This window comes from Staurois parvus, unplaced genomic scaffold, assembly GCF_062004578.1.
Source record: "Staurois parvus isolate SC_StPar_1 unplaced genomic scaffold, SC_StPar_1.0 ptg000434l, whole genome shotgun sequence".
NCBI classification, from domain to species: domain Eukaryota; kingdom Metazoa; phylum Chordata; class Amphibia; order Anura; family Ranidae; genus Staurois; species Staurois parvus.
The window spans coordinates 13,800-302,157 of record NW_028318230.1 but is presented as its reverse complement, the minus strand read 5'-3'; the positions used below and the strand labels follow the sequence as shown (position 1 = coordinate 302,157).

The window sequence follows — 288,358 nt, the reverse complement described above, 5'->3', positions numbered from 1 at the left end:
CTTCGAATTTTAGGGTCAAAAACAAAAAAAGATATGAACTGACTATCGGATCTAAATATCGAACAAAAGTTCTTAAAATTAACATTTTTAAACAAAGTTCTCTAGTGTATGGTCAACCTTACAATTCAAGGAGTGCACAAAAAACATTTCAGCCTTCACAAAGTTGTCATTAGAACAGGAATTCCCCATTGGAAAATGTACCTTTATCATTTTTTCAGCTCTAAAATGTTGGATTCCCTATTATTTTCTCTCCCAGCAGGAACACAAATAGCAATACAATTTTGCAGAGGTTCCACCCCATCCCATTTTACTCAAAACCCCCCAAAAAATTTTGACTTACATACTCTTTAACCTTTATGGTGCTAGTGAATTCACTTTATTTTGTTTCATTTTAGATAAACTTTCAATAAAATTGCTCCTGTTTTATACAATGCCTCCTATAAAGGGGTGAGGCAATCTAGAATCTTGTGGAAGAGCAATGCCAGGACTCAGGACATGTTGTCTGGTGCAATACAGGGTCTTAAGTGATGTCACACACAGCAGCAATTGCATTTTCTGGACACAATCCCTGAAATTCATAAAGACTGGCGCATAGACATTTTTCGAAAGCTTCTCTTTTTTTCTAAAAGTGGTGAGGCTTGCGCCAAATTCTTGTACCTGTCTAGAACTTCTGTCCTTTATTTTATTTCTGTATTCCCAAGGAGAACTGCTCTTAAATAGCTCCACCTTTTTAAGATACGAACTATCAGTATTTAATTTTGGATTTGTCAAATTGAGTGTGACATAACTGATTTTGGTACATTCAATGCGACACAATGTAAAAATGGAACATAAGGCAACTTTCACACTGAGGAATTTTTGAAGTGTTTTTGCGTAAAAAAAAAAAAAGCATCTGAAAAGCTCAAGAAAAATGCTTCCCTGTGTATGTGAATGTACATTTGTGTTCAAAATAATAGCAGTGTGTTGAAAAAAGTGAATAAAGCTCAAAATCCTTCTAATAGCTTTTATTTCCATATACACAAATGCATTGGGAACACTACACATTCTATTCCAAATCAAAACGTGAAGAAAAATATATCAAATTTGTGTTGTTCCTCTAAAAAAATTGAAGATAAGTTAATATTAGATTGTTCAAAAAAATAGCAGTGTTTGTGTTCTTCTTTAAAAAACTCAAACATTCACTATATAAACTGAAAAATGTTTGAAGATTTTGCTTTCCTTTGAATCACTCAATTAATATTTAGTTGTATAAGCACTGTTTCTGAGAACTGCTGTACATCTGTGTTGCATGGAATCAACCAACTTCTGGCACCTGTGAACAGGTATTCCAGCCCAGGATGATTGGACTACATTCCACAGTTCTTCTCTATTTCTTGGTTTTGCCTCGGAAATTGCACTTTTGATGTCAGCACACAAGTTTTCTATTGGATTAAGATTCGGGGATTGGGCTGGCCACTCCATAACGTCAATCTTGCTGGTCTGGAACCAAGATGTTGCACGTTTACTGGTGTGTTTGGGGTCGTTGTCTTGTTGGAACACCCATTTCAAGGGCATTTCCTCTTCAGCATAAGGCAGCATGACCTCTTCAAGTATTCTGATGTATTCAAACTGATCCACGATCCCTGGTATGCGATAAATAGGCCAAACACCGTAGTATGAGAAACATCCCCATATCATGATGCTTGCGCAACCATGCTTCACTGTCTTCACAGTGTACTGTGGCTTGAATTCAGTGTTTGGGGGTCGTCTGACAAACTGTCTCCGGCCACTAGACCCAAAAAGGACAATCTTACTTTCATCAGTCCATAAAATGTTGCGCCATTTCTCTTTAGGCCAGTCAATGTGCTCTTTGGCAAATTGTAACCTCTTCAGCACATGTCTTTTTTTCAACAGTGGGACTTTGCGGGGGGCTTCTTGCAGATAGCTTGGCTTCACAAGCTTCTAATTGTAACAGTACTCACAGGTAACTTTAGACCTTCTTTGATGTTCCTGGAGCTGATTGTTGGCTGAGTCCTTGCCATTTTGGCTATTCTTCTATCCATTTGAATGGTAGTTTTTTGCTTTCTTCCAAGTCTTTCAGGTTTTGGTTGCCATTTTAAAGCATTTGCGATCATTGAGCAGCCTATCATTTTCTGCACTTCTTTATATGTTTTCCCCTCTCCAATCAACTTTTTAATCAAGGCACTCTGTTCTTCTGAACAATGTCTGGAACGACCCATTTTTCTCAGAATTCCAGAGAGAAATACATTGTAACCAGCATGTACAACATTTGCTGCCTTCCTTCCTTAAATAAGGGCAATAATTGCCACCTGTTTTTCAAAGAATGAATGACCTCACTAATAGAACTCCACACTGCTATTATTTTGAACATGCCCCTTTCAATTAGTGATTTAAATACACAGAATCAGCAGCATGCATGTCATGACTGTTGTGTCTGTTGGATTTCTATTACTCTACTACACCTGCTAGTAAATTATTTGCCATGTAGAAATGTAATTTCTACCAAAAACAGTGATTGATCAGGTTATTGATGTCTGACTGCTATTATTTTGAGCACAACTGTATATCTATGTATGTTTTTACACTGAGGCGTTGCGCTGGCGAGGCGGTGTAAAAACCTCTGCAGCATCTCTGGGCATGTCTGGTGAGTGTAAAAAAATGGTCCAAAAACGCCTCTTCCCTTTAAAATCAATGGAAAACACCTGAAAAGCACCCGAAAAACGGTTTAAAAACCCCTCTGGGAAGCGTTTTTGGTGCAGTTTTTAAGTCACGTGTCCTTTAAAAATGCTCAGAAAGCACGGCAAAAGTACAGTAAAAACGCCTATGAGGTTTTTTTGTGTTTTGGCAGCGGATCAGTATGAAAGTAGCCTTTAGTTCATGAGTTGATGTCAGAGCCAAAAGTATCGCATTCATGAATTTGGCGCAATACCTTAACAAGAGGGATTAACATCAGAGAAGTGGTGCAGCAGCTTTATTGAATTCCCTCCAATGTATCCAGCTTACACAGCTGCCAGAGAATGACATTGTATGCTTTAACTGCTCTGTTAATCTGAAAATAGAACACGGATCCAGTATTGATATGAAGCAGATATGAAAAATAGTACTTTTATGGAAATCTAAGTATTATTGAATTTTTTAACTGCTAGATTCTGAAACTGCATTTTAACTAAGAAGTTTCAAAAGCAATTCTGAAGCAAATACGTTTTAGCATTTTTCAAAGGCTGGTACAGTCTCCTTTGATATTATCGAAGGACATATCACTGGAGACAGAAATTATGGTGGAATGGTTTAAAGTTCAAATTTTAATGAAAGTTTCTGATCAAACCAAGATATTGGGATATTTTTGAGCGCAGTGAGAGGCTCATATGGCTTTTAAAATCTCCTCAGCAAGGACAAATATAGCATGTTTTTAGCCACAAAGTCACATTTATTAACAGTAAGCCTTGTCTGCTATGTAGATACCCACTAACCAGTGCATTTAGGCCAGCTTGTTAGTGATAGAAATCTTAGAGGGACTTCATTCCACTACCTAGCATTGTGTTGTCTCCTAAAACAGACACGGCACTTTAATCCTAATCTCTAAAACATTTCAAAAGTAAACACGTGACGTGCAGTGCTATTATATTTTTGATGGCACAACAAATGCGGGTAGTAGCTGAACATTTTTCACGTGTGAGAAAAAAAAAGCACACAAAAATGCACATTGCAATACACGCTTGGCTCATGTGCAGATTTGGTACATGAGCTTCTTTTAGTGCATTTTTGGAGTGAAGAGGGGCCCATTCAAATGGATGGGGCAACTCCAAAAAAGATCCAATAAAAATGTGCAAAAAAGATGACGCAGCAGCGTTGCTCAAGTGTTAATTGGTGCCTTGAGGGAGTTAACCCAGCAAGGCCAAACATAGTGCAGACATCACAGGTGAGCAGTATACAGTGCAGAGTTCACAGGTCAGCAGTATACAGTGCAGAGTTCACAGGTAAGCAGTATTCAGCGCAGAGATCACAGGTCAGCAGTATGCAGCACAGAGATCACAGGTCAGCGGTATGCAGCGCAGAGATCACAGGTTAGCGGTATGCAGCGCAGAGATCACAGGTTAGTAGTATTCAGCGCAGAGATCACAGGTCAGCAGTATGCAGCACAGAGATCACAGGTCAGCAGTATGCAGCACAGAGATCACAGGTTAGCGGTATGCAGCGCAGAGATCACAGGTTAGTAGTATTCAGCGCAGAGATCACAGGTCAGCAGTGCAGAGTTTACAGGACAGCAGTATGCAGTGCAGAGTTTACAGGTTAGCAGTATACATCGCAAAGATCACTGGTCAGCAGTATGCAGCACAGAGATCACAGGCCAGCAGTATGCAGTGCAGAGTTTACAGGTCAGCAGTACGCAGCGCAGAGATCACAGGTCAGCAGTATGCAGAGCAGAGATCACAGGCCAGCAGTATGCAGCGCAGAGATCACAGGCCAGCAGTATGCAGTGCAGAGTTTACAGGTCAGCAGTATGCAGCTCAGAGATAACAGGTCAGCAGTACACAGTGCATAGTTTACAGGTCAGCAGTATGCAGCGCAGAGATCACAGGTCAGCAGTATGCAGCGCAGAGATCACAGGTCAGCAGTACACAGTACACAATTTACAGGACAGCAGTATGCAGTGCAGAGTTTGCAGGTTAGCAGTAAGCAGCGCAGAGATCACAGGCCAGCAGTATGCAGTGCAGAGTTTACAGGTCGGCAGTACGTGGTGCAGAGTTTACAGGTCAGCAGTACGCGGTGCAGAGTTTACAGGTCAGCAGTATGCATCGCAGAGTTTACAGGTCAGCAGTACGCGGTGCAGAGTTTACAGGTCAGCAGTACGCACCGCAAAGTTTACAGGTCAGCAGTACGCACCGCAGAGTTTACAGGTCAGCAGTACGCACCGCAGAGTTGACAGGTCAGCAGTATGCAGCACAGAGATCACAAGTCAGCAGTACACAGTGCAGATTTTACAGATCAGCAGTATGTAGTGCACAGATCACAGGTCAGCAGTATGAAGTGCAGAGTTTACAGGTCAACAGTATGCAGCGCAGAGATCACAGGTCAGCAGTATGAAGTGCAGAGTTTACAAGTCAGCAGTACGCATCGCAGAGTTCACAGGTCAGCAGTGCGCATCGCAGAGTTTACAGGTCAGCAGTACGCATCGCAGAGTTCACAGGTCAGCAGTGCGCATCGCAGAGTTCACAGGTCAGCAGTGCGCATCGCAGAGTTTACAGGTCAGCAGTATGCGGCGCAGAGATTACAGGTCAGCAGTATGCGGTGCAGAGATTACAGGTCAGCAGTATGCGGTGCAGAGATTACAGGTCAGCAGTACGCGGCGCAGAGATTACAGGTCAGCAGTATGCGGTGCAGAGATCACAGGTCAGCAGTACGCATTGCAGAGTTCACAGGTCAGCAATACACAGCGCAGAGATCACAGATCAGCAATACACAGAGCAGAGATCATAGGTTCGCTGTACACAGTGCGGAGATCACAGATCTGCAGTATGCAGTGCAGAGTTCAGACAGTGGCTGCTAACATATATAACCCAGTGTACATCCTAATATGTTCTCTGTGCCCAGCTGCCAGTGTCTCCCTTTCATCTGCTTCTGCAGTATAATGCTTTTTTTTTTTTTTCAAATTACCCTTTTGCCCTTCCCTTAAGTAGCTTGTGTAGCAGCTTACCTGCCTGTTCTAGCGCTCTGCTTTCCCTGTAATCCACCCCATAACATCTATCATGAGCGCCTGTGTGGGGCCTAGAAAATGGGTGGGATGGATGTTACGGGAGGATCGCAGGAGCTGGTGTACATGTGTAGCGGTGCAGCTCAGGCAGCTGCTTCTGAATGTGGCTTTGCTGTGGGGAGTAGTCCTGACAGTGTGTCGGCACTGCGCGGACACACTCTACCCTTCACCCGTTCACAATCTACGGGTTGCTGACCTCTTCCTCAGGGTATGCACTGTGGTGAGCAAGTCACAAAACTGGTGGAATACACAGAGAAGAAATGTGGAACTGTTTGCAGCTCAACTAACGGGGAGACTTCCCTGCTGTTGGAAAACATTGATCAGTGCTGTCGACTATAGTCTGCGGCACTGATAGAGCAAGAAAAACCCGACAGGGTGGTTGTACAGCCAAAGTGCCCATACGTGGATTGCACTGCTGAACTGGTCAAATTTTGATCATGGTATGTCCGACTTTTGATAGGGAAGGGCTAAAGTAAATACAGCTTGGAAACAATCTAGTACAAGCACTGGGATGGCATTAGTATATGATTTTTGAAGATAATTCAAGAAAACACATATGGTTTTGTTGTTCAAAGTGATATAAACAGTCTGCGAGTTTGTATTCTTTCAGCTTGCCTGAATTGTTTGTTACCGGCTGGCTGATCAAATCTACTTCAATGGAGATCCTGCCTGGTGTTGATTCTTCATTTATTTTGGCTCATTTAACACCCCAGATGGGACAACATATCTCAACTCCACTGATCTCAATACAATTTTTACACATTATATGTAGGTAAAGTAGACACCTCTTTTACTGAAAGTCCTGTATGGTGTTGTGCTGTGTTTTGCTAGAGGGGGAGAGGTTGTTTTGGGGTATTGCTGTCCATCAGGCAGACCTTCAGGGTCGGATCTCTTGAGCTGCAGATGCTGCATGGTAGAGACTGCATGGTCCAGGATGAAAGCTTCCCCTGAACCATAAATGCATATTGACTGCATTGTTCATGAGATACCCTGGGTAGTAATGCCCATGAAATGTTCTGTGAGTGAGACTTAAAGTGTATGTAAAACCCTCACCTTGTAAAACAAACCATTTGGTTTAAAATAGAAATGAAAAAGAAAACATTTGTGTATGGATATAAAAACATTATAAATACCTTTTTCTTTCACTTTTTTTAAGAAATCACATTCCCCTCTGTTCTCAGCTGCATAAAGATTTCATGGGAGGAAAAATAGCAGCACACTGGTCTTCCCAGTGAATGGCTGTGCAGGGAGGGCAGTGAGTCAGCACAAACCTGGTAATTGGATTAGCTCCCAGTATAGCTAGAAAACTGACCATGTTGTGCTCTCATGCCTAGTATGGTCAGTTTTTGATAGCAACGCAGGGGGCTGGCAAGAACACAAGGTATTTCACACAAAGGGAGCAATACAAAGAACAGGATACTTTTTTTTATACAAGTACATGGTACAACAGGCCTCTTTTTGCTACTCGGTGCTGCACTAATTCAACTGATAATTGCGTGGTCATGCAATGCTGTATCCAAACGAACTTTACGCCCTTTTTTTCACACAAATAGAGCTTTGGTATTTGATCACTTGTGTGCTTTTTATTTATCGCGCTATAAACAAAAAGAGACCAAAAATTTTTAAGAAAAACCATATTTTTTAATTTCGGCTATAAAAAATATAAAGTAAACTCAAAGTTAGTTATACATTTAGGCCAAAATGTATTCTGCTACATATTTTTGGTAAAAAAACTCCTAATAAATGTATATTGATTGCTTTGTGTGAACGTTATAGCATCTACAAACTATGGTATAGGTACTGCAATTTACGCCATTTTTTTGCTATACAGTGCTTGTACTAGTTTAACGAACAATTGCGTGGTCATGCAATACGGTACATAAATGAAATTTGTGTCCTTTTTTTCACACAGAGCTGTCTTATGGTGGTATTTGATCACCTGTGCGCTTTTTATTTTTGGCGCTATAAACGAAAACATTTTTGAAGAAATACATTTTTGAAGAAAAAAACTATATTTTCTAATATCGGTCATAAAAAATATCCCAAAAAACTGAAATTTCATCATAAATTTAGGCCAAAATTTGTTCTGCTACATGTTTTTGGTTAAAAAAATCCCAATAAGTGTATATTTATTGCTTTGTGTGAAAGTTATAGCATCTACAAACTATGGTTTTACTATTATAGGTATAGCTTTTACTTTCTGACTGCTTATCACATTTCTTGAGGTGCTAAAATACCAGGACAGTACAAACACCCCCAAATGACCCCTTTTCAGAAAGTAGACACCCTAAGCTATCTGCTGAGAGGCATATTGAGTCCATGGAAGATTTATTTTTTTTACACAAAGTTGTCATTTGAATGATTTATTTCTCGCACATGGGTATATGTGGAATTACACCCCAAAATACATTCTGCTACTTCTACCGAGTATGGGAATACCACATGTGTGAGACTTTTTGGGAGCCTAGCCACATACAGGAGCCTGAAATCCAATGATCACTTTGAAACACGGAAGGTGCGTAACTTCTTCATTTCACTTCCTCACTACCTATCAGAGTTTCGGAGGCCCTGAAATGTCAGGATAGCACCAACCCCCCCCCCCCCCACCAACCCCCCAAATGATCTATTTTTGGAAAGTAGAGACCCCAAGGAATTTAAAAAGAGGCACGGTATTTTGTAGATCTAATTTTTTCTCACAAGGTTTTGAAATATTAAAACAGAAAAGAAAAAATATGTTTTTGTTTTTTTTCTTCATTTTCCAAAAACTTGTGGCAACAAACAAGATCTGCAAAATACTCACCATGCTTCTTATCAAATTCCTTGGGGTGTCTACTTTCCAAAAGGTGGTCATTTGGGGGGGTTTGGTGCTATCCTGGCATTTCAGGGCCTCCGAAACTGTGATAGGTAGTCAGGAAGTGTAATGAGGAAATAAAGCCCTTTAAAAGCCTGAAGGTGCTTATTGGATTTTGGGGTCCTGTGCTTGGCTAGACTGCCAAAACGTTTCTCACATGTGGTACCCCGATACTCAAGGGAAGTAGCAGAGTGTATTTTGGGGAGAATTCCACATATACCCATGGTATGTGTGAGCAGTAAATCATTTAAGTGACAATTTTGTGTAAAAAAACCCCAAACTTTTTTTTGTCATTTTCCAAAAATTTGTGGTAAAAAAAAATAATTCTTCTATTGATTCAACATACCTCTCCGCAAATAGTTTGGGGTGTCTACTTTCCAAAAAGGGGTCACTGTAGGCGGTGGGGAATTTTATGCCAAGCATTAGAAGTTTATACCACACATTATTCACTTTTCTAACCACCGGAAGACCAAGCCTTTTCTGTCACTTTTTGGTCACATGAAAAAAATCTGTATTTTTTGCTAGGAAATTAATTTAAACCCCCAAACATTATATATTTTTTTTAAAGCAGACAGCCTAGTGAATAAAATGGTGGGTGCTACAATTTTTATGTCACATAATACTCACGCAGCTATTTTTCAAATGCAAATTTAAAAACAAAATCATTTTTTTTTTACTTTTAATGCACAAAAACACAATATATTGGGCAATTATTTGGTAATATATACAAGATGATGGTATGCCGAGTAAATAGATACCAAACATGACATGATTTAAAACTGCGCATGCTCCGTGCAATGGCCACAAACTGATTACGTTTTTAATATCCTTAGGCAACGTTTTAGAAGCCTTTACAAGCTACCATTTTAGATTTACAGAGGAGGTCTAGTGTTAGAATTACTGCCTTTGATCTGATGTTCATGGTGATACCTCACATGCATGGTACAACTGCTGTTTACATACCGGGACAGTGTCAAAGCTCACGCACACAGGTGCGCGCATGGAGGGGGGGGGCAAGGTTTTTTTTTTCCTCAGTTATTTTGATTTGTTTATTATTTTTACACCCCTTTTTGTCCATTTCATTTTTTTTAAACAATTTTAATGCTATCACAGAGAATGCCAATATTCCCTATAACTTCAATGGGCATTGTCATATATTCTTTTTTCAGAAATCTGGGTTCTATTAGACTCTAGATCTCTCCTCTGCCCTTACATTATCTAATCAAACCGAGATCGGTGTGATGAGATGCTTTCCCAATTTACAAATGGCGCTGTTTATATCCTGCGAAACTGAAGTGATGAAATGCTCGTAGCTTCCGATTTCTTAGACTATAGAGATGATTGGCACCATTTTGGTCTCCAATCAGCTCTATGGTCAGCTGGCAGAAACACCAGCTGCATTCTCAGGTTCCCCTGATGGCACCGAACTGCCCGAGAAGGCCATGGAAGGCAGTGGGGGAGGAGGGGGATCATCTCCCGCTGCTTTTAAAAGCCATCCTGCAGCTAATTAGCTACTAGGATTGCTTTTACATGAAAGCAGATCGCCAACTGAAAAAAACTATACCAGGATGATGCCTGCAGCTGTAGGCCTCATCCTGATATAACCATTCAATGTCCAGTGATGTACCAGTACGTCGCTGTTCCTTGTTGGGTATATATGCTATGTTCTTTTTTTTTTTTGTATGCAGCCTGTGGACTGAATGAAAAAAAGAGAAGAAATCTCTGCCAGAAAAAGTGTGTGGTATGCCCACCATTAGAATATACCGCCCTGCATCCACCCACTTCTAATGGTGGGCACACATTAGGTCACACTTTGCCACATGCGCCAGTTCCAAGATTGTGCAAATGTTTAAATAGTGGCACGCTTGAATAAAAATTCTCCACGTATAAGTGGTACCCCATATGGAAAAAGGATGACACCAAGTCTCTCTTTTCCCTCGTAAATCCAAAACTTATAAGTATAGCCTGTTGCCCTCTCACAGGTCTTCTACATCTTGACCCCATATCTGGCACGCTTGCTGGGGAGAAATTGTTTGAATGCAAGGCGGCCAGAAAAATTAATGAGGGACTCATCAACGCAGATTTTTTTGCTGGGGAGTATAGACATCTGCAAATTTTTGGTTAAGGTGATTTGCGAGGGGCTGAATTTTGTAGAGCCAGTCAAATTCAGGGTCACCTTAAGGACGACAGAGTGTATTGTCGTTGAAATGCATAACACACTTTATACTCTCATATCTATGCCTGGCCATGGCAGCAGAGAACACGGGCATATGAGGAATCAGGTCTGTGGACCAATACAACCTCAATTCATTTTTTTAATAATGCCCATGTTGAGGGTTTTTTAGGCCCAAAAAAATTTAAATTTGGAAACCACAATGGGTTTTCCATGTGAATGGTGCGGCAAGGTTTGAATTTGGGTTGGCAGCAATTGTTGTACATATAAATTGCTGTGATCCACAGTCAATGCATACAGATCTTCCATGAAAAACAGCTCCAAAAATCAAGGGAAGTAGTTAAATTTGCTGTTTCCACCTGAAATCCGGGTTGGGTAGCGAATGGGGGAAGTACGGGTGCTGCAGAATTTGTGGGCTGCCAATCAGGATTTGCAAGCACATCCAGAAGGATACTAGGGGCTCTCTACGGGCCTGTGTGCTAATTCTTGGTGGTTGCGGGACAATACTTGTGCTCGCCACCGCACCAGCTTGTACTGCACTTATGGGACTCACCACATCACCATGTGATACTGCAGTGCTAGTATTATTATTATTATTATACAGGATTTAAATAGCACCAACAGTTTGCTCAGCGCTTTACAATATAACGGGAGACAATACAGCAACAATACGGTTCAATACAAGAGGGTTAGGAGGGCCTAATCCTGGGAGCTTACAATCTAAGAGGTATGTGAAAGACCAGGATGTACTAGGCCACTAGTGCTCGCCAGTTAACAAAAATTAGCGTGGCACTACTGGCACTGTGCTGCATATGAGAGTTATCAAAATTTATTGGCAAGTGCTAACAGAGATCAGGCCTGATTCTGCGAACACTGCGGTTTTGTGTACAATGTATCAAGTAACAGTGACCTACTGACACTGCACTTGCAGGGGGAGAAGGGGGGGTAAGCGTAGGCGCTAAATGCAGGTGCCTGGGCTGATCCCTCTAACGCTGCATTTTTGGGGACACTATACTAATGTGAACAAGGGTATAGTGCTGATCTGATCAAAGATATTGATCCGTTCAGATACTATACTAGCAATGGAGGTTTATTGTGCATGAGCGTTTTCCTGGCAATCAAGGGGTTAAATATGATTACTGGTGTACTGACGGGCAATCTGATGCCATCTGGGAGGGGCGTGAAAACCAAAGGAGCACAAATCACATATATATACATGATTTTGTGCACCCGTGCCGCCCTTTAGCAGTATTTCTGCTACAGGGCGATCAGGAAGCAGTTACAGAAGTGGTTTGTGTTACGGCGCTGTGTTATTTTAACTGACAATTGAGGTCGTGCAACGCTGCACCAAAATTAAATTTACTTCCTTTTTTCCACATGAATTGAGCGTTCTTTCGGTAGTATTTGATTGCCTGTGCATTTTTATTTTTTGCGCTATAAAAAAAATAAAAAAAATAAAACAATATTTTGGACTTTTTGCTATAAAACATGTCCAGTAAAAATCAAATTTCGTCATAACTTTAGGCCAAAATGTATTCTGCGACATGTCTTTGCTAAAAAAAATCACAATACATGTAAATTAATTGGTTTACATGAAAGTTATAGCGTGCACAAATGGCTGTATAGATGCTGGATTTTATATATATATATATACTATTAATAGCGGCGATCAGCGACTTTTGGCGGCAATCAGTGACTTATGGCAGGACTGCAGCGGACATTCTGACACGGGTGGAACTGATTTGGGGTCACCTACATCCCCAGTGACACCAATACAGTGATCAGTGCAAAGAAAAAAAGCACTGACACTGTACTAATAGCACTGGGGAGGAAGGGGTTAACATTTTTAGGCAATCAAAGGGTTAACTGTGTGAGGGGAGTGTTTTACTAGGGGGTGGGTGTGTGTTCTTCACTGTTACATACTGTTCCGGAAAGCTGAACTCAGCAATCCATAACAGTGTGCTGAAAACTGACAGGGAGGAGAGCTCCACTGAAAATAATGCAGCCGTCCTCCCTGTCAGTGTTTGGCAGCAATCACAGGGCTCCGGCGGGTAATCACCGGCCGGGTCCCGGTGATTGACATCCGCAGCCGCGATTAGTGCCGCGGGTAGGGCAATCGCACATGCCCCCTAGCAAGTAAACAGGATGACATTTATAAATGTGATCCAGCGCACAGGGGCCGCTTTGCCGCAGTATATGTACTGTGGGCAGTCCCCTAGTGGTTAACAGAGGTGCCAATTATTTTAAAATGTGTATATTTACTTTGCAAAGGGAATGATAGCAAATAAGGTGAACATATGTTAATTTTGAATGCCCAATCATTTGCATGGGAGTTGTAAAAAATGAGGGGGGGGTTTCTTCTTTTTTTTTTTTTTTTTTGCTACCACACTAAGCCTGGTCATACATTATAAAATTTTTCTTTAGATTTACCATAAACCATATAATATGAGGTTAAAGCTGAACACTTTCAATGCATATGCAATCAGGCAGGCTGTCAGGAAAGAGCTCACCGCTGGTGGTGCTGTGGCTCACCCTGCTCTATGGGCTGCAGTACCGGGACTTACCAATGAGTGCCTTTAAGCAGCCAGGATCTCACCTCCTGCAATCAAGCCATCACCTGAGGCTGATTGTAGGAGGTGTACTTAAACAGCAATTAGGCCTGTAATCAGTGCCTTGGTGTTTGTTCCCTTGAGCCTGTGATATCCTGTTTTCCTGAACCTGTTGTCTATTCCTGTGATCCGCTCCATGTCCTGTCTGCCTCCCTGCGCCCCATGCTTGCTCAACTGTGTATGACCGCAGCTAGCCCTGACTACTCTTTTGTTCCACACATGTTTATATTGGGTGAAGGTTTTTGTTATTTGATTGTTGCTTGCACTGTGCGTTTGTATACTGGTGTGTCTCACAAATAAATTATATTATTTACATTGCTCCTGAAGCCTGATATTCCCTGTGTCAGTTCACACATCTCTGGTCATATCCGGATTACTGACATAACACCAAGGCCAGTCCTGACCAGAAGTGGCTGCACAGGGAAGCCATCTTGGCTTGTTGTTTATGAAGGATGCATCCTGAGGAGGTTGTGTACTTGTCTCGGCTAGCAATAGAAGACAGTGAATACTGCTTTCAGATTCTGAAGGAGTGGGCCAGGGATCAGCTGCTAGAGTGCATGCGGGTTGCTCATTCTCTAGTAGATCAGGGCAGGCTGTTTTCTGAGGTGCAGCCATTGATTCAGGCTTGTATTGAATTGGTTCTGTCCAGTACCCCTGAAAGCAGGGATGACTTTTCTCCGCCATTCAGTACAGATCAAGTAGAATCACTGGTATGGTTGTTGGAGGATAATCCGGATTGCTTCTTTGAGCATTATTCAGCATGTTCACCACATATGCTAGTTGATTGTGTAAACGCAGTGCAGTCTTTGGTCAGACAGGCTATGTGTAAGCTGACCTTTGTTCAACCAGTACTACAGACATGGTCAGATTTGTTACACCCAGCCTCAGTCAGCTTGCAACAACCCAGTCCTGCTTCTAATCATTAATTTTCTCAAAGCTCTCTTCCTCCATTCCCCACAGCACCCACAGTTATAGCCCAGTATGCCCTGCTATCAACCACATGTCAGTACCCTGTTCCCACTCGCTGCACCTTCCCTGCCTTTAACCCCATCAAGAAGTCTTCTGTAGCAACTGCTCCCTTTTCTGTTCCATCCTTCAGCTCTTCTCTGTCTTCAGCTGCTCCCTCCGTTTACAGCTCTGCATTCACTTGCAGTGCTTCAATAACTAAACCCAAGAAGAAGTGAAAATTCTTTCCAACCAGTACCATCCTGCAAGTATCCAAATTGGCCAACCTGCTGTCTGAGAACCCGCCTTCTGTTATTCAGCCTGATGACCCAATGCCTGCCGTCCAGCCTGATGACCCGATGACTGCTATTTAGCCTGATGACCCGATGCCCGCTGTCACGTACCTCATAGGAGACTGAATTAACGAGGTCGGCCTCACTTGTGTCACTAGCTCTGACCCTGCTGAGGTTGGAACAGAGGGAGTCTAGGTACCAGGGGGACAAGAGCGCCAGTGTTGTTGCTTGCGGCTCTTCCAGATGATGGCCTGGAAAGGAAGTGTATCCTCTGATTAGAATACTGTAGTAGCAGACAGAGCAGGTTCTGGGTAATGTCTGATGTGCAGCAGAGCAAGTAGGTAGCCAGGACATAGAACAGGAGCTGGGTCAAAGAAAGCCAAGGTCATCAACAGTCGGGCAGCGAGGTACAGAATCAGTAGGAGAAGCCAAGGTCAGGAGCAGAGCCGAAGTCAGGAACCAGAAGCAGGAGAGTAATCAGAGTCGGGTGAGGAACAAGCCAGGTCAGCACCAAAGGAATCGCACAGGAAACAAGCAGGACACTGGGGGAAGCTGAAGACCAGTCAGCACTGAATAAGCACCGAGGTGCTCTTTAAATAGCCCGCCCAGCGCCGACAGGGGTGCCTGGGTCCTAGTGCCTGCCCATTCCATCATTGGTGATAGGCGCGCCTGGATCCTAGTGCCCGCCTGCCTGTATGCCTTGTCAGGATCCTGCGCATGCGCAAATTCATGCCATGCGGTGATCTTCTTGTTCCCTGACATTGCCCCCCCCCCTATGGGCAGCCTCGTTTCTCAGGATGACGATGGAGGTAGGCTCGAACTATCCGTGGGGCATGGACATTAGTGGACGGTTCCCAGGAGTTATCCTCTGGTCCTTAACCCTTCCATTTGATGAGGAACTGGGTCTGTCCGCCCCTTTTCCTACAGTTCAGAATAGCCTCAACCTCATACTCTTCGTTCCCTTCGACCAGCAATGGCGCAGGTGCCTCCGGATTCCGGTTGGGAAACGCACTTGGGATGTGTGGTTTCAACAAGGAGCAATGGAATACTGGGTGAATCTTCAAGTTTTTAGGTAATTCTAGTTCAAACGCTACAGGGTTCACCTTTCTCTTGATAGAAAATGGTCCCAAAAACCTTGGACCAAGCTTCCTTGATGGACAACTTAGTTTCAGATTGGCCGTGGATAGCCAGACTTTGTCCCCTTGTTTCAGTTCCAGGTTACCCCTTTTTTTCCTATCAAAAAATTTCTTGTTGCTCTCCTGAGCTTTGGAAACTGTCTTTTGTAGGATTTTGCCGTTCCTCCTGAGGAACTCCATCCTTTCTTGTACTGCCGGCACAGCGGCCTCTACTGGTATTTCTGGAAGAAAGGTGGGGTGGTATCCATAGTTAGAGAAAAACGGAGATTGCTTTGTAGTGGAATGGATGGAATTGTTATAGGAGAATTCTGCTAATGGAAGGAGCGAAGCCCAGTCGTCTTGTGATTACGAGGAGAAGCATCGGAGGTATTGCTCCAGAGTTTGGTTTGTCCTCTCTGTCTGTCCATTTTTTTGAGGATGGTAAGCAGATGAGAAGCGTAACCTGATCTCTAATGCCTCACACAGAGCTTTCCAGAATTTAGATGTAAACTGCACTCCCCGGTCAGATACAATATTCAGGGGAACGCCATGTAATCTTATGATTTCCTTGATGAAAACGTAGGCAGTTTCTGTGGCCGATGGAGTCCGTTTCAAGGGGAAGAAATGAGCCATCTTAGACAGGCGATAAATCACTACGAAGATAGTGGTAAATCCTTCAGATGGTGGCAGTTTGACGATAAAATCCATTGAGATCATGCTCCAGGGTTTTTCCGGTACGGGCAAGGATTCCAACAGGCCCCAAGTCTTGGCTTTATCAGATTTATTTCTCAGGCAGACTCTGCAAGATCTCACATAGTCCTGGCAATCCTTCACTGTGTTTGGCCACCAGAAAGAACGGAAACCAACTCAGAAGAACATGGTCATGACATCGCTGGAGAACAAGAGTCCGGGTTCTTCAGGCACAAAGATCTGCTCCTTGTGGAAGTACAGACCATCCTTTAATTGCAAATGCATATTCATGGGAGGTGGATGACTATTCATGGCTTCCTTAATCTGCGTGACAAGGTCCGTCTGAAGGAGTAAGACGTTTTTGGCAGGCAGGATTGTATCGGGTTCAGGCTGCACAATTGGGTCGGGGAACATACGGGAGAGTGCATCAGGCTTGCCATTCTTAGATCCAGGAAGGTATGTCAGATGGAAGGTGAAACGAGAGAAAAATAGTGCCCATCTAGCTTGTCGTGGCCTGAGGCGTTTTGCCGTTTTCAGGTTTTCTAGATTTTTATGGTCTGTGAAGATGAGAATGGGATGAGATGCACCTTCCAGTAAATAGTGCCATTCTTCCAATGCTGCCTTAATGGCGAGTAATTCTCGGTCTCCCACATCATAGTTCCTTTCGGAAATACTCAATTTCCGGGAGAAAAATGCAACAGGGTGCAGAAGGGATTTGAGTCCCTGTCTTTGGAATAATATGGCTCCAACTGCGTTCTGCGAAGAGTCAACTTCAAGGACAAAAGCGAGAGCAGGGTCCGGATGCTTCAGAATGGGTGTGGATGTGAACATAGCCTTTAATTGCTTGAAGGCTGTTTGAGCTTCAGGAGTCCATTTAAAGGGGGTATTCTGTCTGGTAAGCTGCATTACTGGTACGATAATTCCAGAGAAATTCTTGATAAATTTTCTATAAAAGTTAGCAAATCCTATAAAGCGCTGCACTGTTTCCTGTCTCCTGGGATGGGCCATTCTAAGACGGTGGACACATTTTGGGGGTCCATAGAGATGCCCTCAGAAGTGATCACTAGCCCAAGGAACTGGATGGATTGCCTCTCAAAATCGCATTTCTCGGCCTTTGCATATAAGCAATGCTGGCGTAATCTATCCAGAGTCTTCTTTACGTGCTCCCGGTGGCTTTCTATGGAACTAGAGAAAACCAGAATGTCATTCAGGTAGACGATAAGGAATAAATCCAGGTAGTCTCGAAAAATATCATTGACCAGGTGTTGGAAATTTTGCCGGGGCATTACAGAGGCCAAAGGGCATCACAAGATATTCAAAGTGTCCGAACCTAGTTCGGAAAGCCGTCTTCCACTCATCACCCTCCCAAATTCTCACCAGATTGTAAGCGCCCCTGAGGTCCAGTTTTGTGAAGAAAGCATGCTCCTGGTAGCCTTTGAAATAGTTCAGGGATCACCGGAAGAGGGTAATGATTTTTTACCGTTATCTTGTTTAAGTCTCGGTAGTCGATACAGGATCTGAGAGTATGGTCTTTCTTCTCCACGAAAAAGATACCGGCTCCTGCTGGTGATGTAGAAGGCCAAATAAAGCCTTTTTCCAAGCTCTCATTTATATATTCACGGAGGACCTCTAATTCAGCCTCAGATAAGGGATAGATTCTACCGAAAGGGATTTCGGCACCAGGCAGGAGCTCAATAGGACAGTCGTATAAGCGATGGGGAGGAAGGCAGTTGGCACTTTTCTTATTGAAGACGTCCAGATATTCATGGTATGCTACAGGAACAAGTTTCATGGTCTCAGGATCAGAGTGAATGCTGAGAAGATGGGTTGCCTCAGTAGTTCCTTTGGGGGTACAGTGATTCAGAAAATATTCTGAGGTAAAGGAGATTTCTCCGGACAACCAATTGATGGTTGGGTTGTGGGCCTTTAGCCAAGGCATGCCAAGAATGACTGGAAAGATCGGAGAGGTAATGATGTCTAAACATAGGAATTCCTGGTGTCCTGAAGTAGAGTAGCAGAATATTGGCACGGTTTCCTGTGTCACAGGGCCAGAACTGATACCAGATCCATCTGCCAGGTGAACTGCAAGTCTCTGTGCTTTGGTACAGAGTGGAATCTGGTTTTGTGTAGTGAATTCAGCATCCATAAAGCAGCTACAGGCACCTGAGTCTTTAATGGCCGGGACCCTGATTGTCCTTTCGGCCAGTTGTAGCTGCAGTTGAAAGGAGAGATGTGCTCGATTTGCCCCTTGAGGGTGCATCATGTGGAAACAGTTGGGAGAGGACTTGTGGGATTTGGCCTGGCAGGTGGCCACGAAATGATCTGCATCACCGCAGTAGAGGGAGAGGTTGGACTTCTGCCGGTGAAGGCGTTCCGCTGCGGATAATTGCGGTCTCCAGAAGCTTCTCCTAGTGGAATTGGTGGATGATGCTGATGAGGCCACATTGGTAGGAGGCCCTATTTCAGAGCATATCAAAATCTTTACATTGGACCTCTCGTTCTGCCTTTCCAAAATTCGGTGGTCAATCTGAATCGCCAGCTCTATCAGACCCTCCAACCTGGTTGGCACCCCCACTTGAGCCAGCTCATCCTTCAGATGTTCGGACAGACCGAGACGGAACTGGTGGCGGAGAGCAGACTCGTTCCACTGGGTATCAGGACACCAGATACGGAAATCAGTGACATAGACTTCCACAGGTCTCTGGCCTTGCTGTAGCTTACTGAGCATCGTTTCAGCAGTTTGGCACCGGAAGGGATCATCATAGATTTGTGCCATTGCTGTAAAGAATGAGTCCACAGAAGCTAAGGCCGGGTCATGTAGCTTACGGTGGTAGTAGGCCCAGGACTGGGGTTCATTTCTGAGGAGTGTGATAATGAATCCCACCTTAGTGTTAGGTGCCAAGAAGGTCCTGGGGAGCAGGGAAAAATATAACTCACAGGAGTTACGAAAAGTCCTGAACTTCCTGCGATTCCCTGTAAAGAACTCAGACGTGGGCACCCGGGGTTCCGGCAGAGCAGAAGAATGGTTATACTGGTCTCTGTTTGCGTGACCGCATCAAGGGTAGTCTTGAGGTCTGTGTCTAAGAGGACATTAGAGTCGGTCTGCAGTTTCAAAGTTTTTCTGTAACTCATGCATCACGTGGAACAAGGTGGTTACTGCTTGGCGAATGTCCCCCAATTGTGAGGCCTCCCTTTCAGACTCCATCATGGCTGACTGGTACTGTCATGTACCTGATAGGAGACTGAATTGACGAGGTCGGCCTCACTTGTGTCACTAGCCCTGACCCCGCTGAGGTTGGAACAGAGGGAGTCTAGGGACCAGGGGGACAAGAGCGTCAGTTTTGTTGCTTGCGGCTCTTGCAGATGATGGCCTGGAAAGGCAGTGTATCCTCTGATTAGAATACTGTAGTAGCAGACAGAGCAGGTTCTGGGTAATGCCTGATGTGCAGCAGAGCAAGTAGATAGCCAGGACACAGAACAGGAGCAGGGTCAAAGGAAGCTAAGGTCATCAACAGTTGGGCAGCGAGGTACAGAATCAGTAGGAGAAGCCAAGGTCAGGAGCAGAGCCAAAGTCAGGAACCAGGAGCAGGAGAGTAATCAGAGTCGGGTCAGGAACAAGCCGGGTCAGCACCAAAGAAATCGCACAGGAAACAAGCAGGACACTGGGGGAAGCTGAAGACCAGTCAGCACTGAATGAGCACTGAGGTGCTCTTTAAATAGCCCGCCCAGCGCCGACAGGCACTCCTGGGTCCTAGTGCCTGCCCGTTCCATCATTGGTGATAGGCACGCCTGGGTCCTAGTGCCCGCCTGCCTGTATGCCTTGTCGGATCCTGCGCATGCGCAGATTCATGCGGTGCGGCGATCTTCTTGTTCCCTGACACCCGCTATCCATCCTGATGACCCGATGACTGCTATTCAGCCTGATGACCCGATGCCCACTATCCAGCCTGATGACCGGATGCCCGCTATCCAGCCTGATGACCCGATGCCCGCTGTCCAGCCTGATGACCCGATGCCCGCTATCCAGCCTGATGATCCGATGCCTGCTATCCAGCCTGATGATCTGATTCCCGTTATCCAGCCTGATTACCCGATGCCCGCTATCCAGCCTGATTACCCGATGCCCGCTATCCAGCCTGATGAACCGATGCCCGCTATCCATCTGGTACTCGCTACTCTGCCTAATGACCCAGTGCCAGTTATTCAGCCTGATGACCTGATGCCTGCCATCAAGCCTGATGACCCGATGCCTGTTATCCAGCCTGATGACCCTGTTACCTGCTCCCTGTTACCTATTCCTGTGATCTGCTCCTTGTCCTGTCTGCCTCCCTGCACCTCATGCTTGATCAACTGTTTATGACCCCGGATAGCCCTGACTACTCTTTTGTTCCGCACATGTATATATTGGGTGAAGGTTTTTGTTATTTGATTGTTGCTTGCACTGTGCGTTTGTATACTGGTGTGTCTCACAAATAAATTATATTATTTACATTGCTCCTGAAGCCTGATATTCCCTGTGTCAGTTCACACATTTCTGGTCATATCCAGATTACTGACACAGGCCCTTGCACTACATAGTTGAAGGTAAATCTAAAGTAAATTGAACAAGAAAATTTTATACTGTGTGGTCAGCTTTAGTAGATACACAGTATAGACTGGTCCCACACTAAAGCAGAACATCGATTATGATTTGATGATAAGATTTACTAAACACAATGCAATAGGATTACTGTATTGTCTATGCTGCCAGGTTCATATAAGCAAATTAAAAGATGTCTGGTGCGACACAATCTCTGTGAATACCTTATTGATTGTTTACATTTTGTACTTGAAAGCAATTTTTTTGCATTTGAGGGGACCATCTATGCCCAAATATGCGGCACTGCCATAGGCAGTTCTGCTGCCCCTTCCTTTGCAAATTTGTTTGTTGGGTATATGGAGGAGCACAACATTTATCTCATGCCTTTGTTCATTGATGATGTCAAATGCTGGCTAAGATATATTGATGATATTTTCCTTATTTGGAAAGGGGAAACATCTATTTTCTATGAGTTTGTTGATCAGCTTAACGGCAACTTTCCTGGTATAATTTTCAACCCTGAGATATCCCCCAACAGCATTACATATCTTGATGTGAGGATCACTAACAACCAGAGTACACTCCAAACATTTGTGTTCTCAAAACCAACAGACAGGAACACCCTACTGCATTACCAGAGCGCACATCTCAAGCATCTCCGTGATAGCCTGCCTATTTCACAGTTCAAGAGGGTGTTATGCATTTGTTCCTGTATGAGTGACAGGATAGAACAACTTGAGGCCATGTATAGAAAATTTGTGGAACGAGGTTATCCTACTCGAGTACTTGACCAGGCATTAGCCAGAGCTACGGCAGATTTTCAAGGCAGCCCTAGGGCGGCCAACAGGCCGCTCTTTATACAAGGCTTCAATAAAGCATCTGAATGTATTAAACAAGCCTTCATGTGTAACATGAACATCCTTAGAGCTGATGACACTCTATCACCTGACTTAAAGAATCCACCATTAATGGCACATAAGCAAGGTAGATCTCTACATGACTTATTAGTTCAAGCGGACCCTAGGACCAAATACGCTAAGGCAGTATTGAAGTTCTCAGAAAGACAGGGTTGCTACATAGTTACATAGTTAGTCTGGATGAAAAAAGACAAGTCCATCCAGTTCAACCATAGAAAAAAAAAAGTTATAATCCTATACCCACAGTTGATTCAGAGGAAGGCAAAAAAAAACCCAGCAAAGCACGATTCAATTTGCTCCTGCTGCAAAAAAAATTCCTTCCTGATCCCCCCAAGAGGCAATCAGATGTTCCCTAGATCAACTTTACCTATAAATATTAGTATCCAGTTATATTCTGTGTATCTAAGAAAGAATCCAGGCCTTTTTTTGAAGCAATCCACTGAGTTGGCCAGAACCAACTCTTGAGGGAGTCTATTCCACATTTTCACAGCTCACCTGTGAAGAAACCTTTCCGTGTTTGGAGATTAAATTTCTTTTCCTCCAGACGTGCCCCCTTGTCCTCTGTGTCTCAAGAGAGAATAAATTCAGTTCCTCTAATCTTTTCTCATATATGATCTCCTCCATGCCTCGTATCAGTTTAGTTGCCCTTCTCTGTACTTTCTCAAGTTCCCCAATGTTCTTTTTGTGAATTGGTGCCCAAAACTGAATTGCATATTCCAGATGAGGTATTACTAATGATTTGTACAGGGGTAATATGATATCTCTCTCCCTGGAGTCTATACCTCTTTTAATCCAAGAGAGGATTTTGCTCACTTTAGAAACTGCAGCTTGGCATTGCATGCCATTACTAAGCTTGTGATCTACCAGAACCCCTAGATCCTTCTCCACCATTGATTCCCCCAGTTGTACTCCCCCTAGTATGTATGATGCATGCATATTCTTAGCCCCCAAGTGCCTAACCTTACATTTGTCAACATTAAATCTCATTCCTAGATTGTAAGCTCGTAAGAGTAGGGCCCTCTTACCCCTCGTACGCTGTCTGTCTTTGTTGTACTGTGCCATGTATTGTCCCCCCCTATTGTACAGCGCTGAGCAAACCCTTTGGCGCTATATAAACTCGTAGTAATAATAATAATAATAATAATAATTTGCCACGTAGTTGCCCAATTAAACAGAGCATTGAGGTCGGCTTGTAAATTGAAGACTTCCTGTAAGGACGTTATTCCACTGCACAGCTTGGTGTCATCTGCAAATACTGAAATAGGATTTGTAATCTTAGACCCTATATCGTTTATAAATATATTAAAAAGTAAGGGTCTAAACACTGAACCTTGGGATACACCACTGATGACTCCAGACCATTCAGAGTATGAATCATCTTCCTGCACTACCCTCACCACCCCTCCCAGATGGTCTGTCCTCCCGGCTATTAGGGATAGCAGTGACATCCAGGGCTGCCACCCCTGAGCTTGCCACCCCCACATCTTCACCCAGCTTGGCAAATCTGTTTGGGTGTTCAAACCCAGGGCCAGCCTTCCTTTTCTGTGAGTCCCTACCACTCCCTCTTGTTACAGTAACCCATCTTCCTACCTGATAATCCTCATTAGCCCGTCCGTCCTCCACATCAATCCCATTAGCTACCTGCTCAGAGAGCAGAAAACCCAACTTTCAAGGTTGATATTTTTGCTGAGTGTTGCTGCAAGTGTTACAATTGTAATGTATGCAATTCATTGATCTGTGGGGAACATTTCACACATCCCCACAGTGGGAAACGTTACCAGATACAGGATTACCTGAACTGTAACACTGATTACTGCATTTATATTCTGAAATGCCCATGCTCACTAGTTTATGTGGGCAAAATAAAAAGGTCCCTTTTAAGCGGAGATTTCAGAAACACAGGAGTGACATTAGGACAGCTCTAGTCAAGAGTATCAAAGGTGAACCCATTGATTTGAGCAAACCCGTAGAAGTCCATTTTATTTCAGCAGGACACCAGGTACATGAATTGAGGGGCATGACCATCGAACACGTCAGTCGACCAGCGAGAGGAAGAGATCGTGACAACTTCCTCCTCCGTCGTGAAGCTTATTGGATCCATAACTTGACACAACACAACTGAGGGGACTTAATATTAACACATCATATTTGTGTTTTTTGGATCGCAGATGAACTTTGGTTAGGATGATTCCTCAAGATTGAAATGTACTGTATATAGTTTTGTAGATAACTTTTGGTTTAGATTTTTCACATTCACACTATTCACAACGGTCTCTCTTAATCCCTCTGCAAGCAGGTGAGCTGTGCCACCCCTACACATTCCTTTTTTTCCCCTTTCTAGCCTCTTTTCCATTTTTATCACTCCCTTTTCTTCCACTTCTCCCCAGATCCATTCATGGACCGATTATCATCATTCTCAGGGCCGGTTCGCACTATGGAGATGTAGTCAAGATGCGTTCCAGGTGCGTTTTTGCCTGTGGGTTTTGACACGGTTTTTGGCACATTTGGTGCGTTTTTGATGCATATTTTTTATGCATTCCGAAGAATTGTTTATGCATTCTAGTCCATTTTCTCCCTTCTCTTTTTCAATTTAGACGGGGACATGTGTATTACAGTGCATTTTTGGAGCATTTTGCGTGCTGGTGTGTCTTGATGCTTTTTGATGCGTTTTGCCGCATTCCAGTGCAGTTCTGTACGGAGGAGATGTGGTGTTATCTGCGGCTGGAACGCAATGGAACTACGAGCACTGATGTGAACTATGACATTGACAACCATGTAGCCTACTTTCTCTTTGGATGCAGATGAAAAGTAACTGAAACGCATGTGGTGTGAACTGGCCCTCAATCTGCTTCCTTTCTGTTCTTTTTTCGTCACAGCTCATCTCTGCAACCCTGCCCACCCATTGGCTTGTGTGGCGTCGGCGCCATGTGTTTCTATGACGCCGCTGACCTGCCTCTGCCTTGTCCTTCCCGGCACCGACATCATGGGTTTCCATGATAATGGCGGCCGGTGCAGGAATGACTTTGAGCGCATGCGTGAGTAGTAAACTCGCATGGTGGATGCAGGTGACATGCTTTACCATGAAACTGTCGGCCGCTGCACTAATAGGACCACTGTAGGTGTGTCCCCATTGCAGCTCACTTGGCACTAGGAGACACCCCCCCCCCCCACATCTCTAGGCAACAGTCTTTATCTTCTGTCAGGGACATATATGCTGCTGGTCATTGTTTCCAGAATACAACGCTACTTTCAGCTGACAATTTATTACAATCTGGGGAGTACTATGATACATATGTGACCACAATGTTTATCCCAGGGAATGCAGTTTATGCACATCTGATTATTGTTTTATGGTTTATTTATTTTTGCAGTTTGTAATGTTTCTGTTTACATTGATTTTAATGCATTTTTGGAGGGAACATGACATCATGGGGTGGGGCCAGGCTCATTTCACTTCACTCTGATTGGTGGATGGTTTTCTTAAATAGTTCTCCAGTTTCTGTCACAATTTATCACATTCCTGATGAAGGGGTCCTGCGAGACTCTGAAACATTGCCTTGCTGTAACTATGTGATTGTTCATTAAAACTTTTGGACCCATATTGGTGATCATAGTTGTGCTGGTGACATTTTCCCTTACTTTATTACGGCAGCTCGTTCAGTAATCGCCAGGCATTGGCGTCAGACTGAGGCTCCGTCTATAGCGGAATGGACTTGTGAAGTTGACAAGATTGAGTATATGGAACGGATGATTGCTTGGGATGAGAATAAATCTGAATCATTCAAACTTATGTGGACAGTGTGGTCTGACTTCACATTGTCAACAGGCTTTGACTCCTTTGTTTTAGCTTAGGTCAACATTCCCCCCCCCCTTTTTTTTTTAATCTTCTATGTTTTTATTATTTTCTCTCTTTCATCTTTCTCTTTCTACCTTTTCTGGTCCCTATTCTTTTGTCCTGTCCAATAACAGCTTCACAGTGTTATGATATCACTTATATACAGGACGCATTGACTTTCCGGATGTTATCTCCCTTACTGGTATGGGGTATGATAGCATAATTGATCCCCAAGGCTTTGACTATATCTGGTGATAGCTGTTTTGTGTATTATTTCCCTCTGTTATAGCTTCATAATGTTATATTGTGTGTTACACATGAGGATGTCATACTTTTGCTCAGTTATTCATATGCTTTGTTTAAATGCAATGTACTTTTGTATTATTTGTAAATGCTTTATACTTTACAATAAAGAGAGATTAAGCTTAAACACAATGCAATGACATTTTTTTCTGCCTTTCATAATTATTTGCATTGCTGTGTCCCTTTGGTTCCACCTACTTTAATACATTTCTGATGATCTGTACCCAATCTGATCTGTACTGTACACCACCAGTATTTACAGAACAATATGGCTGAGAGAATCACCCTACAAGAATGTTAACTGCCAATATTGCATAGTGCAGCTGACAGCAGGCTCTTAAGGGAAACACAACATGCAAGTTTTTTTTTCTTTTTAATTTTACCTGTACCAAGACTGCTACTGCTGTTCTTCCTTGCTTGGGTATTTCTGGCCTAAATATTTAGATTTAACGACAAAGATAAAATAACCAAATTAGAAACTTTATAACTTTTGATCTGCATACTTGCTCCTGGATAGTGCCTAAGAAAGTATTGAAGCCACTGGATCAGCATGTCATCCAGAAACCTAGTACGGATGTTCTCTGGTGGCACAGCGGAATCCAGGGAGCAAGGGAAGCACAGTTCCGGGAGGTCACAGGAAGCCAACAGTTGGCTAATCAAGTATACACTCTCCCCCCCATCCCCAGAGGTGGCAGTAAAAGAGGGTCAAAGAACTGAAGGCAAACATTTGTTTTGCATTTTGAGTAAGGGAGAGTTATAATCCCATTCACGTTTTATTTTCACCATCTGTGTACTATTGGGGAAATTTCCCTTCACTTCTTATTCCATAGCCAAGACAGCAAGTGAGAGGAAATTCCTCCAAAGTGACAAAATTCCTGGCTGTCACCAGGGTCATCAGAGCTAGTGTCCCCATTGGCCCATTAGAAGATTTCCCCACTATTACTATTCTGGAAACAACCCAAACTTTGGGATTTTCCTTTACCTTCAGTTATAACAGTGACAATGACAAATAGAGAGGGCGAATCTCCTGAATCTCCCTGACAGAGGCACAGACAGCAATAAAAACATGACAGGGGCTCTAATCCCTCTAAGGGAAGAAAAAGAGGTGCCAGCTAACTGCAGAATGTATATAAGGTGGTTTATTAAAAGCGGTTAAAAACACTCACAAGATGGATAAAATGTCAGATAGATTAGACAGTAGATCCTCAGCTCACTCCTTTAGCAGAGTCTGCTGCTGTCATCCAGGCTGGAAGATGGAAAAGTGGAGCCAGGACACTAAAATGTCTAAAATGTCAGACTTATCAGATAGTAGTTCCTCAGCTGGCTCCTTTAGCAGGGTCCACCGCTGTCATCCAAACTGGAAGATGGAAGAGTGGAGCCAGGATGCTAAAATGTCAGACTTATCAGATAGTAGATCCTCAGCTGGCTCCTTTAGCAGGGTCCACCGCTGTCATCCAAACTGGAAGATGGAAGAGTGGAGCTAGGATGCTAAAATGTCAGACTTATCAGATAGTAGATCCTCAGCTGGCTCCTTTAGCAGGGTCCACCGCTGTCATCCAGACTGGAAGATGGAAGAGTGGAGCCAGGACGTCCTGTGTACATCAGGAAGTGCACCAGAACCAGCGTGGAATGGGCAAAAGTGACGTCATCAAAAGGAGCAGAGGATTGAGATCAGTGTCAGGCTTGCTCCTTCTAGAAGCCTCTTCTAGAGGTCCCAATCCCCTCCTCCTTCCAATGACATCACTTCAACCCATGTGTTCCACGCTTGTTCCAGTGCACTTCCTGATGTACACAGGGTATCCCGGATCCACTCTTCCATCTTCCAGCCTGGATGACAGCAGCAGACTCTGCTAAAGGAGTAAGCTGAGGATGTACTGTCTGATAAGTCTGACATTTTAGCCATCTTGTGAGTGATTTTAACCACTTTTAATAAACCATCTTATACATGCTGCACTTAGCTGGCACCTCCTGTTCATCCCTTACTGTCTTCCCTACAGAGCTGGTCACACTCTGCGAATGGCTGCCACCTGTGTTCTTTTGGATTTTGTGGAATTCTAGGAGTTATAAGAACTTTGTAAGAAAAATAAGGACTTATAAGGACTCCATAACATATTGTTTGCATTTCATAACAAGGTGGTGCAAAAATCATGCTACATAAAATTTGCAACTATAATGATATTCTACAGAGCAAGATATAATGGTTTTGAGTTTAAAAATGCCCTAGTAGACATTGGGTTAAACTAGCAGTGATTAATCTCTCGCTCTTTCTATACTTATATATTTTTGTATTATATGTGTTCCTTGAGTATTGGTTTGCATACAATATTTTATTATATATTTGTATCTTATTGTATTATATTGTATTGCATTTTTTTTCTTTTTCATTGTATCCATGCGTTGCCTCCATGCCATAAGTAGGGTTGACTCTTTCAATATAGTATGCATGACTGCAGTCAGCCAATGCCAATTTACAGTACATCTTTTTAGCTTACCCCTAAGCTCAGCCTGGCTGACAGTTCTTCCTTCTGTCAGTAGGTGGCACTGTCACCTCTGTTATTAGTGTGAGATCACAGAGTAGGGTAAGGTTAACCACTAGGAGTTTATTTTCCAATGGTGGGTCATGGCAAAGAGTATAAATATTTGGGTTGAGCTATTGCAAGCTCTTCCTCCCTTGGCTGTGACCTTGGAAAGGTGCATGTGCTTGGAATTGGTTGTTTAGACCTGTCTGCCTGAAGAGGCTTGAGTGTGTCTGGATATGGATAGCCCTGACTGGAGGCAGGATGGAGTCCCATAGAGGCTGGTTGACTGAGGTTTGGATGGAGTCCAAGTTGGTGCTGGTTGAGTATGATAAAGAAAGATGGTTGCTGAGCACATTGTCTACAGAAGAATGCTAAACACAGGAGTGTCATATTCAACATAAAGTAACTTTTCCTGTGCTGTGACGTGTAGTACCAGAGTTCTGCTTTAACATTGAACATCTCTAGCCCCAACCCTATCTTCCAAGATGTTGTGAGTAATAAATTCCCTTTATGGTTCACTTACAAATGACTGGCACCCATCTGTTCAAATTTCCTTTTATTTCCAAAGAGTAGGGTGTGTGTGTGTATATCCCAACCTGACTTTGCCCTCCCTATCCTCTCAACACCCCCACCCCACCTCACCTCACCCTATTCCATCTTTCTGCACTCACAGAATTCCTTGCATTCTTTTTAAAGAATGCAAACCATTCTGAGTAGGAGAGAGGGAACCTATCATTCACCTGCATCTCCTCCACTCACAGAATGTTTTTGCATTTTGCATTTGTAATCCTCCTTTGGGACGGATGTTGTAAGGAAAATCACCCTCTCCAAACAGGCTGTGGCACTAAACCTGTAGGTAATTAGGAAAACAAGAACCTTCGCTAAGTGGAAGTGGGTTTGATAATAACTTTGGCAGTGCTTCCACCCAGAACAGGGCCTCTGTGAACAGAAGGGATTCCCTTCCTGGGAAATGAACCAGTAACTTAACTCCTTCACCTCTCATACCTATTCACCCCCTATTATTATTATACAGGATTTATACAGCGCCAACAGTTTGCTCAGCGCTTTACAATATAGAGGGAGACAATATAGCAACAATACAGTTCAATACAAGAGGGAAAGGAGGGCCCTGCTCCTTGGAGCTTACAATCTAGGAGGGAGGGGCTAGTGGTACAGAGGTCTTGCGGGGAGCCGAGAGTACGGTTTTGGTTAGGGTGACCCCCTATAGACCAGAGCAATTTTTACATCTCTGCTACGGACCTGCAACCAGTGTCATCATTACCTGGGCTAGTTCTTCACTAGCCTCCGGTTTCCCAGTGCCGGCATTGCAAGTAAGGCAAACCAAAAGTGAAGTCTTGCAGCTTCACAGCTGGTTTCCTACTACACATGTGCAAGTCATGCTGTGCTCTGTGATTGGTTCCTAGTCTTCTGGGACCTGTGAAGTGTCCCAGAAGACTGCGGGAGGAAGGAGGGGGGGCCAAAGTGGGAGCGGGCACCTGTCAAAACCAGGTACCCATTCCCCCATCCCCCCAAAAAGTGCCAAATGTGGCCGTGGATGGGGAGAGGGTGCAAACAAGCGGAGCTTCCCCTTTTGGGTGGAGCTCCGCTTTAAGATGACAAGGTAATTCTTATATATTTTTTAAGCACAAACAAGGCTTTATTTTCATGATATTGTCTTGCAAAAATGATTTTTTCCCCCACAATCCTTAGACAATAAAATGCAACACAACTAAACAAAAAAAACACTTGTATTTTTAGCAGTGTTAGTTTTAAAATAAAATAGTGTTACTGTGCATAAAGGCTCCATGCACACTGGCTTGCAAAAATGCTGTTCCTACTAGGAGTTTAGCATTTTGTTTGTAAAAGCAACTAATGTTATCCTATGTGTCTATGCATATTACGTAGTCTAGAGGCATTTTTTAAGCTCAAAATTCAGAGACAGAAAACAACCCTTCTGTTTTGCATTTTTGAGAGGGTTCTGTCTAAGGCAGGGGCAGACTGACCATTTGGAAACTCGGGCACTGCCCGAGGACCAGGGTCAGTGGGGGCCCCATGAGATGCCCCTGGTACCTTTTTCATAGGCTTTTTGAGTTTGGGCAAGGACACAGGGGCCCCATGATCCCCTATTGCCCGGGGGCCCCATGAGTTGTCAGTCCGCCCCTGGTCTAAGGGAATTATGGAGGTTGCAATTTTTTTATCACCACTGTGAAGTAATATAGTAACAAGCATTTGTGAGAATTTATGCATGGCAGACATGTACAAAACAAACATTTTTACTTTTAAAAAATGGTTTATTTGAAGTGGATAGACATACAAGGCATGCAGAGTAATGTGAGATGATACAGTGATTGAAAGTTACCAGGGACATACAAACAGTAACTGTTATAGAGTGTAGTTGGAGGTGAAGCAAAAGTTGTGAGTCTCTTGATACTTTGTTCTCTCTCCAAATATGTAATATGATTGTTTGTATGCACAAATGGACCTATATAATAAAACATCTAAAACAACAAACCATGTCTTTTTTTTTATCAGACTTTGTGGCTTCATAACTATGTCAACCTTTAACTACAGAAGCAGTGTTAAAGGATGGTTCCAGCTGAGTTATAGGCTTCCTGATAATTTTAGAGCGCATGGAAGACAAATGAAAGCCAAAGACTGTAAGGGAATGGATCAATGGGTAAACACACTTATTTAGACCTAGTATGTATAAAACATTTTACAGGCTTTTTTCCTAATCACTCCATGACAAATGAAACTGTCCAGAGCAACAACAGAGGACATGAATAGATGACTACCCACCAGGGGCAGACTGACAACTCATGGGGCCCCTGGGCAATAGGGGATCATGGGGCCCCTGTATCCTTGCCCAAACTCAAAAAAGCCTATGAAAAAGGTACCAGGGGCTTCTCATGGGGCCCCCTACTGACCCCAGGCCCTCGAGCAGTGCCCGAGTTTCCAAGTGGTCAGTACACCCCTGCTACCCACTAACAAAACATACTTTTTCATCCATATTTTAATTTTCACCTTTTTTCAAGGGGTGCATCCTGCTCAACAAAATCTCCTTGACACCCCATAAACCCTCATTCTGGAAAATTCACAATTCATGTAAATCCACTGTGGGCCATACTTTATATTATTCCCTCAACACCTACAACACATATACACAAAAATTATATATATATATATATATATATATATATATACACATATACATACACATGCTGTTTACGCTAATATACCAAGAGCGATCAAACTACTTGTTGACTTACAATATCAAGTCTTGGGTACAAGCACTTACAGTGTATTATCGTTTTATGCTGTAATCTTTCTTCATCTTGATATAGCTTTTAGTTAAATAAAAAAAAAAAAACCTCCCTTTATGACTTGTATTTTAGGTTGCTGTAATAAATGTTATCTCTTTATTATTAATGTCTAATTGGCTTCTTCCATATATTGTTTGAATCCAGTATTATTTTAGAGTTGATGTCTTATTGCTGTTTTGCCACTAGAGGATGCATTTGAGTTGCATATCTTCATATAAATGTGATTTTTAGCATCTCCCCAATATCTTCAACAATGTATCTAAATCACTCTGTCAGTATATAATTGTTTCCTTTGTTGAGGCATATGTTGTTTCACAATATTCTAGGAATACTTTTTAGCCTTTCCTCTATTGCTGAATATTTTATGATAACAATATGTTTTTTTTATAGTTTGTTTCTGCTACCCAGTTAACATATTTTTGCTTCTCATCCTTTAGTTGATCATGTAATATCATTTATACTAACAATGTAGATCTGTTGGTTTTATCATACGATTTCTTCTATATTTTAGATCTCATAATAGGTTAATTATTGCAGTTTTAAAGGCTAACACAGTATACAGACTGTGCATTGTCTATTGATGCAGTTATAGTTTGTTGTCAGACATTTTTCTTTATTTTTGTCTGAGTTTCTATATATATACCCAACTGTGTCTGAGCCAGGAACACATTGGAATCAGCTGCACAGACACCCAGGCAGACGCAGACACGCACACACAAGAAAGTGTTGTTTAAGGCCCCAGTTCTTGTGACAGAGATTGGAAAATCTATATTTCTCAGGAGCAATTTTATTTTCAGTGCACAGAATTTTCATCTTCTATTTTGTTACCTATTATGTATTTGTGTGATTGTCATTTCTGCTCCTTCTAAAAGAATGTTATCCATTAGAACCGTGCTGTGGGTAGTCATTAAAATGTTGGATTTCCATTCAAAACTGCTGTTTATGTTTGCATCATCATTCTGCAGACCGGTAGATTTCAGGTACCAGTAAGCTGCTAAAACACCTGCATTGTTTCATCCTTGCTTGCAGAAATTAAACTAACATTTTCAAATGAAGAGGTTAGCAATAGTATACTTTTCCAGTAAAGTTTTCCTTTAAAGAACCCTTAGGGCCCATTTATATACTGCATGTGTGTTGCTATGTTGCTGTAATGCCAATAGGCACAAAAACTGTGCAAGCACCATTTTGTGTAATGCAATGTACCACAACGCATTGTGATGTGCTGAAACGCAGTTGCATCTCAAAAGACGCATTGCTTAGTGTAAATGATTCAAAAAAGCTGCTCAAGTCTTTTAAAATGTATAAATGATTATGAAATCTCTGCTGAAGCTGATATTTTTTGGACTAGTGTCTACAACCAAAAGGTACAAAAGTAGAACTATCGTGAAACTCTAAAATCGCATATGTGATGAAGGCTGCCAATTCCAGTAAGACTTGGCTCTCTGTTTTTCTAGAGTACATCCTGAACCAGCATTTTGCAGAACCGTTGGCTAGAAACTTCCTTTGATGCAGTAACAAAGCTGTTCCTATCGAAGTTAAATTACTGCAAAGTTGTCAGACCTTGCTGTAGCTGCTTATATACTGGCATAGCGCTGTCAGTACATAGCCACACCTAGCTCTGCCCATGCCCCTTGACCCTAGGTTCACACCTAAGCGTTTTCTGCAGCATTTTGTAGAAACGCAGTACAATCCATTTAACATGATTTCCTATGGGACATGTTCACATCTGAGTGTTTTCACCTGGTGCATTTTTTGAAAAGGGTCATGGACTTTTTTGAACGCAAAAAGTTGCATTTTGGATCTATAGACTTCAATGGAAGTGCTGTAGAATAGCATGTATTGCGTTTTTGCTATGTTTTTGATGCGTTTTGCGTTTTAAATCTGCTTGGCAACAACAAAAAAAGTTTTTAAAAATGTAAAACGCATCAAATATGTGGCAAAACGCAATGCAGAAATGGCTCAAATGCAACCTGCATAGTTGTGAACCTAGCCTTAGATTCATAGCTCATTGTTTTAGCTGCAGGAGCTTAGGAAAATTACATTAAAGTCCTGCTCGGTCCTTCCTACCCATTCCAGAACTGTCCAGCTTTTCATTTACATTTACCATTAAAATAAGTAAATAAATGTAATATGCCAACCTGCCTTGAATGTTTCATTAGAACAAGGCAACTGCCAGGGTGCCAGTGGTCCTATGTCCCCTGCACAACTATGCTTCCTACCTTCTACTCTTCTACAATTGTGCTGTTTAATTTAATGTAATTAAGCAGACAGTAGGACCAGCAAATTCCTCTGTGATGAGTAGATGTACTAGGAGTTCTGTGAAAGATATCTGCGGGGCCAGCCCCACCTCCCACTTCATTCCATTATATACTGGAGCATTTTTACAAAATCAGTAATTGTTAGCACTAAAGTGGAGAGATATTGAGGAGACAAAGACTGATGAAGGTGGGGTTGAGGAAGAAGGCAGGCACATGCGCCCTGCCACACCCAGTCTATTGGGGATTTTGGCAGGATACAGCTGATGGTTTAATCAAAGCAAGTAATGATCATCTTAGATCTATGGTTACATTTGGTAGTTATGGTCTAGATAGCACCTAATCTGAACTGGACATGAGACATGATTGGAGCTGATAGAGGCATGGCACCAAGGATATGTTTTTTTTTACCAAGACAGCATGCAAACTGAACCTGCCTTTTGACTTAATCTAAATAAAAGATTCATCCTCATACCTGATGCTTTTAGGATTTCATTGTACCATAAGAGTGGAGGGGGTATAGAGGCTGATAATAATCCAGGGGCAAAGGCAAACCTAATTTTCCAGTGGCTACTGTATTGTCCAGTCTACTGTATTGTCCAGCGTACGTTGAGGATCAGACTATTTCCTTAAATTCAGTGGTGTGTTGTGGTGTGCTGCAACACGTGTACTGGGGTGCAATCAAAAATGAATGCATTTATGTTGCACAAATTACTGCAATGCCTTGCAACTGATGGTTCTGCATGGGCCCACCCTGTTTACAGGTAATTTTTTCATGCTGCAAACACTTGGACAGTTGTGTTAATTATTTACATATTAAAAAAAAATGTGGTTAATTCATTTTACCTGGGCTTCTCTTCTGTATAGATCTAAAAACCTGATTATTCTAAAAGACTGGTTAATGGTCCCTAACCAGTAACTTCCAGCAACTTTAAAAACTTGATTCCCATTGGACGACTTCCATTACTTGGGGACAGAAAACAGAATACAGGTTTTTTCTTGGGGAGGGGGGGGTCCACTGCTACTATGTTGATGCTTAGAAAAGTGAACTGAAATGTGGTACTTATGTTCACGCATGCTCAGAGGAAAGCAGCCTAAATTACTACAAGCTCTTGATAGCTACATTCAAAACAATGGATGCTACCATTTCAGGCCCTATAGGGCTAACATTTCAGGCCCTATATGAAGGGCTTGTGTTGGGCTTTAATGAAAGCAGAAAACTGTTAAAATTCCCATTTTCCTGCCCAAATCCACTACAGTTAAATAAATGACTGTTTTTACCACTCAGGAGTGTTACATTACTCAAGGACTAAAAGGAAATGCTCAGTGGCAAAATGATAAAACAAAACAAGCCTAGAGCAATCAGTGAAAATGTCTGCAATTTTCCCAGCTTTTTGACTTGTGGGAACGTTGGCTTTCCTGGGAATATATGCTATTTTTAACTTTTTTATTATACAATTTGTCACAGTGCTGTCTCAGGAGACTATCAACAATCAGTTTCAAACAAATTCCAACCACAAAGATTCTCTGCATGTGATCTGGAACATCTGGCGTACAGGAGAGGCTGTAACCCAAGTGTCCCACTAAGGATCTTGCAGAGTGCTGAGAAGCAAAATGCTTCTACACTTAAATGATGTGAAGTGTCTGCCTTATATAGTTAGACCCAAATGACAAATGTATCAAAAATAGAAAAGAACTGTTCTTTGTCTTATTTTTTCAACATTACATCACAGGATTAACATCTTAATATTCTAGTTTTCTGTTTTTAATTTTGGATCATTAAGACACGGGGCGTTGTGTTAAGTCCTGTCTTTATTCTGCATGCAAGTTGTGTACTCCCCTACATGAATCTGAGAGTTAGTTGTTGTGTATTCATGGTCTGAACAATTGTTATAATCATGACTTATAACTATTATTTGTAGCAAAGATTCTAATAAATGCTAAGGCACACTGTAGCAGTCTCTCTGGCCTCGTTCACATGGACACTGAGGCCCGTATACCATGAACAGGCTGTTTTTTTTCTGTGTTCCTAGCCAGCAGGTAGTGTGCAGCCCATTGAGGTCTATAAGGTGTTGCGGCTGCTTGCATAGAACCGCTCGTCCTAATGTAACAGGTGTGTGGGTGCAAGTGAGTGGCCCCCGAATGCAGACAGTGTACTGTTGGGGGCTCACTCACACACCTGTTAACATTAGGATCAAGTGTCTATACGACTTGAATGGGCTGCCTGCATCCAACACCTTCTGGCAAGGAACAGAGAAAAAACAGCCCATTGATAGTGTATGGGCCTCAGCACCCATGTGAATGAGGCCTCTCTCTCTCTGGTTCTTGACAGTAAACATCATACCTCTGCAGGGGTGCACACTCCAGTCCTTCAGGAGGAAGTGGATGCTCATTGATTATGAATTCAATTGATATCAGGTATTTGGTGTTACTATTGTGTACAAAAAAATTAGGTAAATAAAATTCAAGGTAAATATTGGAAAATGTTATCAGCAGAAAAGATCAGAACCCCAAAATCTGTAACTGCAATTTCATACATGTTTTTCGGTAAAACCCTACCTATAGGAAGGTCCTAATCCTGTAGCTGAAATGTTGACAGATTCATGGCATGGCTGTTGTCACTGTGTAGAGTACAAAATGGGAGTTCTAAACAAAGTGGAGCAAAATATCTGTTTCAGTTGGCAGTGCACTCAACCCCAGAGGAGATATTTCATGTCCATCAGGGGGCTGAGAGAATCTGGAGGTCTCTGAGGAGTGAGGGAGCCTGGGGTAGTAGGAGAACCCCTACCAACAGGCCAGGGAATGGGCCCGTGCAGCAGGGTACTGCATCTGAACTGGCTGGGAGAGCCAGGAGAGCTGAGAGACTGTTGCAGCTGACTTCTCTCAGGCAGTCTGAGGGACCACAAGCCAAAGTCCAAGGCCGATGCCTAAGCAGGGATCCAGGTGGCTTGGCATTTTTCAGGATCTGTTTTATTTTATTATATATCTTATTAAATTTTTCAAACCGATATAAAACAACCTAATACACATAAATTTTATAAATACATAATACCATTTTTAAGCTCCTATCTCAACTCCTCCCCCATCCAGTTACCCCTGTCCACACCTATTGCCTGCTTTCAATTTCTCATTACACTTATCTGTCTAAATCTATGACCTTTCCCCTTCTCACCCACTCTCCCTGTCCGATATTCCTTCAAAATCTCTCTAGGCTATCCCCCTGAACTCCAGACCATGTCCAGATATCTTTTAGATGTTTTAAAATCTGACCGCCCACTCCACATTTTTTTTCTACATTTTTCCATTTTATCCTCCTCCATAGGATATAGTTTCTCCAACCTATAAATATTTTTGACTCTGTAGAGTCGAAAATATTTTCATGATCTGTTTTGCTTGTGAAACTGAATCCCCTGCATGGGCAATTAATTTGTGGACTTTTCTTTAAGTTTGTTTAATAAAAGTGGCCTGGCAAGCCTTTTAAACCACAGTTCAGATTGGCGTGAACTAAAAAAAAAAAAATGCTTCAACCACTGAGCTGAATTCCCCAATACCACAGCACACTTAACAGGAAACATTTTACTGCTTTTAGCTGCATTTTAATGATGTTTTAAGACAGTGTTTCTCAACTTTTTTTTCAGTCAAGGCACCCTTTAAAATTATGGACAGTCCCGAGGCACCCTTTAAAATGGGGTGCCTCTAGACTGTCCATAATTTTAAATGGACACCCCATTCTAAATTGTGAAAAACTATTCTAATTGTTTTGTATAATGCAGCAACATCCACACATGTAGGACACCCAACATTAGAGGTGATTTATTCTTCCAAAGCATATACACTGTTGCACATTGGTACGGACTAGTATTCTAGTGTTTCTCTTCTCCCTCAGTTTTCAAAGGGTCAAACTAGGATGCTGTGCAAGCAGCTGACATCCTCCTTATCAACTGGTGATGTCATTGGTTGTCAGGACGCTGGTGCCAAGAATGTCATAATGGTGCACAATGAAACCTATGACTTTGTGTAACTAAAAGGCAGGCTTGTTCCACCTGCTGACTTGTATACATGTTTTGGGCAATTTTTAGGCATTTTGCCAACGCACCCCTGAAGAAACCTCCGGGCACCCTAGTTGAGAAAGGCTGTTATAAGACACTTTAGACCTCAAGAACACTTTTCTATTATTAATTCTAGGGTAAGGTGGGTGACTGTTACACTTTCTGAGCTTATTCACACCCTGTCTGCTGAGCTGCATTTTTGCACACGTTTTCCATGAGCCTTGTTCACACACATCATACATGTGTGGTGGTGTGCAGAAACATGCAGCTCAATGGCGAGAAAAAGCCCTCTGTCTAGGTATTTCAACATACAGTAGCTCATCTACACTTTATTTAGTTAAATGATCGCATCTCTGTTTGTTTCTGCTGTAGTGTGAGGGATTGTCATTGTATCACATTAAAATGCTATGTTAACAGTCTTGATGGATTAAAAAAAACTAAAAAGGCATGCTGTAATACTTCCCAGATGGAAATTATTACTAGCCACACTTTTGGCTACAGTAAGGATGGGTTATAACTTCTGTCTGGTTTTTATTGACATGTGCATTTGCTTGTGTGTGCGTCCCTGTCAGGGGAATTTCACCTCGCTTCCTTACCTACAGACCAATGGCAATTTAGGGCAAAGCAGCAGGTTCAACTGATAGTCTAGCTCATCCATTAGGCCGCTTTACAGGTGTTTGACGTGCCCGTAAAATCATCTCTATGTTAGCCTATAAGACCATGCACACATATGCATTTACAGACTTACTAGAACAGGAGCATTTACAGGCTGAAAAAAAACATCATCAGCACATTCAGGAGAGGAGCTTTTGGGCAGAACTCTGTAAATGTGTCTAATCAAGTTTAAACACTAGACGCATTTAGCGCTTCTGTGTTCATTCTTTCCAATGGCCAGAATAAATTAATATTCTTAGATTGTAAGCTCCCAGGATCAGGTCCTCCTAACCCTCTTGTATTTAACTGTATTGTTTCCCTTTATATTGTAAAGCGCTGAGCAAACTGTTGGCGCTATATAAATCCTGTATATTTAATAATAATATTCTGGCCAATGGAATCCATGAACAGTCAAATGCTTTACGTACTTGGCCGCATCTAAACGTACCTCAACAAAAGTGCAAAACACGGCTTTAGGCATGTTTTTTTTTTTACCAGCCACCGCTCCCAATTTGACAACCGTTCAGGGAACCACCACAATACAGACGTCAAACCAGTAGCAGCAGCTGTGTCCATGCAGCCATTGCATCTCCACTGACATGATTGCTGTTTGTACACGGATACATGGAACACCTGTGCACCTCGTGCAGGCAAAGCATGGCTCTCACAAAGGTGTATGCTTAGATATTCTTGTGTGAATGTGGCCCTAGTGAAAATGTATCAAAACCCAAAAAACAAAAATGTAATATATAACAGTTTTTTTTGTTTTTTTTTAGCTATTTTTCCTTTATTTTAACCTGCTGCACTTTTCGTACTAAGATGACAACACTCACTCACTATTTAGTATGGTGTGTGGTGAGTAGGACTACAGAACCCCTCCCCCTCCTGCTCCCCATAACAAAGAGGAGGTGATTACGTAGCCCTCAGAAATAGCAAAGAACAAGTTAATTGATAACAGTCAGCACAGGAAATTATTTGCAAACAAGATTTCTGGCAGGATCAGCAGAACATTTCATCAAAACACTTTTAATAGTATATTTAACAGATCAAAATGGACCAAAAAAGAGAAATTCATTGTTAGGGTTTACACACTTGAAGTGATAGTCAAACAGAAAACAGCTGGGAAACCATAGCTTTACATCATCATGGAGGAGAAAAATAGATGTAAAATCACAGTATATGCTCATGTTTATACACTGCTTAAAAAATTAAAGGAACACTTTTTATTCATAGTGTAGCATCAAGTCAATTAAACTCTTGTGATATTGAACTGGTCAGTTAGGGTCCTTTCACAAGGGACTGACCAGTTTAGCGGATCCACTTGCTTAGTGGGGGATCTCTCTGCTGATCCCTGCTGAGCAAGTGGATGACAGCTGTGTCTGTTCCGCTGCTGCAGAGCAGACACAAAGCTGCTCGCTCTACTCAATGGGTGGATGAAAACGGGCCGCCTGTCCATTTGCATATGACCTGATCCAACGGACAGAAAGAGAATTGGATCCCCATCTGTCCCTTTTTGGTGGATCGGATGTCGGTGGGTGTAAACAGACACGTCCGTTTATACCCGCTGCTCCGTAGAGGAGAATGGAGGTTGCGTTCACGTCCGCCTGAAAAATGAGCAGGTGGACCCGATCGGAACATCCATGTAAAAGACCCCTTTAGTACCAGAGGGGTTTGTTAATCAGTTTCAGCTGCTTTGGTGTTAATGAAACTAACAACAGGTGCACTAGATGGGCAGCAATAAGATGATCCCTAAAACAGGAATGGTTTTACAGGTGAAGGCCACTGACATTTTTTTCCCTACTCATCCTTTCTGACTGTTGTTCACTAGTCTTGCATTTGGCTAGGGTCAGTGTCACTGGTAGCATGAGGCAATACCTGGACCCTACAGAGGTAGCAGAGGCAGTCCAACATCAATACGTACCATTGCCAGAAGGTTTGCTGTGTCTCCCAGCACAGTCTCAAGAGCATGGAGGAGATTCCAGGAGAAAGGCAGTTACTCTAGGAGAGCTGGAAAGGGCTCGTAGAAGGTCATTAACCCATCAGCAGAACGGATGTCTGCTCCTTTGTGCAAGGAGGAAAGGATGAGCACTGCCAGAGCTCTACAAAATGACCTCCAGCAGGCCACTGGTGTGAATGTCTCTGACCAATCAGAAACAGACTTCATGAGGGTGGCCTGAGGGCCCCACATCCTCTAGTAGGCCCTGTGCTCACTGCCTGGCCCCATAGAGCTTGATTGGCATTTGCCATTGAACACCAGAATTGGTAGGTCCACTGCTGGCACACTGTGCTTTTCACAGATGGGAGCAGGTTCACACTGAGCACATGTGACAGACGTTAAAGGGTCTGGAGAAGACATGGAGAACATTATGCTGCCTGTAACATCGTTCAGCATGACCATTTTGGTGGTGGGTCAGTGATGGTCAGGGGAGGCATATCCATGGAGAGACACACAGACCTTTACAGGCTAAAAAATGGCACCTGACTGCCATTAGGTATTGGGATGAAATCCTTGGACCCATTGTCAGAACTTACACTGGTGCAGTGAGTCCTGGGTCCCCCCTGGTGCACGACAATGCCTGTCCTCGTGGCGAGAGTATGCATGCAGTTCCTTGAGGATGAAGGACTTGATACCATTGAATGGCCCCCATGCTTGCCTGACCTAAATCCAATAGAACACCTTTGGGATATCATGTTGTCAGGCATGCATTCAAGCACATGGGAGGCATACAAACTACCATTTTGAGTTGCTGTAATGGAATATCAGCAAAATGGACTAGCCTGCTGCATCACTTTTTCACTTTGATTTTCAGGGTGTCTTTGAATTCAGTCCTCTGTAGTTGATCATTTTCATTTCCATCAAACAATGGGGCATCCTTACGTTCCGAACACATTACCCAGTCCATATCAGTATAGATAACCAGCATGACATTTTCCCCCATTGAGATCTGCTGTGTATTCAAAGTGTTCCTTTAATTTTTTTGAGCAGTGTATAAATTCTAGCACAGAAGAAGTTAGCTCACCTAAGGGCAACTACAATATAGTGTGAATGCCTCCTTGACAAATTATGGGGGAATATATAGTCTGTCAATGTTAAACTAATGAAACTATATTTGTATTATATGGAGCACAATATATACTGTAGGCTATTGATGTCGGTGATTCTCAGGGCAACTTTCTTCATACTGTTATTATGATGGGTAGTTAAAAATGTGTCATCCAACCACTGCTACTTTTGCAAAATAGGATACAGCCAGCAAGTCAGTTACAGGGAGTTGTGGTTATATTTATATATAACATGTAAGCATATTTATGCTGTAATCACCTTCAAGCTAAATAAATATAACTGGAACTGGATATAACTGAGTGGCTGGCTGTATCCCATTTTGCACCTAGTTCTACGAGTAATACTGGAGACACATCAGCCTGGGAACTGTTTTTTCTCAGTTTCCACATGGGATCCTGATGGGAACATTGCTATTTTCTGTTGTATGATTCAACTGCCATTTTTGCACCAGTCATTCTGAGGTCCCCAAGATGCTACCTCTAAGGACTTGGACATGATGCACTACATCTTAAAATCTAATTTAACTACTAAGCCTTCCTGTAGGCAGCCAACAACTGCACATATGATTTCCTTGATTGCCATAATAAACATAGGGTACAAGACATAGTACAACCACGTCAAGTCATCCCACTACTAAGATACAGGACCTCAAACTAAAAAAAAAACCACTTTGCACCAATGCATTCTTCCCCCTACCACAGCAGTACAAAAAAAAAAAAAAGAAAAAAGCTGAGAAGCAAATTACAGCAAAACAATGCTGGAATTGCTGGACAGGTGTGTATATGAATTCAGGATATAAAGCAAGGAAAAAAATTACCATGGGGGGAGTGAAGTTCCTATTAAAGGAAGTCATTTTATGTCTCGACAAGTTTCCTTGCTTCCCTGTAGCTCCTGCCCCACCGAAATGGGACCTCCTGTGGATGTGCTCATCTGCCTGCCTGGGTTAGCTGCAAACCACATTGTGGGCTTCTTTACCTACTCTCAAGTGGTTTGCTCTGGTGGCAGCATTGCTGTGGTGTGGTGTGCTCATCATTATGGATTCCAGCACTTTCCCACTACAGCAGAGCTCCCAGTTTGTAAAAGCTCTCGTATCCACTTTAGATTTGATATGCCCATGTTTTTCTTCTACCAGAGCTAAAGGTGAGATTTTCAGTATTAACAAAAAAAAAAAGGAACCTGGTTATGAAGCCTCTTCTGCTTCCTTCCATATTTTGTAGATGCACCAATTTTCTCCTCTGTAGAATCTTGTAAGTTTTGTCTTCTGGTAAACCTCATTAGGACATCAGGATAAGGTGATTCCTCCACCCTGAATGATTTGTTGCCTTTGCATATCAGAATGAGAAGCCCACATCATATTCCTTACCTTGGTACATTATTTCTTAGCATTGGCTTTCATCACTGAACAAGAATTCTGAAGTTCTAAATGACCATAAGGCACCCTCTAATGTAGTCTCTTTGGGAACACACACGGCTCAAGACTGACACCTGCTCATAAAAGGCCTCATTCATATGACTGATTAGGGCTGCACAGCAATAATCACATATTTCTGTTGCAGGGATCGCATGTTTGCAATGTGTCACAGAAAGGAATGCTGTGCAAATCAATGACAGGCTGACAAGCACGGAGGCTTTAAAAGATAGCAGGGACCAACCCCCAAAAATTCTTCAAATATATTAATAGTAAAAAGGTTTGGTCCGAGCATGTAGGCCCTTTACAAAATAATCTAGAGTGGGTGACTGGGGACAAAGAGAAGGCAAATTTATTAAATACCTTCTTCAGCTCTGTGTATACAAAGGAGCATGGGGGAGCTCTTGTCCATAATGGGCATGGTATTGACACAGCTCCAGATGATCCACAATGGCTCACAATTGATATGATCCAAAAATATTTAGACAGTATAAAGGTGAATAAAGCACCTAGACTGGATGGCATACACCCACGGGTCCTTAAAGAATTGAGCTCTGTCATTTCAAAGCCATTGTTTCTAATTTTTAGGGACTCTTTAATGACTGGCATAGTACCACTGGATTGGCGTAAGACCAATGTGGTGCCAATATTTAACAGGAGTCAAAATCTTTACCAAGTAATTATAGACCTGTTAGTTTAACTTCTATAGTTGGGAAGATACTGGAGAGTTTAATAAAAGACCACATAGATGAGTTCTTGCTGGAAAAAAAATATTTTAAGCAACAGACAGCATGGATTCATGAAAGACAGTTGTCAAACAAATATGGTTTCTTTTTATGAGGGGGGTGAGCAAAACCTTGGACAGAGGGGTGGCAGTGGACGTGGTATACTTGGATTTTGCAAAAGCGTTTGACACAGTTCCCCACACACAGCTAATGTGTAAGGTAAAAACAGAAAACTGGTTAAAAGATAGTATGCAAAGAGTAGTGGTTAATGATTCATACTCTGAATGGTCTAGGGTTGTCAGTGGTGTACCCCAAGGTTCAGTGTTGGGACCCTTACTTTTTAATATATTTATAAATGATATAGGATCTAGGATTACAAATCCCATTTCAGTCTTTTGCAGATGACACCAAGCTGTGCAGTGGAATAACGTCCTTACAGGATGTCATTAACTTACAAGACAACCTCAATGCACTGTTTAATTGGGCAACTATGTGGCAAATGAGGTTTAATGTTGATAAATGTAAGGTTATGCACTTAGGAGCTAAGAATATGCATGTTCTGGTAGATCACAAGCTTAATGGCATGCAATGCCAAGCTGCGGTTTCTAAAGTGAGCAAAATCCCTTTTTTTTTTTTTTTTTTAAATTTAAATATTTATTAGTTTTTCATATTATTACAAAAATTCCATAAAAAGAGACACAATACATATAAATACTCAATACATGTCTACTTTGCCCCTTCTAATTACCTCTTTTCTTTCCCTCCCCTCCCAACCCATTTCAACCCCCCTTCCCCCTCCATCCCCACTGCAAGATCTCCAATCTCTCAAGGCCCAATGACTTTAAATAACTTCCTAGTTTAAAATTTTCTATATTTCTCTTTCAATCCTGATTTTTCCCATTTTCCCCATCGCGAATAGTATGTTTCCAACCTGTCTTCCTGCATATAGTAGGTTTTTTCCATTCTACTAATCTGGTTTACCCTGTTGATCCAATCCTCCTCCATCGGCACCTCTGTCTTCCTCCAGAACTTGGGTATCAACCCTTTTGCAGCACTTAGGTAGTACCATACACCTGAGTCTTTATATTTATTTACTGTTGTCACAACATTATGTAGGAGACACATGGTTGGGTCTAACCCTATGTCCTTTCCAGTTATTTTTTCTATTAATTTAACTATTGTCTTCCAGAAAACCTGAATTTTTGGACATTGCCACCATATGTGAAACACCGTGCCCTCCTCCCCACATCCTCTCCAACACATTTTTGAATTCTCCCCACTCATCTTATGCTCAGTGCTCGGTGTAATATGCCATCGTGTCAGACATTTATAATTGATCTCAACATCTCTCATACTAACACTCTCGTGTACCAATCTAAATATCTTATTCTGTTGATCCTCATCTATCACCACCTCCATATCTCTTTCCCAATTTATTATAAAAATTAACTTTGTGTCTGTTTCTAATTCTGTGAGTATTCTATACATTTTTGTGACACCGTGTTTCCCATCTCTACGTGTTTCTAATAGCCTTTCAAACATATTCCACTCCTTTTTTAATCTCAAGGGTTTTGGGAGATTTCCAATGAAACATTTTAGTTGATGATATTTCCACTCATCTATTCTAGTAAACATATCTCCCCCCCCTCTCTTTTAATTCTTTAAATGTTCTCAATTCCCCCTCTACCAATACGTCTCTCAATTGGATATCTTCCTTTTTAAACCATCTCCCTGATATCTCATCCTTTCCTGGAGGGAAATACTCCGTGTTTGCAAGAGGCATTAATATAGAGTTAAAATCCCATTTCATGTGTTTATGTAAATTATCCCATATCCTAAAAACATTTAAAGTGTAAGTGCTTGTGCTTTCTTTAATTCTTCTATAATGTGCTGGAACCCATATCATCTTACTCAAAGTAATTCCACTCAATTCGTTTTCTATTTTTACCCAACTTTTTCCCTTATGGTTAAATGTCCAATCATAGATTCTTGCTAAAATTACTGCTTTATAATATCTCTTGACATCAGGGAGTCCCATTCCCCCTTTCTCTTTAGTCCTACTTAGTGTTTCGTATGATATTCTTGGTTTTTTATTCCTCCATATATATTTTGTTAACATTCTTCTCATTATCTTAAAAAACGCCTCTGGAAGTTTGATTGGGACCATTTGAAATCTATAGAGTATTTTAGGTATAATTACCATTTTAACTAGGTTTATACGTCCTAACCATGATGGATTTCCTCCTTCTAATCTTTTTAATTCTTCCTTAGTCTCATTTATCAGAGAAATATAGTTTAATCTATACAGTTGTTTATATGAGGTGGCTAGTTTTATTCCTAGGTATTTTATATCTTTTTCCCTCCATATAAAGGGGAATTCTTTTTGTAATTTTTCTTTTTCGCTCTTTGGTATATTGATGTTCAGAATCTCTGTTTTTGTTGGGTTAATTTTTAGGTTTGATAATTCACCATATTCCTTCAAGGTCTTCATTATACTTGGTAGTGTTATCCGGGGATTACCTACATAAAACAATAGGTCGTCCGCAAAGGCCGCTACTTTGTGTTCTATATTTTCTATCTGGATTCCCTTTACCGCTCCACTATTCCTTATTATTGACAACAGAGGTTCCAATGTCAAAACGTACAACAAGGGGGACAATGGGCAGCCTTGTCTTGTTCCATTGGACATCCCAATGGATTCCGACCTCTCCCCATTTACCGTGATAATTGCGGTGGGCTCCCTATATAATTTACCTATCCACTCACGCATTCTCTCTCCAATCCCCAACACTTCCAAGTTATCCATCATAAAGCCCCAGTCCACTCTATCAAACGCCTTTTCGGCATCAATTGACAAGAGCACCACCGGGGCTTTCCCTTTTCTACTTTTCTGAATGAGCATTAAAGTTCTCAACCCGTTGTCTCTACCCTCTCTCCCCGGGACAAAGCCCACCTGATCTCCATGGATCCATTCAGGCATTAGATCTTTCAGCCTGTTAGCTAGAACCTTTGCGTACAACTTAGTATCAGTGTTCAATAATGAAATTGGTCTGTAGCTAGAGCACTGAGAAGGATCTTTTCCCTCCTTATGAATAAGAACGACATGGGCCTGAAGGGATTCCCTCCTCCCCTCCATCCCACCTCCCAAGTCATTCATATACTTCTTCAACTTCAGTAACAGTAATTCACTAAATTTTTTATAGTACTTAACTGTATAACCATCCGGGCCTGGGCTTTTCCCACCCCCTGTACTTCTTAATGCTGCTTCTATTTCTTCCTGGGAAATTTCCGCGTCCAAGGAGTTCAATTGTGTTTCACTAAGCTTTGGTAATCCCGCATTTTTTAAATATATCATCCTTTTTTCTTTAATACCTTCTCTAATTTCTTTTGGGGAACCTTGGGGACTAATGTTATACAAGTTTCTATAATAGTCCGTAAATACTTTAATAATCTCTTTAGTTGAGTGGACCAACTCCCCCTTAGGACTTTTTATCTTTTCAGTATAATTCCTGTTTTTCTTTTTATTCATGGCTCTCATTAAGTATTTTCCTGGTCTATCTCCCCATCTATATCTTTCACTTAATACTTTGTTATATACTCTTCTCCTCTCCTCATCCATCAATATCTCTAGCTCATCTTTTTTATCCATTAACTTCTGTCTTGTTTCTCTTGTTATTTTCTTCTTTTGTGTTTGCTCCAAATCCAGGATTTCTTTTAGGAGCCCACTAACCCTCTCTCTTCTTTCTCTTTTCTTCCTTGCTCCCATCGCTATCAGGATTCCTCTTATATATACCTTGTGGCTTTCCCATACTGTGGCTGTCGATACTTCCTCTGTCTCATTCTCCTTAAAATATACCTTGATCTCTTCCCCAATCTTCTGAGCCATTTCCTCATCCATGAGAAGGGCCTCGTTCAACCTCCATCCTAGACCTCCCGTCCACCGTCTTCCCCATCCCATTTTCATGATGACAGGGGCATGGTCCGAGAATGTGCTCATCTCTATTTCTATTTTAACCACCAGTTCTATGAGTTGATGATCTATTAAAATATAATCCAATCTCGAGTATGTCTCGTGCATTAGAGAAGAAGGTATAGTCTTTGTCTTACATATGCATTATTCTCCAAGTGTCCACCAGTTGGTACTCGTGGATCACTTTTTTCAAAGCTCTCAGAGACCTACCACCTTCTCTCTGCACAGGGGAGGTTGCGTCCTTTTGTGGGTCCATACAGAGATTTAAATCTCCTGCTACTATCAAACGCCCTTTTTTGAAGTCTATCAGTTTTTTCAACAGGCCCTTCAAATAGATCTCTGGCTTTTTGTTGGGGCAATATATATTGGCTAACGTACACTCGATTCCCTGTAGTTTGCCTTTCAAAAATAGGAATCTCCCCTCCGGATCGGTCTTTCTATCCTCCAGTTCAAATCTCATATTCTTTGCCAACCCTATTGCCACCCCTTTTGCTCTTTTAATTGGAGAATCGGCGTAATACCATGTTGAATAATATTTGGATTTTAATTTCACGTTTGATTCTATCTCAAAATGTGTTTCCTGTAAGAATACCACCGACGTTGCCCTATGGTGTAGTTCCTTAAACAACTTAAATCTTTTCCCAGGACAATTCAACCCATTCACATTATATGTTATAAACTGTATTTCTTCCATCTTTCTTAATTCTGTCTATCTTTCCTCTAATACACCTCCTCCCATTAGGCCCTACTATCTTGCAGCATATTGACCCTCCCACCCACCCCCCCTCTCCCACCCCCATCCCCCACCCCTCCCCCCCCAACCCCACCTATCTCCCTCTCTTTTTTTTCCCCTACCCGTTTTTAGGCTTAAAAACTGCCTACTAATCATTTGTGGGTGTAATCCCACCATTGATTTAAAATTGTGGGGATAAACTGCGCCCATGGCCGGCTCACCTCTCCTCCGCCCTCCCCAGCTCCCCTCTCTCTATCAACTGGACACAGAGAAAAATCTTCACTACCCACATCAACCGGAACTCCAGGGGAGCTACCACACCAACAGAGGTGGGACCAGGGGGGGAGCACGAGAGGGGGAGAAAAAAAAAAAATAAAACACAAACAACACTCAACTCTTCCTTCTCTTCCTCCCCACCCCCAGGCCCCCCCTCTCTCCCCCCCGACCCGCTGCCAGTCCTCTTTTTTTGTATCTTCTGTTTCTCCTTTTTCTTCTTCCCACCCAACTATCTCCATTCTTTGCAAATCCAGTCTGTCACAAAAATCTCTCAGTTCCTCCGGGAATCTCAGATAAGCTGTAACACCATTTTTCCAGCCGATTAGGCACGCTGGGGGACCCCATCTATACTGCACGTTCTGTTTTTTCATTTGCTCCAATAGGGGTCTCAGGGATCTCCTTCTCCATAGGGTCTCTGGTGTTAAGTCCGCATAAATTTGAATAGTTATATCTCCGTACTTAATTAATGATCTTCCTTTAATCTTCCTCCATATCTCATCTTTAATCCCAAATTTTTGGAACTGAACAACTATATCTCTCGGTCTCTCTTTTTCAGTAGCCTGTTTAAACTTTCCTATTCTAAACACTCCATCCAGTTTGATCCCATCTGTTTCAGGTCTGTCTCTTATGGAGTTTAAAATTTTTATAACTAGTTCATGCAGTGTTTTCCCTTTTACCAACTCTGGAATTCCTCGTACTCTAAGGTTACACCTTCTTTCTTTATTTTCTTGAACTTACATCCTATAGAGCAATTTTTTCTGAGTAGTCTCCAAATTAGTTATTTTTTTCCCTAGATTATCTATGGTTTGGGCCTGGTTTTTAACTTTCTCCTCTGTTTCTTCCAGTCTTGATAACAGATGTCCTAAATTATTCCGTATAGCTTTCATTTCATGTTTTATCGTTTTCTCCAAACTTTGAAACCTTTCTATCATCTCTTTCTTATTTGGTACTTGTAGTTCACCGTCAATTTCTTTTTTTTCCAACCCATCTGCTATTTGTTGGCTACAACTGCTATTTATACCCAGTGATAATCTAGGGCTATTTCCCAAACTAATGTCCATTTCCCCTTTTGCACTTGCGCCTTGGGACCTTTCTGGAGTAGTATTTCCATATGATGTGAATTTCTTTATTGTGTCTGTTTACCCTTTAAGCCCTGCTCCCTTAGGGCCTTTATTCTTCATTTCCTCTGTATGTCTTATTTTCTTCTATATTCTCAAGATAGGATTATACCGATCATTTATAATTTATGAACCCGGCAAGCCTGCTATTTTTTCTTGCGTTTTGCCCTCCTGAGTATCCTGGGTCTCTTCGCTTCTCCTCTTCTTAAACCCTGGGAATCCCCCCTCCTCTCCTTCACCGCTTGCTCCCCTATAACACTCAGGGGTCCACTATACAACAAGCCCCCCGCAGTTCTCACTCACCCTTCTGCTTTCTGGATGGTGGCTTCAGGCTTTAAGTGGAGGGCTTTCTTAGCAACTCAGTCCTAGGGGGATTCCTCTGGGTTTCCATCTGTGCTCATCCTTTTTTCCCCTTTAGTTTTCTTTCTCTTTCCTTTTAGGATCCATCACAGGGAATTAGGGTGGGTCTCCTGGTTCTCCTGGGTTTCCCAGACCCAGGAACGATCAGCCGGCCGAGGGGTACTGCCAAAAGTAAGCCGGCGGCTCCCTCTTGCATCAGGAAGCCAACCGGCTTTTTTTCCTCCCAGTGATCCTCCGCGGCTGGTCACGTGTTCCCGCCACGTCTCCTCGTCTCCCAGCCGCCCTGGTCTCTCTCTCCTAAAGCGCCGGGGGGATCAGCTCCTCACCGCAATCTCCATCCAGCTCTCATCCCCGGGTCTCCAATCTCTCCTCCTCAGCTCTCCATACTCCAGTGGGTAAGCTCTATAACCCTGCTCCCGAGGGTCGCTGGGGCGGTCGGGAAGCGGAGCCTAGCAGAGAGCTAGTGCCACACGCTCCCCACAGCCGCCATGTTCAGGCTCCTCCCCCCTGGAGCAAAATCCCCTCTTGTATTAAAAGAGGTGTAGATTCCAGAGAGATATCATTTTTAGAGATGAGCGAAGTATTCAAAAATTCGATTCGACTGATTCGGCGAATTCGTAGAAAAAATTCGATTCGAGTCGAATATATTCGCTGTGAATTTAACTTAAAAAAGGGTGTTTCTAGGCTTCAGAGAGACTTAATATTAGTGCTGAACACTGTACCTTTAATTTAAATGCCCTTGGAGTCTGCTGGGGAAGAGAAATAATACTGTCAGGCAGTATGACATGCAGATGAGTGCCGTCGATCTTAGAATCACCGCACACTTCACTCATTTGGCCAGTCACGGGGCCAAAACCAGAGTGTGGAGCCACAGTGTGGCGGTGGAGGCAGCAGCAATGGGAGGCCATGCAGCACCCTATGACAAAAATGGAAACCACCAGCAGTGTGAGGAGACCTGAAAGTGGCACATGGCAGAGTGTGGCGATAGAGACAGCAGCAATGGGAGGCCGTACAGGGACCCATGACACACTCTGGACCTGGCAGCAGCATGAGGAGGCGGTACAGGGGCCCATGGCAGATTACGGGCCTGGCAGCAGCATGAGGAGTCGGTAGGGGGGGCCCATGGCAGATTACAGGCCTGGCAGCAGCAATGGGAGGCCGTACAGGGACCCATGACACAATCTGGACCTGGCAGCAGCATGGGGAGGCGGTACAGGGGCCCATGACAGATTACGGGCCTGGCAGCAGCATTTGGAGTCGGTAGGGGGGGCCCATGGCAGATTACAGGCCTGGCAGCAGCAATGGGAGGCCGTACAGGGACCCATGACACAATCTGGACCTGGCAGCAGCATGGGGAGGCGGTACAGGGGCGCATGACAGATTACAAGCCTGGCAGCAGCAACTTGGACAGGAGGACGTTCAGTTTCTGCACCGTCTGGTGCGTGCTCGCAAACTGTTGTCTCTTGGAAACGGATTCCAAGAAAGACTGCTGACGGAATCCGTGAAGAGGAGTAGCAGGAGAAGGAGCATCTGAACGAGCGGAATATGCCAACAAGCGACAACAGGGGCCCATGACAGATTACGGGCCTGGCAGCAGCATGAGGAGTCGGTACGGGGGCCCATGGCAGATTAGGGGCCTGGCAGCAGCTATGGGAGGCCTGTAATCTGCCAGCACCCTATGACAAAAAATGGAACCCACCAGCAGTGTGAGGAGACCTGAAAGTGGCACATGGCAGAGTGTGGCGATGGAGACAGCAGCAATGGGAGGCCGTACAGGGACCCATGACACACTCTGGACCTGGCAGCAGCATGAGGAGGCGGTATAGGGGCCCATGGCAGATTAGGGGCCTGGCAGCAGCTATGGGAGGCCCGTAATCTGCCAGCACCCTATGACAAAAAATGGAATACACCAGCAGTGTGAGGAGACCTGAAAGTGGCACATGGCAGAGTGTGGCGATGGAGACAGCAGCAATGGGAGGCCGTACAGGGACCCATGAGAGACTCTGGACTTGGCAGCAGCATGAGGAGGCGGTATAGGGGCCCATGGCAGATTAGGGGCCTGGCAGCAGCTATGGGAGGCCCGTAATCTGCCAGCACCCTATGACAAAAAATGGAACACACCAGCAGTGTGAGGAGACCTGAAAGTGGCACATGTTTGGGGCATGATTCATGGCGGATTTAGTCAGTTGTGTCAGGAACTGGTGGTTTGAAATCCAGACTAATCCACGCCTGATTCATTTTCACAAACGTCAGTCTCTCCACACTTTGGGTGGACAGTCGTGTCCTCCGCGGAGTTGCAATACCTCCTGCCGCACTAAACACGCGCTCCGATGCCACGCTACTGGCCGGGCATGACAGCCTTTCAAGGGCAAATTCAGCTAGTTGGGGCCAAAGGTCAAGTTTCGTTGCCCAGTAGTCAAGGGGATTGTCTACCTCGGTTGGCAGGGTGCTGTCCAAGTAGGCCTAAGCCTGTTGTTTGAGGTCCTGCTCCAGGTCCACCTGATGCTGCTGCTGCTGCTGCTGCTGCTGCGGCTGGTTAGTAGTTTCCTCACTGCGCTGGTGAAGAAAGCTACTCATCATCGACTGCAGACTGAGGCAGCCGCTGCTGGTGGAGCTGCCACTGCTCCTACCACCCCACCCCTCCCCTGCTGCCATGGCAGCGGAACGCGAGCGCACAGGGCCCACAGTGTCTGAGGATGGACGTTGGCGCAGACAGGCAGAGACCAGCTGACTACATAGGTGGTTTTTATAGTACGTTATTTTGGCCTCCCTCTTAGCAGGTGTGAAAAAGGCCACCATTTTGGAACGGTAGCGAGGGTCCAACAAGGTGGACAGCCAAAAGTCATCCCTCTGTCTGATGGTTATTATTCGGCTGTCGCTATGCAAGCAACCGAGCATGCTATGGGCCATTTGTGCCAAGGAATGCGAGGGACTCCCTGCCTCCATCTCCACAGCATACTGCCACGGTGCGTCTGGGTCCTCTGTCTCCTCCTCCTCCTCCTCCTCTACCAGATGCTCCTGCTCCTCCACTCCTGTCCGCTGAGTGGAAAAACCACCCATTTCACTCAATAATTCCTGAGCACCAATGTCCTCCTCTACCTCCTCCTCTTCTTCCTGTCCTGCCCCCACAGGGGTCATGTGGCGTTGAGATCTGTGCGCCACGTCTACCGCACCCTGACCAGCCATTGTTAACAGCATTTGTTCCAGGACGTGCAACAGAGGAATGACGTCGTTCATCCCATAGTCCTGCCGACTCACGAATAGCGTAGCCTCCTCAAAGGGCCTGAGCAAGCGCAGGTGTCACGCATGAGCTGCCAATGGCTGACATCTAAGTTACACAGGGAATACCTTTATCCGCTTTTAACATCAGGAAATCTGTGATGGCCTTTTGCTGTTCGTAAAGGCGGTCTAACATATGTAGGGTTGAATTCCACCTTGTTGCAACGTCACAGCATGAGGAGTCGGTATAGGGGCCCATGGCAGATTAGGGGCCTGGCAGCAGCTATGGGAGGCCCGTAATCTGCCAGCACCCTATGTCAAAAAATTCTACACACCAGCAGTGTGTGAGGAGACCTGAAAGTGGCACATGGCAGAGTGTGGCGATGGAGACAGCAGCAATGGGAGGCCGTACAGGGACCCATGACAGACTCTGGACCTGGCAGCAGCATGAGGAGGCGGTATATAGGGGCCTATGGCAGATTAGGGGCCTGGCAGCAGCTATAGGAGGCCCATAATCTGCCAGCACCCTATGTCAAAAAAATTCTACACACCAGCAGTGTGAGGAGACCTGAAAGTGGCACATGGCATGAGAGACTCTGGACCTGGCAGCAGCATGAGGAAGCGGTATATAGGGGCCTATGGCAGATTAGGGGCCTGGCAGCAGCTATGGGAGGCCCTTAATCTGCCAGCACCCTATGTCAAAAAATTCTACACACCAGCAGTGTGTGAGGAGACCTGAAAGTGGCACATGGCAGAGTGTGGCGATGGAGACAGCAGCAATGGGAGGCCGTACAGGGACCCATGACAGACTCTGGACCTGGCAGCAGCATGAGGAGGCGGTATATAGGGGCCTATGGCAGATTAGGGGCCTGGCAGCAGCTATGGGAGGCCCTTAATCTGCCAGCACCCTATGTCAAAAAATTCTACACACCAGCAGTGTGAGGAGACCTGAAAGTGGCACATGGCATGAGATACTCTGGACCTGGCAGCAGCATGAGGAAGCGGTATATAGGGGCCTATGGCAGATTAGGGGCCTGGCAGCAGCAATGGGAGGCCCATAATCTGCCAGCACCCTATGTCAAAAAATTCTACACACCAGCAGTGTGTGAGGAGACCTGAAAGTGGCACATGGCAGAGTGTGGCGATGGAGACAGCAGCAATGGGAGGCCGTACAGGGACCCATGACAGACTCTGGACCTGGCAGCAGCATGAGGAGGCGGTATATAGGGGCCCATGGCAGATTAGGGGCCTGGCAGCAGCTATGGGAGGCCCTTAATCTGCCAGCACCCTATGTCAAAAAATTCTACACACCAGCAGTGTGTGAGGAGACCTGAAAGTGGCACATGGCAGAGTGTGGCGATGGAGACAGCAGCAATGGGAGGCCGTACAGGGACCCATGACAGACTCTGGACCTGGCAGCAGCATGAGGAGGCGGTATATAGGGGCCTATGGCAGATTAGGGGCCTGGCAGCAGCTATGGGAGGCCCTTAATCTGCCAGCACCCTATGTCAAAAAATTCTACACACCAGCAGTGTGAGGAGACCTGAAAGTGGCACATGGCATGAGAGACTCTGGACCTGGCAGCAGCATGAGGAAGCGGTATATAGGGGCCTATGGCAGATTAGGGGCCTGGCAGCAGCAATGGGAGGCCCATAATCTGCCAGCACCCTATGTCAAAAAATTCTACACACCAGCAGTGTGTGAGGAGACCTGAAAGTGGCACATGGCAGAGTGTGGCGATGGAGACAGCAGCAATGGGAGGCCGTACAGGGACCCATGACAGACTCTGGACCTGGCAGCAGCATGAGGAGGCGGTATATAGGGGCCCATGGCAGATTAGGGGCCTGGCAGCAGCTATGGGAGGCCCTTAATCTGCCAGCACCCTATGTCAAAAAATTCTACACACCAGCAGTGTGTGAGGAGACCTGAAAGTGGCACATGGCAGAGTGTGGCGATGGAGACAGCAGCAATGGGAGGCCGTACAGGGACCCATGACAGACTCTGGACCTGGCAGCAGCATGAGGAGGCGGTATATAGGGGCCCATGGCAGATTAGGGGCCTGGCAGCAGCTATGGGAGGCCCTTAATCTGCCAGCACCCTATGTCAAAAAATTCTACACACCAGCAGTGTGTGAGGAGACCTGAAAGTGGCACATGGCAGAGTGTGGCGATGGAGACAGCAGCAATGGGAGGCCGTACAGGGACCCATGACAGACTCTGGACCTGGCAGCAGCATGAGGAGGCGGTATATAGGGGCCCATGGCAGATTAGGGGCCTGGCAGCAGCTATGGGAGGCCCTTAATCTGCCAGCACCCTATGTCAAAAAATTCTACACACCAGCAGTGTGTGAGGAGACCTGAAAGTGGCACATGGCAGAGTGTGGCGATGGAGACAGCAGCAATGGGAGGCCGTACAGGGACCCATGACAGACTCTGGACCTGGCAGCAGCATGAGGAGGCGGTATATAGGGGCCTATGGCAGATTAGGGGCCTGGCAGCAGCTATGGGAGGCCCTTAATCTGCCAGCACCCTATGTCAAAAAATTCTACACACCAGCAGTGTGAGGAGACCTGAAAGTGGCACATGGCATGAGAGACTCTGGACCTGGCAGCAGCATGAGGAAGCGGTATATAGGGGCCTATGGCAGATTAGGGGCCTGGCAGCAGCAATGGGAGGCCCATAATCTGCCAGCACCCTATGTCAAAAAATTCTACACACCAGCAGTGTGTGAGGAGACCTGAAAGTGGCACATGGCAGAGTGTGGCGATGGAGACAGCAGCAATGGGAGGCCGTACAGGGACCCATGACAGACTCTGGACCTGGCAGCAGCATGAGGAGGCGGTATATAGGGGCCTATGGCAGATTAGGGGCCTGGCAGCAGCTATGGGAGGCCCTTAATCTGCCAGCACCCTATGTCAAAAAATTCTACACACCAGCAGTGTGAGGAGACCTGAAAGTGGCACATGGCATGAGAGACTCTGGACCTGGCAGCAGCATGAGGAAGCGGTATATAGGGGCCTATGGCAGATTAGGGGCCTGGCAGCAGCAATGGGAGGCCCAAAATCTGCCAGCACCCTATGTCAAAAAATTCTACACACCAGCAGTGTGTGAGGAGACCTGAAAGTGGCACATGGCAGAGTGTGGCGATGGAGACAGCAGCAATGGGAGGCCGTACAGGGACCCATGACAGACTCTGGACCTGGCAGCAGCATGAGGAGGCGGTATATAGGGGCCTATGGCAGATTAGGGGCCTGGCAGCAGCTATGGGAGGCCCTTAATCTGCCAGCACCCTATGTCAAAAAAATTCTACACACCAGCAGTGTGAGGAGACCTGAAAGTGGCACATGGCATGAGAGACTCTGGACCTGGCAGCAGCATGAGGAGGCGGTATATAGGGGCCTATGGCAGATTAGGGGCCTGGCAGCAGCTATGGGAGGCCCTTAATCTGCCAGCACCCTATGTCAAAAAATTCTACACACCAGCAGTGTGTGAGGAGACCTGAAAGTGGCACATGGCAGAGTGTGGCGATGGAGACAGCAGCAATGGGAGGCCGTACAGGGACCCATGACAGACTCTGGACCTGGCAGCAGCATGAGGAGGCGGTATATAGGGGCCCATGGCAGATTAGGGGCCTGGCAGCAGCTATGGGAGGCCCTTAATCTGCCAGCACCCTATGTCAAAAAATTCTACACACCAGCAGTGTGTGAGGAGACCTGAAAGTGGCACATGGCAGAGTGTGGCGATGGAGACAGCAGCAATGGGAGGCCGTACAGGGACCCATGACAGACTCTGGACCTGGCAGCAGCATGAGGAGGCGGTATATAGGGGCCCATGGCAGATTAGGGGCCTGGCAGCAGCTATGGGAGGCCCTTAATCTGCCAGCACCCTATGTCAAAAAATTCTACACACCAGCAGTGTGTGAGGAGACCTGAAAGTGGCACATGGCAGAGTGTGGCGATGGAGACAGCAGCAATGGGAGGCCGTACAGGGACCCATGACAGACTCTGGACCTGGCAGCAGCATGAGGAGGCGGTATATAGGGGCCCATGGCAGATTAGGGGCCTGGCAGCAGCTATGGGAGGCCCTTAATCTGCCAGCACCCTATGTCAAAAAATTCTACACACCAGCAGTGTGTGAGGAGACCTGAAAGTGGCACATGGCAGAGTGTGGCGATGGAGACAGCAGCAATGGGAGGCCGTACAGGGACCCATGACAGACTCTGGACCTGGCAGCAGCATGAGGAGGCGGTATATAGGGGCCCATGGCAGATTAGGGGCCTGGCAGCAGCTATGGGAGGCCCTTAATCTGCCAGCACCCTATGTCAAAAAAATTCTACACACCAGCAGTGTGAGGAGACCTGAAAGTGGCACATGGCATGAGAGACTCTGGACCTGGCAGCAGCATGAGGAAGCGGTATATAGGGGCCTATGGCAGATTAGGGGCCTGGCAGCAGCTATAGGAGGCCCATAATCTGCCAGCACCCTATGTCAAAAAATTCTACACACCAGCAGTGTGTGAGGAGACCTCAAAGTGGCACATGTTTGAGGCATGATTCATGGCGGATTTAGTCAGTTGTGTCAGGAACTGGTGGTTTGAAATCCAGACTAATCCACGCCTGATTCATTTTCACAAACGTCAGTCTCTCCACACTTTGGGTGGACAGTCGTGTCCTCCGCGGAGTTACAATACCTCCTGCCGCACTAAACACGCGCTCCGATGCCACGCTACTGGCTGGGCATGACAGCCTTTCAAGGGCAAATTCAGCTAGTTGGGGCCAAAGGTCAAGTTTCGTTGCCCAGTAGTCAAGGGGATTGTCTACCTCGGTTGGCAGGGTGCTGTCCAAGTAGGCCCAAGCCTGTTGTTTGAGGTCCTGCTCCAGGTCCACCTGATGCTGCTGCTGCTGCTGCGGCTGGTTAGTAGTTTCCTCACTGCGCTGGTGAAGAAACTACTCATCATCGACTGCAGACTGAGGCAGCTGCTGCTGGTGGAGCTGCCACTGCTCCTACCACCCCACCCCTCCCCTGCTGCCATGGCAGCGGAACGCGAGCGCACAGGGCCCACAGTGTCTGAGGATGGACGTTGGCGCACAAAGGCAGAGACCAACTGACTACATAGGTGGTTTTTATAGTACGTTATTTTGGCCTCCCTCTCAGCAGGTGTGAAAAAGGCCACCATTTTTGAACGGTAGCGAGGGTCCAACAAGGTGGACAGCCAAAAGTCATCCCTCTGTCTGATGGTTATTATTCGGCTGTCGCTACGCAAGCAACCGAGCATGCTATGGGCCATTTGTGCCAAGGAATGCGAGGGACTCCCTGCCTCCATCTCCACAGCATACTGCCACGGTGCGTCTGGGTCCTCTGTCTCCTCCTCCTCCTCCTCTACCAGATGCTCCTGCTCCTCCACTCCTGTCCGCTGAGTGGAAAAACCACCCATTTCACTCAATAATTCCTGAGCACAAATGTCCTCCTCTACCTCCTCCTCTTCTTCCTGTCCTGCCCCCACAGGGGTCATGTGGCGTTGAGATCTGTGCGCCACGTCTACCGCACCCTGACCAGCCATTGTTAACAGCATTTGTTCAAGGACGTGCAACAGAGGAATGACGTCGTTCATCCCATAGTCCTGCCGACTCACGAATAGCGTGGCCTCCTCAAAGGGCCTGAGCAAGCGGCAGGTGTCACGCATGAGCTGCCAATGGCTGACATCTAAGTTACACAGGGGAGTACCTTTATCCGCTTGTAACATCAGGAAATCGGTGATGGCCTTTCGCTGTTCGTAAAGGCGGTCTAACATGTGTAGGGTTGAATTCCACCTTGTTGCAACGTCGCAGATCAGGCGATGCTGTGGAATTCCGTTCTGCCGCTGCAGCTCAAGGAGGGTGTGCTTTGCGGTGTAGGAATGGCTGAAATGCATGCAAAGTTTACGTGACATTTTAAGGATGTCTTGCAGTGGGATGGTGGATTTTAAGAACCGCTTGACAACCAGATTGAACACGTGAGCCATGCATGGCACAACCTTCCTTGACGCAGAGCAGACACCATGTTCTTTCCGTTGTCGGTCAACATGGTTCCGATTTTCAGTTTGCGCGGAGACAGCCATCTGTCGATTTCTCTGTTCATTACACTCAGAAGTTCCTCCCCTGTGTGACTACGTTCGCCAAGGCATACCAGGTGCAGAACAGCGTGACACCGTTGCGCCCTGCACATGTGATATGCCGGTCGGGTAATGGGACTTGGCACGGGGGTGGCGGCTGAGGACACGGCGGAAGAAGAGGTGGTAGAGGCGGACATCTTTGCCGGACCAAGGACGTGCAAACGTGGAGGCAAAAGCGGCGTGACCTGTCCAAGTTGCTGGTGCGGCTGTGACGGCACCACGTTCACCCAGTGGGCCGTAAATGACATGTACTGTCCCTGACCGTAGTTACAGCTCCACACGTCGGCGCTGCCGTGCACTTTGGCAGAGACCGACATGCTCAAAGACTGGCCCACCATGTCTTCTACATGTGAATGCAGGGCTGGCACTGCCTTTTTGGCGAAGAAATGACGGCTTGGCACTCTCCACCGCGGCGCGGCACAAGCCATCATTTCTCTGAAAGGTGCTGAGTCCACCACTTGGAAAGGGAGGGACTGCAGCACCAGCAACTTGGACAGGAGGACGTTCAGCTTTTGCACCGTCGGGTGCGTGCTCGCAAACTGTTGTCTCTTGGAAACGGATTACAAGAAAGACTGCTGACGGAATCCGTGAAGAGGAGTAGCAGGAGAAGGAGCATCTGAACGAGCGGAAGATGCCAACGAGCGACAACTCCCCTCAGCAGAGGTGTTGGAGCCTTGACTGGCTGATGGAGGGCGATTGACGTCGGGTGACGGAGCAAGTAACGGAGCGGGTGATGGAGCGGGGGCTGGGGCGGGCAGAACCGCCGTATCTTTATCACGGTTTTCCCAGGCCACCAAATGGCGACGCTGCATATGCTGCCGCAACGCTGTAGTCCCAACATGGGCCCCCTGGCCACGCTTGACTTTCTGGCCACATAGTCGACATACGGCTACGTTTACTTCCTCGGGCGGCTTGACGAAAAATTGCCACACCGCCGAGTAGGAAACTTTGCCCCCGATACTCCTCACTGGCTGACTGCTGCTTCCTCCGTGCACACCGGCACCACTACTGGCCGTGGTGGTAGGCTGCAGTGGAGCTGGTGCTCTACTCCGTGGACGTTTGGCTCCACTGACACTGCTGCGACCCTGCTGCTGTCTCCTGGGCAACCCACCGACTGTTTTGCTCGCTGCCAAGCTGCCACCCTCTTCTCCTGATGATGCGGAAGAAATTGCCTGATGACGACGAGGCTGCCAAGTGCGATCAACCTCCTCATCATCAAGTAGGGTCTCCGCCTCACTACTAGCCCCCTCGGCTGCGTCTGGGTCAGGAGACAGACCTGTCTCTAGACCGGCTACCGAGCCACTCTCCTCGCCACTACTTCTTCGCCTGGCTGCTGAAAAGGCGGATGTCTCCCCCCGTTCCTGACCGCCCTCTGTTAGCTCTTCCTCACTGTACAGTGGGGCTGAGCCCACAGCATGCGATACTTCGCTTGGTGAGGGAACACCAAAGGACAGGGGCAGGTAGAGGACACGTGATTTCAGTGGGCTTGGTCCCGGGCCATGCCAACTAACGGTTGTGTCTGACGTACCCACCGACCGTTGGCTGTAGGTGTCAGAGGTGACCTGGGAAGAGGAAGACGACCGAGCCAACCAATCGACGACGGCAGGGTTGTCGGTGGAGACACGACCGCTGGATGACACCGGGAGCACTGGCCTCTGGCTGCGAATAGTGCTGCCTCGACCCCTTCCTCTGCTGCCACGTCTGCTCGCTCCTAAAACATTGCCTCCTCTGCCACTCCTCTGCATGTTGTCTGACATACTCTTTAATTAAACGATTATGTGTCCCTGAGTAACAATTCTGTGTCCCTGAGTAACAATTCTGTGTCTGTGCGAGTAACAATTCTGTGGCCCTAAGTAACAGTTCTGTGGCCCTCAGTAACAATTCTGTGTCCCTGATTAACGTTTCTGTGGCCCCAAGTAACAGTTCTGTGGCCCTCAGTAACAATTCTGTGTCTGTGCGAGTAACAATTCTGTGTCTGTGCGAGAAACAATTCTGTGGCCCTAAGTAAAGTTTCTGTGGCCCTAAGTAACAATTCTCTGGCACTCAGTAACAATTCTGTCTGTCCCTGAGTAACAATTCTCTGGCACTCAGTAACAATTCTGTCTGTCCCTGAGTAAAAATTCTGTGGCCCTAAGTAAATTTTCTGGGGCCCTGAGTAACAATTATCTGGCACTCCGTAACAATTCTGTCTGTCCCTGAGTAACAATTCTCTGGCACTCAGTAACAATTCTGTCTGTCCCTGAGTAAAAATTCTCTGGCCCTAAGTAAAGTTTCTGTGGCCCTGAGTAACAATTCTCTGGCACTCCGTAACAATTCTGTCTGTCCCTGAGTAACAATTCTCTGGCACTCAGTAACAATTCTGTCTGTCCCTGAGTAAAAATTCTGTGGCCCTAATTAAAGTTTCTGTGGCCCTAAGTAACAATTCTCTGGCACTCAGTAACAATTCTGTCTGTCCCTGAGTAACAATTCTCTGGCACTCGGTAACAATTCTGTCTGTCCCTGAGTAACAATTCTCTGGCACTCAGTAACAATTCTGTCTGTCCCTGAGTAACAATTCTCTGGCACTCAGTAACAATTCTGTCTGTCCCTGAGTAACAATTCTCTGGCACTCAGTAACAATTCTGTCTGTCCCTGAGTAAAAATTCTGTGGCCCTAAGTAAAGTTTCTGTGGCCCTGAGTAACAATTCTCTGGCACTCCGTAACAATTCTGTCTGTCCCTGAGTAACAATTCTCTGGCACTCAGTAACAATTCTGTCTGTCCCTGAGTAAAAATTCTGTGGCCCTAATTAAAGTTTCTGTGGCCCTAAGTAACAATTCTCTGGCACTCAGTAACAATTCTGTCTGTCCCTGAGTAACAATTCTCTGGCACTCCGTAACAATTCTGTCTGTCCCTGAGTAACAATTCTCTGGCACTCAGTAACAATTCTGTCTGTCCCTGAGTAAAAATTCTGTGGCCCTAAGTAAAGTTTCTGTGGCCCTGAGTAACAATTCTCTGGCACTCCGTAACAATTCTGTCTGTCCCTGAGTAACAATTCTCTGGCACTCAGTAACAATTCTGTCTGTCCCTGAGTAAAAATTCTGTGGCCCTAATTAAAGTTTCTGTGGCCCTAAGTAACAATTCTCTGGCACTCAGTAACAATTCTGTCTGTCCCTGAGTAACAATTCTCTGGCACTCCGTAACAATTCTGTCTGTCCCTGAGTAACAATTCTCTGGCACTCAGTAACAATTCTGTCTGTCCCTGAGTAAAAATTCTGTGGCCCTAAGTAAAGTTTCTGTGGCCCTGAGTAACAATTCTCTGGCACTCCGTAACAATTCTGTCTGTCCCTGAGTAACAATTCTCTGGCACTCAGTAACAATTCTGTCTGTCCCTGAGTAAAAATTCTGTGGCCCTAATTAAAGTTTCTGTGGCCCTAAGTAACAATTCTCTGGCACTCAGTAACAATTCTGTCTGTCCCTGAGTAACAATTCTCTGGCACTCCGTAACAATTCTGTCTGTCCCTGAGTAACAATTCTCTGGCACTCAGTAACAATTCTGTCTGTCCCTGAGTAAAAATTCTGTGACCCTAAGTAAAGTTTCTGGGGCCCTGAGTAACAATTATCTGGCACTCCGTAACAATTCTGTCTGTCCCTGAGTAACAATTCTCTGGCACTCAGTAACAATTCTGTCTGTCCCTGAGTAAAAATTCTGTGGCCCTAATTAAAGTTTCTGTGGCCCTAAGTAACAATTCTCTGGCACTCAGTAACAATTCTGTCTGTCCCTGAGTAACAATTCTCTGGCACTCGGTAACAATTCTGTCTGTCCCTGAGTAACAATTCTCTGGCACTCAGTAACAATTCTGTCTGTCCCTGAGTAAAAATTCTGTGGCCCTAATTAAAGTTTCTGTGGCCCTAAGTAACAATTCTCTGGCACTCAGTAACAATTCTGTCTGTCCCTGAGTAACAATTCTCTGGCACTCCGTAACAATTCTGTCTGTCCCTGAGTAACAATTCTCTGGCACTCAGTAACAATTCTGTCTGTCCCTGAGTAAAAATTCTGTGGCCCTAAGTAAAGTTTCTGTGGCCCTGAGTAACAATTCTCTGGCACTCCGTAACAATTCTGTCTGTCCCTGAGTAACAATTCTCTGGCACTCAGTAACAATTCTGTCTGTCCCTGAGTAAAAATTCTGTGGCCCTAATTAAAGTTTCTGTGGCCCTAAGTAACAATTCTCTGGCACTCAGTAACAATTCTGTCTGTCCCTGAGTAACAATTCTCTGGCACTCGGTAACAATTCTGTCTGTCCCTGAGTAACAATTCTCTGGCACTCAGTAACAATTCTGTCTGTCCCTGAGTAAAAATTCTGTGGCCCTAATTAAAGTTTCTGTGGCCCTAAGTAACAATTCTCTGGCACTCAGTAACAATTCTGTCTGTCCCTGAGTAACAATTCTCTGGCACTCCGTAACAATTCTGTCTGTCCCTGAGTAACAATTCTCTGGCACTCAGTAACAATTCTGTCTGTCCCTGAGTAAAAATTCTGTGGCCCTAAGTAAAGTTTCTGTGGCCCTGAGTAACAATTCTCTGGCACTCCGTAACAATTCTGTCTGTCCCTGAGTAACAATTCTCTGGCACTCAGTAACAATTCTGTCTGTCCCTGAGTAAAAATTCTGTGGCCCTAATTAAAGTTTCTGTGGCCCTAAGTAACAATTCTCTGGCACTCAGTAACAATTCTGTCTGTCCCTGAGTAACAATTCTCTGGCACTCGGTAACAATTCTGTCTGTCCCTGAGTAACAATTCTCTGGCACTCAGTAACAATTCTGTCTGTCCCTGAGTAAAAATTCTGTGGCCCTAATTAAAGTTTCTGTGGCCCTAAGTAACAATTCTCTGGCACTCAGTAACAATTCTGTCTGTCCCTGAGTAACAATTCTCTGGCACTCCGTAACAATTCTGTCTGTCCCTGAGTAACAATTCTCTGGCACTCAGTAACAATTCTGTCTGTCCCTGAGTAACAATTCTCTGGCACTCAGTAACAATTCTGTCTGTCCCTGAGTAAAAATTCTGTGGCCCTAAGTAAAGTTTCTGTGGCCCTGAGTAACAATTCTCTGGCACTCCGTAACAATTCTGTCTGTCCCTGAGTAACAATTCTCTGGCACTCAGTAACAATTCTGTCTGTCCCTGAGTAAAAATTCTGTGGCCCTAATTAAAGTTTCTGTGGCCCTAAGTAACAATTCTCTGGCACTCAGTAACAATTCTGTCTGTCCCTGAGTAACAATTCTCTGGCACTCCGTAACAATTCTGTCTGTCCCTGAGTAACAATTCTCTGGCACTCAGTAACAATTCTGTCTGTCCCTGAGTAAAAATTCTGTGGCCCTAAGTAAAGTTTCTGTGGCCCTGAGTAACAATTCTCTGGCACTCCGTAACAATTCTGTCTGTCCCTGAGTAACAATTCTCTGGCACTCAGTAACAATTCTGTCTGTCCCTGAGTAAAAATTCTGTGGCCCTAATTAAAGTTTCTGTGGCCCTAAGTAACAATTCTCTGGCACTCAGTAACAATTCTGTCTGTCCCTGAGTAACAATTCTCTGGCACTCCGTAACAATTCTGTCTGTCCCTGAGTAACAATTCTCTGGCACTCAGTAACAATTCTGTCTGTCCCTGAGTAAAAATTCTGTGGCCCTAAGTAAAGTTTCTGTGGCCCTGAGTAACAATTCTCTGGCACTCCGTAACAATTCTGTCTGTCCCTGAGTAACAATTCTCTGGCACTCAGTAACAATTCTGTCTGTCCCTGAGTAAAAATTCTGTGGCCCTAATTAAAGTTTCTGTGGCCCTAAGTAACAATTCTCTGGCACTCAGTAACAATTCTGTCTGTCCCTGAGTAACAATTCTCTGGCACTCGGTAACAATTCTGTCTGTCCCTGAGTAACAATTCTCTGGCACTCAGTAACAATTCTGTCTGTCCCTGAGTAAAAATTCTGTGGCCCTAATTAAAGTTTCTGTGGCCCTAAGTAACAATTCTCTGGCACTCAGTAACAATTCTGTCTGTCCCTGAGTAACAATTCTCTGGCACTCCGTAACAATTCTGTCTGTCCCTGAGTAACAATTCTCTGGCACTCAGTAACAATTCTGTCTGTCCCTGAGTAAAAATTCTGTGGCCCTAAGTAAAGTTTCTGTGGCCCTGAGTAACAATTCTCTGGCACTCCGTAACAATTCTGTCTGTCCCTGAGTAACAATTCTCTGGCACTCAGTAACAATTCTGTCTGTCCCTGAGTAAAAATTCTGTGGCCCTAATTAAAGTTTCTGTGGCCCTAAGTAACAATTCTCTGGCACTCAGTAACAATTCTGTCTGTCCCTGAGTAACAATTCTCTGGCACTCGGTAACAATTCTGTCTGTCCCTGAGTAACAATTCTCTGGCACTCAGTAACAATTCTGTCTGTCCCTGAGTAAAAATTCTGTGGCCCTAATTAAAGTTTCTGTGGCCCTAAGTAACAATTCTCTGGCACTCAGTAACAATTCTGTCTGTCCCTGAGTAACAATTCTCTGGCACTCGGTAACAATTCTGTCTGTCCCTGAGTAACAATTCTCTGGCACTCAGTAACAATTCTGTCTGTCCCTGAGTAAAAATTCTGTGGCCCTAATTAAAGTTTCTGTGGCCCTAAGTAACAATTCTCTGGCACTCAGTAACAATTCTGTCTGTCCCTGAGTAACAATTCTCTGGCACTCAGTAACAATTCTGTCTGTCCCTGAGTAAAAATTCTGTGACCCTAAGTAAAGTTTCTGGGGCCCTGAGTAACAATTATCTGGCACTCAGTAACAATTCTGTCTGTCCCTGAGTAACAATTCTCTGGCACTCAGTAACAATTCTGTCTGTCCCTGAGTAACAATTCTCTGGCACTCAGTAACAATTCTGTCTGTCCCTGAGTAAAAATTCTGTGGCCCTAAGTAAAGTTTCTGTGGCCCTGAGTAACAATTCTCTGGCACTCCGTAACAATTCTGTCTGTCCCTGAGTAACAATTCTCTGGCACTCAGTAACAATTCTGTCTGTCCCTGAGTAAAAATTCTGTGGCCCTAATTAAAGTTTCTGTGGCCCTAAGTAACAATTCTCTGGCACTCAGTAACAATTCTGTCTGTCCCTGAGTAACAATTCTCTGGCACTCCGTAACAATTCTGTCTGTCCCTGAGTAACAATTCTCTGGCACTCAGTAACAATTCTGTCTGTCCCTGAGTAAAAATTCTGTGGCCCTAATTAAAGTTTCTGTGGCCCTAAGTAACAATTCTCTGGCACTCAGTAACAATTCTGTCTGTCCCTGAGTAACAATTCTCTGGCACTCAGTAACAATTCTGTCTGTCCCTGAGTAAAAATTCTGTGGCCCTAATTAAAGTTTCTGTGGCCCTAAGTAACAATTCTCTGGCACTCAGTAACAATTCTGTCTGTCCCTGAGTAACAATTCTCTGGCACTCGGTAACAATTCTGTCTGTCCCTGAGTAACAATTCTCTGGCACTCAGTAACAATTCTGTCTGTCCCTGAGTAAAAATTCTGTGGCCCTAAGTAAAGTTTCTGTGGCCCTGAGTAACAATTCTCTGGCACTCCGTAACAATTCTGTCTGTCCCTGAGTAACAATTCTCTGGCACTCAGTAACAATTCTGTCTGTCCCTGAGTAAAAATTCTGTGGCCCTAATTAAAGTTTCTGTGGCCCTAAGTAACAATTCTCTGGCACTCAGTAACAATTCTGTCTGTCCCTGAGTAACAATTCTCTGGCACTCGGTAACAATTCTGTCTGTCCCTGAGTAACAATTCTCTGGCACTCAGTAACAATTCTGTCTGTCCCTGAGTAAAAATTCTGTGGCCCTAATTAAAGTTTCTGTGGCCCTAAGTAACAATTCTCTGGCACTCAGTAACAATTCTGTCTGTCCCTGAGTAACAATTCTCTGGCACTCCGTAACAATTCTGTCTGTCCCTGAGTAACAATTCTCTGGCACTCAGTAACAATTCTGTCTGTCCCTGAGTAAAAATTCTGTGGCCCTAAGTAAAGTTTCTGTGGCCCTGAGTAACAATTCTCTGGCACTCCGTAACAATTCTGTCTGTCCCTGAGTAACAATTCTCTGGCACTCAGTAACAATTCTGTCTGTCCCTGAGTAAAAATTCTGTGGCCCTAATTAAAGTTTCTGTGGCCCTAAGTAACAATTCTCTGGCACTCAGTAACAATTCTGTCTGTCCCTGGGTAACAATTCTCTGGCACTCGGTAACAATTCTGTCTGTCCCTGAGTAACAATTCTCTGGCACTCAGTAACAATTCTGTCTGTCCCTGAGTAAAAATTCTGTGGCCCTAAGTAAAGTTTCTGTGGCCCTAAGTAACAATTCTCTGGCACTCAGTAACAATTCTGTCTGTCCCTGAGTAACAATTCTCTGGCACTCGGTAACAATTCTGTCTGTCCCTGAGTAACAATTCTCTGGCACTCAGTAACAATTCTGTCTGTCCCTGAGTAAAAATTCTGTGGCCCTAATTAAAGTTTCTGTGGCCCTAAGTAACAATTCTCTGGCACTCAGTAACAATTCTGTCTGTCCCTGAGTAACAATTCTCTGGCACTCGGTAACAATTCTGTCTGTCCCTGAGTAACAATTCTCTGGCACTCAGTAACAATTCTGTCTGTCCCTGAGTAACAATTCTGTGACCCTAAGTAAAGTTTCTGGGGCCCTGAGTAACAATTCTCTGGCACTCAGTAACAATTCTGTCTGTCCCTGAGTAAAAATTCTGTGGCCCTAATTAAAGTTTCTGTGGCCCTAAGTAACAATTCTCTGGCACTCAGTAACAATTCTGTCTGTCCCTGAGTAACAATTCTCTGGCACTCGGTAACAATTCTGTCTGTCCCTGAGTAACAATTCTCTGGCACTCAGTAACAATTCTGTCTGTCCCTGAGTAAAAATTCTGTGGCCCTAATTAAAGTTTCTGTGGCCCTAAGTAACAATTCTCTGGCACTCAGTAACAATTCTGTCTGTCCCTGAGTAACAATTCTCTGGCACTCAGTAACAATTCTGTCTGTCCCTGAGTAAAAATTCTGTGGCCCTAATTAAAGTTTCTGTGGCCCTAAGTAACAATTCTCTGGCACTCAGTAACAATTCTGTCTGTCCCTGAGTAACAATTCTCTGGCACTCGGTAACAATTCTGTCTGTCCCTGAGTAACAATTCTCTGGCACTCAGTAACAATTCTGTCTGTCCCTGAGTAAAAATTCTGTGGCCCTAATTAAAGTTTCTGTGGCCCTAAGTAACAATTCTCTGGCACTCATTAACAATTCTGTCTGTCCCTGAGTAACAATTCTCTGGCACTCGGTAACAATTCTGTCTGTCCCTGAGTAACAATTCTCTGGCACTCAGTAACAATTCTGTCTGTCCCTGAGTAAAAATTCTGTGGCCCTAATTAAAGTTTCTGTGGCCCTAAGTAACAATTCTCTGGCACTCAGTAACAATTCTGTCTGTCCCTGAGTAACAATTCTCTGGCACTCCGTAACAATTCTGTCTGTCCCTGAGTAACAATTCTCTGGCACTCCGTAACAATTCTGTCTGTCCCTGAGTATGAATTCTGTGGCCCTAACTAGCGTTTCTTTGTCCCTAAGTAACAGTTCTGTGGCCCTCAGTAACAGTTCTGTGTCTGTGCGAGTAACAATTCTGTGTCTGTGCGAGTAACAATTCTGTGGCCCTAAGTAACAGTTCTGTGGCCTTCAGTAACAATTCTGTGTCTGTGCGAGTAACAATTCTGTGTCTGTGCGAGTAACAATTCTGTGGCCCTAAGTAAAGTTTCTGTGGCCCTAAGTAACAATTCTCTGGCACTCAGTAACAATTCTGTCTGTCCCTGAGTAACAATTCTCTGGCACTCAGTAACAATTCTGTCTGTCCCTGAGTATAAATTCTGTGGCCCTAAGTAAAGTTTCTGTGGCCCTGAGTAACAATTCTCTGGCACTCAGTAACAATTCTGTCTGTCCCTGAGTAACAATTCTCTGGCACTCAGTAACAATTCTGTCTGTCCCTGAGTAAAAATTCTGTGGCCCTAATTAAAGTTTCTGTGGCCCTAAGTAACAATTCTCTGGCACTCAGTAACAATTCTGTCTGTCCCTGAGTAACAATTCTCTGGCACTCAGTAACAATTCTGTCTGTCCCTGAGTAACAATTCTGTGGCCCTAATAACGTTTCTGTGGCCCTAAGTAACAATTCTCTGGCACTGAGTAACAATTCTGTCTGTCCCTGATTATGAATTCTGTGGCCCTAACTAGCGTTTCTTTGTCCCTAAAAAACGATTCTGTGGCCCTCATTAACAAGTCTGTGTCCCTGAGTAATGGTTCTCTGTCCCTAAGTAACTTTTCTCTGTCCCCAATTATCGTTTCTGTGGCCCTAACTCTGTCCCTGTCCCTAGTACAGAGCGGTCTGCCTCTGTTCAATAACTGCAGGCAAATGAAGAATTCCAAAATGGCCGCTATTTATAGCTCGACCATTACACAGTGCTGGCTGGCTGGCTGCTGATAGGCTGATGCGATCACATGTAGTTGAGGCATGCATTATGGGTCAGCGCGCCTTGTCTGCGCGCCTTCCCAGACATCCCCGCTCCGTCGCCGCACATGTCAGCCGCCATTTTCGGAAAAATTTCGATTCGCGCGTCCGAATTAGGCTATTTTTCGGATTCGGCACGAATCGAAATTTTTCCGATATTCGACTCGAATTCCACTTCGGATACTTCGATTCGCTCATCTCTAATCATTTTACCCCTGTACAAATCATTAGTAACACCTCATCTGGAATATGCAGTTCAGTTTTGGGCACCAATTCACAAAAAGAACATTGGGGAACTGGAGAAAGTACAGATAAGGGCAACCAAACTGATAAGAGGCATGGAGGAGATCAGCTATGAGGAAAGATTAGAGGGACTGAATTTATTCTCTCTTGAGAAGAGGAGAGTAAGAGGGGATATAATCAACATGTATAAATACATCAGTGCTTCATATAGTGAACTCGGTGTAGAGCTATTCACCCTGCGGTCATCACAAGGAGGACAAGGGGGCACTCTTTACGTCTGGAGGAAAAGAAATTTAATCTCCAAACATAGAAAGGTTTGTTAACAGTGAGAGCTGTGAAAATGTGGAATAGACTCCCTCAAGAGTTGGTTCTGGCCAGCTCAGTGGATTGCTTTAAAAAAAGGCCTGGATTGTTTCTTAGATACACAAATATAACTGGATACTAACATTTATAGGTAAAGTTGATCCAGGGAATATCCGATCGCCTATCAGGGGATCAGGAAAGAATTTTTTCCTTTTCGGAGCAAATTGGATCATGCTTTGCTGGGTTTTTTTTTGCCTTCCTCTGGATCAACTGTGGGTATAGGATTATAACTTTTATTTATTTATTTTAATAGTCGAACTGGATAGATTTTGTGTTTTTTCAGCCAGACTATGTAACTATGAGGCGGTCAGCATTTAAACAAATATTAAGCAGTTATACAAGATTAAGCTTGATGTGTGGCTACATGTGAATAGCTGTGGATAGCCAAGGAGGTTGTCAGCCTGGTTTCCTTACTGCAGCTGGTCACAAACACCTGTGATCTCTGCCACTCTATTAATGGTGGTGTAAAGCCCTAAATAGCCAGCACTGTGACATTATTTCAAGGCGCTGTGTGTACATTAGTTCCGGCCAACATATCTCATTGACCAGCATCTCATGGAGGCTGTTGGAACCCACAGGGATTTACAGTGATTTCCGGCCGTGGTGACAGCTCATTTTTTCATCTATCTCCCATTGGCCACAGGATTGTGGGGCATCTATCGGTGGATGCTGTCCGGCACTGTCAGTTTCAGAATAACCATGTCTCTAAGCAGCCTCCTCTCTGGAAGTTTTTAATTATGATCAAGTTGCATGGTCCTATTAAATCTTACAAATGTCATTCATCTCCTGGACTCTGCCTATGATACTCTTGCACCTGGAACGGCACTCCTTGCTGATCTTTGAAGCACTTTTGCATTTAGTTCATGTAGTATCGGTGAGCTGGGGCTGTGGTGTGAAACAATAGTATTCCAGGGACATCTGATTGAGCGCCCAGTTTCTCTGTATTCTTTCTGGGAATTCCAAAAACTACTCTGAGAGTGTCCAGGATTTTGATGCAGGATCTTAGCATAAAACATGGTGTGGCAAAATGTGTTCTGCAGCTACTGGTACAAGAGCAGAAGGAACATTGTGCTGCAGTTTCTAACAACTTGCTCCAAACTGCTACTTTGTATCCTCTTCAATAAATGTCTCTATTTTTCATATTTCATGGCTGGATACTTTCCAGACAGACCTCATATACTCTATATTGCCAAAAGTATTGGGACACCTGCCTTTACACACACACGAACATTAATGGCATCCCCGTCTTAGTCCGCAAGTTTCAATATTGAGTTGGCCCACCCTTTGCATATAACAGCTTCAACTCTTCTGGGAAGGCTGTCCACAAGGTTTATGGGAATGTTTGACCATTCTTCCAGAAACACATTTGTGAAGTCAGGAACTGATGTCAGGCCTGGATCGCAGTCTCCACTCTAATTCATCCCAAAAGTGTTCTATCGGGTTGAGGTCAGGACTCTGTGCAGGCCAATCAAGTTCCTCCACCCCAAACTCACTCATCCATGTCTTTATGGACCTTGCTTTGTCTACTGGTGCGCAGTCATGTTGGATCAGGAAGGGACCATCACCAAACTGTTCCCACAACGTTGGGAGCATGAAAGTGTCCAAAGTGTCTTGGTATGCTGATGCCTTAAGAGTCCCCTTCACTGTGAAGTAAGGGGCCAAGCCCAACCCCTGAAAAACAACCCCATACCATAATCCCCCCTCCACCAAACTTTACACTTGGCACAATGCAGTCAGGCAAGTACCCTTCTGGCAACTGCCAAACCCAGACAAGTCCATCAGATTGCCAGAGAAGCATGATTCGTCCCTCCAGAGAACATGTCTCCACTGCTCTAGAGTCCTGTGGTGGCGTGCTTTACAATACTGCATCTGACGCTTTGATTTATACTTGGTGATGTAAGGTTTGGATGCAGCTGCTCAGCCATGGAAACCCATTCTATGTTATAATACCACTAACAGTTGACTGTGGAATATTTAGTAGCAAGGAAATTTCACGGGTGGACCTATTGAACAGGTGGCAACCTATCACCGTAGCACGCTTGAATTCACTGAGCTCCTGAAAGCAACCCATACTTTCACAAATGTTTGTAGGAGCTGTCTGCATGCCTTGGTGCTTGATTTTATACACCTGTGGCCATGGAGGGGATTGAAACACCTGAATCCAATAATTTGGAAGAGTGTCCCAATACGTTTGGCAATATAGTGTATGTTACTTGGCAGATAGCCTAACAATCTAATGTAGTTTTAACCACTTGCTGACTGCAGATAGCCGAATGATGGCTTCACTGCTGCTGGCCAGTTCTGGGAGGACGTCATATGACGTCCTCCCAGAACGCGCTCTCCTTTGCGCCCCCGGCGATCTCCGTGATCGCTGTGTCCTACAGGTATAGCTGATCACGTGATATGGCAAAAGGCCAATCACAGCCGCCTTTTACCACGTGATCAGCCGTGTCCAATGACACAGTAATCACTGGGAAATGAAACTGCCGGTTATCGGCTGCACTTTCCTCATGCTGTCACAGCATGAGGAAAGTACTGCCGAGAACCAGCAGTTGTCAGAGAAGGGATCGGAACCGATCATCAGGACACTGATGATTAGTGCTCTGATGATCGGTGCCCAGCAGTGCCACCCACCTGTGCCCATCAGTACCACTTACCAGTGCCCAACAGTGCCATCCAGCAGTGCCACCAGTCAGTCTCGCCTATCAGTGCCATCTCATCAGTGCAGTCTCATCAATGCACATCAGTGAAGGAGAAAAATTACCTGTTTGCAAAATTTTATAATAAAAACAAAGAAAAACCTTTTTCAAATTATTTGCTCTTTTTTTGTTTATAGCACAAAAAATAAAACACCCAGTGGTGAGTAAATACCACCAAAATAAAGTTCTATTTGTGTGAAGAAAATGATAAAAATTTCATATGGGTACAATGTTGCATGACCACGCAATTGTCAAAGTGCGACAGCACTGAAAGCTGAAAATTGGCCTGGTAAGGAACCCCCTTCCTTACCCCCTATAAGTGCCCAGTAGGCAAGTGATTAAAGAATATCCTGCCGCTCTCAGTTCCAGTCTCTGGGTACAACATTGGGGTTGATATACGAAAACCAAAATTGTCTGTGCACTACAAGTTCAGTTGCTGTAGATCTGAGGGGAAGCTCTGAAATTAAGAAAAGCTCTGCTGATTTCTATCAATCATGTGCAAGCAAAAATGCTGTTTTGTTTTTTTTTGTTTTCCTTGCATGCGATTGGGTATTCTTTTACCTCATTTACTAAGCTCTGGAGTAACTGTACTTGCAGTGCACAGTATATTTGTCTTTAGTAAATCAACCTCATCTTTCTTGCAGAGAAATTAATCTACTTTTTTGGCTTTTTGCATCTAAAAATATGTCATCTAAATAAGCAGCAGTGACAAGTATATATACACCCCATCCCCTACCTTTTCCTTTATATCACAGCTGTCTGTGAGGACCTTCAATTTCACCACTATCAATCTGTAGAGAGCTTCAAGGTACCTGCTTAGGTACCTAGTTATGTCCTTATGGGTTATATAATGCCCTAGCCACCTGTGTGTGTGATCTGCTTAGATGACTTTGATTTTTGTTCTTCTGACCTTTGAACTCATTAAAAACCTCCTAATACTTAGCGCTTCATATCATAATATTGGCTTGTACAGTATATTAAATAAGGGAAATTGATTTTTAAAGATTTTGTGGATTTGTACATTTTTATTGGCAGTTCAAAGTCTATCCTAGTTCTTTTCTTCCAAATAGCTTAGATTGGCATTCTCAAACTGCTAATTTTCTGGCGTTGAATACTGCCAAAATAGAGATGGGTGTCGGCTTCTCAGTGCTCTTGGTCAAACAGATTCAGAAAGAACAGCATCAATTGAAAGTGCTTAGATATTCATTTTCTAACTATGCAGGTTATAAACATCTTAAATATCTACAGCTTAAAGAATAAATCATTGCTAGGCCACTGGGATCAGCTCTTCTCATGATTTTCCTTCGTTCAGACCTATCAACTGGAAGGGAACACAACCAAGGAAAGCATCTTATTCCAGTCATTTTAGCTAAAATACGATATATACTCCAAGACCCACTGACATTTATAAACCAAGTCTGTGTTCTACCATCCAACCCTTGGCAGTGAGGTCACAGCATGGCCAGAAAGGAACGTGCCTAACAGTGCGGGATGCTGTTCCACTTCACAAAATGAACAGTCTCTTCCTAAATGGATAACAAACCTTTCCAACATACTTAATGCAACCTTTGCTCAGAAAAAAATAAAGATTTTCCAGATCTTGTAATGACTTTTTGATATTTAATTATAGATAAGTTGACTTAAGGTGCCTTTTCCTATATCAAACATGCCCAGTATTTCCAAACTTTCAATGTATGTAAAAATGTTTTTATTAAATTTGGCTGCACACATCTGAGCCCTCTTCTTATGTCCTTATTTAGTGGTGCTCAAAATTGTAACCATCATTTAAACAAATGGAAAAAAAGTTACTATATAGGCATGTTTAGAACCTAAAAAGGCAACCTGCAGGATTAAAATGTTTCACAGCTGACGAAAGCTACTGTTCTACAATTCTTTTCTGCTCTCTATGGTTCAGTATCCAGCTTGTGCAGTGCTTCCACGTGAGAGCTAACAAACACATTGACCATTTATACACAGGCCCTAACTGCAATTTAAAAAGCCATGGATGTGGGAAAGCTTTAAGCTTAATTTTAACCTGTGTGTGTCATCTTGTGTGTCTGTACCAAGGCCAAACATTCCAGGGTATGTAACCTTTTGACCGTAGCCATTTGGGTGATTTCTGTTATCATTATGGTTTAAAAAGGAGCCAAACAACTATTTGATGATAAATGGATTCATATGATCACTATCATTAAATAAAAGACAGTTTTTTGGAATGATAAGTCATATTTTCAATATCAATGCCAAAATTTCTGCCAGGGTATGCAAACATTTGAGCACAACTGTATATTCCCATACATACAATTTTTTTTTCTAACAACAGTTTTGATACATGATATGAATGTGATTTAAAATTGTATTGATTGGCAATTTGTTGGTAGTGGCAGTAGTAGCTGTTATCGTACCAAAATTCTAATTGGCTCCACAGCAGTGACCCAAACTTGAGTATAAAATATATACTGTATATACCCTTTCCTAACAAAATACGTCCTTAGGAACTACTTTAAAGTGTTTGGAACAAACATAGATGCTATTAATTTCACCACTGTATATTTAGTAATTTTTTAGTAATTTGAACACGGTAAATTTAATGAATTAAGGTCTATGTAAAGTGTTAGCCCTTTCAGATGTACTCTTGTTATTAAAGACAACTCATAGGAAGGTTTAAATCATTTTTCTATTAAAAATATAGAAGACTGTAAGTGAAACTAAGCGGCCCCCACCCTGAAACAATGATTACATAATGGAACCATAACACTGAATCCACTATCGTATTTCATATCATGAAGCTGAAAAAAGGTCTTTTGTTGCTAAATAAGAACATTCACTTTCTATACTCATTTAATGTAAGTGGGCCAGTCATTGTTTAGTGTTAGGTATTATTCTTTGAATAAACCTTTGTGGCTGCTATTTCATCTCACCTAAAAGGCTAACAAAACCAGAAGCTAAAAGTAGAAGTAAAAGAACTAAAGGCAAAACTTTTTTCATTTTGGATAGAATAAGAGAGGGCTGTACCATCTGTCAATTTTTTTTTTGCCATCTGTGTCCCATTGGGGAAATGTATGTTTACTTCCTGTCACATAGCCAAAACAGTAAGTGAAAAAAACCCTGGGTGTCACCAGGGTCATCTGAACGTCTGTCCCCACTGAAAATTTCCTCCTGTTTTCCTTTTCTGGTGAAAACCCAAAATCTTTGATTTTCTTTTACATTTGGTGATAATGATAAACAGGACAAACAGAGGATGAATCTCCCCAAATAGCACAAAGAGCATTAAAACTTGGCAGGTTCTACTCCCTCTCCAAAACAAAAAACAAATTGCCTTTAGTTATACTTTTCACTAGTTTATATAACCATGTAATGTTTTGAGAAAAACAAATGTGAACCATTAGAAATGTTAAGGGTTTCTGAAAGGCCCCCCAAAAGTTGTTTTGATCTACATCCTACTAATGACAGCCTTATGTAACTAAACACCACAAAACATTTTACACTCTCACACTGTATATGCTTGCCTGCTCTGTGTAATAGAATTAAGCAGAGAGGCCTCGAACCTTCAGTTCGGGGGTCCCCCACCAGCACTCTGAGCTCCTCCTTTTCTCGGTGTGCCCCATAGCAAGCCTCTTGCTATGGGTGCAGACATGCGGGCCTGATCCTGTGCTGGGATGCTCACAGTATTTGATTGACAGAAGCAGCAGCCAATGGCTCCCGCCTGTTGCCTCACTGTCCTGTGAATGCAGGAAGAGAGTCACTACAGATAGAAACAGTGCTGGATCAGGTACAGTGGGTATAGAAAAGAATCATTCCTCTTTAAAATAATCACATTTTGTTGCTTTGCACAGTTTTTGTTTTATCAAGCAGTATTTACTCAGTGCAACTTATAACATCCAAGTGAAAGATAGAACACCAACATGTCAGAAAAAAATAAAAAAAACTAAAAAACAGAATTACAGAGTTAGAAAAAGGATCACCCCCCCCCCTCCTAAAAATTATGTAAACTCAATCAGGTGTAGCTAATCACCTTCTCAGTGGCACACAGCCATTTGACTTTCAACTGTGTGGTCAATTTGATTAGCATGTGGTCAGTTTGATTAGCATGAAAAGAGCTTTCTTGGAGCATTTCAGTCCCCGGTCGTGCAACTGCAGCAATCAATCAACTATGGGTGGCAAGGCACTGTTAAAAGATATCTGGGACAAAGTTGGGGACAGGCACAAGTCAGGAGATGAATACAAAAACATTTCAAGGCTTTATCAATGCCTACAAGCACAGTGAAGTCTATTATTAAGAAGTGGAAGGTATTTGGTACAACACAGACCCTCCCTGGTGCAGGACATCGCTCCAAACTGGGCGAAAGAGCCAGGAAGAACTGGTCAGAGAGGCTACCAAGAGGCCTACAGCAACTCCAAAGCAGTTGCAGGAATTTATGACAAGGAGTGGTCATTGTGTATATGTGACAATATCACAAATACTCCACCAAATGTGGCTTGTATGGGAAGGTTGCAAGAAAAAAGCCACTCCTCAAGAAAGACATGCAGTCACAACTGAGCTTTGCCTAAAAGCACCTTGAAGATTCTGAAACCACATGGAAAAAGATGTTATGGTCAGATGAGACTAAAATTTAATTATTTGGCCTCAACACTAAACAATATGTCTGGTGGAAATCCAATACAGCTCACCATCTAAATAACACCATTCCTACAGTAAAGCGTGGAGGTGGTAATATCCTGTTAGGAGAGCATTTCTCTGTAGCAGGGACTGGAGCTTGTCAGGATAGAAGGAAAAATTCTTGAGGAAAATCTACTGCCCTCTGCCAAAGAGTTGTCAAATGGGAAGAAAGTTTACCTTCCAACATGACAATGACCCAAAGCACACAGCAAAGATGACCACACAGTTGTCACAAAGATGAATGTCCTTGCATTGCCTAGTCCAGGTGTCGGCAAGCCGCGGCTCGCGAGCCACATGTGGCTCTTTACACGCTTTAATGCGGCTCTTGTGTGCCGGGCGCCTGCTCCCCTCCCTCCTCTCGGGCGGCAGGGACTCTGCAGCGTGATCCAAAAAAAAAACAGCCAGAGCAGCGCGCTCAAATGCAATGATCGGCCAGTCTCGCTGCCACTCACATCCTGATAGCCAGTGATTGGCTGTCAGGATGTGTGTAGGCGGGGCAGCGTGACGAACGTGAGAGGAGCTAGGCTCCTCTCACAGTCCGCCCTGAAGACCGGAACGGCGCGGGAACACGGCGAGAGGAACGCGCGGAGCAAAGGTAAGTGAATTGACACAGGGGGGACTTGGCTTACTACTTGCTACTACTATATGAGGGATGAATTAATATGGGGGATGAATTACTATAGGGGGGATGAATTACTATATGGGGGATGAATTACTATGGGGGATGAATTACTATAGGGGGGATGAATTACTATATGGGGGATGAATTATTATGGGGGATGAATTATTATGGGGGATGAATTACTATATGGGGGATGAATTACTATGGGGGATGAATTACTATAGGGGGGATGAATTACTATAGGGGGGATGAATTACTATAGGGGGGATGAATTACTATAGGGGGGATGAATTACTATATGGGGGATGAATTACTATATGGGGGATGAATTACTATGGGGGATGAATTACTATGGGGGATGAATTACTATATGGGGGATGAATTACTATATGGGGGATGAATTACTATATGGGGGATGAATTACAATGGGGGATGAATTACTATATGGGGGATTAATTACTATAAAAACTTATTGAAACTAAAAACAGTGTACCATCCTACGTATTTTCAGTTTTAAAAATGTGGCTCTCAAAATAAATTTCAATCGTGGTTTTGGCGAGATTTGGCTCAGTTGAAAAAAAAGGTTGCCCACCACTGGCCTAGTCAGAACCCAGACTTAAATCCCATTGAAAATCCGTGGAATGACTTGAAAACTGCAGTCCACAAATGGTCACTATCAATTTTAACTGAATTTTAGCAGTTCTGCAAAGAAGAGTGGGCAAATATTACAAAGTCTAGATGTACAAAATTAGTAGAAACATTTCCCAATAGGCTAAAGGCTGTAATTAAAGCAAAAGGTGGTTCATCAAAATACTGCTACATGGGGGTGGTCCTATTTCTAACTTGATGATTCTGGTTTTTTTTTCTGACATATTGGTGTTATATCTTTCACTTGGATGTTATAAGTTGCACTAAGTAAATACAGCTGGATAAAAAGAAAAACTATGTCTTCATTTCATCTGAAATCTGTATGTACCGTATTTTTCGCCGTATAAGACGCACCTGACCATAAGACGCACCTAGGTTTTAGAGGCAGAAAACAGGAAAAAAAACAATTCTGAACTAATGGACTGCAGACACAGTACAGGAGATGACCAGAGACTGCGGACAGCACAGGGATGACCAGAGACTGCGGACAGCACAGGGATGACCAGAGACTGCGGACAGCACAGGGATGACCAGAGACTGCGGACAGCACAGGGATGACCAGAGACTGCGGACAGCACAGGGATGACCAGAGACTGCGGACAGCACAGGGATGACCAGAGACTGCGGACAGTACAGATGACTGCTGACCTTTGGGGAAGTGGGGTGCGGGTACCTGAATTTGACAGGTACCCGCTCTTACTTCCGCAGAGTTTTTGTTTGATCTTACCTGTTCCTCGATCCAGCCGCGCGCTGTCTTCCCGGCTTCTGTAATGGCGCTCGGCATGACAGCCGGGTGCCCAGTGCGCATGAGCGAGAAGCACTTGCGCTTTGTGATTGGTCCGGTGGTTTCTGGGATCTGTCATGTGTCCCAGGTACCGCCTTACCATTCACAAAGCGCACCGCTTCTCGCACATGCGCACTGGGCACCCGGCTGGCATGCCCAGTGCCCACACTACAGAAGCCGGGAAGACAGCACGCCACTGGATAGAGGAACAGGTAAGGTCCCGCTGCAGAGCTGAGCGGCCGGCCCAGTATTCTGACACGGCCACGGTGGAAATACCGGACCGGCCGCTCCATATTCGCCTTATAAGACGCACTGACATTTCCCCCCCAGTTTTGGGGAAGAAAAAGTGCGTCTTATACAGCGAAAAATACGGTAAATGTTAACCAGCAAGTTTGCCCTGTTCTGTGGACATGCTTCAGAGTAATTCAATTAAAAGAAAAATTCTAAGCCATTTATTAAATATCCTATCAGGAAATACTATATATCACTGCTGTCTAAGGCAGCAATGTTTTACATTTACATAACAGTAAAGTGTCCCTGGAATTACAATAAATGCACACCTATAAAGTATAAATTACCAAGAAAAGACAGTGACCAAGTTACAGAGCTTTTCAGTGGAACAGCATATTTATCTATATGGACAGGATATCATTAAGTGTTTAGTAAAGTTGTCCATCAAGGGTGATGTGAGAAATGGCATCTCTGGTTTTTAAATTGTCTTTTTTGTAGCACCTATGAAAGAATCTCAATTTCCAGTGATTAGTTCTGAGAAAGCAAAGCACAGCACTGAGAAAGTAGGTCATCACTTCTAATGAGGGGGTTGAGGGTTTCCATGGAAATTATTTCTGCAAAGATACCTTGGGATTGTATTTAGAGGTGATGGAAAAAAGGAATATGTCCCCCTACAGTATACCTTACTTTCATGAACCACCTCCTTTCTCCCCTCCATTCTTTCTTCACACTGTCTTTTCCTAGACATTTACGCTTCTCATTATCCCTACAGAGAAACTTCTGGTTTGCTTATCGCCTGGCATGCAACTTTATTGTCTTACGGTGACTAAGAGGTATCTTGTTTGATCTCCTCTATACCACAACCTATTGGCTTTGTAAACCAATATGTACAACCTACATCTACATAACCTCAAAATGTTTGTAGGAATGATTGTTACATATTAAATAAAAATGCCAAAAAAGAAAAACAGAAACTATGAAAATATTAGGTCCTGCAAGTGTCCACGAGTTTTTAGATGCCTTGCAATTGATCAGGAAGCCTAAATCCCTATACTTCCTCATGCACGCAGTCAGTTGCATACAATGGTCAATTGTCTTGCTTATTCTCAAGGATGAGAATCCCCAGTAATTTTGAGCATCTTCTTCTAATACAGAAGCATTAGTTGAGAGACCGTTCAAGAATCCTGCATGAGTTGCCTTTAGCAGGCCTACCTGGAGCCAGTCTGAACACATTTCATTAGCAGGAGTCTTTGCAACAGACTTTGAATATTACCCACAGAAATTACTTATCCCATCTGGCTTGGGAACACTTTGGAATCATGCAGGAAGAGTCTGAATCTGTAGCCAGGCAAAGGACTATCTGGTCTGGCTCAGAATCCTGCTATAGCCTGTTCCCAAAATGAGCAGTGAAATAACAATGATTATCATCTTCCAATATACTATATGAAAATGTTGTCATCACAATAGTCTACATTATTATTTATTGTATTCATTACAGAAGTGTAAAGCTTAAAGCGAATCTTTGCTTTGCCCCTGCAGAACAAATCACCTTTCCTTCTGCCCCCTTCCCCAATCCTTTCCAGGAGCTAAGAGAAATACCCAGTACTTCGAGGTATAGGGAGCATGTGACCCTCCAAGAGTTGGAGTTTGTGGATTAGTTACTCAGCACTGTCACATCTGAGGCCCTGTGAGCTCCAGTTCACAACTTGGAACTTTCCTAGGGCTACTACTCTTTGCTCTTGGTGGCCAGATGAAGCAATTCAGGAGTGAAAGGAATGTAGGTGGAGAGGGCAGCATTTTATCAAATCTGTTGCTTTGCCCTTCATTGGTAAAGCACAGGTTCACTTCAAATTTGTTGTCAGTGTGCTGGCAGTGAGGTTTATACTCCAATAAGATCTAAATGCATCAACTTCAATACAACTATCCTGTTATATATAGCTATACATTCATACATACCTAACAAAAAAAACATTCACTTTTAAAAATGCATTTGTTAAAAAAATAAAAAAATAAATAAAAAATAACATCCAGTTCCTTAGAATTTTCATGTCACTGTGGCTGAAAACAAACTTCTATTTAACCCCACTAATGATGCAAGTATGTTCTTAAAATAAAAATTTTAGAACACGAGATATAGCAACAGGAAGAAACAATAGTTTGAGGTCATTCTCAAGCGTAATAAATAATAACAGCAGTTGGCACAGAGAATACTTTATAATGCAAGGACTACAGTGGAGTACTTCCGTGCATTTCTAATACAAAGTAATAAGAGTAAACATAGTCAAGACAGCAGTGCGCTATGAAGAACAGTACAACATAACTCAGAATTTCTTTTCTGTATCTCCTAAAGGAAAGCAAAAAAATCACACGGGCTACATAACACACAGTCAGAATGTAGCCTGGCTAGCTTACTCTCAGGGTCTGTGAAATTGTAAACTACTTAAACACAGATTTTATTACAACGTACAATGGAATATAAATTAGAGTCAATAACTGCTTTACATTGCATAAGATATATCACAATATACAAGTAAATGTTGAACTTCTGTTTAATAAACAATTAATAAGCATTACAAAAATGTATGTCATATGTTTATGCATCACGCTAACAAGTACAATTGTGTCACGAGAATCACTGAGGATGGCTTATATTTTCACATGAATTACTGAGGAGGTCACACTGTATCTGTAACGATGTGTAAAATGTTCAATTTAATCTATTACAACCTGTCATTTAATAGTTTATTGTTCATAATTTTGATTCATTACAGTTTGCAATGTACTATAGTAATACCTTTCAACTCCATTAACAATAACAATGCATGTAGACCATACGACTAGAGAATAGCTCAGAACTGCTCATTTACGGTTGTTTAAAGAATCGCCCTACTTACTTGAACTGTCATTCTGCGAGCAGATTAACAAACATGCCCCAAGAACTTAAACTGGAAACAATAGGTTAGATCAGAGGCTGTAAATTGCTTTCAGCTCATGAGCCACATTATAATATTTTAGTTGAAATTCACAAAGCTTTATAGCCTAACTCCAGGCTAAATTTGCATTTATCAAAATTGTCCTATCTTAAAATACACCGCTCAGTTCTCAACTGATTATACTCTAATTATATGGGCATTGCTATATTATTTTGCACTTATTCTTGTTAATAGTCAGTGATTAGGGGTCTCATTTCATTTGTCTTCAGCAATTTGATAACTTACCAACTGTCTATGTAATACAGTCTTCTATATATGCTATTATATTGCCTTATCTATTCCTTGTTTCATATATTCCTTTAAATGAATATGTACATCATAGGTGTGAGTATTTGTCAGCATTGTTATTTTATGCCCATTTAAAAACTAATAAAAACACCTTTGGATTTAAAAAAAAAAAAAAAAAGCAGCACAGGCTACAATACTCACCTTCAATTTGGAGCTGTGATGTACAGTGCTAACATCATCATGTCAGCAGCCCTCTCTACATCAATAAGGACTGCTCAGCCTGGAGAAGAGGTGAAGAGAAATCTGCGGTGGCACATGACTGGCCTGAAGACTTTGGAAAAGTTAAAAACAAACAGAATAAAAACCCATAGAATAGGGTACATTGTGGAACCTTTAGGGTAGGGAGGGGGGCAGCTCTGGGGGAGTTGAGTTAGGGATCTTCATTTTCAGACATATGACTGTAATCTTCATTGGATTCGGCTAAAAATAAAACAGCCTTTATTTCGGTGCATTAGCATTGTGAATTGAATCCATTGTGATGATTTTCCAAGAATATCTCCTAAACTCCAGCCAGAGTTTTTTAGTTCTAGTAGAGGGAGGAAGGGATAGAAATTCTGTCAACATTATACTATTGTCTGTGTCTCAGGTCAGGTCAGGTGGGAAAATCCCAACTTCCAATGGTAAAAAAAACTATATTTATATTGTTGTATTTGTTCCTGTTATGGACACAGGTAAGGTAATTTGCTCCTCAGTGGCCAACCTCACTTGACAGATGTTTTAACCTTATATAACACTACACATAATTCTCCCCTTCCCGCTTTCTTCATTCATAGAAGTCATACTATAGCTTCTATGAATGAAACAGGATCCATGAATGGAGAACTGGCTGATGATTGAAATATCTGCCTCCTCCATTTATAGATCCTGTTTTATAAATACATGTGTTTCATATGTACAGTATATATGTAATATAGGTCTCATACATACTAAACGTAGTACGGCTTCTATCAATGAAGTAGCTGGGAATAAAGGGTGGACATAGTTGGGCACTATTGATAACAGCCTATGATAGCCCATTAGTTCTATTAACCCCAATGTGCTGGAAAATTACAGTGATGGAGGTGGGGGGTGGGGGTGGGGACATGGATAGGAGAAGATTTTAGCTAACAGAAGAGCACAAGGGGCATGCCCCTCTGACTGTAAGTTATGTCTTTTGTTCTGATTTCTTGTGTTTTTTATTTTTAGTCGCACTTATGTTGTAAAAGGCAGCTAAACTCTAATAGGAAACATGATAACTATGGCAGTAACTGTTATAGATGGTTTTGATTGCATACAAAAAAGCAAGTATAGGTAAAGTGGAATTCCAACTTCATCCTAACTAGCCTTAAAACTTTCCCATCCCCCTCCCAACACTGATGGTAACTAATACTGTATATGAAAGAAAGATGCATGCACCTACCTATTTTGAGCTCCGATCCAATGTGATCTCCCGTGTCAGCCAGGGGTGACTGAAGGGGAGAAGAAGAGAATGCCCTGACAATGGCTGGCTATGCCTGGAGTGGTGACGTTACTCATAGGCTTCAATGGTCCATTTGTTGTTGACTCTCTCCTCTCTTGGTGTTGGGAGGGGGAGGGGACAGTTTTAAGAATAGTTAGGATGAAGCTGGAAATCCACTTTAAGAATATGAAAAGCATTACCTTCAGGGGAGCGAAGAAAATTAATTGATTTGTGCTGCTACAGCACAAAAGCTACCATTTCTGGATTGGCAGTTTAGTGTATGGTAACAGTGGCAGTTTGTATGCAGGTTTTATTGCATGGCAATATAAAATAACCAGGATTTGCTGTAAAGGTTTCCACTACTAAAGAGGTTCTACACTTTTTAAATTGGCTGGAGTTCCATCTTGAGTCTGCCATTTGTCTTGCACTATTCACTCTGGCTGAAGGGTTGTTCTTTCTGATGTCTCTTACAGAATCCTTATCAACTGAATCTGAATATAAACAATAGGGTTATTGATCTTTGTGTGAACAGCATTTGGCAAAACACACAGACTGAGCACTCACATAGGAAGCCTGCATGTACAGGACACAACAGCCAGTTTTTGTTTCATAAATTGAATAGTAGTAAACTGCGTTGAAGGGTAATACATATTAGTTCAATCCCGAGGGTAAGAACAGAAAAACAACCTTGTACATACAGCTTAAGGAGGAACTAAGCTCTGGAAGCTGTACCCAAAAAAGGTAGGCACCAGTTTTCCCTGTGGTCTCCCTGAAACTGATCTTTCCCCATTACTGACTTACCATGCCTTGTTCTGCACTATGTCTCTGTATTGAAGTGGACATCTTGGTAGAAGCAGGTTTTTGCTTCCTGATATCAGAGCCTCCAGCAAGAAGAACAGTAAGCAGCACAGTACTAACATCACCAAATCTCCTGAGACTAGCAGTCAGAAGCAGCACTGGATCTCACACTGCCAATATACTGCAATGAGGCTGTAGAGACACTCTGCCACCAGCCTGTAACTGCACAAGCAGTGATCAGCAGAAGACTGATAAAGTGACCTCACTTCTCCCGTCAGCATATTGTTTGTCAGCACATGTGAAATGTAAAACACTTCCTTATGGATTATCTCTTGCTAACTTCTGCTTTATATATATGTTTATATGTTTCTCCAATGCACATGTATAAAGTGACTGCTAAGTGGGAGAGCTCACTTTAAAATAATCACACAATCAGTCTGAGCATTATAATAATTAAAAAAAAAAAAAAAAAAAAAGAATTCTCCCAGTCTGCTGTCAGTGCAATATTTGTTACCTGCTACGTGCCTGCTTTTCTTTTTGTATCATTGACACAAGTATTTCCCCTTTACATTATATGATGGCATATTATGTGTTCCTTGTATATGCAATAAAGAGAAAAAATTGTTCCAGCATTCCTTTAGAAGTACAACAGCCTTGACAAGATCTTGCAGCAAAGTTGAAATACGCATTAAATAAGCCCAAGATTACTGCTGGGAATGCCTGCAACTATAAGCCAAGCTCTATGCAGTATTATGAGGAAAGCAGCAAGCTAAAACAGGAGACAGGTTTAGAATTCTGGAAGGTCTTCATTAAAGCATAAAACTGTGGTCATGAGTATAATATTAAAGGGAAAATTGTCAGGAGAGAAAAACAGGCTACCATTGCAGATCCCCTTCTCAAAAGGTTTAGTTGTCTGGCTGTGTACTGCTTTGAAGCGTTTTAAGTCACAGAACAAGCAAGCACTAAATGGATTAAAAGTGACTGCACTGAAGCCAGAGGATTAGCATGATGAGTACTTTTAGATGTAGATCCGCACATGCAGCCCATTTAATTCTCCATGACAGCTCTTTAAATTACTTTTGCTGTAATTTTAAGATATAGAAGGGACTACTTTGTGATTAGATGCACATAATACTCATAGCGGATATAAAACCAGTGTGTCCATAACTTGGCACAATGCTTGTAAAAAAAAAATATGCCACAAATTAGCTGGAACAGTCACATTATGACATGGCAGGCATTAATCATGAAAAAAAAACATCCTACCAGGGAAGACCTACTGTACAAAATAGAAGAGATTCCATATAATCAACGATTCAATCTTCAGGTAATGGCACTTTTTTATTATTAAACAGTATCTCTCTTTTATATGTGAAGTAGTAACTGCAGTCTGCACACATTTAGAAGCAGTTCAAAGATTTTTACAAGTGTAGTGTGTGTGAAGGAAAGTTATAACACTCCACTGGGCAGACTTTGATTCTTTCTTTTCTCAGTCACTCTGAGCTATGGCTGTAACTATATCTGGAACATAAACTGTAAGATTTCTTAGAACCCAAGAACACAAATTCAAGGACTAACGAAATGTGTAGTTTAAACTCTGGATACTTGTGGAAATTTAACTGGATTGTATAGGATGCTGTGGGTCAAACTCCTTTTGTGCTCTGATAGAATTTGATGAGCAGCCATTGGGGACATAAATATTTGTTGCAAATAAATTGTAGGAGATAACTTTTTATGCAGCTGTTTTTTATGTAAAAGCGTACATTGTTGGATCCAGGACATTACCATATGCCTTTGGCACAATTCAAAATATTAAAAAGTTGACCCCCCACTTCCCCCAAAATCTCTAAAACTATGCAGTTAAAATTGAACATGTCCATACATTAAAAACAGCGCTGTTAGGGTACAGCCACCTCAAGAAGGCGATTGTTTTTCCTTTTGCAAGTGGGAACATTGCCATTCTTTTGAGTTCCTTGGATGAATTTCACACAGACTTTGTCCTGCTTGAACTGTACTAAGAACCTGCGAGAAGAAAAATAAACTTAAGTTACAGCTTTTAAACACAATCAACATTGAAAAAGAAGATGAAGATGCCACGTGCAACACTTCCTAGATGATCTCAAATGGTTTGTGTATCAGTGTAGGCCAAATGCCTCAAAATCTACTGTATAGATGAATTTAGGGCTACAATCTGTGCTTGCTTCAAGCAGGTATGAGACACATCATAAACACAGATACTCCACCAAACTCGGATAGCTGGCTAGTTTATGGTGGGTTTCCTTTATGTAATTGTTTCTTGTGGCACATAATTGTAATAGTAGGATCTTTCTACTGAATGACCTGGCTAGATCTTGGTTGGAAGTCTACCAGTCCTGCCATAAAACCTCAACCCTCTGAGTTTGGCAAGAGAAGTCTTAATCCCCCTGTTGCTACTGTAAAGAAATTTAAATTAAAACTATATTCCTAACTTAGGGATTATGTAACCTTACAGTTTGGGGTGGTAAAAACAAATGCACAGGCCACATTTTTACTGCCCCCTAACTGCTCCCCCTTAAACTGCAAAGGCAGCAGGCAGTGCACACTTGCTGTGGCAAAAATTAGGCCCCCTGCTCCTATGAAAACTGTCTGCACCTCACTTATCCTATTCTTTTACATACTTACATAGAGCCAGCTTTACTTGATAAAAGTACACATGGCTGGTATCTGTAGGGCCACTAGGGATACTATAAATCACAGTAGTAATCTGAGCTACATACAGTGAGAGCCATGATCTTCCAGGTTCTGTGTGAGTGGCTTCCTCACCGCACACTGACCACAGGGCAAGCTCATGCAGCACTTCCACCATTCATAGAACATCTTGTATTTGTGAATAAAAGGTGTTTACTTATTGGGCAAAGTGTGACGAGGGGGGGGGGGGGGTTGTAGGTGCCTGCACCTAAGTTTTTAGAAAAAAGCTCTGCATACAGTAAACACCATGCCTTTCAGCACAGAAGACTAAGGCAATTACGATTATTCAATTAAAAGCACCGCAAATCAAGAAGCAAAAGTCATTTTTCATGCTTTCTTTCTAGGATTATGCACTGCAGTTTCATAAAATCTTTGAAGTTTGTAGATTGGAACATCAGGCATCCAGATGTAAAGATAAAAGAAAAATGTTAGCTTGTGTTCAAACTACTTGGCAATAATCCAGCATGTACCATCTAACCAAATTCAAATTCATAAAGCTGTATCATCACACATAAGATGTCTTTTTTAAAGGCTAAGTTCAACCTTAACTAAAAAAAATACTAAATGCACATTTGTTTGCAGGATAAAAAAAAAATGTATTTTCATATACCGGTATATATATATATATATATATATATACACATACACACACACACACACACACACACACTGGTATATATAAATATATATATATATTTTTTAACAGAGGCCTGCAAAGTATCGCACCCATGATCAGAAGGTATAATGTCGAGGATCGGGGGTGAGCCTGGAGAGTGTTACAGTGGGGATCAAAAGTTTGGGCACCCCAGCTAAAAATTTGTATTAATGTGCATAAAGAAGCCAAGGAAAGATGGAAAAATCTCTAAAAGGCATCAAATTACAGATTAGACATTCTTATAATATGTCAACAAAAGTTACATTTTATTTCCATCATTTACACTTTCAAAATAACAGAAAACAAAAAAATGGCATCTGCAAAAGTTTGGGCACCCTGCAGAGTTAATATCTTGTACTGCCCCCTTTGGCAAGTATCACAGCTTGTAAACGCTTTTTGTAGCCAGCCAAGAGTCTTTCAATTCTTGTTTGAGGTATCTTTGCCCATTCTTCCTTACAAAAGTCTTCCAGTTCTTTGAGATTTCTGGGCTGTCTGTCACGCGCTGCTCTTTTAAGGTCTATCCATAGATTCTCAATTATGTTGTGGTCAGGAGATTGTGAAGGCCATGACAAAACCTTCAATTTATGCCTCTTGATGTAATCCCCCATGGATTTCGAGGTGTGTTTAGGATCATTATCCATTTGTAGAAGCCATCCTCTCTTTAACTTCAGCTTTTTTACAGATGGCATCAAGTTACCATCCAAAATTTGCTGAAATTTCATTGAATCCATTTTTCCTTCTACTCGTGAGATGTTCCCTGTGCCACTGGCTGCAACACAACCCCAAAGCATGATTGATCCAACCCCATGCTTAACAGTTGGACAGAGGTTCTTTTCATTAAATTCTGTGCCCCTTCTTCTCCAAACGTACCTTTGCTCATTCCGGCCAAAAAGTTCAATTTTAACCTCATCGGTCCACAGAACTTGTTTCCAAAATGCATCAGGCTTGTCTATATGTTCATTTGCAAAGTTCAAACGATGATTTTTGTGGTGAGGACGTAGAAGAGGTTTCCTTCTGATGACTCTTCCATGAAGACCATATTTGTACAAGTATCTCTTTATAGTGGAATAGTGTACCACAACTCCAGTGTCTGCCAGATCTTTCTGGAGGGATTGTGCAGTCAAACGTGGGTTTTGAATTGTTTTTCTCACAATCCTGCGAGCTGTTTTGTCTGATATTTTTCTTGGTCTTCCAGATCTTGCTTTAACTTCCACTGTTCCTGATGACTGCCATTTCTTAATTACATTCCGAACAGAGGATATTGACATCTGAAAACGCTTTGCTATCTTCTTATAGCCTTCTCCAGCTTTGTGAGCGTCAACTATTTTCAGTTTCAGTTTTCTAGACAACTGCTTAGAAGAACCCATGGTGCTGATTGTTGGGGCAAGGTCAGATGAGTCTGGGCATTTAAAACCTTTGAGCTTGACATCACCTGGTCTTCCCAGACGATGACTGAGAACAATCCATGACACTGGCAGGTCTCAGCTTTGCAAAGGGGGCAGTGCATGCTATAAATTCTGCAGGGTGCCCAAACTTTTGCAGACGCCATTTTTTTGTTTTCTGTTATTTTGAAAGTGTAAATGATGGAAATAAAATCTAACTTTTGTTGACATATTATAAGAATGTCTAATCTGTAATTTGATGCCTTTTGGAGATTTTTCCATCTTTCCTTGGCTTCTTTATGCACATTAATACAAATTTTTAGCTGGGGTGCCCAAACTTTCGATCCCCACTGTACATGTTACACCCTAAATATGGGTGTAACATGCTCCAGAAGGTGAACTTATCCTTTAACAAATCCAAAGCAACTTCTGATTTTGTTGTATATTAGTGTATTACTGAAAAAAAAGACTCCTTAACACCTTGGTGTATTTTGGAAAAAAAAAACACATATTTAAGAAATCATTGCCCTAACCCTGTTTATGTTTAATGATTTATTTTGTAAATCTTGTCATTAAGCCCGGGTTCACATATATGCGGTGCGGTATATCGCATGTAATAAGCACAGGAACCGCACCACATTCCTGTGCAAATCACAGGATTTGTGTGTGGTGCGATTGAAGCCATACATTTTGTATGGCTCTAATCGCACTGCACCAAAAAGGTGCAGGACCCTTTTTTGAGTCTGCATAGATGTGAATACCCATGCGGTCCAATTCTAGTGCAATCTAATTCTGCACATCGCACCGCGTTTTACGGACCGCTTTCGAGGTGTTGTTAACTTAACAAGCGGTTCACATGAACGGGGTGCAATTCTGATGCGGTGCGGAATTTGCACTGAAAACGCTGCAAATTCCTTCATCAGTGTGAACCAGGGCTCAGAGAGACAGTGCAGACAAAAAAATCGGAACAGATTGCTGCAGTAAAGATGAACAAAAATGTTATTCCAATGCTTTGGGCAGGAAGGAGGTTCACTTTCAGGTCCTTACCTTCTAAAGAGGAGGGAGCCCTCCTATGTAAGAGTGGGTAGATCAGATTAACAAATCTCTAAAGTACAGTTTAAGCAACAGATTAAATGGGGAGTTTGTGGGTCTATTTAGAAACAAATATTCAAAAAAACCAAAGCTAAAAAGAAAATACATAAAATCTAAATTCCAGGTCAGATGCCCTAAAGCATCTTTTTACTACTATTATAGATACACTACCCACCTTCTGGTGCCCTCCCGCAGTAAATGTCTAAAATTCTCCTGTACCTACTCATATTCACTCAGACTAAGGTTCAGCCCTGGTCCGCTTTCCCATTCATCTTGAACCCCACCTCCCGACAATGGACTGCACCTTGGTGCAAAGAATCTGTGAGCAGCAGTTAACCATGGACAACTCCCTACCCTTAGGTTGTTCTTCTCCCCTCCAAGGACCAGGCATTGGAGATTATGTGGCAGAGGAGAAGGACTAAAATGGCATGAATGCACATGTATGTACAGTATGCTGAACAAGTGTAGTGGGAGGGCAGGGGTATTCGTCTATTTGATGCTTGTTAAAGTTCAGAGACTCCCAGAAGTTCATTATTAGGTTGAACCTGTCATTACAGAAATATGGGAGCTGACACAGCTGACATTTATCATTTGCTATCATGCTCTAATCTGTTTTACTACAATGTGAGGCACTGAACTGAAGCAAACATGCAGGCTCCATGGCTTACTAAGCAGTGAAGCATGACAAGCAGTAAACTGGGAACTGATAAATATGCCACCAGTGGCACCTCTCATAATTGTATCATGACAGGTTTTCCCAAACACGACTGTCAAATATAGCTGTTAAAAAATGTATAATGATTCAAAGATTTTCCTCTATGTTGCTTTTACATGTTATATAGAAGCGAGGAAGTCTATTTGAATAACTATTAAATAGGAACTCTTCATACATGTAGTAGGGGAGCCAAAGGTCCCCAGGTTCAGTTAAAATAAAATGAGCATTATCCCAAAATTTGTTTAATATCTTGCCTGTTTCAGAGGTCAAACTAAATTATGCTAATCATTATGTGGCTTATAAAGCAGTGCATCAAGCAAACATTTACTGCAGGAAAATCAATCACTGTAATTAAACACACATGCACCAGAAAAATTCCCCTTCAAAAATACCCCATATGCTTGTGTTCCAAAGTGATTACACTGGTTCTGTGTAAGGTCTATAACAGCCAGATCTAATAGGCATTAAACAGGTTAACAGACTGCTAACAATTTGAGAGCGTCACCATACAGCTACACATTCAGTTTACCCATTGTGTAGGCTCAATGCACATAGAAAAACACCGATAAAGATCTTTAATTTAAAAAAAAAAAAAAAGGGACAGTAATTTTCAGAAGAGTAAAGTATGCCCTCTGTCAGTAATGACAGGTTCACACTACCATCACAGCTCTGTCCATCATTATTTTTGCTGTGAATGCTTAGGCCCCTTGCACACGTGAGGAAGAGGTTGCATTAACCAACATCATATGTAGATTGAAGTGCCTCTCTTTGGTTTGCAGATGAATGAAACAGTGCAGAGCAGATACAAAAGTAACAATGTTACTGGGGGGTCTATTGATGAAAAAATTGCTGTGTGATTTTTTTTTAACATTCATGTGAAAGTCACAAATAATGCCCACAATATTTGTAATATGTATGAAATGTAAGTTTCTATTCGTTGCCTAGTGCAGTGCAAATGTAAAATTCCCTAAAATTCACTCTTAAGAGAAATAGCCTTAAGAACATTTGACAAGAAGAATTAAAGAAAATTCTACCAATAGAGAAAACGCTATAGGCTTAAAAGACTTGACTGGAAGACTAAATACAGAGGGAAAACTTTGCACTGTAAGCCATATCTATGGAGATTCCTTAGTTTAACGCACACTGCAAACCGTGAACTGCTATACAGAATTGATACACAATTTGTAAATACAGCACACACTTCACTAATAGCTAAAAGAAGAAAATGTAAAGAAAAAGGAAAAAATATACTACATCATTTGCTTTGCCTTGCTTGTGTATTTGCTTTGCCTGTAAGGGTGTTGCTGCAGTCTTAAAAGGTCTGGGGTATGACTAGTCACTGTGGTGCATATAGTATACTGGGTGAGGAAAGGACATGGGTGTGGCTGAAAGTTAGCCAACTTAAATTACATGAAATATCCCATCTGCCACAAGTAAATGTGACACAAAAGCCCCTCAGTCACTATGGAAAATATCACAGAGAAAAAAATTATAAAACAAAAATGCACACGCAGATGGCACCAACCCCTCCTGCCAAAGAAGGATTTGTGTTAGCCTAGACAGAGAGCACTTTGCAAAAGCCAACATTGCTTTTATCTTGTTATCCCAGGAGAATAGGCAGTTGAGAGATTTATAGGACCATTTTCAAAAGTGTGTACTTTGATATTGCATTCTTACGCCTAGCTTTTAGGCCCCTAAGCCCTCATGGTTTGTAAATTGTGCTTTTCTGCCTTCTGCTAGAATACTGGGAGAAAGAGCAAGGTCATCACACAGAAGGGAAACCTCCCTTCTACACAGTTTATGACCCTTTATGAGATTTATTACGACACCCAGGAATGCCTTTCTCCCCCTTGAAGAACATCTTTTTTACAGTACTCTTAGTATATGCTTACCCTCCATATGCTCAACTATCCATCCTGGTTTTTTTCAAACTATTCCTGAGTATCAGGAGGAGCTAGTAACCCAGAAGACTGAAGGGTTCCCTCTTCCCCTCCATAGCAATCATTTTTCATACTTTCAACTGTGAACTAAGAAAACAGATTACTGGTTGTCTGCTTTCATGAATAGGACTTGGGGGGGCCCGAGGAAGCTATACTTATTCTACTCCTCAAACGCAGCAATCTGATGATGCCTCTATGCATCCAATCAGCCTGCTTTTGGCATCTTTGGGGGCCATCAGAAGCTGGGGGTGTTTACAGAACCTCCCTTGTTTTTTTTAGCCTTAGAAGACAGGTCAATTAGCATGTGTATGAAAGGAGGTGTGCAGGTTTATTTTTACAGAAGAAAGGGGTGGTGGTTACACATAATCTGGTGGCAAAATCTCCATACAGTTTTCCTTAATATTTGCAAAAAATATGTAATGTGAGGGCGCACCTAAGTAAGCCATTGAATTTGTATCCCTTCAAACTGGGTATTGTGCTACAGAGTAGATTGAAAGAAGATTATACAAGCCATATTATGTTTTTGTCAATGTAAGACCTGAAGTACTTCCACAGAAAATCCTGTGCACATTAATATATGCAGCGCTAAAAGCATTAGTTAAAATAAATAAAAATAATGACCATATATGTACATAATTAACAACAGAGAACAAACCAAGTGTGAACAGTGTTCAGTGGTGCTGAAATCAATGATGCAAAGCAATCTCATGTACAGTTGTGTTCAAAATAATAGCAGTCAGACATCACTAACCTGATCAATCACTGTTTTTGGTAGAAATGATATTTCTACATGGCAAATAATTTACTAGCAGGTGTAGTAGAGTAATAGAAATCCAACAGACCCAACAGTCATGACATGCATTCTGCTGATTCTGTGTAATTAAATCACTAATTGAAAGGGGCATGTTCAAAATAATAGCAGTGTGGAGTGCTGTTAGTGAGGTCATTCATTCTTTGAAAAACAGGTGGCAATTATTGCCCTTATTTAAGGAAGGAAGGCAGCAAATGTTGTACATGCTGGTTACAGTGCATTTCTCTCTGAAATTCTGAGGAAAATGGGTCGTTCCAGACATTCTTCAGAAGAACAGCGTACCTTGATTAAAAAGTTGATTGGAGAGGGGAAACATATAAAGAAGTGCAGAAAATGATAGGCTGCTCAGCTAAAATGATCGCAAATGCTTTAATATGGCAACCAAAACCTGAAAGACGTGGAAGAAAGCGAAAAACTACCATTCGAATGGATAGAAGAATAGCCAAAATGGCAAAGCCAACAATCAGCTCCAGGAATATCAAAGAAGAGCAAAGTCCCACTGTTGAAAAAAAGACATGTGCTGTAGAGGTTACAATTTGCCAAAAAGCACATTGACTGGCCTAAAGAGAAATGCCGCAACATTTTGTGGACTGATAAAAGTAAAATTGTTCTATTTGGGTCTAATGGCCGGAGACAGTTTGTCAGACGACCCCCAAACACTGAATTCAAGCCACAGTAAACTGTGAAGACAGTGAAGCATGGTTGCGCAAGCATCATGATATGGGGATGTTTCTCATACTACGGTGTTGGGCCTACTTATTGCATACCAGGGATCATGGATCAGTTTGAATACATCAGAATACTTGAAGAGGTCATGCTGCCTTATGCTGAAGAGGAAATGCCCTTGAAATGGGTGTTCCAACAAGACAACGACCCCAAACACACCAGTAAACGTGCAACATCTTGGTTCCAGACCAACAAGATTGATGTTATGGAGTGGCCAGCCCAATCCCCGGATCTTAATCCAATAGAAAACTTGTGGGGTGACATCAAAAATGCAGTTTCTGAGGCAAAACCAAGAAATAGAGAAGAACTGTGAAATGTAGTCCAATCATCCTGGGCTGGAATACCTGTTCACATGTGCCAGACGTTGGTTGACTCCATGCAACACAGATGTACAGCAGTTCTCAGAAACAATGCTTATACAACTAAATATTAAGTGATTCAAAGGAAAGCAAAATCTTCAAACATTTTCAGTTTATATAGTGAATGTTTGTAAAGAAGAATACAAACACTGCAATTTTTTTTGAACAGTCTAATATTCACTTTTCTTAAATTTTTTTAGAGGAACAACACAAATTTGATATATTTTTCTTCATGTTTTTATTTGGAATAGAATGTGTAGTGTTCCCTAAAGCTATTAGAAGGATTTTGAGCTTTATTCACTTTTTTCAACACACTGCTATTATTTTGAACACAGCTGTATAAAACATCAAAGGTGCATATAGTGACATTAGTGACAAAGTCAATCTATCCAATGGTAGTAATACATGGTGAAAAATCCGTAACTCCTGTGGCTGTGAAAATGGATGCGGATTGCACTAACCAGATAGCGCAATCTCTTGCGCATTGGAGTATATTAAGACCAACTCCTGGTCATCTGGATCTGGAACACTGCAGCGTGAAGGGTCAACAGGCCAGCAACATCCAGGTAACACACGTCAGAGGGGGATAACCAATCTCCAGATGTTCAGTCATCAGCTACCAGGGGGATCATATACATTATCATATGCCAGGTCAGCAGAAATCACCTTAAGAGAGGGGGGGCTCGCAGAAAAAACAAGCCCAAATATTTTTTTTTAAAAAGTGTATTTACACAAAACGCGTTAGAGAGGTGCCCCTAAGCAGTGACTACACTCCGCACAGCTCATATGGACGGCCATCTTGGTGTTCTCAGATGCAAGTCGATTTACCTGTCTGTCTTTCTTGTCCGATACCTCATAATAAACTACTACACCATTGGAGACTTCCCTCTTGGGCTTGTTTTTTCTGCGAGCCCCCCCTCTCTTAAGGTGATTTCTGCTGACCTGGCATATGATAATGTATATGATCCCCCTGGTGGCTGATGACTGAACATCTGGAGATTGGTTATCCCCCTCTGACATGTGTTACCTGGAGATTGCGCTATCTGGTTAGTGCAATCCACATCCATTTTCACAGCCACAGGAATCACGGATTTTTCACCATGCATTACTACCATTGGATAGATTGACTTTGTCACTATATGCACCTTTGACGTTTTATACATGAGATTGCTTTGCATCATTGATTTCAGCACCACTGAGAGCTGTTCACACTTGGTTCGTTCTCTATTGTTAATTATGTACGTATATGGTCATTATTTTTATTTATTTTAACTGATGCTTTTAGCGCTGCATAAGTATTTGATCCCCCTCACAAAACATGACTTAGTACTTGGTGGCAAATCCCTTGTTGGCAATCACAGAGGTCAGACGTTTCCTGTAGTTGGCCACCAGGTTTGCACATATCTCAGGATGGAATTTGGCCCACTCCTCTTGGCAGATCCTCTCCAAGTCATTAAGGTTTGGTGGCTGTTTGGCAACTTGAACTTTCAGCTCTCTCCACAGATTTTCAATCGGATTAAGGTTTGGAGACTGGCTAGGCCACTCCAGGACCTTAATGTGCTTCTTCCTGGGCCACTCCTTTGTTGCCTTTGCTGTGTGTTTTAGGTCATTGTCATGCTGGAACACCCATCCATGACCCATTTTCAATGCCATGGCTGAGGGAAGAAGGTTTTCACCCAATATTTAACGGTACATTGCCCTGTTCATCGTCCCTTTGATGCGGTGCAGTTGTCCTGTCCTATTAGCAGAAAAACACCCCCAAAGCAGAATGTTCCCACCACCATGTTTGACAGTTGGGATGGTGTTCTTGGGGTCATAGGCAGCATTCCTCCTCCTCCAAACACGGCGAGTTGAGTTGATGCCAAAGAGCTCGATTTTGGTCTCATCTGACCACAACACTTTCAACCAGTCGTCCTCTGCATCATTCAGATGTTCAGTGGCAAACTTCAGACGGGCCTGAACATGTGCTTTCTTGAGCAGAGGGACTTTGTGAGCACTGCAGGATTTCAATCCTTGTCGGCGTAGTGTGTTACCAATTGTTTTCTTGGTGACTGTGGTCCCAACTGCCTGGAGATCATTGACAAGATCCTCACGTGTAGTTCCGGGATGATTCTTGCATGGTGCACCAGACCTAGGGAGACTGACAGTTGTTTTGTGTTTCTTCCATTTGCGAATGATTGCACCAACTGTTGTAACCTTCTCACCAAGCTGCTTGGCGATAGGTTGGTAGCCCAATCCAGCCTTGCATAGGTCTATAATCTTGTCCCTGACATCTTTGGACAGCTCTTTGGTCTTTGCCATGGTGGAGAGTTTGGAATCTGATTGTTTGATTGCTCCTGTGGACAGGTGTCTTCTATACAGGTAACAAAATGAGATTAGCAGCAGTCCCTTTAAGAGACTGCTTCTAATCTCAGCTTGTTACCTGTATGAAAGACACCTGGTAGCCAGAAATCCTGCTGAATGATAGGGGACCAAATACTTATTTCCCTCATGAACATGCAAATCAGTACATAATTTGTTAGACATGCATTTCTTTTGAATTTTTTGCTGCTAATCTGTCTCTCAGTGTTACAATACACATACCATTCGATTTTTAGACTGATCGTTTCTTTGTGAGTGGGCAAACATTCAAAATCAGCAGGGGATCAAATACTTATTTCCTTCACTATATATGATGTAGAACGTGATGAGCTTTAACTGGTTGTAAACCTCAGACATGAAATATGAACAAAGCATATCCCTCTGACAAGTTTTCCTGACACCAAGAAAAAAGTGATGACGGGGAGGGAGCTCCAGCTGACTGACAGCTCTGCTTCTGTGAGCTGTGTGGAGAGGAGTGTGACTCTTCCCTCTAATCAGCTCTCAGAGCTCTCCTCACTGAGCTCTTCAGAATGTAACAAAGTCTCCACCCCCTTTTTTCTGAATTATTCGACAACCTTCAGCTTTTTGAGTGGATATAGAGAAGAGAAGACTGCAGATATGCAGATACAACTTATGTAGAAGGATTTGTTTTATCTCTGTGCATCACCTGAGGCCAGTCGCTTCACGGGGTATATACAAGGGTTTACAACCACTTTAAAGCACATAACCTTATGCACTGAAATGTTGTTTCTAATTATTTGTATTTGCATAAAGATTTTGGCAGACATTATGGTCACTACGTATGCAATGTTTGTTTCCTGCGTAGTAATGTTGCACAGCGGTAGTTGATGGTGTTTCTTTTTCAATGGATGTTTTAACACCTTACTCAGATTAACTAAAAACAAAACTCTCCTTGTGGCCGATTTGATTTCAGTGGTGATATAGCTAACTAGATTCCCTCATGCAGACAGCCACTGAAGTGAGAATATATAAAGCTGCATATAAAGTACAATCATGATAATATATAAATGTATAACATGTGAGACATGTATCACAAATCACTTTCAGGTAAGAATTATAAATATAAAAAGCATATTGATAGTTTATTTTGCAGAAGAAGGGTTAACACAAAGTGCTTATTAAACCTCGCGAACAATCCGACTGTCAGGCGCCCATATGCTGTAAGATTTCATACAACAGCCAAGTTTTTTTTTCCATCAGGATCAGATGGGGAAGTGATAGACAAGGGTTCAAAAAATATAAAAATACATTGCAAAAGTTCCCAAAGCAAAGCATATCAAGCACAGCATACGATGCTGGAATACTACACATCACAAAGCACTACTTACTCATCGGCAATCTCAATGTTGATTTTCTGTTTTGTCTGCATCAGTGCAGTACGGTAGAGCTTTGTAGCCATCTCGATGAGATGATCACTGCTGAAGAGGAAGTCACCCTTGGATGCTGCTGCACAGCCCTAGGTTTGGAAACATATTACACGGTTATTAAAGTTAACAGTCGGCAGCTACAGATTACCCAATTATGATGTTATAATACTTAAAAATCTGAGGAATATAGATTGCAGAAAGCTACTCAAAAGCTTAGCTGTACCAGCACTTTAATGACCTTAGTATTCCACAACTGTCTTTACATTTATCTAAGGCACAATTTATTTGGCTTGATATAAACCACTTCTGTATCTGCCGGCAGCTAACTATTCCTCAATGGTTGAGTATCAAATGTACACTGCTCAAAAAAATTAAACAAACGCTTTTTAATCAGAGTATAGCATCAAGTCAATTAAACTCCTGGGATATTTATCTGGTCAGTTAAGTAGCAGAGGTGGTTGTTAAACTGTTTCAGTTGCTTTGGTGTTAATGAAATTAACAACAGGTGCACTAGATGGGCAACAATGAGACAACCCCCCAAAAAAGGAACGGTTTTACATGTGGAGGTCACTGACATTTTTTCCCTACTCATCTTTTCTGACTGCTTTTCACGAGTTTTGCATTTGGCTAGGGTCAGTGTCACTACTGGTAGCATGAGGCGATACCTGGATCCTACAGAGGTTGCACAGAAAGTCTAACTCCTCCAGGATGGCACATCAATACATGCCATTGCCAGAAGGTTTGCTGTGTCTCCCAGCACAGTCTCAAGAGCATGGAGGAGATTTCAGGAGACAGGAAGTTACTCTAGGAGAGCTGGACAGGGCTGTAGGAGGTCCTTAACCCATCAGCAGGACCAGTTTCTGCTCCTTTGTGCAAGGAGGAAGATGAGCACTGCCAGAGCCCTACAAAATGACCTCCAGCAGGTCACTGGTGTCAATGTCTCTGACCAAACAATCAGAAACAGACTTCATGAGGGTGGCCTGAGGGGCCCCACATCCTCTAGTGGGCCCTGTGCTCACTGCCTGGCACCATGGAGCTCGATTGGCATGTGTCATTGAACACCAGAATTAGCAGGTCTGCCACTGGCACCCTGTGCTTTTCACAGATGAGAGCAGGTTCACCCTGAGCATGTGACAGATGTGAAAGGGTCTGGAGAAGCCGCGGAGAATGTTATGCTGCCTGTAACATCGTTCAGCATAACCGTTTTGGTGGTGGGCCAGTGATGGTCTGGGGAGGCATAAGCATGGAGGGACGCACAGACCTCTACAGGCTAGAAAATGGCACCCATCATCAGACCCTACTCTGGTGCAGTGGGTCCTGGGTTCCTCCTGGTGCACGACAATGCCTGGCCGCATGTGGCGAGAGTACGCAGGCAGATTCTGGATGATGAAGGAATTGATACTATTGAATGGCCCCTATGCTCACATAACCTAAATACAATAGAACACCTCATGTTTCAGTCCATCTGACGCTGCCAGTTTGCATAGTCAACTCATTAGGAGCATGCCCCGCCATTGTCAGGCAACGTCAGTACCATTTTGAGTTGCTGCAATCAAATTTCTGCAAAATGGAGTAGCCTGCTGCATAATTTTTTCACTTTGATTTTTGGGGTATCTTTGAATTCAGTCCTCTGTAGGTTGATAATTTTCATTTCCATCAAACGATAGGGCATCCTTACGTTCCTAACACATTACCCAGTCCATATCAGAGTAGACATCCAGCATATTTTTCCCCATTGAGATCTGATGTGTTTTCAAAGTGTTCCTTTAATTTTCTGAACAGTGTATTTGTAGAAATAAACAGATACTTGCTAGGAGAATTTTATTTTTTTTCTGCATTTGAAAAAGGCATCACTTATACTTCTGGAAGGCACCAATTCTGTCCCTCAGCTAATATAGCCTTGATAATAATTCCATAAAGGAGATAAATATGGAAGTCAAGAAACAATCTCACCCATGTTTCATCAACCCCCTCAACCTAATACCTGTCCCCCTGCTCCCCAAAACCACCCCTCCGTTTTCGTGTGCACTCCTGAACGCCCGATCGGTTTGCAACAAACTCACCGCCATCCACGACCTCTTTGTCTCCCGCTCCCTCGACCTCCTAGCGATCACCGAAACCTGGATCCAAGCCACTGACTCTACCTCTCCTGCGGCACTCTCCTATGGAGGTCTCACCTGGACCCACTCACCCAGACCCAGCGGTTGCAAAGGTGGTGGGGCTGGTATGCTCCTGTCACCGCTGAGCACCTTCCAAGTCCTCCCAAACTCCCCCTCTCTATCCTTCTCCTTTGAGGCCTACTGCATCCGACTATTCTCTCCAATCCCTCTGAGGACTGCAGTAATCTATCGGCCTCCTTGATGACTTCTCCACCTGGTTACCCTTTTTTCTCTCCCCTGAGCTACCCACCATCATCCTTGGAGACTTCAACATCCCTATCAACATCAATAACCCGGCTACATCCCAACTCCTCCACTTAACCTCTTCTTTTGCACTCGCACAGTGTATACAGTCCACCACCCACTCCGATGGGAACACCCTGGACCTTGCTTTCTCTCATCTCTGCACCCCCCACAACCTCATTAACACCCCCTTTCCTCTCTCTGACCACAACCTCATCAACTTCTCCGTCTGCTCGTCCTCATACACCTACCCCTCCAAACGTCAAACTATCACCAGCCGAAACCTCCATAACTTAAACCCTGCCCCCTTCCACTCTGCAGCTGACCAACTTTATGACAGTATCCTTCCCCTGTCCTGCCCTGGCCACTACTGTTTATAACAACTTGCTGTCAGCCGCTCTTGACTCATTAGCACCCCTAACCACACGAAGCATTAGACCCCGACCGCTTCAACCCTGGCAGAATGACCTTACCAAAAATCTCAAACGGCACAGTCATGCTCTGGAGCGACTATGGCGCAAAACCAGATCCCAACAAGCGTTCGCCCGATATAAATCGGCCTTCCTCACCTACACGTCCTCCCTCCAGCAAGCCTACTTTGTAACCCTCATCAATACCCTCTCCTCCAGTCCTCGCTGGCTCTTCTATACTTTTAACTCTCTACTCTCTCCGCCCCCACCTCCACCCAGTATCTCACTCACTGCCCACAAGATTGCTAACCACTTTCAAAGCAAGATCGACGCGATTCGCAGGGACATCGCCACTGCTCAGACTTCCACCCCACCTAGCATCCCTCACACGAAAAGCCCCTCAACACTCCTCTCCTTTGACCTGGCCACTGTCCAGACCTCCACCCCACCTAACATTCCTCACACTAAAACCCCCTCAACACTCCACTCCTTCGACCTTGCTACCACTGAAGAGGTCACTAAGGTCTTCTCTGAAGCTTGCCTTACCACCTGCCTCCTTGAACCTGTCCCCACACAACTCCTACGATCACCCTCCTCCTCCATCCTACACTCCCTCACTCACATCTTTAATCTCTCCCTCTCTACTGGCGCATTCCCCTCCCCTATGAAGCATGCGCACATCACTCCCATACTTAAAAAACCCTCCCTGGATCCCACCGACCTAAACAACCTTAGACCCATCTCCCTGCTGCCATTTACATTCAAACTCCTTGAGCGCTTAGTCTATAATCGTCTGAGTTCCCACCTCATTGACATCAACCTCCTTGATCCCCTACAGTCTGGCTTCCGTCCCCTACACTCCACCGAAACCGCCCTACTCAAACTCACCAACGACCTGCTAACCGCCAAAGCTAATGGCCACTACTCAGTGCTCCTACTCCTCGACCTCTCCGTGGCTTTCGACACGGTCAACCACCCCCTCCTCCTCAAAAAACTATACTCTCTTGGCCTCAAAGACTCCGCTCTCTCCTGGCTCTCTTCCTATCTATCACAGCGCTCCTTCAGTGTGACCTGTAATGCTGCCACCTCCCCCTCACTCCCCCTCTCTGGTGGGGTCCCTCAAGGTTCTGTCCTCGGGCCCCTTCTCTTCTCCATCTACACCTCCTCCCTTGGCCAACTGATACACTCCCACGGCTTCAACTACCATCTCTATGCCGACGACATGCAAATCTCTCTACCCCTCGCCTCTCCCCTTCAGTCTCCGCCCGAATCACTAGCCTACTGAACGACATATCAGATTGGATGTCACTCCACTTCCTCAAATTAAACCTTTCCAAAACCAAGCTCCTAGTTTTCCCCCCTGCCCGCACCCCCCCCCCCCCGACTTCTCTATCACGACCAACAACGCCACCATCAGGCCCACCCCGCAAGCCAGAGTACTAGGTGTCATTCTAGACTCCAATCTGTCTTTCCAGCCCCAGGTCCAATCGCTGGCAAATTCATGTAGACTCCACCTTCCCAAAATCTCCAAAATACGTCCGTACCTAACCCCAGAAACTACTAAGCAGCTCATTCACTTCGTTATTATATCTCGACTTGACTACTGTAACTCCCTCCTCACCAGCTTACCTCATCACAGGCTATCCCCGCTTCAGTCTATCCTGAATTCTGCGGCCAGACTCATCCACCTTACTAACCGCTCAGTATCCGCCACCCCCCTCTGCCATTCCCTCCACTGGCTTCCGATTGCCCAACGCATAAAATTCAAATTACTAACATCGACGTACAAAGCTGTTCATAACACTGCCCCTAACTACATCACCGACCTGATATCCATATACCACCCAAAACGTACTCTCCGCTCCTCACAAGACCTCCTACTCTCTAGTTCCCTGGTCTCCTCCTTCCATGCCCGTCTCCAGGACTTCTCCAGAGCTTCCCCCATCCTCTGGAACTCACTACCCCAATCCATCAGACTGTCACCTACCCTCCTCACCTTTAGGCGCAACCTGAAAACCCATCTCTTCAGGGAAGCCTACCCCACCCTCACCTAACTGCCGATCTCCACTCTTCCTATCACTCCATCCCCCACAGTTATTTCCTCCTGTACCACTATCCCCTCCCTCCTAGACTGTAAGCTCCAAGGAGCAGGGCCCTCAAACCCTCGTGTATTGCACTGTATTGTTACTGTACTTTCTCGTGTACGGTCTCCCATTGTAATGTGCAGCGCAGAGCGAACTGTTGGTGCTATATAAATACTGTATAATAATAATAATGGCATACTAAAAAAACCTTGCAAAATTTCAGTCTAGGTGCCCAGGCTTGCTATTCACCTTTTAGTATCTCAATACCACCCTTAACAGTGTGAGGAATGATCAGTTTCATCTGTTTACAGGAATATTGATTTCAGTAGATGGTTAGGCTTTTCAACCACATCATCTGCATGTATGGTCACTGGCTCTTTGGCTCATTTGATAAAGAAAAGAGAAACCGAGAGGCTGCCATTCCAAAGTTGTCATTTGTAAAATGCTACCAGTCTGGCTGCCATGCTTACTCTTAGTTCAGTGCTTCGAGTCGCTAACCCACAACAAATATGCAGAAAATGAATTTCAACTTTACTCTGAATTTCTTGATACTGATTGGGCGAAATTAATTCTGTATCACTAGAGGGATTAACTATGAGATGGATAGAGATATGGAAGGCATTCATGGTTTTGCTCTGGAGCAAGCGGTTTGCTTATAAATGAAGAAAAGGGGAAGGATATTGGAAAGTCATTACATATGCTATTATTATTATTACCACAATTAAATGCCAAGCCATTATGCTGTACATATAGTTCTTATTTTAATGATAAGCACATTTGATCTGAATTGTGTTTGCAGTATTTCTTGCACGTATAACAAAAAACTTTCCATGGGTACCCCTACAATGAGGTGATGGGATGGGAATCTCTTGGAATAACAAAAAAGGCTCATCAGATGACCTTTATCTATGTTGTTTATATTAGTAATGATTAGACAAAAAAGTACAAATTTTAAGGTCATGGCTCTCCGGTTTCTAACATTATAAAATAGGTAGTAGCACAGTGGCTTAATTTGTTAGCACTCTTGTTTTAGCGGTCATCAGTTCAAATCCGAACCAGAGCACTACCTGTGTCGAGTTTCCGTGTTCTCTCTGCTTGCATGTGTATAGGGATAACTATGATCCTCTTACGGAGTCACATAGGTGTGTATATATACACAGACAGTATACATACACACACACACATACATTTACACACGGTGTGTATATATATATATATATATATATATATATATATATATATATATATATACATATATATAAACTGTGCCATCAGGCATGTGTGGCATTTTAGGTGGGGTGTCTGCCTTGGTCCTTCCAATGTGGCGGTTGCTATTTGAGAAGAAGGGCTATAAAAGCAGGGAAGGACCTCTGTGAAATGTAGAATGCAGGGAGGGCGGATACTGTATTCCCCATATACGTGTATGCAACAATGAATATAATTCAGAGCATCATCTCGTCTGAAGGTAATTATTCAAGTTTCCTCCAAAGGACAGAAACTTGAGCAGGAGATAATATCCTCATGTGTATGTGAGATAAAGACCCTAGATTGTGCATGTGAGATAAGGACCTTAGGCAGGCCATAGGAAATGCATTTTTGTTTCCTGCAACCGCGGGTTGTTGGAAAGAAAATTGCTCAATTTCCCCATCAACACTGACTGAACCCTGCTAAGCTACTGTGTTCTCGGGGCACGAGGGGAGCCATCCCTGCCGGGAGAACACAGTGATTATTGCCAGTGGCTATAGCTGCTGGCAATAATCCCATGAAAGCTCAGACAGGCAGGTTGTAACAAAGTCATACAATATAATTGGGTACAATCAGCCTGCCCATAGGTGGTTTAAGGATCGGCCGGTCTCTGCTGAACCAGCCAAAATTTGAACCATTTATGGCAGGCTTAAGACTGAGTTTCTCAGAGGCAAGGGACTGATGGGAATAAACAATATGTACATCTATGTAAAATTGTTGATGTTATATGAATATCTGTAATTAATAAATATCCACTAATAAAATAGAAGATAAAAGAGAATGAGGCAACCACTTTTAATTACAGTGAACTGTCACAAACATGTCAAGTGTATTTTGTACATAGCTGTTAAAACATACCTCCTTAAGATGGACTGCAAAGAACCCGTCATTTTGGGAGCTCATGCTCAATTTTGTAATATCACCCAGGGAAACTTCCAGCTTGATCTGTCCAGACTTGTGGTCAGCAATAATGACATTATTTTTGGTCAACAAGAAAATTCTGGTCGCTCCCTGAGAATGAGAAAGGACAGTAAGGGAAACCTGCGTAGATCTGATTTAAAAAATGGACAATTTTCTTAAAAACTGTAAAATAAAAAATGGACAATTAACTTGAAAACTGTAAAAATATTGCAGACAGAGAAAACTATTTCACACAGAAAATGATGCCGTGAAAACTGAAGGAGGTTTTTATTGAACTGAGCGACTTGCAAAGACACTTGGTTTCATCTGGTGTGAAATGGTTCGTTTTTGTTCTGTGTTCTCCACATAACTTTGCTGGAGCCTGCAGAAAAACCCTGGCTCCCAGACTGCCAAGAGCAGCCATGCTTTAAAAATGCTACAATTTTATTTTCATACAAAATGACTATGTTATATGTGTAGATAGGAATGTAAATCCATGTTAAAAACATCTGAATATTTATATTTTAACCATACATTTTTTTGTAGTTGTCTCTTGGGGATTAAAACAACATTATCATAAGTTCTAACTCTTCCTCACTCTAAAATTTGCTTTTGTGTTTGTGACCCCATTGAACAGATTTCCCATCACTTCCTGTCTTTACAGTATGTGAGAAGTGCGTGAGAACCATTAACGTGAAAGAAAACACTGGATCAGTTCAAACTGGATATTCATATTCATTAGGATAGCTTACACACTTGAGTGAACTGCATTCTTACTGTAACAGGAAACAAGAGGTGAAAGGTGTTAAAGCCCACTACTTTTTATAATGTATCTTTACAGATTCCAGCATGTTATGTTTGTTGTCTGATTTGTGCTTGGAATTTGGTCTTAAAATATCCTTTTCTTTTAGTAAATATTCTGCTTCTTGGGATCTTCCTCCAATTCTCTGTTTTGGTATTGCAGAGTAATAGCCACAAGTATCAGATCAGGTATCTTACCTGAGTGTTTGACTACTGAGTACATCAGGTCTAACTCTAGACCAGGTGCCTCCAAACTTTTTAAACTAAGGGCCAGTTTACTGTCCTTTAGACTTTGGGGGGGGGGGTGCAGATTGTGGCCAGTGGGGGTAAAAAATGTCCTGGGTCCAGCATCAGTGAGAATAAACATTGCCTCAGGGTTGGTAATCTGTTATACAGCACCTGTGGTCAGTAAGAGAAATAGTAGCCCATCATTAGTATTAGTGGGAGTAATAGTGCCCCATCATTGGTATTAGGGGGGAGAATAGTACCCCAACAGTAATATCAGTGGGAGAAACAGTGCCCCATCATTGGTATTAGTAGAAGGAAAAGTGGCCCATCATTGGTGTCAGTGGGAGGAATAGTGCCATATCATTGGTGTTTGTGGGAGGAATAGTGGCCCCATCATTGGTGTCAGTGGGAGGAATAGTGCCACATTGTTGATGACAGTGGAAAGAATAGTGCACCATCATTGATGTCAATGGAAGGAATAGTGCCCCATCATTGGTATCAGTGGAAGAAATAGTACCTTGACATTGGTATCAATGGGAGGAATAGTGTCCCATCATTGGTATTAGTGGAAGAAATAGTGGCCCAATCATTAGTGTCTGTGGGAGGAACAGTGCCCCATCATTGGTATTCGTGGAATGAATAGTGCCCCAATATTAGTATCAGTGGAAGAAATAGTGCCCTATCATTGGTATCAGTGGGAGGAATAGTGCCCCATCATTGATATTAGTGGGAGGAACAGTGCCCTATTAGTGTCAGCAGCAAGAATTACTGCATGTCCCACTGTTTTTGCACACATCTCAGGAGGGATTTTGGTCTACTCTTCTTTACAGATCTTCTCTAAATCCTTAGGGTTTCTTGGCTGTCACTTGGCAATTCGAAATTTCAGCTTCCTCCATAAATTTTCTATAGGATTAAGGTCTGGAGACTGACTAGGCCACTCCAGGATCTTAATGTGCTTCTTCTTGAGCCACTCCTTTGTTGCCTTGGTGGTATGTTTTGGGTCATTGTCATGCTGGCACACCCTTCCAAGACCCATCTTCAGTGTTCTGGCTTAGGGAAGGTGGTTCTCATCCAAGATTTTACAATACATGGCCCTGACCATTGGCCCCTCAATGTGACAAAGTCAGCCTGTACCTTTAGCAGAAAAACAGCCCCAAAGCATGTTTCCACCTCCGTGTTTGACCGAAGGGATGGTGTTCTTAGGGTCATAGTCAGCATTTTTCTTCCTCACAGCGAGTCAAGTTAATGCCAAAGAGCTCAATTTTGGTCTTATCTGACCACAGCACTTTCTCCCAATCCTGCTCTGAATCATTTCAATGTTCAATGGCAAACTTCAGACAGGCCTGTACATGAGCCTTCTTGAGGAGAGAGACTTTCAAGGAGGGATATATATCCATGGTGGCGTATTGTGTTACCAATGGTTTGTTTGGTGACTGTTATCCCAACTGCCTTGGGATCATTTGCAAGCTCCTCCCATGTAGATCTTTGGCCTTGCCCATGGTGGTGAGGTTTGAATGGAAGAAAGATTCTGTGGGCAGGTGCCTTTTATACACATAAGTTATTGTTAGGAGCACCTTCCTAAATTGACAGAACTAATCTGTGTACCACATGAGCATAGAGCCAGTCTGTGGGAGCCAGAATTATTGTTGGTTGGTAGGGGATAAAATACTTATATTACTGAACTGAAACTCAATTTATAACCTTTGTATCATGTTTTTTTCTGTATTTGTAGTTGATATTCTGTCTCTATCATTTAAAATACATCTGTGATAACAATTATAGACGCTTCATTTCTTTGTAATTGGGCAAACTTACAAAATCTGCAGGGGATCAAATAATAATTTTCCCCACTGTATACTGATTGACAATGTTGGATGTGGACAGCTGTATGCAGCAAAGTTTCCTGCAAACTCAGTAATTTGCAGGCAGTGAAACGGAGATAAAAGGGACTGCACAGAAGGAGTGGCACAAGGCCACTACCCCTCAGCAATGTAGAACTCTTCTAAACAAGTGGCATGCCTGGGCCCAGTGCATAGGGAGAACAAACCATTATGTCTTGTTGCTCTCCTGCCATTTTGTGATCTGACACTGCCTACAAGGCAAGAAACAAAACCAGCTAAAACACTCAAGTGTCAATTTAAGATCCGTGCAACCTGCTAAAGAGTTATCTTCTTTTGTAAATAAATAACCCCCCTACCAAGTGATACTTACCTTTGCAGAACTTTTGCCACTGCTTCCATGCTCCATTAGAGCCCCAGGAAATATGAGGTGCTTACAGATATGGGGGAATGTGTGATCTCCTCTCAGGAAGCAGTGCTCTGACCTGAACAACCAATAACTAGACCCAAACACGCTCATCTGATAAGGACGGGAAATAAGTTAATCCTGTGTAAGCTCTGACATGGCAATTAAACAGGGTTATGAGCTCTGATGGGAGAGCCATCCGGTTGTGACATTACCACTAGCAATTAGATTCCAGCTGTATATTCTGATTCTAGATAGGTACAATCCAACAAATGTTTGGTTGTTATGGACAGAGCTACTTGTCTGGCCTATAAAAGTTTTAAATATCAGCCCATATGCTATACATTTGGACAAAATCTTACCTTTCCGTTTGCTCTGTTGATTTTACTCACAGTGTCAGCAATGATTATTTTGTCTTCAATGGTATCACTCAGCTTCTTATATTTTGGATTTTTGGCGATTTCCAAGTAATCACCTTGGAATGACTGTCCAACACTAAAATAACACAAATTGTTTATTTTACCATAAGAATCATTCCAGCTATAACTTGTCACATTCATTATATATAAAGGCATGTGACATTGTCCCCCTACCCCCAGCCCCCTCCCCATCATCTATATAGGTAAATATTTATCCCATTCCGAAAAGGTTCACTGTGGGGTCTTGCCAGGCATTGCCCAGACTTTGCTTGAAAATAGTCATAGCCAGGTCCTTAACATATCGAACATTCACACCTCAGTCTTCAATCATTACTAGGCCTAGGTCCATACCCATGGGGTACACAACTATCTGTACAAATATGTACCCATAGTAATGAGCTAGGGCCACAGTGTCCATGTGCGGTAGTTACTAGATCCAGCTGGGGTGATTTTCAAGAAAAGGCTGAAAGGCGCTGAATAAAGGTCTTCAGAGTAGGGCTGAAGGTAAGCATTTACCCATGAGCATTACAATGAGGGGGTTAAGGGGTTTGTAAAGCACAACCTTACTAAAAGCACTAGTTCCACAAAGTAATAATGCAATATTTTCTACAATGTTTGCAATTTTTGGCCATATGATTGTCATTTTCATGCCTCACTGGCTTCCATTGTTAAAAATACCTTGTTATTGCAAATAATTATTATAGCTTAGTGCCTTTAGAGCTTGATATACAAAATATACATTTTTTTTTGGACCATAGCAAGTATTCAGCTTTCACTTATACATTTTTTTACAGTCCAATTTTAAATACAAAATAATATATTAGCAATATATAATAGCAATACAAAATAATATATTTAGCATTATTGATAAAATACTGTGCATACAGAGTCTATTCCCCAGCCATTCAGATGAGGAAGAGATAAAAAAAAAGTTCCCTGTCTCCTACGCATGTCACATCTGTTAATGATGGTGACAGATACACATGTATTGCACAGCCCCCAGTCCCAATCGACCTGAAGTCCACTTAAAAAATAAAATGATTCTCGTCTGCTGCCGAAGATCAGCTAATTTGCATACTAATATAACCTCCCTGCCCTGGAAAAATTGTAAATAGGGTATAGTTTCGCTAGGTATATACAGATAGATTATTTTAGTTCAACCTGTGGGCTGAATGGAAAGGTAACATATTCCCCCATACACACATCACAGTGTAGAATACCCAAACGGTGGCTGCATCTAATTGGATGAAGATACTGTTTGGCCTACAATTTTCTGACCAGCTTGATGTTGGGTTGGTGGTGGCTGACAGGGACACCCACTGAGGAAATTGAATTTCCTTTATAAGGAAGAGGCCCAACTTAGTATAGTGTGTACACAGCTTTAGTGATCAAATCACCTTTATCAACAACTAGAAACTATAGAAAACATTTTGCTTTGGTCAGAGTCATTCTTTAACTACTTCAATATCGAGCAAATTTTGACATTTCTCACATACATGGAAAAATCAGAATTCGTCTGCTAGAAAATCAATTAGAACCCCCAACATCATATTTTTTATGCAGACGTCCTACAGAATAAAAATGGCGGATCTAGCAATTTTTTGTATCACATGATATTTGCGCAGCGTTATTTTTCAAACGCAATTTTTTTGCGAAAAAGAACACTTTAATTAATTTTAGTGCAAACAAACACAATACCTCTTTTTTTTTTTTTGTAAAATATAAAAAAAATATGTTACGCCAAGTAAATAGATACCCAATACATCACACTTTAATACTGCGTACACCTGTGGAACAGCACCAACCTACAGTACCTAAAAATCTCCATAGGCGATTCTTTAAGAACCTTTACAGGTTAGTAATAAGAGTTACACAGGAGGTCGCACACTAGCATTAATGCTCCCAGACTGACATTTGTGATGATACCTCACGTGTGGTACAATCCCTGTTTACATATGCGTGCGGGATTTTCGTAAGCGTTCGCATTTGCTCTTTAGCACGGGGAGACAGGGGCACTTTAATATATTTTTAAAATTATTCTTTTATTTATTTAAAAATTTTACACTGTCCCTTTTTTATCAACTTTATTGCTATCACAAGGGATGAACAACATCCTCTGTGATAGCATGGGCTGTGACAGGTCCTCTTTATGGAGAAATCTGGGGTCTATTAGACCCTATATCTCTCCTCTGACCTACAAAGCATCTGATCAAATTGAGATTGGTTTAATCAGATATTTGTAAAATCTGGTAACAACTGGTAAGCAAAAGACTGATGCCGGAAGTGACAAAATCCTAGTCACTCCTGGTTTCTGATCTCACAAAGAGGGAAGAACAATGTCAGTTCCTCTCTTTCTGTGTAATGCAGCCAATGTTGCCAGTCAGAGCAGTCCTGGGCTCCCCGATCATACGGGACAGTCCAGGAAAGATGGCAGCTGGGGAGGGGGGGAGGCACCCCTCTTCCGCCACCTGTAGAAGTGATTGAATGGATGTATGGCTACTCAAATCACTTCTCAAAGGGAAGTGGTAAAACATTCTTTATATCTTTATTTTAGAAAACTATTGTGTAGAGAATAGGAAAAATATCATTCAGGAAGTTGTATTTATGCTTCCACAGTAGTTTGTTCCTCATTTAAGGTCTAGAAAGTATGAACGGTGTGCTGTCCCATTTGGATCTTACGTGCTACTCTTGTCTTACAAAGACACCTTATTAGAGAAAACGCTAAATGCCTGCCAGTCAGAGTGATGATTGAGGCCTTTTAACGTAGCAGCGCATTAGCAGTTTGCTTTTAATGCTGTTAAAATAAAGGAAGATTTGGAGGATTATGTTGTGTTGGATACTTAGTTTGATTACACAGCGTCAGTCAGAATTCAGGGGAATATCTAAATCTTCCTTTCTCAACCAGAGTTCTGTAGAACCTGTTGTTAGGGGTTTCATGAACAATGAGCACCAGCCTCCATCTCAAAAGTTTGACTAATGGTAAGTAATGTAGAAAGCATTCTTCACAGTCACCATCACACAATATGCCATGAGCTGTAGCTATACTACTTATTTTCAGGTGTTCCCTGGTTCCAGAGTTTTTTTCAAGGATTTCTGTATGTTGAAAAGATTTAGAAAGACTGATTTAAGCTGTTATAAATTGTTGCTGCTTCACATGAAGCCTGTAAGTACACTATTGAGCCCATTTATAAAGGCTGTCAAAATATTATACCTTATTTGAAATATCAGGCTGTTATGTTGAAGTGAATTAAAGCATGCTGGAAAGTAATCCTTTCATTTCTTTCCCATTTTCCACCCCAACAGTTTTACTTTGTGGTCATAACTCTCAGTAAATAACACATACTATTTAGCTATCAAATATTTAATCTAACCACTAGACTAATTTGTTATTTTCAAACACCAGTAAAAAGAAAAGTAGTGGTGAAAAGGTCAGATTTAAAGTGGAACTTTAGGTCAAGGCGAACAGGCAGGATTTTTAATGCAGAAGAGACATGTGTTGTCTTTTCTACAATAAAGCTACTTACCTGCCTGTCTGCCCCTGTACAGTGAGTTGCACATGCGCAGCTCACTGTACAAATTTGTCAAAGCCGAATCTGACTCAACTCCTGCGCAGGCACGGGTATAATATCATCTCCGTCTGGCCAATAGCAGCAGTCCATGATCGAGACCCAAAAGCTGGACGTCCCTTGGATGTCAGCGGCTTGGTAGGGAGCTTCAGGATGCCATATTGTTGGAGCTGAGGTGAGTATTGTTCCGCTTTAAATTATTTTTAATAACTAGTTCGGCATTAGAGCAATTTTCACTTTTTGCACACATGTAGAAAACTTCACTTTGGCCATAAATTACTTAAACACTACTGAACATTATATATTTTCTGAAAGCAGAGATCCTGTAGAATAAAAAGATGATAGTTGCAATTTACCACATCATATATTTGCGCAACGGTTTATCAAATTTTCTGGAAAAAATATGATACAATTAATTTATTGCACACACAATATAATTCTTGGTAAAATATAAAAGATAAGGATGAATCAAGTAAACAGATACCAAACATGTCAAGTCTTAAAACTGCGTGCACTCAATATATCGCAAAAAACTAAGGTACTCAAAAATCTCCATAGGAGACACTTTAAAAGCCTTTACAGCTATAGACCTGAGTTCTGGTGCTAGAATTAGTGCTCTCACCCTGTTAGTGGCAAAACCTAACATGTGGTGCGACCGTGGTTTACGTGCATATCCACATCCTGGGCATGCGTTTGCATGTGTAGGTGTGTGTGGGGCACCGGTGGTTACGGTTAATGTTTTTTTTTCAATATGGTTTAATATAGTTTAATAAGAGTTGGGCAGGTGACAATCCCCTAATGTCTCCATAAATAGTACCTAAGAAACCCCAATGTCTCCCCTGCCCTTCACAGCATCTAACTGAGCACAGATCTGCTTGCTTAGATATGTCCCCTGGCTGTAAAAATCTGAAAACTGAAAGTGACTACATCATCTCGCTTCCAGTTTCATTCAGTAGAGAGGAAATTGAGGAATGGATATGACAAGATGGCGCATCACGTTCACTTTGAAGCTGAGAGCCATTAAATTAAAATTGGTACAGGCAGCCATTAGCTTGTGCTTAACAGTTCAGTCTTTGGACATAGATAGTATGTCCAAGAGCTGAACTAGTTTAACAAATTCATTATGAACTGTCAAATAAGGTGCTTTGCTTAAATGCTTTGCGCTAAAAGTTATCTTTCTTTCTCATCAGAAAGCTGGAAACTATGAGGGTGGCATAAATTATTGGCCAAGTATTAGCTAAAAAAAGTGGCAAAATGCCTTCATAAATTGGCAATGTTATCTGAAATTGATTTCACTGGGTTATTTCACGTTAGTTTAAATATGACAATAGGTAAATAAATTGTCCAGATCAACTTAACCACTTCAGCTGTACACCCCCTATGGACCAGAGCAATTTTTACATTTTTGCTATTGTCCCATTTATTCAGCAATATCTTTGTCATTACTTATGATAACAAGGTAATACATATGTTATATTTATTTTCATTTTCTTTTCACTATATATCATCTTTGAAAATTGATTTATAAAGACAAAAATAGTGACAACTAAAAAAATTTTTAAAAAATTAAAAAAAGCAGACCAGAGTTCTTTTAATAATAGTGTGGATAATAATTATACATTTATTCTGTAATTTGTCCGGTTCAAAATTACTAAAAGTATGATTCTAGTACACTGATTTTCACCATACAAATTATCAAACGAAACAAATATCAAAAAGTTTGAACATTAATGGTTTATTAAATAGAAACAAAAAAAGGGAAATGGAAGTATGAGTTAATTAGGGCTGTTTATTAGTTAGGGGTTAAAGAAATTTTATTTAAAAAAAAAAAAAAAAAAAAAAAGGAGAAAACTTTTCTTTTTTCACTGATCAGGCTGTTTTTACAGACAACTGCAAATAGAAGCATATCCCTTTGATCTACAGATAAATGAGTTTTTTTCCTTACAGCTGTTAGAACTGTTGTATTTACAGAGCAGCTCCTGGCTTTCATTAAAGCAGTAGTAAACTCAGCCATTCAGTTCCTGAAATTCAATACAGCTAGTACACAAATGCTTTTTGCCTCACTGATTATCTCCCCCTGTTTTTTCTTACTTTTTTTGCAGGCAGTTGTTTTTTCAAAGCTCCCCAAAGCCAGCGCCATGTTTAGTGTTCTTTTCCAGCATTTTTCCTGTATGAAACTTCCGCCCTTTCTTGTAGTAAGGGCCAGAATCTCGTGCATGAGCTTTGGGCTGCTTGAGGCACCTGTGTATGGTGTCATACTCTTGCGGTATTGCAATGCAATGCTGCAGAGAGTGGATGACATAGGCATGGCATCCTCTGAAACAGACCAACCGCACACAGAATGCCGTGAATTGCTTCAAATGTGCGCATGTGCTGGTGACGTCATGAATTGCACCTGGCTTGATTTCTACAAAAAACGGCAAAAGGTTAGAAAGAATGCAAACACAGCACCATGTATGTCAGAATGTTGAGTTTATTACCACTTTAATCAGAATTAAGAATTGCCGGAGAGTGTGGGAAGAAGGTACAGCAACAGCGGAGAAGGACTAGGAGTAATACATACGTCCTCTGTCCTTTTGATGAAGTTTTTTTTGGCATGTGTAGCATGCCCAGCTTCCTCAACTAGTTATTATCCAACGCTATTAAGAATGATATTTCTGATGCAAACAAAATTGCTTTGATTTCACCTTAATGCATACGGGCCTCCCTCTAAAAGATTATGGCACCATATAAAACACAATCAAATAAGTAACATTTGTGTTAACTCAATTTAAAAAATGCAGTGGTATAAAGTGGTGCATAACACCCAATCAGAAATCAGCCGAGTTTGACTGCAAGTGATGTAACCTACTATCGTGCTGCTTATACTAGGTTCTTGAACATCATTTCTGTCAGTTTCTTAGAAAAAAAAAACCCTGCAAGAGAAGAGCTATTATACTCAGGAGTGTATGTGTGGGAGCCCTTCTCTCCTACCTCCACTGTATTCCAGCACTGCAGCCTTTATCAAACATTTTGGCATTCCATACTTCAGGATGCGTCCTGTGTCAAATGCCGTGTTCCCTGCTGTGTGCTGTGCTTTTATCCTCCAAACCCTACATCACTGCTATGTCTTGTATTGATGGGGGTACTGGTGGTAGGAAGCCACAGAGCATAGCATGGGACACAGGCATCGAATATTGAAGACACAGACAAAGAGAAGATAGGAGTCACAGCTGACGAAGATCTTCTAGTGCGGTCTACTGTGGGTACAACAGAGTCTCTTTAACCCTTTCACTGCCAGGTCCATATAGCATACAGACCTACATCACTGCTTCCAGCTGGCCAGGTCCAGATCCATAAACTTATAGCAGAAATGTTCAGCAGACTCTACTGAACAAAAGAATAGCTCTGATTAGCAGCTTCTCTGCCCTTTGTCTCCTGTCCCTCCATCCTCCTATGCTAACAGCTACAACGCCCCACCCCACCTCTAACTGTCTCTTATGCTGCCATACCCTGCCTGCTCTGATTACTCCCCCCCCCCCCCCACAGCACCAATTCCACCCCCCCTCTCCCCACACAAACCCAGATCCCTCTGTGTCTGCCCTGCAGCTGTCGGCTTCCCCCCTCTGCCTCTTCCACCAACTTTCATCGCTGCAAAGTAGCCACAGAGGGATCCATTTGCCAGAACAGATGCCCCCCCCCCCCCCCGCTGCACCGATGCCCCCCCCCTTTAGCGCCCCCACCTCTCTTGTGTCTGGGCAACCCTCCCTGCAGCTGCTAGCTGGCTCTCCCTCCCCTCCTGCCAGCCCCCTTCCCTTCCTCAATTAATTCAGACTGCTCAGTACAGATCGCTTCTGTATTCATTAATCACTGACAGATAGTAAATTGTGTTCACTATCTATCAGTTTGTGAATTAAACATAGTAAAGACTGTGTACTGTTTTATTTTACGAATGAAAAGAGTCTGTACAGACTTATCTCATTCACCTACAGTACAGCTCAGGTTGCAGAGAAAGGGACCATCTCCAGAGAAAAACCTCCTTAGATATCAAATAAATGCATTCCTACACTGTAACTGCTGCTTTAAACATTATGGTTCAAACCTGATGAACTCATCAGAACCTTTTAAGTAGCTAAAACAAGCAAGCTAAGAATGTTTTATGACATGACCATTCGGGAACATATGTCAAAGGTTGTCCTGCACCTTGTTTGTTGTCTAGTTATAATGTGACATGCCATACTTGGTCATTTATTCCAAATTAAATATGGTGTCAAGCTGCTAACATCTAACAATGCCGACCAACCATTTTTGTGCCTTCTACACAGTATAAATAACCACTGTAAAATAGCAACTGTTGGCCAATCCTCCCCTGGACTGGCCTATGCACGTGTATGATGTGAATAAACACTTCTTTTGTTCACAGTAAGAGTGTGGTCTGACTGTAATTCCACAAAATTAACAAAAATAAAAAAAAAAAAGGAAAAAATCGTAAAGCTATGTTCACACTAGTACGGGCATGTGCCCACATTTGCACAGGCACAACAGCACTTTCAACTGAATTGGCTGCTGTGCTGGCATTTCACACAAAAAAAAAAAGGTGCATGCACTTTTTCCAAAATGCAACTGCAGGGAGACTGCATGGTCTTTTTGACCATGCAGTTTTCCCTGCGGTTCCTGCACCCGCGATCATGTTGTGGGCTGAGATGCATGGGGGTGCTTCTGAAGCATGATGGCATCATCATCCTGTTCAGTGTCTATTACAGCTTAAGGGGGGCATTTCGCAGGCGGCAAAAATACAGCTCAGCCGCACATTTTTGCCACAAAGGCCTTGTTCATGTGGGGCATACTACAGTGAGGCCATGTTTAGCTGCACAGGGATGCACAGGTGTTCCGTGCATCCCCATGCAGGTGGTCCCATTGATGTCAATAGGGACACAGCAGTTGCATGAGAATGCACAGGTGTTTCATGCATTCCTGTTTAGACCGCCCCTTCCATATCAATTGGGATGCAGTAGCTGCATCAAGACTGCCACTGCTCCCAACTTGACATCCATGTGGGTGTATGTCCCTAACTCACACTGTCTGCGTTTGGGGCCATGGACCTACACCCGCATGCATGCCAGATCTGTCCTTGCAGCTGCTGCGTCCTAGTTAACTTGAATAGGACTGCTTGCACAGGGATGCACAGAACACAGCCCTCCATGGACTTATGCTTTAGTACACCCCAATAAACTAAGCCTTAGTAGAAATTTAGCAAGACTGTTGTAAGTTATGTTGTGGTTTTGTGTGCAAATACAAATTTTACTGGGGGTTTTTTGTGAAAACAGTGATTTGATAGACATTTGTGCAACTATTGCGGTGCCTAAAAAAATCAATAGCACTTTCTTTTTATTCTACTGGTCATGTGCTTTCAGAAAATATATGGTTTGGTGGAATTTTTTTTACAAACTCTGAAAGCTATAAGTGAAAAATGAAAACCTCCAGATTTTTAGACAAACTTTTGCATAAGATAGATTTTCACCATTTCACAAAAAGGTGAAATTTAAAATTGACAAATATTTGTTAAATATTAACTCAATACAAGTTAAGATTTTATACTCTGTATGAATTTATAAGGAATTTTGTAAAATTTACTGTTTTTGTATCTGCTAATGATTTTAGTGTATTTTTAGCAAAAATATTGTTTTGATAAACATCTGCGCAAATATTGTGGGGCCTTAGAAATTCAGTAGCACCTTCTTTTTATTCTACTCGTCATATGCTTTCAGAAGATATATGGGTTAGGGGATCTTTTACAAACTATGAGAGCTGTACATGACAAATGAATACCTCCAGATTTTCAGAGAGATTTGATTATTTACATTTTTGCATAAGTTCGATTTTCAGCAGTTTGCAAAATGGCACAATTTAAAATTGACAAATATTTGTTAATTATTAATTCAATACAGGTTAAGCTTTTATATTTAGCAGGAATTTTGTAACATTTTCTGTGTTTCAGCAAATGTTTTATAAACATTTGTGCAAATATCGCGGAGCCTTAAAAATCAGTAGCACCTTTATTTTATTCTACTGGTCATGTGCTTTCATAAAATATATGGTCTTTTACAAACGCTGAAAGCTGTAAGGTAAAAATAATAAAGCAATGAAAAAATTGCAAAAATGGTTTGGCCAGCTGGTTTTAAAAGTGGAGTACAGGGCTTGGAAGCGAAAGGGTTAAGAATTACAAATCAAATAAATGAAGAAAATACTGTCTGTATACATTCTGAACAGTGAAGACTGACCATTGTCACAAGTACTTCATGGAGTGAGAAAAGCTCTTACCTGGCAGGGTACAATGATTTCTTATCCTTGAAGAGTTCGCTGGCATCTAGTTTTTCATCATATATGAACTTCTTCTGCTCTGTGAATTGGTCTCTGTACTTTTTACACTAGAAGACAAAGCAAGGGGCTTGTCAGCAGAAGAATCTACCAAATAATAAACGTACTCAGCTAAGCTTCAAAGCAAAAGCTATTTTCTGTGAAAGCTAATGTTTTTTTGTGCTCTATTTTTTTCTGAATGCATATATGCCCAGACTATGGACTAATTGTTTTACATATTTATGACTAGCAGAAAAAAAAGTTTTAAAGTGATATTAAAGGTATTAAAAAAAAAAAAAAAAAAAAAAACATGCTATACTTACCTGTTCTATGCAGTAGTGTTGCACAGAACAGTCCTGATCCTCCTTTTCTCAGGTCCTCCACCAGCGCACCTGGCCCCTCCCTAAGGCCAAGTGCCCCCAGAGCAAGCAGCTTACTATGGGGGGAACCCAAGCAGGCTTGCTCCTGAGCCACTGCTCTACATGTCCAATCACACAGCTGTGGCTTGGCCCTGCCCCCTCTTTTCTCATTGGCTCACTGGCTGTGATTGACTGCAGCAGAAGCCAATGGCTCCCGCTGTTGTCTCAGTCAATGAGAAGGGAGAGTCCCTGGAGTGCCAAGGTTCCCGTGCAAATCGTGATCATGATGGATCGTGATGGGGCTCAGGTATATATAAGGAGGGCTGGGGGGAGGGAGGCCGCTTCACACAGAAGGGATTTTATGTGATAGCCCAACACAAAGTGGCACATAATTGTGAAGTGGAAGGAAAATGATAAATGGATTTCAAAATGTTTTACAAATACATATTTGAAAAGTGTGGCATGCATTTTTATTCAGCCCCCTTTACTCTGATACCCCTAACTAAAATCTAGTGGAACCAAATACCTTTAGAAGTCACCTAATTATTAAATAGAGTCCACCTGTGTGTAATTTAATCTCAGTATAAATACAGCTGTTCTGTTAAACCCTCAGAGGTTTGTTAGAGAACATGAGTGAAGAAACAGCATCATGAAGGCCAAGGAACACACCAGACAGATCAGGGATAAAGTTGTAGAGAATTATAATGCAGGGTTAGGTTATTAAAAAAATCCAAATCTTTGAGCTTCTCATTGAGCACTGTTCAATACATCATCTGAAAATGGAAAGAGTATGGCACAACTGCAAACCTACTAAGACATGGCCATCCACCTAAACTGACAGGCCAGGCAAGGAGAGCATTAATCAGAGAAGCAGCCAAGAGGCCCATGGTAACTCTGGAGGAGCTGCAGAAATCCATAGCTCAAGTTAGAGAATCTTTCCAACTATTAGTTGTGCACTCTACAAATCTGGCCTTTATGGAAGAGTGGCAAGAAATCCTTTGTTGAAAGAAAGCCATAAGAAGTCTTGCTTGCAGTTTGCGAGAAGCCATGTGGGGGACACAACGAACATGAGGAAGAAGGTGCTCTGGTCAGATGAGACCAAAATTGAACTTTTTAGCCTAAAAGCAAAACGCTATGTGTGGTGGAAAACTAACACTGCACATCATACTGAACACTTCACCTCCACTGTGAAACATGGTGCTGGCAGCATCATGTTGTGGGGATGCTTTTCTTCAGCACGGACAGGGAAGTTGGACAGAGATCATGGAAAGATGGATGGAGCCAAATACAGGGCAATCTTAGAAGAAAACCTGTTAGTCTGAAAGAGACTTGAGACTGGGGCCAAAGGTCACCTTCCGGAAGGACAAGACACTAAACATACAGCCAGAGCTACAATGGAATAGTTTAGATCAAAGCCCAGTCAAAGTCCAGACCCAATTCAAATTGAGAATCTGTAGCAAGACTTGAAAACTGCTGTTCACAGATGCTCTCCATCCAATCTTACAAAGCTTGAGCTATTTTGCAAAGATGAATGGGTAAAAATGTCACTCTCTAGATGTGCTAAGCTGGCAAAGACATCCCCAAAAAGACCTGCAGCTGTAATTGTAGTGAAAGGTGGTTCTACAAAGTATTGACTGAGGGGGGTTGAATAAAAAGGCACGCCACACTTTTCACATATTTGTAAAAAAAAAATTTGAAAACCATTTATTATTTTTCTTCCGCTTCACAATTACGTGCCATGTTGTATTGGTCTATCACATAAAATCCCAATTAAATACATTTATGTTCTTGGTTGTAACATGACAAAATGTGGAAAATTTCAAGGGGTATTTCAAGGCAGTCTCCCTCCACTCGAGACTGTGGGGTTGCATTGCTCTGTGCACTGACAACTTATTGATGTGAACCATTGTACGTTATGTAGACCTACCTGTCTATGTATAATTGTATTGTATGTACATTGGTTAGCCAACAATTGATCAACAAAAAACTTTTTTTCAAAAACAAAAATCTTATTTAAAAAAAAAAAAGTTTAAAAGTATAAAATACTGCAGTATTATTACATATGACAATAAAATGCTGCCTGCATTACAATCCATGTATATTGCTTGTCAAATACCACATTGTTCTTCTTCGTAGTGGTTACTCTTCTACATGCTACGATGAACAAATAACTGCTTAAGAAAAAAAGACCACTAGTTTGTTTTTATGACATTAATTACACACGTTTACATCAGCTGTACAACAAGACAGGAAGTTTATAATCACCATACTGATGGAATTTTCCCATTTCCGCTATAAAAGAATTTCTTTCCCATCCCCCACAGTCTGCTCAACAGAGCACCAATTATTGTAAATGAATGCTGGAAGGTTTCATATGCAAGGAGGCCATGCTAATTCATTGTTTTATTTATTTTACGCCCCTACTAAAAAGCTCATGTAAATATAAATGGCATAACTAGCGCACACACTAAATAAATAAATAGAGGCATACACACACTCTATATGTATACATATACATGCATAAATACATATTCTCACACACACTAAATAAATATACGCATACACACGTTATACGAATACATATACATTCATAAATACATACACACACACACAAAATAGATTGGACAAATCTCGCTTTCCCCACAGTAACCATATTTACGGTTTCTCTTCATCCCACCTTCTTATAGCAGTCAGATATGCAGTAGTAATCACTATATAGCAGGGGCGTCCCTAGGGTTGGTGTCAACCAGTGCGATAACACTTGGTGTCACCCCTCCAATGAACCCTGCAGGATGGATCGGATCTGCGAATTGAGCATAATAGATCCGATCCATTACATTCCCCAATCCGCAGATCTGATCCATCCTGCGGGGATTGTCGGCTTGCTTCAAAACTTACCTTTTCGTGGAGCGGGTCCAGTGTCACCCTGTACGATAGGTGTCACCCGGTGTGGCGCACACCCCCCGCACCTGCCTAGGGAATAAGGATGCCACTGCTATACAGCATTTATTGATTACAACAATTCTTTAAACGCTACCCTACTAGGAGCTACATTTAATGGATAAGTTCACCTTTAAAAAAAAAAATGAATAAGGCTAGGTTCACATCTGTGCGGGTGGTGCCGCTGCGGATCTGCACAAAAATCCGTGCAGCCACACCACCCGCACAGAGGAATGCAGACCCACGGGTGGGTGCCATTAATTCTAATGGCTCACTGCCCGCACTGGAGATCGCAACCGTACTAGGAACCAAGGTTCCCATGCGGGCTGCGTTTTCCAAAGAAGTGCAAGGACTTCTTTGCTGCGTGTGCTGGGGCACGGAAGTCCATTGAAATTAATGGGCTCTCGTGCCTGTGCAAATGCGGTCCACAGGAACGTGGAGATGTGAACCTAGCCTAAATGCATATTTTTTACAGGTAAAGAAAATATGCACTTATTATTATTTTTCTTAGGAATCTGTAAAGAAATGCACCTGCAATTAGCAGATTGCAGATGCAATGTGAGGCTACTGCAGACTGTACAGGTAGTTCTCCATTATAGGCAGGCAGTTACTTCAGTCCAGTTACAATCAATGAACTACCTTGCAGTTCATTGAGAACTACACGTTTTCAGCCGCAAAGGCTGTCGGTACTTGTAGTCTATCCATTCACAGAACTATGTATTGTAAATGAACAGGCGACCATGTGGGCGAAGCACTCTTTTCAAATTGTGACAGCAGATGCAGGGAGAAGATCCCCGGGTAACATGTTCCCAAAGGTTAACTTACCTATTAAACTGGGTAAACACTAGTAAATTTTCAATTTTAAGAACATTTGTTTGTTTTTCTAATTGTTATTGGTATGAAATCGATTTGTTTTTGACCACAGTGACAAGAAAATTTGAAGGAGCAGAAAATTTTTCTCTGATGAGTGGTTTTCTAACAGTGTATATGGTTTTCATTCAGGAAATTTCAATCGTTCCAGAACTTAATGTTAAAAGGAAATAAAATTTCGACAATTGTCGTGCCTTGTTTATACTTGCTTTGCTCTCTGAATCAGGCTCCATGCACACTGGGCATTTTGATAACGCTGGTAACGTTAGCTGTGTAAAGTCACATATTTTTTTAGCAATTTTGTATTCGCGTTTAGCTGATTTTTGCCGCATTTGCGTTTTTTTGCTGAGGTGCCTTTTTCAGTGGTAAAAAAAAAAACCAAAACAGATTACTAGAAGTTACTTGTAACACGTGACAGAGTGATGTCCTTTTTCAAAACGCGGTATAATGACCAAAACATACATGATACTTTGTAGAAAAATATTCTACATTAGCAGAGGTGCCATGCTACAAAAATGTATGCAAAAAGTATAATGCCACAGTGTTGAGGACATTATTTTAAACTGAATTTTTCCATCAAGCCCAATCGATTTCTGTTGAGCAGGCGTGGCCACACAAAGTTCAAAATTCAACCAGTCCCTACTGAACTGGCTGAATTATGATTCATCTATGGACAGATTAACTCTTCACCTTCTCTACTGTTAGAAGACTGCTCTTTTAGGTAAAGGACCTGACTCAAGGATGGAGATTTATTCTCTGCCACCTCCTGATTGACAAATGCGAGACAAGGCCTAGAGGCCTGCAGCGGGTGAGGCTGCTCTCCTCTGCATCGTGAGAGCCCTAAGTGCCCACTAAATAACAGGAATTCAGGGTTGAAGTGGGAATCAGGAAACTTATCCCTGACTGCAGCTACAAAGATGTATTCTGGCTGGTATAAAATTTGAGGAATGTGTCCAGATGCCAGGGCCTAGAATGCTACACATGATTCCTACAACTGAAAAAAAAACACGAGTGAAATGCATTCATAGTGCAGGCGATATTACAGAACATAGTTAAAATGCTGCACAACATATTCTGCTTTTCCTCTCTCATAAGCAGTAAAAAAGCTCAACTGTACTAATTTTTTTATTTTACAGTTTTTACCATGCAAAACGGTTCATTCTGAATGGCTTGATTTCTTCAGAATACTGCTCAAAACAAATTTTGTAATGCCGATTTCAAAGAAGAGAGTGTAAGGGGCACTTTGATTACAGCTGCTTCTTGTGTTTATCTGCATCCATCCTAGCGCAGGTGTATAATATAGCTTGACATTTTTTATTACCCCTTTACCCTGAGAAAAAAATCAAGGCTGTATGATGAAGCAATATCTGAGGGCCATACAAGAGGCTCAAAATTTGAATAACCCATAACTGTTCTGTACTAAAATAAAAATGTAACTATAATTCTTCATTTCCATATGTATTAAGTAAAACCAAAGCACATTTTTTTATTGCCGTTAAGGAATGGCATCTGTTATGACTTTGTTTCCTTCATGATATAAAAAATAAAAAAAGCGGAAATAAGCAAAACTCCACAAGCCTCCTGTACTGGCAGTATGTGTAAAAAATGCAGTTGTCAGCAGCATCATTTCTCCCTAGTGTATCATTACTGGCTTTACCAGTCAGCCTTCTGGCAACCCCACTGTCCAATGCTGGAAAGAAATGTTTTTTTAATTTCTTTTTAACATGAACAGCCTGGAAACATTACAGTTACAAGATTATGGCTTAAATAAAAATCTTACCCTCCACAGATGGAAAATCCTCTTCATTTCCTTATGCGTGTTATCCAAAAAAAGGTAAGGCCTTGCCGGCCAATTGTTGTCTATGGGTGACACGGAAGGAACTTTTGTCTTCATCTCTAGAAAGTACTTTTGCATCTGTAAAAAGGTTACAGAACCTTATTGTTAACTTATAAATTAAAAATGGCTTAAATTCCCATAATTTTCTTTACTGGGTGTTAAATCTATTTGGTAACAGGCCTCGAGTTGGAACTAAACGTTTACAAAATATTAGTAATATAGTATATATTTGCACTGTTATTACTTAAACCATTGATTATAATAAATCTCCCATGCAGTTTGTCACACTGGTTGCTCCTTTTGTGATGCTGGAACCATCTTGTCCTAATTAGCCAGCATCTATTTTCTGATATAGATGCCAATCCACATTTGTCTATCTGGGGATGCTGGAACTGTGCAAAAATAGTCTTTAAAGGAAGCTTGAAATCCAGCCAAATGTAAAAGTGAGGGTGAATTGTTTTCCTATTTTCAGGAAAAGTGACAATGCTACCTACTTAAGGCATAAATCATATAGTATCACTTCTACTCTAGTGGCTACTAGCGGCGCATACCATATGTGATATATATCAATAAACTCTAACATTCATGTGTGTCATTTTCTGTCTTCATCAATACCCCTGTAACATAAACATAATGTGTAATTAAATTAAAAAAGTGACTGTAAACATAAGCAGTGATGTTCCATAACAGGAAAAAACAATAAGTCCCATGATAGAAGAAAAATTAAGAGTCCAGTGTGAAAAAGTTCCACAGTGTAAATCCAATTTAAATAAATTCCAGTGATAGAAAATATACAAACGCGTTGAAAACTCGTACTGTGCCGTCATGCACCCCCACTCAGGTGTGCACTCACCAGAACATTGCCTTTATTAGCATGATCACAAAGGTATCCACTGTTGATACAAAGGTATATTGGGAGATAAGTGGCAGCAATATAATATATTAATCCATTTAGTAGCACTGGCGTGATTTGGTGACCTTTGAATGTTTTTCTAGTTGGTCACTTAAAAAAAAAATGCTACCTACTTAACCTTATTTTGTGTGCAATATAAAACATTTTCTGAAGTCCCACTTCAACAGTCCATAAAGCCACATACTATTGTGATTTTGACAATGTTCTAATGGCTTTGGTGGCAGCATTTGTTGACACTGGGGAGCTGGACCACTTTGATAGTGTTGATAGGAGCTTAAAGCCAAATTTTAACTGTTCTATGAAAATTGGCATGAGTGAACAGCTCCTCAGTGTTTCATATAGTATAAGTGAATTCCCTTTAGGTAGTTCTCTGAAGGTCAACGGTCACAAAGCATCTTAGATCTACAACATAGCTTTAGCACCTTTTCACTTTTAAACAACAGAAAATATGTGAACCATCAAGTAGGCTAAATGCATGTCTTAAAGTGGAACTATAGTCTATAATTCAAAACATTGCTAGCAGGAAGGATTGTCCCACGTACATGAGCCAATCAGTGCGGCCAAAGATAGCAAACTTGGAAGAAGACCGGACAAAGATGGATGCATCAATGAGATACATCATATCGCTGGAGGGCAAGCAAATCCAGAGGATTTTAGTTTCCACTTTAAAGTTCTGAATACTGATTAGATGCGTGTGTGGTTAGAAGTGTAGTGACATCATTTCATAATAATATGCTGGAAAGTCAATTTGGTTTAGATGCCACTAAATCAAGGAAAGGACATGGTGGACTATATTTTTCAAAGTTATTCCAATCTTTTCATAATTTTAACAGTATACAGTTAAGGTTTTCTTTGTGCTGTGGATAGAGTAGGTATTTCTGTCAGTTGTTTTTCTTTAATTTTTGTCCCCATTGGGGGGCCTGTCCATTTATTTCCTGTCCAAGAGATCAAACAGCAAGTGCGGATAATATTAACATATGGGACAAATATTCAAGAAAACTTGAAAGGGGATCTTAGCCTTCCTTACTCTACAATAAATAGGCTTTTATTACCATGTCCCCATTGCTGTATACTTCCTGTCCTGGCTAAATCACGGGATAGAAAGAAATGATCTCCCTAGTGGGACACAGATAAAACCCAGGTAGTGATTCAAACCTTTCTGTATAATATTCATCTCTTAAAACAGCTGGAGTTGGGCCTAATGGTTCAGTTTAACCATAGTTCTTTGTGTAAAAGATATTATGTAAAAAATACTTATTAAGTCATATTCTATCTCACAAACATTAGCTGAGCACTAAAAATAATAGCATAAAAGATAACAACTAATTAATGTATAGGCTACTAAAACAAAGATGACATGGTGACAAAAGATTTGCTGGCTGAGGTGGAAAATTGTAATGAAAGAATTACTACCACTGCCACCAAATTTTGTTTCACAATTTACATCTATCAGAACTGTCTATTTACCTTATTCGCTTTCTGTGATGAGTAATTTGCAGAACTAAAACCCTGCTCCAGAGTTGCCATGTACTCTAGTGTGCGTACATGCCTTCTCTATGTTGATATATCACATGGTTAAACTTATTGACTGAGAATATTTCTGGCATTCTGGTTTAATGTATTTACAACTTTGTGGTTAGCACTTCCGCCTGGCAGTACTAGGGTCGTTGGTTCGAATCCCAACCACGGCACCACCTGCCTGGAGTTTGCATGTTCTCCCTGTGCCTGCGTGGGTTTCCTCCGGGTACTCCAAAGACATGCTGGTAGGTGAACTGGATCCTGTCTAAGTTGGCCCTAGTATGTGTATGTATGAATGTGAGTTAGGGGCCTTAGATTGTACACTCCTTGAGGGTTAGGGACTGATGTGAATGTACAATATATATGTAAAGCGCTGCATAAATTGACAGCGCTATATAAGGACCTGAAATAAATAAATAAAATATACGCTGTACTGTAATTTTCTTTCATATTCCTTCTGTACTGAAATGTATTGTAATTGTACTGTCTCCCTTATATTGTAAAGTGCTGCGCAAACTGTTGGCACCATATAAATCATGTCTTATAATAATAATAATATAATCTTGAAAATAAAGAATGCATAGAAAATCTGTCTGAGGTTCTTAGGCTCTTAGAGCATGGGGTCACAAAGTCAACAAACATTACAATTAATGAATTTCCGAGTATAAGATTTAACCAGTAGCACCAGTCCTCCTGTACGGGGCCCAGGCAACTGGGTGAATCAGATGTGGGCAGGGAGACTATTCAAATTGGCACTGTATTTATGTATATTAATATTATGTTTTGACTGATATTGGTTTAATTTGGGAGCATTGGTGTTCTTGATTGTTGTACGATTTGTACATTACCTCAATAATATAGCACAGGCTTAAAGCATTGGTCTAAGCACGCATGATATATAGGAATGTCATATTTCCCCCCTGCCACAGGGATACACGGAGGGGTACACTTTAAGTTTTTATGTTTATATGTTATATAGAGGTCACTTTGATTTGTAGGCCACCATTACGAACAGAGTGTGGCACATTTAATCACTAGTGGCAGCACAGCATTTATTTATACTTGTATTCACACATTTGTTTGCATTTACACTTGTGGTATTGCTAGCAGCAGCCAGTTTATATATGAAATATAGTCCACTGTGCAGGCTCCATTTTATACTATGACAATGTGCTTAACTACTTGTCTACCAAGGTATGTTTGTATACAACATGGTAGACAAGTGGTTAAATCAAGCCCACAGCTACTGCTGTGAGCTTGGTGCTGGTTTTAAGAGCCACCTAAGGGATTAGGACAGCTCTAGATCACTTTTATTGGGATCTAAAAGTACACCCCTGCCCTCCTCCTCACCGGCGGTGACAGCTGGCTCTCCTTTTCCTCCAGGGGGCCTGCAGGAAACTGCTTACCCAGTGAGAGAAGAAGGAATCAGGGTACATCTGTTCCCTGATCCCTCCTGCAACGAATAACCCCTGAGGTGACGTGTATTACTTGAAACGTTAGGTATCTATTTACTTGACGCAACCCAATCTTAAAAATGGGTATAATAATGTGTTTGTTTGCACTAAACCTCATTTCAGTGTATTTTTTCCTAAAAATATGTGTTTGATAAATAGTTGCGCAAATATTGTGCAACATAAGGAAAATGCAACTACCACCATCTGGTCTCTACATTCAGAAAATATTTACTTTTCAGAAGGGTGGGGTACAGTAACTTCTAGCAAAATAAAAAAAATGCAGATTTTAACCAGTTCCTCTCCGCCCTACAGCAGTTTTACTGCTACAACGCTGACTCCCTGCGCAAAATCACACATATACACATATATATATATATATATATATATATATATATATATACACACACACACACACACACACACATATATACACCCACACACATGATCCTCGCCCCCGCCATGTTCACGGGCAGGGGGCATGCGCCCACCAGCCCTTTGATTCGGTACAGCACTGCTCACTCAGCAGATTTGGGCCAATGACCTGCTGATCGGCTGTACCAAATCAGAGGTCTTCCTGTACCTGTGTTTACATTACACAGGCACAGGAAATGATGCAATCTTCTCTCCCTGGAGCACATTCCATTCCAGAGGAAAAAAAAAACAGATCCACGTGAGTAAAAACAGCACACTTCACTATGAAAGCACAGCTTGGTCACATTTAACCCCGATCACCCCCCCCCCCTCCCGTTAACCCTTTCACTGCCCTATCACCAGAGTGTCATTATTACAGTGTACAGATTTTTCTTACGGATCACTGTATTAGTGTCACAGGAAACTTCAGATAGTGTTAGTGTCAGATAGCATCTCCCCCACTACATCAGTCATCACATTTAACCCTTTGATTACCAGGAACACGCTCGCATACACAATAAACATCCATTACTGTCTGAAAGGATCAATATCTTCGATCAGATCTATACCAGTGTTCACAATAGTATAGTGTCCCCAAAAACGCAGCATTAGAAGGATCAGAATCGACACCTGCGTTTAGCACCTGCGCTTAACCTCCCCTTCACCCCCCAGCAAGTGCAGTGACCGTAGATTACTATCACTTGATACATTGCACACAAAACTGCAAGGTAAGCAACATCAGGCCTGATCTCTGCTAGCACTAGCAGGTACATTTTTTTGTGGTGGTTCAAGCAATCCCTAACAGCCAGGTGCTCTTTTTTCCCATGAGTTGCACTAGGTACCTATAAATTTAGTGGCCAAAATGTCCAACGAAAGGTACACTAGTGAAGAGACCTACAAGATTCTTGGTATGTTAGATGAGAGCGAAGGGGAAGCCTTACTGACAGAATCAGGCTCAGAATACAAACCTGTAGAGAGCAGCAGCACCCAGACAGATAGCTCAGACAATGGAGTAGAGGTCCCTGCTAAGGTCAAGCGTACCTAACCCCGTTCCCAGGTTGCTGAGGTGTTACAATTGCATGACGAGTCTCATATGGAGCAGAATTCCAGTACTAGTGCCACTCTACCTTTTGGTGAACTGACAAGCACCAGTGGCCCAGTACATCCTGGTCTTTTACATACCAGCACTGCAGTATCACTTGGTGATGTGGCGAGTCCCATAAGTGCAGTACAAGCTGGTGTGGTGGCTAGCACAAGTAATGTCTCGCAGACACCAAGGATTCGAACAGAGGCCCGTAGAGCCGTGTCCTTCTGGATGTGCTTGAATCCTGATTGGTAGCCCACAAATTCTGCAGCACCCATACTTCCCCCATTCACTACCCAACCCAGAATTCAGGTGGAAACAGCAAATTTAACTACTCCCCTTGATTTTTTTGGAGCGGTTTTTCACAGAAGATCTGTATGCATTGATTGTGGATCAAAGCAATTTATATGCACAACAATTTATCACCACCAACCCAAATTCAAACCGTGCCAAACCATTTGCATAGAAACCTATTACAGTTTCTGAATTTAAAAAGCATGAATTGCGGTTATATTGGTCCACAGACACGATTCATCAAATGCCTGTGTTCTCTGCTGCCATGGCCAGGTATAGATATGAGAATATAATACGATTTATGCATTTCAATGACTTTGTCGCCCTCGGGGTGACCCTAAATATGAAAGGCTCCACAAAATTTGGCCCCTCGTAAATCATCTTAACTTGAAATTTGCAGATGTGTATGCTCCCCCAGCAAAACATTTGCGTTGATGAGTCCCTCATTAATTTTTCTGTCCGCCTTGCATTCAAACAATTTCTCCCCAGCAAGTGTGCCTGATATGGGGTCAAAATGTATAAGACCTATAAGAGGGCAACAGGCTATACATGTCATTTTTGAATTTACAAGGGAAAAGATAGTCACATGGATCCCCCTTGGATGCCCAAACCACATAGGGAGCAGTGGCAAGATAGTTTGGGACTTGGTGTCACCCTTTTTCCATATGGGGTACCACTTATACATGGACCATTTTTTTACCAGTATACCACACATTTGAACAATCTTGGAATTGGCGCATGTGGCACTATGCGACATAATCGCCGGAGCTTCCCCCAAAGACTAGTAAGTACCCATATTAGAAAGGGGGAGAAAGCCTGCTTGAAAAATTATGAATTGCTCACAGTGAAGTAGAAGGACAAACGGAATGCTTTCGTCCTGTCTTCCATTCATGCAGACACGACCATTCAAATTTCCACGGCAGCTGGTGTTGTTGAGAAGCTCCTCTGTGTCCTTGACTATAACCTTAAAATGGGAGGGGTAGACTTCGATGACCAGATGATGAAACCGCAACTTAGTTTCCCATAAAGCCAGACGCTGGTACAAAAAAGTGTATGTACATTTATTTCAATTGGCTCTGTACAATGCTTTGGTGCTTTACAAACCAACTAGATGAAGTGGATCCTTCCAAAAATTCCACAGCCCTTTTGTATCCAGAAGGTGCTGTGGACCAAACCCCAACCCATATGCAGCGAGCAGGCTGCATGAGAGGCATATTTGCCATTCCTTGTACTCCAACCCAAAAGTCACCCCAAAAAAAAAGTTGTGTCTGTAGCAGACATGGAAATAGGCATGACACCTGCTTTTTTTTTTGTCCGTCCAGTCCTGGCCAACCTGGTCTCTGCCTTGGACTGCTTCCGCCACTACTACACACTAGTGGAGTATTAGTATAGGGTACAGCACAGTCTAGGGCACATATTTACACAGGGTTTCAAAAATTGTTAGATGGTCAGGAAACTGGCTATCACATTTTGGAATGTTTACAGTTAAAAAAAAAAGTTAAAAAAGATGTTTAAAAAATAGTTGTCGTTTTATTGAGTTTTCTTTGCAGGAATGCCATTCAGCTGCAGCACTGATCTGTTTATTCTGACAGCAACAGGGTGTGTTCTCAGAACATACATCAGTGTGTGCAGCACTGCTGGATGAGATTTTTCATCCGCAGTTAAAAACGAACATATATGCCCAAGCATGGGGGCTTGGGGTGGCCAGTGGGTGGATCGCTCCTATGGTTCGACATATATTTTTAACAAATTTTTTGGTAGAGGATTCTTTATCTACATCGATCAATGTGAATAGAGGAATCTGTTCTTTTTTTTCACTCAGCCCATGGGCTGATTAAAAAAAAAAAAGGCATGGTCTGGCATTTTTTGCTGGCTGATAGCTAAAAAGAGTGGGAAATTTGAAAAAGTTTTACTTTTCACTGCTGGTGATTGCTGGTGCTTGTAGTTGTTTTATTTTCTTCTTTGGGTCTTGCTAAAATCTTTTTTTTTTTTTTTTAAATCTCTTTTTCTGTCACTTTTTAAATAGCATTTTTCTTCCTTTCCTTGTCTTCCTTCAATCTGCTAATTAAGGGGAGGGGGTTAATTGGTCACAGGTGATACAGGTCCTATATAAAACTTGCTGTAGAGCTCACTCGGAGCTTGCCTGTATTTTGCTTGCTGGACCTTTGACTAAGTGGACATTTGATAAGTGGAGTTAAAAAAGGCGGGAGGGCAGACCATCTGGGAGGGGTGGTGAGGGTAGTGCAGGAAGGCCTAGACAGCTGGTGGTAGGGGATTCTATAATCAGAAGGACTGATAGAATAATTTGTCGCCAGGATCACCTCAACCAATTGGTTTGCTGTCTCCCTGGTTCCAGGGTTCAGCATGTGGTGGATGGGACTGGCTGGGCATGCCCCAGCTGTCTTGGTTCATGTTGGAACCAATGACAAAATACATGGAAGGTGGAGGCTCCTTAAGAATCAATTTAAAGAACTAGGCTGCAAGTTGAAGGGAAGGACCTCCAAGGTGATATTCTCAGAAATATTACCTGTGCCATGCGCAACTCAGGAATGACAGGGGGAGATTAGAGAACTCAATGAATGGCTGATGTAAGAAGGAAGGATTTGGGTTTCTAGAGCACTGGGCTGATTTTTCATTGGGGTGCAACCTATATGCTAGAGATGGTCTGCACCTAAATGGAAGGGGGTCTGCTGTGCTATGGGAGAGGTTTATGGGAAGGCTGGATGAGTATTTAAACTAGGATCAAGGGGGGAGGGAGAGATAGATTATAATGGGGTAGACAGATCAGACAGGGGTCAATAGTTATTGGTGGGTGGAATGGAGAAAGATGGAGGGAAGGCTATGGTAGATGATAAGAAGGTTCCCATGTTACAAACAACCAGTGGAATTGGTACCATTTGTATGAAAATAAAAAATATGCAAAATACTTCTGAACAAGGTGTCAATGAATTATAGTGTTTGTTCACCAATGCCAGAAGTCTGCCAAGCAAAATAGGTGACTTAGAAGCTTTGTTGCATGAAGAGAACTATGATTTAATTGGTATTGCTGAATCTTGGCTTCATTCTTCGCATGACTGGGCCATTATAAAAATCAAACCTATGTGGCTTACGGCCAAAGTTAAAAAGGCTATAGATAATAAGAACAGAGCTTTTATTAAATATAAAAATGAAGGAACACTATCATCATTAAAAATATTACAAAGAATATAACAGAATATACAAAAAGTAAATAAAGGCCACAAAAATTGAAAACGAACGACAGATTGCAAAAGATAGCAAGACCAACCCCAAAAAATTCTTCAAATATATTAATAGCAAAAAGGTTAGGTCCAAGCATGTAGGCCCTTTACAAAATAATCTAGAGTGGGTGACTGGGGACAAAGAGAAGGCAAATGTATTAAATACCTTCTTCAGCTCTGTGTATACAAAGGAGCATGGGGGAGCTCTTGTCTATAATGGGCATGGTATTGACACAGCTCCAGATGATCCACACTGGCTCACAATTGATATGATCAAAAATATTTAGACAGAATAAAGGTGAATAAAGCACCTGGACCGGATGGCATACACCCACGGGTCCTTAAAGAATTGAGCTCTGTCATTTCAAAGCCACTGTTTCTAATTTTTAGGGACTCTTTAATGACTGGCATAGTACCACTGGACTAGTGAAAAGGCCAATGTGGTGCCAATATTTAGAAGGGGTCAAAATCTTTACCAAGTAATTATAGACCGTTTAGTTTAACATCTATAGTTGGGAAGATACTGGAGAGTTTAATAAAAGACCACATAGATGAGTTCTTGCTGGAAAAAAATATTTTAAACAACAGACAGCATGGATTCATGAAAGACAGAAGTTGTCAAACAAATCTAGTTTCTTTTTATGAGGGGGTGAGCAAAACCTTGGACAGAGGGGTGGCGGTGGACGTGGTATATTTGGATTTTGCAAAAGCGTTTGACCACACGTGCTAATTTGTAAGGTAAAGTCTACAGGCTTGGAAAAATCCATATGTAAATGGATAGAAAACTGGCTAAAAGATCGTATTCAGAGTAGTGGATAATCATTTATACTCTGCATGGTCTAGGGTTGTCAGTGGTGTACCCCAAGGTTCGGTGTTGGGACCCTTAATTTTTACGATATTTATAAATGATATAGGGTCTGGGATTAAAAATCCCATTTCAGTCTTTGCAGATGACACCAAGCTGTGCAGTGGAATAACGTCCTTACAGGTTGTCTCCAACTTACAAGCCAACCTCAATGCTCTGTTTAATTGGGCAACTATGTGGTTTAATGTTGATAAATGTAAGGTTATGCACTTGGGGGTTAAGAATACGCATGCATCATACATACTGGGGGGGGGGGGGGGGAGAGTACAACTGAGGGAATCAATGGTGGAGAAGGATATGGGAGTTCTAGTAGATCACAAGCTTAATAATGGCATACCGATTTATCATCTTGGTTGTGCAGAGTTTTTTCATATTGGTCCATACACCGTGCCAGAGGATACCCCCCTCTGACAATCTGTTATGTTCTACCTCCGTAATACCGGTTATTGATTTTTTCCTCTCACTATTATATTGCACTATCTTTATGTATCCACATGGATCATAACCACCTCTTTGATGTTTTTCTTTTGTTTATGTATTTGTACTTGGTTTTTATACTTCCTATGCTCTGCTTGTTAAATTTACATAAAATAATAAAGACAAATTTGCCTTTAATAATGGCATACAATGCCAAGCTGCGGTTTCTAAAGTGAGCAAAATTCTCTCATATTAAAAGAGGAATAGACTCCAGAGAGAGATATATCATATTACCCCTGTAAAAATCATTAGTAACACCTCATCTGGAATATGCAGTTCAATTTTGGGCACCAATACACAAAAAGAACATTGGGGAACTGGAGAAAGTATAGAGAAGGGCAACCAAACTGATAAGAGGCATGGAGGAGCTCAGCTATGAGGAAAGATTAGAGGAACTGAATTTATTCTCTCTTGAGAAGAGGAGATTAAGGGGGGATATGATCAACATGTATAAATACATCAGTGGTTCATATAGTGAACTCAGTGTAGAGCTATTCACCCTGAGGTCATCACAGAGGACATGGGGGCACTCTAAATCTGGAGAAAAAGAAATTTAATCTCCAAACACAGAAAGGTTTCTTCACAGTGAGAGCTGTGAAAATGTGGAATAGACTCCCTCAAGAGTTGGTTCCGGCCAGCTCAGTGGATTGCCTCAAAAAGGTCTGGATTCTTTCTTGGATACACAGAATATAACTGGATACTAACATTTCTAGGTAAGTTGATCCAGGGAATTATCTGATTGCCTCTCGGGAGATCAGGAAGGAAGTTTTTCCCCTGCAGGAGCAAATTGGACCATGCTTTGCTGGGGTTTTTTTGCCTAACTCTGGATCAACTGTGGGTATAGGATTATAACTTATTTTTTTTAATGGTTGAACTGTATGGACTTTTGTTTTACTTCAGCCAGATTAACTATGTAACTATGTATGCCCAACATTAGATGTGGGTGGATGCAGGGCTGTACAGTTGTGTTCAAAATAATAGCAGTTAGACATCACTAACCTGATCAATCACTGTTTTTGGTAGAAATTATATTTCTACATAGCAAACAATTTACTAGCAGGTGTAGTAGAGTAATAGAAATCCAACAGACCCAACAGTCATGACATGCATGCTGCTGATTCTGTGTAATGAAATCACTAATTGAAAGGGGCATGTTCAAAATAATAGCAGTGTGGAGTTCTATTAGTGAGGTCATTCATTCTTTGAAAAACAGGTGGCAATTATTGCCCTTATTTAAGGAAGGAAGGCAGCAAATGTTGTACATGCTGGTTACAGTGCATTTCTCTCTGAAATTCTGAGGAAAATTGTTCAGAAGAACAGCGTACCTTGATTAAAAAGTTGATTGGAGAGGGGAAAACATATAAAGAAGTGCAGAAAATGATAGGCTGCTCAGCTAAAATGATTGCAAATGCTTTAAAATGGCAACCAAAACCTGAAAGACGTGGAAGAAAGCGAAAAACTACCATTCGAATGAATAGAATAGTCAAAATGGCAAGGACTCAGCTAACAATCAGCTCCAGGAAGATCAAAGAAGGTCTAAAGTTACCTGTGAGTACTGTTACAATTAGAAGACGCCTATGTGAAGCCAAGCTATCTGCAAGAAGCCCCCGCAAAGTCCCACTGTTGAAAAAAAAGACATGTGCTGAAGAGGTTACAAGTTGCCAAAGAGCACATTGACTGGCCTAAAGAGAAATGCCGCAACATTTTGTGGACTGATGAAAGTAAGATTGTTCTTTTTGGGTCTAGTGGCCGGAGACAGTTTGTCACATGACCCCCAAACACTGAATTCAAGCCACAGTACACTGTGAAGACAGTGAAGCATGGTTGCGCAAGCATCATGATATGGGGATATTTCTCATACTACGGTGTTGGGCCTATTTATCGCATACCAGGGATCATGGATCAGTTTGAATACATCAGAATACTTGAAGAGGTCATGCTGCCTTATGCTGAAGAGGAAATGCCCTTGAAATGGGTGTTCCAACAAGACAACGACCCCAAACACACCAGTAAACGTGCAACATCTTGGTTCCAGGCGAACAAGATTGACGTTATGGAGTGGCCAGCCCAATCCCCGGATCTTAATCCAACAGAAAACTTGTGGGGTGACATCACAAATGCAGTTTCTGAGGCAAAACCAAGAAATAGAGAAGAACTGTGGAATGTAGTCCAATCATCCTGGGCTGGAATACCTGTTCACAGGTGCCAGAAGTTGGTTGACTCCATGCAACACAGATGTACAGCAGTTCTCAGAAACAGTGCTTACACAACTAAATATTAATTAAGTGATTCAAAGGAAAGCAAAATCTTCAAACATTTTTCAGTTTATATAGTGAATGTTTGAGTTTGTAAAGAAGAATACAAACACTGCTATTTTTTTGAACAGTCTAATATTCACTTTTCTTCAATTTTTTTAGAGGAACAACACAAATTTGATATATTTTTCTTCATGTTTTGATTTGGAATAGAATGTGTAGTGTTCCCAATGCATTTGTGTGTATGGAAATAAAAGCTATTAGAAAGATTTTGAGCTTTATTCACTTTTTTCAACACACTGCTATTATTTTGAACACAACTGTATATTCTAATGGGGGGCATACCACACACTTTTTCTGGCAGAGATTTCTTCTCTTTTTTTCATTCAGCCTACAGGCTGCATAAAAAAAAAAAAACATAACATATATGCCCAACAAGGACCAGCGATGTACTAGTACAGGGGTGGGCAAACTTTTTGACTTGAGGGCCGCAATGTGTTCATATATTGGACCCGGGGGCCGGACCAAGAGTAGATGAATGATGTGTATGTGTCATCCTTAGTAAGTATAGTAATATTCCCCCATAGTAAGCATAGTAATTAATCCCCCATATAGTAATTCATCCCCCATATAGTAATTCATCCCCATAGTAATTCATACCCCATATAGTAATTCATCCCCCATATAGTAATTCATCCCCCATATAGTAATTCATCCCCCATAGTAATTCATCCCCCATATAGTAATTCATCCCCCATATAGTAATTCATCCCCCATATAGTAATTCATCCCCCATATAGTAATTCATTCCCCATATAGTAATTCATTCCCCATATTAAGTCCCCCCTGTGTCAATTCACTTACCTTTGCTCCGCGCGTTCCTCTCGCCGTGTTCCCGCGCCGTTCCGGTGTAGCATGAAAATCTGTCTCCTATGAGGATCTGTCCCCCTCGACGTATCTGCACATGTGCCAGTTTCAGGCATTAGCAGCCGATCAGCGATCTCCGGCACATGCGCAGATACGTCGAGGGGGACAGATCCTCATAGGAGACAGATTTTCATGCTACAGCGGTCTTCAGGGCGGACTGTGAGAGGAGCCTAGCGGGAGCCGGATTAAAAGGTCCGCCGGGCCGTAGTTTGCCCATTGCTGTACTAGTACATCACTGAACTTTGAGTGGTTATACCAGGATGATGCCTTTCATATAAAAGCAATACTGGCGGCTAATTGCTTTTACAAACAGCCCTTAAGTGCCTTCCACGGCTTTCTTTCTCGAGCAGTCCTGTCCCATTGGGGAACCTGAGAATGTAGCCGGTGTTTCCACCACCTGACCAAAGAGCGGATTGGAGACCAGAATGGCTCCAATCATCTCTATAGCCTAAGAAACCGGAAGATACGAGCATTTCATCACTTCAATTTTACCGGATATAAACAGCGCCGTTTTTAAATTGAGAAAGCATCTGATCACACCTATCTTGGTGAGCTCAGAAGATCTAAGAGCAGAGGAGATAGCTAGAGTCTAATAGACCACAGATTTCTCAGAGAAGAATACCTGTCACTGCCTGTTACTATCACAGGGGAAATTTACATTCCCTGTGATAACAATAAAAGGGACAGTGTGCACAACGTCGTTCACAAGCGTCAGCCCCATGACCGTATGTAAACAGCAGTTGCACCACGCATGTGAATTATCGCTGTGAATGTCAGATTGAGGGCAGTAATTCTAGCACTAGACTTCCTGTGTAAATCTAAAGTGTTAGCCTGTAAACGCTTTCAAAGCGTTGCCTATGGATATTAAACCCTTGGCACTGGCTCTTCCTGGCCCTTTAAGGGTTTCAGAAGCCGGAAGGCGGGGCTTTAGGGTCATGTGACTCCGTGATTCGCTGTCACGGTGGTCACATGATCGGGAAAGGTCCCGATCGAAAGAGGAGATCAGGACCTTTCCGTGAGTACCGGACATGTGTGCAGAGAGCACGCAGGGTGCGCGCTCTCAGAACATATGTTTTTCTTAATTGCACGTAAATGTGCGGCCGCTCGGTGTCAAGGCCCAGACGCCGGGAGGCCGCACATTTGCGTGCAGCTGGTGCGCAGAGGTTAAAAATTTATGTAGTTTGTCGCCGTTGCACGGGATGTGCACAGTTTTAAAGCATATCATTTTTGGTATCTATTTACTCGGCATAACATCATCTTTTATGTTTTACCAAACAATTGGCCAAAATATTGTGTTTTTGTGCATTAAAATTTAAAAAAACAAAATATACACGGCATGTGTGAACCATTTCACCACTTGTCTACCAGGCACTTTCGCCACCTTCCTGCCCAGGCCAATTTTCAGCTTTCAGCACTGTCACACTTTGAATGAGAATTGCGCGGTCATGCAACACTGTACTCATATGAAAATTTTAGCATATTTTTGAGACAGATAGAGATTTCTTTTCGTGGTATTTAATCACCTCCTTTTCTTAGTTTCTGTTATAAACATTTGTAAATAAGTAATTTTAGTTCTTCACCGATGTGCGCTAATGAGGCTGCAGTGATGGGCACTGATGAGGAGGCATTGGTAGGTGGCACGGATAGGCATTGACAGGCATCACTGATGGGCACTGAAAGGCAGCACTGATATATGGCACTGAAAGGCAGCACTGAAATATGGCACTGATAGGCAGCACAGACTGGCACTGATAGGCGCCACTGATAGGTGGCACTGAAAGGCAACTCAGATGGGCACCGATATGTGGCATTGATGTGCACTGGTAGGCACTGATATGTGGCATTGATGAGGCACTGATGGGCACTGGCAGGTGACATTGATGGGCACTGACAGGTGGCACTGGTGGGGCTACACTGATCATATGGGCACTGATCAGTGTACATGTTCCCTCTGAAGAATGCCGATTATCGGCTCTCCTCTCCGCACGAGCTGTCAGCGTGACAGCTTGTGAGGAGAGGAATGCCGATAACCGACATTTCCTTATTTAAATGCAATCAGTGGTGATTGGACACAGCTGACCACATGACAGCTGACGTCATCATCTCTTTCCGCTGATCAGTGGTCCGCTGTGTCCCAGGGACACAGTGCAGCACCGATCGCAGCGCTGCACGCCACGTCATATGATGTCCTCCCAGAACGAGTGAACCACTGTCCTCCCGTCATTACCCTTATATGGCAGGCGGGAGGCGGTTAAATGACAACTTTATGTAAAAAAGAAAAAAAATTTTTGCAACTTTCCAAAAACTTGTGAAAAAACAAAATCCTCCATGGACTCAACATGCCTCTCAGCAAATAGCTTAGGGTGTCTACTTTCTGAAAAGGGGTCATTTAGGAAGGGGGGGGGTTGTGGGGGATGTACTGCCCTGGCATTTTAGCACCAGAAGAATTGTGATAGGCAAGCAGAAAGTAAGACCTGCGTAAATTACAGTATCTATACCATAGTTTGTAGACGCTATAACTTTCACACAAACCAATTAATATACATGTATTGGGATTTTTTTTACCAAAGATAATTTTTTATAACAGAAATAAGAAAATATCAGGGTTTTTTTTTTTCACAATTTTCTGTCTTTTTTTGTTTATAGCGCAAAAAATAAAAAACCCAGGAGGTGATCAAATACCACCAAAAGAAAGCTCTATTTGTGGGGAAAAAATTACAAATTTCATTTATGTACAGCATTGAATGACCGCGCAATTGTCAGTTAAACTAGCGCAGTGCCGTATAGCAAAATATGACCTAATTCCAATATCTATACCACAGCTCACAGACGCTATATCCTTCACATAAACCAATTAATATATACTTACTGGGATTTTTTTTTTTTTATAACAAAGACATGTAGCAAAATACATTTTAGCATAAGTGTATGAAGAAATGTGAGTTTATTGAATATTTTTTATAACAAATTATAAAATATATATATTTTTTTAATTTTTCAGTCTCTTTTTTGTTCATATCGCAAAAAAAAAAAAATGAAAAACCCAGAGGTGATCAAAATACCACCAAAAGAAAGCTCTAGTTATGTTAAAATGAAAAAAAAAAAAAGGACATATATTTTGTTTGGGTAAAGCATTGCATGACCACGTAAATATAAGCTGAAATAGCACAGCACCGAATAGCAGAAAATGGCCTGGTCAGGAAGGGGGCTAAATCCTCCGCAGGGCAAACGGTTAACACGCATGCAAAAATGTAAAGATTGCCCAAGGCAAGTAGTTAGAGCTGAACTTCAAGCAAACAGTTAAATACACAGCTGAAACACAAATATAGAAACAGTCCTAGAGCCTATATACAACTGCTTCCTCTCCCTCAATATAATATAATGAGAATGTTACAGCAGCATGTTGCAGCTTTAAAGTGATTCAACTGCATGCTACCCATTAAGACAACCAGAAGGATTTCAGAAGTAATATCGAGTGGAAGAAGAATGCACCTGAAAGCACAATCATTCACACCCTGCGAGCACAATTAGTTCTGGAGCTATACTGCAGAAGCACAGCTTGGTCAAGAACACATACCACCCTGTTGTTGGACAATGAAGGTGCAGAAACACACTGATGAGCCATCTCACTGTTCGTTATACTCTCCTCCTATCAGCATTTTCCCTTGTTGCCACACTTGCAGTGCACCAGTTGGACTGACTCAGAATCCTGAAATCTCAGTCCTGCTGTGCAATAGTTTGTGAATTTAATGTGAGAATTAATTTAATCCTTTTTAATACATACTGTATTTTATATATTTGAATGGAGGCAATTTTTATCAAACGTATGGAGGAAAATGGAATGAGGAACTTACCATTCTCTGTATTGTGAATTCATAAATCTTCTTTCCAGCATTTGCACGGAAAAACTTTCTGTACTCTCTACGTACCTAAATATATAGAGGTAAAATTGAATTAATGGAATTATTTTGATGTAAACAGATATGACGACAGCCAAAAGCCAAGTTTAACTGGAAATAGACAAAAGGACTAAGAAGCACAACTAGGCTTGCTGTAATTTATAATGTGATTGTGGGGTGTAGCAATGAGAGAGTTGATTCATAAATATGTTGAATCAGTGAATTGCAAAGGTCCCGCTTCACCCAAATATTTATAGGTAGATTCATAAGAGCATTGTACTGTGTTAGCCATCGATTAATGCAGAAAGTTTGGAGTTCATTTGCCAACTTGACTTATTAAAGATGCAACTTTTCTACATAACATATCTCTGTATAAGGCTACTTTCACACTGATGGTCCGATCGGGTCTGTCTGTCAGTTTTTCAGGTGGACCTGATCGGACCATCCACTGACCTCTATGGAACAGCGAGTGTCAGTGGACAAGTGTCCACTGACACTGCTGGCATCCGATCCAATCCAATACGTCAAAAACAGACAGATAGGGATCCATTCTTCATCTGTCTGGTGGATCGGATCGGTTGGCAGTCAGATGGAAACAGACAGGAGGTCCGTCCACCCAATAGAAGTTAGCGGCAGTGTCTGTGTATGCTCTGCAGCAGAGCTGATGGGTCCGCCCTGCAGCAGCGCTGATGGGTCCGCCCTGTCTGAAAGGGGCCTTAAGCCTGAAGAAGGGATTCAAGTAATCCAGTAAGCTTGCATATTCAACAATTTAACCAATAAAAGGTATAACGTAAACTCCAAAGTTACTGCATGTAGATATATCAAAATTACATACAATTGTACAATTCCTGCATCTCCACACATCAGACAAATCCGCATACAAATATACAGGCAGATCAAAAATAAGTATAACAGTGATCCTCCTGATTCGGTCACCACTAATGGAGAGACAGGTGATGTTAAAACAAAGCCATGGATATCATTAAACAGAATGTAAAATGTAATAACTGAAAACACAATACCATATTTAGTGTTTACCAATAAGGCTTAAAATTAAATGTGTGTGGATTTGTAGCATCAATAAAAATTAACATACTCTTTTTAGACTAGTTGAAGTCTTTTAGTCTAACAAATTTGTGATTGAAGTCTTCTAGCCTACCAAACTTAAAAGAAAATGCTCAGAGATTGGAAAAGACGGACAGTATAGTCTAGGTCCTGGGATAAGCATTCCGTTTCTTCAAGTCCAATTGCTGTGAGCTTGCTAAATTTGTATTCCAAAGTTGCTTTTTTTTTATATAATGTGTTGAAATAATATACAACCCTTTTTAAACTAATGGCATACAGGGATTGAGGCTGTAATCAAACTCACACCAGGTGTAAAGGAGAAGTTTGGGATTGGAAAAAAGAAACATTTATACTCACGTAAATGGCTGCAGCATTGACCTGATGCTTCAGCTATCCCATACCGAGAACCAAGCATCACATGACTGACAATTGCTTAGTTCACGACCTTCATTGAGCAGAGAGTGTCAACTGCCAAACACCAGCTCTCTGCTCTGCCCCTCCAGCGCTCAGTGGAGCGTAGGGCTGTGGAGGGAGCATGAGCGGTTGGCTCTAGCTCCCAGTGGCATGCCGAGAGGCTGCGCCAGCTACCACTTATGCATCTGGGTGGATCACTACATTATTTTTAGGATCCCTGCAGAGTGTGGAGCGACTTCATGACATCAGCCAACTGAATCTGGGGCACAGCAGTACAGAAAAAGTGAACTCCTGTGACCCAGAGGAGAAGCATGGTCATACTTCTCTATTAAATGTCATCATCAAATCAAAATTAATTCATGAGCAGATTTTTTTTTTTTTATCAACATTAGTTCAGGGTCCAATTTGTCTAGCCGTTACAAAGTTAACAGAAGCATTTTTAAGTATGGTACAATTTTAGGTATGTTAACAACAATGCAAGGGGTAACAAGTTGAAACATTTTGCTGTAGAAAAACAAAAATACTGCAGATACCAAAATGCAGGTTATGTAGAAAGTTTAGTGGCAAACACACATTTAAGTAAGGATCACTGCTAAAACAGCTCTGATGTTTAGTATGTGGCAATTTTTGCTTAAGTACACACATGTGAAACAAGATCATAATACTGGAAAGCAAACTTAAAAAAGAAGAACGGACTTAAATACTTTTACTATACTATACTTTTGATTACAGTATATACAAACAGATTGCTATGCCAGACTTTGCAGGTTACCAGCAATAGGAGTAGACAATTCTGCTAATCTCTAAACTTGTTAAAGAGAGAAATGGAATTGTTTTGCCACAGAAGCTGGCAAACGTTTTGAAAAAAAAAAATGCAAAAGTTGTGAATAAAATATGAATCAATAACTGTATTGCTCCAAAACTTTATAAAAACTTTATAAAAAATATGAATTACAATATGAACGGTGCACACTTTTTAGACTGACCGAAATGACTAACAGAAAAGGCAGAAACCAGTTAAAAGACAGAAAAGAAAAAAAATCAGCTAAGACCATGGTTAGCAATGATTTCAATGTGATAGAAACAGTACCTTTAGTCCAAGCCAGAAAGCCCAAATGACTGCAACTGCATGCTTACGCCTAGCCTCCTCCTTCAAGCGTTTTAATTCCCTTCGAGCCTAAAATGTTTAGATATTGAATGGAAACATAGCCAGAGGCAAGAAGGCAAGAAGCAAAATCACTAGAAGAGAATGTCTCCAAACAAAGTTTCAGACAAATGCTGGAGAAAACTTTCATTACAAAACCCTTGTATGTTGGTTTAGGACCAACATTCATCAAAAACCTATTGCACCATTGACACAAAGTACCAAGAAGCAAAAAGGCATGAAGGCTAAATTAAATTATGTAAACATACTGTGATATCCATTATTTCTGAAAATATTGTATTAAATATAGTAGCATAGCTTGATCTATAAGGATAAATCACATTTATTCTTGTTTCCCTGTAAAACATAATAAAATGTCATTCTTTGTGCTCCATTTATATTAGCTGCACCTGATTTCCCACACATCATGCCTCTAATAGTCAGCAACACACATTTGTGTTAGAGACCTTTGCCTTTCCTGGCATTGCCATCCTGTGGGGTTCTCATTTTTGCTGCCTGTCCACAGACTGCATTGTATTAGATGATTAGTGCACTGTATAGTTAGACTTTGCCAACTCTGGGTAACCTAGAACTGAACTCTTAGGCAAGTAGGGTGGCAGTTCTGCTCTAGGCAATGATTCTAAATGCATTAGAATGGGATGGGTGAGCTGTCTCTTTTGACCTCTCTGCCCTCAGCATGTCCCTACAACCTTTGATCTTGATTATGTGATACTAAAGCTATCCAGTTTAGTAGAAGAGAACTTGATTTATTGACAATATTGAAAGAAAACAATATAAGTCCATAAAACAACTGAGCAAATATGTCAAAATTGTGCCTCAGTTGGTGGGGAAGGATGGAGGGTATGGAGATGCATCAATTTCCTGTATCCAATTGTCATATTAACAACATTAGTTATAACTGTTGCATTTCTTTTTTCAATTCACCACCCACACTGTAAGGTTATGATGATTTTTTTTATTTTTTTGCACACTAAAAACAAGCCTAAATTCATCATAAGGGAGATCTGCACATTCCTCTCTGTGCATCTTGGTTTCCTCTCTATACATCTTCTGTTCTGTATGACCCCAAAAGGGTACGTCATATTAAAGGTCTGCCATATTTTTTTTTTGTTTAAATGCATGCAGTTTTAATTCCATGTTTACTAGTTTTGCATAACTCCCATTAAACCCCCCACTAATCCTCTTCATTTCTTTTCCTTGTTATTCTAGGTTGCCAGATTTTTCTATTCACCCCCCACCCCCCCCCCAGATTGTAGTTTAAAATCATAACCAATATTCTAACCAGCCTTTTCCCAGCACAGCTATACACCCTGATAAGATGCAGTTGTTCCTTCTGGTGGAGTCTGAATACCAGAAAATGTAGCCCAGTTCTTCCCAAACCCGCTATCCAGCAAAAAACATTCATTTAGCCACTTACAACGTCCTAAATATCTCCTGTCTACCTGGTGCAGCACGCACCTCTGGTAGAATTTCTGTAAATATAACCTTGAGTTCCTCCAGACCCTATATTTATCTGCCAACATCTTAATAGAATTTAGAGCGTCATCTGTATTCCCTAAATGATGGAACTTAGTCCTTCCATACCACAATTTAATTCCACCTATTTAACTAAGAGAATTGATCTGATAGATGTTGGAAGGATGGATGAAACAAGCATTTACAAAGCTTCGACCCAGCCAAAAGGGGTATTTCAGTAAAATATCTAATATCTCAGTTCTGTAGTAAACAAAAAGCACAACACAGCTCCTAGAATTTCAATTGTAAAGACCTGTAATTTTATACACTGAAAAGATACCCAAGTTTATTGAAAAAGATGGGGCGCAATGTTCAAAGCCTCACCCCACTCCTAACAATCAATCAACGATCATCTTTTATTTTTAACTGCTCTCAGTGGAACTCTGATGGTTGTGCTAAATTATATGGCCCTTTGTATATTGTATTAAATATAGTAGCATAGCTTGATCTATAAGGATAAATCACACTTATTCTTGTTTCCCTGTAAAACATAATAAAATGTCATTCTTTGTGCTCCATTTATATTAGCTGCACCTGATTTCCAACACATCATGCCTCTAATAGTCAGCAACACACATTTGTGTTGGAGACCTTTGCCTTTCCTGGCATTGCCATCCTGTGGGGTTCTCATTTTTGCTGCCTGTCCACAGACTGTGCATTGTATTAGATGATTAGTGCACTGTATAGCTAAACCTTGCCAACACTGGGTACCCTAGAACTGAACTCTTAGGCAAGTAGGGTGGCAGTTCTGCCCTAGGCAATGATTCTAAATGCATTAGAGTGGGATGGGTGAGCCTCTCTGCCCTCAATCAACGATCATCTTTTATTTTTAACTTCTCTCAGTGGAACTCTGATGGTTGTTCTAAATTATATGGAACTTTGTATATTGTATTAAATATAGTTTGCATATCATAACTGATTCTCACACTTTTTTAATTAAATAAACCAAAGTAAGCATAGATGCTGAAAACTATGCAAGCACAAGCTACAAATCTTTAAAATATTTATATCATGACCTCATCTAATTTCTTTGTACTTAGTAAATGGTGCAAGTTATTATGATCTAGAACATAAGCCAAGACTCATTCATGATGTGTTTTGTGTTCCCACAATCTGTACTATGCATACTAGTGTACAAAGCATGCAGTCACCAGAAAACTATGAATGGTTCTGGGTGCACTCACCATGCAGAAAACACCACTACATGAAGCCTACTTACCTTCAGAAATATATTACCACTCCTGGTAAAGTGTAAGAAAATGTCTGATGTCATCACATACTAAAGCTTTTCTTGTGTAATAATATGCACAATAGATTTAAAATTAAAGATTATTAATTCCCCACTTCTTATATAACAATTAAAAAACAATTCCAGCAAAAAACAAAAACAAAACAAAAAAAAAAAACATTAACTGCTAGAATCTTTAAGATCTGCATTTCTACCTAGGGCCCCAGTGAGGATTATCAACCCTCACTCCCCAGTTCCTAATGGTGACCACTGTCTCTGGCACAGGATGAGAGGAAAAATTTCCTCAATTTGAACACCGCAATTAGAAAATAAATGGCAATGGTTCCAACTCTTACACATTCTGCTTAAGGCACCGTTCACATACAGATGATTTAGAATCGTGCGTAGAATTGCTGCCATTCTGCCCATGATTCCAAATTGTGCCAAAACTAGTGATGTTTATTTGGGTTCCACTCTTCCTGAATGGCACCCCAAATCTGGTGTGCTTTTGACATTCCACAAAATGCATAAGAATCGCAGCAAAACACGCATGTATAATCATGCCTGGCTCAGAACCAAAATTTGGTCCCTGGGCTTCTTTGGCGCACCGAACGTGCATAGGGCAGCCGAAAAACTGCCCTAGGCGTGACACGTGTTTCCACATGTGAATCGCACTCTTAAAATTGCTAGTGGAAACCCATGTTCCCACTAAGTTATATGTGAACCGGCTTAAAGCATTTTACTGGTGTCTGTGTCCTAGTTGGAATGGAATACCCTTGTGTTTTGTATGGAAGACAAGGTGTCACCAAGACAGGAAGTGAAGTAAAAACTCCCCTTCTAGAACACAGAGTAAAAAGAGCCTCACATAAAATATAATCCTTTCTCAATCTTTCCAAAACAAAGCAAAAAAACAAATCTCAGATAAAAACAATGCAAATGTTTTTTTGTCAATGATAGCACCATTAAGTGCATTCTTCAAAATGATACATGCATTTTGATTTTGTTTCTATAAAACTAGAAATAGGTTGTCTGTTATTTTCATTAAATGACAAACTAGCAGAAGCATGCAGCACCGATGCAGGACACAAATCAAGCTCTTGCTTTTTTATTAAAAATTGTTAAAAGAACTAGCATGCACTACCCTACATTACAGATGCTGTTAGCGATTATAAGCATTAGGTAGTGATTGTGAAGGTGGTTTTGGACGCATGCGTGTAATACCTTAAGTCCAAGCCAGTAAGCCCTTATAACATCAACAGCCTGTTTATTCCTAGCCTCTTCCTTCAGTCGTCTCAGTTCCCTTCGCGCCTGTGGTGCATTTGAAATTGAGGTTTAAAAAGCAGAAACTTTGAGAGGACCCAGCTGAATGTGACCCAGGAAAACAAGTAGTGAAGTGACTGGTGGGGAAGTAGAACAAGTAGTGAAGTGACTGGTGGGGAAGTAGAACTTGTTACAGCTGGTGTTTTGTGATAGCGATCATCTGGCTATATCATAAATAAGCAAGTACAATCTTTTACAACACAGTGTGGCCTAGATGCCATATTCCACAGCTGCAAAGAAATGTTGGGATGAGCCTTACTTGTGTTCCATGCCAATATGCTGCAATTGTAGTAGCTGCTTCATTGCAGAGCTTCTGATATTTAAGTTCTCGAAGTATCTTTCTTGCCTTTGAACATAAAAAAGTATAGCACTATTCAGACAAATTATTTAGGTGTGAAAATAATAATTATAATAATATAAATGAACACCCACACAGTAAGAGAAATGCGTACAGGATTTGTTGTTGTTCACCATTGAAAGTTATCTGAAGAAATCAATGTTCCTTTTATATACTGCAAGAAGCCAGATTCTCTTTTATTCTACCATACTATAGACAGACAATGTAAGATTTTTAGGAGATGCTAAGGGTTGAACAACTTCATATGACTTTTGCAATGCCATAACATTTATAAATATTACTTCTATATTTTAATTTAAACTCTGAAATCTGTGACAAAACTTCATCAGAAATGAGCTCACCTATTTTAAGAGCAATTTTTTTTTTTAAATTAAGTAACAAACACTTCATGCATGTCTTCTCGGAATGCATGAAGTTAAAAAATCTTGAGCCTTTACAACCACTTTAACTGTTGAATTTTTGTCATAAATGACTGGGTCAAAATGTTTCAAGGGCATTGACCCACTGTATTCATGGAATTCAAGTTTGGTTCGAAAGAGCATTTTATTTATATTATTTTTGTCTTTTTGGCCATATTCCTAACTATAAAGATCCAGCGTACATATCTCTGTTTAAAAGAATGAATAATCACTATTGTCCTTACAATACATTAAAGCAGAATTTTAGCAAAGCATGCAGTCAATACAGCTTTCCCCTAGCCACTGATCAAAGATTAATCTTTTTTTCTTTATGCTTTTCTTACTTAAAGTCACCTACAAATCTGTGGTCATTTGACCTACTTAGAGGTCTTTTGCTCCCTAAGGCTCTTTGGTGGACATAAAAGAAAGACACCCCTTCACCGTACTGCCGTGACATATTCTACTGCTGTATTTGCGTATATTCTTTACAAATAAGCCCCTTATAAAGCCAAAGTCCACTGGTGTACCTTCCATCCTCTGGTATAGGACTGCATCACAATGGTAGAACTTTTAATTCTCTTGTACTTGTTCTGTTGCTGTGTTGAGAAAAAGATAATGATACATCAGAAAATGATAAGCAGCACAAAACAATGATTTCATTAGGAGTTCCAACTGAACGATCAGATTTAACGACCATGGTAGAGAAAACACGATCTTCAACAACAGAGCATTTCCGAAAAGAGATCGTACAGTCTTCCCAAAACAGTTTTTTTCAACTGTTAATGAATTAGCAAATTTGCCAATTGTTTGAATAGCTAATTCTGAATGGTGTATTTTATCTAAAGAGACCCTGACAACACTTAGTAAGACTTTCAGGGGGGGGCACTAACAGCAAAAAAAACTGAACATAGGATTCTAATCCCTTACAACTCTTTCCAAAACACACAAAAGAAAAGGATTGACTAGAGATAAACTCAAGATCAAACATAGCCTATATTGATTATGAAACCTTTCCCTGTCAAAATTTGTCAAAACAGTTTTCAGCCAAGAATTTTTGGAAATACAGCCAAGGACAGCAGCAGAAACTAAACAATAGGAAACTGGTACAGTAATTCTAATAAAGTAAATTCTGATAAATAATGCTTTATGAGCAAAAGTCACATTTTAAAATCAAGCTCAACTAAAAATAATTCAAAACAAACCATAAATGTAGAACCTCTACTTTCTTTGAAATAGAAATTTGCAGCTTATGAAGAAGACTAATTCCAGAGGTAGGTTACATTGAAAAAGAAAACATTAACTTACAAGATAACGTCTGACCCATGCTGCCACCACTATCTGACTCTTCTTCATCAGAAGAAACTGTGTGCGACACTTCCATCCTCTATAGATTTTCTGGATAAGTGTTGCCAGGTCTTGTAGTCTTTCTTTTCTCAACTCCTCTAACTTAAACAACTGTAAAATATGAAATTAGACCTTGATGTATATTTAATGACGTTTAAGAACAGCAACTTGCACTAAAAGAATTTTGTTCAACAATTTTTATTTTTGGAGCATTTGATTTTCTAGTAAGTGGAATCAAATCAATAATTACTTTTTACTGTAGTGATGAGAAAAGGAACCAGGTGAAAATCTTTATTGAATGAATTCTAACTGTGAATGTGGTTTTGTTAAGAAGAATAGTACATATTGTCATGTGCATGTTCTAGGCACAACAAAACCTGTTTAACATGTCTGGAATTCCATTCAAGTAGCAGGTCTGGATGATATTTTCACTTAAAAAATGTATTGGAAGCAATACACCATAAAAATGACCATAAAACACCATTTCATAAGCATCAACAGATACACCGGAATACAAGAATGAAAATCAACAAAATGCAATATCCGTTGAATCAGTAATTATAATCAAACAGTGGCAGAAAACTTTAATGCTGATCAGATTTGCCAACAGAGATCAGGAGGTGTGTCCTGAAGTACCCCCAAATAACCTAAAGGAGGTGTCTTATTAGGTCTTAAGCACACTGCTGCTCCTAATATGAAATTTGTGAGGCGTTTGGCATTTTTTGCCTAAGCTTGTCCATGCACACATAGGCTTCTAGAGGAGTTTAGGAGCAGCAGAGTTTAGAGGCAGTTAAAGCTCCTTCTCCTGAACACAGAATTGCATTCAGGAGAGGAGCTTTTGGGGAAAAAAATTCCTATTGCCACTAAATGCACCTAAGTGCTAGTCACTTCAGCGTTTATTCATTTCAATGGTCAGAACAAATTAAAATTCTGACCAATTAAATAAACGCCCAACACTACCAAACTCTGTTAAACTCGCATAAACTTGTTTTAAAAAAATGCAGCTTAGGTACAATTTTAACGCAGATTTTATACTGTCAGGAGAAACAACAATTACAATAAACCAGCGTGCATAAGGCCTAAGTTAATCATGGCTTCCACTTGACCTGAGGTTTTGGGAAAGAGCCATGAATGAGGTGATAAGACATATTCCATTACCAGTAGTTATTAGTTTACAGTATGCCAGTGTGATCACTGAAGAAGGAAGGTATATGAGTAAGTGGGCTAATGAGAGGTCCAGTGTTACATTAGTCAGTTGGTAGACTAACCCTGCCGCAAATCATCTGATATGAGCAAATCCAAAAAAATACATTTCAGGGTACTGGGCTCTATAATGCCTTTTCCATCAAACCCACGACACATGAAGTCTATGAGGAATAAAGTACCACAGAATCAACAATTTGAAGGCAATCACATGAACCGTTAGGGTGCATGAGCTAAAAATCAATTACCAATGTTGGGACTAAGATACAGTATGGATGTAATTTTAAGGGCTTTAAAATAAAATCAGTTGAGTCAATGATGGTGAGTCATCATTGGTGTCAGAGCGAGGAATCGTGCCCCATCATTGGTGTCAGTGGGAGGAATAGCACCCCATCATTGTAATACCATACTGAAATACCATACCATATTGAAATCAAATCTGATGTTTTTTCATTTTTATTTGGTGTGCGTTGGAAGAGGGGTAGTCTTATACGGCGAGTATAGCCCAAACCCCTATATTTTAACAGGAAAAGTAGGGGGTCGTCTTATACACCCAGTCGTCTTATACGCCATAAAATACGGTATATATGGACCCAACTGTATTTGAAAGGATTTGTTTCATCTCTGTGTATTACATGAGGCCGGTCACTTTACTGGACGTATGTAAGGGTTTACAACCACTAAGCCATTCAGAATTACCTGATTCTTGAGAATTGATTTGAATGTAAGACCAAAGACTAATACATTTTTTTAGATTCTTCTTTTAGTAAAACTAGGTTATAAACTTTGCTGCCTTCACACTGAAGAACAGAAAGGCCCCTAGTTTTAGACCAAGAAGCATTTGTGTGTCTGTGGTATGTTCAAGATGTTGCAAACTCTACATACATACCCAGTGAAGTGACTAGCCTCAGGTGATACACAAGGTTAAACAAATCCTCGTACACACGTTGTACCTGTTTATCTGCAGACCTCTCTTCTCTAACAGCCCTTCAAAGTGCAGAATTTATACAGCTTGTCTGAGATTTTAGAAAGCAGGGGGAGGGGAGCTGAAGTTACATTCGGCAGAGTTTAGTCGGGGGGGGGGGGGGGGCGGAAGGGGATAGTATATACAGTTGTGTTCAAAATAATAGCAGTGTGTTGAAAAAAGTGAATAAAGCTCAAAATCCTTCTAATAGCTTTTATTTCCATACACACAAATGCATTGGGAACACTACACATTCTATTCCAAATCAAAACATGAAGAAAAATGTATCAAATTTGTGTTGTTCCTCTAAAAAAAAAAATTGAAGAAAAGTGAATATTAGACTGTTCAAAAAAATAGTAATGTTTTGTACTCTTCTTTACAAACTCAAACATTCACTATATAAACTGAAAAATGTTTGAAAATTTTGCTTTCCTTTGAATCACTTAATTAATATTTAGTTGTATAAGCACTGTTTCTGAGAACTGCTGTACATCTCTGTTGCGTGGAGTCAACCAACTTCTGGCACCTATGAACTGGTATTCCAGCCCAGGATGAATGGACTACATTCCACAGTTCTTCTCTATTTCTTGGTTTTGCCTCAGAAACTGCATTTGTGATGTCACCCCACAAGTTTTCTATTGGATTAAGATCCGGGGATTGGGCTGGCCACTCCATAACGTCAATCTTGTTCGCCTGGAACCAAGATGTTGCACGTTTACTGGTGTGTTTGGGGTCGTTGTCTTGTTGGAACACCCATTTCAAGGGCATTTCCTCTTCAGCATAAGGCAGCATGACCTCTTCAAGTATTCTGATGTATTCAAACTGATCCATGATCCCTGGTATGCGATAAATAGGCCCAACACCGTAGTATGAGAAACATCCCCATATCATGATGCTTGCGCAACCATGCTTCACTGTCTTCACAGTTTACTGTGGCTTGAATTCAGTGTTTGGGGGTCATCTGACAAACTGTCTCCGGCCACTAGACCCAAAAAGAACAATCTTACTTTCATCAGTCCACAAAATGTTGCGCCATTTCTCTTTAGGCCAGTCAATGTGCTCTTTGGCAAATTGTAACCTCTTCAGCACATGTCTTTTTTCAACAGTGGGACTTTGCGGGGGCTTCTTGCAGATAGCTTGGCTTCACATAGGCGTCTTCTAATTGTAACAGTACTCACAGGTAACTTTAGACCTTCTTTGATCTTCCTGGAGCTGATTGTTGGCTGAGTCCTTGCCATTTTGGCTATTCTTCTATCCATTCAAACGGTAGTTTTTCGCTTTCTTCTACGTCTTTCAGGTTTTGGTTGCCATTTTAAAGCATTTGCGATCATTGAGCAGCCTATCATTTTCTGCACTTCTTTATATGTTTTCCCCTCTCCAATCAACTTTTTAATCAAGGCACGCTGTTCTTCTGAACAATGTCTGGAATGACCCATTTTTCTCAGAATTCCAGAGAGAAATACATTGTAACCAGCATGGACAACATTTGCTGCCTTCCTTCCTTAAATAAGGGCAATAATTGCCACCTGTTTTTCAAAGAATGAATGACCTCACTAATAGCACTCCACACTGCTATTATTTTGAACATGCCCCTTTCAATTAGTGATTCAATTACACAGAATCAGCAGCATGCATGTCATGACTGTTGGGTCTGTTGGATTTCTATTACTCTACTACACCTGCTAGTAAATTATTTGCCATGTAGAAATATCATTTCTACCAAAAACAGTGATTGATCAGGTTAGTGATTTCTGACTGCTATTATCTTGAACACAACTGTATATGGATTGTAATGAAATAGTATCGATGTGATTAATTTATTTTAAGAACTTAAAACTTAATAAAAGATATAAATAAATTTAAAAAAAAATTGCATGCTGTGTGCTGGAGTTCTCTCCCGTCACCTCTTTTCCCTTGGTGTCAGAAAAACCTGTCAGAAATGACTCATGCAGATAGCAGAGGAACGAGGCAGCAGACAGAATCAACACTAGTGCTTTGGATTGAGGCAAACACACACTATAGAGGGATATGCATTGTTCACATCACATGTCAGAGGTTTAGTGACTTTAAGTGTCAGACATAGTACAGCTACAAACAAAACATTTATTTGTCTTTACATTTATCATGCAGATTTTATAGTGAGTCAAAAATCAGAAATACCGTTCGTGGATTGCGGATGAAAATTTTTGATCTTCCAAAGGAAAATTCTTCTTTGGGAATTTCTAAGTCATTGAGTAATACTTCTACACCAACTCTATAAGCAGAAAAGAAAAAAAATCAATAAATTTTTTGTGAACCGCCAAAAGCAGGCCATACAACCAATCAGAATCAAATGGATCAGACCCTGTCTTCACACAAAGTGTAGATCTACCATCCAGTTAAAACCAGCTGTCTCTGATCATTGTACTTACTAAAAATGTTTAACCTTAAGGCCCCATTCACATTAGGTGAATTGGAATTGCCACAATTCTGCCCGCAATTCCCAATTCATTTATTTCAGGTACTGTCAATTTATGCAGCGCCTTACATATCTATATTGTACATTCACATTAGTCCCTGCTCTCAAGGAGCTTACAATCTAAGGTTCCTTATTCACATTCATACATACACATCACAGAAAAATGTGCAATGTGTGTTTAGATGCCATTACTGGGTGTGACAATCAAGCAAAGCTTGTCATCCACAAAAGGAGCAGGAACTTCTTTTTGCTGAAAAACAAGCATAGGATAGCCCATGGAAGTGAATGGGCTGCCCACATAGAAACATGTGTAAATCACACTTTAAAAATCACAAGCAGAAACACTAGTTCCCGCTAACGCAAGATCTGAACGGGGCCTAAAAGTGAAAATGAAGGCAGTCACCAAATCTGAGCACACTGCTTAGCTGAAATCGCAAACAATGTTATCAGTGTTGCCAGCTATCTTCTGTGAACTACACAAGTTGTGAACGCCTGCCTATATAACAGAGATGAGGAGAGGGGGGAAGGTTTTTTTTAAATCCAAATCAGTACGGCCTAGGGTCACAGTGCTGCACAGCCATAGATTCAGTACGGAGTGTGAGTGTTGTCAACCCAGGACAGGAAGTGTTTTACTAGGAGGGTTAACAAGAGAAAATAAATGAAAAAAAATTGAAATTTTAAAAAAAATGTTGCCACCAAATCTAAATAATAGTAAGCTGCAATATTTGCATTACAGTAAATTGGATTTGACACAATTGGTTTATTTGTGTGATATACAAGATACAATGTCCAGTACATAATCATTCCAGACCTGAAAGTCTCACACGTGTGGTATCACCATACTCAGAATGTGTTTGGGGTTGTAAATCTGACGCGTTTCGAGGACTTGCCTCGTTACTTTGTCTTCTTTCTCTCCGCTCCTTTCTTTCCTCTTTCCTAGTCAGTCTTCAGGTTATTTGTGCTGATTGTGATTTCTGTTTTGAGTCCCATACCAGCAATACTGCACCCATGTGCTGGACTCCTTTGAGAGCCCTGCGTGTTAAGTGCCTCTCTGTACTCCTTCTTCTATTCACCTCGCACTCTGTATGCTGATTCTGCAACAATTTTTCCCGAGAGTCTATTCTGTTATTAGTCTGTAAATGTCTATCATTTTTGCAATTTATTGCCTTTTCTTTCTGTACGGTACTTATGTATGCAGTTAATTTTTCGTGTTTTCTCATTAGTACATATTCTGTATTATCCATCGAATCTTTTGCATGTTATATTTCTGGTGATTTGGGTTTTTTTTGGTGCCCCAAAGCACCTTGCCCCCCATGCTGATGAGGCTCTTTTCCCCACAACCCTGTCTCGGTAGTTGAGGGTGTGCGGGATGTGACTTGTGAGAATCTTTTTTTAGTTTTTTTAATAAAGGACTTGTCAAGAACTTTTGTTGTGTTTTTACTCTTTTAACACTTTATTGGTGAATGAGAAGGGGTACTACCCCATAATCATTCGCAGGGAAGGGGGGGTGGCATCTCAGGGCCCCCTTGTTAAAAGGGGGCTTCCATATTCCAATAAGTCACCCCAACAACCACCGACCAGGGTTGTGGGGAAGAGGCCCTTGTCTCCTTGCCTCCCCTGTCTCAAAGTACACCCCCCCAGCATGTTGAGGGTATGTGGCCTGGTATGGTTTTGGGCGGGTGGCAGGGGGTTCGCTCGCTTGTCTCCCCCCCCCCTCCCCCCTGGCCTGCCGGACTGCATGCTCAGATGAGAGTTTTGTATTTTTATTTGACGTGGGGTTCCCCTTAAAATCCATACCAGACCCAAAGGGCCTGGTAAGGATAGGGTGAGGGGGGGGCCTACACAGGTTTCCTCCCAAATTTTTAATTACATGCATTTTTTTTTGCATTCAGCTCTCAGCGTGGAACCCAGCTGACGAGTCATCGGTTGTTAAGAATGTGGTGGCCAGCTTTTGGAATCCTTACAAAAAGCAGCCAGCTTTTGGAATCCTTACAAAATGAATAAACCAAATGAAAGCAAACTAATCTTTCCTTAAAAAAAAACAAAAAAAAAAAAACGCAAAACACAAAAGTAGTGTGAAAAAACATATCAAAAACTTGTGGAAAAACACACCACAAAAACGGATCAAATGCACACTGAATTGGTGTGAACTGAGCCTTAAGGTGGTTCCACTGAGCTTTGCATTGGTTTAGTAAAGGACTTTATGGTTCCTTTATATCCACCTTACCAGATTATACATTTTGCAGCCAAGAGCCCAAATGTTGCTATACAGACAGATTCTCCTGCCTATCTAAAGTTGGATATGCATGGCTCAAAAATTCATTCTGTGTGTGGCCCTCCCTGTCCACCAAAAGTCAATCGGTAGACAGCTGGAAAACTTTAATTCAATCAATCAGCGGCAGTGCTGATCAGTGTATTCTGTCAGGTGATTAATTGCACTGTCAAAATACACTAGCACCTCAGGAATGATTCCTTCATTTACCTCACATGTGTGGATGGGGCAATTTATCGAATGAAAATAAATAACCCAATACCCAACTTGGTTACTGTAAATAGGCTAAAAATTGACAGATTATCTTGTTCACATGTATGACCTGCCCATTTGGATATGCATATTAATTAAACACACAGCAACTGATTGGGGCATTCAAAATAATTAATCACAACACTCTAGCTTAATTATCAACTTAATGTTAGAAAGAAAAGGTTACAAACAGGACATAGGTCACTGTTTACATATATTACCTTTTTGTACTTGCAGTATATTTGTGAATATGATATTTCATAGGTACATTAAAAAAAAAAAAAAAAACATACCTTGCCGGTCCTTTCCAGTGTGGCCATGTCTGTTTACAGAGCATCTTGTATCTTTCAAGACAAGGATCATATGGTTGCCTGAAGGCATATCCTGCTCTTCTGACCCGGACATTTTCAAGCAGACCCAGGTAACTAACTTGGTGTCGCACAAGAGCATCATTGAAAATATGGGCTGCCTTCTTGTCATTTGGTTTAATACATCTGAAAAGGTAACAGATTCTGACTATTACAAGTACAGTAATCAATGATTAAGGTGTATTTACTGTATATTTAAGATGTGATATTTACTGTACATGTTAAATTATCCTATACTAGCAAGGTAGTTAAAAATTTGCTTATATTTTTCAAAATGAGTGACCTACCGGATATAGTTAGGATTCTTTGTTTGCAAGTTTTTCATCAGAGTTGATACTGAAGCCTTGAACTGTGAACCAGCAGTCGGTGGCCTTTTGAGGTTAATCTTGGCTGGGTTTCCCTCTGGGAACATATCCTTGATAAGGCCATGGTTTGCTTTCCACATAGCTTGTGAGAGGTCACGGTACAACAAGTCATTGTTCTTATCAACAAAGCCTTCTACCTCATACATAACCTGGAAAACAAATTAATGAGTACTGTAATAGGAGGACAGAAAAACTTTTGCTTATTTCCAGGATGGGAGATAAATTTATCCCAGGTTTCAGCCATCCATAGATGGATAAAATTCAGCAGGTTCAAAATTCAGCCAATTCATCCATAGGCAGGCTGGTTGTACAGAAGTCAGTCTTTTAATTGGCTTCCGTACAACCAACCTGCTGGAAAATGTTTGCTCCATCAGTGCCACCAGCTAAAGCGGATAGTGCTGATGATTGTATTCTGATGACTGGGAAGCATTAGTGTTGTCTGAATAGCTCCAATGAGAGGGACTTCCCAAGTGGGGGAATCGATTCATTTTCTTTCATTCATTCCGCTGGTTGAAAGAAAATGAATCATGTATGAATGAAGGTAAAAAAAAACCTGTATGTAGCAGCCACCACCCCCCACACCCCCTCAATACTTACCTGAATCCCATCTCGATCCAGCGACATGCACAAGACCTTCGGCTGTCCCAGGTTTCTACCTTCTCGTTGGCTGAGACAGCAGTGGGAGCCATTGACTCCTGCTGCTGTCAATCACAGCCAGTAAGCATATGAGGGGAGAGAGGGGGAAGGGCCGAGTTACTTCTGTGTGCGAAAGGACACAGCAGCGGCTCGGGAGTGAGCCTGCTCAGGTGCCCCATAGCAAGCTGTTTGCTAAGGGGGCACTGAGCAGGGGTAAGGGTCCAGAAGCGCTGGCGGGGGACCCAAGCAGAGGAGGATTGGGGCTGCTGTGCAGAAAACCACTGCACAGAGCAGGTAAGTATGACATGTATGTTATTAAAGAAAAAAAAAAATCTGCCTGTACAATCACTTTAAGTAACTCAAAAAAAAAAAAAAGAAACAATTTAAAGTGTATGTAAAGTGGATGCAAACCCTGACACTGAATCAAGTAAAATAAAAGAAAACTAAATCTTGGACAGAAAAAAAGAAAAACAGAAAAAAACACTAATCTAACCACCACATCCAAGGACTGGAAAGCTGCAATGTATTATATTTGGGTTCATGAGTTTAGATACAGCTTTTAAATAAAACTGCTAATGTAAAAATGCACACATTATAAATACTGTAAATTCTTGCTCTTGTTTGTATTTGTGTGTGTTCCTGTGCGCCTATAATGCTCTAAGAATGGATTAAAACACTTGATAAATTCTTTTAGTAGTAATACCTTGCCAGCATAATGCTGAATCCTAAAGCAGCTGTGTGGCAGAGACGTATCATTCAGGAAACGTGAAGATTTGCTCATTCGACTTTCAAAATGCTGGTGTGTAGCACAAATTTGATTCAGTTTCTCTAGGAATGTGTCATCAGTAACTGTGCCGGGTCGCAGACATTCTTCATCCAGCATAGCCAGAATTCCATTTTGATTCTGCAAACAAGTCATACAAACATACACTGTGATCATGTATTTGCAATGTTCATATTAATTGGTACTGTGCAACCTGAGGGTCACCGGGGTCTTGGAATTTGTGGAATGTATCTTTCAGTTAGCAAATTGCTGACTCTGCTAATAATTTCTATTGAGTACAGCTTCACTTCTGGTTCCTGACAAATGGTAAAGACGGATACATATAGAACCCTTAATAAGTACACACATAGGGGGAGATTTACTAAAACTGGTGCACACAGACTTTTCTGTAGCTGTACATGGTAGCTCAAGCTTAATTGAACAAACTGAAGTTAGGATTGATTGGCTAGCTGTACCAGGATTAGGATTGATATACTGTATTTAGGATTGATAGCTGTACCAGATTCAGTGTGCACCAATTTTAGTAAATGCCCCTCATAGTGTCCTAGCATTGATGAAAATTTCACTGCTAAAGTCATTCTCATGATGAATCACCAGTTTATTTAATTTAAAGGAACACTCCAATCAAAAATATTCTAAATGTGTACTGAGACAAAGAGAAATCTAGAATTTACTGCACCAAACATTTAGTGTCAAGAACAATGAATACAAATAATGCTGCATGTCAAGTTTCTGTAAGAGAATACATACATCTTTATTAAACGCTAACAGTTTAAATTATGAACAAAAAATCATAAGCAGCAGCTTATGGATATCAATAATAAAATCTACATCAACCAGGACTATTCAGCAAACACTGACAGCATGCAGGCAGTTAAAAAAGCGATAGTTATAAGCAGTATTCAGCAATCACTTTACAACAATCAGTGCAAGGAAACAGATCTGGGAAGTGGTGGCTATGGCTTAGGTCAGGGGTGGGCAACTGTGGCCCTCCAGCTGTTGTAGAACTACAAGTCCCATGAGGCATTGCAAAACTGACAGTTACAAGCATGACTACTAAAGGCAGAGGCATGATGGGACTTGTAGTTCACCAACAGCTGGAGGGCCACAGTTGCCCACCCCTGGCTTAGGTAATTTACATACACTCATATTAAATATCCATTCTTTTTGCACAGCTGTTTTTTACAGAGATAAGAAAGAAAACACTTAGATGAACTTGAAGATTATTATGTGCAGTGACAGATTATCAATGAAAATGCAAATTGTTTAATTTATTAATACAGATTATTGCTAACACTAGTTATATTTATAATTACTAACTTTTAGCCCTTTTCTGATGTTTATAAGATTGGTCAATACTTACATTTTCAATTAGATCACAAATAATAGCATTGTTGAAGTATTCAATATGAGTCCACTCAATACCCTAAAATTGCAAAAAGTAAATCATTAGTTCCATTTTGGAAAAGGAAAAAACAACAACTTTAGGTATACTTTATGTACTTCCTATTACCAAGCTGTCACATAAATCTGTGCAAACATCCTTATTTTCTAGCTCTGCTGTTACCGTGATGTGTTACAATGCAGCTTTATTAAATAGTTAATTTCTTATGGAGTTTAAATGTAGTATCCTATTCATTAACTGTTTGACCATATTGGGTGCCCTTGAACAGCTTCTAGACTTGGTCTCCCTTCCTTTCCCTCAACTGTGTCAAATTCCCATGCACTTGAGTGGAAGAAAGCCAGAGTCTAAGGCAGTAAATATTTCTCATAGTTATGTTAGGTATGTCCTTGTTCTAGACACAGATGCAAGTCTAGCTTGAATATTTAAAATAAGTAAACAATTGTAAATAGTTCTTGCTGTTGCTTTGAAATGTTTTTAAACTATAGACTTTCATTTGGTCCGTTTCTTTCACAGAAAGGAGAAAAAAAATTCTATGCAAACACCTAGAAAGTTGTCCAAGTGAAAACATTATGCAGATTTTTTTTTTTCAATAGGCAGCATCAGCAACGGAGATGATGCAGTAATTGGGTCATGGGTTCAATTCCCAACCATGGCGCCTCAGGCATGGAGTTTCCATGTTCTCCCTGTGTTCGCGTGGGTTTCCTCCGGGTACTCCGGTTTCCTCTCACACTCCAAAGACATGCTGGTAGGTTAATTGACTCCTGTCTAAATTGTCCTAGTTTCATCCCTGGCCATGTGGGATCTCCTGCATGGTAGGGGTTGGGGAAAGACCTGCAACCTACCCTGTAAAATAATTGCTAAGAGAATTCATGGAAAAAGTTGCTTACGAGTGACGGTCCATGCAATCGCCAAGGGTCAAATACGAGTGAATGGATATATATATATATATATATATATATATATATATATATACACACACACACACATACACCTCAAAAAAAATTAAAGGAACACTTTTTAATCAGAGTATAGCATCAAGCAACTTAAACTCCTGGGATATTGAGGGGGTTGTTAATCAGTTTCAGCTGCTTTGGTGTTAAGAAATTAACAAAAGCTGTACTAAGTGGGTAACAATGAGTCAACCACCAAAACAGGAATGGTTTTACAGGTGGAGGCCACTGACAGTTTTTTCCCTACTCATCTTTTCTGACTGTTTTTCACTAGTTTTGCATTTGGCTAGGGTCAGGGTCACTACTGGTGGCCTGAGAGGCCGATGTCCACTAGTGGGCCCTGTGCTCACTGCCCGGCACCATAGAGCTCGATTGGCATTTGCCACTGAAAACCAGAATTGACAGGTGCGCTACGGGCACCCTGTGCTTTTCACAAATGAGAGCAGGTTCACCCTGAGCACATGTGATAGACGTGAAAGGGTCTTGAGAAGGCGTGGAGAACATTATGCTGCCTATAATATCATTCAGCATGACCGTTTTGGTGGTGGGTCAGTGATGGTCTGGGAAGGCATATTCATTGAGGGATGCACAGACCTCTACAGGATTCATTGTTTAACCCTATGCTGGCGCAGTGGGCTCTAGATTCTTCCTGGTGGACGACAATGCCCGGCCTCATGTGGCGAGAGTATGCAGGCAGTTCCTGGAGGATAAAGGAATTGATACCATTAAATGGCCCCCACGCTCGCCTAACCTAAATCCAATATAGCACCTCTGGGATATCATGTTTCGGTCCATCCGACGTCGCCAGATTGCACCTCAGACTGTCCAGGAGCTCAGTGATGCCCTGGTCTAGATCTGGGAGGAAATACCCCAGAACACCATCCGTAGTCTCATTAGGAGCATGCCCCGACATTGTCAGCCATGCATACAAGCATGTGGGGGCCATACTGAGTACCATTTTGAGTTGCTGCAATGAAATTATGGGGGGGCCTACTGAGTACCATTTTGAGTTGCTGCAATGAAATTTTGGCAAAATGGACTAGCCTGTTGCATCATTTTTTCACTTTGATTTTCAGGGTATCTTTGAATTCAGTCCTCTGTCGGTTGATAATTTTCATTTCCATCAAACAATGGGGCATCCTTACATTCCTAACACATTACCCAGTCCATATCGATATAGAAATCCAGCATATGTTTCCCCATTGAGACCTGATGTTTTCAAAGTGTTCCTTAAATTTTTTTTTAGATATATATATATATATATTTTTTTTTTTTTTTTTCTTTTGATGAAAGGCGGCAGCACAGTGGCAGAGCTTACAAACAACCCAGTATGGCAAAAGGGGCAAATAATACAATTATGTGTTATCTACAGTGCTAACATGGTGTACATAGTTTGTATTAGTATCCTTTTAAGATAATAATATAGCGGTCTGTAAGTATGGGGATTTTTTGCTCTAATCTCAGGTCTTCATATTAATCCAGGAAAATCACAAGCTCTTTCGGTGTCCCTTACACCGCATACATTACAAGCCCTTCGTCAAACTTTTCCATTTCAATGGCTCAATTCACTGCCATATTTAGGTATCCAGCTCTCTCCTACTTATGAAGGCCTTTATCAGGCTAATTTCCCCCCTTTGTTTAAAGTGTTGTCGGATTTGTTGGCCTCATGGAGCCATGTTCCGTTATCCTGGTTCGGTAGAATCAATGCAATCCGTATGACATGCTTACCTAAGCTATTATACTTTTTCAGAGTTCTACCAATCCCTATACCCCCCATATACTCCGAATCCAACAGCGGAATATTCTTCGTTTTATCTAAAGTTCTTCCCAGCCTCGCCTCAACAAGCAATTAATGTTCACCAGCAAAGCTCAAGGAGGCCTCTTGGTCCCTAATCTTCAAGCCTACTATCTTGCAGCCAAACTTGCTTCTATTCCCCATTTACATGAGACTCTCCATTTGCCCCTATGGGCCACAATCGATATGGTTGCCTCTTATCCGACTCCCTTGCCTTCTCTACTGTGGCTCCCTTCTGCCCATCGCCCTAGGTCCCTCCTTGTTGCACACTCTCAGGCTCTGGGATTCGATCAAATATTCTGCTGGTTTGATTTTGCCTCATTTGCCTCTATTACGCCTCTTCTGATGTCCATTGTTTCCTCCTGGATTGGACCAACCAGGCAAATTTTCCTGGTGGACAGAACATGGGTTTTTAAATATGGATAAATCAGTGAGCACTCTCAATATAAGCAGCTGTTGCACTAAAGGTAACCAGATAAAACCTCAATCATAAATATAAATCCAAGTGCAGCGCTAATAAATATATTATTGGTAATAATGTCCATATAGGCGACCAAATAAATGTATAAATAAGATATAATGAATAAAAGAATAAAGTGTCAACTGTCAAGTGACAAACCTAGGTTATAACTGCACTTTTACACCATAGTGCGGATGACCCTACTACTTTTTTTTCATTCTCTCTTTCTTCTCTCTTCTGGCTTTCTTCTATTTTATCCTGTTGATTCTTTTCTTACTACAAAAGTATTTCTTTGTCTTATCTTATCATCGTTAAACTGGCTTTAAGGTCAAATGAACACAGTAACTCCATGTGATGTTTTTCTTTTCTTATATGGTAGGGCTTGCTGCCCTTGGGTTATTCCCCAATTTTCTTAAGTTGTTACTGGTTTTTATTGCTGAATTTCAAAAATGTCAGAACACCATTTCTACAATTGGTTTCACTCCTCTGCATCCACCACACGTGTATTGTCATTTCTAATATTTTGTCATGACTGGCTGGGTGTGATGACATCAGGAACAGTCCACCACACAAGACTGCTAAACCTCGGGGGGCAGGAGTGGTAGGTATGAGTCTTGCACTGGGAGGATCAGTGAATTAGGTAACTATACCGCTGCTCTGCTGACCCCTAGACAAAAACAAGCAGTTAATCCAAGCAGTGCAGACACAGCCCCAATGCATGAGACAAACAAAGTTTTTCCTAGAGTTCTGCTTTAAGTCCTTTTTACCTTTTACTGCTGAACTAAATTCTAGGGTTTAGGGGGTGCAAAATACCCAAAATTTGGAAAGGTATTTAAGGTGGTAGTAGGCCCTTTAAGAGCAGCCACTTGGCAATAGCTGGTCCTGTGAGATCAGGAAGGTCTATATGACCCTGTATGAGCAGTCAAATCAAGTTGTTCCTAGACCCTCAGATAGAAGTCAGAAATACTCTGATTTGTGAGAGATGAACTCTTCTTACAATGTCCAGATGGTGGCTTCTACCAGCTTCTTTGTGACAATCTTCAGCAAGAAGATCCTATTCCACCTCCATTGCCTTCAAATATCCACTCAAGAAGGTAGCTTAGGTTTTTAGGCTCCTGGCACAGACACCAGTGTGAGGCAAGGGGCAAGTGTAGAAACACTCTACACATACATTCTGCCCAGGAGGAAAGAGAACGCTCCGGAAGGTGACCCAAATACTTATTTTCCAATACAATAGCTATAAACAAGGACCGCAGAGATTGATTGAGCCAAATAAATATTCTTAAAGTGTTACTAAACCCAGGACCCTGCATCCGCTATATCTGGTCTCCCACAGTAAAACAACTGTAATTATTGGAAATGCAATTATTTTAGTAAATATAAACTGTTAAATACCTTTTCTCATCAGAAGGTGGAGCAGTCTTGTGGCTTCTATCAGTGTTCAGCCAAGCACTAGATAAAGCTTGCAGGAGGAGTTTTCTTTCTGCTCTAGGAGGATACAAAACCCCTGACCTCTGTCTGACTAGTGCTGATTGGCCTTGTGCTGATCACATGCACTCTCCCAAGAAAACAAAAACTCTCTAGCAATACACACCAAATTGAGCATGTGCAAAATGCCTACAGTTCAGTCTGTCTTATCAGGAGATAAGAGGTGGTCGCTTGAAAAAGGGGAGGAACAGAGAAAAAAGGATCAAATGGCCTTTTTACACAATGCAGGGGATTAACCGCTTAGGTTCCACAGTGAGTATAACAAGCATGCTTTACTGTATATTCAGGTTGATTTTACTGTTGTAGGTTTAGTAACATTTTAACTCAGTGTTTGTTCTTCTCACTCCTACTGGAACCTCCTTATGGCGATTTTGAATTGCGGGCAGAATCGCTGCGATTCTGCCCGCGATTCCAAATCACACTGAAATTGTGGCAAAATGCAACACGTGTGTTAAGGTGCCACTAATTTTCAATGGCAGCTCAAATGCAATGTGGTTTTGTTGCGATTGTCACGCAGCAATCTACATCACGCAAAGCTTGTCGCCCAAAAAGGAGCAGGGGGAAAAGCTACCTGCAATGCAGTTTGGCACAATTGTTGTGAAACAACTGCAACAAAAGTGCTTCGTGTTTGAGGTACCATTCACAATGAATGCCACCTAAACATGTGTGCTCTGTTTTGCCAAGATTGTAGTGTGATTTGGAATTGAGGACAGAATTTCTGCGATTCTGCCCACAATTCAAAATTGCAAATTGTGAATGCAGCCTTAAAGTTACAGACAGATTCAAACAGCTGAGATTAGGGAAGACCTGCAGATCCTAGAAAAAGGCTACAGCCTAGCAAAAACACTCTAAATAGTATATTTAACAGACTTAAAGGCAGCAAATAAGAAGAGTTAATTGTTCAGGCTGACACACACTTTAAAAAAAATGATTGCTTTACATTTCTGCATTCTGGGTTCAAATCCTGTCAGGGACATTATCTGGAGCTTGTATATTTTCCCTGTGTTTGTGGGAGTTTCCTACAGTCCCCCTCATTTGCAACCAAAAAAAGGGTTAATACTTTGTTTCTGTTTGCTACAAGTTCCCATTTATATAATATAAAAAACATGATTTTTGACTTGACCGCAAAAAAATCCTATACTAGGGAGTAAATTTCGGGACACAGGATGAAGTACTTCAACTACATTGGGTTATGCTGCTGCCTTCAGCAGACAGCGCACTGGCTAAGCATAGCTGTAAGGACAGTCCAGTATAAACCCTCCCATTCCCAGCATGCCTTGTTTTTTTTAGCAAAAAATAATAAGCGTGGATCATAAGAATAGAGCAGGACAGGTGTCCCATAAGATATTTCAAGAAAAGAATATGGCAAGTCAAAAATACGATTTGCCTAACTGTACTTTAAGGGACACAGGATAAATTAGTTCAGGTACATTCGGCCATCCAAAAGCAGTCCAAAAAAGGGTTGGCAACAACATAAACAAATAATAAACAGACCAATGAAATCAACTGGTTAACAGAGGGGGCTCAAAAAACCCACCAAGGAACCTTATAACCGAAGTTGGCATCAGCTGATGCCTGAACATCCACCAGGTAAATCTTAATGAACGTGTGAACAGACGGCCAGCTGGCAGCCTTGCAATCTGGAAACCAGATCTCTGATGCTGAAAAGTTCATAAAGCACTAATTGATCTAGTGCACTTTGACCAGGAAATAGGGAAACTTGCTCTTGAGGTCCTAAGCTTGAACGATGAGCTATGAAATCTATCTAGTGATAGTGGAACGAAAACAGACTTTCAAGAATTACACAAGAGAATTGAACTATCAAAAAGGGAGCTGTAGCTGACAGATAAACTCAAAATGCGTACCACATCCAGACAATGGAGGGAGATCTCCTTAGGATGTTTAGGAGAAGGACAGAGAAAAGGTAGAACAATGCCCTGGCTAAGGTGAGAAGTATATATACAAGGATGAGATCTCCACAAATCAAGAATATAGCAAATTAATTTGATCGCACCAAGAGGTCAGAAGGCATATCCAACACATTTCAGGGGCTCACAGTTCCCCCTTCTTTAGGGCTTACATGCTGGCAATAATTGCAGATAATACTGGAGAGGTAACTGTAAGAAACGGAGTTGGAATGATCACAGCATGGTTTGTCTTGTCTGACAGTTGTTAGACTGTAGGCATGAGCTCCAGTTGCTGGAGGACAGAGAGGTCTGTTGAGTAGAGCCCAGATCCTAGGACAACCTTGCAGGGCAGAATAAGGCCCTAGAAATTACTTCAATCCTTTTATCAACCAGGTCTTTAAACACAGGGATGTCCTCAACAAGGACAGTGAGAGTGTTGTTCTTGTTAAGTCAAAAAATCAATGGGTCAACAACTGGAACGGGCCACTTATTTAGCAATTCCTCCTTCCCCTTCATAAGGTATTGGTATTACCAATGGCTATACAGGACAGAATTCAATAGGGAATGCACTGAACAAGATTTAACAGGTTAAGGGCAATTTAGAGAACCCTGGCTGGTGACATCAAGTGTAAGCGATGCAATCAGCTCCAAATCTATCCTGTGCACAGTGTGTGCGTCATTGGGGACTGAAATGTTTTCCTTAAGTAATATCTACAAACTGCGTCTCCTTGTGCACAAAGTCTTCAAATAAAGATCTGGTACAATCTTCCTCATCCTCTGGTACAATCTTCCTCATCCTTGGCAACTGCAGCCTCAGGCAGTTCAGAGACAGACTCTGGAGGACAGGAAGCTTGCAGCCCCTGCGTTCTGAGTAAATCCAGCCATAGATAAAGTGGTTTTCTTTGCAGGAAAGAAAATTGCTCAATTCCCGCATCAACACTGACAATCCCCTCTGCGGAGCCATTGTGTACTCCTAGCGCCCCTCCAACGGGCCAAAAATAAATCTTGATTAAAAAGTTTTCCTTCTTTCAGAGGAAAAAAGATGTCTGTTGTCCTAGGACAGTAGGCATGCTGGTGGGGTTATTTTGGGCTGTCCTTACAGCTTTGTTTTGGCAATATTCAATCTCTTGAAGGCAGCAGCATAACTGAATTATGCCATCCTTTGTCCCTGAATGTAGAATTAAGAAAAATATTTGAAAATTGCTGCTTATCTTTTTTATTTATTTTCTGTTAAGTAGAGGATCATGGAGTTATGTTTACCATAATTAACTGGTCTATGTTGTGCTGGCAGGTCTCTTTATCAGTTGTAAATTAAATGTGCACATTGTCTGTCCTAACACAGGGTTAAGGCTCTGAAGACTTGGGTGGTATGTTTTATGTTACTGCACTTTAAAATTAAACTGTTCCTCAGTTTCCCCTCTAATTGCACAATGGAAGCTATTCTAAAAAAGACTGGCTATAGTGTTCCAAAGAAACAACTAGAAAGGTTAGTAAAAATGATGCTTGTATTTATTTTTAGGTACGCAGAGTGAATGGTGGAGTTTTCCCAAATTTAACAGCAAATGTGTGCTAGGTTACCTCTCGTATGTATTCTTCTTGTTCTTCCTTCAAAGTCAATTCAATAAAGATCTGTTGCAACTTCTCATTGCAGTAGTTGATGATAAACTGCTCAAAACTGTTCTCCTGAAACAGTTAAACAGTACACCAGTCAGTCTCACATTAATAACTATGCATCAATTAAAGCTATTCAAAAGATGGTACTCAGATTTGATTAAATGCAGAATGTAAACATATAAACACACAGTACACCGTATATACTTAAGTGCTTTCATGTATATTAGTTGACTAAATACACTTCAAAGCTGTTTAACCATTTGCTGGCTCAGATGTAATTCAGAGCAGTGACCTGTAAACAGACTCCCAGCCAGAAGTTTGTTTACATTCTGTCACCTGTCAGCTTTCTAATGGAAATGATTCAGCCGCCTGATCACTTCCACATGTACAGTGACATTCTTTATCATCCCCCTTGTTATAATAATAAAGTTAATTACAAAAAAAAAGTAAAAAAATGTAAAGTTTAATAAAATCATTAACACATAAATCACAAACAAGCATAAATGCGCACGTTGCCTATGAAGACGAGGATTGTGCCACGCATATTAGGTATTGGTGTACACAGCTTAGTGAAAGAAATGATTTTGGGGGCCAGCGTCCACTTTTAACGCTTATCTGGTGACATGTTAAGGCAAGGGTGCTCAACCCGTGGCCTGTGGAGCCCTTTGATGTGGCTGGCCCACGACCTCAACCCCGGGAAGTGCATGCCCATGTTCTGGGAGAGCAGGTGGGCAAGTCCAGATAGCAATCAATCTGTTGCAGAATCGTTATCCCTAAGCATGGTGACGGCACCGGCAGCAGATGGTCATGGGGGAGCAGGAGCTGCATATAAGCTGATGATTCCTGTGTAGCCTCGGCTCCTATCACAGGCGGAGTGATACTAAGTATGAACAGGAGCCAGGCACTGTGTAGTTTTGTGATAAAAATAATACACCTTATATGGAGGTGTGCCTTTAATAATTCATATGGTAAAAAAAAAATAACAGTTAACCCGGCTATGGCAGACAAATGTTGACCCACATTGATGTAAGACTCACAATAATCCCGGTGGACACAGTGCTACTATGATAATTCACGCCACTCCGTGGCATAAAACTGGAAGAACGGTCTGGATAAAAGCGCACAGATGTGTCCCAAAGGAAATAAGTGAATGGTATTTGTCAACTGTGATTAGTGGGGAAAAAAACTCACTGCTGCCATGGTAAAAACACCGGTTTGTGGAAGGTATGAACAGGAGCCAGGCGCTGCGTAGTTTTGTGATAAAAGTAATACACCTTATATGGAGGTGTGCCTTTAATAATTCATATGGTAAAAAATAGATAGTTAACCCGCCTATGGCGGACAAATGTTGACCCACATTGATGTAAGACTCACAATAATCCCGGTGGACACAGTTCTGCTATAATACTACTGTATGATACTAAGTGTACCTCACTTGGGATCTTTATAGTAGCCTGGAGAGCAGCAAAAGAAGCTTGAAGAGAAAGGATCAGTGTATTACACATCACATACACTGCACTTTCTATTATATCCTGTGAGTTTGGTGCACTTTTTGAAAATGCACACCACCTACAAAATGATAAATAAGTCTATAGCTCAGTGCAGCTAACCTGCAGGAATATGCTGCACCCTCAGTGCAGGTAAACTGCAACACATCAGTGTGAAAGCACCATACAGGGGGCTCAGGACAGTAAGGATTCGATTACATTTGCAGTTTGGAAAGCGGTAAAACCCCATAGTTCATTGTGGCCAGTGACCAGTTACCAAATCACTTTAGTGGCCCGCTCTTCATAAGGTTGAGCACCCCTGTGTTAAGGTATTTAAAGAGTAGCTTATGGAAAATTTTAGGTTCCATAATTTTTCACTGTTTAATGTTGTGTACAATTTAAGGCTTAACACGTTGGCTATCTATTTATTCAACACAACACCATCCTTTATATTTACCAAAAATTGGGTGAAAAAGGGTGAAAAAAAAAAAGAGTTTAAAGGGAAAACTGGAAATCTCACTTCCCCCATAGTTACTCAGGTTTGCTTAAGACAAACAGTTATTGTACGACGACAAAATTTACTTGCAACTCCAGACAGAAAATAAAAAGGAATTTTAATTTTTCTAGGACATCTCCATTACATAACTGTTACATGAAATTAATTGATACCATAGCTATGATAAGGATCTAACTTGTGTTCGGTTCTTCAAATAGAAACAAACACTTTAGTACTGCGCCACGTTCATTTCCCATGGATGATATGTGAATCAGATGAGACCCTGGTATTACATCAAATAATCTGCTCTCATCTCACTTGCTCAGCACAACTAAAGAATGTTTTCTGCTGACATAAGCTTGCTGCCTCCACTTCACCCTACACACATTCATTTCATCAAGTATGCACACACAGCTAGATCAAACAGAATGCCAGCCAGAAGCCAGGACCTAATTAAAGTACCCACAACCCTTATGCACTGTTTTGCTGTGACAGACATCCTTTATTACCCAAATTCATGGCTCTGCTTTGTGTTGACTCAGTTTACACAGTAAGGGTCATGATGCTTCCTCTAGAAAAGCTGCTTTTGGTCGAATTTGAATTCCCATTAACCCAGCTCTTTGCAGTTGTTACCAATGAAAGATATAGTACGTCAGTGATTCTTAACCTTTTCTGAATGTAAAGAGCACACAGAGGTGGATTTACTAAAACTGGAAAGTGCAAAATCTGGTGCAGCTGTGCATAGTAGTCAGTCAGCTTCTAATGTCAGCTTGTTCAATTAAGCTTTGACAAAAAAAAAACTGGAAGTCGACTGGTTTCTCTGCAGAGCAGCAACAGATTTTGCACTCCCCATTTTTAGTAAAACAACCCCATATACTTTTTATTGAAATTTGATTGCCTCATACATATATGACATACACAAAGTTTGAATAAAGTAAACAATCTTAACCAAAAATTCACTTCTTTTCATGCAAGTAATGGCCACAATTTGCAAAAATGAAATACAATCACCTTGTGCAAATTTAACAAAACAATTTTAATTCTGCTCAAACGTAAATTTTATTTTTTATCTGACCCGCACAGACCCCCTGAAACCCATCCATGGACCACTTAAGGGTCCAGGAACCCCAGGTTAAGAACCCCTGCAGTAAGTGATACCCAGACACGCATATAAAATGATCTTGAAAATTTGTACAAAAATAGAAAGACATGAGAAAACATAAGAAAATGGGGCCTGAAGGTCATCCCTTCACAACCTATCAAATGTCAAACATAAGTGCAATCCCCTATGCAAGCAGTTGAGAATGCCAGCACAGGAGTAACAACAATAGGCTTCAAGAGTAGTAAACTGACAATCAGCAAGAAAAATTTGCATCAGCATTACAAACATTTAGGATAAAGCCCACCTAGTATGTAAATCATAGACTATTCTATTAGGGAGAGTGGGTAACCCTCAGAGAGAAACCCCCACTCCCTCTCTGACCACTGAGGTAAAAACATTATCTTCTATTTTCAGACTCTACAAGCAATATACTCAGTTCTCTGCACCCACACAAAAGTTTATGGAAACTAGATGTACTGCATTTGTTACAAAGACTTTCTCAACATGGAAAAAACCTCTACAGAAAAGTATTCCATCAACCATTTTGCTTTACTTTTAAAAGAGATGCATCTGCTTCAGAAGAATATCAGCATTTTCAATGAAGCTCTTCAGAACTACCTCTTACCTTTCAAACACTTTACCAAGTATCTAACTTAAAGTGATACTAAAGGCTTTTTTTTCAAATAAACACATCATACTTGCCTGCTGTTTGCAGTGGTTTTGCAAAGAGCAGCCTTGAGCCTCCTCTTCTCGGGTCCTCCATGGGCGTTCCTGGCCTCTCCCTCCTGTCGGGTGCCCCCACAGCAAGCAGCTTGCTATGGGGGCACCTGCTGCTCCATGTATCCATTCACACAGTAGCCATGGCTCGACGCCAACCCCTCTCTCTTCTCATTGGCTCACTGGCTGTGATTGACAGCAGTGGGAACCAATGGCTCCCACTGCTGTCTCAGCCAATGAAAAGAGGGAATCCCTGAAAAGCTGAGACTCCAGTGCACATCACTGGATCAGGAGGGGGCTTAGGTGAGTATTAGGGGGGCTGGGGGCACTGCTGCACAGAGAATGCATGAAGGCAAAAAACCTGGAGCCTTTACAACCACTTTAAACTCCAGGCAAGCATCTAGATACAGAAGGAAAGCTAGAAGCCAATTGGTTGGACAGCAACTCTAGATTCCGGCTGTTCTGACTTATGTTCAGATAACTAATAATCTATGCATGTCCCAAATACAGTGGGGTTAAAGCAGAACTTCACCCAAAAAAGGGAAAAAGCAGCTATTCCTCCTCACCCCCTCCCCCCCTTCTGTCAAAATTGGCTTTTTTTTTGGGGGGGGGGGTACCTGATTTTGTCATTTACCCAACTGACTGTGGCACCATTCACAAGACGAATCACGGCTCGCACATGTGCTGTAGGTAGCCAGCTGTGAAGCTGCAAGCAGTGACAGTCATCTGCCCATAGTGAATATGTCAGCGACAGGGACCAAAGAGCAGAGAAGAAACCAGCTGGGGTGAGCATGACGCTTGATCCATGGACAGATGAGTGCCTGTTTTTAAAAATCAGCAGCTACAGTTTTTGTAGCTGCTGACTTTTAAATTTCACAGATAGGAATGAAGAACCACTTTAATGCCAGAATAATTTTTCAAATTGTAAGTGCAATTTTAAATGAATGTTAAGTGGTTTTAATTTACTATACTATGGCGGTATTCTTGTGGCTCTGAGTACTTTTTAGAGACAAGTTGTGGCAGACTGAATTCTTAAAGACAAAGTGTTCTTGCAACCATTGTGTGGGTGAACCGATGTATATGTGAACTGGGAATCGTCTATTACATTTCCTGTTCAAGGAGAGGTGCAGAATGACCTAGCATCATTTCCAGCATCAGGATTTTAGTTCAGTTCCTGGAAAGTGGTGATTGAAACTGTTACAGCACTGGGTTTTTGGAAGAAATTCCAATTTGGTAAAGGAAGATTATTTATAAAATTGATGAAGAGAGCACCAATATTGGAACTTGGGTTATTGGGTTATTTTTTTTTACATTGGACACGTTTTTGACACATATGGTTTATGATTTAAGCATACTGTATTTATATTTTGTAATGGTATATGCATGATTAAGGGCACATAACATAGATTAATTGTAAAGATTGTTTATTTCAGCAGCGCAACACAATTTATTTTATGATTTATGTTTAAATAGGTCCAATGAGATCTGAAAATTAGTCACACAGTTGAAAATAAAGATCCTCCTTATCCTTGTGCCAAGCTTTTTATTGAAGACTATTGCCCCATTAAAACTAAATCTCTTAGATTGTAAGCTCTAACGAGCAGGGCCCTCTGTTCCTTCTTGTGCCAAATTGTATTCTAACTGTAATGTCTACCTTCACTTTGTAAAGTGCTGTGCAAACTATTGGTGCCATATAAATTCTGTACAATGATAATTTAGATTTATTATTATTGCTCTCTTTTCATTCTGTATAATATTTAAAATCAAAGATATTTTGAACAAATATTGGAATTCATCAATACTGCAATAAATACAATTTCTAGAAAAAAAAACATACCTCAAATATTTCAAAGCCATAAATATCCAGCACTCCCATAACCTTCTTTCTGACTTTACTCTGTGCCTACAAAACAAAGAAAAAGGTGCATGCAAGTGCACATTATACAATTAGAATTTACCTGTTTGGGAACAAATGTATATTTAGGCACAGAGATGAGCAAAATCTGCTCTTCTGGAAATTCATCCCAACCCCTACATTGGAGATGCAACCAATGAATAAGCAAACAAAATATCTGAATAAGTGTGGAAACTAGGCCAATGGAATTGTCACAGTTCAGCTACTAATACTTCACACTTACAGTCAGGTCCATAAATATTGGGACATGGACACAATTCTAACATTGTTGGCTCTATACATCACCACAATGGATTTGAAATGAAACAAACAAGATGTGCTTTAACTGCAGACTGTCAGCTTTAATTTGAGGGTATTTACATCCAAATCAGGTGAACGGTGTAGGAATGACAACAGTTTGCATATGTGCCTCCCACTTGTTAAGGGACCAAAAGTAATGGGACAATTGGCTTCTCAGCTGTTCCATGGCCAGGTGTGTGTTATTCCCTCATTATCCCAACTACAATGAGCAGATAAAAGGTCCAGAGTTCATTTCAAGTGTGCTATTTGCATTTGGAATCTGTTGCTGTCAACTCTCAAGATGAGATCCAAAGAGCTGTCACTATCAGTGAAGCAAGCCATCATTAGGCTGAAAAAACAAAACAAACCCATCAGAGAGATAGCAAAAACATTAGGCGTGGCCAAAACAACTGTTTGGAACATTCTTAAAAAGAAGGAACGCACCGGTGAGCTCAGCAACACTAACAAACCCGGAAGACCACGGAAAACAACTGTGGTGGATGAGCAAAGAATTCTTTCCCTGGTGAAGAAAACACCCTTCACAACAGTTGGCCAGATCAAGAACACTCTCCAGGAGGTAGGTGTATGTGTGTCAAAGTCACCAATCAAAAGAAGACTTCACCAGAGTGAATACAGAGGGTTCACCACAAGATGGAAACCATTGGTGAGCCTCAAAAACAGGAAGGCCAGATTAGAGTTTGCCAAACGACATGTAAAAAAGCCTTCACAGTTCTGGAACAACATCCTATGGACAGATGAGACCAAGATCAACTTGTACCAGAGTGATGGGAAGAGAAGAGTATGGAGAAGGAAAGGAACTGCTCATGATCCTAAGCATACCACCTCATCAGTGAAGCATGGTGGTGGTAGTGTCATGGCGTGGGCATGTATGGCTGCCAATGGAACTGCTTCTCTTGTATTTATTGATGATGTGACTGCTGACAGAAGCAGCCAGATGAATTGTGAAGTGTTTCGGGAATATTATCTGCTCATATTCAGCCAAATGCTTCACAACTCATTGGACGCTTCACAGTGCAGATGGACAATGACCCAAAGCAGACTGCAAAAGCAACCAAAGAAGTGGAATGTTCTGCAATGGCCAAGTCAATCACCTGACCTGAATCCGATTGAGCATGCATTTCACTTGCTGAAGACAAAACTGAAGGGAAAATGCCCCAAGAACAAGCAGGAACTGAAGACAGTTGCAGTAGAGGCCTGGCAGAGCATCACCAGGGATGAAACCCAGCATCTGGTGATGTCTATGCGTTCCACACTTCAGGCTGTAATTGACTGCAAAGGATTTGCAACCAAGTATTAAAAAGTGAAAGTTTGATTTATGATTATTATTCTGTCCCGTTACTTTTGGTCCCTTAACAAGTGGGAGGCACATGTTGTCATTCCTACACCGTTCACCTGATTTGGATGTAAATACTCTCAAATTAAAGCTGACAGTCTGCAGTTAAAGCACATCTTGTTTGTTTCATTTCAAATCCATTGTGGTGGTGTATAGAGCCAAAAATGTTAGAATTGTGTCGATGTCCCAATATTTATGGACCTGACTGTATATTAGCTTTTGTGACTGTAGAGCTGAAGGGACAGCTATGCATGTACTATACTTCCTATACTACACTGTACAGATGTAGGAGGGCACTGCTCTTCCAAATGGGGTTTCCACACTAAACAGTATAAATGACATGAGATAGGGGAAGGTGAAAACCACTTGGAATAAAAGTTTTTTAAATATTTTAAATAAGTGAACATTAGGGGTTTGGGTTGTCTTGTTTCCAATAATGAATCAGATCTACAAGCTAATGCACTGTGATACATTTTAAGGTGAACTAACCTCTTTGTAAATTCTTGGTATTTCAAGCTGCTATTCTTTTTTCTACTTAAAACAAATACATTTTAACAGCCGCTTGACCAGAAATGCAAGGTGTTGTGGGAGACTTAACAGAACTGCCACTGACCTGCAACACGGGTAGTAATAGCACTACCATTGACCACCAGTGAAGAGGCTTTAATGGTGCTGCCGCCAACATAGAGTGACATCTTGCCCTGGGCACCAGATGACCTTGCTCCCAGCACTTGCTCTATGATCACTTATTTCCTTACTCTATATCTATCACATGTCTGTTGAAAGTTTCCTGCAGCAAGTTCCTTGAATGTAGTCATAGAAGTACATGTAAACTCAACATTTACCTCCCCTAGTTCTAAGGACTGTTATTTTCATAGAGTTCTCCAATAAAAGGAAATCTTTAGTATCTAGAGCTTTTAACGTTTTATGTGCCTGGGCTCAGCTGTATGTAAATAATCTTAGCAATGTGTAGCAAATTTGCAAACAGTTTAATTACAGTTTTCTGAGAGCTTTTATCACATATATAAGCTATGTTTTTATCACATATATGGGCTGCACTGCTTATTAGTGCAGAGAAGCGATTGTGCTTTACTGTTCTCCTGACCCCCAGTGTACATCTATCAGTCTGCTCAAACTGGTTTCAAAGAATTGACTTTCTAGACAGCTTATCTGCTTATCTTAATGTATAACTAAAGGCAAAACTATTTTTAAGTTTTGGATGAAGTGCAGAGGGAATAGAATACTTAGTTTTGTTGTAGTCTGTGCCTCTGTTAAGGAGATTCACCCTCACTATTTGTACGGTTTACCATTATCAATGAAAGTGAAAGTAAACGAAAATCCCAAATTTTGGGTTGTTCCCAGAATAGTAAGAGGGGAAATCATCCAATGGGGACACTAGTTCTAGCGACCTGGGGGTCCCCAAGGAATTCACTTTATTTTGAGGGATTTAGTCTCGCTTCCTGTTTGGCTATGAGATAGGACATGAAGGAAAAATGTCAGGAGTCAGCAGCTGGGAAGACCAGATCTGCGTGCTACAAAAGGAAAACAGGGACTAGATGGTCCACGATGGGACACAGAGGGCAAAAAAAAAAATTCAGATGGGTTGTAATCCTCCCTTGCTCTATCCAAAATAAAAAAAAGGTTTTACCTATAGTTCTTCCTTAACATTTATTGAGCTGAATAAATGTGTCAAATACAGTCATTAAATAAAAAACTACACATGTGTATATGAAGAATAGGAACATTGACCAATATTACTATCATGTAAGCATTACAATTCAAAATGTGAACTCACTAAATTAAATCAGCACTAGGGTCGCTGGTTCGAATCCAAACCATGGCACTACCTGCATAGAGTTTGCATGTTTTTCCTGTGCCTGCGTGGGTTTCCTCCGGGTACACGGTTTCCTCCCACAGTCAAAAGACATATTAGTAGGATAATTGACTTGTGTCTAAATTGACTCCAGGGGCGGACTCACCATTTGGAAACTTGTGCACTGCCCGAGGCCCCGGGGTCAGTAGGGGGCCAGATGAGATGCCCCTGGTACCTTTTTCATAGGCTTTTTTGAGTTTGGGCAAGGACACAGGGGCCCCATGAGCTGTCAGTCCGCCCCTGATTGACTCTAGTATGTATATGCATGAATTTGAGTTAGGGACCTTAGTTTGTAAGCTCATTAAGGGTTAGGGACTGATGTGAATGTACAATATATGTAAAGCGCTGAATAAAATGATGGCGCTATATAAGTACCTGTAATTTATAAATAAATATGATGCAACCATTAAAAAGAAAATGACTTACCTTAATACTCTCATTTATTCTGTTGACAAGCCATGAAAATAGTCTGCTATACATGTTTTTAGCCAGTGCATCACGGGCGTAGTAAGCCTGAATGATAAAAAACAAATAATGAAGGAATTTACAATACATATTATTGCGCCTTTAATTACAGCCATCCCTTACAAAGGCTAGCTAGCTATCTTGTTCACTTTGATGTAGTCACATAGTTCAGAGGATGGCCAGAAATGCAGGCAGAATAAAAACTTGTTCAAAACTTAATTAAAACCAATCAGTTACGAATGACGATGCGCATTAGTGTATCCAAAAATGATGTGAACGGAACAGATAAGAAAATGAGGCACAGGCAGAAGCCTCCTGGTGATGGTTCATCACTTTGTTAAATAGTGACCAGACAAGGCATTTCATTTCTAGTAAGCCTACTCCTAATATTAACCACCTCAATACCGGGCACGTTTACCCCCTTCCTGCCCAGGCCAATTTTCAGCTTTCAGTGCTCTCGCAATTTGAATGACAATTGTGCAGCCATGCAATGCTGAACCCAAACTAAATTTTTAAAATTTTGTTCACACAACTAAAGCTTTTTTTGGTGGCATTTAATCACCACTTGGTTTTTTATAGTTTGCTAAATTGAGGAAAAAAGACCGAAAATCTTGAAAACAAAAATCATGTTTTTCGTCATTTCTGTTTTAACATTTTGCAAATAAATAACTGTTTTTCATAAATTTAGGCCAAGATGTATTCTGCTACATTTCTTTTGTGAATATAATCCAAATCATTATTTATTATTTAGTCTGTAGGAAAGTTATATAGTCCACAAACTGTGGTATATATCTAAAAATCGATCAATCGTGATGTACTGATGGCCAAATCATTTCTTGAGGCCCAAAAATGTCAGACTAGTACACATATACCCCAAATGAGTATAAGTAGACAGTCCAAGGTACTTAGTAAGAAGCATGGTGAGCTTTTTGAAGTTGTAATCTTTTATCATAATTTTTTGGAAAATTAAGAAATATAAATAAAAAAAAAATTCCATTTTTTTTTATTTAAAACATACTGTCACCAGTGCAGTACAGCGTCATCATATAACTGGTGTGGCGGTAATCAGGGACAATGACTGGCGACAGTATGGAAAAAAAAAATTTTTTATTACTTTTTTTTTTATTTTTTATTACACACTGTGACCAGAGTAGTATAATGTTACCATAGTAACATTGTACTACTCTGGGGAAGTGATCAGTATTTTTTTTTTTACACATTATGATTGCTTATAGCAAATCATTTCATTGCTAGAAGCAAGCATTTAACTGGATGAAATTGATTCATTCAGGTTTTTTTGTTGTGATTAGTTGTGATTGGCCACAGCTAATCACAAGACACAGATGGGCTGTGATCAGCTCAGTCTGTACCATATAATTACTATGACCAATCACAGGTAGTGACACAATTGTATACAATGGATGGAATGACAGGCAGCCATGCATTGTTTACAATTGTCATGTGACCTGCTGTGACTGGTCACATGGTACTGGCAACAGGCCGGTACACAGATCTGTCATCAGCTGTGTTCGAGGGTGGCAGAGCTTGTCACAGCGTGGCCCCGCAGGCACGTGCAAGGTGCGATCCAGGAGGATGTCATATGACACCCACCTGGATCGATGAGAGTCCCTTTCGGCCATCATTTTGCTATTGGCCTGGCTGGAACTGGTTACAGTAGATTTATAGATAAACCTTTTTTTCATTTTGGATAGAGTAAGGCAAGAACATCGGTTTATTTTCTGCCATCTGTGTTCCATTGGGGAGAATTCCCTTTACTTCCTGTTCCCTAGCCAAAACAGGAAGTTAGAGAAAATTGCCTCAAATTAATGGAATCCCTAGGGGGACCCCAGGTCAACAGAACTAGTGTCCCCATTGCAAGACTTCCACTCTTTTACTTTTCTGAGAACAACCCAAAATTTGGGATTCTCTATTACTTTCACTGTCAATGACAATAGTAAACAGGACAGATAGAGGGGGAATCTCCCTAACAGATGCCCAGACAGCATTACAAACCTGACAGGCGTTCTAATCCCTCCCCACTCTTGCCAGAATTTAAAAAAAATATGACAGCCGGGCGAACCTCTTGTCCCTTCAGTAGGGCGTCATATGACGTCCTTCCTGGATTGCGCTGTGGAGAGATCTGTCACCAGCTGTGTACATTGGACACAGCCAATGACAGATCTGTGTAGCGGCCCCGTTGCCAGTACCATGTGACCTGCTGTGACCAATCACAGCATTTTACATGAAAGCTTCCTTTCATGCAATCCATTATATACAAGTGTGTCTAGCTGTGAATGGTCACAGTGATCACATGCACAGGCTGGGCCAATCACAGCCTGTGTCATTTGATTAGCCATGGCCAATCACAGCTAATCACAACAAAAAAAACTGAATGAATCGATTTCATTCAGTTAAATGCTTGCTTATAGCAAAGAAATTATTTGCTATAAGCAATCAAATTGTGTAAAAAAAATAAAATACTGATCACTTCCCTAAAGTAGTACAATGTTACTATGGTAACATTAAACTACTTTGAGCATTGTGTAATATGAAAAAAAAATCTTAAAAAAAGAAAAGTAATAAAAAATACAAAAATAATAAAAAAAATAACTAGTCAGTGTCCCTGATCACTGCCACACCAGTTATATGCTGACGCTGTACTGATATGCTGACAGTATGTACAAAAAAAAAAAATTTTGAAAATAATTTTTTTAATTTCTTCATTTTCTAAAAAATGATGACAAAAAAATTACAACTACAAAAAACTTGCCACGCCTCTTAAAAAATACGTCAGACTGTCTACTTTGCAAAAAGGGGTCATTTGGGGGATATCTGTACTGTTCTGACATTTTTGGGCCTTAAGAAATTAGATTGACTGTCAGTACTTCAGCATTGATTTTCAGATATATACCATAGTTTGTGAACTCTATAACTTTCCTACAGACTAAATAATAAACACTGATTTGGGTTTTTTACACCAAAGAAATGTAGCAGAATACATCTTGGCCTAAATTTAGGAAGAACAATTATTTATTTGCAAACTTTTATAACAGAAACAAAGAAATGTGTTTTGTTTTCAAAATTTTCGGTCCTTTTTTGCCAATTTAGCAAAAAATAAAAACCCCAGTGGTGATTAGATACCACCTAAAGAAAGCTCTAGTTGTGTGGACAAAATGATAACATTTTAGTTTGGGTACAGTGTTGCATGATCGCGCAATTGTCATTCAAAGTGTGAGAGCGCTGAAACCTGAAAATTGGCCTGGGCAGGAAGGGGGAAAAGTGCCCGGTATTGAAGTTGTTAACCTAGGAGGAATGTAATGGTGAGAAGTACTCATCTCACTACTTGGTCCTACAAAGCTGCTCAAGTTGTGAAGCCACGCCCTAGCCAATGTGATTATGTACAATGCAGGATCAATGGCCACCACTAATTCTGTGCTATACATGACAATATTAGGGGTGCAATGATATTGTGGGGCTTGAGCAGGAGCAAAGAAGCACACTAGCTGCTGCAGGACCGAGGAGGAAGTTTAATATTCCTCTGCATTACAACCTCCTAGACTAAATGGGCTTTAAATCATGAATATACAAGGATTTTTTTTTAATGGTGTTCAGCTTTAAAACTACATACAATGATTACATGCTATATATATAATCTTTTATTTTGGTGCAGTTAGCTTTCATATAGAAAACTAAATAAAAGCAGGCCAATGTAGGGATATGGTTCAAAAATGAAACACTTCAGCTGCCTTAAGTTTCCAGTCTATGAGATCCAATGGCTTGTATAGTTTTCTACCCAAACTTGTTGGTAGGTCCATGAAAACCTTTTTAAATCTGTTCTAAGAGGGCTGTCCCTCAACTGGCTTTCTAAATCATTAGTTTAGTAAGAGTGGGATTTCTGGTGAAGATATCTTCCCTCTGGAGCCAGTGGAGATCTAAAAAGTCAGCACATACATACTTCAAGCTGCCAGCAAACACACAAAACTGAAACAAGTTTTTGGTGGAGTTGGCCACTACCAGAATATAACCCCCTTCAGAACTGCCACACTACACTTTCCATACCACCTCAGGGAAAATTTGGCTTGGGATAAAGCTTGACACCAAAAGGTACATCCGATAAGATAAAATACTGCAGAACACAGAACTATATATATTTTTATAACAGAAAAACCTAGACAACACAACCACTGTATCTGCAATAAATAGAATGATATATAATAAGCATTCTAAAAAGATGATGCACTAATAGCTTACAGTCCCATATGATTGTATGTAATACATTAAAATGCTGTCCACAAATGGTTTACTTTTCTAGAGCACAGTGATTAATACTAACAGCTATAGCCATAGGCAATAACTGCATGTAAAAATCCAACATGCTGGTTGTACCCAAGTCGATCCATCAATCGACTACAATCAGCCTGCCCATAGATATATAAAATCTCAGGTGGTGAATAAGCCAAGATTCAAAACATCTATGGCCGGCCTAACTTTGCCTGGATTCTTTTAGTAATGAAGTAAAATATGAGGAGGGAGAGAGAGAGAACAGAGTCTCTCTAAAGAGGTGTCTATATCAGTGGCCTATAAACTGTGGCCCTTTTCCAGCCCTTTGGGAACGGATTCTACCATTAATAAGAGGCACTATTCCTCCCTCTGACACCAACAATGAGCCACCATTTCTCCCACTGGCACACACAACGGTGCATTATTCCTTCCACAGACAACAATGGGGCATAATTCCTCCCATTGATATAAACAATTGGGTTCTCACTGATAAAAGCAAATCGGGTACTATTCCTCCCACTGACACCAATGATGGGACACAATTCCTCCTCCTACTGACCACAGGTGCTAAGTATGTGATTTTTTTGCTCCAAATGACCACCAAGCCTGGGGTACTGTCCACTTCCAATGACTGTGGGACATACTTTTTTACTAGGTAGGGGGGGGCAACAGTAGCCTCTTCCTCCCCTTCAAAGTCTAAATAACAGTAAACTGGCTCTTTGTTTAGAAATTTAAGAGACCACTGGTCTTCATTATTCAATTTAGACAACTAAATGATGAACAAAGTAATGTTTTACCTTTTAATTGTTAATGGATTAAGGGTCAATTGTATTCTTTCAAAGTTTATACATTTTTAAACTGATTTTAAAATCTGCTTTTTTGCCATATTCCTATAATCTTTGTTATGCAAATGACTTTATATGTAACAAACGATTTCCAGAACACTGCAGGATAGCTAAAGGACAGTAGTATTTATCTCCTGAAACTAGAGTTGAACCTCAGTGATGAGACTTTGCAGTGTTTCACTGCTCTGGCATATTCAGTTGTGCATATAAATTTCAGCTTTGACCACTGAGCTGTTTAACTTGTGGCTTGTCTTGGTAGGAAGTATGGAAACTAGAAACATGTAAAAAAAGAAGTCTAAATCTTTACCTGCAAATTTAAAAAAAAGTTTAAGCAATGAACATAATAAATGGAAAGAAAATATAATCAAAACCACTATAAATACAACCACTACAAATTACCAACAACTGTTTGAAATATACTTTAATAGGGATATACGTATATGTATGTATATATATATATATATATATATATATATATATATATATATATATATACACATATACATACATACATACATACACACACACACACTCACCAGCCAATTTATTAGGTACACCTGGCTAGCACCAGGTTGGACCCCCTTTTGCCTTCAGAACTGCATTAATTCTTCATGGCACAGATTCACCAAGGTGTTGGAAATATTCATCAGAGATCTTGGTCCATATTGACATGATAGCATCACACAGTTGCTGCAGATTTGTCGGCTGCACATCCATGAACCACTGTTACAAGGCACAATGGATCTATGCTTTCATGTTCTTTATGCCAAATTTTGACCCTACCATCTGAATGTTGCAGCTGAAATCGAGACTCATCAGACCAGGAAATGTTTTTTCAATCTTTTACTGTCCAATGTTGGTGACCCTGTGTGAATTGTAGCCTCCGTTTCCTGTTCTTAGCTGACAGGAGTGCCACCCAGTGTGGTCTTCTGCTGTTGTAGCCCATCTGCTTCAAGGTTTGACATGTTGTGCATACAGAGATGGTATTCTGCATACCTTGGTTGTAACGAGTGGTTAAGTTACTGTTACCTTTCTATCATCTCAAACCAGCCTGTCCCTTCTCATCTGACCTCTGACATCAATGAGGCATTTTTGTCAACATAACTGCCTCTCACTGGATATTTTCTCTTTTTTGGACCATTCTTTATAAACCCTAGAGATGGTTGTGCGTGAAAATCCCAGTAGATCAGCACTTTTTGAAATACTCAGGTCAGCCCATCTGGCACCAACAATCTTGCCACATTCTCCATTCTGATGCTCGGTTTGAACTTCAGCAAGTCGTCTTCACCACGTCTACATGCCTAAATGCATTGAGTTGCTGCCATGTGATTGGCTGATTAGCAGTTTGTGTTACCAAGCAATTGAACAGGTGTACCTAATAAAGTGGCTGGTGAGTGTATATACACATACATATACTAAACCCAATGTGCATATATTGCAAACATATATTTAACCTAACGTTTACAAAATTCAGTTAGGTTATCTGCTTAATGCACTAGATTCTCATGTGCGTGTAACAACTTTAAAAAAAAAAAAAAAAATTAATAATGTGGTTTTGTGCAGTGTTTCCTCCCACCCCTTTTCCCCCAGGAACGCAAAAGCATGTGCACATAGGGAAGGGTTGTCGCTATGGGTACGACACCCTGCCTGATGTGTGTTTGTAGGCATGCAGAAGATAATTCTTACCTGTTCACAACAGTTTAGAAAACACAAACAGAATAATTAATAAAATACTGAACTGCTGAATTAGATATTCTAGTACATACTAGTACTGGATCGTGGTATCATGAAAAACTTTCCTGCTTCAGTTACTGCTCCTCTGAATGATTATTAGTTCATTCATTTATTCATTAAAAAGGACCCACTATGGTTAAACTGAATCTATGTAACTATAGTGGTTCCTACTCAGTAAATAGATTATGATTTATAGTATGGGAAATGGACTCAAGATGTATAATTTTGCTGCTCATGTTAAAGCCTAAGTGCAGCTAAAATCACAAACTGAAAAACCAGAACAAATAGGACATAACTTGTGGTCAGTAGAATGTGTCCCTTGCACTGATTCCTCTGTTGGTGAAAATCTTCCTCCGTTCCGTCCTGTCTTGTACATCATCTTTATGAATGAAACCGGATCTATGAACAGAGCTGAAGAGCTATCAATCATCTGCCCATCCTTTATTTATAGATGACTTTCCACACATAGAAGCTGTAATACAACTTCTATTAATGGCGGATCTGGGCAGGAAAGGCAGGCATAATCAGGCTGTCTTGATAAGAGGCTGTGACAGCCCCTTAGTTCTATTATCCCCAGTTGCACCTGAAGATTACAGTGGCAGGGGTTTAGGAGCTTTTGGCATTTCTTTGCCAAAGCACCTGAACTCAACTTTATAAAAGCCAGTGTGTCCATGTACACATAGGCTTTTAGCAGAGTTTAAGAGCTGCAACGTTTATGTGAGGTTAAACATCCCTCTCCTGAATGTGGAAAAATCGAGTTCAGGATAGGAACGTTTTGACTGCCGACAACAGGAAAATGCAAAACCAAAGTACCGCGGTTGCTGTGATTTGCATTTTCCCGCGGCCGGTTGTCAGGGTAGGCTCGTGTACATGGAGCTCAAGTTAGGTCCCTTGTGCTGATTTTTCTGTTTGTGATTTTGACTGCACATGGGCTTTAAAAGGTCAGCCATGCTGGTGCCTCAAGAATTAATTAGGGTTTCCCTTTTGAAGAACCAGGCCATCTGGAAGGTATATGGGTTAATATCAGTATGTTAAGGGACCTACATGCCCAAAACTCTCCAACAATGAAGAGGATATCCTATGGGTCTGGTGTTCCAGGCTAGAATACTTAAAAAGGAAGCTGTATAAAGTATTCCACTTGACAAAAATAGAAGAAAATCAAGTATTAAAAAACATCTGATTAAATAATGGTGCATTAGTAGCGAGCAACCCAGTGCATATTTCTATTTATAATTTGCATATTCTATTTATATTTTGTAATATATATGTATATGTAGGCATCTAGATTTGCTCATTACATATGGAGGATCTGCAGCACTTGCACCTAACAATACATTTCTTTATTTAACACAAACACATGCAAGAGCAAGCCTGTAAAATTATAAAAAATATGAATTTAGAATAAATCAAAATATGCACTCACTGAAAATAAACTACATTTCTGTTCAAAAAGTCCATTTGCTCTACACAAATTTTTTTTTAAATTAAACAAAATACATGGCAAGACAATTGCTGATTTTATATTTAGGAAAAAGAATATTGTTCACCAATGAGATCTTATTGGTTTAGTGGGTGCCATTAGGTTTTTATAACATTGCTACTTTTCTAAATGACATGCTGCAAATTACATAGGGGGTGATTTACTAAAATTTGGAGAGTGCAAAATCTGGTGCTGTTGTGCATGGTAGCCAATCAGCTTCTAACTTCAGCTTGTTTAATTAAGCTCTGACCAAAAACGTTTGTAAACAAAACAGTTCTCTCCCCTGTCAGTTCCTGCACACTGCTTTGCATGCAAAGAAAGCAGTGTGCTTACAGTGAAGCACAAACACACAGCCCCATGGTAAAAAAACACCCAGCACACAGTTAACCCTTTGATCACCCCACATGTTGACCCCTTTCTGCCCAGTGCCATTAGCAAGTGTCAGTGCTTTTTATTAGCACTGATCACTGTATTGGTGTAACTGGGGATGTCAGTGAGACCAAGTCAGTTCCCCCCAGTGTCAGAATGCCCGCTGCAATCCCACAGTCCCGATATAAGTCGCTGATCGCCGCCATTACTAGTAAAAAGAAAAAAGAAAAAAAAAACAAAATCCCAGTATACAGTATATACTGCCATTTGTAAACACTTTAACTTTCATGTAAACAAATTATTTTCACGTATTTGGAATTTTTTTTTTAGCAAATATATGCAGCAGAATACATTTTGCCCTAAATTTATGACGAAATTTGATTTTTAAAAATTTTTTTACTGGGCATGTTTAATAGCAAAAAGTAAAAAATATAGTTTTTTTTCTCAAAATTTGCAGACTTTTTTTTTATTTATAGCACAAAAAATAAAAACCGCACAGGCGATCAAATACCACTGAAAGAAAGCTCTATTTGTGGAGGAAAAAGGACATAAATTTTATTTGGGTGCAGTGTTGCATGACTGTGCAATTGTCAGTTAGAATAACCCATAGTCGTAACGCAAAAAATGGCCTGGTCAGGAAGGGGGGTAAATTCTCAGAAGGGCAAGTGGTTAAAGTAATGCTGCTCCACACAATTTGTTTATTTTAGCAAGTATGCATAATGTTAAAAACATAAAAAAAGATAATCACCTTAGCAAACCAGGTTTTTCTGTTTGTCCCATGGTACAAGAATAATATTTATTTGCCCCTAACTGCAAATGAATCAAATTATTTAATCACCTGACAAACATTGAGTGTTGTGGACACCTTTTCCTGTTTGGCTTCCACTGTTCGGAAACTGAAGGCTCGTTCCAAAACACTCTGATCAATACCAATTAACTCACAGATTTCCTTCAACTCTAGGAAGATAAACAAAAAAAAGAAAAATATTAGAAATTCCATATACATAACATACACTATATTATATTAGATTCAGGTGTTCCAATCACCTCCATGGCCACAGGTGTATAAAATCAAGCACCTAGGCATGCAATCTGCTTCTACAAACATTTGTGAAAGAATGGGTCGCTTTCAGGAGCTCAGTAAATTCAAGTGTGGTACTGTGATAGGTTGCCACTTGTGCAATAAGTCCATCCTTAAATTTCCTTGCTACTAAATATTCCAAGGTCAACTGTTGGTGGTATTATAACAAAGTGGAAGCAACTGGGAACAACAGCAACTCAGCTACGAAGGGAACTCTTAAGGCGTCAGCATCCCAAGACATTTTGGACAATTTCATGCTTCCAACTTTTTGGGAACAGTTTGAGGATGGCCCCTTTCTGTTCCATGACTGCGCACCAGTGCACAAATAAAGGTCCTTAAAGACATGGATGAGAGAGTTTGGGTTGGAGCAACTTGACTGGCCTGCAACTCAACCCAATAGAGCACCTTTGGGATGAATTAGAGCGGAAACTGCGAGCCAAACCTTCTTGTCAGACAATGCGCTTCTGGAAGAATGGTCAAACATTCCCATAGACACACTCCTAAACCTTGTGGACAACCTTCCCAGAATAGTTGTAGCTGTTATAGCTGCAAAGGGTAGGCCAACTCAATATTTAACCCTACAGACTAAAACTGGGATGGCATTAAAGTTCATGTGGTTGTAAACACAAGCATTCCAATACATTTGACAGTATAATGTATATGCAAAGTTTTGTGAACTTGTAAATCAAGGTAAATGCATTTCCAAAAGGCAAATGAATTAGTAAATAATGTGTTGTTTATTAACATTACACATACTGTATATAAGCTGCACATTACCCCCAAGTACATACCGCTAATGCAAATGTGACCTACAATAGTAAAAGAAAAACTAAAATAGGCAAAAGGCTATATAACAAAATAGCTATGGTCTGTCACACTGTTGTTGAAGACACACTTATTAGTTTCTGGAATCTTTACAATTGTACTGGTATTCAATTTGAGGCAAAAGTGCCCACAGACTTATTCATTTTCAACCCTGATATTTTCCACAATTTTTGACAAAGACCTTGAGTCTATATAATCACTTTGGCCAATTCTTTCAGAGAAATCTCAGGGATAGAGAGCAATGCGACCTGTTGGAAAACACTGTCCAATTGCTACAGTTTTAAATAAGATAACTTTTCAGTGCACTAGGCAATACCTACCCGTCGTCCTCCATAGTCTAAACAGGGGTGTTTGCATGATCAGAAGCTGTGCCAGAAGGCTGTGCCAGAAAGGTCGATTTACTAAAGGCAAAGAGGTTGTTCACTTTGATAGGGAAATTGCCCCAGAACTTAGTGAATAAGGTGAAGTTTCACTTTTCTATGAATATCCAATTATGTGAAAAGAAAATGCAAATAACAGCTTTTCTGCTTGCACATGATTGGATGATGGAAGCTGGCAGAGTTTCACCTCATTCATCAATCTTTGGGGTTCATTCCCTTGCAAAGTGAACAGCCTTTTTGCCTTTAGTAAATCAACGCCACTGTGCTGCTAATCCCAATCTAATCTGCATTTGTACATCTGTACTTATCTGCATGCTTCCTCTAGATCAATAATACAACATATTAAAGCCAGAGGGTCAGCATGACAGCAAGCAAATAGCATTTCCAGATGATGTCAGTGACGGCAGCCCTTAATTTCCAATAGCATGTTTCATTTAAGGATATTAACTTTTTTTTTTAAATAAATAAAACCGATAAATCAGAATAGATCTGAAGCAATGGTGTGGTGATGTAGTGAAAGGTTTATGAATTTCGTCTGGTACCAAATATATCCATGGAGAAATTTTAAATGGCACCTATATGAAACAAAAAGGATCTCCTAACACAGCACAGCTACCAATGATTTGCCTGGAAGTAGTTTTCTGGAATTACATATGCTATACAATGTAATTTACTGCACCATCCTTTTAATAGAAATCTTGCCTAAACCTCCCCTGAAAGCAGTTATCTTTCTCTATATGCTAATCTATATCCTACCTGCACAGGAAATTTATGGTTATCTGAGTAAGGGTTAAATCTGCCAAGTTTCCAATGCTGTATCCCCCAAGGGAGCAGAGACTGCAGTAAAAGCAAACAGAGTTCCTAACCCCTAAATCCTCTACCCAAAACGAAAAGCAAGAGACAATGATCTTCTAACTACATAGCTCCCAACTGTTCCTGATTTAGAGGGACTGTCCCTCATTTAGAACAGTCTCTCTATCATTTTGGTCTGATCTCTATAGTTGTATATAAAATGCACTTTTTATATCTTTCAAAAAGTGTTTTCTAGTGCTAAACTTTACGTCCAATTTCTAAATTGCTGCATTTGTACATTTCAAAAGCCAGGAAAAAGGAATAGTAGTAGTAAAAAAAAAAAGAACCTATTGGTTGAACTAATCATTTTTTTGGTATAATTCTCCTTTAAGTGGGCATGGCAGGGGGTGTGTCTTATGCCCACATACTTTTGCTAATAGGTGTCCCTCGTTCCCATCTCAGAAAGTTGGGAGGTATGTAACTATATGTCCACGTATTTCATGCTACTAAAGGATCACCCAAGGGTCCATAAAACCGATGAGTAGGGGTTGAATAAAATTGTGCAAACACATAACAGGATTGAGGGAATATGTATTGAAGCCTAGAGTAAGGCCCACTTTTGTAATTTTTGTTTTGTTGACTTTATAAATAAGCACATGGCAATATTCTTGCCCCAACTGTGAACATGGGAGGAGATATGCAATATCTGTCAGACCCCTTCTACTCAGAGGCCCATGTTGCTAGTGTTTTATGTTCAATTTCAGAATGAACACTACCTTGTCCACTGCAGATTTTTTTATGCTGAAATATGGAAATCTTTAAATAATCTTTAATTAAAGCTGAACTCCAGCCAAAGAGATGAAATACTTAAAAGTGAAAAAACTATTTTTGTATATGACCATCCAGTTCTGAGATTTAGACAGCTCTACCACACAACACAACCAGGTGGATAACACTACTTTCTCTGTGATAGTCAAACAGTAGGAGGAATACAATGGTGTCAACTTTCCATTCCCAGCCTACAGAATAAATAGGGAAAGTGCAGCCGCACATTGATGAGGCCATCTCTCTGCTCATTCTGCACTTTCCCCCTCTCGGCATGTTCCTTGTCAGCACATCTGTATGCTGTACACCTGACTGAACCCTGTCTTGTCCCACCACCTCTCAAAGTAGCTCTGTAGCATAGGGGCTTACAAGAGGCTAAAATCAAGTATAATTCAGGTACTTGAACTAACTGCATTAAAAAAAAAAATTAATTAATGTAATGAATATAGAGATGCATATTTTTGTTACTTTTTATATCTGCCTGGAGTTTTACTTTACTGTACTGTACATAATTCTTAAAATTCCAGACTAATCACTATTCTCTGACTATATTCACCTTGTAATGTGGCTTTTTGCTTTCTAGCTAAGGCTTGTTGTTATTCCACAAATTCAAGCCTTGACACTGCAGAACATTCTTTCCTGTGGCGAGCCCTATTTCTGTGGTTATGTTGCGATCATCTGGAAAATGAATAGCTGACAACCACATCCTATGTCTTTTCAGCTACCAAAGAAAGGCAAATACAGCATGCCTATAAGACTTCAAAATCAAGCAAGAAGTCAAATAATGAGCTTGCTGGAAGAAATATTACCATTAGTTTTTCTCCAGGAAGTAATGCCTATAATTTATAATATGAAATTTAAATAATGTCTGCCTGTTTCAAGATCACATTTTTATGCTTATATCATTAAATGATCTATGTATAACAAAGCTCATTCTGTGTCCTTACCATTCTTGTCCTTAACTTTGCTTTCATCCAGGCCATTGACACGAGATTCTGGTTTAAACTCGATATTCCCCAGTTTTAATACTGCTGCCACAACCTCCAGGACAGATTGTGTTTCATGTTCCATAAAACCTACAATCTGCATAGCATTCTGAAAGAAGAAAACATTGATTGATATGAAGCAAATATAGGATAAGACATGATATATATATATTTTTTTTATTTTTTTTTTTGTAATCAACACTGAACTTTGTATCAACAATATTTCTACACCACAAGATAATAAATGAGTAAATAGCCAACACCCACACATTTTGTGATTGACAATAACACATGGAACACATTTACCAAGTATATCCAAAAACTAGCCTAAACCCTAACGTTGAACCACAACATTACCGCTAAACTCAGCCAAGCACTAGCTAAAGTTTGCAGGAGGAGTTTTTTTCTGCTTTAAGAGGATGCAAAACCCTTGACCTCTGTCTGCACAGAGCTGATTGGCCCTATGCTGATCACATGCACTCTGAGGGGGGACACTGGAAGAAGGGGAACATCAGAGAAGTGAGGCTCAAACAGCATTTTTGCACAATGCAGAGGATTAACCCCTTAGGTTCCACAGTGAGTTTAACACGCATGCTTATACAGACTGATTTTACTGTTGTGGGTTTAGTAGCACTAACTTTTTACTTCTTCAAAATCCTAAACTCACATCTTAACCCTAAACCTAACCATAAATCTCACCCCAAAAACTATTCCCAAAACTAACCCTCATCCAATCCTCCAAGGCTAGGACTACACTTAAAATTAAATATCTTTGCTACTAAAAGATGTCAAATATAATTAAAGGTATTGTTTTATATTTGGATAGAGTGGTGAGGGGTTCAAACTACTGTCAGGTTTGTACTGTTGTCTGTGTACCCCTTAGGAAGACACACTTTCTCTAACTGCCATGATCACGAATCTTGAAAATGTGTGAGGTTAAATCCAAAGGCCTCATGTACACTAGGTGTCAAAAGCACTCTTTTTGAGGAATTTTGACTTTTCGGCTTCTAAATGCCCCTCTATGTTAGCCTGCTGTAGGTGTTCATGCACAGATGCAATTCATGGCCAGATCTAGGGGGTGCTGGGGAGGGCTGCGCCCCCCCCCCCCTCCAGAATTCAGTTGTGCCCCCCCAGGATGGCCTTCTCACAGATGGAGTGGCCGGCTGATGAGCCCCTCTCCCCATCCCCACACTCAGGGTGGGGAGAAGCAGAGGGCAACGTGGTACAGTTTAGTGAAAGTTACAGGACAAATGACAGCACCAGAAATCAGGCAGGAGGTGTGAGTTGTGCTATGCTCTCGCTTCCTGTCATAAGACAGCAGATGAGAAGGGATTGCTCTGACATCAGGCTGTACACTGACTGTACCCACCCCCTACCCACGTGTTCTGCTGCTGGGCGATAGCTTGCAGGTAAGGAAAGAGTATGTGAACGATAAATGGACCGGCTGTCCATTTACGCTCGACTGACATCTGATCAGATCCAGGCAGACAGAGGGGAACGGATTCCCCTTCTGTTTGTTTTTGCTGGATCGAAGGTAGCTGGGTATAAACAGACACAATTCCATTTACATAGTGCTACCCATAAAGGAGAATGGAGGCTCCGGTCGGGTCCCTCTGAAAAACAGACAGGTGGAACTGACCGGACTACCGATGTGAAAGGGGCCTTTGTCCAGAGCTACCCCTCTGCAGTACCTGTTCTCTGCCACAAGTTGCCCTCAGACTTTCAGGCTGATTGATGCCCAGCATCCCATAACCTAGAAGACTGTGAACATATGGACAGCAGGGAATAATAGCACTGTTCCATGATGGGGCATCATCATAGCACACTGTCACAGTGTATTGATGAAAAGAGCAAAGCTGATCTAAACAACACTGCACTCTGCGTCATCCTGGACAATCCATCCCTGGAAGAAGACTGAAAAGGAAGATAACTGAGCATGTAAGGGGTCCTCTTAGAGGGAATAAGGAGTTGTATAGTATCTCTAGCCAATACATTTGTTTTCATAGCGTAGGGAATGGCTAGAACCACGTTCACAAATCTTCCGTGCGGGAACACAGAAAAACAAAACTGACTTTTATTTTAACACTTTCATGTTGTGTATGTATATATATATATATATATATATATACACACACACACACACATATATTATATATACATATGCATACATTATATATACACATACACACATATACATTATATATGGTGCTTATAATATATTCATATTGAATATATACTGTTCTGTGGCACCGTGTGTTGGTTTGCGACTTCCACTGTGTCATGGAAAAACTCTGGAAGCTGAACACCTTCATGCACTTGGTGATCTAGCTTTGCTTGTGTATCATTTTTTATACTGACTGAATTTTAAAGTCTCACCAGTATTGAATAAGGAAGAGTCAGATCACCTGTCATGCTTTATTCTGTAGTCTGTACCACTGTCAGAAATGTTTCCGTTTGTTTTCTGTCCTGATGACTATAATGAGAATTTCCCAGTGTGCACAAAGACTAAAATTAAAACAAATTCTAACCCTTCACTATAGTATAAAAAAAAAAGTTTTATTTCTGTCTACGTCTCTACGGGAAAGGGTTAGAATGTTTGCCAGTTTATTTAATATTTGTGTTACTGTGTTTCTGTGAAGCTGGCCATTCCTGCTGAACCAGCTGAATATTGATCCATGTACGGTTGTTACTGTTCACAAAACAGTCGATCTATCGATCAGCTTTTCTAAAATGGGCTTTTTGGAAAAATTAGTTTCTATCACTGCATGCAGCCAATCTTCTGCAGCACTTAGCAGTGTATTCTGACGTGGGGGAGTCCTATTGTCAGAATACTATGACACAGTGGGGAGGATTTCCCCATCTACCTCAAATGTATGAATGGCGGAATCGGTGTCATTTTTTGTGTTCAGTCATTTTGATAAACAAAAAAGTCTGCACCAAGTATTGGCAGCTTAAGAAACATTCTTTTCACTTTATGTGTTGTCACCTGTGCAGTCTCTCCACCGGCAGAAAGCAATACCTCAGCGGGAGTGATTCCCTCATCCACCTTCAGTGTTTTTGACTATTTTTAATCCTTATACTGTTAGAATTAGTAAATATATAGGAAAGTATAGTATTTCTTTGCTTTAAACTTTTTGTTTAAATTTTTTCAGCTAGCTCTTGGTTTCCAGGCCTAGGCAGATGATGTCATACATCCCAGGACTCTTCATTAGGAGAATAGGGGTTTTCTCAGCTAAGCACACCCTCCTACCTGCATGCCTGAGCTAAGGGCAGATAAATTCCAGGAGGTAAATGCTGCATGAGTCATCTGCCCTTACTGAAAATAGCCACAAATAAAGTAAAAAAATGGCAGCACGCTGTACACAGCACATGTTGCTAAATAATTTTAACACAAGTGCAAACCATATATTTCAGGTGTACAGAAAAGTCCTCTGTGAAAAGTCTTCTATAAAAATAAAAAAAATGTATATAAAAATAGTCTCTATTTAATGTGCAAAGAAAGTGTAAAAAATCTTGTCTGCAATAAAAACTGGAATAAGCCATCAAAGTGTATTGCAAAAGGATTTTGCAAGAACATATTTTGGAATAAGAAAATTAGAGTACTCACTCTGTGTGGACCAGCTAGTACAGGTGCTGAAAATAAAGTGACTTCTCACAAAAAAAGTGTCTTCAATGCTCACACCCCCATGTAAAAAAAAGTACAAGAAATAGATGGCCTTTTTATGAAAAAAAAAGAACTTTAGGTGAATAATCTCCTGCCAACATACAAGCTCTCTTTCTCCACGTCTCATGTTATTTGTTACTGGGTGCGCTGTTTTGTGCATGTTTGTTAGTAGCTGCTATAGTGAGTTTCTTTGAGCACATAATAAATACCGTGGAGCAGGTATCTAATAATTGTCAAAATGGCCACAGCCAGAAATGTTAGGAGGTGTTTTCCAAGGTGATTTCTCTGCAAAATAAAGCATGGAGACATGGATGGATAGCAGAGTTTAAAAAAAACTTAAATAGCGTTTTTAGTTTGTGGTGCTCAGATGCAGTGGAGTCCCACTTTATCTAATGCCATCTTTTGTCATCATATACCCATGGGAACAAAGAAAAGTTGTGACTTAAGGACTTTCTCCCACTTTACAGCATTAGGTGACTGAGCTTCCAATTTCTCTGTAATGTAGTAGCAAGTCACATGTTCTCCCATACCTTGAAGTATTATGTTTATTTCTTCCCTCCATGCAGCTGAGCAAAGGGAAACTGAATATAAGTTGCTGTAGAAACTGCCATTGAATTGTAAGCAATTTTGGGCAAACCATAGTTTTACATTAAGTATTACCCAAATATTCTTGAGTATTAAAACTATCATTTCATTAGAAACCAATTACAAAGTATTACTGGTAAAAGTAAACAAAAAAAGAGTGACTGTATGACCAGCAAGTGTACAAATTCACTTTGCAATGCAATGCTCAATTCCTGATGAGCTGCAACCCTTTAATGCTACAAAGCAGTGTTGAGAGTTCTCAGCCCTTCACACCATGCTGTATTAGGGTACGAAATGTAAAGTCAATGAGTTGTACCAGGTCAGTGAATCACTGTAATACACTGATATGTAATACAGATAAAGAAGAGAGCAACATCTAAGAAACTAGCACCAAAAACTGCATTTTTGTATGCGCAGTGATGTACATTTGACGTACATATGCAGGGTATTTTTCCTACGTTTTCATTTTTTTTTTTTTTAGGTCACTTCTGTCTTCTTTGGGCTTTTATGTGCACTGAACTGTGATGTCTTTTCATGCATTTTCGTGTGTTTCTGTGCATTTGATTTTTGGACTGTCTATGCAGTTAGAGTGCAGTCAAAAATGTATCCCACTGCCTCTGGTGTGAATGGGTGCTTAAAAGAATTTCAGAAAAGCACCCCCTGAGACAGATCGAATGTGAAATGTAAATAGCTTTTAATGCTTTCTAAAGAATACCATTATGGGTCATACATAATAGATTCCCTAGAGACTGTCAATACAACAAGTAGAAACTGAAACTGTGCTAACTGAACTATGAACCATTGTATAAAAACAGTAAGAACTCCCTTTTACACCTATTCAACTGATTGACCTTATCCAGAATAAATGGAGTAATTGATAAGGTTTTTTTTTTTTTGTTTTTTTTTTAAACTTCACTGTAGTTTCCTAATGGAAACAAGAAATCACTAAGCTGGAGAACACATGTCACATTAGCCTTTCTTCTATATTTTAAAAAAAAAACAGTGTAAGTGCTCTTTGCATCCAGTGCTCTGGTAAACCCAAGAGAGTTAAATCTGATACCTTCGAATTGAAGATCCAACAAACCCCATCTGTTCTCTTACCCTGACAGTTTTGAAATTTGATGCATCATCTATACCGTTCACTTTAGCAGAATCCAGGCTGAGATAGCTGTATTTGCTGAAATCACGATCAAGTTTCAGTTTATCTAGGAAATGAAGGGCTTCAATTATAATGAATAATACTGAAGATAAATAAAGCATTATAAAATAAATCCAGAGCACAAATTGAAGAGGGCAGATTTCAGACCAGTGCTTTCCAATGTGTTCGATAAGGAGAGGAGTCAGATTTTTTTTTTTTTAATTTCTTTACTGACTTGGTCAAACTGTTAAGTGGCTCTAAACCCTGTTTAGGCAAATAAAGTGAAAGTGGCGAATAAAAATCTAAAAATGTAAAAGGTGATTATTGTGATCACCAGTTCTCATCTCCAAAACACTGGGAAACAATCACCAAATGTCAATCTTCTGGACCCCCCAAACTCTCACTGGTTCTTCCTTCTGATCTAATGTCACTTTAGAAGCAGTGATGTGAGGCAAGAAGGAGATAAGAAAACAGGGGGGGTCGTGGGGGACCCAAGAGATCGACATTGCCAGAAGTGTGGCTTTTTATAGCATACTTCAGGGCATAAAAACTTGTGAAACGAACAGTGTTCAGTGGCATGGGCACTGAAAAGGCAAAGATTTACACAGTTATTTTCAGCTCACAAACATTTTCCTAGCTTTGCAGTACTTACTGAGAAGATCTTCAGAACCTCCAGACAGCATCTGATAAAATATGTGGAAATTTCTTTCACCTCTTGGTTGCCTGACGACCCGGGACTTTTCAAGGAGATCTACACATCAAGAACATTAGACTTTATGCTGTATTTTCAGTATCCAAGAAAAACAAACTACAGATCACTTATAGCTATAAAAATATACAAAAGCTAGATGGGAAATATGAAAAAATTCAATAAAAACCGATAAGATTTATAAATAACTGATGCATACTTGCATCCTTTCAAAATTTTGGTAAGAATGGCACTGGAAAAAAAGACAGGTGCACTAACATCTAGCATAAACCCTTTCATTAAAGTTAGTGCCTGCTCTTAAAAGTAATAGTAGAGGATGCTGGAATAGTCACTTTACATATAAAGCAGTATGCTCTGAAGAATCTATTTTATAGTATCTAAAAGCAGGCAGAATGTATAATAGCTGGGCAGAGTATATAGGGGAAAATATTTCGAAAAACAATATCAAAAGCCAAAGTTTAATTGGGTTAACTGAAAAATCTCACCTAATTCTGCACTGTTCTGCTTTGCATGTACACAATGAATATCATGTGTCTGTAGTCAAGCCACAGTTGTGCTCTTTGTTTTGCCTTTGTTTTTTAATATAAAGGGTAAAGCCCTTTGAAGTTCAGGCTTCAGAAGCTGAAATTAGTTTCCTTTACATAGTAATGCAAAGAGAAGTTGCCATGCTATGCAGGACTTAAGCTGGCCATGCATTATACAATTTTCTTATTTAATTTAGTTTAGATTTACCTTCAACTATGTAGTGCAAGGACCTGCCTGACTGCATACAAATTGAAAGTGTTTAGGTATTATATGGTTTTAGTAAATGTAAATAAAAATTGTACAAGAAAGTTATATAATGTATGACCAGCCTAACAAATACTATTACTCAGTCTATTCAAAAATTATATTTAAGTTATAGGTGGTCACTGGTGGGCTGAGACACTCACCAGCTTCCCATTACCCTTCAGAACTTCATTAGCGAGATCTCTCTACCATAGTACTTGTCTCTATTCACAGTCCTGCAGCAGTATATTTAAAAAAAATGCCTTAACAACCCAATGGAGAGAGTGGGGCTCCCACATAATGGTTGCTGTAGATGTGCAAGACTTTGAGATCCTACCAGTAAAGTCTTTGAAAGTTATATTATTGGGTGGTTTAAACAGCATATATAAAAGCAACAGCGGACATCACTCGCTAATACATTCTCAGGCTCGTTAATGCAATACCAGCTCAATCTATATTAGAGATGGTTAGTAAGTAATGGTGAAAAGGGTTTCACATATGTCATTTTCAGTATGTCCGGTTTAATAGTTTTATTGTAACCATTTGTAGCAGATTGACCTTGACTTGCAACACAGTGATAGCTTGAAACTATTGCTGTATTGAAAGTTTATTGCTAGCTACAAAAACAATTTATAGTTTCTTTTAAAAGGCAAACACAGATAAAACGTGCATAAATGGTTTTAGTTGCCCAGAGATTTGCAATTCTGTTCAGCCAGTTTTTAATCTAGGAAACCCTTACACACACACACACACACACACACACACACACACACACACACACACACACACACACACACACACACACACACACACACACACACACACACACACACACACACACACACACACACACACACACACACACACACACACACACACACACACACACACACACACACACACACACAAAAGTATTAGGACACCCCTCCAAATCATTGGATTCAGGTGTTCCAATCACCTTCATGGCCACAGGTGTATAAAATCAAGCACCTAGGCATGCAGACTGCTTCTACAAACATTTGTGAAAGAATGGGTCGCTCTCAGGAGCTCAATGAATTCAAGCGTGTTAGCGTGATAGGTTGCCACCTGTGCAATAAGTCCATCCGTGAAATTTCCTCGCTACTAAATATTCCACGGTCAACTGGTATTGGTATTATAACAAAGTGGAAGCAACTGGGAACAACAGCAACTCAGCCATGAAGTGGTAGGCCACGTAAAATGACAGCAGGGTCAGTGTATGCTGAAGCGCACAGTGGGCAGAAGTCACCGTCTGCAGAGTCAATAGCTAAAGACCTCCAAACTTCACGTAGCTTTCATATTAGCACAACAGCGCATAGAGAGCTTCACGGAATGGGTTTCCATGGCCGAACAGCTGCATCCAAGCCTTACATCGCCAACTGTAATGCAAAGCGTCAGACGCAGTGGTGTAAACTATGCCTCCACTGGACTCTAGAGCAGTGCAGACGCGTTTTCTGGAGTGACAAATCACGCTTCTCTGTCTGGCAATCCAATGGACGTGTCTGGTTTAGGCAGTTGCCAGAATGGTACTTGCCTGACTGCATTGTGCCAAGTGTAAAATTTGGTGGAGGGGGAATTATGTTGTGGCGTTGTCTTTCAGGGGTTGAACTTGGCCCCTTAGTTCCAGTGAGGGGAACTCTTAAGGCGTCAGCATACCAAGACATTTTGGACAATTTAATACATTTTGTGGGAACAGTTTGAGGATGGCCCCTTCCTGTTCCAACATGACGGTGCACAAGTGACAAAGCAATGTCCATAAAGACATGGATGAGTGAGTTGGGGTGGAGGAACTTGACTGGCTTGCACAGAGTCCTGGCCTAAACTCGACAGAACACCTTTGGATTGAATTACAGCAGAGATTGCAAGCCAGGCCTTCTCGTCCTAAATCAGTGCCTGACCTCACAAATGCGCTTCTGGAAGAATGGTCAAAAATTCCCATAGACACACTTCCAAACCTTCCCAGCCTTCCCAGAAGAGTTTTTTTTTGTTTATAGTTTTCTAGATTTCTCTAGATTGGACTTGCAATATTTCAGGAAATAGCTTTCAACAGACTATGCAAGGTTTTGCTTTTATACATTCAAGGAAAGATCTATTTAACTTAACAAATCACGAACATGAGGCAATAATGAAGCAAAATTAAGTGACAAGGCGTTCTTTGCAAACCCTTCAGACCATGTCTGTCTACAATATCCAGCAATGTATCAGATATCTGGAAATATTCTGTCACATTTTTCCATTCCTGTGATCATTATAATATAATCAAGACCTTGCAGCTCTATATTTTGGGGATATTACACTAGGTGTGTCACTACTATAGCACTAATAGTTACCTCATTTCCTACATGTATTTTTAATATTTTGTATTTGTGACGGAGGGTAGGCAGGACAGAACACACAAAGCGGATGGAAAACACACAAATATTTATTGAGACAAAATGACAGTCACTCAATGGGTGGATTGCAGGGAGGGTGACCTCGCCAGTAGGGGAATAGTAAGGAGAGGGCGAAAACACTTGTAGTCCAGCCCCAAGGGCAAGTTAAAATCTCTGTAGCAGTTTGTAATTCAACAGTGAGGTAGAGGAACAGTTCAAGAACAGTTCAGGCAAAACAGGGGAAGCATGTACTCATGGATCCAACAGGGTGCTCGGTCTCCCAGGGGACAAGATAGTATGACACAGGTACCTGCTGGAGTCTGGAGTATGCCTGTGGTCTCTCCCTTAGCTGGGGTCTCAGGCAGGGCTGGCGTGCGGTCTCCCCCTTGGCTGGGGTCTCAGGCAGGGCTAGCGTGCGGTCTCCCACTTGGCTGGGGTCTCAGGCAGGGCTAGCGTGCGGTCTCCCCCTTATCCTTGGGGTCTTGGCAGAGTTTAGCCACAAGGGTCCCGCAGCAGCTGGGCTCCCTCGATGGCTGCGCTTGGTAAAGACTTTGACCACTTTTTAAATGTAGGCATTACATTGGCCTTACACCAATCTAGTGGTACTATGCCAGTCATTAAAAATTAGAAACCTTGGCTTTGAAATAACAGAGCTCTTAACATAAAAAGACCGACAGTTTTGAAAAAAAAAAAAACAACTATTTTTGACTTTTTGCTTTAAAACATATCTAGTAAAAAATAAAAAAAAAATCAAATTTCATCATAAATTTAGGCCAAGATGTATTCTGCAATGTCTTTGCTAAAAAAAAATCCCAAAACATGTAAATTAATTGGTTTACATGAAAGTTACAGAGTCTACAAATGGCGGTATATATACTGGAATTTTAAATAATTTATTTTTTACACTAGTAATGGCGGCGATCAGCGACTTATAACAGGAGTGCGGGCATTCTGACACTGGGTGGGAACTGACTAAATGCCACTGATATCCCCAGTGACACTAATACAGTGATCAGTGCTAATAAAAAGATAATGACACTGGACAGGAAGGTGTTCACATCTAGGGCGATCAAAGGGGTTAACTGTGTGCTGTGTTGTGTTTTACAACATGTGCTGTGTGTGTTTTACTTGGGAAATATGCTGCTGTGTATTTCTCTGCTATGCAGAAAAATACACGGCAACATGTTACTGCTGACAGGAGAGAGACCTGTGTTGTTTACACACAGGTCTCTGCCCTATCAGTGTTACACTGCGATAGCCGGGTGCTGGTGAAGAATCTCCACCTGGGACCCGGGGATTGACATATTTAGCCACCAATGGCGGTGTGGGCAGGTTGGCACACGTGCGCCTCCCTTCCCAGAAGTGCAAGTCATGTATATATACGTGAGTTTGCGCAGCCCTGCCACAGTATTTCTGCTATAGGGCAGTGGGCAATTGTTTAATATATTTAAAGGATTTGTTGGTGTTTGTCCCACTATCTTTTGAAATCTGTAGCTCGTTTTGAAAACTAACCCAGGGGAGAAAAAAAAAGTCTAGCACCCTAGGATTGTGCTCGCTTATTCTGACTATGTGTGACCTCATGGAGTTGGCATGCAAGGCCTACCAAAATTATGCTTGTAGCGCTACTCCCGCAGGGGATGCAGAAATACTGTCCAGATCTTCCTCACCAGCTTTGCCCCGCAGCCAAGCACATATGCTATTTTACACGTTTCTTCAATGACCAGTCTAGTGGTGTTTTTGTGGGTATTTGTTTTTGGAGAACTTGGATAGGATTGAAGGAATTAGGTGGGATATTCCAAAAACAAGAGCTATGTACAACCTGAGGACTTAGGTATTCTTCAGTACATGCTAAAGTCCGTGCTTGTAGCAAACAAAAGACTTTAACTTTAAGGTAGTAGTAGCAGTAGATTAACTGTGAATCTCTTTTTTGAGCCAGAAAGTTTAAGTCCCTTTTAAGTAGGAGAGTAGATGGACAAAGCTCTGTGGCACCGAAGGGTATCCATTTATCTAGACCCACAGCTGACTCCCTAGCACCAGAGCGGTTTTAGCAGCATAAAATCTCTAAGATCTTTCAGAGGTGTCTGTACTCACAAGGCCCAAAGACAGTGGGTTGCCTTCCTCCAAGATACCAAATTAGATCTTCATTAGACAGCCCCCTCGGTCAGCTCTTAGCAGAACCTGGGTCTCAGTATCCAGGCCCTCAGGTTGCCCACCTGAGGCCTACAGTGGCAGATGCAGCAGAGTTGCCTGGGAGGGCAGCATGCCCCTTCAGGCTGGATCAATCTTATCCAGGAAAAGACCCAGAGTTCAGTGTGCTCACTGAATATATACAGTATCCCAGCATGCCATCAGAGCCTGCCACACTGGGATAAACCAGGGTTGTATCAATATTCATGCTGCCATCTGCATAGCTCCACACTTATCCAGAAACTGATCAAGACTTTTGGATGCAGAGGGAGCTATCAGACTGGCAGCAGCTGAACACCCAGAGCAGACCTGACTAGCAGAACACAGCAGCACCAATTACAGTGAGCAAACTATGCTTTTACCAAACAACAATCACAACCACACTAACTACAGTGTAGCAACTAAATTTACCTATAAAAACACTTACTAAATGTATCTACTGTATCTAATCCCAGCACCTACAGTATCTAGGAGCGTTCTACATGTTCATTGTAACACTTTTGTTATTTAGTGTTACCTTAAACTCAAAATATGTGAACCTGATTTACTTTAATTTTGGAGTGGTCATTATGCAGAAAGGTGTCTCAACAAACACAACTGGCAAGAAGTGTGATCAATTGGAACCTGCACCAACATATACAAACCTCTTTTTGTTCAGAGGCTTAAGCTCGGATCAGCTGGCAGACTTGTTTTAACATGACAAGGTAAAATGGTGTTTAATGTGGATCTAGATAGATATCATGCACATTTTACAGTAAACCCATCAGTACTACAAAGTACTGAACAGGATGCAGCAGTACAATGCAGACATCTAAAAGACCCTGCAAATACTTTATTTGGCCCTTTAAGCTCTGATGATGACAGGAATCTCAGGCCACTGTTAATCCTAGATAATACCCTTTTCCACGTGCTTCAATGGCCCAGTAAGGCCACTTAATACAATGGAGGAAAGTTAAAGGGAAACCTTAGGTCATTTGGCATTCAATGCAATAGGAATTTCCTAACCACATTTCAAATATTTTCCTCATTTTATTGTTGCAGTAAAGCTACATCAGGCACGTAGGTAACACAGATTTCACACCATCCAAAACACATATGTATCCATACAGAGTCTACACAGGCCACATGACTTGTAAGTAACTATAAAGCATATATTCAGTGATATGTACTTACAGTTGCTTATAACTCCGCCAAGTGGATCACCCTTAAAATCAAACTCAATATCCATATATTTGCCCTAAAAAAAATACAAAATTAAAAAGAGTCAAATTAATTATGTACATGGCTCATGTAAACATATTGCCTTTTTTTTTTTTTACTTAAAAAATTCTATATTATGCCTAAAATAGTCTTAAGGATATTTTTTTAACTTTGTTCAACTTGAAGAAGACCCTTATTCAATATACATATTATTATATAATTAGAACATGTTATAAGGTTTTTGTGCAGGCAGTCTCTAAAACCTGGTATATCATAATCAAATACTTACAAATCTGGAAGAATTATCATTTCGCACAGTTTTTGCATTTCCAAAAGCTGGTAATACAAATAAAAAAAGATATCAAACAATCATGAAAATGTATGAAATACTAAAAATGCTGCAATGGGGATATACAAATCGGATTTTGTTCTACATACGTACCTGTAAAATCCATTTCTTACATCACAAGACTTAGAGCAGGCTAAAGTCATTACTATCTGGGTTATGCGCCACCAACAGGTGAATGGACACTGGCAGATCAATCAAACAGGAAGTCCTTCCCTATGTAACCCCTCCTATACAGGAAGTACTTTTTACAGTTTTGAGGCAAACAATGAAATTCCGAAGAGGGGAGGGACCTCTGAGTCCTATGATATACACGAAGAAATGGATTTTATAGATCAGTATGTCAAAAAAATGCAATTATCTTTATCGCACATCAAGGGACACAGAGCAGGCTATAATCATCACTATCCGAGATGTCCCAAAGCAATACATTTGAGGGGAGGGAGACACAAATCCTAGACATCATCAGTCCAAAACCTATTCTGCCCTCCCCAACACACTGTGGCCAAGGGCAGCATTCTCTGTAGCTCCAACATCCACTTGGCAGAACCTTGTGAATATATACAATGTAGACCAGGCAGCGGCCCTGCAAACCTGCCACTGACACCTAATGGCAAATCGCACAAGAGGCTCCCACACTTCTGGTAGAGTGCACTCTTACCTGAAAGGGTGGAACCTTGCCCTTCCAACCCATAGGCGTAAATGATTAACTGGCAGATTCAATGAGAAATAGTTGATCTGGATGCCGCCTGCCCTTCCTGGGCCCATCTGGCAGCACAAACCAGGATTCCTGCCCGAACTACAACCAGAGTGTGCATCAATCTTTCCCCTTCCAACTGAGGACTAGGGAAAAAAAGAAAGGCAAACCATTGTCCTGATTCAAGTGAAAACTAGAAACCACAAGAAAGATGGATGTGGACGCAACATCACCTTATCCCCTTCTGATGGAAGACCAAAAATGGCTCCTTACAAGAAAGAGCCACCAGCTGACACTGAAGTGTGGAAGTGATAATAACCAAAGAAGCCACCTTCTGAGTCAAAGGACTAACAGAGTCTCATGAATTGGTTCAAAGGGTGGCTTCTGCAAGGACAGCTAAGACCAAGTTCCAGTCCCAAAGACACAAGGGTGGCCTGATAGGCAGGACTGTCTATGTTACATCCTGCACAAAATTAAGGAGTCAGAAACAAACAGTTACTGGAAAAAAATGGACAGAGACGAAATTTGACCTTTAATAGTACTTCAGGGCAATTTAATTTCCCTTCCCAATTGGTGAAAGGACAAAAATCTCTCAAATATTTCCATGGGTGCCACTTCCTAGCTTCACACCAGGCAGATACGTTTTCCTGAACCTGTAATGGAAGCTCCCTCAAGCTGGCTTCCTGGTGCTCAACAGTGCAGAGATAACAGGACCCAAGACCCTCCGGAACCTTCCAGACCTGGGCTTCAATAGCCAAGCCTTCAATCCTAGCGATCATAAAGCAGGATATACTATTGGACCCAAGACAAAAAATCTGGCCAGACTGGAGATGTCCAGATTCACTATGTCAGTGTACCAAGCCTTCCTGGGCTAGGCCGGGCTAACACTTATCAGTGTTACCACCTCCTGGATCCTGCACAAAAGAAGCGGCAATAGCTGAATTGAGGGGAAGGAACCGATTAGGGAGAACTGGTCCCTAAGGTGTTACCAGAACTTCTACCGCTATTACCAGTAGGACTCTCATTCTGGGCACCACCTGTCCAACTTGTTGTAGACCCTGGAAGACAGTATATCCACATGCAGAGTTCCCTAATGCTGGTGGATTGTCGAGAATGTCCCAGGATGCAGGGACCACTCTGCCAGTATTAGCCGTTGACAACTGGGGAAAAAAAACCCTGCCAGTTTTCTATACCTGGAACATATACTACCAACAGAGATGACACATGCTGTTCCGCCCCAGACAGAACGTGGTTCACCTTTTTATGAACCGCACAACCCCTGGTGCCTCCCTGGTGGCCGATATATGCCTCTGCCGTGGCATTGTTGGACTGAACCCTGACCACAACCTGTGCCACTGGTTCATTCAATAATCCAGAACAAGGTGTGCTGCCCAAAGTTCCAAGAAATTGATGGGCAGTATTCTCTCCTGTGGAGACCACATCCTCTGAACTGTAGCCTCCTCCTAAAACAAACGCCCCCCCCCCCCAACCAGAGAAACTGCCATTGGTCTATAGCTATGAAACCACACAGGTATGCAATCATGCAGACAGGCAGCTATGCAGGTATGTAGGTACACAGGTATGTAGTTTTGCAGGTATACAAGTATGCATTTTTTCAGTTTAGGCCAGTATGCAGTGAAATGCAAGCATGCGTGCATGCATGCAGTTACACAAGCATGCATGCATACAGTTACACAAGCATGCCTGTATGCAGTTACACAAGTATGCAGTTCTACAATTATACAGGTACGCATGCAATAAAGTAATACTATGCTGCACCTGCCCTGCTTTCTAGGAGTGTATTGTTTCATCAAAGAACTTTATCAAAATTAACTGCACTTGGCCCCATACTAGTTTTGCAGGACTAACCAAGCACATATACATCAAATGTAGCCTGAATGCAGCCTCTATGCTGCTTCAGTGCAGCTAAAATGTAAGTTCCTGCAGATCAAATGCAAGCTACTCTGGAGACACAACAACTTTAAGTGCAACAATACCTGTGCAGTGGTGTATCGGAAAACAGTTTTACAAGCCGCCTAGGATTATGCAGCCTAATGCAGTGTATAATTGTGTCCTGTCTGGTCATGCAGCTCCCCCACAGGTAGTACTCACACATCATTATCCAGCCATAACTGCTCCATGTCCCAGCTGTCACAGTGATCCTTCAGCCCACATGTGAACCTTCAGAAACACACAGAGCACAGCCTGGCCAGACCAAACAGCACACTGTCCCCAGTGGTCACCGGGAGAATGACCAGACAGTCAGATTTTTAAAAAAAAAAAACACTGCAAATGTAAATTTACCATTCCCACCACAGGACTCTGAATCATAAAGTCCAACCTCCACCATAAAAAGACCTTCAAGGACTCGGTCCCCCTATGATCCTGGGGTCTACTCCCTTGGACCCATACAGCACCTTGCCAGAAAATGCCTTGTTCATTAGAAAATGCACAGGGTTCTGTAGCACATGGGTCCAGGTCGCATTAGAGGCAAAACCCTGAGGATTCATCTTTTACCTAGTGAGGCTGGGGTACCATCCATTTTCGCTAACAGCTTTTCGAATGGATCCAACTGAAGTCCTTGATTCTTAGCAGAACCATTCCAGACCTCCAAGTATGCCCCGAGAGCACATGCAGCATATTAGTGACCATTCACCTTACAGACACTGGTGAAAACAATGAAGTACTTTCTGTATAGGAGGGGTTATATAGGGGAGGACTTCCTATCTGATCAATCTGCCAGTGTCCTTTCACATAACCTTTCACATAAGGTGGCACATAACCCAGATAGAAATGATTATTGCCTGCTCTGTGTCCCGGGATGTACGATAAAGAAATATGCATGATGTTAACATCATAAGTGAAAGAAAATATGAAATGTTTAATTTCCAATTCTTTAGCAATAAATTCTATAATACGGCTTAATTTAAAGAAAATGTATAGTATTTCTAAATGTATCACTTAAATGTTTACTTAACTTACGTTTAGAACATTTGTTTAAATCAGAAACGCTTCCATCAGCCAATAGGTGGAATGCTACTTTTATGCAGTGATTTACTATTATGCTGTGAATAGCCTGGATAGCTTGCATAGTATGATCTCCTGCCATTCAGGTCAACTGCAAAACACACATACTGCTGAAGGTGAGAGGAGAGGCACACTTCCTCCGTTAGCTTTTGTGGACCCATATGGATTTTTAATTAAAGGCAGTCAACATGACAAAATATAAATGGTATTAAACAGTGCTTTATTAGATATTTATTTATAAATGTAAAATGTTATATAAGTAATGAAAGCCTGATACAGAAGGTAGGTTTATAAAACTGTAAGCATTCATCAAAAGAAATTGACCAAAAATAACTTATAATAGTTGCTAGCAATAATTGCATGTAAAATCCAGCAGGCTGGTTGTACCCAAGCTGCTCGATCGATCAACTTGGGTACATTTAGCCTGCCCACACATGGATTCAATCTCGGATGGTCCCTGCTGAACCGTCTATGGCTGGCTTTAGTTGCATACTGAAAAAATACCATATCAAAGTTTTGATGAAAAGGAGATAAACTCTTATGGCAAATATAATAATGTTATTCTCTTTTACATCGCAGTAATGAAGGGAAGAAAACACTTGAATTAAGAGCATATGGAAATATTAGTGTTGCATATACAGTTCAGAACACTTAGGTCTGGTGTGAATTGGCATTAGGCTTATTTAATGAAGAAAAAAAAAAATAAAACAGCTAGAACCTACAATGTGATTAATGCTTCATTTAAAAGATTCTCACAATGGTCACATAATAAATGTTCCAGCATGCTTTCATGAACAAATAATAATTGCTAAATCTAGTTTGTGAACCTCCAGGTGCATTCTTATTCAGTAATCCTAGAGCCACTAATCCCATGGAGTTCTGGTATGAAGATTTCAGCAAATATCCATGCACAAGAACATGGTCATCCCGTTTGTTTGTCATCCTAGCACCATAAAGGATGATATCATTAGCCAACAGCAAGGAAAAAGAAGTGGGAGAGGACAATCCCAGGCTCCCAGACCAGTGCAGCTGGTTGAAAATCCCATGGGGAATCCTTGAGATTTAGGTTTTCTAGGGCATTGATAAAGACAACTAACCTTACATGCAGGCACACTTGTTTTATGTCTTAAAGATAAATTATAACATTGATTTAGCTAAGAGGGATACAGCAAACATTTTCTGTGAGGCCAAGCATATTGAAGGTTGCAATGTTTAAAACTGATTAATTTGCCTTTGAAAAACTGTGTGAAGCAGTCATGAGGTCAGACAGCTTTGAATGGTTTTAACTTTTGCCGCTAAAATAAAGAGTTATATGCTATAAGTGCCCTTGAAGCATCTTCTTTTAGAATACATTCAAGACAAGGATTGGAACAAGTGAGCACTGAGACCCATGCTGCATTCTGCAAAGTGATAACACTGGGTGGGATCTCCTGGAGCAACCTATCTTAGTAAGTCTATGTCTCCCTCCAAAGAAAAAACAGTAAATGCTGCATTTCTATTGTTTCTTTTTTGCCATGCCAAAATTTATAAGCCAGCATACTTGTACTTGGAAGAAATAGTAGACGAAATCCTGATTCAAAATAAGAAATCAAGTTGTGGAAGTATGGACTACTGGTTTAGAGCTTAAAGAAAAAGAAGGCACCATTTTTACCAAAAACCTCTAAAAGGGACACATTACCTTCCCACAGATGGCATTGAAGATGGATGGGAAAATGTGACATCATGATTTTATTGAAAATAAGAGTAGCACATGATAGCAATGAACATTTAAAAAACTTTGTCATACATGAAGAATCTAAGCACCATACCTTCCAGGACTGGATTGGACTGCAAAAGTTGTTCCTTCACTTGATTAACTTCAGCTCCTTTACCACAAACTGCTGCAACATATGACATGACCAGCTTGCTTGCTTCTGTAATACATAAGAAACATCATATCGAATTATACTGTCCAAATATTCACAAAATATTTTATTGTTTTTAATATATTATTAGCTGGTGTGGCAAGATATACAGACTCAGTCCTTTCTGGCAGCCCTAGTACCTTTCAGTGTGATTTCAGAAAGGCAGCACATTATTAACCATCACATAAAACTGCAATTAAAGCTGAGCAAGTAAGTAGAAAAACCTCTACAAAATAGAAACACAGAAACACTAAAAAACACTTTTATCCAATCAAAGCCTATGAAACCCAATTTTTGGCAAAAATTTTTACTTAAAGGGTAACCTCATTTTTGTGAAAAGAAAAATATAGCAAATAAAAAAATATAGTAAAGCATATTTAACAGCTGCACAAGCCATATTGTAATTAAATTTTATTAAAAATTACCTTTCCTTTTCAGTCTGCAGCCACTGTAATTTTACGTAAATTCCATGTCACAAATTCCTGCAAAGTGAGGGAATCTTGGGGTGCCACTAGAACTAGTGTCCCTATTGGAAATTTCCCCTATATTAATATTCTGATCAGACCCAAAAGCTGGGAAATTTCTGTTACTTTCACTTTTCTGTTACTGTTATTTCTGTTACTTTCACTTTTGAATGGTAAACAGGACAAACAGAACAAATCTTCCTAATGGGGGCACAGACAGCAAAAAAAAAAAACTGACAGGATCTAATCTGTTAAACTAATAAAGTTAAAAAAAGTTTTGCTTTTAGTAACACTTTAAGAGATAGTTACACCACAAAACACACTCCAGTTGCCTTTTTGCTTACAGTTCACACTACACAGTTCCGGGACATTTTTGAGACTTTTGAAGTGTTTCGGTACAATTCTGTGCAGAAAAAATGCAGCATGTTCTACTTTTTTTTTCCTGCACCAGAACTGCACTGGAACTGACTGCACTGGTGTGAACTAGGCCCAATGGAATTCATGGAAAACACTGTGCATGCATTTTTTATGCAGAAAAAAATGCACTGGACTGCATGTAGTGTGAACTGGCCCTAATAACATAAATATATAGGGACACAAAGTTTGTTAAAATCCTTACACTGTACATTGATCACCCAGAGAGGATTGTTTTATTTCTCAACAAATGTAGAGTTACTCTTTAACAGCAGGTTTACATAGTGAATCAGACCAATCTGGCCAAAAGTCCAAAATGTCTTATCTCTTGCTTTATTCCTAGACACACTGTCATTGTAAGACCAGTTACAAGACACTTCTATTGATATGCTATGTGTTTTCGCCATCTAAACTATATTATTTTGCTCCGTACTCACATTCAAGGGAAAAATTAAAACTAGATCTCTCTTTTTTGGGGCTTAGGTAGTATGGAAGAGTTGGAACTTCTGGTTTTCTTTCTGTTGTGTCCCAGCTAGACAGATTCGCCATCTCTATTTGTCTTGGATCCTGACTGTTATTAGGATAGAAAGTAGTAGGAAATCAACATTTTATGGCTGTCCCTGGAAGGTGAGGAAAAAGCTTCCAGTGAGGGCAATGAGGATTTCACCTCATTTTGGAGATACGCTCACACTTTCTTCTGCTTTTTCAGAACAGAAAGTGGAGATTTTTCCAACCGGACACAGACAGCTAAACATTCATGACAAGTGATTCTAACAATTCCCTACTATATACAAAACTAAAAAAGAATGTTCTGCCTAGATACAAAGAAATGAGCCCTCATACTAAGGAAATCCTTTAATTAAAAGCAATTGAAATCAGAACAGATGGTTTATATTTCTCTTCTCAAAAATGAAACCAGCTCTACCTAAATCCCTGTCATCAAAATTTGAAAAGAAAGTAAGTAAATAAAATTTTGCTTCCTCTTCTCTGTGTTTTGTATTGCTGTTGCCACCATTAAATACTTTCTTCAATTCTATCTTTAGGTTCTGTAGCGTTTCTGTCTTGAAGAAAGTCTTCACATCAAAAGTCACTACATACATCTCTGGGTTTGGGTTGTTAACATCATGGTTAAGCCACAGACTAGAGAACGATATCCTTTGATTTGGGGGTTTTCATTCCATAGACCACTTGTTAACTCTGTAGAAAGTTTGATCTGCATATGATTTTTTTATTAGCATTAGCCAATGGAAACCCCTCCTGATTCAAGCAATGGCCATATGCTGGCTGATTTTCTCTTGCATTGAAAAAGACTCCAGTTTTACTATAAATAATCAATTTTGGCTGTTACAAATTACCGAAAATAATTGAACAGAAAATGTAACACCTTTGAGTAAACCATAGTCATTGCTCATACCGACATTTAATTCCATAAAGTAATACCATCTTCCTTTATTGCATAAATTCTTCATTTTATATACGGGTGAGAGGTGCGTGTAACCTGTTGGACAGATCGTTTGAAGCATCTGGTACACTCAAGTGATCTTAAAGTGGTAGTAAACTCAGATATTAATTTTTACCTACAGGTAAGCTTAACTATAGGTTAAATGAATATCTCCTAAACATGCACCGTTCAGGGAGATATTCGATTGTTTGGCATCACCGGTGCATGTACTCTAAAAGATCGGCATACCTGTGCTGTTCCTTCAGAGCTCTGTGCCGTGACTCCCTCGAGCATGCGCGGGAGTGACATCTTCTTGGCTTGGCTATTCAAGTCACCACTGCCCACGAAACCAGAAGGAAGACCAGGTGAAGATGGAAGCCTTTGCCGCAGTGACAGAATGTTGCTGGAGGGCTTAGTTTCAAGGTAAGTCTTTCATAATATGCTAGTAAACGATGCATACTAGAACATTATGCCTTTATCTTGCAGGAAGAATTTTTTTTATTTTTAAAGCAGAGTTCCACCCAAAAGGGGAAGTTCCATTTTAATGCCTTGTCCCCCTTTCCCCATTAAGGATTGGCACCTTTGGGGAGTGGGTGCCTGAATTTGATAGGTACCCGCTCCCACTTCCGCTGCGATCGCTTAGGCGATCAAAAGCAGAAGTTGTCCTCCCTCCCCGTGGTCTTCTGGGACATGTGAAAGGACTACGGGGCCATTTACAAAGCTCAGTGCTTCTCAAGCATGTGCAGTGGGCACCGAGCTGTGAAGCCCCAAGCTGTCACAGCTGGGTGCCCACACTAAAGATGCTGGTGCCAGGGAGAGAAGATGGGTGTTGAAACCAGTGGTGGTGAGGACACCTCTGGACCGAGGGACAGGTAAGTGTCTGTATTTTAAAAGTCAGCAGCTACAGTTTTTGTAGCTGCTGACTTTTTTTTCAGCTGGAGTTTACCACTGCTTTAAAGCTAAACACCAGGCAAAAAAAAACTGTCATTCTACACTATTCCTCAACAGCCACAAAGGAAATGGATCCAAATTGTAGCACATGCCTTTGCAAACCCAGTTAAAACCTTGTAATCTGCATCATTGTGCTGCACATAGCCTGTGTAGAGAATAGAGTGTAGGAGGGACCTAAGAGGCCCATCCAGTAGACTGCCTTCATAAAAGTAGGGGAGGGGGGACGATACAAGAGTAGTCATTTTGTGCAGAGAAAGAGAGTAGCAATGACAGGTCTTAATTACAGGATGCTCCTGCACAAATGCAAAGGTTTACACTGGATTACTGCATAGATTAGGAAGAAGAACACAAAGCACACCGAGATTCCAGCAATAATACACAGGCCTCTTGTATTTAAGAGAATATTTACTTATCCCAGAATTCAGTTTTAACACCAATTATATGCATTTGTACAAATCTTACGTTATTAATATTGCTTATTATGTTGTAAACTTCAGTTGGATGAACATTTTTGTTCTCCATCCTTTTAAACCAAAGCAGTGACTGGCTGCTATGGAGTGTAATACGGCTTGTATACAGGAATAGAAGCATCAACAGCTCCACAGAAGGTGATCATGCACAGACTTGGATTAGCCAATGCTATAACACAGATAGATTTGTCTCTCCTGGTACAGTATGTTACCTTTCTAAGCACTAGCTCAGCATGCATGTATAATTTAAAGTGACACTAAGTGATATCCTTATTTTCCACAAGTAAATCATATGTTCATTACGTATTGGTCCTGCAATCTGTTTTTCATGAAATAGTTTCTTACTGTGTTTTCCTGCCTCCTTGTAATATCTTCCTTGAGCTCTCAAACCTCTCCTCTCTTCTTTTTTTTGGAATGAACAGTGCATATAACTTGCAGTCATGTGTACTGATCTATGCATACAGCACAGCCCATAGCCCGTGGTTAATCTTGGAAGCAAGCAAGAGAGGATGGCTACATTCCTACATACAGCAGTGACCATGAAGAATATGGAGTATGAACATAGCCAACTTCCAATAGGCCACAGAAGCAAAAAAAAAAGATTTTGGAGATTTGAAGGAGGCTGAGAGCAATAGTACTTTTTTGTGTTAAGAATACATACTAGATTTTTTTTATTTAATCCACAGTTTAGTGCCACTTTAATATCAAAAACATGGGTGGACACCAATGGATAAACTTGCAAACATTATACAAGCTATTTAAAAATATGCAAGTGAAAACATCCCTTAAAGGTAATGCAAATCCCCCTAATGCAACATTTTCATATTATTTATTAGATACCAATGACCCACAAAATACAAAGAGAAAAAAGGGGAAGTACATGATTATAGTCAAATATTACATCTTATATCATATCCAATACTACTGATACATGATTTCCCATGCAATCACACAGGTATATACTCCAAGCAGGGTCTTTGTTAGGAATCATGGGGCCCCATACAGCCTACCTGATGGGGCCCCCTTTGACCCCTTGGCCCTGCCCTTGACCACACCCCTGGTCCCTCCCCTGTCTCAAAACAAAATGCATCTTTGTTTTCAAGTACATCCAGTAGAAGGGGGAGCAGTTACAATTACAAGGTAAACAAATTGTCTATAGATATGATATAGGGCAGCACAGTGGATAAATGGTTAGCACTTCCGCCTGGCAGCACTAGGGTCATTGGTTTGAATCATAGCCACGGCACCACCTGTTCTCCCTTTGCCTGCGTGGGTTTCCTCCGCGTACTCCGGTTTCCTCCTACACTCCCAAGACATGCTGGTAGGTTAATTGGCTCCTGTCTATATTAGCCCTTGTATGTGTATGAATGTAAGTTAGTGACCTTGGATTGTACGGCCCTTGAGGGTTAGGGACTGATGTGAATGTACAATATATATATGTAAAGCGCTGCGTAAATTGATGGTGCTATATAAGTACCGAAATAAATAAATAATAAATGAGGCTACAGGGCTTTTTTCTCAGAAAATAGGTGCAGAAACTATCATGCCCCCATTGCACCACTCGCCATCAACATCATTACCACACGCCCCAGTGTGCTACATACAGAATGCAGAGTTCAGGAGTGCGCGACATACAGAGTGCAGGATTCAGCAGTGTATTATCCAAAAAAAAGTGATTTTAGCGGTGCCCTATGTACAGAGTGTAAAGTTGAGAAGTGTGTTACAGTTGGAGTGCACGGTTTTAGCAGTGCGCTGATAAAGTGCAGAATTCAGCGATGTGTTACGAACAGATTGCAGGATTGAGGAGTGAGCAGTATACAGAGGGCAGGGTTTGGGAGTGAGCTGTGTACAGAGTGTGCAGTACACAGGGGCCAAGGTCCAGGAGTGTGCTACGTACAGAGTGGGCAGTGTATAGTGTGCAGGGCCCAGGAGTGTGCTGTACACACAGTTCCAGGATCAGGAATGCACTACATTCAGAGTGTGGGTACGCTGCAGAGTTCAGGAGTGCACTATGTGCACCATTCAGGAGTGCGTCATGTGCAGCATTCAGCAGGAGTGCGTTGTGTACATAGTGGAAGTGTGCATATCTCATTCCAGTGTACAATGCCCCCCCCCCTCGAGGTAACCCCCCAAATTTTTGCCCCCTCCCTCAATGCAGAGTTTTCTTCTCCCTGCCTAGTACAGAGTGCCCCTCTCCCACTCTTCTCCCTGTCAGTACACAGCGCTCCTCTCCAGCACAGAAAACAATGTACTGTCACTTACAGGAAGAGGTCACGCTGCAAGAGCGGGGTTCTGATGCTGCGGGTGCGAGGCTACAGCTGTGTGCCCCACTCAGTCAAGTCCCATCCTGCCCCCTCCTCTGTTGTATAAGCAGGGAGAGAAGGGAGGGTTATGACTGTGCCGCCAGGAATGCTGTCACTTATAAAATACTGAAGCCGCGTTTCTGTGCTTATAAGTGACTGCAATGAGTGGCAATGCAAGGGATTACGGCTGAGGAAAAAATCCATATTACTAATGGATTATAAACTGCGGGCTGCCGGGCTCCACTGTCAAAGAGAAGGGCCCCGGACCCCTACAGGAGGCCCAGAGCTACCCCCTTAGCATCGGCCCTGACTCCAAGCTTTCATGGTCACTTCATAAGTATCACAACAGAGCTCTAGTAAATATATACCAAGGTAAATAAGGTAAATAACATTAAATATAACCTGAAGAAAAAAACAAACCTAGTTTTATTTTATATATATATACATATATATACACACACACACACACACACACACACTGAACTGCAAGAGCTGCAATGCTGGCGCAGGTACATGCAATTAACTAGCATTACAAAAAGTATATGCACTAAACCTTTCTTGGCAGCTAGTTCTGCATTTACCTTAATGAATATGCTAGTTTGGTGGATTGTAGAACTAAAATATCAGGGGTGTCAGTACTGCAGCAGGATATATCCTCTTAAAACCAAGGCATTACATGGCACAGTAAGGATGGGCATATGAATGTAGTGACAGCTAAACAAGTATTAAGGGTATGCACCCTACTGTAAGACAGATAGATGGGGCTCTCCAATGCAGAACAGTGTGTTTCCTCCTAAGAGCTTGAGGTTTACTTATTACAGCTCAAGGAGAAGGACCATGGGTGGGTGCTGAAAATGACCCAGCAGACATCCAGCTATATTCTGGGAAAAAAAGATGAAGATTTTATACTAAGAGCTGCAATGCGGTTTCACAATGTTGTTTCACCATTTTACAAAGTTTACGTTTATTTAATTATTATAGCACTAAAACATAAAATGACAGAAAATGGAAGCAGGGCTTCTAAGTCAGAAAAACAATCATAATTAACATGTTTTTAAAATTCTTAGACGTTTTCAACTCAAGTGTCTCTGAAGCAAAACATTTTTTTGCTGTTGTTGCTGCTAAGTTCACCTTTAAAAAAAAAAAAAAAAAAAAATATATATATATATATATATATATATATATACACACACACATATTTTTGCTATTAAAGAATGGACTTTTTTTTTTTTTTTTATGAACACAAAACCCTTAAAAGTATTGCACCCACGATTAGAGGATCCCGACCCAATAAAGTTAAATTTATACTTTTACACTCATTGTATTCATTACAAGGGATTTCAAGGTAGTCAGTAAAATGTAAAGAATTAAAAAAGGTAATAGACTGCTTAACATCTTGGATGAGTGTAGGAGTAGCTCACACTTATTTTTAAGAAGTTTATTGAAGTTAATAGTTCACTTTGTACTTTAGCACCATACACACGATGAGAATATCGGACGAATGATCGTCAGTTTTTTGGGGTTTTATTGCATGCTAGTCTCATATCTAAAGTGAAGAGGTTACTAAAGTTACAAAAATTCCTGTATGGCAGAATAATAATTTGCAAGTGATGTAATGTATTTGTATTGTATTTTGGGGCAAAAACTGTGCTGATTAAATGAAAATCATACAATCTGGTATCAAACAAGAAACATTTTTGTGCTCGTCACTTCAAATAATTTCAGTCGAAAGATGTGTAATAATGATCAGATTATTGTAAGATCGCTTCAAAAGCGGTGTTTTTTTGTACAATTTTCTGATCATGTGTACTAGGCTTTAGTGCATACTTTGATGAGTAAAGCGAACGTGTTTTGGAAGAAATGCCTCACCCTTTGTCAATACTAGTATACATGGAAATAATTAAAACCAACTAATGAGTACCTCAAGCACATGGTGTACTACTAAATGACTTAAACAATAAAAGATTAACATATACATTGATAGTTTACTAGATCTACTGCGTTAATTTTTCATAGATGTATGCAAGAACACAAATGGATACAATAAAAGGTCATAAATGTATAGGACACAAATGCTTGGAAGGTCCAAATTTCGGCAATATCTCCACTTGGACAATAGACTGTAATTAAGGTTAACGACTTAAATAAAAATCCTATAACAAAATTTGCTAATACAAATATATCTAGAAAGAACCATAAAAATATATATAAAAATAAAAATGAGACAATTGTGTGATAAAAACTTGCTTAATAAAAAATAAAATACACAAAATAAAGAATAAAATATAAAAAGTCTGGGGTAAAATGCAAGATGGTGGGAATGACCTGTGATGGTGGATGTAGTCAGAAACAGACCTGGAACTGAAATCTGCTGCAGGTATGACCCTTTCAGTGCTGTTACTGATGGAAAAGATTGGTAGGTAAAGTGGAAAACAGTGGAGGATGTGGAGGAATGGAGAGGGGGAAAGGTGGGGCAGGAAGTCGACTGGGATTATGCATTTGTGTAGTGGGGGGGTTAAACTGAGTGTTGAAAAGGTGTTTTAGGGATTGAACAGATATTTTATGGATTGAACATGATAGAGTGGATCTATGCAGGTCTGTGAGTGAATGGCAGATAATGCTGGGGAGGAGAGGTTTTGCGGGACTGTCAGAAAGGTGGTACGAGAGGGGAGTAGCATAACTATCAGATCGTAGAGAAGGATGAATCAATAGTGCCTTGAGATTGGAGTGAATGGCAGATAATGCTGGAGAGAAAAGGTTTTGCAAAATGAGTGTAGCAGGGTGATCAGGAAGGTGGTAAGGGAGAGACACATACCAGTCAGATCAGTATAGATCTGGCATGTAAGGAGAAGAAAGTTGGTGTCGGACTTTAAAATGCCTAATGGACAGGTGTGGGAGCAGAAGTACAGTGTAGGTTATCAGGAGGCATAAATCGTACTAGTGATTGCCAGAAGACCTGATTAAAAGCAATTCAAGGTGGTAATTAATAGTGCAAAATATGTGTACAAAAAATGAAGAATGGGACACAGATTGAGAATTTTGAGATTGATGGGGCCACCATACACTGTAATAAAAAAAATTTTGAAAGGGCTGAAAGGAAAAAGAGAAAGAATTGCAATAATGAGATAAAATCAGTAGTCAAGGACGTACAGTATATGAAGCCATATCAAAGTCTTGTCAAAGTAGTGCAGGAACCTTTTCTGAAGGTGCAGCAACTTCAGTAGAGTCAATTGGAACTGCTCTCATAGAGATACATGGCATTTTACATGTCCTGCAACACTTGGTCTCACAAGGCGGATTCAAAGCTGCAGGAGTGTGAACTGAGCCTAAGGCTAGTAAACGTGTCTTCTGCATGTAAATTTCATTGAAATGCAAAAAAATATATTGAGAATAATCATAGAATGTTCATTAAAACAGTCTAACAAATATGATCATTTATTATTTCATTATAATAATAGTAATAATTAGTAGGTTATCCTATGGATGGAATCAATGACAATCTGGCCATTATATAGGATTATTAAAATTTCAGCGAGCTAGTAACGTTGCAGAAGGATCTTGACAAACTGGCACAATGGAATATTACATAAAAAAAAAAGTGTACAAATGCTTGTAAGGCTATGAACCTAGGCTATGCCAAATTAATGAACCTCTATATAGAAAGAGAGGAAAGAGAAGCAGTATCACTCAAATTAAAATGGCTGCTGCAAAAACAAAATCTTGGAATGTATAAAAAGGGAAATAAAAACATATGACGCACGTATAGAATTTCTCCTGTATAATTCTCTTGTATAAATCACTGTAAGGCTACATCATGAATATGGATTACAGTTTGGGCACATACAATAAGCTGGTTCAAGAAGCTGTGGACAGTGTACAAAGGAGGGCAATAAAGCTGATAAAAGGAAAATAAATTAAATCTGAAGCATAAGTATAGATTTTAATGCATAGTTACATTGGTCCAGCTTGGACTAATGCAAGCAAACATATGCCACTGACTTCTCTGTCAAAATCAACGGCTCAACCATCAACCCGTCCCCACATGCCAGGGTGGTAGGTGTAATCCTGAACTCTGAACTATCCTTTCAACCCAATATCCAATCGCTGTCCAAAGCTTGCTGCCTCAACCTCTGCAACATCTCCAAGATACGCCCCTTCTTAATCAATGACACCACAAAGCTTCTCACTCCCTGGTCATCTACTGCCTTGACTACTGCAACTCCCTCTTCACTAGCTTACCTTTGCATATGCTATCCCCCACCCCTTCAGTCCATCATTAAAGCTGCTGCCAGACTCATCCATCTTACCTACCGTTCAGTGTCTGCCACCCCTCTTTGCCAGTCCCTCCACTGGCTTCCACCAAACGAATAAACTTCAAGATACTTACAACAACTTGTAAAGCCATCCACAACTCAGCCCCTATTTACATTACTAACCTGGTCTCAAAATACCAACTAAATCATTCTCTTCGTTCCTCCCAAGACTTCCTGCTCTCTAGTTCCCTTGTCACCTTCTCCCATGCTTGCCTCCAGGCTTTCTCCAGAGCCGCTCCCATTCTCTGGAACTCCCTTCTTCAATGTGTCTATCTCCATCTCTGTCCAATTTTAGACGATCCCTGAAAACTCATCTCTTCAGAGAGGCCTATCCTGCCCCCACCTAACAACTGTACATGTATTTTGTCATTAGCCCATCCCCCACAGTTATTACTTTTTGTGTCTCCCAACCCTCCCTTTTAGATTGTAAACTCTAACGAGCAGGGCCCTCTGAATCCTCCTGGATTAATTTGTATTGTAATTGTACTGTCTGTACAATGTTGTAAAGCGCTGCCTAAACTGTTGGCGCTGTATAAATCCTGTATAATAATGTGCCATCCCTGTGAGACTGCTGTGGAAGCAGATAATCACTGTAATAGTCACCACTACATTGATTGCTGCTGTCTTCCAGGTCCCATGCATAGTAACCACAAACGGTTGCTTGCTTGGCATGGGCATCATGCACAGAACATCCTACATTTTTCTCCATTATTGCAAAATGCTCTCTAATTGGACGCAATTGGACGGGGCAGTGACGCAATGATCACCTTGTCAAATCTCACAACCCTGGTACTATCATGGTACCAAAAGTGTATTCTTGTTTTAGTCATTTGGAAATTCTCAGCAGTTAAAAAAAATGTGATCATGTAAAACCTACCCATTTATGTGCTTTTTTAATATATAGCAAAAGTAGTATTGTTAGTAGTGGGAGCAGTGATAGGGAGCAATTTATTTACTGATATCTGGACATCCATATCTGTCAATGGATGCAAGCAGCATAGCTCATGAAGCAGCTTCAACCATTGAATGGTTTACATTTTTTAATAATGGCATAGATTTTATCAAATTGCTGCTTAAACAGAGAAAAAGAAAATTACAAAAAAAAACCCAATGGTGATATTGATTAACAAAAAGCAAAACTGGAACCATTCAAAGATGCATTGGATTTTGAGAGGTACAGTAAAGACATACCGGTATCTCTACATAAACTGGATAAGGACATTGGGCACACTAAAGCAAAGAAATACACGAGGGATGTTATGGATAAGGAAAATCACGTTTTTAAGTGGCATATTAAAATAGCCAATGAGGACGATCCACCTTCTGTTGATTGTGTTTCTGCAGATTCTAACCCCATTAAAATTGCAGAAGGAAGTGAACAGGCCAACCAAGAGAAGATAAGATAAGAAAAAAAGATTCATCCACAAAAGTGTAAATGTAGCCAATGTGTTTCAGGGGAACAGCCTCCCCCTTCTTCAGGGATAATAAGTCAGCAAATGGATAAACATATTTCGTATATACGTATGAAAAAGTGATTAGTAAAAAACATCTCTATATAAAATATATCTAGATACATGTACCAAATTATAAACATGAGAGCAAGGAGGCATCGGGAGGAGCTTGCGGATGACGTCACGCCGCAACGGAGAGTCAGCGTTCATCACAGAAGCGGTATACATCGCTCCAGGACTCTGCAGATTGTGAGGCACTCTGGTAACATTCTCAGGGCCCACAGTTGCTATTGTCTCATCATATTTTTTTCATGATCTTGCGATTGGCTGGAGCATATACCTGTTACTGATTGTAGCTGACTTAGAAGGCACAGTTTCCTTGGGGCTGTAGAGATATTTAATGGATGCTTATTACACTTGTTGCGGTCTGGCACCTGTCACATGTGAGTGTATATGTGGAAGTCTTTGTGATTAATAAAGCTTTTACAGGGTAAACACTATGTTAAGGGTATTTCATGAGGATTACTACCTGTGAAGGGGGTTCTTTGGAGTGAGCCATTAGGATCCATTATTCATCACATTGATCTTCAGAGTCCAATTTGGGACCAAAAGTGCGGTTATACCAAACATTATATGATGTGAGGTCACACTGCTGGAGGTAAGCAGACATCTGGTGGAGGAATTGTGCACTCTCTCTGTGTTTTGGAGCACTGGTGGTCATAGGAGGAAGGATATTTGCTGAGAAGAAATCTCATATGATTTTTATTATTCACAATATTCACATATTTGTTTATATCTGTTGTGTAGTGTTGCACAGTTAAATCTTTATTTAATTCTTTCACCTTGATTTTGCTCACATTTGAGACAGTTTTTTTGTGTTTAGCTGCTACTTATATAGTTTTTGAGGGGCCACATTATAATAATTATAGATGTTTTATTTTGACCCACAGTAGCACATAAGGTTTTTTTCACTACAATCAGAGCAAGGCTTTTTATATGTGTAAAGAGAATCATGAGAGAGTGCTAGAAGTTATACATAACAAATCCTATGTACATCCCACACTCCTGACCCGTCCTATTCATACACCTGACCTATGCCTTATGTACTATACATTACACACACCTAACTAGCAGCCTCTTTTGAAATGCCACTCATTTCCTCCACTTCACCTACATAATATAGTATTACAGTCACCTGAATAGTTGGCCATTTTAGCAGTTTTTTTTATTCCAGTTCCCATAATACATACTGAAGAACAGATTATTTAAACCATTATCAACCACACTGGATGTAATAAATATTACAAGAAACTCTTCCTATGACAGTGCCCTTCTAATCTTAGCAATAAAATAGTCAAAACTGATCAATAAAAAGGCAGATAATAGAAATTAAATACTTAACTAAAATATAACACAAAAAACAACAAAAGGGTGAATTGTTGGAAATGGGGTATTTCCACAGAGTTTAGTCTTTACCATGGATCTATCAATATCATTCATGCTTTACAGAAATATAGGTATAGAAAATGATTCTGCAGTAAAATAACTTTTTTCCTCTACTGGTTTTAAAATGCATGCATTTGTTGCAATGTATGTAGTCTGACTATTATGCTGGAGGGTATACGTCAGTGTTTTGTTAAGAATCTGTTGCAGACTAAATAAAACCTTGACCTTGAAATGTATCTCCAATACATAGTTTTCTGTGCTGGTAATGTTCCCATGGCAAAAAAAAGAAAACTAGTTTGTGCTAGCTTATGAGTGGGCATCAAGATAATGCTGCTTTGTTGTAAAACAGGAACATAAACGTCAACAGAGAGACTTATAAATATATTTTTTGCATTTCAACTGTTTTAAGTCCAAGAACTACAGGCAAATGTCTAAAAGCACAGTTAAAATGCATATCTGGAAGCTGTTTTATCTGACAAAGAATTTTCCAGTCCTGAGATTTAGGCCACATGTACACGGGACACTTCTGAACAATGGATACTGACTGCTGGAAAACATAGGTTGAAAAATGTCTGTTTAGCCGCGTTTGCATAACGTGTTTATGTGTGTTTGCGTTTAGAAGCATATTTTAAAGAGAAGCACAGGAGAACCTCCCAAATGCCCAGAATGTACTGAAAAGTGGTAAATTATTAACTATTTCAGACTGTTTCAGAGGAATACAGAGAGTAGAAGCAGAGAGAGCAGTATGTGTTGAGATTAGTTTAGGTGTGAGTTGCTCATTAACATTTCTTTTGTTTCCAAGGGTGGGAAAGGTGTCTGGTGGAGTGAGTCATTAAGGTCACCTGGCAGGGGGTCTTCATGAGGAATTTGAGGTGTGAATGGTCATTAACATATCTCCCAAGGGCGGGAGAGGTCCGAGGTATGAATTGTGTGACAAGCTTAGTAGGAACATCCTGTGTTCAGTGTTTTGTCCATTTGAGTACCTTGAAAACACTTTGCATGCATTTTTCATGATGAAAAAAGGCTATGGACAGCATTGGGAACTGGAAGAGTTAAAAAAAAATTTCAAACACAAACACTTAAAAACGCGATTTGCCGCATTTACAAGCGTTTTGCATTTGAAATGCTGATAAAATCGACTGCTGAACGCAAGTTTTCTGCGGTCACAAAAACGACTAACTCAAATGCCTGTAAACGACTGTAAACGAAGATGTGTACATGTACACATAGGAAGACATTAGGAAAACATGTAGGTGAGTTCAGGGGCTGCTGAAATAAACATTGAACAGCTCTTTAACGTGAGTTTATCAGCTGCAGTGTACATGAGCCCTTACACATCACAATCACACAGCACAGCAACAATGTGTCAAGTCACGAGACCTGAAATTCCTCTGCTGCAGTTTAGCAAAACATCTTGGTCACCTCTCAGTCCCCAGCCTGTGATTGAACAATGACAGAGCAGCAACAGAATGACGATGTCATCAGTGTTCTCCCTTATTCCTGTCAAAATGCTGCTTGTCTGCAACTGTGCATTAAACACCATTTACCAACAAAATGTAATTGGCTTATACCACTTTCCATCCCTTTCTCAGTCTGCATGCTGCTGTAAAGCATATTTCAAGAGGCTTATATAGATTCGAATTGAGTCCTCATGCACACTAGACATTTTGATAACGCTGGTAGGTAACGTTAGCTGTGTAAAGTCACGTTAAAAACGTGATTTTTTTTTTTCTCAGTGTTTTTGCATTGGCGTTTAGCGGCGTTTTCACACGATTTTAAGCTTTTTTTTTTACCGGTTTGCTCAACTGTAATTGCCTATTGGAGCGGAATGTACTGCGCACAACAATATGACTGGATACCATTGCAATTATTTACCTTACATCCAAATGGTTAATAACACCAGGCCAAATCAGATACCATACTGTTTTAGATGAAGTGATGGCATACAAAGAGGCACTGTAGTTTGATCATAAACCTATCAGCTTGAATATATAATCTCTGTTAAGGAAATGGAGTTACCCCATGGACAAAACTAATTATACAGAATAATCTATCTTGCTACAGATATGTATTACGGATACACTCATCCACGGGCTTAAATGACAGCCGCTCATGGATAAGTCCCATACGTCTCCATATCCACTCAAAAATACCTTACTGTCTTGAGGAATGCAAATGATGCACTGTAAAATGCAGTACAGACCTCTTCAAAAAAAAAAAAGGGGGGGGGGGAGAGGAGTGAATACCATGTGCATTCAAAAAGTGCTCCCAAAGAAAAAAAAAAGAAACTCTACATGTTTCGCTCCAGAAAACAGAGCTTCGTCAGAAATATAAAGAATTAAAATAGGTCACATAGTGGCTGGAAGTTGTGCTCAGCTGAACATGGTGGCAAAATGGCACCTATCGTTTGTTTCACTTCTTTATATACAGTTGGCCATTAAAATGGCCAATTCCTCAAGAGACACTATCTTGTGGACAATAAACTGCACATGCTCAGTACCTCAACAGACACCATCTTGTGGACAAAAAACAATACCACAGCAGTACATCAGTCCACAACACAACAGACACTGCTGGTGCTCTCAAACACTGTTAATACCCCACTAATTAAGGACCAAAATTACAGTTCATACCAGTATATAGCATTTATGGAGCAAAATCAAACAAAATCCCTAATCAAGCACAGAATCCCTAATCACACACAAAAGGAAGGAAGGTAAATCCTTCATGTAAACCATAAGGTACCCTTGAGCCTAAATAGAAAATCAATTAAGTTTCAAAAGGCATTTATCTAGATCTCCTTTTGTAGGACCCAGATTATATTTGTCAATAATACAAAAGACTAAGAGGTCAACCTTACCATCAGGTTTTTGTATAATATGTCTTGCTACTGGTCTATCCTTGTTTCGAGCAATATCGTTCACATGCTCAAGAACTCGTCTCCTAAAGGGGCAAATTGTTTTTCCTACATATATTAGGGGTAATGGGAATTATAAAGCATAAATCACACCTTCTGTGCTGCAATTATAGAAATCTCTTATTTTAATAATCTCCCCATTTTTAGGGTTAACAAACTCCTTGGTATTGCTCAAGAAAGTACGTAGCTTACAGTGACCACACCTGAAACTACCTTTTGGTTTCTCAGGTAGCCAAGTGTGTTTCATTGATTTTTTAGAGGTTTTTTCTAGATGACTATGAACGAACATGTCTCTCAAATTCCTACTCCATCTGTAGGTTATCTTGGGGTCTTTAGATAGGATCTGTGATAGATATTTGTTCTTGTGCAAAATGTTTCAATATCTCTTTATGATGTTGAAAATCTGCCCTGATTGATTTGAATATCTACCTATGATACGCATGCCTTGCCGGTCATCCACTTTTATGGTTTTCTGACCCAAAAGAGATTCGCTTGGAACCCCTTTCACTTTCTCATAGGATTTAATTAAATCAGTCTTATGATAGCCATGTCTCAAAAATCTTTCAAACAATTTTTGACTATCCATTTGGAATGCCCCTTCCGTTGAGCAATTTCTCTTTGCTCTCATAAACTGACCAGTGGGAATTTCTATTTTCAAGGATTCTGGATGTGAACTTCCCCAATGTAACAGGTTATTCATAGAGGTTGGTTTTCAATAGATTGTTGTATTAATATTGCCTCCTTCACCCATTTTAATCTTCAAGTCCAAAAAAGTTATGCTATCATATTTAATTTTACTCGTGAAGTACATCCCAATATTGTTTTGATTTAAGGTGGCTTTTTTTTTACATATTTGAGTAAAGGTTATATATTGTACATTCATCAATTGGCCAAATGATGCGTAGGGAAACACACCCTTGTCCAGTATAGATTTGTTATTTGCCAAAGATGATGATTTACAATTAGGGCTTAGTTCAATATTTAAAAAAACGTCAATTTGCGGCGTTTTACCGCATTTTTAAAGCTAAAAAACTCCTCTAGAAACCCACTAGTCCTGGGTTTTTTTTTCAATCCAAAAAACATTGATTACAGTCTATGTGTGCATGGGCACATACGATAACATGCTGGGGGGGGTTACTAGCTGTAAATGATGAAAGGTATATGGCAAGATATAGTGAGCTTTCTTGATATAGCAGCGTTAGCACTAAAGGTAACCAAATGAACCCCAATAGGACAGTATGTATCGGGCAGACTGACAACTCATGGGGCCCCCGAGCAATAGGAAATCATGGGGCCCGTGTCCTCGCCCACACTCAAACCACACCCACAAAAGGCTTGAAAGGTACCAGGGGCGTCTCATGGGGACCCATACTGACCCCTGGCCCTCGGGCAGTGCCCAAGTGGCTAAATGGTCAGTCCGCCCCTGGTATGTATATAAAAAGCGCAGCACTAGTAATACGGTAGGAAGAGTGAAGTAGAAATAATAAGTTCATAAAAGTCACAAATAAAGAACATAAAATCCGTATACATTCCTTCCTTGCAGTGAAGGACTTGTGTTTGGAAACAATGGTACAAATGCGCACTCACCGGAAGCGCATAGGTAATGAGCATATAAATGTGACCACCGTGGACCACTCAGGCAGGCAGAGTATAGCAGGTAACCGGTGAGCCTTCTTCCGGGAATAGGCCAGCGCAGTAACAGGTCTTGGTAAAGGTAGATATCTGCTGATCCAGAAGTCCCCTTTAGGTTGGATGGGTGCTGAGCTGGTTTATAGTTTTATTCCAATCAGAATTGTGATAAGGGTACAATGCAGAGTATATACATCACGGGGAGACCAACTCTGATGACGTGCATGGCATGAAAGGCCTAAGAAGGAACCAACACACCGTGACGTCATTGCCGCCGGAGTTAAGTGGAGGCCCGTTGGCCATCTTAAAACGGGTTAGTGCTTAAGGTTCATGTCATTTTTTTTATGACCATACACTAGTAGATTTTTGTACATTTGAAGGAATATTCTCATCAGTGCATTCAATGACTTGATCAATATCGTTCAAAAGTACTTTAAAATTCCATTTGCTTTTAACATTCAATTTTGACAATGTAATTTCTAGAACAAACACATTTAGTATTAGAAATGTGTTAGTTTAAGAAACATTTTCCATCCTGCTCTCCAGAATTTTCTTGTCACTGCTGTCGAAAACAAAGGCCGATTAGAACCTATTAATGTACATGCAGTGGTAAAGAAGGGGGGTCCAAAGTACAGGAACACCAAGAGAAGGCTGAATCAGAAGGAGAAGGAATCAGCACCAATAGGTGGTCAGGAGATTGAAGGAGTAACTGCAGGAGGCCCAGCAATAGCAGAAAAAGCAGTAGGAGACGCAAGTCATCAAGCCACAGAAAAGATCAGGAAGTGACCACTCAGCAAATGGAGGACCAATAACTTACTGAGATGACCATCTTGTTGGCAAATGGTAGATAAAAAAAAAGTCTGCTGTCAACCAATAGGACGACGATCAATGATCAACTAGTCAGCAGACAAGCAACCAACTGTGAAAATGTGCAATTAGTTTAATAACTGGGTGAGAAAAATGTATCTTTGAGGCAGTCCAACTTTGTTCAAAAAGGAATTGTTAGAAACCCATTTCTAACGATTGAAACATTTTTATATCTTTTTCAAGTTAAGTACTTTTATTTCCCTGACATCTGTATAAAACACCTTTGACACATTTGAAAGAGAACTGCAAGACATCCCAACTATACACCAATACATTAAAGCATTCCTTTAGACATGAAAAAATATGAATATGATTAGGAATATCAATACAGTATGTACAAAGGCTTTTGTGCAAAGTCATATCTTCTGTATACTCAGAACAATGGAATGTAACACATTCGCTGTTACTGTTTCAAGTCAAAACAACGTTTTGTTAATATTCTTTTCATTAAATTTTTTATGTATACTGCCTTACAAACACTTTGTTTGGGTGCGGCAACTCTGAACATTGCTATCATACCTTGACATTGATTGCTGTCTTTATCATCATCACCTGTCTTCCTGAACCAATGGCCACTATGGGTTGGAAGAGTAATTGCTGTAATATGCAAGTATGTATGCCATGGAGGTGATTTACTAAAGGCCAATATGCTGTTCACTTTGCTAAGGAATTTGCCCAACAGCCTAGTGAATGTGGTAAAGTTTCACTTTGCAGAGGATACCAATTGCATGAAAAGAAAATTTAAAAAAAGAAAAAAGCATTTGATTTGTTTGTATCAGGTCTGTGCTTTAGAAAGTGCTGAATTAGTATGGGAGCCAGCATTGAAGAGAGGTCAGGAAGCCTCCATATTCTCTCACTATAGGTTTTACAAAGGTAAGTAAACACACACTGATCATCATCTCCTTTGTATTACGGTTTAATTATACATTTACTTATTCATTTGTAATTCCTCTAGGGCTTGAATGTGTATGGATTGTGTAACTGAGAATACTCCACTGAATCCTGTGTAAAGCTCTAAGTTCTCCCAACAGATATTACAGCAATAAATTGATTAAAGCAATAACACTTTTAAGCCCACAATATCAAGAGCCATTCTCAGAATCAATTTTGGAAATAGTACCCATGATACAGCAGTGTGCTTTACACTCTAAATGTTATTAGCTTATGTTTAATCTGAACTTTTGCTAATGGAATTTCTCATAAAAGATCAATAGTGATGCCTCAGATTAAACGGCATAACCACCATTAAGGGTGCCTGCAAGAGACTCCTCTTCAAAAGATAAAGGCTGCTGTTTCCAGAAGTTATTGGTGCAGTGGATATGCATTACGACCATGTCATATAATGGTCATATGTCATGTTCCAGATAAGTCTCAGTATTTGTGCATAAGAAAGACAGGTGGACAGCCCTGTTAAAACGGACTCAGAAGGAAGACTCAGAATTACTTCTGCTGAGTGACTGAGAAAGAATATACTGAGAAAGTATATAAAGCAAGGTGCGCTATGGAAATCCTCTCTATGATTCGCATTCTTAGATAAACTTTAGTAGACCTAGCACTGGAGGGAGACTTTACCCAAATACTAGTGTTTAAATATGCAAATACGATTTAATGGCGTGTCGGCATTTACCGATACATTTTAGTAATTGTACATGCACAAAATGATATACCTAGTATAGATTGTCTTTTATCAGCACAAAATAATTCCATATATGCAGCACACATACATATATATGTGTTGTATACTGACAATATTGTACATACTCAGTATGGTATAAGAATCTGGATATGCCAGTTTCCATTAACCCTCATTCTGTGTTCATAAGGGCTGAATGACACCTATGCCCCTCCTCCTGGCCAGGGACGGCCCTGCCCACATGGGAGGGCTTACATTCAGTCGCAAGGTATATATGGTAGTGGGCACTCATTGTGCAGTTAGCTCTGATAAAGAAGGTCACCCCTTCGAAACGCATCAGCCACCCTTTGCGAGTCTACCCTCATGATGTGACTCACACTGGCTCTACATTTCAAGTTCCTTTGAGGATCTGTTTATGCTTGTTATATTTCCTTGTTTGTGAGTATATATTTTTTATTCAATAAAATCATATTTTACTGAGGTAATGTGCAAGGTTGGTGTGCTCTTTTTTTGCTTCACTTCACGACTCGATATTACGCAGTGAATGATGAGTGAGGCCTCCCACCTGTTAGCTAGGTGTCGCATCACACAGCGGAAGCAAAAGAATGTTACATCACTTCTGCTTTCAATGCAAAACATGTCACTTTCACACCTGCAAATCACATAGTGTTCATTTCCATTATTTTGTCTCACCCCTGTACATACATACACATTAGTGGTGTATATTTTCTTACAGTATATGAAAGTGGTTTGTCTAATAACATTGTTTCATTTATATATTTAATAACAGGTTTCGTCTCAAAAGGCACTTAAATTCCAGGATAACGTGCTTACATCATATAAAAAATCTAATACCATCTAATACAAGTGTAGAAAGCCTTTTCCCACAGCCACAGGAAATGACTGTCTCCTACTCACAGTATGGTTTCAGTTTTTTCTAATGAAATGAAGATGTACTACTAATAATATTGACCGGACACTTTTACTAAGGAATGACTGATCATTATTTCATGGCAATTAACACTCCTTTTCTGCATAACTAACTGAGTAATCTATTTCATTTTAGAAGACCAGTTAATGTTTTTGCTCTCATTAAAAGGTCTTTCATTAAGTCCGATTTTCAGTTTAATTTTTTAATGATAGCTGTAAGCAGGCATCTAATTAGGTGCTCTGTGCAATTACTAGACCTCATTTACAAAACCAGAACAAAGACCATATGAGACAAAAGTGAAGCAGCTACCCCTAGCAGTTCCCCTACCATAAGTTAATAATTGACAAGGGTTTGTTCATAGGTGCTTCTTTACAGTAACAATTGAAAAATTTTTTACATTTTTTTTTTACATCTATGAACAGTGCTGAAAAAGTTTTTTTTTCTCTCTGCATTTCTGAAAAGATTTTTCTTCACTTCCTGTGTCAAAGCACAACAGGAAGTGAGAAATTCACTGGATCAAGTGTTCCCATTAGAATATTTCCTTTCTTGCTCCTTTATAGGAAACAACTCAAAATTATGGATTTTTTCATTTTTTGGACTTGTGGTCATGCTCAACAGAACAAATGGAGACGGTGACAGAGCAATCAAATAACATCAATATGCCCCTTTAAGGGCCTGTTCACACTACACACGTTTCAATGTGCTTTATTTTTTACATCCAAAATGCACAGAAAGTAGGTTATATGGTTGTCAAAGTCATAGTTCACATCAGTACTTGCAGTTCCAGTGTGTTCCGAATGTAGAAAAAAGAAAAAACGCAGAACGGGCTTCATCTTTCCTGCACAGAACTGTACTGAAACGTGGTAAAACGCATCAAAAATGCACTGAAATGCACCAAAAATACACTGGAACGCACATGTCCCTAATTAAATTAAATAAAAAGAGGGGGGAAAATTAACTGGAATGCATCAAAAACGCACCGGAATGTGCCAAAACACATCAAAAACGCGCATACAGAAATGCATCTGGAACGCATCCTGACTGTGATTCTATAGTGTGAACCGACCCCAAGGCCTTGCCAATGCAGGGTGTACTGTATGTCCATGCAGGACCATGTTTACCTACACAAGGAAGCTCAGATGTCCAGTGCGTCCCTGTTCAGGCAGTCCACTGATGTCAGTTGGGACACAGTGGCTGTATAGATAGTCGCTTTGTCCCAATATGACATCCATGTGGGAGTGGGTACATGTCCCCGAATGCAGACAAGGTGAGCTCGAGGACATGTACCTGCACCCATATGGATGTCGCATTGACAATTAAGATCAATGGATTTACCCGCACAGTAATGCATGGAACACCTGTGCCTGTAAACAAGGTCCTGCCCGGGTGTACGGTATAATGCACTCCGTGTGAAGGAGGCCTAAAGCATTTCAGGCAAAGGTCGGCAATGTTGTTGAGTAAATGGACTTAAAAGGAGTAATACTGTATTGTGTTTCCAAAGAAATACACAGACTTGTATGTGGGTATTCTTTACAAAGTGACACAACCACATTCACTAAGCTGTGGGGAACATTTTCTTGAAAAGTGAACAGTCGATTTGCCTTTCGTAAATAACCCCTCAGAGTCACATGCACATGGCAAAGGAGCAGGGAGCACCTTTGGTGATCTGATCTCAACAGCTAGGCAAGAGACTTCAGAGCCTATACGGGTACATTTATACACACGGTGTTGTATTTCACCTTATATTCTGTTGCGTCATACCTAAATCGCACCACACTTCTCACATCCAAAGTGTGAATGTAGCAGAAGTATGCACATTTCTACCACAGTGCTGACAACATGAGACAACCTGATACTGTAGAAGTAAAACTATGGCTCAGTTGGGCATCAAGGAGGACAAAGGGGCACTCTTTACGTTTGGAGGAAAAGAGATTTAATCTCCAAATACAGAAAGGTTTCTTCACAGTGAGAGCTGTGAAAATGTGGAATAGATTGCCTCAAGAGTTGGTTCTGGCCAGCTCAGTGGATTGCTTTAAAATAGGCCTGGATTATTTCCTAGATACACATAATATAACTGGTTACTAACATTTATAGGTAAAGTACCTTTTTCCCCTGCGAAAGCATGCTTTGCTGAGTTTTCTGCCTTCCTCTGGATCAACTGTGGGCATAGGAGATTATATATATATATATATATATATATATATATATATATATATATATATATATATATATATACATATATACATACAGTGGGGATTGAAAGTTTGGGCACCCCAGCTAAAAATTTGTATTAATGTGCATAAAGAAGCCAAGGAAAGATGGAAAAATCTCCAAAAGGCATCAAATTACAGATTAGACATTCTTATAATATGTCAACAAAAGTTAGATTTTAATTCCATCATTTACACTTTCAAAATAACAGAAAACAAAAAAATGGCGTCTGCAAAAGTTTGGGCACCCTGCAGAATTTATAGCATGCACTGCCCCCTTTGCCAAGCTGAGACCTTCCAGTGTCATGGATTGTTCTCAATCATCGTCTGGGAAGACCAGGTGATGTCAATCTCAAATGTTTTAAATGCCCAGACTCATCTGACCTTGCCCCAACAATCAGCACCATGGGTTCTTCTAAGCAGTTGTCTAGAAAACTGAAACTGAAAATAGTTGACGCTGGAGAAGGCTATAAGAAGATAGCAAAGCGTTTTCAGATGTCAATATCCTCTGTTCGGAATGCAATTAAGAAATGGCAGTCATCAGGAACAGTGGAAGTTAAAGCAAGATCTGGAAGACCAAGAAAAATATCAGACAGAACAGATCGCAGGATTGTGAGAAAAACAATTCAAAACCCACGTTTGACTGCACGATCCCTCCAGAAAGATCTGGCAGACACTGGAGTTGTGGTACACTATTCCACTATAAAGAGATACTTGTACAAATATGGTCTTCATGGAAGAGTCATCAGAAGAAAACCTCTTCTACGTCCTCACCACAAAAATCATCGTTTGAACTTTGCAAATGAACATATAGACAAGCCTGATGCATTTTGGAAACAAGTTCTGTGGACCGATGAGGTTAAAATTGAACTTTTTGGCCGGAATGAGCAAAGGTACGTTTGGAGAAGAAGGGGCACAGAATTTAATGAAAAGAACCTCTGTCCAACTGTTAAGCATGGGGTTGGATCAATCATGCTTTGTGGTTGTGTTGCAGCCAGTGGCACAGGGAACATCTCACGAGTACAAGGAAAAATGGATTCAATAAAATTTCAGCAAATTTTGGATAGTAACTTGATGCCATCTGTGAAAAAGCTGAAGTTTAAGAGAGGATGGCTTCTACAAATGGATAATGATCCTAAACACACCTCGAAATCCACGGGGGATTACATCAAGAGGCGTAAACTGAAGGTTTTGCCATGGCCTTCACAATCTCCTGACCTCAACATAATTGAAAATCTATGGATAGACCTTAAAAGAGCAGTGCGTGACAGACAGCCCAGAAATCTCAAAGAACTGGAAGACTTTTGTAAGGAAGAATGGGCAAAGATACCTCAAACAAGAATTGAAAGACTCTTGGCTGGCTACAAAAAGCGTTTACAAGCTGTGATACTTGCCAAAGGGGGCAGTACAAGATATTAACTCTGCAGGGTGCCCAAACTTTTGCAGACGCCATTTTTTGGTTTTCTGTTATTTTAAAAGTGTAAATGATGGAAATAAAATCTAACTTTTGTTGACATATTATAAGAATGTCTAATCTGTAATTTGATGCCTTTTGGAGAATTTTCCATCTTTCCTTGGCTTCTTTATGCACATTAATACACATTTTTAGCTGGGGTGCCCAAACTTTCGATCCCCACTGTATATATATATATATATATATATATATATATATATATATATATATATATATATATATATATATATATATAAATAAATTATTTTCCTTTTATTGTTGAACTAGATGGACTTGTGTTTTGCTTTTTTTTTAGCCAGACTAACTATGAAACCATTCAAGGGGTTGATTTACTAAAACTGGAGAGTGTGCAAAATGTGGTGCAGCGGTGCCAATCAGCTTCTAACTTTGGCTAGGTTCACACCTATGCAGTTTGCGTTTGATCCATTTCTGCAGTGCTTTTTGTGGTATTGCACATGCGTTTTTGATGTGTTTTGCATTTTTCTAGGGGTTTTTTTGGCCAACTTGTTGCTGGGCAGAGTAAAAACACAAAACGCTTCAAAAACGCATAAAAAATGCACTACATGCATTTCTGCAGCATCTCCATTGAAGTCTATTTAACCAAAATGTAACTTTTGCGTTTAAAAAAAGTCCCTGACCCTTTCCAAAAATCGCATCGGGTGAAAACACGGAGATGTGAATGTGCCCCACAGGAAATAATTTTAAATGGACTGTAGTGCGTTTCTGCAAAATGCAAACCGCTTAGGTGTGAACCTAGCCTTCAGCTTGTTCAGTTAAGCTTTGACAATAAAACCTGGAAGCTGATTGGCTACTATGCAGAGCTGCACCAGATTTTGCACTCTCCAGTTTTAGTAAATCAATCTCTAAGTGTAAATGTCCCACATTCTGGTTGGGACCTAAGTAATAAAGAGGGATTTTATGTATTATTTTTATTTGCGTTTTTTTGTTCTCCATAGTGGGGGCCTCTGCAGAAACAAATCATTTATAATAATGAGGCATTGGCTCCCTGTTAACAACAATATATCACTGTTGAAATGATTTGTTGCTGAAAAGGAATGTAGGGCAGAGCTGGATGTTGTCTGTACTGAATACCAGTAAGCACCAACAGAAAGAACACGCCTAGCTACATGTTCACAACAATGATGTCAGGTCTTACAGACTATACGGTTTCCCAAACACATTTTGTAAAAAAAAAAGTTTAGTTAAACATTGCAGCTTGTATATCCTGTTTAATAACCTTTCACTTGACAATGCAATTTTTAATATCAGACATTTACAAATAAGCAAAGTAGCAAAAGCAGAAGTTGGGAATCTATAATGCTATGCAACCTCACTAGAAAATGGGCCTTCTATAAAACATTTAGTGGTCCAGGGGTATGGAATTTCAATTGAATTAGGTCTGGTAAGACTTTCTTCCAGCATAGGTCCAAAAAGCAATGTTTGTGCGGCCTAGCAACCAATCTCCCACTTTCAGCTCCTGCTCTTTGTAATGACCTACCATCTCTCCTGTCCTCTACTCTGCTGCAAGGATGACAGCACATTTGCAGTGGGGAAAGAAGCAAGACAGGGACCTACACAGCGGCCAGGCAAGAGAGAAAGACAGACCAGGCTCCTAATGGTGCAACTACAGCAGTCCACATGGGCCTGACACTTTTGATTGTGCTGATTTTTAGGTGATGTACAGATTAATATCAAACTGAAAGCTTGCAATGAGCCAGCTTTGCATTGCTTTCAGGCCACCTTTATTATTCAACATAGAAAGGCTGGCCATAGATGATGCGATTTTCTTTCCTGCAACTATGGGTTGCAGGAAAGAATCACTTGAGTCCCCTATCAACACAGTCAGTGTTGATGGGGGAATCCCTCTCGCTGAGCTTTTGTGTTGTCCCAGCAGGGAGGAGACCTCCCCAATGGGAGAGCACATAATTATTGCTAACGGCTATAGCCACTGGGAATATTTGCATGAAAAATCCAACTGGCTAGTTGTACAACAAATGAATTGGGTACAATCAGCCTGCCTATAGATGGTTCAAATCACAGCTGGTCCCTGGTGAGCCAGCTAGGATTTGAACCATCTAAGTTCACAGGAGATCTTCCCACGCAACAGCAAATGTTTTTCAGTCTCCTGGCTAATTTTTTCACAGCTCTTGCTGTCTCCTCATCAATACAGAAATGCTTCAGTCCCAGCCCCTCTGCTGGACCCATTTTTTTTACTTCCCAGACTGGACTTTCAGTCAGCTTACTTTCAGTCCGCCTACACAGACTTTCTGGCCTTTTCACACAAGGACTGCCTTTGTCTCTTGATAATCTCCATCTTTTAATTTCTTCATCAGAGCCAGAGTTTCCACTATGTAACATAGACCATGGTCCAGGGTTCCATGGCTGTTGGGGTTATTTGCTAGCCACCCAGGTCACTCGAAAATCCTTTCCCTTCATGTTCCCAACATGCAAAAATGTCCATAGGCCAGATTGCAATGAGTATTTGCTGTGTGGAAGCTGGGGACAAAAAGTAGCTGAGAACAGAAGTCAAAATGTTTTTCCATAATATTACTTTACAAAAACTGATAGTGGTATTAGAGCCATTTTTTTCTTAAATGAAAATAAAAAAAAATACTGGCCTCTCCTACTCAACAGTGACAGATGCTGTCAATCACCGCTGTGGACGAAGAGAAGAGGCATAGCTTTTCCTCTGGGTGTCCAGCAATAAATGACTAGACTCGGAGTAGAGTGGGAATGAACAAGGAGACTCCTACAGGACTCAATAGATCACAGCAGCACAGGGGGCACAGAAAGAATGGGCATCAAGCAGCACGGCCAGGGGACAATTAAAAACTAAGTGGAGGAAAAAAATGACAATGCCATTTAAACTTGGAGGAAACAAGGGAAAAAAAAAAAAACAAGAAAATAATTCAATAAAAAAGTGTATAGAGAAGAGTTACTAATAGGACAACATCAGCTGGCCGTATCAAGTTGGTAAATAGGATATTCAGCACATCCTTTCTGAAACCTCTTCTGCTGGAACACTGCATGGACAAAGTCATAGCTAGCGAATACATAAAAGCTATGCTTGTATGAAAATACAAAGTCCCCTACCTAAAAATGCTAAGTGCAAGTGAACAGAGTAAAAAAAAAAAAAAGAAGAAAGGATTAGAAGTAACTTGCCTGCCACCCTGGCTTTTGGACACTTTTTGTAGGATGACATCACTGGGCTTTTTCCAGGGATCCTGAAAAGCTGAGGAGCCCAAATCTCTTGAAAGCCTTTTGCTAGAGCGAAGCTGGACTCCACAGCTGAAATCTGAGCTTTATAGGTTTTCCAGGATCTATAGCGTCAATATCACCTACCTACCCAGAATGTAATGCAGAAGTATTTTCATTTTCGTCCAATTTTTTCCTTCACTAAGTGTTTCTTATTGTGGGGTTGCAGAAAAAAAAACAAACGTAAACCTTGCATTTTTTTACAAGGTTAAATACAAGGTCTTCTACTTTTGTAGTCCCCTACCTAAAAATGCTAAATGCAAGTAAACAGAATAAAACAGAAGAAAAGAGTAGAAGTAACTTGCCTTCCACCCTGACTTATGGACATTTTCTGTAGGCAAGGATGACATCACTGGGCTTTCTCCAGGGATCCTTAAAATGCTGAGGAGCCCAAATCTCCTGAATGCCTTTTGCTTTCACAGCTTTATAGCTTTTCTGGGATCCATGGCTTCAATATCACCTACCTACTCAGAATTTAATGCAGAAGTATTTTCATTTCCGTCAATTTTTTTCTTTCACTAAGTAGTTATTAGGAGGGGGGCACAGGGCGACCTGCATATTGAAGGTTTTTTACCTTCATGCATAGAATGCATGAAGATAAAAAACCTTCGGCTTTTAGAAACACTTTTTTTTATATCTTACTGCTATACCAAAAATTCTGTCGTATTAGTACCATGTCTCATGTTTCTGTTGGATTGGGCTAATGTAGTATTATATGGCTGCCAAAAGTATGGAACTAAAAATCATGTCTTTATTAAAAAAATAATGTAAGACACTAGTTTATTTCTATTCTATGTTTTATATATGCATACTGTGCATATATGCACCTCACCTCTGAGTTATCTGGATTACATTATATCACAGAGTAGAATGATGCCACCTAAATAATCCATTCTAAATAGAGTTGATGTGGTGTCAAAATCATTTTAGAATGGTTTCATAAGAACTTTGCCCTCTTAGACCACCAGAAGTGATTCATGTATCTGGTTATGGTATTGATGCGAACTGGCATTTCTGAATAATAGGCATTAATAAATGTCAGTTCCTGTAGGAAAAGGATGTAGACAAAAATGCTGTATGGTTGAATCATGTAATTTTCTGGGCCATGATATTTTAATGAAACCTAAAATATTTACTGTAAGGGTAAAATATTTACTGTAAGTTTATGACTATTAGCTAGCTTGACTCCCTCTGTGTGAGTGTAGTATCCCCCCCCCCTCCCCTCCACCCTCGCTTTGGCTGTATCTTATCTCTAGCCTCTTTTTTTTTTTTTTCTTCATCTGATCTAACATTCTGCTGAAACTTTGTGATTTGTACAGTACCGCTTGGACTTTGAAGAAGGGGACATACCCCGAAAGCTTGTCCTCAAAATTGTATGTTAGTGCAAATAAAAAAAGTATCACGGACAGTACTCAATTGTTTCTACTGTAAGGGCAGAAGCAATAAAGATCTACAGCCTTAGCATTTTTGGTACAGGCTTGTACGAATACATAGTTTCTTACTGCACTTCTATACCCTGTATGAATTGCCCATGAGAATAATTTTAAAACACGATAACCAGTTTTTTTTTTCGAACAAAATAATGGTAACAAATGCAAATGAGGATATTTTAAAGGAAAAAATCTTCACGTGCAGGACTTTAAATGAGCAGGCATCAACCATGAAGCCCTAATAAAAGTTTGGCGTTTTAAGGAGAAGGTACTGTAGTGGGATGCAAGTTCCTAAAAGTTGGGGTCCCACCTTAAGATTGGCAACCTCTTTCTGCCACTCGACCAGGTTATATAAGCAGTGGCCGTGGAGTGATTGGGATTTTTGGTGGGCAACAAAGCAGCACAAGAGATGGTACTTACATTTAAGATTATGTGTCCCTTGTGCTGGTGGTGCCTGATCTCATAGTCAAAGTAACTGTAAGGCATAAACATTTTTTACTACAATGTGTTCCTTGCATTAAGCTAGAAAAAAATGATTTAGGATGTTATACCACCCTCTCACCCCCTATACTTATCTAAGCCCAATCACAATCTAGTGCTGTGCCTGTGCAGCGACTCTCTCCTTTTCAATCGGTGCCACGATTGGAAGTGGCTTGCTATGGTGGCACACCAAGAAGAGGAGGAGCCAGGAGTGCTGGTAGGATATCAGAGAAGAAGAGGATTGGGGCTGCTCTGTGCAATTCCATTTCCCAGAGCAGGCAAGTATAACATGTTTGCTAGTTTAAAGGGAAAAAATTACTTTACAAATGCTTTAGAACTATATTAATCCAAAAGCCAAAAATGTAATATATTGCAGCTTACCAAAAATTAGCTGTAGGCCGCATTCGTTTTTGTTTTTGTTTGGTTTTTTAAGCCTTTAATTGCTCTGTTTTCCCCTGGTAATCTGGCCAGTAACACACCTCCTGTAATATACAGGCACCACTCTGGATGAATAAGCACAAAGAACAGATTTGGACAGCAGCATTGTCATTCTCAAGGGACGTAGAAGTATTTGCAAATTTTAACACAGTAATAAATTAAAGTTGAACTCCAGGTAATACGTTATAAGCAGTTACAGCGATAGTTTCCTTTTGGTATAAAGATTTTACATAAAAATAAAAGCTGAACATTTAAGCACCCCTGCCATTGTTAAATTGTCAGTCTCGCCCCTGTAACTACAAAGAGCTTTTCAATAGAAACAGATGAAAATATTAAAATTCAAAGTCACAGGACTCTAATTTTCAACTATTACAGTCAGCACCAACACAAGGGACACTTTGCATTTAATATAAGTACTGTCAATTGTGCGGATTAAAAAAAAAAAAAAAACACCTAAACTTAGGCTTTAATCTATAGACAAATACTAAAATTAGAATGGCTTTAAAACAAATTTTGATAAACAACCAAATAATACACTAATGTATAATAATGTAAAAGAATGTCCCTTATTTCCAGGGAAACTACGTTCTGACTCGTAAAGCAATACACAGTACATATTCCTTGTTCCTAAGCACTGGAGACATTGTAAGGCAATCCATTTGCCTAATAAAAAAAAAAATCCCCACCTCCCAACAGGTATATGAACTTGTACCACTTATGAGAACAAGTCCTATTCACAAACAAATTCATTTCAATTCATTCTGTAATCGATAAAATATGGTGGGCCTGGTGATTCCACACAAATTCCAGACCGCCTCCCTTCTTCAAACCAGCAAGTTCTTGTCACTTCAGCTCAGGGCCACGTCAGATGGGCGATTCCTTGCAGCTACAAATCAGTAATGCCAGCTATTAACGGGGATTTGTGGCTTTCAGCGTAATCACTATAGTCACTGGTTATTTGTACCCAAAAAATGATTAACAGGTACAGGTCAAAGTCATGCCATGTCGTCAGGTTGGTGCTTGTTGCTACAAATCGCACATCATCAGTGTTTTGTACTAAGCCATAGATGTGAAAGTAGAAGGATTGTTTCTGGCAAGCTTGTTGCTGACATAAAACACCACACAAACATTATTGCTGAGCGACTGAGCTGCAAACCTCTGTAAAATTAGAAGTCAGTGATTCCACAGAAAATTACCGACTTCCTTAGCAGGGAATCACTTTTAAAAAAAAATTGCTGCAAATGAGTCACCCTTCTGACATCGCTCTTACTACATACCAATGCTTTTATGAAACTACCAGGAAAAAAAATCCAACTCTTCGAAGCATAGTTCAATTTCACCATCCCAAAATGGCACCCATAAATACCTAAATGTAAAGAGACTTAATTTCCTAAATAAGCATTTTAAAGAATATGTAAACCCAAATTTTCACATTACTGGTATGTGCCTGCTGTACTATGTACTTGTATGAAAAAGTATACTGTTCTCCTTGCATTTCCTCCTTTGTGTGAAATCCCTGGTGTTCCTGCCAGTCCCTCTGCTTTCCTATTAAAAACTGAACAAACTAGGTATGAGAGCACAGTATGAACTGTGCTTGCTGAGAACTCAGACTTCTGCTGACATGCCCTAATGCGCAGCTATTCATTGGAAAGATCAGTGTACTGCTGTTTCTCCTTCCACAGCTAAGATTCTTATACAGCTGAGAACAGACGGTATGTGATCACTTACATAGAAGGGGAAAAAGGTATTTTTAATGTTTCTTAAACCAAATGGGTTGTTTTAGCCCGGTACTCTCTGGCTGAAGCCTGAGAAGAGTTCAATCCTACTCATAGGCAATACTCCTTTTTTTCTTACTTCCACATACTGTATGTACTCTAGAATCTATTACATCTTCCTTCCTTCAGCACCATTACCTCTCATGACTGCTGAGGAGCATAGGCTTGAATCCCAACTGATGATACCTTAACCTTGCCCATATAAGAAAACACAAGTAGTATAATTTATTTGGAAAACGGACAAGGCCACAGCTTTATTTAAATTCAAACACAGACCATTTTCAAATAAAACCATTTTAACCACTGCCAGTCACAGTTGTACTGTGAGCACATTTTAACATTAGGTTAAACCAGTCAAAAGAGGCCTGTCCTTACTATAAGTGCTGGACAGACATTAAACCAATTCCAACTTCCAATCAAAGGGACAGCCCAATACGGCAACTTTTATCGCTGGCAAGGTCCAAAATCCAAGAATAGGGCGGGAGGGTGGGAAACCAACACAGTTCTTCAAATGTCAAGATTTTACCTCAGAACATCCTTATAAGTGAGTTCAGGCACCACTCCTCTCATCTCATACCATCTGACCAATATTCTTCGGTCAATTTACATATCGCTTGTAACCATGCCCAACTCCCAGCCATGCCACCATCAGTCAAGGAGCCCTCATTGCATTCTTCCTTTTGCCCCATCCCATGGACTGGTCACAGTTTTCATCTGATCACTATTTCTTCCCTTGTTCCTAGAAATCTGGACTCTACGTGGGTTATGAATGAAACTCGTCTTGCCAATCCCACCTACTGTCAAGACATACAAATTGCTCTTCATGTGTACCCCTCCTTCAACAACACTCAAGAGGTCACCACCAAGACATTGTGGGATGCCCATAAACCTGTTGTCAGGAACACATGTATACAGAGAGCTTCTGCACTTAAAAGAGATAAACAAGTGGTAACAGCAGCTGGAAGGGGAATATCAATTCACAAGCAACCCAGCGTCTATCCTCCATGAGTTTAGGAAACATCTGGCTAAATTGCACACCTCTGACAATGCCTTTTCTCAAGTGCAAGCTGATAACTTCCTTGCACACCCTCTCCCCTGCTCACAGGGATCTTCTTGATCAACCTATCTCTGTAGAAGTCTTCATGCAGGCCATTGAGGTGTTAAAATCCAACAAACACCAACAAGATGGACTTTCACCTGCATATTATAAAGAAATGATTGGATATCTTAGTCCCCCTTCTGGTCAAAGCATACAATAGTCTATTTAATCAACATACCTTTAGAAAAGAGACCCTGACCGCCATAGTGACTAAGATACCAAAGAGTAATACAGACAACACAACATGGTTTAACTACTGCCTAATTTTGCTACTCAACCATGATATTAAACCTTTAGCAAAGATCCTCTCCTTACAACTCAACTCCATCACTGAGTCATTGTTCAAACAGACGGGGGTTTATCCCCCATCGTCAGGCCAGTGATGCTATCTGCAGAACATTTTTGATAATTCGTATGATTCAAAAATGACAAATCCTAGCCTACCTGTTGTTAGACATCAGGAAGGCCTCTGACTCATTCTCCTGGCCAGGAGAATGAGTCAGAGGCCTTCCTGATGTTTAACAACAGGTAGGCCAGGGTTTGACATTTTTGAATCATACGAATTACCTGCTAGGGCAGAGGAGCTCTGGCCCACATTTTTTGCAATGGAACGCATCATTATATTCTCACACGCAGGCATACTTGAAATATTCTGGACCTAAATCTTATTACTTTCCAATCTTAATGGAAATAGGCAGGGATGCCCTCTCTTGCCCTGTTCTTTGCCTTGGCTGTAGAGCCATTTGCACAATGGATCTCTTTAGGGTGCTACCTGTAGCTGTACCTCCAGACCTTGCAAAGACACTCTCTTTCCTATTTTTGGCAGACTGCTAAGCCTAGAGGGCCTGGGCCTTTCACACCAAGTGAAAGGCTATCATGCTGCAAAATAGGCCCAGTTGATGAAATACCACACTATGGAGTTAGAAGCGGCAGACTGTGATCCCCTTACTATTTATAATATTCTGTAGCTCAAAGCTACCGAGCAGACTAAGGTATTCAACCCTTTTATTCTTTTACCTCTGTGATTATGGGATTGTGTAAAACAATGTTTTAAATTGTTCTCCCAGCATTACCCAATACTGTCATATCTTTTTTCCTAGCAAGTCACCCCACACTCTTTTGGTGTATGGTCAGCCCTAGCAGGCCCCAATGGGTTTCTGTTGTTCATTACATTAAATTAGTCCTTCCATCTTCCAAGGACAGAGGTCTTCTGATGTTTGCAGATCTGTTACGTCGACAAGTCTTCTGTGAACCAAATGTCCATGTATGAACACATGTGCAGCAAAACTTTTCATTTGGTGGCCCTCGTTTCCTGTTTGCATTCCCCTATATTAACCACTCTATATGCACTCCCTCATCCTGCACACACAAGTAGATGTCTGACATCAGTGTCATGACAGAACCAAAGGAGTGGAACAACATCTGGCAGGCTACAATTATTATATTATTAAACAGTATTTATATAGCGCCAGAAAGGTTTGCTCAGCGCTGTACATTATAGTGGGGGACAGAACATGAGACAATACAGTAACAAAACAATACACGAGGGGTTTCGAGGGCTCTGATCTTTCAAGCTTACAATCTAGTTTACTAAATCTCATTTACAGAACTTACAGCCCTGGAAACCCCATTTAAAGTGCTCTCCCAATAGTATCTAGCCCCGGCCCGCATAGACAAATTTGTACTGAATTAATCCTCAGACTGTTTGAGTCGAAGTGTTTGGGATAATATCAATGCTATTTGGTAAAGCCCTCTCCCCTGATCGTACTGTAGCGCTTCTCAACAAAAACACTGCAGAGTTCACAAAAACACAATTTAAATTACTCTTGCAGATTACCACTGGTGCTAAATAAACAGTTGCATAGGCCTGGAAGAATCATCTGCCTTAAGGAGACTAAAACTAGAACAACACAGGCTATGATTCGTGGAAAATAGAGGCTACTATACAAGATAGAATGCCCAAATATTCCAAGGCATTGCATTCATGGATGGATCTTTTTTGCCCTCAGATACAGAGAAATCTCTCCTAGAACTATGAACACCTGTTGGCATGCTCCCCAAATGTTATGCTATAGTACATAGTGGTTCTCTCGGGATCTCCCCCACCTTACCCTTCTTCTGACTCCTGTTTTATAAAGTTTATTCTTTGCAGTTATAAGTTAACACCGCTGGATTAAAAACCTTTGGTTGACTAGCAGCCTGTTTAGGCTCCCTCTGTTGCTATGTGATTTCTCATCCTAGCAGTGTCCTTTGACTATGTACCAAAATGTACAGACAATATACATTATTAGGGATGCACCGATACCCTTTTTTGATCTGTGATTACCAATCCTTTCGGTCACGTACTTGCCGATACGGAGTATCGATACTTTGCAGTGTGATGTCCGTCAATACAAAATGAACACAAATTGCACCGCAAAGAATAGCATGTGATTTGAACAGGAATGCGATTCTTGTCCAAATTGCATGCAGTTTCCCCGCTACACCTGTGTGAACCCAGGCTTGCCATAGCCTGAGTTCACACAGGAGAGGTGCAGGAAGCCTCCCTGCACTGCTCCAATGCAGAGCGAAGAGTGGGCGTGTGGGGATGTATACCATTGAGGCAGATGATCCAGATTCTCAGCTGTAGGAGAGTATAGAAAGCCACAGGGTTTTCAAAGCCCTGCTGCTTTCTCTCCTCTCCTTGTAGGGATGACAGTTTGGGTATTTAGAGACATTTTCACAAGTATGTGTTCTTGTGAAAATACTTGTTAGTTATCGGCACCAATACCGGTATCGATGCATCCCTATATGATGCACAACATTTTGTTCTGAATGTATCACTGTACTCAATCAAATTTGTGAAAAGAAAATGTCACATTAAATGCACTCCATGTACTGCTGTGATGTCAATGGTTGTTATAAAATATATGTGTACCTGTTTTTCCTGCTCCACTTTCCCCAGTGATCAATATGCACTGATCCTTATCCTGGTCCCTCAGAGAACGGTAGGCTTCATCAGAAAGGGCATAGCTGTAATACAAAAGGATTTTTTTTAAAGAGTTAAAAAAAAAACTCAATATAAAACCAAAGAACAAAAATGTATTTTCAGAAATATTTGTATAGCAATTCCCCCAGTGAAAATGCATTTACATTCCTTTTGTGCTAATGGGCAGAAAAACTAATATTATTAGGGCTATGTAAATACTGTGCTGCAACCGTGAGACAAGCGTTTGACTTGCAGTTGTGGCATGGCCCAATCCACTTAAACAGAATGCATTTGGTGGTGGTACTGTGCACCAAATGCAACATGAGGTATAATTATTTTTTATGGCCGTGAAACAAAGCATTGCCACAGTGGCATGTATAAAACCCCAAGTGGATGCATGTCATCTTTAAGGTGTTTGGTTGAGAGTGGCGGTAAACCCACAGCTCGATTGCATATTTTTATAAAGTATTTTTTATATTTTTACCAAATTACTAAAATTTCCTTAAAATATCTATTACCATCTAGTGGCCAAATGTGGTATTTTCCATTTTACATCAATGAAAAACATTCAACCAGCACAGCAAATAGTCTAACTTTTTTTTGTTCTATTCACACAGAATATACATGCACTTTTACTGGGTGAAGCGTTATGCTAAATTTTTATAACTATACCCTATCATCTCCTAGGGAAACAATGTTCACTTACTGTATTGCATATATGGAGGAGCAGGATTGTTTCCCTAAGACAAGGAGCATGTTTAGACGACAGAACAGCTCTCCCTTTCTTTATCTTAATAACAGAGAGAAGTGTTCTTTAGCTCACAGAGCTGACCTGGCTGGTAACACTGCTTTAATTTTAGTGCAGCACAGGCAGAGAACCAAAGTTGCAATCTCACTGGATTTCTGGCAGGACCAACCAGTATTAGTGTGTTTGTCAAGTCACATGCTCATATTTTCAACAGAGACACAACACAAAAATGAGGACAAGAAATTACAAAAATGAAAAGGAAGAAACCGCATGAAATATGAACATGAAACACACGTAAAACGTGTCTTGTGCTGCATTACGATTTAATGTAATACACTAAAAACTCATTATGGGCTTTGAGGAATACACATTTGTATTTGTTAACACGATGTGTAAACAAGCTCCTAATAACACCTAGTTTGGTCCAATGCTTACCGTAACCTGCTTAGTAGCCAACTAAAGAGTAGCAGCACACCAATGAAGGCATGACGCATACCTCTTATACGAATGTCAAGATGACACTGTGTAAAGCAATCCAGCCTTGATTGGCCCCCCTCTCCCAGTCTAACCTCTGCTGTACAGGAGATCTGGTAAAGATAATGCCACAATTCCTGTACTAGTTGTGTTTAACAATAATGCCTCATGTCTAACACTTTTAATTTCATTGACCAGAATAATAATTTATTCTGGCCACTGAAATCAATTAACGCTCAAAAGCTAAACGCGCCTAGTGTTAACAAGCGTTTAGGCGTCTTTAAACATGTCAAGTGTTTTTTTTTTCTGCCAAGACGCTGCTGCTCTTGGATGCCTTGGCCCTGGGTTTTTTTTTCCTGCTGGTAAACGCTACTGATACTAAAAGCTTCTGAAAGTTTGTGTGTGCATGACACATAGGATAACATGGAGGACCGTTTGGAAGCAGTAAATGAAGAGCCTAAGGCCCCTAAAAGTGGCTGAAAAATGCTCTGTGTAATATATAACCTAACTAAATTGTGTTTTTTTTCATAGCTGTGTGGGGTCAGTATTTAAAGCATGCTAGTGAAATTACATTTATTTTACAAGATGAGTCATAGCTATAGTTTGCATAGATTTTGAAATCATGTACGATTACCTAAAAAAAAGTGAAGAGCAACAGGTTGTTGGACATGCCTCAATCAGAGAAATTTTAAACTTGAATAAAAGAGTCAGAAACAGCCACAGGTAGTCTGTAGAACTGCAAAGCCGCAGGCGTTACACTGGGTTAGGTAACATGTAACAGATCAGGTGACTACATCTGGCAAAACCCCATTCAATCCGGTCAATTAAAAAGCCCTAAAATCTGATTTTTTTTAAAAAAACATTGTAGATGGAAAAGTACAACATGCAGACAAACATCTCTGCTGCAAGATTACTAGAAAGGGGAATATTTTGGTCCTACTTTTCCCATCAACTTGTTTGTTGAATTGAGAGCATCCAGCAACCAAAGATAACCTCCCGTTAAACATGTAAAAAACATTCTACTGTATAAAATATATCTCGGAATACAGTTATTACAAATATAGGTAAACATATTCTCTCTCACTCCTGCTTTGGGGCACAGAATAACTTTATAAACTCTGCCCTTTCTTTAACATCTCCTGGTTTCACACTTTAGGGATCACCATTCCGATATATGTCACAGGCAGGCCTCATTTCTGAATCTGCAACAATGTCCGTATTCATCTCGCAGGAACTTGATTAGCGGGGGTCTTTGCAGAACAACTTGCAGTGGTTTACAGTCAAATTGCACCTTTATATGAGATCCAAAAATGTGTTCACTAAAATTAATTGCTGGGATGAAAGATTGTTTAAGAGCACAATTTTATATCCAAGCAAGAGATCCCATGGGTCTTACAATTCATAGTCTTTAATCTGAAGCATCAAATTGTCTATTTTCTAATAATATAAAACAAATTTCCATTTAGTAAAATAAGCTCTAGCTTTGGTTCCAACCTTTTCCACTTTTTTTCGAAGATTTACAAAAGTTACCCAAGGATTCAATGATAAAAGTTGCTCCATGTTGGTCGGATACTCTCTATCATCGCTGGTAGTCCCCTTGGGTAACACACAGATTGATCTATTGTCCATTGCTTGCAGATTTCTCAGATTCTGTTGCTATGGTGTGTTATTACATTATGTTTTTTACTGAAAAATGTGTAGCACCACATTAAAGTAATAAACCCTGCACAACATGAATTCTAAACTATAAGAGCAAGAAGAGACATTGAACCTTTGGTTTCAAGAGATTGCCATCACAGAAGCAGATTATTACCAAACACAAATTAAAAACATTCTTCGCAGGTTCCAGGAGTATACTTTTCGGCCGATCTTTTACCGATAAAAAAATCTGCGCATGAGCAGTGACCTGCAAGAGGAAGGCAAAAAGAAGAAGAAAAAAGAAGAGGAGGCTGAAGAAGAAGAGAAAGAGGATGAAGAAGGGGGGGAAGAGAAGAAGAGGATGAAGAAGAGGAAGAGGATGCAAAAGAAGAGGATGAAGAAGCTGAAAAGGAGGATGAAGAAGCTGAAGAGGAAGAAGAGGATGAAGAAGAAGAGGATGAAGAGGATGCAGCAGAGGAAGAAGAAGAGGATGCAGAAGAAGAGGATGCAGAAGAGGAAGAAGAAGAGGATGCAGAAGAGGAAGAAGAGGATGAAGAAGAAGAAGAGGATGAAGAAGAAGAAGAGGATGATGAGGAAGAAGAGGATGATGAAGAAGAAGAGGATGAAGAAGAAGAGGAGGAAGAAGAAGAGGAGGATGAAGAAGAGGAGGAAGAAGAAGAAGAGGAGGATGAAGAGGAGGATGAAGAAGAGGATGATGAAGAAGAAGAAGAAGGAGGAGGAGAAGAGGAGGAGGAGGAGGAGGAGGAGGAGGAGGAGGAGAAGGAGAAGAGGAGGAGGAGAAGAGGAGGAGAAGAGGAAGAGGAGGAGAAGAGGAAGAGGAGGAGAAGAGGAAGAGGAGGAAAAGAGGAAGAGGAGGAGAAGAGGAAGAGGAGGAAAAGAGGAAGAGGAGGAAGAGGAGGAAGAGGAGGAGGAGGAAGAGGAGGAGGAGGAAGAGGAGGAAGAGGAGGAGGAAGAGGAGGATGAAGAGGAGGATGAAGAAGAGGAGGATGAAGAAGAGGAGGAAGAAGATGAAGAGGAGGATGAAGAGGAGGATGAAGAGGAGGATGATGAAGAAGAAGAAGAAGAAGGAGGAGGAGAAGAGGAGGAGGAGAAGAGGAGGAGGAGGAGGAGAAGAGGAGGAGAAGAGGAAGAGGAGGAGAAGAGGAAGAGGAGGAGAAGAGGAAGAGGAGGAGGAAGAGGAGGAGGAAGAGGAGGAGGAGGAAGAGGAGGAGGAAGAGGAGGAAGAGGAGGAGGAGGAAGAGGAGGAAGAGGAGGAGGAGGAGGAGGAGGAAGAGGAGGAGGAAGAGGAAGAGGAAGAGGAGGAGGAGGAGGAGGAGGAAGAAGAAGAAGAAGAAAGGGGGAAGAAGAAGAAGAAGGAGGAAGAAGAAGAAGGAGGAAGAAGAAGAAGGAGGAAGAAGAAGAAGAAGAATAGGAAGAAGAAGAATAGGAAGAAGAAGAATAGGAAGAAGAAGAAGAGGATGAAGAAGAAGAGGATGAAGAAGAAGAGGATGAAGAAGAAGAGGATGAAGAAGAAGAGGATGAAGAAGAAGAGGATGAAGAAGAAGAAGAAGAAGAGGATGAAGGGGAAGAAGAGGATGAAGAAGAGGAGGAAGAAGAAGAATAGGAAGAAGAAGAGGATGATGAAGAAGAAGAGGATGAAGAAGAGGATGAAGAAGAAGAGGATGAAGAAGAAGAGGATGAAGAAGAAGAGGATGAAGAAGAGGAGGAAGAAGAAGAGGATGATGAAGAAGAGGATGATGAAGAAGAGGATGATGAAGAAGAGGATGAAGAAGAGGAGGAGGAAGAAGAAGAGGAGGAAGAATAGGAAGAAGAGGAGGAAGAAGAAGAATAGGAAGAAGAGGAGGAAGAAGAAGAAGAGGAGGAGGAAGAAGAAGAGGATGAAGAAGAAGAGGATGAAGAAGAAGAGGATGAAGAAGAAGAGGAAGAAGAAGAAGAGGATGAAGAAGAAGAGGATGAAGAAGAAGAGGATGAAGAAGAAGAGGATGAAGAAGAAGAGGATGAAGAAGAAGAGGATGAAGAAGAGGAAGAGGATGAAGAAGAAGAGGATGAGGATGAAGAAGAGGATAAAGAAGAAGAGGATAAAGAAGAAGAGGATAAAGAAGAAGAGGATAAAGAAGAAGAGGAATTCCAGTCCGGCAAAAAGTGTCCCTGCAGAGAGCCCCGCTATTTCTTTGACAGTTCCTTGACATTTATAGCAGTTGCAACATTGTATCTATTTGTTTCCGAATAAAAACATCTGTATCCTAAAAGGATACAAATAGATATATTGTTGCAACCGCTATAAATGTCAAGGAACTGTCAAAGAAATAGCGGAGCTCTCTGCAGGGACACTTTTTGCCGGCTGTAGACGGGATGAAAATCAGCCGATTTTTTTACTGTTGCTGGTAACGTCGGCAGCTTGAACGACCGATTTTTCATTTTTTTAAAAGAAAAATCGGCCGATTTTCGACCCATCTATGGCCTGCATTAGGAGGAAAGCTACATTTTAGACAACAAAATCCTAATTAACAAGAATTCAACTACAGGTGAGTCTAATTCATTAAACAGGTGTCCAGCAGACAGTTGATTATAAAAGGGTGTTACTTAAAGAAAACCCCTTCCCATTTCATACTGTCAGGAATGGCACCACATGGAAGAGAAATGTCACAAGGCTTGAGAAAGAAAATATTTTCATTGCACAAGAAAGATGAAGGGTACAAGAACATCAACAAAGCTTTACTTAGCAGTCAGAATACTGTAGCAAATGTGATACAAAAATTTTACAAAGCTGGAACTGCAACCATCTCACAGAGACATCCAGGCTGTCCATGGATGTTAACTCCTTGACAGGAGCGTCTTCTAATGAGAAGGGTTGAAGTAAATTGCCATGCAAGTTTACTGAAGTTAGCTAAAGCAGTAGAAAGCCAAACTGGGGTGATTGTTCCTGTGACACAATACGGTGTACACTGAAGAGGAATGGAATGCATGGGTATCATCCAAGAAGGAAGCCTCTCCTAAAGCCCATGCACGAAAAAGCCCACCTAGAATTTGCCAAAGCCCATGCTGAAAAAGAAGATGACTACTGGGACTCTTGTGCTCTGGAGCGATGAGACCAAGATAAATGTTTGGAATGGGTGGCTTCAAAACTGTATGGTGTAGCAAAGGTGAGGAGTACAAAAAAAAATGCATGGTGCCTATAGTGAAACATGGTGGTGGCAGAGTCATCCTGTGGGCTGCATGGCTGTTGCTGGTGTCAGGGAGCTGCATTACATTGAAGGTATAATGAATTCACAGATGTACTGCTCTATATTGAAAGAGAAGATGCTACCATCACTCCGTGTCCTTGGTCGTCATGCACTTTTCCAACATGACAATGATCCAAAACACACATCTAAGGCCACTGTTGCATTACTGAAGAACAGGGTGAAAGAGATCCAGTGGCCAAGTACATCTCTTAATCTGAACCCAAACACCTACTTATGGGGAATTCTGAAGAGACAAGTTGAGCATCACTCTCCATCCAGCATCCAGGCTCTAAAAGAGGTTGTTCTTGAAGAATGGAAAAAGATATATGGTGCAATATGTCGCCAACTTGCTCATTCCATGCCTAAAAGACTTGGTGCTGTCCTTACAAATCATGGAGATCATACAAAGTACCAGATGTAGCAGTTTTTGTTGTGGAGTGTATTCATTTTTGCATCAACTAATTTGAGTAAAACTGAAGACTTTGTAATCCAAGTTATAATATTAACCTTACTTTCATGTAATGAGCTAAACATATGTTCTATAAAACTCAGTTTTGTCAAAATTTTGGAAATTCTTTGTGTTCATTGAGATATTGATTAAAATATTACTTTTCAAAAGGGGTGTACTCATTTATGCTGAGCACTGTTTATCTACACAGTATATACATATACACACACACAATTTTCTTTTATTATTTATTTTTTGTTATTTTAGTGTGAGAATGCAGATACCAATAGGACTGGCCCCAACATGTGTGCTGTAGAATAATTCAAAGAAAAAAGTAGTTATTTTGATAGTACCGTTTTGGATTATTCTGGTGTTACTGAGTCCAGTAGTAGTCATTAACCATTGCTGCCCAAGGACCTCCCTGTACATTCTTGAGTTGCAATGGTTATACCAGGAAGTTGCATGCATTTTTCTTTTTTGGCTGGCGATGTTCTTTTTTTTTATAAAAGTGATCCTAGCAGCTAATTAGCTGCTCTCCTACCACTGCTTCCCAAGCTCTCCCCTCCCAGTCCTGGGACCGCAGACAAAAGTTCAGCCAGCTGACTATAGAGATGGTCGAGTACCAGAACATTCCCAACCATCTCTATGGTCTAGGAATCTGGAAGCTACAAGTATTCATCAGTTTGTTAGAAAAAAAAAATACTATTAAGAGTGCATTCATTACTGAGCAATATCCTGACTACAACTCAGTCTTATCCACAATCATTATTCCTTCTCTACCTGGGTAGACAAATAAGCTATCTAGGAGGAGAAAGTCAGCAACTTGGTTGGCAGGCCTTGTGAAATTTTGCTATGGGAACTATGAGTACTCTCACTGTCCCTAATATGCCTGCTACTGTCAACAACTCACCTGTTTTTAACTTTTTATTTGTAAATCCAGGTACTATTTTCATAACCAGCTTACTATGTGTACAAGGGGAATGCTAAAATTTTATGATTAGTTCTCTTCCTTAAAAGGACAAAATTAAAGTCAAATTGTGATATGGAAACCTTTTACAATGCCTTCTCTTTTGCTTTTTTTGGTTAATGGAAACAGTATTGTTCCAAGACTTAAACTAGCACACTGTGCAGTACAATAAATTCATACGTATTCTATCCCATCCCATCCTCACAGGCCACAAATTAAAGCATTTTGTGAATATAGGACAAGTAGCTCTAGAGTGCCTTGAAAAAGTATTCATACCCCTTGAAATTTTCCACGATTTGTCATGTTACAACCCAAAACGTAAATGTATTTTATTGGGATTTTATGTGATAGACCAACACAAAGTGGCACATAATTGTGAAGTGGAAGGAAAATGATAAATAGTTTTCAATATTTTTTACAAATAAATATCTGAAAAGTGTGGTGTGCATTTGTATTCAGCCCTCGAGTCAGTACTTTGTAGAACCACCTTTTGCTGTAATTACAGCTGCAAGTCTTTTTGGGTATGTCACAGCTTTACACATCTAGAGAGTGAACTGTTTGCCCGTTCTTTGCAAAATAGTTCAAGCTTAGTCAGATTGGATAGAGACCATTTGTGAACAGCAATTTTCAAGTCTTGCCACATATCCTCAATTGGATTTATGTTTGGACTTTGAATGGGCCATTCTAACACATGAATATGCTTTGATCTAAACCATTCCATTGTAGCTCTGGCTGTATGTTTATGGTCATTGTTCTGCTGGAAGGTGAACATCCACCCCAGTCTCAAGTCTTTTGCAGACTCTTAACAGGTTGTCTCTGAGATTGCCCTATATTTGGCTCCATCTATCTTCCCTTCAACTCTGAACAGCTTCCCTGTCCCTGCTGCCGAAAAGCATCCCCACAACAAGATGCTGCCACCACGTTTCACGGTGAGGATGGTGAGTTCAGGATGATGTGCAGTGTTTCGTTTTCCGCCACACATAGCATTTTGCTTTTAGACCAACAATTTAAATTTTGGTCTCACCTGACCAGAGCACCTTCTTCCACATTTTCTGTGTTCCCCACATGGCTTCTTGCAAACTGGACTTCTTATGGCTTTCTTTCAACAATGGCTTTCTTCTTGCCACTCTTCCATAAAGGCCAGATTTGTGGAGTGCACGACTAATAGTTGTCCTGTGGACACATTCTCCCACCTGAGCTGTGGAACTCTGCAGCTCCACCAGAGTTACCATGGGCCTCTTGACTGCTTCTCTGATTAATGCTCTCCTTGCCCAGCCTGTCAGTTTAAGTGGACGGCCATGTCTTAGTAGGTTTGCAGTTGTGCCACACCCTTTCCATTTTCGGATGATGGATTGAACAGTGCTCCGTGAGATGTTCAAAGCTTGGGATTTTTTTTTATAACCTAACCCTGCTTTAAACTTCTTCAAAACCTTATCCCTGACCTGTCTGGTTAGCTCTTTGGCCTTCATGATGCTGTGTGTTCACTAATGTTCTGTAACAAACCTCTGAGGGATTCACAGAACAGCTGTATTATTACTGAGATTAAATTACACACAGGTGGACTCTATTTACTAATTAGGTGACTTCTGAAGGCAATTGGCTCCAATTGGTAGATTTTAGTTAGGGGTACCAGAGTAAAGGGGGCTGAACACAAATGTATGCCACACTTTGCAGATATTTGTAAAAAAAATTTAAAAACAATTATTTTCCACTTCACAATTATGTGCCACTTTGTGTTGGTCTATCACATAAAATCCCCCCCAAAAATTTAAATTTTTTGGTTGTAACATGACAAAATTTGGTAAAATTTCAAGGGGTGTAAATACTTTTCCAAGGCACTGTATCTTCCCTTATCACAGAACATATTGCTTTTTGGGAAATAATACTACTGGCTCTAAGAATTGAGGATGAAGATAGAAAAAGTGAGCGCAAAAAAACCACACATAAAACACATTTATTTTTTTTTTTTATATATATATATATATATATATATATATATATATATATATATATATACACAGTGGGGATCGAAAGGCATCAAATTACAGATTAGACATTCTCATAATATGTCAACAAAAGTTAGATTTTATTTCCATCATTTACACTTACAAAATAACAGAAAACAAAAAAATGGCGTCTGCAAAAGTTTGGGCACCCTGCAGAATTTATAGCATGCACTGCCCCCTTTGCCAAGCTGAGACCTGCCAGTGTCATTGATTGTTCTCAATCATCGTCTGGGAAGACCAGGTGATGTCAATCTCAAAGGTTTTAAATGTCCAGATTCATCTGACCTTGCCCCAACAATCAGCACCATGGGTTCTTCTAAGCAGTTGTCTAGAAAACTGAAACTGAAAATAGTTGACGCTCACAAAGCTGGAGAAGGCTATAAGAAGATAGCAAAGCGTTTTCAGATGTCAATATCCTCTGTTCGGAATGTAATTAAGAAATGGCAGTCATCAGGAACAGTGGAAGTTAAAGCAAGATCTGGAAGACCAAGAAAAATATCAGACAGAACAGCTCGCAGGATTGTGAGAAAAACAATTCAAAACCCACGTTTGACTGCACGATCCCTCCAGAAAGATCTGGCAGAGTTGTGGTACACTATTCCACTATAAAGAGATACTTGTACAAATATGGTCTTCATGGAAGAGTCATCAGAAGAAAACCTCTTCTGCGTCCTCACCACAAAAATCATCCTTTGAACTTTGCAAATGAACATATAGACAAGCCTGATGCATTTTGGAAACAAGTTCTGTGGACCGATGAGGTTAAAATTGAACTTTTTGGCCAGAATGAGCAAAAGTAAGTTTGGAGAAGAAGGGGCACAGAATTTAATGAAAAGAACCTCTGTCCAACTGTTAAGCATGGGGTTGGATCAATCATGCTTTGGGGTTGTGTTGCAGCCAGTGGCACAGGGAACATCTCATGAGTAGAAGGAAAAATGGATTCAATAAAATTTTGGATGGTAACTTGATGCCATCTGTGAAAAAGCTGAAGTTAAAGAGAGGATGGCTTCTACAAATGGATAATGATCCTAAACACACCTCGAAATCCACGGGGGATTACATCAAGAGGCGTAAACTGAAGGTTTTGCCATGGCCTTCACAATCTCCTGACCTCAACATAATTGAAAATCTATGGATAGACCTTAAAAGAGCAGTGCGTGACAGACAGCCCAGAAATCTCAAAGAACTGGAAGACTTTTGTAAGGAAGAATTGGCAAAGATACTTCAAACAAGAATTGAAAGACTCTTGGCTGGCTACAAAAAGCGTTTACAAGCTGTGATACTTGCCAAAGGGGGCAGTACAAGATATTAACTCTGCAGGGTGCCCAAACTTTTGCAGACGCCATTTTTTTGTTTTCTGTTATTTTGAAAGTGTATTTGCTGGAAATAAAATCTAACTTTTGTTGACATATTATAAGAATGTCTAATCTGTAATTTGATGCCTTTTGGAGATTTTTCCATCTTTCCTTGGCTTCTTTATGCACATTAATACAAATTTTTAGCTGGGGTGCCCAAACTTTCGATCCCCACTGTATATATATATATATATATATATATATATACACACATACACACACTATACATTGGCTATAATGTTTACCTTAAGCTGCACAGAAAATATTTTTGTCTTCATGCACAGAATGCATGAAGTTAAAAAAACCCTGAGCCTTTACAACCACTTTGATATGCCAATTTTTTTATACTGGCCTTGGATACATTTTAATATGCAAAGTCATCTCTTAGATGCCCTTTTTCCCAAAAGAAACAATTCCCTATTGAAGGTGGAGAGGACGAATGTCACAATCTTCCTTTCTCCAATTACAGAATGGCTTGAATTTATTGAAAAGTACACAGGGCTTTTATGATTGGAGGAGGTGCCAAGCTCCACAGTGTTCCATGTACTGAATGTGCTGCAGGAACCACAAGTCTCAGTGTTGGATGATATCACTGTCTGTGCAAATGTAAGATAAGTAATGCGCGTCAGACATGGGGTACACATCATTATAGCCAATTTATTTTAATTTGCAAAAGGCTAGAAATCGGTTTTGGCTATCCTTCAGCCTTAAATGTTATTTGCGGTTTATTCACCCAATCAGACCAAAATGTGTGTGCGCGTGTGTGTATATATATATATATATATATATATATATATATATATATATATATATATATATATATATTTATTTATTTATTTCAGAAAATGTAGGATTCACAATAAACACAGTGGAAAAAAAACAGATTTACATTTTTAGTATGTGAAGAAAGGAGAAACAGTACCACTAAAAGGTCCAAGATTTAGCAAGCAGCTCAGCCCCCTCTCTTACTTATCCTGATCCGGTGATATGCACGAGAGCAGTATTTCCCCCCAAGCACAGCCAGCGAGTAGGAGCGGGGGGCGGTGCCGAGCCGGCTCTGTATGTCAATGGACGAGCACCACCATAGCAAGTGCTTTGCTGTGGGGGCACTAGGCAGAAGAGCTGGCAGGGGAACCGAGAAGGGGAGGATCGGGGCTGCCCTGTGCAGAACCATTGCACAGAGATGATAGGTAAACAAACATTTTGGGGGTTTTTTTTAATTACCTTTAAAATCACTTTAAATTAAATAAAACCAGAAATTTGAAATACATAACCTGGATAATGTAATTTTACCTTACAGTATATAACACAAAGATTTAAAAATCAAAGGCTTAAGCAGACCTCTCAAACATACACGTATGCCTATAATGCCATACATAAAAATACTGTCCATTTGCCATGAAACATGAAAGTATCATGTAGAGGATCTGGATATTTAAATTATTAAAGATTGTTTGAGGTTTTGGAAAATTACTTTTCTGATGTGAAGCAGTTTCTTAGCATATATAAATAGTATACAGAACATATCTGTATTTTAGTAAAAGAATCCTTTATAATCATGGAATATGCCACATCACTGAATTTTTTTTAACCTGGAAGCACTAAAAAGGAAACTTTTTTGGGCATACTGTAAATTATACCACTACAAAGTGCTTTAAAAAATAAAACACCAGCCACAAGTAGCTCTGCTTTATTTCAATGAAAAGGCATCTGTAAATTTGCTGTGTAATGACTTGGAAAGTAAAAGAGCGAATCTTTGCAAAAATTACAGTCATTCAGTAACTGGTATTATTCACTGAACAAGGCACATGGGTCTAAAGTCAAAACATTCACTCAATGTGCCCTAATTTGGGAATCAAAAAGATGCTCTCATGGTCACAGGAGATAACTTTCTGTGAAACTTCTTACATTTCTGATTCTGCTTATTTCACCTAATTAAAATCAACATTTCAAAGAATCTTATTGGTTTGAGAAGCTTCTTAGTACTGACGTTTTTTAAATCAGACGTTCAGTAAGTAAAAAAAAAAAAAAAACAAAGGTCTGCAATGGGTGTGTTTAGAAACAGTCCTTCAGTAACACAGGGTTCCCAGATTATTAAGATTAGCTTTGAAAATGGATTGAAGTCAACTGCTGAAGTACAGCAAAATCTGAATAAAAAAGAAAGGATATCTATTCACATTGAGAAAATCCAGTTCTAGACATTTGTCAACAATGGACTTCTTTGGAACTTGACAGGTATTTTAGCCCCTCACTAAGTAGGCCAACATTTAGGCTTTAGAAGATCACAAAAAAGGCAGGCAGATGGCAAACAGCTGGTCACCAGTGATCTCCTTACAGCTGATCGTGCCACCATTACAGTGTTGCTGTGTAGAGAAAGTCATCTTGGTAGCAGCAGGGCTTTGCTTCCTCAAGTCAGAGCCTCGAGCATGGAAACTGGTAAGCTGCATAGTAGTGATATCACCAAATATCACTCTAAATCTCACAAGACTATTATTACTACAGGTATTTATATAGCACCATAAATGTATGCAGTGCTTTATATATATATATATATATATATATATATATATATATATATATATATTGTGACAGTAGGCAGGTGAAATCACCTGGTTGCGTCCTGGATGGACGATATATTTGTCCGAGATTCAGGGTTTATGGGGATTTGTACCACTAGAGGGAAGTGCTGAGTCCTTCAGCACTGAGATAATGAGCCCAGCTGAAGGTAGTGGGCTCATTAACACTTGTATAAAGCTTCCCAGAGTGCTTAGGGAGTTGCTCCACCCTGGAACCAGATCTGTGCCTGAACTGTCTGGGGAGCTGACCTGTTATCTGTGTGCAGAGAGACCAAAGCCTGTGTGGCTAACCTCCCAGTACTAGCAACTAGGTATAGCAGCAGGCTGTATATCGCTTCTCGGCCTTTTGGCTAAGATCAAGTGTAGTATCTGTTCTTATCAGTGTCCAGTGGGGGTGCTCCCGACCATTCTAGTTTACGGGGATGGTTGTTGTATAGTACCCTCACTGGTATGATGGGGGTCCGGAAGGCTAGTACCGGAGGGATAGAAACCAGGGAGCGCCATGATTCGTTCTGGGGCCTTGGGAGTAATTCCTCTGGGGAGACCGGAAAGACCCAGTACCTCCTGATTTGAACGTGCTACCTTGGTCTGGCCTGGGGCTGGGGACGCAAAAAGTCCGCAAACTCAGTGCCCCCTGGGGAAGACGCTCTCAGGGGTGTCACTAGTAACACTTGGGTGTGGGACCCCACGGTGTGAAGATGACACATGGCCACTGTTTTTCACCTCTTTTTGCACAGCGCCCTAAGGACCAGGTCTTTTGGCTAAGTCCAGGGCAATTTTTGCTACAGGCCTCAGGGCCTGGTCTGTGCACTATTAGGCACGGTACCACTTTTTTATTTTATTCTATTTATTTAAACCACTCCCACGTTTTGTCACTTTTTGCTTTCTTATGTGTGTGTTTTTCACGGATGGAGGGTGTGGGTCCTCGGGCCTTACCTGAAGTCTAGGGGGAGGATGTGTGGCCATACGGTTCCTTCCTCCCCTGATCCCTAGGGGGTTTTCTCTTCGGGAGAACCCCCTTGCCTAGTACTGGATGTCCGGCTTCGGCTGGGCATAAGGAACGGTGGTCCACCAGGCCTTTTGGCCAGGAGGACCAAATGGGAACCTTGTCCCTGTCAGGAGCTTCGTGCCCCGGGGGATCGGGTGAACGGTCCAACCCTTTCGGGGGTAGGACAAACACACCCCTAAGTGCACGTTTTTCGTGTGTGTGTTCTTGCACTTGCACTTTTTTGCGGACACTTACGGGTTTTTACGTTATAGTTGCACGTTTGCGGACTTAAAAAAAAAAAAAAAAAAAAAAAAAAGCAGGCTGTACCTAGTGGGTAGCTAGGGAAAAGCTGTTGTTGCAGTAAGTAGCCAAGTTGGCCAGGATTTATTTTGATGTCTCTTTTTGTTTATCATTTTTTCTGTAAATATTGTAAATAAATTGCACCTGTTTGTTTTCACCTCCACTATTGTTGTGCTGTGCCTATCTTTTTGTGTTGTGCACCCATCCAGGGGGTCACACACACCCGCTGCCGAGCTAACCTTGTTACAATATATATATATATAGTCCCTAACCCTCAAGGGGTGTACAATCTAAGGTCCCCTACTTACATTTATACATACACATACTAGGGCCAATTAAGCAGGAGCCAATTCACCTACCAGCGTGTCTTTGGAGTGTTAGAGGAAACCGGAGTACCCAGAGGAAACCCACGCAGGCACAGGGAGAACATGCAAACTCCAGGCAGGTGGTGCCGTGGTCGGGATTCGAACCAACATCCCTAGTACTGCCAGGTGTAAGTGCTAACCATTTAACCACTGTGCTGCCCTAATCCTAGGCACCTTCACATACTCTTAAGCAAACTGCTATTTTTAAGGGTGTTTTTTTTTTCTCATGGTAAATTGTTTAGCTGCGGCTGCTAAAAATTCTTGATGTCCCACTTCATGTCAAGGTTTAATTTTCTACTTTGGCAGAAATATTGCTAGCATTAGGGTTTTCATAACCTTTAAACAGTTGTTCCAACAATTAACTTCTGCTTTTTGGACTCTTATCTGCATTTATACAGTGGGGAAAATGATTATTTGATCCCTTGCAGATTTTTTAAGTTTGCCCACTTCCAAAGAAATGAAGGTTCTATAATTTTTATCCAGATGTATTTTAAATGATAGAGACAGAATATCAACCAAAAATCCAGAAAAAACACATGATACAAATGTTATAAATGGAGTTGCAGTTCGATGAGTAAAATAAGTATTTGATCCCCTACCAGCCAACAATAATTCTGGCTCCCACAGACTGGCTATGTGCTCATGCAGTACATAGATTAGTCCTCTCAATTTAAGAAGGTGCTCCCAATGACAACTCGTTATATGTGAAAAAGAAACCTATCCACAGAATCTCTTTGTTCCATTCAAACCTCATCACTTCATGAGCAAGACCAAAGAGCTATCAAAGGACATCAGGGAAAAGATTGTAGACCTGCCCAAGCCTGGAATGGGCTGCAAGACCATCAGCAAGAGGCTTGGTGAGAAGGAGACAACTGTTGGAGCGACTATTCGCAAATGAAAGAAATACACCTATAATAAATATTATAGACTCTTCATTTCTTTGTAAGTGGGCAAACTTACAAAACCTGCAGGGGATCAAATAATTATTTTCACCACTGTATAAATTCATTACACACAGTGATATATTTTCAGCATTTCTTTCTTTTAATTTTGAGGACTATGGCTTACAACTAATGAAAACCAGAAATTCAGTATGTCATAAAATTAGGATATTACATAAGACCAATTAAAAAAAGTTTTTAATAGAGAAATGTTGGCTTACTGAAAAGTATATCCATGTACAGTATAGTATGTACTCAATATTTAGTCGGGACTTCTCTTGCATGAATTACAGCATCAATGTGGCGTGGCATCGAGGTGATCAGCCTGTGGCACTGCTGAGGTGTTATGGAAGCCCAGGTTGCTCTGGTAGCGGCCTTCAGCTTGTCTGCAATGTTGGGTCTTGTGTCTCATCTTCCTCTTGACATTACCCCACAGATTCTCTATGAGGTTTAGGACAGGTGAGTTCGCTGGCCAATCAAGCACAGTGATACCATAATCATTAAATTAGGTATTGGTACTTTTGGCAGTGTGGACAGGTGCCAAGCCCTGCTAGAAAAATGAAAGCAGCATCTCCATAGAGGGAAGCATGAAGTGCTCTAGAAATTCCCGGTAGAGGGCTGCTCTGACTTTGAACTTGATAAAACACAGTAGACCAACATTGGTAGATGTCATGGCTCCCCAAATCATCACTGACTGTGGAAACTTCACACTGAACCTCATGCAACTTGGATTATATGCTTCTCTTCCTTCAGACTCTAGGACCTTGATTTTCAAATGAAATGCAAAATTTACTTTCATCTGAAAAGAGGACTCTGGACCACTGAGCAACAGTCTCCTTAGCACAGGTAAGACACTTTTGACATTGTCTCTGGTTCAGGAGTGGCTTAACACAAGGAATGCAACAGTTGCAGCCCATGTCCTGGATACGTCTGTGTATGGTGGCTCTTGAAGCACTGACACCAGCCGTAGTCCATTCCTTGTGAATTTCCCTAAATTATTGAATGGCCTTTGCTTCACAATTCTCTCAAGGCTGCTTTTTCTACCACACCTTTTCCTCCCACTCCACTTCACATTAATATACTTGGATACAGCACTCTGAACAGCCAGCTTCTTTAGCAATGACCTTTTGTGACTTAGCTTCCTTGTGGAGGGCATCAATGTCTTCTGGACAACTGTCAAGTCAGCAGTCTTCTCTATGATTGTGTAACCTACTTAGACTGAGCGACCATTTCGAGGCTCAGGAAACCTTTACAGGTGCTTTGAGTTAATTAGCCGATTAGAGTGTGACACCATGAGTCTACAATATTGAACTTTTTCACAATGTTCTAATTTTCTGAGATAGGGTTTTTTTCACTTGCTGTAAGCCATAATCATCAAAATTAAGAGAAAGACTTGAAATATATCACTCTGTGTGTGTAATGAATCTATATAATATACGAGTTTCACTTTTTGAATTGAATTACTGAAATAATGTAACTTCTTGATGATATTGTAATTTATTGAGATACCATTTTACTGTCCTTCAGACTTTGAGGGAGGCCTGACTGTGGCCAGTGTAAGTAGAAAATGCCTCATCATTAGAGTGGAAAAAATGCCCCAGCATTGGTCTCAGTGGGAAGCATAGCGACCCACCATTGGAGTCAGTGCAAGGAACAGTGCCCCATCATTGGCAGCAGTGGGAGGAAGAGTGCCCTGCATTGGTGGGAAGGATAGTGCCCCAAGGGCCATATAAAAGCAGGCAAAGGGCGCATCTGGCCCTCATGCCGCAGTTTAAAGACCACTGGTCTAACCCACTTAAGGATAAAGAAAGCTGATAAGGTTTGTAATCTAAGCATATGCATTCCAGATGACATAGAACAACAATGCTTTTTTTCAGTATGTGTCCGCACTGGCAATGTTCACAATATGCAAATCTGTCCATTAGTGTGCATTCAAAAGAAAACAGGGTTCAGGTAAGAAGGTGAGACTGCTCAAATAACTTGTATCTTCCCCAAGGTCACTGGGTAGTGATATAAACTGGCAAAAGACAAAAAAAGAGAAAAACTAGTTAAAAACATAAAACAATGCGCTCACATGTATAAGGCAGTAAAAGCGCCCTCCTGGCTGCACAATTATACTTTAAGGCAATTTTACCTTATTTTACACGAGTGCATTGCTTTAGGTTTTTAATTGTTTATTAAAAGATTTACTTCGTTAGGTCGAAGTGTTCTCTTTTTTTTTTGTTTTCTACCAAATGCTATAGACAAATGCATGACTCTCTACTTCATTAATGGGTTTATATGACCATAGCACAATGCAAATATAACAGAAATATGGGGGTTGCTATTTTTCACGTGCAAATGCGAGTCGTCTGGTTGTCTCCAACTTCAATACTGCCATTAGAACAAGCGTTCCCTTCTTTATTTCCTATTTCTATGACAAACATAACATTCTGTATTTTCTATTACTTTCTGTGCCAGTGAAAATGGTCACCAGGAAAAACGGAGAAAAAGAATCTCCCCAGACAATAGTTGTACTAGGTGTGAACTGATGTAACTTCTTTTTTGGGTGCGATATCAAGCATATATTGGATATGTGAGAAGTGATTGAGCAATTGGATATTGCAGGTATGTCGGTTTGCCTGCTTTTCACATTTGTTTTCCATTGTTCTTTGTGTGTGATGCACAAAGAATCCCTCCTGTGTGCTAGATTCCAAGCTAATAAAATAGCTGGTTGCTCTCTGCTGGTTCAGCAGACAGTGAATTTGCATTAAAAAGGCAAACACTGAATTAATGGAATGCCCATTACCAAAAGCAAATGGTCTAACACGCAATATTCAGATTGAATTTGTGTTGATTTGCTTCAAATTGCATTTGATTTCACCAGCAATGCTTGACAAGCATTGGCAATTTGCAATGCTTGTTTAACCCCTCAAATCAATGGCAATTCACCACAATCAGGCTCTAGGTTGGCCTTTCTCAACCTTTTTAACATAAGGAATCAAACCCTTGAAATACTTTCAGTTCTCAGGAAACCTAAGCTAATAAATAATATACATTATATTGCTAAAAGTATTGGGACGCCTGCCTTTACACACACATGTACTTTAATGAGATCCCAGTCTTAGTCCATAAGGTTCATTAGTGAGTTGGCCAACCCTTTGCAGCTTTAAAAGCTTCAACTCTTCTTGGAAGGCTGTCCACAAGGTTTAGGGGTGTGTCTATAGGAATGTTTGACAATTCCTCCAGAAGCGCATTTGTGAGCTCAGGCACTGATGTCGGATGAGAAGGCCTGACTCGCAGTCTCCTCTCTAATTCATCCCAAAGGTGTTTTTCGGGTTGAGGGCAGGACTCTGTGCAGGCCAGTTAAGTTCCTCCACCCCAAACTCGCGCATCCATGTCTTTATGGACCTTGTCCAAAATGTCTTGTTATGCTGATGCCTTAAGAGTTCACTTCACTGGAACTAAGGGAACAAGCCCAACCTCTGAAAATCCCAAACCATAATCCCCCTCCACCAAATTTTACACTTGGCACAATGCAGTCAGGCAAGTACTGTTCTCCAGGCAACCACCAAACCCAGAAACGTCCATCAGACTGCCAAACAAGAGAAGCGTGATTCGTTGCTCCAGAGAACATGTCTCCACTGCTCTAGAGTCCAGTGGTGGTGTGCTTTACACCATTGCATCTGATGCTTTGCATTGCACTTGGTGATGTAAGGCTTGGATCCAGCAGCTTGGCCATTATAACCCATTCCATGAAGCTCTCTATGCACTGTTGTTGTGCTAATCTGAAGGCCACACGAAGTTCAGAGGTCTTTGGCTATTGACTCTGCAGACAGTTGGCAACTTCTGCTCACTGTGTGCTTCAGTAGGCGCTGACCCCGCTCTGTCATTTTACATGGCCTACCACTTCGTGGCTGAGTTGCTGTTGTTCCCAGTTGCTTCCACTTTGTTATAATACCACTAACAGTTGGCTGTGGAATATTTAGTAGCAAGGAAATTTCACGGATGGACTTATTGCTCAGGCTAAACCTATCACGGTACCACGCTTGAATTCACTGAGCTCCTGAGAGCAACCCATTCTTTCACAAATGTTTGTAGAAGCAGTCTGCATGCCTAGGTGCTTGATTCTATACACCTATGGCCAATGATTTGGAGAGATGTCCCAATACTTTTGCCAATATAGTGTATCTACACCTCATAGGGCATTAGCCTAAATAGTAAGTTCTGGATATAAGAATAAATAAAGGTATGAGGAATATCATGTACTGAAACAAACAATGGCCAGAAAAGAAATGCAGACCATAAAAATTGTACTGCTACCACACCAGATTACACTGGTGGTCAGTGAAGTGATACGTGCTTTCGCTGCCAGGTCTGTATGCCATATGGACCTGACAGAAAGGGGTTTATACACAATCCAGTGTCTGCAGCCACCGGGATTGTGTATAAAACTGATAGGCAGACTCCTGCCTGTCAGGTGGAAGCAGACAGACGGCTCTACTGCCAGCGATTGCTTCCACGGCCCCTGGCAACGGTACCCCCTCCCCCGCAAGCATGCTCCTGCCATGTAACCTGGCTCTGGTGGCCCATCTGCAGGCCCCAGGAGATCCATGGGGGGTGCAGGCATGTGGCGGTGAGGGGACGAGCTTCCGCTTCCCTTCTTTGTGTGACCTGGAAGGCAACGTCCATGCCATCACTTCCGGGTCACTCCGGTCACATCCCTGGCTAGAATAGCCAGGGAAAGATGTTTGCATTACAATATATATAATGGATCACAGAGGAGACATGGTCTTTTAGACCTTGCATGTCCCAATAAAGAGAACCTGTCACAAAACAATCATCACATAGGGGACTTTGTGTCCCTTATGTAATGAAAAAAAAAAAAAAAGTAAAAATAATAAAAGTTACACCCAAGCACATAACACCCCTCAACCCAAAAAAATACTGAGGCCCCCCCACCTCCACATATACACATGAACATAAACGTTGGGGCACCTACACGAGAAAACGTTGATTGTGATACACGTTACATAACACCACGCGTGCCAGAGAGAGAGCAATAATTCTAATTCTAAAATATAAGGTACTGAAGTTTGATGCAATTTCATAGGCACACACAAATTTAGTGTTTGGCATGTTAGGTATCTATTTACTCGGCACAACCTCATCTTTTATATTTTACCAAATTTTAGGCAACTATTGCATTTGTTTGCCCTAAAATTCACTTTAGTGTGATCTGTACTGAAATTTTGCGTTTCCTACACCTTTACAATAATATTTTGTGACATAAAAATTTTGAACTACCACAGTTTTATTCTCTAGGGTGTCTGCTTTCAGAAAATATATGTTTGGGGGATTTGTGTAATATTCAGGCCTAAAATTATTTTTTAAACGTGTGCACAATATGCAAAAAACGCTCTGACAGTGAAAGGGTTAATGATCAGTGGAGACTGGCAACCTTAGATTGGTGGTCAGCAGAAAAGGGTCTCATTACACTGGTAGCCAGTGGCAAGAATGCCCCTTATGGTGGTGGTTCGTGGGAAGTGAGAATGTAACTTTACAGATAGCTGAAAATATCACTGTTGTCAATGGTACCTTATCTAAGAGGTAGAAATTATTCAAGAAAACACTAGCCACTACTAGAGGAACCCTAAGGTGTAATGAAACTCTGGTTTTATAATGGCTGCTCTAGATACTCGAAAGGTATTTGACAAAGATTTGCACAGCACTTAAACTGAAGCTTCAGAAAAGGCTTTACAAGTAGTGCTATGGTCCTTTCACAAGCATTTAAAAAAAATTTTCAACACGCATGTGAGTTTAACCTTACAATATCAGCAGGCATAAATGCAACTCTTATAGTCCAACAAGCAACATGAATATAAGAGGATCCCAGAGAAGCCATAAAACTACCATATCCAATTTTCACTGGAGCATCTCTTTTAAGAAGGTATGTAAACATTCAACGGTAAGAACATGACTGAAAAATAAAGTTTTTATTATGTGTGGGTAAAATTTAGAAACTTTGGCTAAATATAAAAAAAAACAAAAATAACCCCATCAGTATCAGTATGCTTTTGTTACGTGTTCTCATTATCTCTTTCTGCTCTGGAAAGATGTGTCAAAAAGAGAAACTCAAGTCAATACGGATATACTCCATATTATTATTATTATACAGGATTTATATAGCGCCAACAGTTTGCTCAGTGCTTTACAATATAAAGGAAGACAATACAGCAACAATACAGTTCAATACAAGAGGGATAGGAGGGCCCTGCTCCTTGGAGCTTACAATCTAGGAGATGGTAGGAATTGTAGGCTTGATCAATGCAACTGATTTGCCTATAAACATCTGGGTCACAGAGGGCTCTTATAGAGGTAAATAAGTGGATAATGTGGGCTTTCAGAGGGTTGAAAAACACTAGTTATCATAAATAGAGATATCCCAACTTTTACGAGAGTTCGCACCAATCATGGTCTTCTGAACACCATAAGCACCCTCTTGCCGAATTAGAGAGAAATTTTAAAAAGCAGCAATGTAAATGAATTGGCAGATCTCTCTGCTTTACATTCTCAATGACTGAGACATAAGGAGTGCCAACAAATAGTTCTCAGAGTTCAAAAGTATTGATATAATACCACAAGTGACCAAAATAAATTAGTCCTTGTGCTTCTCTGCCACTAACACATGCATTCCAACAATGAACATTGTCCTGGCTTTGATCGATGTGTCTAAGATCATTACTCTGAGTCCATTAGACACAACATTTAAGCACTAAAGCCTGGATGAGTGGTAATTATTTGGGCCCCAAAACACATTGGTTGTTTTTTGTTTTCATTTTAATCACTTGTAGAAGTGATTGTGGAATAATTATACACATTATTACATTTTGGGTGACCTCTGCCGCTCAAGAGGAGCTGCCGAGAGCTGCCAAACCTAAACCATTGGACTGAGCTAAAAATCTTTTATTTGAGTGGGTTGGAGGTTATTGTCCAACGCTTCCCCCCTACCCCTTCTTGGACTTCAATCTCAATGAGACCAAAATGTGGCCACTGTTTTATAGAGAGCTGCCAAACCTAAGCCATCAGGTTAAGGTCAAGACTTTTGTTTGAGTTGGTCAAAGACTTGCCTCTACCTCTCCTTGGACTTCCATCTCAATTAGACTGCCTGTCTAAAACAAGTCCTAATTAGAAAAGAAATAGACTCACCACAACAGGATACGGTCTATATAATGTCAACATTTACCAAGAGCAAGAATTTTACCTCCAAAAGCTTTTTCCATGCCAAAAGACGAAAAAGAGTTTAACTTAACTTTTAAAAATAGCCATAAGCTTTTACAGCATTCACAATGCTATGACTTCACACTATGCTATGTAATTAGAAGCCATAAAAAGAACTTATTTCTGTAGGGCTTCCAAACACTTAAACCACATGCTGTTAGCTGCTTTGTGTACGTATGGTTGATATTTCAGTTTCCAGGCTCAATAAAACCGCTACATGACAAAAGACAGCTATGCTTCATATTTCGTAAGACAAAAATAATAAAAATATAAATAAAAAAGTAAGAGACTAATGTTTTGAATGAAATGGCAATTCTTTTTCTGATTAATTTGCCACAAATGAAATTGGAATTTAAAAAAGCAATCATAATCCCCCTCACTTTCAATGCATTTTTGAGGTGGTACATCCATTACCCGCTGTACTCTTGAATAGTTAATTACTGATAGCATTCCCCTAAACCATGCATTGTTGCTTGGAAGAAATATTTTGGCTAAATCCGTGTAATCTGCTTTGTTTTTTGGCTTGATAAACTAAGTTGTAGAACACTTCTCTTTAAACTGAGCCATGTCTTCATACTATCCCACTTTGCTGATCCTTGGCTGCTGCAGATATCAGACAATTCCAGGTGTGTGAATAATATCTCATCCCACTAGCTTGTACAAAACAACAGAAGGAACCAGGGTGCATGTAGAAGAGGAGCATGTAACTGACACAATTGTTTACTATGTACCTTACATAGGTAGCGGTGTGCAGAAAAATGCATCTCAAGGATCATGATATGAACAAGCCTTTGCGTTATACCACTTAAAAGGCCCGGTGTACTGCTGTATACATTCTGAATTTGTAGCATGGAGAGCCTCTTGTTAAAGGCATCAGCAGAACATGGCACAACAACAAGAAATTAATAGACAGTTGAATGCCCCGCAGCAACAGGCTAATGCAACTCAGCCAGAATCTAAGGCTTTTGGTTGCCCCACTGGTGAGCACTGAGGCTCTGGTCACTGGTTTAGCCAAAGAAAAAATGAAAGACCAAACAGACCTTAATGCCCAATTCCAGCCAGAATTATCATAAGCTTATCATAAAAGGTACATGCCTTTACATTGTAAAAATGATAGCCTTTTACTCATCATTTTCTTGTACTTTTTATGCCCCCCTATTCCTGCTGTTTGCACTCTTACTGTGTATGAGACTGGGCACAACAATTTTCTCCTCCGTTTAGTGATAGAAGAAGTACAGGTGCTTATTTAAAAAATATAGTTTTAGTATGTATCAACTTATGAAGAGGGAGCAACACTTACTCCAACTTGGGACTTTTATTTATCTACTGGTATCTTACGCTACCCCTTGTGGACTCCCAATACCCAGCAGTGCTAATGATGAGTGTAGTACACCAAATCTTGGGATGTTTTTGAAGATCTCTTAGAAATTTATTTTGGATTCCTGCTTTTTACACTTATCAGCTGAGACACAAGTTGACGGTTTCTTGACCACTCAACAAGGCGAGTAAAAGCCCTTAAACAGACTTTGGCATTTGGACTACTACTCTGCAAGATCTACATTTAACCCAGTGTTTTTCAACAACTAACTTTGTGCACTTAGAGCCCTTCCACATTGGCGGACTCCACCAAGTGGATCCACCTGCTCAGCGAGGGATCTGTTCGCTGGTCCCCGCTGAGCAAGCGGATGATAGGTCATGTTCACTCTGCTTGTGCAGAGCGGACACAAACACAGCTCGCTGTTCTCTATGGGGTGGTTGGATGTAAACGAATTGCCTGTCATTATACATCTGTCATCCGCTAGATGGATAGGAAATGGATACCCATTCACCTATTTTTAGCGCATCGGAATTAGATTGGATGCAGGCAGATGTAAATGGACACGTCAGTTTACATCGGCCTCCCCAAAGAGAACAATGCATGGTCTGAACAGGTCCACCTGAGAAATGGACAGATGTACCTGATCATTCTGCCTGTGTGAAAGGGCAGTATGAACTATTTTATAAACACAAGCTTCATTACCCGAATAAGCCAAATGGTAGATATGTAGCTATGATTAAACCTTTTCTGGTCTTCCATACAAAGGACTATGAACCCAGATAAGTTTATACAGCAGAGGAAATTGGCTTTTGTGAAAATGTGCCCACCACTAAACAAGAGGGGCTCTTGACCACTCAAGTCTCAACCGTGGTTTTAAAATAGTACTTAGGATAGCAGCTGTTTGCAAGGATAGTATAAATGGCACCAAGCCGTGCAATTGCTGGCTATCACTAACAGCCAGGATCCAGCGCTAGGTCTAGGGCAGGCATGTCCAAAATCCGGCCCGCGGGCCATTTACGGCCCGGGGGTCGGTTTAATGCGGCCCTCCAACAGCCCTCCCTGCTCTGTGTAATGTGGCCCTCCCACGGCCCTCCCTTCTATGGCAGACCGTCTTCTGCTTGAGAGCAGAGGGCAGTGCGCATGCCTGACTGTAGCGCGTTCTCCCTGGTCTGTGTAAATGCGGCTGTCGCACGGCCCTCCCTTCTGTGGCAGACAGTCTTCTGCTTGAGAGCAGTGCGCATGCGTGACTGCGCCGCGCTGGGAGCGACAGAGGGCGCTGACGTCAGGGCCGGGCTTCCAGCGTGAGGTGTGTTTCTCTTCCCCTCCCGGCTGCCGAGCAGAGACTTCAGCTCCAGCTACCTTTTTCACCCTTCACATTAGTGCAGGTAAGTTTTTTTTTAATGTATTTTCAATACATTGTGAAAACTCAGCTGTCAGTTGATCTTAATGTTATGAAATGAAAAGTATGTCGTTTGCAATTAACTTGGCATAAAATTATTTATTTGCATTTAATTGTAATGGTTCAAAGAATGTTCGGAAAAATGTTCGGCCCTCCACCATGTTCACTTAATCCAATCTGGCCCTCTTTGAAAAAAGTTTGGACACCCTCTGGTCTAGGAGATACAGAGGAGTCACACTATTGTGATATCATTTTAATCAAAAGACTTTCTCTATTTTTTCTACTCCCTCAAAAAGGAGATGGGATATTGTGAAACTCAAAATTAAGAGTTGACAGAGAAGGAAACAGATATGTGTATACAACACCACAGTCAAAGAGGAGTGTGTAATGTAATATATATTATATCAGGCACTGATGTTGGATGAGAAGGCCTGGCTCATAGTCTCTGCTCCAATTCATCCCAAAGGTGTTCTATCGAGTTGAGGGCAGGACTCCGTGCAGGCCAGTCAAGTTCACCCTCCACCTCAAACTCACGCATCCATGTCTTTAACCACTTGCCTACTGGTCACTTTTACCCCCTTCCTTAAGGCCAATTTTCATCTTTCAGCACTGTCGCACTTTGAATGACTATTGCGCAGTCATGCAATATTATACCCATATGAAATTTTTATCATTTTTTCCCCACAAATAGAGCTTTCTTTTGGTATTTACTTGCCGATGGGTGTTTTACTTTTTGCGCTATAAACAAAAAAGAGCAAAAAATTAGAAAAAAAAAAGTTTCTTTGTTTCTATTATAAAAGTTTGCAAACAGGTAATTTTTCTCCTTCACTGATGTGCGTTGATCAGGCTACACTGATAGGCAGCACTGATGGGCACTGATTGGCATGGATAGGCAGCACGGATAAGCAGCACTGATGAGCTGGCACTGATGATGGGTACTGATAGTCGGCACTAACTGGCGCAACTGCTGGGAACTGACTGGCGGCACTGATGGGAACAGGTGGGTGGGCACTGCTGGGCACAGGTAGGTGGCACTGTTGGGTACTTGTGGTGGAACTGGTGGGTGGCATTGCTGAGCACCAATCATCAGGGCACTGATTATCAGTGCCCTGATGATCGGTGTCGATCCCTGCTCTGACAACTGCCGGTTCTCGGCAGCACTTTCCTCATGCTGTGACAGTGTGAGGAAAGTGCAGCCGAGAACCGGCAATTGCATTTCCCGGTGATCAGCGTGTCATTGGACACGGCGGATCACGAGGTAAAAGGCTGCTGTGATTGGCCTTTTACCACATCACGTGATTAGCTGTGTCCTTAGGACACAACAATCATGGAGATCACCGGGGGCGTGCAGGAGGGCGCATTCTGGGAGGACATTGTATGACGCCCTCCCAGAACTGGCCGGCCGCAGTGCAGCCGTCATTTAGCTATCTGCGGTGGGCAATTAGTTAAGGACCTTGCTTTGTGCACTGGTGCACAGTCATGTTGGAACAGGAAGGGGCCATCCCCAAACTGTTTCCACTAAGTTGAGAGCATGAAATTGTCCAAAATGTCTTGGTATGCTGATGTCTTAAAGTGTTACTAAATCCACAACAGTAAAATCGGTTGGTATATGCAGTAAACCATGCTTGTTATACTCACTGAGGAATCTAAGGGGTTAATCCTCTGCATTGTGTAAAAAAGCTGTTTGATCCTTTCTTCTCTGTTCCTCCCCTTTTTCAAGCAACCACCACTTATCTCCAGACATGAACATGCTCAGTTTGCTGTATATTGCTAGAGAGGTTTTTTTTTTTCTTGGGAGAGTGCATGTGATCAGCACAGGGCCAATCAGCACTGTCCAGACAGAGGTCAGGGAATTTCTATCCTCCTAGAGCAGAAAGAAAACTCCCGCTACAAGCTTTAGCTAGTGCTGGGCTGGACACAAATAGAAGCCACAAGACTGTTCCAACTGCTGATGAGAAATGGTATTTAGTTTATATTTACTAAAATAATTGCATTTCCATGTTCTGTGTACTGTGGGAGACCAGATACAGTGAATGCAGGGTCCTGGGTTTAGTAACACCTTAAGAGTTCCCTTCACTGGAAGTAAGGGGACAAGCCCAACCCCACACCATAATCCCCCCTCCACCAAACTTTACACTTGGCACAATGCAGTCAGGCAAGTATCGTTCTCCTGGCAACCACCAATCCCGGACTCATCCATTGGACTGCCAGACAGATGAGCGTTATTCGTCACTCCAGAGAACATGACTCCACTGCTCTAGAGTGCAGTGGTAGCGTGCTTTACACTACTGCATCCGATGCTTTGCATTTTACTTGGTGATATAAGGCTTGGATGTAGCTGCTTGGTCATGGAAACTCATTCCATGAAGCTCTCTACGTACTGGTGTTGTGCTAATCTGAAAGCCACACAAAGTTATACACCTGTGGCCATGGAGGCGAATGGAACACCTGAACTCAATGATTTAGAGGGGTGTCCCAATACTTTTTGGCAATACAGTGTGTAAATTATATATATATATATATATATATATATATATATATATATATACACACATACACGCACACGCATACATACACAGTGCTCAGCATAAATGAGAGCACCCCAACAGATGTCACAAAATGTTTACTTTCCTTTCAGCATCAACATTTTCTATGGTACACTATACTACAAAATACTCACACAAACGTGGGCCATTAATTGCAAACAAGATTTGTTAATTTGCACACACAAAAAATAATTTTACCTAATTCATTAAAGACCATGTTGCAAAAATGAATACACTCCAATGAAAGTCTTAGGAGCAAAGCAAAATTTTAGACAAATTCCTAATTAAAAAGAATTCAACTACAAGTGAGTCTAATTATTCATGAAACAGGTGTCCTGGAAACAGTTGATTATAAAAGGGTGTTGCTTAATAAAGGAAACCCCTTCCCATTTAATGCTGTCAGCAATGGCACCAGATGGAAAAAAATGTCACAAGGACTGAGAAAGAAAATATTTTCTTTACACTAGAAAGGTGAAGGCTACAAGAAGATCAATAAAGCTTTACTTATCAGTCAAAATACTGTAGCAAAAGTGATACACAAATTTAACAAAGATGGAACTGTAACCATCTCCCAGAGACGTCCAGAACTTCCTCAGAAGACACCTCTACAGGAGCATCATCTGATGCGAAGGGTTGAAGTAAATCGCCATGCAAGTTCACAGCAGAAAGCCAAAATGGGATGATTGTTTCCCATGACACAATACTGCGTACACTTGGTGTCATCCATGAAGGAAGCCTCTCCTAAAGCCCATGCACAAAAAAAGCCCACCTAGAATTTGCTAGGGCCCATGCTGGAAAAGAAGACGACTACTGGGACTCTGTGCTCTGGAGTTATGAGACCAAGATAAATGTTTTTGGATCTGATGGCTTCAAAACTGTATGGCGTCGCAAAGGTGAGGAGTACAAAGAAAAATGCATGGTGCCTACAGTGAAACATGGTGGTGGCAGTGTCCTCCTGCGGACTGCATGGCTGCTGCTGGTGTCAGGGAGCTGCAATTCATTGAAGGTATCATGAATTCACAGATGTACTGCTCTATATTGAAAGAGAAGATGCTACCATCACTCCATGCCCTTGGTCGTCTTGCACTTTTCCAACATGATTATTATTAATATTAAACAGGATTTATAAAGCGCAAACAGTTTGCGCAGCACTTTACAAAATGAAGGTAGACATTACAGCTACAATACAATTTGGTACAAGAGGAAACAGAGGGCCCTGCTCGTTAGAGCTTACAATCTAGGAGATGATCCAAAACACACATCTAAGGCCACTGTTGCATTTCTAAAGAAGAACAGGGTGAAAGTGATTCAGTGGCCAAGTATGCTTCCTGATCTGGACCCAATCGAACACCTATGGGGAATTCTGAAGGGACAAGCTGAGCATCACTCTCCATCCAGCATCCAGGCTCTAAAAGAGGTCGTTCTTGAAGAATGGAAAAAGATAGATGGTGCAATATGTCGCCAACTTGTTCATTCCATGCCTAGAAGACTTGGTGCTGTCCTTACCAATCATGGAGGTCATACATAGTTACATAGTTAGTGTGGCTGAAAAAGGATAAAAGTCTATCCAGTTCAACCATAGAAAAAAAAAAGTTATAATCCTATATCCACAGTTGATCCAGAGGAAGGCAAAAAAACCCAGCAAAGCATGATCCAAGGTGCTCCTGCTGGGAAAACATTCCTTCCTGATCTCCCGAAAGGCAATTGGATATTCCTTGGATCAACTTTACATATAAATGTTAGTATCCATTTATATTCTGTGTATCTAAGAATTAATCCAGGCCTTTTTTTGAAGCAATCCACTAGATAGAACCAGCTCTTGAGGGAGTCTATTCCACATTTTCACAGCTCTCACTGTGAAGAAACCTTTCCGTGTTTGAAGATTAAATTTCTTTTCCTCCAGACGTAAAGAGTGCCCCTTTGTCCTTTGTGATGACCTCAGGGTAATTAGCTCTAAACCGAGTTCACTATATGAACCACTGATGTATTTATACATGTTGATCATATCCCCCCTTAATCTCCTCTTCTCAAGAGAGAATTTAGTTCCTCGAATCTTTCCTCATAGCTGAGCTCCTCATATCAGTTTGGTTGCCCTTCTCTGTACTTTCTACAGTTCCCCAATGTTCTCTTTGTGAATTGGTACCCAAAACTGAACTGCATATTCCAGATGAGGTCTTACTAATGATTTGTACAGGGGTAATATGATATCTCTCTCTCTCTGGAGTCCATACCTCTTTTAATACAAGAGAGGATTTTGCTCACTTTAGAAACCGCAAAGACTGCAAAGACTGAAATTGGATTTTTAATCCCAGACCTTATATTGTTTATAAATATAATAAAAAGTAATATACTGGATGTAGTAGGGGTGTACCCATTTATGCTGATCACTATATATAAATACTATATATAAATATTAAAATTATCTTTCACTATTTTCTACAATTATACAGTCAGAAAAAGAGAAGCAGTTTAAATATCCATAAACTAAAACAACATTAAATTGACTAACTCTTGCAGATGGTACATCTCGGTACTAGAAGGTTCCTGCCACTTAGGCCTGCATTCTTATTCAATGACATTACAAATAAAAAAAAACACACAACAAGAAAGAGCAGGGAAAGTTAAGGTTGCTGAATAAGTAAAAAGGAGAGCATGAGTTCTCACAGTCAATTGGCCATAGGAAGACACAGCCAGTTTGTTTTTGGTGGTGGTTGTAAAGGAAACATACTTTATGTTTTAATAAAGGCTATTTTGGAGGAACTGGGGGCTAGAGACATATTGAATGTTAAAGAAATCTATGTGTGCCTGTGGGTATGCAGTGGTTTGACCTTTGATTCCCACTTATAAGGTCCTATACTATGTGTAGTGTAAAAGACATACATACACCCCCCACTTCTGACATATAGGTTTTACTGAAGAAATATTTCTTCACAAAATTCACAAGTTTATCAAACTACATTTTAAGTGCTACAATCAAGTGCCCACGCTACTTAAGAGTAAAATATATATTTTTTGCAAAGTAATATGATTTCAAGCTGTTATTTGATAGTAGAGCAGATATGAATAACAAAGTATATTTTATTACAGGACAAGCTGGTATTGGGTTTATTATCAAAAGTGGCAGGCTATCTTCACTTCAAAGAATATTGTGAAAAACCTGTTTGGCCCTCAAAAACACAAGGAAAACCAATTACATACAGAGAAGAGAAGGTCAACCAAAGATTAGTTGAACTGCATTTATTTCCTCTTGAGAAGAGAAGATTAAAGGGGGATATGATCAACATGTATACATACATAGGTGGTCCATATAGTGAACATGGTCTAGAGTTGTTCACTTTAAGTTCATCATAGAGGATAAGGGAGCACTCTATGTCTGGAGGAAAAGAGATTTCATTTTCAAAGACAGAAAGACTTCTTCTCAGTAAGAGCTTTAAAAATGTGGAATAGACTCCTTCAAGAGTTGGGTCTGGCCAGCTCAGTAGATTGTTTTAAGGCCTGGATTCTTCCCTAAATGCACATACTATAACTGAATACTAATATTATAGCTAATATAGGTGTATAGGTAAAGTTGGGATATCAAATTGCCTCTTGGGGGATCAGACATTTTTTTCTGCTGCTGGAGCAAACTGGATCATGCTTTATTGGGGCTTATTTGCCTTCCTCTGAAGCAACTGTGGGTATTGGATAGAGTATATGGAGATTTTCTATTTGTGTGTGTGTGTGTGTTTTTTTTTCCTGTTGGTTGAACTGGATGGACTTGTGCCTTTTTTCAACCAGATTAACAGTTGTGAATTCAGCGACTAGTTTGATTAGGATTGATTTACTGATGGCAAATGGGCTGTTCAGGTTGCAAGGGAAGTTGCACTTTGCAAGAGGAGTTTTTTCGGTTAAAGCATACAGTCAGACTTTTTTCTGCCATCTGTGTCCCATTGCAGAGATTTCCCTTCACTTCCTGTCCAATAGCCAAACAAACAGTGAGAGGAAATCCCTGAAAATTAAGGGAATTCCTTGGAGACCCTCAGGCCACCAGAACTAGCATCCATACTGGAAGATTTCCCCTCTATTACTTTTCTGGGAAAAACCCAAAATGTGGGATTTTCTTTTAGTTTTACTTTCACTTTCAATGATAATGGTAAACAGGACAAACAAGAGGGGGTGAATCTCTCTAATAAAAACTGGCAAGTGTTCCAATACTTCTCCACTCTATCCAAAACTAAAAAAAAAAAGTTTGGCCTTTAGTTATACCTTAAGTTCTGTTGACTTCCATCATTCAATCATGTGCAAGAAAAATGCATTTTTTTTCCTGGTAATCTTTAAAAAATAAGTTCACCTTCGACCAAAAATAATAAATGCCCATTTTTTGCAGGTAAAAAAATGTGCATTTATTATTTTTGGTTGCAGGAGCATGTAAAGCATTATATCAGCGAACAGCAGATTGCTGGTGCCATGCAGGTCTCGTGCAGATCTGTCAGTATATCTGCTTGCACGTATGGGAAGTACGTCTCCCGATACTGCAGGAGATACACAGGGAGGGGGTGCAGCAGTGGGAACATGTTACTTATTACACCCTAAAATCGGGTGGAACATTTAACATGTTCCCAAAGGTGAACCTATCCTTTAACCTCTTAATACACTCTTATTTGATTTTGAAGCTTAAAAAAGCTTAAGCTTTTTTTTGAATTGCTGCAAAAAAAAAAAAAAAACTAACAGAGGATGTTTGACTAATGCTTGGAAGCACACACACCACAAAATTGATATGTGTAATAGGGCCATTCAGAAACCATGTACAGTACATCCAAGGCCAGTGCAAATAAAATAAAAACTACTATAAAGAGCACAAAACTAGGACCCCCAAGTAGTGGGAATCTGATCAGAAGAGTTGTCCCTCTCATTCTCTGTTTCTGGCAAATACAGTACATTCAGTGAAAGTCAAAAGAAGCTTTTCAAACCTCAATGATTCAAAGCAGATTTTTAAAGACAATTCCTGGCAATGAGTCTAAAGCATGCCAAAGACAACTCAAAAACCAAACAAAAATTCTTGTTGATTGTGAGATCGTTTGTTTTTTGTATCATTAGTGTGCCAGCTGCGACTTGCTATTTTCATCCCACATCCATAAGTGCCTGATCCAACATGCTGCATTTTTTGTTAGAAAAACTAAACAAATAATGGCACAATCATATGCGCCATTTTAGTTTTTCGATCGACAGAACATTCAGTTTTCAACTTCGAGTTGGAAAGGGTTTGCTCCCTGTGTCTTGGGTGAGAGTTCCCTCTGCTTCCTGTTTTGGAGATCCAACAAGAAGCTAAAATATGTCCACAGCTCAAGGTGAATGGCTGCCAGTTAGGCTTGTTGCAAACCAGAATTGATCACTGCATTCCAGGCTGCAGCAACTATTATTCTTTAGTAAATCATCAGCAGGAGCTACCTCTGACATGTTTTTGAAGGAGGAACTATGAGGCCCCCCCCCCCCCAAATACAAGTGTTTTTTGATGCATCAATAAAGACCCACAGGATGTTTACAAACCCTGTGATATTCTCATCTTTTTACTATTTTCAATAATAAATCTTTCTTAAAGCCTAACTATGTTTTAGTGAACTTATTATTATTATTATACAGGATTTATATAGCGCCAACAGTTTGCACAGCGCTTTACAAAATGAAGGTAGACATAACAGTTACAGTACAATTTGGTACAAGAGGAAACAGAGGGCCCTGCTTGTTAGAGCATACAATCTAGGACAGGGGTGGGCAAACTTTTTGACTTGAGGGCCGCAATGGGTTCATATATTGGACCCGGGGGCCAGACCAAGAGTAGATATAGTAATTCATCCCCCATAGTAATTCATCCCCCATATAGTAATTCATCCCCCATAGTAATTAATCCCCCATATAGTAATTCATCCCCCATAGTAATTCATCCCCCATAGTAATTCATCCCTCATATAGTAATTCATCCCCCATATAGTAATTCATCCCCCATATAGTAATTCATCCCCCCTATAGTAATTCATCCCCCATATTAATTCATCCCCCATATTAATTCATCCCCCATATAGTATTTCATCCCCCATAGTACTATTCCCCCCCAAGTAGTAAGCCAAGTTCCCCCTGTGTCAATTTACTTACCTTTGCTCCGCGCGTTCCTCTCGCCGTGTTCCCGCGCCGTTCCGGTCTTCAGGGTGGACTGTGAGAGGAGCCTAGCTCCCCTCACGTTCGTCACGCTGCCCCGCCTACACACATCCTGACAGCCATCTTGACAGTATCACGCTCCGCGGGCCGGAATAAAAGGTCCGCCGGGCCGTATACGGCCCGCGGGCCGTAGTTTACCCATTTCTGATCTAGGAGGAAGGGTTGAGTGAGACAAAAGGTATTAACTGTGGGGGATGAGCTGATGGAGGAAATAAAAGCCAGTCTACTAGTTAGAACTGATTGGCTTCTTTAAAGAGAACAGTTTTCAGGGATCGTCTGAAGGTGGATAGATTAGGAGATAGCCGGACAGATTGGGGTAGGGAGTTCCATAGGATGGGAGAAGCTCGGAAGAAATCCTGGAGGCGAGCATGGGAGGTGAAACGGGAACTAAAGAGCAGGAGGTCTTGGGAGGATCGAAGAGAGCGGTTTGGTAGATATTTTGTTATTTAAATATTTATTTATTTTTCAAGTAAAACGATACACATTTCCATAATGTAAAATATAACATTACAAAAAGCTCATAAAACACTAATTTCATATCATTTTCTCCCCATAACTCCCTTCCTTTCAACCCTCCCACCTCCCTTCAATATACCCCTGACATCTATCTGATCGACTTGTATCTCACATCCTCTGGATACCGAGGCTTGGAAAAGAAGAAGAAAGAAAGACAGGCTAATTACTATATTTTCTCCTTTTCCTTGGCCTTTCCTCTTTTCCCTTCCTTTCTTCTTATCCTCTCTTTCCCTTTTCTTTATGCTTACTTACTCAGTACCTTCCTTTACCTTTACTTTGAACTCCTCCCATTTCTCCCATTTCATATGATATGTCACCATCCTATCTTCCTGAATATAATAAAGTTTTTCCATTCTAGCAATCTGGTCCACTCTATTCATCCAATCCTCTTCCCTCGGTGCCTCAACTTTACGCCAAAACCTAGGAATCAGACTTTTTGCTGCATTTAAGTAGCACATTATACCCAGTTCTTTATATTTATTTCCAGGTAATATTGAATTATGAAAAAGACAGGTTTCAGGGTCCAGTCCTATCTCTATTCCAGTGATAATTGTGATTTGATTTCTAATTTTTTCCCAATATACTTGTATTTTTGAACATTCCCACCATATGTGATACATCGTGCCCAACCCTCCACACCCTCGCCAACACCAAGGTTGCTTCTCCTCACTCATCTTGTGCTCTATCACTGGGGTAAGATACCACCTTGTCAAACATTTAAAATTCATTTCCACCTCACGCATGCTAATATTTTCATGTACCATTCTATGTATTTTCCTCTGTGTGTGCTCTTCCCACTCCACTCCTAAATCCTTTTCCCATTTTTCTATATATTTTAATTTAAGCTTACTATCTAAATCCGTGAGAGCTTTATATGCTTTAGCAGTGCTGTGTTTCCCCTCCCCTCGGTCTTCTAAGTATTTCTCAAATTCATTCCACTCTTTCCTAGTTCTAAGGGGCTTCGTCAATTTCTCCACAAATTGTTTCAGTTGATTATATCTCCATATATCTATCCTAGTGAAAATCCTTCCCTCTTCCCTTTTCAGATCCTCCAGTGTTCTTAAGTTTACCCCCTCCATTACATCTCTCAGCTGAGCGTCTTCCTTCATAATCCATCTGCCTGAAATTTCCTCTTTACCTGGGGGGAAAAACTCTGAATTCCTTAGTGACATTAATAGTGAATTAAAATCCCATTTCCTCTGTTTGTGCATTTTATCCCACTCCCTTATTACAATCCTCGTGTATATACTCGTGCTCTCCTCTAATTCTCTAAACTGTGGTGGCACCCATACACTCCTACCCAGATCCTTTCTACTAAGTGTATTTTCTATTGTGACCCAATGTTTGCTCTTTGAATTATGTGTCCAGTCAAAAATTCTTGCTAAAATGACTGCCCTGTGGTATCTTTTAAAGTCCGGTACTCCCAACCCCCCCTTTTCTTTACTTCTGCTTAGCACTTCATATGATATCCTAGGTTTTTTATTTTTACATATATATTTAATTACCATTCGCTTAATTGTCCTAAAATACACCTCTGGAAGATTAATGGGAATCATCTGAAATTTATACAGTATCTTCGGGAGAATTACCATTTTTATCAGGTTGATACGTCCCAGCCAGGAAGGATTTCCACTACCCATTTTCCTCAATTCCTCTATGATTTTGTTTAACATTGGGATATAATTAGCTTTATAAAGATTTTTCTGTAAGGGAGTAAGTTTCACACCCAGGTACTTTATTTCTCTATCTTTCCATATAAAGAGAAACTCTCTCTGTATATTTTCTTTTTCACTCTTTGGAAGATTTATATTTAATATCTCCGTTTTGCTCGGGTTGATTTTTAGATTTGACATTTCCCCATATTCCTTCAGTGTTTTCATTAGGTTAGGAAGTGTTATCCTCGGGTTTCCAACATAGAATAATAAATCATCCGCGTAAGCGGCTATCTTATGTTCTGTCTTTCCAACATTTATTCCCCTTATATCTATATTTTTCCTAATTGTTGATAACAGGGGTTCCAATGATAAAACAAACAACAGTGGGGAAAGTGGGCATCCCTGTCTGGTTCCGTTTGACATAGAAAAGGTCTCTGATCTCTCTCCGTTTACCACTACCGTCGCGGCCGGTCCTCCATACAACTTTCCAATCCACTTTCTCATCCTACTACCCAATCCCAGGATCTCCAGTGTGTCTAACATAAAGCTCCAGTTAACCCTATCGAACGCCTTCTCCGCATCTATCGAGAGCAACACTACTGGGTTTTTTTCCGTTTTACTTTTCTGTATAAGCATCAGGGATCTCAACCCATTATCTCGACCCTCCCTTCCTCTAACAAAGCCCACCTGATCTCCATGTATCCAATCTGGCATCAGATCTCTTAACCTATTCGCCAATACTTTTGCATACAACTTCGTGTCTACGTTCAATAGCGATATCGGTCTATAACTTGAACAATGTGTGATGTCTTTACCTTCCTTATATATTAAGACCACCTGTGCCAGAAGGGATTCCTGTCTTATCTCCATCTCTCCCCCCCAACGCCTCCATATACCTCTTTAACTTGGGTATCAGTAAATCACCATATTTTTTATAATATCTCACGGTATACCCGTCTGGACCTGGGCTTTTTCCCGTCTTAAAGCTTTTCAATGCTACTTTTAGTTCTTCCTGTGTGATTTCAGATTCTAAGGAGTTTAATAGTTCTTCACTTAATTTTGGTAATCCTGCATTTCTTAAATAATCCCTTCTTTTTTCAATATTGAAAGCCGGACAGATTGGGGTAGGGAGTTCC

General features: G+C 41.0%; 1 protein-coding gene and 1 pseudogene across 1 annotated transcript; one reads left to right on the top strand and one right to left on the bottom strand.

The window, feature by feature from the left end:
• Positions 1 to 83,178: 83,178 nt before the first annotated feature.
• MYO1B (myosin IB) lies at positions 83,179 to 253,136 on the bottom strand. The gene is made up of 30 exons (XM_089687686.1): positions 253,038 to 253,136; positions 252,904 to 252,944; positions 250,235 to 250,329; positions 213,831 to 213,935; positions 208,242 to 208,288; positions 207,926 to 207,989; positions 201,351 to 201,449; positions 200,662 to 200,765; positions 195,273 to 195,420; positions 191,261 to 191,379; positions 181,675 to 181,761; positions 177,665 to 177,730; positions 171,990 to 172,094; positions 163,770 to 163,832; positions 162,326 to 162,526; positions 160,909 to 161,135; positions 160,547 to 160,747; positions 157,432 to 157,525; positions 153,066 to 153,215; positions 152,288 to 152,356; positions 151,264 to 151,350; positions 150,906 to 150,992; positions 146,867 to 146,953; positions 144,253 to 144,327; positions 126,905 to 127,039; positions 120,920 to 121,026; positions 110,997 to 111,129; positions 107,320 to 107,472; positions 100,282 to 100,409; positions 83,179 to 88,186 (listed from the first exon to the last, which is right to left on the bottom strand). Exons 1-30 carry the CDS (start codon positions 253,134 to 253,136, stop codon positions 88,063 to 88,065), a joined length of 3,300 nt encoding a protein of 1,099 aa, XP_089543812.1. The 3' UTR covers positions 83,179 to 88,062.
• A 10,936-nt stretch (positions 253,137 to 264,072) lies between these two features.
• LOC149454200 (U2 spliceosomal RNA) lies at positions 264,073 to 264,187 on the top strand (annotated as a pseudogene).
• Positions 264,188 to 288,358: the final 24,171 nt, after the last annotated feature.

Bases quoted from the DNA above. Each gene is read 5' to 3' on its own strand.
- MYO1B (XM_089687686.1), bottom strand. From the start codon at position 253,136: ATGGACAATAGATCAATCTGTGTGTTACCCAAGGGGACTACCAGCGAT. The intron at 208,289-213,830 runs GTATGGTGCTTA...TTGTATTACCAG, and splicing joins GTCCAATCCAGTCCTGGAAG to CTTTTGGAAATGCAAAAACT. The intron at 150,993-151,263 runs GTAAGGCTCATC...AATGCACCACAG, and splicing joins CATATTGGCATGGAACACAA to GCGCGAAGGGAACTGAGACG.